The following is a 269,074-nucleotide window of genomic DNA, read 5'->3' on the forward strand; positions in this document are numbered from 1 at the left end:
GTTTTGATTAACCAGTCGTCTAAGTACGGGAACACATGTACAGGGAGTGCAGAATTATTAGGCAAATGAGTATTTTGACCACATCATCCTCTTTATGCATGTTGTCTTACTCCAAGCTGTATAGGCTCGAAAGCCTACTACCAATTAAGCATATTAGGTGATGTGCATCTCTGTAATGAGAAGGGGTGTGGTCTAATGACATCAACACCCTATATCAGGTGTGCATAATTATTAGGCAACTTCCTTTCCTTTGGCAAAATGGGTCAAAAGAAGGACTTGACAGGCTCAGAAAAGTCAAAAATAGTGAGATATCTTGCAGAGGGATGCAGCACTCTTAAAATTGCAAAGCTTCTGAAGCGTGATCATCGAACAATCAAGCGTTTCATTCAAAATAGTCAACAGGGTCGCAAGAAGCGTGTGGAAAAACCAAGGCGCAAAATAACTGCCCATGAACTGAGAAAAGTCAAGCGTGCAGCTGCCACGATGCTACTTGCCACCAGTTTGGCCATATTTCAGAGCTGCAACATCACTGGAGTGCCCAAAAGCACAAGGTGTGCAATACTCAGAGACATGGCCAAGGTAAGAAAGGCTGAAAGACGACCACCACTGAACAAGACACACAAGCTGAAACGTCAAGACTGGGCCAAGAAATATCTCAAGACTGATTTTTCTAAGGTTTTATGGACTGATGAAATGAGAGTGAGTCTTGATGGGTGTAGGAAGTTGGCTCTGTATGTGCTATTTCAAAGTAAGGAATAGCATGCACAGAGTCCAAGGGTTCCCCTTAGAGGTAAGATAGTGGCAAAAAGAGATAATACTAATGCTCTATTTTGTGGTAGTGTGGTCGAGCAGTAGGCTTATCCAAGGAGTAGTGTTAAGCATTTGTTGTACATACACAAGACAATAAATGAGGTACACACACTCAGAGACAAATCCAGCCAATAGGTTTTTATATAGAAAAATATATTTTCTTAGTTTATTTTAAGAACCACAGGTTCAAATTCTACATGTAATATCTCATTCGAAAGGTATTGCAGGTAAGTACTTTAGGAACTTCAAATCATCAAAATTGCATGTATACTTTTCAAGTTATTGACAAATAGCTGTTTTAAAAGTGGACACTTAGTGCAATTTTCACAGTTCCTGGGGGAGGTAAGTTTTTGTTAGTTTTACCAGGTAAGTAGGACACTTACAGGGTTCAGTTCTTGGTCCAAGGTAGCCCACCGTTGGGGGTTCAGAGCAACCCCAAAGTCACCACACCAGCAGCTCAGGGCCGGTCAGGTGCAGAGTTCAAAGTGGTGCCCAAAACACATAGGCTAGAATGGAGAGAAGGGGGTGCCCCGGTTCCGGTCTGCTTGCAGGTAAGTACCCGCGTCTTCGGAGGGCAGACCAGGGGGGTTTTGTAGGGCACCGGGGGGGGACACAAGCCCACACAGAAATTTCACCCTCAGCGGCGCGGGGGCGGCCGGGTGCAGTGTAGAAACAAGCGTCGGGTTCGCAATGTTAGTCTATGAGAGATCTCGGGATCTCTTCAGCGCTGCAGGCAGGCAAGGGGGGGATTCCTCGGGGAAACCTCCACTTGGACAAGGGAGAGGGACTCCTGGGGGTCACTTCTCCAGTGAAAGTCCGGTCCTTCAGGTCCTGGGGGCTGCGGGTGCAGGGTCTCTCCCAGGCGTCGGGACTTTAGGTTCAAAGAGTCGCGGTCAGGGGAAGCCTCGGGATTCCCTCTGCAGGCGGCGCTGTGGGGGCTCAGGGGGGGACAGGTTTTGGTACTCACAGTATCAGAGTAGTCCTGGGGTCCCTCCTGAGGTGTCGGATCTCCACCAGCCGAGTCGGGGTCGCCGGGTGCAGTGTTGCAAGTCTCACGCTTCTTGCGGGGAGCTTGCAGGGTTCTTTAAAGCTGCTGGAAACAAAGTTGCAGCTTTTCTTGGAGCAGGTCCGCTGTCCTCGGGAGTTTCTTGTCTTTTCGAAGCAGGGGCAGTCCTCAGAGGATGTCGAGGTCGCTGGTCCCTTCGGAAGGCGTCGCTGGAGCAGGATCTTTGGAAGGCAGGAGACAGGCCGGTGAGTTTCTGGAGCCAAGGCAGTTGTCGTCTTCTGGTCTTCCGCTGCAGGGGTTTTCAGCTGGGCAGTCCTTCTTCTTGTTGCAGGAATCTAATTTTCTAGGGTTCAGGGTAGCCTTTAAATACTAAATTTAAGGGCGTGTTTAGGTCTGGGGGGTTAGTAGCCAATGGCTACTAGCCCTGAGGGTGGGTACACCCTCTTTGTGCCTCCTCCCAAGGGGAGGGGGTCACAATCCTAACCCTATTGGGGGAATCCTCCATCTGCAAGATGGAGGATTTCTAAAAGTTAGAGTCACTTCAGCTCAGGACACCTTAGGGGCTGTCCTGACTGGCCAGTGACTCCTCCTTGTTTTTCTCATTATTTTCTCCGGCCTTGCCGCCAAAAGTGGGGCCTGGCCGGAGGGGGCGGGCAACTCCACTAGCTGGAGTGTCCTGCTGGGTTGGCACAAAGGAGGTGAGCCTTTGAGGCTCACCGCCAGGTGTGACAATTCCTGCCTGGGGGAGGTGTTAGCATCTCCACCCAGTGCAGGCTTTGTTACTGGCCTCAGAGTGACAAAGGCACTCTCCCCATGGGGCCAGCAACATGTCTCGGTTTGTGGCAGGCTGCTAAAACTAGTCAGCCTACACAGATAGTCGGTTAAGTTTCAGGGGGCACCTCTAAGGTGCCCTCTGGGGTGTATTTTACAATAAAATGTACACTGGCATCAGTGTGCATTTATTGTGCTGAGAAGTTTGATACCAAACTTCCCAGTTTTCAGTGTAGCCATTATGGTGCTGTGGAGTTCGTGTTTGACAGGCTCCCAGACCATATACTCTTATGGCTACCCTGCACTTACAATGTCTAAGGTTTTGTTTAGACACTGTAGGGGTACCATGCTCATGCACTGATACCCTCACCTATGGTATAGTGCACCCTGCCTTAGGGCTGTAAGGCCTGCTAGAGGGGTGTCTTACCTATACTGCATAGGCAGTGAGAGGCTGGCATGGCACCCTGAGGGGAGTGCCATGTCGACTTACTCATTTTGTTCTCACTAGCACCCACAGGCTTGTAAGCCGTGTGTCTGTGCTGAGTGAGGGGTCTCTAGGGTGGCATAAGACATGCTGCAGCCCTTAGAGACCTTCCGTGGCATCAGGGCCCTTGGTACTAGAAGTACCAGTTACAAGGGACTTATCTGAATGCCAGGGTGTGCCAATTGTGGATACAATGGTACATTTTAGGTGAAGGAACACTGGTGCTGGGGCCTGGTTAGCAGGGTCCCAGCACACTTCTCAGTCAAGTCAGCATCAGTATCAGGCAAAAAGTGGGGGGTAACTGCAACAGGGAGCCATTTCTTTACAATGGGCCAGATGGATGGGCCCGTGGCTGGATTGGTAAAGGGCAGAGAGCTCCAGTCCGACTCAGACGCCAGCAAGGTGGAGGTGGAGTACTGGTTTGGGCTGGTATCAAAGATGAGCTTGTGGGGCCTTTTCGGGTTGAGGATGGAGTCAAGCTCAACTCCCAGTCCTACTGCCAGTTCCTGGAAGACACCTTCTTCAAGCAGTGGAACAGGAAGAAGTCTGCATCCTTCAAGAAAAACATGATTTTCATGCAGGACAATGCTCCATCACACGCGTCCAAGTACTCCACAGCGTGGCTGGCAAGAAAGGGTATAAAAGAAGGAAATCTAATGACATGGCCTCCTTGTTCACCTGATCTGAACCCCATTGAGAACCTGTGGTCCATCATCAAATGTGAGATTTACAAGGAGGGAAAACAGTACACCTCTCTGAACAGTGTCTGGGAGGCTGTGGTTGCTGCTGCACGCAATGTTGATGGTGAACAGATCAAAACACTGACAGAATCCATGGATGGCAGGCTTTTGAGTGTCCTTGCAAAGAAAGGTGGCTATATTGGTCACTGATTTTTTTTTGTTTTGTTTTTGAATGTCAGAAATGTATATTTGTGAATGTTGAGATGTTATATTGGTTTCACTGGTAATAATAAATAATTGAAATGGGTATATATTTTTTTTTGTTGAGTTGCCTAATAATTATGCACAGTAATAGTCACCTGCACACACAGATATCCCCCTAACATAGCTAAAACTAAAAACAAACTAAAAACTACTTCCAAAAATATTCAGCTTTGATATTAATGAGTTTTTTGGGTTCATTGAGAACATGGTTGTTGTTCAATAATAAAATTAATCCTCAAAAATACAACTTGCCTAATAATTCTGCACTCCCTGTATTTGCTGCCTTCTGATATGTGCAGCTACTACCGCCAGGCATTTTGTAAAAACTCTTGGCGCAGTTGTTATTCCGAATGGCAACACTTTGAATTGGTAATGTATTCCTTGGAATACGAACCTTAGGTATTTTCTGTGTGAAGGATGTATTGGTATATGGAAATACGCATCATTTAGGTCTAGTGTTGTCATGTAGTCTTGTTGTTTGAGCAGTGGGATTACGTCTTGTAATGTAACCATGTGAAAGTGGTCTGATTTGATGTAGGTATTTAGTGTTCTGAGATCTAGTATTGGTCTCAGACTGCTGTCCTTTTTGGGTATTAGGAAGTACAGTGAGTAAACTCCTGTGTTTATTTGTAGATTTGGTACTAATTCTATTGCCTCTTTTTGTAACAATGCTTGAACTTCTAGTCCTAGAAGGTCTATATGTTGTTTTGATATACTGTGTGTTTTCGGTGGGATGTGTGGAGGGAATTTGAGAAATTCTATGCAATAACCATGCTGGATAATTGCTAAGACCCAAGTGTCTGTTGTTATTTCCTCCCAATGTTTGTAAAATTGGCTTAGTCTCTCCCCCACAGGTGTTATGTGATGGGGTTGTGTGACTTGTAAGTCACTGTTTATTTTGAGGAGTTTTGGGGCTTGGGAACTTTCCCCTATTCTTCTGGAATTGTCCCCCTCTATATTGCCCCCGAAAACCTCCCCGCTGATATTGGCTCTGGTAAGTGGGCCTTGCTTGTGATGTTGTGGTTTCTGTTGGTTGACCTCGAAACCCTCCCCTAAAAGGTGTTTTACGAAAAGTGCCTCTGCTCTGCGGGGAGTAGAGTGCGCCCATGGCTTTGGCTGTATCAGTGTCTTTCTTGAGTTTTTCAATAGCAGTGTCTACTTCCGGCCCAAACAACTGCTGTTCATTAAAGGGCATATTTAGCACGGCTTGTTGAATTTCCGGCTTGAACCCTGAAGTACGCAGCCATGCGTGCCTTCTTATTGTTATTGCAGTGTTTACTGTCCTTGCAGCTGTATCTGCTGCATCCATTGAAGACCGTATCTGATTATTTGAGATACTTTGTCCTTCTTCTACCACCTGTTGCGCCCTTTTCTGGAACTCTTTGGGTAAGTGTTCTATGAAATGCTGCATCTCATCCCAATGAGCTCTATCATATCTTGCCAAAAGTGCTTGTGAATTGGCAATGCGCCATTGGTTTGCTGCTTGTGCTGCCACCATTTTGCCCGCCGCATCAAATTTGCGACTCTCCTTGTCTGGAGGTGGTGCGTCCCCTGAGGTATGAGAGTTCACTCTCTTACGAGCTGCCCCGACAACTACTGAGTCTGGTGTCAATTGCGTTGTAATATAAACGGGATCTGTTGGCGGTGGCTTGTATTTTTTCTCCACCCTTGGAGTTATGGCTCTGCCTTTAACTGGATCTTGAAAGATCTGTTTTGAATGTTTTAGCATTCCTGGGAGCATAGGTAGGCTTTGGTACTGGCTATGGGTGGATGATAGGGTGTTAAACAAAAAATCATCCTCAATTGGTTCGGAATGCAAGTTGACGTTGTGAAAAGCAGCTGCTCTTGCGACCACCTGTGTGTAAGATGTACTGTCCTCAGGTGGCGACGGTCTTGCAGGGTACGAGTCTGGGCTGTTGTCTGATACTGGGGCGTCGTAAAGGTCCCATGCATCGGGATCATCCTGACTCATTGTAGTATGAGCTGGGGAGTGCATCAGTGGTGGAGTTGTTACTGGTGATGCGTGTATTGATGGTGGTGGAGACGGTGGTGGAGTTGTTTTCCTTGCCACTTTTGCCTGTGGCTGCTTGTCCTTTTGTTGATAGGCAAGTTTTCTTTTTATTTTAATTGGGGGAAGAGTGGTTATCTTCCCTGTGTCCTCATGAATGTGGAGCCTTCTTTGTGTATAGTCTGGTTCTACAGCTTCAAGTTCCTCTCCGAATCTATGCTTTTGCATTTGGGAGGTTAATCCTTGTTCCTCTGTGTAGGAACCTGTTTTCGGCTCAGAGGCTGGATGTTTCGGAACCGAAACTTTTTCGGATGTCTTTTTAGGCTCTGAAGAAACCTTTTTTATTTTCGGCGTGGTGTCTCGGTGCCGAACTTCTTCGGTGCCGCTGTCTAGGTGCCGAATTTTTTCAGAGCCGCTGTCTCGGGTCCGAGGTTGCTGTGTGGCGGTATCTCGACCTGAGTCGGATGACTTCGCCACAAGCGTGCCCTTTTTCGGTGCCGATGATCGGTCACCTATTTTTCGGGTTAAGCCATGGCCTGTTGGCGGTGGCGTCCCCTGGGCTTTTGTTGACTTCTCGTGAGTCTTATGTTTCGACGTCTTACTCACGTTTTTTGGCGTTTCTTCGGCCTCGATCTCTTCCGAGTCCGACTCGTGGATGGAGAAAGCTTCTTCTTCCTCCTCGAAACGCTCTTGTCCTGTCGGCGTCGACGCCATTTGCAATCTTCTGGCTCTTCGGTCTCTTAATGTCTTTCTCGACCGAAACGCTCGACAGGCTTCACAAGTATCTTCCTTGTGCTCGGGAGACAAGCACAAGTTTCAGACCAGATGCTGATCCGTATACGGATACTTGTTATGGCATTTTGGGCAGAAGCGGAATGGGGTCCGTTCCATCAGCCTTGAAGTCACGTGTGGCCGGGCCGACCAGGCCCCGACGGGGGATCGAAAAAACCCCGAAGGGCCACCGGAGCTCTTCAGAATTCAGTGTCGATTTGTTCTAACTAACCCGATACCGAACGCAAACAATACCGACGTTTTTTTCCGAGATTCTAACTAACTTTCCGATCCGAAACACGGAGCGAAAAGGAACACGTCCGAACCCGATGGCGGAAAAAAACCAATCTAAGATGGAGTCGACGCCCATGCGCAATGGAGTCGAAATGGGAGGAGTCCATCGGTCTCGTGACTCGAAAAGACTTCTTCGAAGAAAAACAACTTGTAACACTCCGAGCCCAACACCAGATGGCGGACTGTGCACACACACACAAAATGTTTATCTAGATTACTGCACCCAAGTTCAGCATTAATGAAGTGAAAACCACATAAGGATTTTAAGAGCAGCCACTACATTTATGGGTATTGACAGGCAAGTTAGCGTTTATGAAAAGCATGAATACGGATACCAATATAGAAAACAAACGTTGTTTCTCACGAGCAGCTCACTCACTACTCTTGAATTTCCAAAGGATGACATGGCTTCTTTCTTTCAAGAGAATAAAACATGACAAGGTTTCTTTCAAGAGAATAAAACACACATCCACAAAATATCAAAATGCATATCTTTTTATTTTTTGATATTGAACCTATGTGAGTTTCATTTAAGATATTTACTTTAATAAAATACAAATAATCTGAAGAAATAAGAGATCAGTACAATTATTATAATGTACAAATGCAACTGCTGTATCTTTTTCTGTAATTCAGTTGATATTTAAAAAATAAAATAAAAACAGAAAAGGTGCAGGCCATTGGACCACTTTATTTTACATCCACTTAAAACGTCCCACAAAAGGATATTTAAGCTTTACATTTTGGACATGCGCACAACGATAAATGTACAGTCCACTGTGTTCATTGAATACCTTTGCTGCTGAAATTTCTTAAAAGTACTTAAAGTGAAAAGAAAACACAAGATCAAATGTTATGAGTGGTTCAAAGGTTTTAAAGACAGTATTTAAAAGAAATGTTTTCACTCACTCCAAGACCATAAAAAGGCAATTATACTGTACCACTTCAATTTCATTTCACAGGCATTCAAATGTGCTGCAAAGGGCAGGGAGAGGGCGAAGGATAAAGGGAATCATTAAGTATTGCTATAAACACCATAATCCACAATATATTTTAGATAATTTAAAAATAAAAAAGGCAAGAGGCAGCATTTCAGCAGCAAGTGCTCAATAAAAAATAAAAAAAAGACTAGGGATAATACAAGGAACAGGAGACTAAAGGAGAAAAGGGACAAGACCTCAAAGAAAATACGGCGTGGTCGTTCTAGGTGGAATTACGCGTTCCGAATCTGGAACCGCGCGGAACAGCTTTGGCTCTCTTGTGTTTACGTCTTTGAAGACCATGATTGATGCAATGTTCCCACAACGGTAGCAATAGTTGGGCGCAGACCACACTGTCACTAGCTTCTCGTCGAACATGAACTTGTAGCCTTCGTGCACCAGTTGATGTGCTCTGCAGATGAGCTTTAAATTGTTGATGTGAACAAACTGAAACATACAAAAAATGTGTCAATGATAACCAAGCTGAATTCATGATTCAATGAACTAATCCCACAAATATTTTCCCCATCTAAAATACAATTTATATAATGAACTATTCTTTGGGAATACACTTTTCATTGGCAAGGGCAAAAGTAAACAGAAATAATGGGATTTCTACAGGGTGCAGACAGCTATTACTTTATCACCATTGGTTTGTGTATGCTAAATGTATCATTGTTCGTGGTTTGGTGGCCACGAATACAATGGACCTGGCCATCAATCAATCAAGCAGGAGCTAATGCGTGACCGCTCATAAACCTTATAGAAAACCTGTACATATCTGCAGCACTGCTCAAGTGATTCAGTGTCCTATTAAAGGAAATATGGTAGTCGAGCATCTAGAGAAACAAGGACTGTAGGGAAATCGGGCAAGAGCTATTAAAATCAGAGGGCATACATGTTAAAACTCTGGAACATGGACTCTGAAGAACATGCATCTGCGGATGCCATACATTTACAAGTACACTTCAATATTCTCAATATAGTCAATAAAAGTAAGAATTATTTTCTTGGAAAAAGCCACACTTTGAGAATGGTTATTTAGTAATCTCATGAGTGTTAAAGTGCCCATCCATTGATCTTCAGAATGCAAGGAAAGCGAACAGTGCAGGCTTAGAAAGTGTGATGCTAAAATCCAGGCAGGGATGTGGAATTCCTATCGCCCGACGCCCGGGACATCTTGTTTGGGGTCAAGGGCTACAAGTTTTTATGTTTACTTTGTCCTTGGGACAAGTAGGCCCAACCCCCTGCAGCACAAACCCTTTGGCTGCCTGATTACAGAGAGTGGAACTCTCTGCAGTTGAGTTAATGTGTTTCCAAAAGATAATGCTGTTCGAACTTGTATTTATGGTTCATTATTTGAAAGTCTTCATTATTAGGGTGAGTGCTGTAAATAAATGTTTTAAGGTCACACTTCACTACTGACGTTGGTTCCAGTACAAAAAAAAAAAAAAAAACGTGTATACACATGTTTGAAAAGTTAGGCTATGAGGCTAAGTTTGATGCTCCCAGAATGCTCTCTGATTATATGCAAATGAAGTGTCATTTAGTAAAATGTGTTGATGCATGCTAGTATTTCCCAAAAATATTTCTAATGGAAAATCAGTGTAACCATTTTCAACACGATTATGGGAAGCATGAAAATAAACAAACACTGACAAAGCCAACTGATCTGACACATTTTTATAAGTCTTTTAGTTTCATCAATGCGTGTCTTGTTTTGACATGGCTTTTGTAACACTTTATTGTTGTGGGAGCTACCAGGCCCTCAACATTGTAACAAACACTGGCAAACCCCCCCCAAAAAAGTTTTTGAACTCTCTAAAAGCACACCAGCGGCATAACAAAGGCCCCGCAGCTGCCCTCCAGGGGGCCCCTTCAGCACAGCACCTGCCCTGAGTGAGTCTGGAGAGGGGGCTCCTCCATGTTCTTTACAAAGGGGCACCCTCCAGTTTAGTTACGTCACTGATTGCCACTGTAGTTCCTGACACTGAACAAAACTACTTTGTGTGGCAATATGCTCCTTGTGGAAGAGCAGAATGCGATCACTCACAGTAAAGCCGGCCGAAAGAGAGAGAAATAGAAGTTTAATAAAAACAAAATGTCTTTGTTAACACCAGACCTAATTAGGGACCAAGACCCACATGTAGGTAGCTTTTTGCATGTCGCAAACAGCGACTTTCGCTGTTTGCGACATGCAAAAAGCACACGGTGATGCACAAACCCAGTTTTGCGATTCAGTAACCTGGTTACCGAATCGCAAAACGTGTTTGCGACTCGCAATTAGTAAGGGGTGTTCCCTTCCTAATTGCGACTCGCAGTGCAATGTAGGATTGTTTTGTGACCGCGAAAGCGGGTGCAAACCAATCGCAGTTTGCACCCATTTCAAATGGGTGCTAACACTTTCGCAAAAGGGAAGGGATCCAAATGGGACCCCTTCCCCATTGTGAATGTCACTGTAAACATTTTTTCAGAGCAGGCAGTGGTCCTGTGGACCACTGCCTGCTCTGAAAAAATGAAACGAAAACGTTTCATGTTTCATTTTTGTTATGCATCTCGTTTTCCTTTAAGGAAAACGGGCTGCATTACAAAAAAAAAAACTGCTTTATTGAAAAGCAGTCACAGACATGGTGGTCTGCTGTCTCCAGCAGGCCACCATCCCTGTGAGGGCCGCCATTCGCGAGGGGGGTCGCAAATTGCGACCCACCTCATGATTATTCATGAGGTGGGCATTTGCGAAGCCCTTGCGAATCACAGATGGTGTCAGGGACACCATCCTACATTCGGATTTGCGACTCGCAATTTGCAGGTCGCAAATCTGAACCTACCTACATGTGGCCCCAAATTCTTAAAGAAAGTCACAAAAGTGCACCCATGGTATATGTTGTACCCTATAAAATATTTGTGAACTGTATTTTAGCATGGGTAAATACGATGTGTAGATTTGCTCATGTAAAAATCTATTGAGCATTTGCAAGTTCATTTTCCCTCCAGCCACTTTCTTCCCAACCCTGGAAGAAGTTCTAATTCTGCCAATGTCAGGAGTAAATGTCCAACCTTTTTTATTATGGGAAAATATTAGAGAGAAGCTGGTAAAAATCTTTAAAACATGCAGGTTAGTAGGTTTGCAGACTCAAAGGCATTCCAGCCCTAGGACTATTGCTTACTGCTTCCTCCAGCCCCAATATGCAGATCTGCAGAAAGGTGGCAAAATAAGGAAATTGCTACAGTAGGGATTGAAACTGCAAGTATTTAATCCCTACTGTGGTAGTAGCCCTGGCATAATCAGAGAGGCTATTATCAGAGCACTTACATAATGAGATTGCTGCCATAATTTGTCGCCACACTACATGGCACCAAAGGGACAAGTAGATCTTTTTACAGGACAAGTAGATTTGAGAAGCAACCTATCCACTGGACAAGTAGATATTTTAATAAATTCCACACCCCTGCCAGGGTTGGAAAAAGACTAGACGACAATGGGCAGATGGGCACCACAGCCCCACACTAAACAACAACAATGTGCCAATCCATAAAAGGACAGAGACAAAGAATTAAAGGGAACGACTGTAGGGATGGTTATTGATTCCGAATCTATTTGCACTTGCCTGAGTAAATTCTGCAGCTCATGCTAAATAAAAGAGACTGCAGCACTGAAAGTTTTCGACTTGCATTTTATAAAACATGAACAGCAGGCTGCCAATTCTTTTTTTACTGTGTATTTGTCACTGCAGGGGTTTAAGTGAAAAGAACATTTAGATCATTCTGCAAAGGATTTCAAGTATTCAAATAAATGCTCAAACACATGCATATCCTTTACAAATTCATCCTCTATTCAAGAAGAAGCATTTAGAAGCCCTTGCACTAGTACATATACTTGAGCATCTCAGATTTGTTAGAATGGAGTAGGTAGGGACCTGTGTGCATTAGGCTATTCAGTAGCAGATCATGGTTCAAAATGATCTGTCTGCTACAGTTAGGACTATTTGAAATTTACCAAAATAACAACGCTCTAGTGGATACCAAGGCTGGTTGTCCTCAAATTGTCTCCTGCCTGTTACCGATCCAGTTATACACAGACGACGCGGTTCTGATGGCAAGAACCGCAAACAGTCTGCAGAAATTATTGAACACTTTAGATTATTTCATGGGTAAATTAGATCTTACAACCAATCTGGGCAACTCATATCATAGTGGTGGGCACTAAATCTCCCACATATAGAACATTATTTTTAAAGGGTTCCCCATTACCCAAAACGGAGTCTTTTCTTTACCTAGGGGTCCAGTTTGACTCCAAATTAAACTTAAGGTCCCTGATAGAGGATCTCAGGAAGACAATCTGGCTGTCTTTAGTTTCGTGTCCAGAAGAGGGAGTCACCTGTTGAAGGTCTTAATGAAAACATACGAAGCATAATGTACTTCCAGGACTCTGTACGGGAGCGTGCTGCGGGGGTATTGTTTAGCAAGGATGTTACAGGTCGAGGAGAAGATATTTTTAAAAAGTTCTCTCTGTATTCTATACTGTACTTCCAATTTTGCAACTCATGAGGAATTATGGGCTAACTACTTGTGTGACTCTATAGCTGTGCGACCCTTGTGGTCTTCGGTAGGGGTGTGGAGCAAGGAGTTGGGTCTAAATAAGCAGATCATGCAAGACTGTTTACAATTGTCCAATGTTTTAAAAAATCCCTGGTTTTAGTATTTAAAGGTATCTTTTGGTAAATTGGGTTGTGAAGGGATCTTTCTTAACCAAGAAGGTATTAATGATTTTAAATGGGTCAGAGATTCCTATAGGGAGAGAGCCTGATTACTCAGAGTTTAGACAGCTCAACTTCGCTGAGTTCGCCAATATGTTTTGACCATCACCACATGGAACACTGAGCCATATTTAGCAATGGTGAAAAACAATAGGGAAAGATGTCTTTTAACCCGGTTTAGACTACCTATGCTTTACCTGTCTTTAGCCTTTCCCCGTGGATGTTATTATTCCCATTGCTTAGGGCATTGTAGCTGTGAGGGGATACACTACATGTTATGTTTTTCTGTAAACATTATCATGTCCCGAGAACTTGCTATACTGCACCCTCCTTAAAGGGAGTGACCTCAGGCGAGGCCAGCCTCGTTATATTTACAAATGTTATCCGGGGCTTGGGTTGTTAATGTGAGTAAATTTATTTATTGATATTGACATGTCTTTTCTGCTGTTTAAATGGTTACAATTTTTCAACCGAAATAAATAATTATAACAGCACTTTCTATGTACAAGGAATTAGAATGGTGCCCTTCCCCCCTTTAAGGTGCTTTAAATTGTAGCTTACCAGAAGTTGCATAAATATTCTTCTGGGATTTTTTTAATTTTTTTTTAAATTTTTTTTTTTAAATCCGACTCTAGCATGCAATGGGTCTAAATGGGTCAGGTATACAGGCAGTGAAACTGAAAACGTGCTCCATGTTTTATTAATCATTCACAAACTGTTGACAACGAATAGACATTTGTTGGGGGCCATCAACCTATCCCTCTGGACCACTATCCATGTTTATATAAAAAACGTTTAGCACTTGGGCAGATTTTGAGCCCAGTAAAGATAAGCATAAATTATAAATGTTTTCCAGGCCCAGAGTCCGGACCTGCAAGCAGATCTCTTGCACACAGAACCCCCTTGATGGGATCTCGAGAGAAGGGAAGCTAGCAAGGACTGTTACCTTAAGAGGTGGACAGACATCAGGAGGGGTAGGAAAGTAGCAGGAAAAAAGCAAGCACTCCCTCCTCAAAAGGGAGTGTGATCAAAATGCATTGTGCTCTCAAGGCAATAATGGACCTCAGCATACTCTTACATGTAACCGCCAACATTTCATGGCTGGTCTATCACAGAAGTCTGAAAACCAGGTTTGATACCTACCACGGACACCTTACACCTTATCCCCCTTGCCAGGGACTGCACACTAACACTTCTCTCTTGATCAAACCTCTAAATACAACCAGTCTACCGCATACTGGAGTAGATACGCATAACTATCATTCAAAAAACCCTCCCCTAACCCACCCACACTTTCTGCCAATAGGGTAGGTCGTAGAAAGTAATGTCATCTTGGGCACCTTCCTGACCTACAACACCCGTGAATCTAAGATCACATTTAGGGAGTACTGAAATACTTAGAGTCAGGGGTGTGGAATTTATTAGAATATCTACTTGTCCAGTGGACAGGTTGCTTCTCAAATCTACTTGTCCTGTAAAAAGATCTACTTGTCCCTTTGGTGCCATGTAGTGTGGCGACAAATTATGGCAGCAATCTCATTATGTAAGTGCTCTGATTATAGCCTCTCTGATTATGCCAGGGCTACTACCATAGTAGGGCTTGAATACTTGCAGTTTCAATCCCTACTGTAGCAATTTCCTTATTTTGCCACCTTTCTGCAGATCTGCATACTGGGGCTGGAGGAAGCAGTAAGCAATAGTTCCAGTGCTGGAATGCCTTTGAGTCTGCAAACCTACTAACATGCATGTTTTAAAGATTTTTACCAGGTTCTCTCTAATATTTTCCCATAATAAGAAAGGTTGGACATTTACTCCTGACAGTGGCAGAATTAGAACTTCATCCAGGGTTGGGAAGAAAGTGGCAGGAGGGAAAATGAACTTGCAAATGCTCAATAGATTTTTACATAAGCAAATCTACACATTGTATTTACCCATGCTAAAATACAGTTCACAAATATTTTATAGGGGTACGACATATACCATGGGTGCACTTTTGTGACTTTCTTTAAGAATTTGGGGCCACATGTAGGTAGGTTCAGATTTGCGACCTGCAAATTGCGAGTCGCAAATCCGAATGTAGGATGGTGTCCCTGACACCATCTGTGATTCGCAAGGGCTTCGCAAATGCCCACCTCATGAATAATCAGGAGGTGGGTCGCAATTTGCGACCCCCCTCGCGAATGGCGGCCCTCACAGGGATGGTGGCCTGCTGGAGACAGCAGACCACCATGTCTGTGACTGCTTTTCAATAAAGCAGGTTTTTTTTTGTAATGCAGCCCCTTTTCCTTAAAGGAAAACGAGATGCATAACAAAAACGAAAAATGAAACGTTTTAGTTTCATTTTTTCAGAGCAGGCAGTGGTCCACAGGACCACTGCCTGCTCTGAATTTTTTTTTACAGTGACATTCACAATGGGGAAGGGGTCCCTGGGGATCCCTTCCCTTTTGCGAAAGTGTTAGCACCCATTTGAAATGGGTGCAAACTGCGATTGGTTTGCGCCTGCGGTCACAAAACAATCCTACATTGCACTGCAAGTCGCAATTAGGAAGGGAACACCCCTTACTAATTGCGAGTCGCAAACCCGTTTTGCGATTCGGTAACCAGGTTACCGAATCGCAAAACTGGGTTTGTGCATCACAATGTGCTTTTTGCATGTCGCGAACAGCGAAAGTCGCTGTTTGCGACATGCATAAAGCTACCTGCATGTGGGTCTTGGTCCCTAATTAGGTCTGGTGTTAACAAAGACATTTTGTTTTTATTAAACTTCTATTTCTCTCTCTTTCGGCTGGCTTTACTGTGAGTGATCGCATTCTGCTCTTCCACAAGGAGCATATTGCCACACAAAGTAGTTTTGTTCAGTGTCAGGAACTACAGTGGTAATCAGTGACGTAACTAAACTGGAGGGTGCCCCTTTGTAAAGAACATGGAGGAGCCCCCTCTCCAGACTCACTCAGGGCAGGTGCTGTGCTGAAGGGGCCCCCTGGAGGGCGGCTGCGAGGCCTTTGTTATGCCGCTGGTGGCAATGTGTGCTTTTAGAGTTCAAAAACTTTTTGGGGGGGTTTTGCCAGTGTTTGTTACAATGTTGAGGGCCTGGTAGCTCCCACAACAATAAAGTGTTACAAAAGCCATGTCAATGGCATTGATGAAACTAAAAGACTTATAAAAATATGTCAGATCAGTTGGCTTTGTCAGTGTTTGTTTTCATGCTTCCCATAATCGTGTTGAAAATGGTTACACTGATTTTCCATTAGAAATATTTTTGGGAAATACTAGCATGCATCAACACATTTTTCTAAATGACACTTCATTTGCATATAATCAGAGAGCATTCTGGGAGCATTATACTTAGCCTCATAGCCTAAACTTTTCAAACATGTGTATACACGTTTTATTTATTTGTACTGGAACCAACTTCAGTAATGAAGTGTGACCTTAAAACATTTATTTACAGCACTCACCCTAATAATGAAGGTTTTCAAATAATGAACCATAAATACAAGTTCGAACAGCATTATCTTTTGGAAACACATTACCTCAACTGCAGAGCGTTCCACTCTCTGTAAACAGGCAGCAAAAGGGTTTGTACTACTGGGGGTTGGGCCTACTTGTCCCAAGGACAAAGTAAACATAAAAACTTGTTGCCCTTGACCCCAAACAAGATGTCCCGGGCGTCGGGCTATAGGAATTCCACATCCCTGTAGAGTGGTCAATGGCGGATTATCAATCAGGTTATTGGTAGGTAATCCATGCCAGACAGAGGTTCACACACCTAGGAGCCGATAGCTCTCTTTATACTTAACATCCTGCCCATAATACTAGGGGAAAATGTGCACCTGATGACCATGTCTTATTTTAATTCCCAGATATTTAAACAAGCTTGCAGGAATCACCAGTCTCTCTACAAAAATGTAAAACACGTGTCTGATACAAAGACCCAATATTAAATCAGTCTTCAAAGTCCTATAACATAACTGAGAGAGATCATACAAAGCTGTCTGTGTAAAGATACACTACTTAACACTGGAACACCAAAGAGAAGTCACAAACCCCAAGCCTAATTCTGTTTACTAGTAGCTCCATCACCAGGGCAGATATAAGTGGGGAAGGGGAGCTAACACTGAGTAGGGTCCAGCGTGCAACTGCAAATCTGTAACATATATTTCACTAGCATGCATGACTGCCAGGGTTCCTGTATACTCATGTACACAGCAAATTAACCCCAAAGCAGCACACCATCCACACACCCCCCAACCCCCCCATTTCACACCCACCAGTCAGATTGCTTCTTAAGCATTTAGCCTTGGCAGGTGTTCCTCACTTCATTACTCCTCAACACCATACCTGCAGCTAAGCCGGCAAAGATTTATAGCTGTATCTCACTAGGACACACACTGGCTGGAAAGCATTAGCATGGCCATCATCTTCTATAATCTTCTAGTCAGTATAATCAAGCAACTGGTTAAAAGAGTGGTCAATATGTGACAGTCAACAGTATTTGTTTACTTGTAGCATTTAACTTCGGCTTTGTAAAGGCTGAGTGCCAATCTGACTTACTGTGCTACATCAGCATCATCTCCAATCCGTGAACACTTCATTATTTGGTCACTTCCACAATTTCTACTCTTCAATTCTGATTCCCTTGAATCAGTTTCAAATTAAAAGCCTCTTCAAAAACCACTAGCTTAAGCCTTTCTCTACAACTCGATGCTTTTATATGTGTTCCACAAGGCTAACATACAAGCAGCAGATTTGTTTAATATTTCTGCTTGTCCTCCGTACATATTCAACACAATTTAAGTCAATAAAACTAAAATGAAAACATAAATCCAGAAACTCTACTTCTTCTTCAGTGCCTCACTAAATACATGAAATACCCAAAAACCCTACTTGCCCTTTAGTGTCTCCCTGAAAGTTTGTCCACCTGAGCTTCACAGTGTTACTAGTTGAGAAAAACTGGATTCCTCTTAATAATTTCTGGATAGGAGCCATCTGTATTCAATTTTCTTCAACCTTGTACTAATCTGGTAACTGGAGGATTTGAGAAGCTGTTGGGCTATTCAATTAGTTTTGACAAACCTGAGGTTGGAATGTGGCCAGCACGGCGGGTCCAAATACGAAACAGATGAGACATTTGGGAATAGATATTTTCCAAAAGTTAGAGCAGATACTAGAAAAGAACCTTGAGAGGTTATCGCTCAAGATTAAAAAGTAGCTTACAAAATTGCAAAAACTTCCTTTGATAGTATTTGGTGGGGTATACCTAATTAAAAGGTTTGTTTTACCAAAGTTGACTTTTAGATTTAATACCATTCCACTGAAAGACATACTGAAGATTCAGAGAGTTATGAATTCTTTTGTATGGGCCTCCAAAGCGGTCAACATAAGCTGGGAGAAACTAGGAAATAAACAGAAGAGAGGTGGGCTTCCAGCTCCCCAAAATTCACCTATATTGTCTTGCTTCTCCAATGAAACTTTTCAGATAACTACTGGCAGTGTCAGAAGGCAATATTTGCAGGAGCGTTGCAATGATGAGGATTGAGAGGGGTTTGTGCATAAATTTGGCTCACCTTTTTATTTTAATAAGGTAAGAGTAAAGGTCTGGGTGACTGCCGCTAGGTTATGCAGTAAGTTCAAGACCAAATATAACAAGCCATAGAATGACTTTGCACCAGTTTGGGATTCTTCAAGAATTCCATATAGTGCTTAAAGGATGCCTTGAGACTCCCCGTAAAAGTAGCAATATCTATATGGGGGATGTTGTGGGGGATATGGCATGGGATCAGTTATGTCTTATTACATGAGATACCCTTTCAAGGTTCAAATTTGTGCAATTTACATCATGGTACAAGGCACAATTGTAGACAACTTGGCCTACTGAGGGGTTCTTGAGGTAGCTTTTACACTAGCAAGTATAAAGAGAGAAATAAGCCTCTGGTATAACTTTCTGTGTGAAGCGGAAAAGCTGAAGAAGCCGACTCCTTATGAAATATTGGATGGATTCTTGTCAGATAAAGAGTTTAAGAATTCAGGGCAAGTATCCTTTACTAAACGTTATTAAATTGTCAGCCCAGTCAATTTGTAAATAAATCAGCTCTTTACCCTGCTCAGGGCCTATTGAACTCCAGTGAAGATGGGCAAAATGGAGGAGACTGGATGAGGCTGACAATATTGTCAGAGGTGAAAGTTTTAGATGCAGACAATATCCATGTTCGCTTCCCTCCATACACTTTGGGGTGAAATAAGTAAGATATTGTCTGTTGTAAATCGAGTATTCAAGGTAATGCCTCATATCTTTGTATCCAGTATCTGCAACACTTTGGTAAAGAATGAAGCCACATTTTTTTTTTTATTCAATGTACCTAGCCAGATATACGATTTGTAAGAACTGGCATAAGGAAAAACCTCTAAAGGTGAATGATTGGTTTGCGGCTGTTCATAGAATTAGATGGTACGACAAGCAGTGTCACAACCCTAAAGATCCTATTTTGGGCATAAGATAACAGACAGGTTTAATCACAGGACCTTTTTTTGAGATTTCAGCCAATTTAAAATCCGTTGTCCAGATGGTCGCAGTTGAGATCAGAGTCGGGGGGTAGAGTGGCCCCACTTTTGGCCTCTAAGCCAATCAGATACCGATGCTTTGTTAGGGTTAGACGGTACAGTTGGTCAATTGAAGGGCTTCCCTGTACAGAGGTTATGAAGACCAAAAGAAAAATAAGTGTACTAAGAATTCTTGCTTCTTCAATGCAGACTAACAGCTCATGACAAAAGACACTCGACCCTTCGCTAAAAACGGTATACACAACATATTAATATAGGGCCCATTGCAAAAGACTAGATTGTTAATGGTACACATTTATAAATGTAATTGTCACAATTCTTGCAAGCAAGGCAATGAGCTAATGTGCACTACTGGACATGAAGCTCTTACTTCCTCTTGGATTATGTTTACTCTGTAGAAATACACACAAAATAAATTGCCCCTGTGATTATTTGCCATCCTATTTTTTTTTTTTTTTTTTTAAACTAGCCTTCATGATGCCTGCACACTTCCCATGGTCGAAGCACTCCCCAAAATGTCAAACTGTACGAGATAAGTGTTGCAAGCTCTTCTTACAGGGTTTCCAATTTTTATAAAGTGCTGAACAAACAGCCTGCACTAAGAATATAATGACGTTGCTTTATGTGCTTGAAACATCTTCCTTTAATTACCCAAACTATCTTCAAGACCCTCTGCCTACCACACAAGGCCAGGCATTACCTAAAAAATAAAGTCGGACACCCCATGTCCTCCTAGTGCCCATCCATTTAAAAATAATAAAGAAAACAAAAAAACTACAGACCTGAAATATGCTATGGAGTCAAATGTAATGAAGAGTTTGCAGACTAAGGCCTTAACTATGGAACACACTCTGGAAAACCATTAGCAGGCAAGCCTACCACCTAGCCTCTAAAAGAAAAACGATTCCTGATTCTTCCACACAATCAATATTTCTAATAATTCTCAAATACAGTTATGAAGTCTGCTGATTCAGGCTACATATAGGGCCAGATGTATCAAACATTTTTGCGATCTTAAACGGCTCAACGTGATAGAAAAAATGCATTTTGGTATGTAACAAGTCCAATGTGCAATTCGGTAACTTGTTACCAAATCGCAAATTGGAATTACGACTACATATCGATTCAGTATTAGGAAGAAGCAGGTCAATGGCGCACCTTCCTAATACCGAATCGCAGAGGAATGTATGATTGTTTTGCAACCGCATTCACGGTCACAAAACAATCGCAGTTACCACCAATTTCAAACTGGTGGTAACCAATTCGCAAAGAGGAAGGGGTCCCCTTTGTGAATGCATGCGAAAGCGTTTTTTACGAGCAGAAAGTGGTCCCACGGACCACTGCCTACTCTTAAAAAATTAAAAGAAATTTTTCTCATTTTTAAACGCATCCCGTTTTCCTTTAAGGAAAATGAGCTGTGTTTATAAAAAAAAAAAAAAAAAAAAAAAAAAGCTTTATTGAAAAGCAATCCCATACATGGTGGTCTGCTGAGCCCAGCAGGCCACCATCCCTGTGATTGTAGCCATTCGCAATGGGTTGCAAATTGCGGCCTACCTCATGAATATTAATGAGGCAGGTCCATGTGCGAGCCCTTGCGAATCGCAGTATGAAACTCCTGGAGTTTCATACATTCCTATTGCGATTACTTATTTGCAATTCGCTAAAGATTGCAATTAGGTAATCGCTAGTGTGAAGAATGATACATCTGGCCTATAGTCTATAACAATGGTTCCTATAATGTAGGCTGGGGACCCCGGGGTAGAGGGTGGGGTCCTTAAAGCCTCCTCAGGAGGTCCATGACTGCTTAAAAAATTAAAATTGAAATTTTAAATTGGATGCTAAAAATTAAATTAATATCCACAGACTGATGCGTGGGAGCAGTGCAGGTGCATGAAACAGACTGTGTGGCTTCAATTGAATTTAGAAAAGCTCCAACTTTCCTATTAAAATGACTTTTGTTTTATTTATATTTGTTGGCAAATTAAATAAAATGTGTTATCAATTGTGTAAGTGTTTGAGGAATGCTTGTTTATGTATTTTATTGTTTTGCGTTTCAAATCATCGACAATATTTAGGCGGGGGTCCCCAGCTTCCAGTAATGACTCCGTGAGTAAGACTCAGTGGGAGGGTCCTCGATTCCAATAATGATTTAGTGTGGGGGGGGGGGGGGGGGGGGTGGTAAGTTCCAGTAATGATAAAGTGGTGGCCCATGAAAGTCTATAAAATATTAAGTATATTCATTCAAACCCATTTCCTACCATAAATGTTAGTACAATATTTTAGAAGGATTACATCCCTCCCATTCTAGTTGCACCACTAGAATTGCTAACTAGTGCAGTTTAGTATTTTCAAGGAAGTATTCGGAGACAGAGCTCAAGTCACTGGATGAACGTCTTGTCTGAATTCCAGGAAATCCTTTAATTCTTTACACTGAAATAATGAAAACTAAGAATACTACCACGGCATACTACTTTGACAGATGTACTAGCTGAAATGATGAAGACACTTGTGTACGGCATCACACCCTAACCCATTAAAAGTATAAAATTATCACAATTTACCTCATTCGTGACCTTTGCTCCAAACAACCAGCCTGCACCTCTCGGACTTATTGCCCAGGTATCGACATCCTCAGGATCAGACCACACCAGGTCACAAAATGCTCCTTTGTGAGGAATTTCTTGATTGCGTTCAATCGTTCGGATCTGGTCGAGTGTCTTGATGTCCGGTGATAAACCTCCGTGTACACATAGTATCTGCTCATCTATTAACTAAAGAAAGTACAATGTTACACCAGATTGGTAAAACAGACCACTGAGCGATTCATTTCGGAGCCATAAACCTTTCCTTTATTTCTCTTGTAAAGGCTGGTTAGGAGCCTCTAACAGCTTTAATGAATAAGCAGTATAAAACCTGAGGCACAGAGCAATTATTGTGATCAAAAGCAAAAATACAGTCAGCCAGAGATGGGAGCTGGGTTCTCAGACTAAGAGAGGACAGTTACTTAACTGCGATGCGGTGTGCTTTAAAGAGGTGTGTTATCTGCTACTCTTTAAAGTGGAGCTGGGTTGCGTGCAGTCCTTTGGATACAAGGACACCGCTTGACATCTTGGGTGCGTACATTGAGAAAGCCTATTGCCTGGTCTTTCTTTGTTTTTATTTGTTTGCACTTCTTTGTGCTCAATCTGAAAGTGGCCTTGTTGTGGAAGTGCCTAGAGCCACCAGAGGTCGCATGCTTGTCAGGTAGACAGGTGGGGTGCCAAACATGATGGTTTTGTAGATGATGCACTTGGTTTTGATGAGGGTATGGACCAACAACTGCTAAAATGTTACTCATTATATAGTTGATACTTTGAATACTTAAACTGATGCTGCTGCAAAGTGCAGTTATAGCACATATGGTCCATGCAATTCTAATGCATAGTACATATACTGCACTCCAGTGCCGATCTTCAAGATACCTATCTAGATTACAAGGATGCTTGTGACAGGCAAGTTTCAGTGGTGGCGAGGTTGCAACAACTCATTTCTGAAATCCGCTTACTATATCCAAGATAAAACAGCTCTACATTTTATACGTTTTGCTTAGTGTGGACAGAGCAACATACGGGCCAAGCAATCTACTAGGCACAGAAAAAGCACAACCGAGTTAGTGCAATAACAAAAGAAATGATGATTGACACGATTCATTGGCCTTCTTAGATGTGTTCATGATTTAGCAGTAAATGGATAAGGAACTAATTTTCAAAATACGTGTCCTTTTTGTGATAGTCTAACACCAGCTAGTCCGCTTTACCACATTAGCTATAAAATGGTGAAGAAGTTAATTTTAAACATGCTTAGGCTTTCAGTAAAATGCTGATGTTTACTGCCAAGAAACACATTCTAGATGCACCCTTTCTTTTTTAAAGGTACGGTGGACTTCACAAGTGGTTTATGCAGACTTGTCCACTCGTCATCAGGCCATCTTCTACAGAAGGGGGACAGGAACATCAGGGGCCACGGCCAAGTCAATTTCAAATGGGAAGTACCAAAGTAAATTGAAGAAACTTTTCAGAGACCATTAGAAGGAAAACAGCTTAAACTCAAATGGATCATTAAAGATAAAATGTGTTGACTAAAACAGATTACATAAATGTACAATAAAGCGGGAATCGCAACGTGCCATAGAGAACAGAAAATACATTAAAAAAAGAAACTATACATAACAAAAAGAAAGGACTCAATAAAATCCCATTACGTTTGGGTGAGAGTATGGAATACATGAAAATTAACTTACAGCTGCTACTGTGAGCATATCGAACACTTTTGTGCAGTACCGCCATGCATTTGCATTTCCGTATTTCGTTTGGCATTCATCTATTAATGGAAAAACACGAAGTTTTAATATCAAATTTAAGTAAGGTTTGCACCACCTACGTTTGAAAGACTTTGGTCGAAGGTCTGGATAACTGCTTTGCTTTAGAAAACAAAAGCAATTCAGGATACAGATGCTAAGTGTGAAGGATTCTGGGAAAACATTCTGAGAAGAACCATCAGAAAGATCAACAACATTAATCTGCTATAGCACAACCCATTGGATGAGACAATTCATAATTTACCATATTGCAAGTTAAAGCAATAGTAAAAGTTAAAGGGCACATTTGCAGCCCATTATTAAGTCCGGATTTAAAAAGCAATCAATAAGCGGTGGGCTCAACAAACAGGCAACATTTCCAAAAAAAGTCCGTTTTTAATAATGTCTTGAAAAGGACATGTGCTCACAAAGGAGGCACTTTCACTACTAAAATAACATTTATGAGAGCGGCAGAAAAAAAAAAAAAGACTTGTTTGTGATGTACTGAGTGAAATAATCCCATTATTAAAAATAGGAAGTAGGGTTTACCCATCACGTTGTTGTCCAATTTCTCTTCTGAGCATCCAAGCAAAAAAAAAAAAAAAAAAAAAAAAAAAAAAAGGAGTAATCTGAGAGATTTATACAGTGGTCACTGGGGGAGGGAAACCTGGCAGTCTACCAGTATGGTTGCCAAGCCAAGAAAAATTCTAATCCAGGGCACAAATCTCCTATTTGCTACTATTGTCAATGTTTGGTCTTCACTCACATCACATGTTACAAGTGATGATACTTGGCCGGGAAAGGCAATCCGACAAACAATATGTCTGAGCTATGGGAAGGGTGAAAAACAGACATCCTAGAATTATGTAAAAATAAGAATTGCAGATTGGTATCCTGGCAGCATGAAAATAGAGTAATTTATCATTAACACTATCAAATAAGGCAAATCTAAAACTTGCACCAGAAACAGTTCAGACGAAGGAGCACCACAGTGTCAAAGAGTAAGTCATTAATAAGTTTCATTAAGGAGCTAAAATAAAGGGAACATAACGTATCAAATGTTGAACTAATTATGGAGAACCAGTCCCCAATTGAAATACAGCCCAACTGTTGATTGACATATATTGCACAGTGGCGGTCCCTACTTTGTAGTTATACACAACTCAGAGTTTCCATATGAAGAGTATTTTTTGTTTTGCTTATAACTTTGGCAACATATGAAGAATCTTCACAAAACTTTCCACAAAAATGTTTATGCACCTCAGCTCCTTCCTGAAAAGTTTTGGCTGATCAGTCAAGCAGGGGCTGCGAAAAAAAGGGGGAGTAATTCTGAAGTACTACCCCCATGGAATTTCCATAAAGAAAATGCAATTTCCATAAAGTAAATTAGAAAACATTTCATAACCAAATGGTCGAACTGAATTATACTAGACCTGGCAGCAAGCTACACCTTTACTCAGAAAGCGGGCTTTTGTGATTTGTTGTAAATCTGTTCAGTTGTTTTAGAAAAATTAAGGGTAAAGCATTAGCGATATCTGGTGCTGGAGTAGTGCTGTGGGACTGAAATTCAAAATAAAGCATTCTAATTGGCTGGCCCTGCGGGTCTGAGAGCATGAGGAGAAATTCTGTGGTCGCATAACAGGATTCGTGGACTCAGTCCCAGAGGTTAAAAAATATATATTTAAAGAACATGTAAAGGGGCAGGGTAGTGGCACCCTAACCCCCTAGCCATTTTAGAGTGAATCCGAGAGGGACCCCTCTTCAAGGGTCCAAAGTAAAAAATATATAGATTTATGTGGCCTGCTGTGGTCCTGTGGGACTCCCACAGGAGCCAGCGAGCCCCCATGTAGTCCCATGGAAAACAGCGCAGACCCCTGTGTTCCAGCAGGATCACAAACCGATGTTAATAGGTAGAATGCTGGGTAGTGCTCTATGAGTAGTTGACCTCTTGCATATGGGTTGGCACAGACGTATTGTAATAGGATAATACTTTACATAAAAAATAAAAAAAAACACAGAAACTCACTGGAAAAAAACAAATATTACAATAGAGCTTTAAATAGGTCTTCTAATAATAAAACCTACCATTTTGAAACCATAAAATACTGACATTTATCTTTAAATGAGCTGAGTAGAACATGCACCGCTACAATGCGCTGCTTATGACCTCAGATATTACATTTATGTTGACATATGTAATCTACAGTAGTGCAAGTTATATTTGCATCATTTACATGCAACTGGTGGTTAACTTTTTTTTTGGTTTTAAAACAACTGTAGATTTGGTTTTTTTTTTTAGAAGCCTTACGTAAACCTCCACTTGAACCGTTGTTTTTGTCAGTGACTATATATATATATATATCTATATCTATATCTATATCTGTCATCAGGAAGCTGAAACTACCTCGGTTTAGCCATGTGACGAAAAGATTACATGTGCGCAAATTAGGGAATTTGTTTATTGATCTTTTCAATATTCCTTGTGAGATAACCCAACATGAACGAAGCACAGAGCCCGTATAACTGAACAGGCATTGGCAAAGCCAATAGATCTTGCCATTGAGAAATACTCACGTTGCCAAGTTAAAAAAAAAAAATAATAGTAATAAGATATATAAAATGAAAAAAGGTACTGTGACCCAGCAGTTGAGTCACATTGCAGGCGAAGCTGAAGTAATAGAAAGCGTGTTTGGAGGGAAGCAACAAGGGGCAGGAGAAGCAACAAATGAAAGAGGCGGGAGCTGGGTGTGAAAAAGCAACATGGAGGGTGATGGTGGGAGACAGCAGGAATGGGTGAGTGAAGGGCACAGGTGGGGGGGAAGAAACGTAGCGGGTGAGGAGATGACAACTGGTGAGAGAAGGAGGGCATGTGGCAGAAGCAACATGGAGGGTGGGTAAGGAGAAGAAACAACAGGTGAGAGATCAACCTGGAGCAGATGGGGGGAGAAGCACACAAGTAGGTGCGCAGCTTGGAGATGGGTGGGGGAGAAGCATACAGGTGACAGACAACAACACGGAGTGCAGGGGGAGAGAAGTAAGTTAGAGAGAAAGCTGGATAAACATGCACTCTAATGGAATGCTTAGAAAGAAGAAAAAAAAATAGTGCTTGAAAAGCAAGCATAGAAGCCAGCGAATCAAGAGATTGAGAGAGGCTATGCTCATGAAAGGGGCATACACAAGACTGAGAAGATGGAATAGTAATAAGAAGCAGGCAAATGAGTAATAGGAAAGCAGTCCAATGGAAAGCAATGGGTTGGCTCCAGGCCAGTGTATGATCTTGGTAAGCCCACAATATTTCACAACTGACAGCGTGTTCGCTATCGAGTAGGCTCAACCTAAAAAACATCTAAGTCATATAGTACGTCAACTACACAGACATGTGCGCAGTTATCTTTAGAATGCAGAGAACCATATTAAGAAATAACTTCCAAAGCTAAATACAAGCTAGGTTTCCTAGGACTACATCAGTCGCCACTATTGCTCAAGGTATCAGTAATTTGACCTTTTGGTTTGGAAAGAACTAAAGAGATTGTGAACATCCTGCTGTTTTACAATGAACCCAGGAGGTATCCTAATTGCATTAACACCAGTAGGAGAAATTACATCATGGATACAAAGTGATACATTCCGTTACCACCTCTGATGCATTCTGTAAACATGCAAACCTTTTAAGGCATGGGCCAACTCTGTGAAAGATCAGCACTGCAGTCCGTATATTGGACACTGTGTTCAATTTTATTAAACGTTTTCTGTAGCATCAATATCCTTTTAGACTTTCCTTAGGAATTGCTGGCCGCCCTTAGGAAATGGGAAACAGCTACATGGTGGTGCATTAGTGCTGAGTGGAGGTGATTAATGTTCACCCACCAACTCAGATTGTTTGCTTTGAAAAAGGGAAAAGAACCTAGCACGTTCTGTAAAAACTGAAGATAAAAAAATTACAAGAAGGATGATTTTTGGAAGAGCTATGTAATTACACTGAACATAATAATTTTTTTTTATGGAACTCATTTAATAGTTGTGCAAGTTGGAGTACCTATTGTGTGAATAGATTTTATCTGTGATGTAAATGATGGTACTCGATGTTTTTAGCACAATCAAGAGGGACGAGGAGATTTAACCAAGGTCCAGTCCCTGGGTACTGAATAATTCAAAATGAGTACACTGTTCCTATGGAAGACAATAAACAGAAAGGCACAAGTTCGCAAGGACACTTCTTAACTTAGAAGACAGAGCCCTCACACATCCAATGGATTTCAAGCTTCATCATAGGGCCAGCTCCTCGTCAGGCCGGCGCTGCAATTCCTGACGGGCCCCGCGAAGGGGCACTTTATCGGAGATCTTTAATCAGTCCTTCTTTAATCAGTCCTTCCGAATTTGCACCTTTCTGTTTATTGTCTTCTATAGGAACAGTGTACTCATTTTGAATTATTTGATGTTTTTTAACCTGCTTCTATGTTTTTACTGAAACAAAACAGACGATGACATAGCACTTGTCACCAAAAACTTCCACAGGGACAGCAGACATTCTAGTTAACTGTTTCTACCCTTTGGGTAAACATTGTCTGGACGGCCCAAAACACTCCAAATTAACAAATCTCACCTGGCATGAAAGGAGCTCCAAAACTTTGATTGAGTACCTACACGAGGGCACATAAGCTAAAACAAATGCATCTTTTTCAAACCAGAATAATATGTTTTAAAGCTGATAAATTACATGGCTCAATATGACTGCAGAAATAAATGCAAATCAAGTGTAAGAACCCTCCTTCATGTTAGGAACTATCCATGTGTGGGATCGGATAGTCCCCAGCGATTTCCTTTTTTCATACCATACATCAAGACACCCAGCACTGTGTGTATGCCGAGAACATGTGTTGTATCTTCTGTAGGGGGCATATGTGATGTTTGGTGATCCTACTGTGCAGTTGATTAAACTAAATAAAGAAATACTGGAAAGCAATATGGCACCCGAGCAAGAACAGACGTGTGGTGACTGGGCATAATCAGAAACCATTTCTCACAATTTAACTAAACAGTGACAAAGTGTAAATGAAATAATAAAAATCTGAATATAACTGTGTAAGGAAATGCCTCCTTGGCATGGTTACCCTCTGACTTTTTGCCTTTGCCGATGCTATGTTTTGAATTGAAAGTGTGCTGAGGCCTGCTAACCAGGCCCCAGCACCAGTGTTCTTTCCCTAACCTGTACTTTTGTTTTCACAATTGGCACACCCTGGCATCCAGGTAAGTCCCTTGTAACTGGTACCCCTGGTACCAAGGGCGCGGGTGCCAGGGAAGGTCTCTAAGGGCTGCAGCATATCTTATGCCACCCTGGGGACCCCTCACTCAGCACAGACACACTGCTTGCCAGCTTGTGTGTGCTGGTGAGGACAAAAGGAGTAAGTCGACATGGCACTCCCCTCAGGGTGCCATGCCAACCTCACACTGCCTATGCAGTATGGATAAGTCACCCCTCTAGCAGGCCTTACAGCCCTAAGGCAGGGTGCACTATACCATAGGTGAGGGCACCAGTGCATGAGCACTGTGCCCCTACAGTGTCTAAGCAAAACCATAGACATTGTAAGTGCAGGGTAGCCATAAGAGTATATGGTCTGGGAGTCTGTCAAACACGAACTCCACAGCACCATAATGGCTACACTGAAAACTGGGAAGTTTGGTATCAAACTTCTCAGCACAATAAATGCACACTGATGCCAGTGTACATTTTATTGTAAAATACACCCCAGAGGGCACCTTAGAGGTGCCCCCTGAAACCTTAACCAACTACCCGTGTAGGCTGACTGGTTTTAGCAGCCTGCCACACTCGAGACATGTTGCTGGCCACATGGGGAGAGTGCCTTTGTCACTCCGTGGCTAGTAACAAAGCCTGCACTGGGTGGAGATGCTATCACCTCCCCCAGGCAGGAGCTGTAACACCTGGCGGTGAAAGGCTCACCCCCTTTGTTCCAGCACCACAGGGCACTCCAGCTAGTGGAGTTGCCCGCCCCCTCCGGCCACGGCCCCACTTTTGGCGGCAAGGCCGGAGGAAATAATGAGAATAACAAGGAGGAGTCACTGGCCAGTCAGGACAGCCCCTAAGGTGTCCTGAGCTGAAGTAACTCTAACTTTTAGAAATCCTCCATCTTGCAGATGGAGGATTCCCTCAATAGGGATAGGAATGTGACCCCCTCCCCTTGGGAGGAGGCACAAAGAGGGTGTACCCACCCTCAGGGCTAGTAGCCATTGGCTACTAACCCCCCAGACCTAAACACGCCCTTAAATTTAGTATTTAAGGGCTCCCCTGAACCTAGGAACTCAGATTCCTGCAACCTAAGAAGAAGAGGACTGCTGAGCTGAAAAACCCTGCAGAGAAGACGGAGACACCAACTGCCCTGGCCCCAGCTCTACCGGCCTGTCTCCCCCCTTCGGAAGAAAACTGGTCCAGCGACGCTTTCCCCAGGACCAGCGACCTCTGAATCCTCAGAGGACTGCCCTGCTCTAAAAGGACCAAGAAACTCCCGAGAACAGCGGCCCTGTTCAACAAAGACTGCAACTTTGTTTCCAGAGGAGCAACTTTAAAGACCCCTGCAATTCCCACCAGAAGCGTGAGACTTGCAACACTGCACCCGGCGACCCCGACTCGACTGGTGAAGAAACAACGCTACAGGGAGGACCCCCAGGCGACTCCAAGACTGTGAGTAACCAAAGTTGTCCCCCCTGAGCCCCCACAGCGACACCTGCAGAGGGAATCCCGAGGCTCCCCCTGACCGCGACTGCCTGACTCTAAGATCCAGACGCCTGGAAAAGACCCTGCACCCGCAACCCCCAGGACCTGAAGGATCGGAACTCCAGTGCAGGAGTGACCCCCAGGAGGCCCTCTCCCTTGCCCAGGTGGTGGCTACCCCGAGGAGCCCCCCCCCTTGCCTGCCTGCACCGCTGAAGAGACCCCTTGGTCTCCCATTGATTCCTATTACAAACCAGACACTTGTTTGCACACTGCACTCGGCCGCCCCCACGCTGCTGAGGGTGTACTTTCTGTGTGGACTTGTGTCCCCCCCGGTGCCCTACAAAACCCCCCTGGTCTGCCCTCCGAAGACGCGGGTACTTACCTGCTGGCAGACTGGAACCGGGGCACCCCCTTCTCCATTGAAGCCTATGTGTTTTGGGCACCACTTTGAACTCTGCACCTGACCGGCCCTGAGCTGCTGGTGTGGTAACTTTGGGGTTGCTCTGAACCCCCAACGGTGGGCTACCTTGGACCCAAACTTGAACCCCGTAGGTGGTTTACTTACCTACAAAAACTAACAAATACTTACCTCCCCCAGGAACTGTTGAAAATTGCACTGTGTCCAATTTTGAAATAGCTATATGTGTTTTATGTAAAAAGTATATATGCTATTGTGATTATTCAAAGTTCCTAAAGTACTTACCTGCAATACCTTTCAAATGAGATATTACATGTAGAATTTGAACCTGTGGTTCTTAAAATAAACTAAGAAAATATATTTTTCTATACAAAAACCTATTGGCCTGGAATTGTCTCTGAGTGTGTGTTCCTCATTTATTGCCTGTGTGTATGTACAACAAATGCTTAACACTACTCCTTTGATAAGCCTATTGCTCGACCACACTACCACAAAATAGAGCATTAGTATTATCTCTTTTTGCCACTATCTTACCTCTAAGGTGAACCCTTGGACTCTGTGCATACTATTCCTTACTTTGAAATAGTGCATACAGAGCCAACTTCCTACAAACTGGATTAGTAAGGAACAGTAAATGTCGGCACGAAGGAAAAGCAAACTCTTACCATAGAACCCATACACTTGGGTTATCTGTCTGCTCTCGTGATTCCCTCTTAAGAGTGTTATACGATCAGGCCATTTAGCCTTCAGCGCAAGAAGATATGTAAAGGTTTCAAGGCTATAATAACCTCGGTCTACGAAATCCCCCTGCAAAAATAAGAAACACAGCTCAAAATAGGAATTCAAGCATATAGCACAATTCAGATTTCATACTTAAAAGGTTAGATACAATTATTGGTACAGCAGTACCACCGACACTAAGTGCCACCATAAATGACAGTTTTTTTTTTCCTCTTTTCATAGTGAGAGTTTGGCCAACAGGGATGGAGTCTAGCATGCCCATCAGAATACTATGGGTCTGGTGAAAGCTAACCCAATATTTTGGATATCCTATATTAAACATACCATGGAAGTTTCAGTCTACCTTTAACTTAATTTGGATTGTTCGAGAGATGGGCACAGTGGCAGAAAAAAATAATAATAAACCATGTATTTTGCTCCAAGATTAATAAATGGATGTTTCTAAAACACCATTGCAGGTCTTACAATGCACTAAATATCGGGTAGGTCAACTTCCACTTGCTACTGTGATGCGGATATATTTGTACCTCAGCAGATGGGACTACTGACGTTTTTGTCCCTTGACTACGACTTTTGCAAAGGGCATGGTGTCCAACACATCCTTATAGTACAGGCAAAGTTGATATAGATGAGTAAATTATCAAAGAGGTTTTACCTACTTATTTTGTTTAAACAACTGAATTGTTAACATGATAGATGTCACAAGCAGCTTCAGAGTACAGAAACAAATAAGAATCTGTGCCGATTTGATGTCATGAGTAATCACTACATATCGCAGCCTCTGCCTAGGATCCCAGGTCACGTATAAGAGAAATAACGGTCTTAAAAACACATTTTCAATGTATAATTTAATCATGACTCTCTTCCCGATAACAATTTTGTTTTATTTTTGTGATAGTATTTCAGTTATCAAAAAAACTTTAATAAACGATTAAATATATTCTAAATGGATTTTAGAAAAAAAATATTTTAAAAAATTGTTCCTATTTAAAATATTAAAAATGAAAGACAATTGAGTAGACTTGTGGACGAATTCAACAAAGATTTCGATGATGGAGAACCAACAGTTTTACAACTAACTTTCTCTCACTTTAGTGGTACTTGGGCAACAACAGGCTGCATGATCATAATTACCCAAACAGAATTAACCAAATAGTTTGTGCAAAGACAGAACCTTCCTGGGGGTCTATCCTGGGAAGAAAATCAGACAGTAGAGTCGTGTAAATGTGTACAAAACTGCAGGTAAGAGGCTTATACCTTTCAGCTAGGTATATGTTGCTATGAAGGTTACAGACAGGTTTTTCCTTGGTTGAATGAACCTGGCGCTGCTAAGAAGAAAGCAGCTTCCTTTCAGATTCTTTACTCTTGCTCATCTTACAAGCAAATGTAATCACCAACAGAAAGGTCACCTTCCATGATGGACATTGCAAGGGTGAAATGCGCACAGATTCGATGGGAGCTAGAACTACATTTGTAGCTAGCACTGCATTTAAATTCCATGGACGGGAACACTCTTTAAAACCTTCTGGAATATATTTGCTTACTGGCATTTTAAAAAACATCCGAGAAGAGATTTTGATGGCCATCAGATGTAGGAAAATAGTTTTAAACTACCACACCATATGTGCATATTAGCTGTGCTGTTAAGTTTAGTAATGTCAAGCTGTGGTGTATATAATATCTAGGTTGCACAGCAGGATTTTGTTTAGTTCTTCTGACACATAAATGAAGTTTGTGTACCAACTTTGTTGTGGACTCCCTTGAGTTATCAGTATATTGTTTTGGCTTATTTCAGCTGATGTTCACTTCTTGGATGAACTAGATGGGAGGAAATTGTACAGAAATGCCTTCACTAACTTATAAAATCTACAATTCCCAGAAATCTTTCTTGATAGCGAATGCCTGATGAATGGCCAGAATTTCAAGTAAACCTGCACCTGAGAACAGATGCACTTGCAAATAGCCCTATCTGTTGATGTTTGTGGCCTTGTGACATGTATCTGCTTAACCGGTTTGCTCGATACTCCTGGCTAGCAGACATGCCATATGCTTTCCTAAACAGCATCCTAGATCGCGTCCCTCTCTTGCTGAGATAATACATAATTGTTGCACTGTCTGTCTGAACCAACATGTTCGATGGCCAACAAAGGCAGAAACTACTGTAGGAAAAACAATACTGTAGAGAGCTCTAACATGCCAGTATGGCAGTTGGCTCCTTGACCGACAAGGTCCCTGGTCTAGGCATTTCAAAGAGGTGTGCTCCTGAGCCGAGCAAGAAAGTATCAGTGACTTATTGTCTGTGCAGGTAACTTCTGTACAAAAATCCTCTCAGACTGCTGCATTTTGTCAACTTTTTAAAGGATGGCAAAGTTGCCAATGACAAGGTCAACTTGTCCGTTCCAGTTTCCAGAACACTGACCACATTGGTTAGCCAAACGATCCTAAAGTGGGCTTGAACAGCATGCCAATGACGTTTTCTATGGGTGGAGATGATGTGGTCAATATTTTGTCAGGCCACTGTGGCATGCTGCTGTGTGTGGGATGTCCAGAAAGAAGGAGGGGGTGGGGGGGTGGAATGCAGTCTGTGAGGTCATGAAGCAAGGGGTCATCACCATACAAGAGTACCAGGGCTTGAACAATATTTCTGAAGTCCCTTTCTCGGTTCATATTCTTTTGAAGAAAGAACTACTACAAATCTGCCTTAGCTTTCTGCGCAATGTGTTCCTTTAGGGTGAGATAGATGTCCAGGGTGACTTTAAGAGACATGGCAGACAATGGAAATTGGGGTTTGAATCCTTCTAGGTTCATGGCATTGAGCAAAGCTTGGTCTAGTCGTTGTTTATTGTTCTTAGTGAACAGCAGGAACTCTATTCTGTTTTGGTTAGGTTAAGTTTCAGGTCGGTTCTGGACATCCAGATCTGGATCAGATGCACACAGCATTTGAAGCGTTTGATGTCTCGCACACAGAAGATCTTCAAATACAGGTGTGTGTAACTGGCAAATTTGTAAATTGTATGTTGGCATCTACAAGAACTCTCCCAAGAAGTTCATGGAGAGCCCCAAGAAGTCCAGTAATATCATTAGGTAGGAGTCCTCTTTTTCTGTGGTGAGGTGGGCCATTTATAATTTGTATGGTAGCAGTTTCCCTGCAGCATGATCTGAAGCTGGGCTGATATTTGTGCTGGAGATGGGTAGCACTTACATGACATTGAAGTTGTGAATAGACTGCTTATTAAATGAGTTTAGCGATGTAAGGTACCCAAGTAAGGGGCTGGTAGTTGGCAAATCACTGAATTAAATAAAAATAAATAAAAAAAAAAAAAAAAAAAAAAAAACACATCGGCTGTGCACAGGTTCCAAACCTGTGAAACACAATAATGGTGAGCGGATCTTGCAAGGCCATGGTGACACCCTTACACGGAAAGCTCTACTACAGCCACTGATCCACTCATTATTAGTTTAAAAACTAGTTTTCCTTTGCTTATTGCTTCCAGAAAACCATGTCTGTCCTCAATGAGAGGACCAATATTTAGCCTTCTCTATTGCCAGGATTTGGTCCCAGACCAATAACCACATGTACCTAGGGCCAGCCCACTCATCCACTATCATCAACAGTATCAGCTCAGAGTCCATGTCAACTGACAGTCCCCACACTGTCCCATAAGTATGCAATATTTGCAACCAATACTTCATTCACTGGGCAATCACAGACACTGTAGATTACATTTCTACTGTGCTAAAGCATATAATGCACATCGAGCAACAGTCCCTACTTATGTTCTACAACTCTTCACGGTACAGCACACCCTGTTGAAACATTTAAATTGTGTCTACAATAAATGGTTGAAATTGACAACAACCTCCTCCCCACAAGGGACCAACATCCAGTTCCCAATGGTCCTTGGAGTATTGTACTGGGTGAGTGATATTTATCACTGGTGATCTGTATGTTAGGAGACTCTCTCTAGTCAAGTAAAGTAGGGGGTTAAGTCTCTGCTGCTGTGCCTCGGCTGCATGCTGCAGCTGCACATAAAGACACAAAAAAGAGTTGGAAAGTGTGAATTGATCCTTAGCTCATCAAATAAAGATTTCATATGGCTCCCAGTCAATACAACTCCAAGATTGAAGATCCTGTCTAGGTTTCACTGCTGGAAACCTCAACTCTCGCCTGGTGGATCAGTCATGCTCCTTGCCATAATGAGGTCTCCCCTTTGATATTACTGTACTGTGTAATCCTTTTCAATGTTTTTTACCAGTATTGTAAGGTGATGCTTATGAGTCGGGAGTGAGAGAAGAGCAACAACACCATATAGCAGAACTCTTCCCCAGGTCAATAAATCGACCTGAAGCCAGTAAGCCGGCTCATCTGTCCCCCAAAAAGGGAGTCACTGATGGGTAGCATATGTGCAGCCCAGTAATGAAGCTGGACATCTGCCACTCCCAGTCCCAGTCCTCCACCGTACACTGAAAGGACTACACACATTTATTAAAGGATATTCTGGGCTGTCCTCCCCACCGAAACAGGAGGGCTGAGCACATAATCCCTGAAAAAAAAAAAAATGTATGGTGCAATTTTATAAGGGTAGTCTTGTAGCATATAAAATAACCTAGTCATGCTATAATTTGGAACAATGTCACTCTACTAATTATGAAGAGTGGCAAAGCATTTCGTCCCCTTATTTCTCACTGGATCGATGCCACTAGAACAGCCATACTGAGGTCTAAACACTTCAAGAGTCTCTTGAGATGTACATGCTTAGGTATTCAAATATTCTGAGTGTGCATCATTTTGTCAGCTAGCTGCTATGCCTCCTCCATGTAGCAGCACCAGTGTAAATGTTCATTAATTGACCAGAGTCTTGAGGCCTCCACACATGCATTTAGAATGTGCATTAATCCAGATCGAGTTAAGTGGTGTTCGCTAATTAAATGGAGCGCACTGTACACATATAGCAAGGTGTGATTCCTCAGTACTCTTCTCCCATCAAAAGCTCCACACCAGGGCATCCCTCATAATCACTGCACCACTGCCTTGATCAACAAACAAACAGCAAGAAAGGGAACAGAAGACACTACTGTTGAGTACCACGCTCAGTGGGTAATGGCTAGAAGAATGCACCATTAACAGAGACCTGCGCCTAGAAAGAGGGATAAAGAACCTGAATAAATTGAAGAAAGCTAGGGTTGAAAATCAGACTGCCCAAAACCAGATTTATGAAGGCTCAGCTCACTGAATCAAGTGCTTTTTCAAAATCTACTAAGGTGCATCATGTCCCTTACTTTCATGGGCCTGCGACAGGACCAACTGTAGGCTTCAGAAACCGTGATTGTGCTACATCCTGGAATTATTTTAATTTGGTCCAAATTCACTAGAATGGCCACTACTCTGACAACAGCTTATGTAATATGTTGGCTTCTGTGTTAATAAGCAAATTTGGGTGATAAGAGGAGCATTACTAAGGCGTTTCTTGGTTTTCAGTAACACTGAAATAGATGCACCACAGAGTTCCTACAGGTGGAACCTAAGGATTTTTTTTTCCTTCAAAAACACAAGCAAATGAGATGCCAGCCTAGAACCAATTTTTTTAAGAATTTCGGTGGGGAGGGCACTAGGGCATTTATCCCCAACTGTCCCCCTCTATGGACAGGGAGAGGTCATGGTCCTCCCCATCGGAAGGTTTAAGGGCACAGTTTATCACATTTCATGTTAAGGGGTTTGCTATTTTGGCAACCGGTGGGGTCAGCGCTGCATACAACTGGATATAATAATCAGCGGTTTGTGGAGGAGTCTACAGGAGTTGTTTGACACTTACCTGGAGTTTGAGAGAGTGGCCTGCTGCCCCGATTCCTCATTAGCCAAAATCTTATCAGCTGGCGCTATGTATAGTTGTCTTTTCGGTACAGACATGAAAGTCCAGACACTTAAACCACGGATAAAGTAGAGTGTTTGCAGATGCAGCTTTTGTTCTGGACACAGATCCAAGTATTGAAGTGAATCCTCTAGTCTCCATACACAAACAACATACATGTTGATAGCAAACATAATCAGAGTTTCAGAGTCTACAGCCAACATGTTGAGAAAGTCAAGGAGTAAGACTGTGACCTCCTTGACACTAAACACAGAAGTCAAGTTCCTCCATGTCCGAACTCGATTGTGAACCTGCTGCTATCTCCCATGACCTCTATCCTCTCAATAGGCTATGCAATGACTATCGTGGCAGTACCTGCAATATTTTTTAAATATCTTTAAACAGATTAATAAGTTCAGCAACAGAGCTGAGGTGAAGACGGAAGCTCCCCTTGCCTTCTCCTTCTGCCCTGGTGTTCCAGCAGTAGCCTAAGAATTTTGAAATGTTCTCCTCCTCATAGTTTAATTCTCTTATGACATTTCAGTGATTTTTGGTATCTTAACAAATTAGTGACGCTGCAGATGGTGGCTGTTCGACAGGCACAGGAAGCAGAGTTCATGTTTCCCCCCCCCAATTTGTTTTTTTCCAACAACTTTAGTCAATCTCACAAAATGTGAAAGTACTTCTTAACAAGATATAACTCTCCCCAGCATTAAGAAAATGCTAAATAGTAGAAAGAAATAGCATAAATTTAGCACCTAGAAAATACAACTTATTCTGGCTTATGTGGGGTTGGGCATCCTTTCCCTTGTGAGGGGATAATAATGCAGAGAATTTCTCCCCAAGGCAGGGTTTACTAGAACACGTGTACTTTATATTTTAATGCTCAGAGGTGTTTTGTTAAACTCCTTGCCTGAGGGACTACCACTATCTTCAGCAAGCAGGGCAGTGATATCCACACAGAAACTTCCTCCAGGACATCTTAAAGGAAAAAGAGTTGTTTGGTAGGACACAATTTAAATCTTTAACTAAATCCAGTACCTCAATTCTTCAGAAATTACCCCTCATTGTGTAAAAAAAAAAAAAGAAAAAAAAAAAGCTAAATAATAATAAGTTTGAAGACATTCAGTCTTTACTTACTTCAGAAATTTGACCTCCTCTCTAAATTATCTTGCAGCATTTAGGATTATTTAACTTTTTAGGTATTGTAATAGATGCTTTCATACTGCCTTTTTGATGTAGCACATAAATCTTTAATTTTGTCATAAGACCAGGAAATGATTCCCTTGCTTATTTCTTGGTTACGCAATCTGTCCGCAATGTTTTCCAGAGGGTATACCTTTATTTTGCTCTCAATCAAACGAAAAGTAAGGGTCATTTTTGAATTTAGCACATTTCCTCTTAGTGCATTTTTTCCAGACAAATCTCACGGGAGTCTTGACTTAGTGCTAGTCCTGGCTGAGCCCAGTTGATAAAGTGTTTTTTGTAGAAATTCTGGTTCTACTGCCAGAAACAAATGAAATACATGGGAGCATTTTAACCATTTCATCTACCGTTTTCCACATCTAAACACTACATGTATGTTTGGTCTAAGAACTCAGAGTAGCTTAATCGTGTCATGTTCCTTAGATAAATAATCCACCCAAACTGAGGTGTGTTCATGTGCCATATCAATTCCTATGCACCATGTTTCTTTAAGAAATGTGTTATGTGCCTCCACAAATAAACAGGCACTGTCTAACCACCCAGTTATTTCCCCAAGCCGCCCACTTAGTTAACTTACCAGTTATCCTCTCTTTTTCGGATCTATCCTTTTTACATTATCCATGCCCCTGTTGGAAAGTGGGCACAAGACTGACTCCAGTAAGGCGTTAGTCACAAGCGGACTGAATTTTGAGTATGATTTACTACCAAACTTACAGTTCCTTTTTTGACTGCTCGCAAAGGTCAAATTTCATATTGTTGTACTATCATGGAGGTATGCAACATATTAAGTAAAGATATAATTATGAACAGAATGCATAGCTTATTTAGTGGTAGAAATAAACATGAGGAATTGCATCCCCTCAGCAAAAAAGGGGGAAGCATGCAGTGCCCATTTTCAAAGACATGGGGAGCACAGGAAAACTGATTTCCAAGCATAGCAAATCTTATAAAAAAAGAAAAAGAATTTCATTAAAACTTCCAAACTATTTGCCAAATTGACATACAGGCGCATACAGGCATCAGACTAAAAGTATGGATAAGAACGAGACAAAGGTACCTATGTAAGCATGCCATTATCAGTGCCACACATTGAGGTTAACAGGCCATCAAAATATGCAACTGGGAAAGCAAAAATGGATTTCAGCACACTGCAGTAGCCAAGAATACATAATTAGGGTGACAATCTGTTACTCCTCAAAACCATTCAACTAGCTTCATCTGAGTTAGGTTTTTAGTAATTAAATAACATAACAACGTACCATAAATATGTAGTTTGTGTCGGGGACTGGGCCTCCAGTTCGGAATAATTCACACAAGTCGTAAAACTGGAAATGAAAAGAATAATGCAAAATGGCTTAATTCAGTGTCTAACTTCAAATTCTAGAAAGTGTTCCCCCATATGATCTGCATTTAAGAGTACTTCATAGAGCAATGTTACAGCAGAAAAATAAATTTGACTTTTTGGTCTTCATCTACCTATCCTATGTAACTCTACCTTTTTTTTGAATGGGTAGCGGTCTGAGACACACCCTCTCTCTCACACTTGTTTGCAGCATTGCAGAAATGAATTTCTTTTATATTAAGGAATGTTAGTGAATGGATACTGGAAGGGCAAACTACTTGCTCCAGCAAAGAATAGGAAGTTACCTCCAATCCTGGATTTCCTTCAGGGGACTCCTCGTTGTGGTCATAAATACTGAACTGTCCCCACTATATTTGTACAAAAACTTACCATACACTTTTTTAATATTAGAAAAAATGTCTTAAAAAAAGAATAGTCAATGGCCAATATTCCACTACTTTAAAAAATAAACCAATTTTCAATGTAGAATAATAGTCACTAGAAATAACAGTGAATGGAAAACTATTTTACTATTATTTTTAATAAAGGAAGGGTGTGCAAAAAAAACAGGCACAATGTAATAAAATAGGCTGATGCATGAAAGTCTGGATAAGCCGCTGCTACTCTTTAAACAGCTTCAGTAAGGTGGATGATTTGTTGAAGAGAACGCCTCATCCAAGGCGCAGATGGGGGAAATGCTTCTGGTGCAAACAACAAGTAACATCTTCTTTAAAAAGTCGGGATGTAAGGTAACAGTTTCTCATGTCCAGAGTTTCTTTTTTTTGTTACTTTAATGTCTGCATCTGCGCGTCACAGTAAACAATAAGAAAGCAGATGGCACGATTAGGCGCGACCTGCTTTGATTCCGATCAGTGTTCGACATAACTGTGACCAGCGAGCACTGATCAGTGCAGGAAAAATCCTGCTAGAAAAGGGACAAGTGGTACCTCTTCCAAGGTCATACCTGCTTGGGATTGGACCTGGGACTCAGTAGAAACCAGGGGCAGCGTGGTGGGGGGGGGTTGAAGAGGACACCCCCAAAGAGAAGGAAGGAAGAGGAAGGAAAGAAGGAACGGAGAGAAAGAGAAAGAGAGAGAAAGCGAAAGAGAAAAAAAAAGAGAGAAAAAGATCGATCACACACACTCACACACACACACACACACACACACACACACACACACAAGGCATCAAGTTGTGCCCCCAACCTAAAACGACCCTTAGTTTTTTGAAGCCCCTCTGCAAGCCAGATAGGTGGTGTTTATCTCCAGAAAGCCCACTAGACACCAGGGAAAACAGCTCCAAGAAAATTGAAAAATTCTAAAAAATGGTTGGGCAGCACATGTCCCTATCACAGAACTGGCGTGGCAGTCTTTTGGGAGGTTGACCCCTAACAAGCAGAAAATACTGGAGTGGTGCAACATACACCTGGCTTACACCACTTCCCTCTAACAGTGTTTTTGCCGCCCCATGGGGACAGATTGTGTTTTCCTCCAATGTTCCCCTCCAGGAGATGGGGTGGCAGGAAGCCTACTGGACACCGGGGATATGTACTGCCATTTCCTCTCACCTGCCATGGTGAATGGCTCCATGGTTTGTGCTGTAGGTCAACTGACAACCAGGGAACGCTACAAACCCTAGGTATTTCTGAAACCTAAGAGACCCAGACAAATCTAGGGTGGTGTGGCGTGCATGGTTACTGCTACATTTTCTTACCCAGATGCCTGGCAAACATAAGACTTGCTAAAATCATGCATTTTCCTCACATTTCTGAGAGAGGGAAGTTCTGAAACATTGTGGGAACTTCAGCCAATAAAAATGGTACTTCACCTGCGTGGCAGGGCCTATAGCGTGCAACAGGAAGAGACCAAATCAGGGACCATGTAAAGACCACATTGATTTAATATGGTCTCCGTTTTCATCCATTCCAGTCGCTAGCGACAGTTAGAACCACACGTGTGGGGTGCCATTTTTATCAAGGCAACTGTGCAAATTGCTGGGTGGTAGGGATTTTGTGGATATCAATAGATTCTGGAACTTTCCCTAATCGAAATACAATCAAAATGAGTGATTTTAGCCAATGTTTGCAGAACATTCTGGGTAACAAAATATAGTGGGATCTACACAGGTCTTACCACCATGGACTCGCCTGGGTCCCTAGCTTTCAGAAATATCTTGGTTTGGGTAAGTTTCCAGGATGGTGGCCAAGCTTCAGGTGAACCTGACAGCTGCCACACTGCCAAAATGGGTAATTTTTCAAGGCAAATATTTGACGTCTTAAGGCAGCAGTATGCACTCCAGATAATCGATTTATACAAAGAAAGAGTATTAGTGTGGTTGCATTCACTGCGCTCAAATGTAAACTTATACAGAAAGCCGCTTGACATGTGATCAAGGGGACTTAAGTGATGCGCATCTATAACGCAGCATAAAGACCTGCCATTCATCCATGTAATCCAAAGGCTACGCTTCATTAAGTCATATTTATTGTTTTGATGTTTGAAGTTCAACTCAATAGTTGCGAATACAATACATAAGACTTCAAATCCTTTGATTCGAACATAATGTAGATTTCTAAATTAAAACTTTGTAACATTAATTTTTAAAATGCCCAATCCATTTCGGATAGGACTATCCACCAGGGAATGAGTTATCTGCTTAACGCTTCATTATGTTTCTACAAACAAAACAGAGAAATAGCCAAATGGAAACTCTGAAATCTGAGAAACCATACAAAAAATAAATAAATAAATCACATTATTGTAGGTGAATAATTCAACACATCCTGAGCGACTGGTTACATACTGTCCCCACTGTGAAATGGGAAGTGAAATCAATTGCAATCAGCTTGTGCGTGTTGAGTTGCAGTAACTATATTTCTGTGCTGGGTAACCATTATGAAACTAATATGCATCAACTAAGATGTCATTTTATATATGTTGCTGCATATTCTCAATTCAAAGAAGCTTTATTGCGGCTACAAGAGCCAAAAAAGCGCGTTGCTGCATATATAAACAGTTAATGAACACAGAAGATTCTGAGTGAAATAACTTGTGTACAACCAATTATAGTTGCATAATAAAAAGTCTAAATGAAGCACCCACAGAGATTCAACACATCAGCAGATGATTTCACAAGGTATTTTCAACTGTTTTTCTATTCTAACATTTCATTTCATAACATACATTTAGAGCGCTTTATGTGATGTGTCCATGTTGCGTTTGATCCTTTTTTGATGTGGATGAATGGCCCATCCACACTTTGAGAGAAGCGCGAGGAATAGACTAATCAAAAATTAGTTATTATCATTTGAATCGCCCTCCATTTTGGGCTTCCAAATGTAAGCCAGTGTGCTTGAGAAACCACTTTTTGCAAAATGCTCTCAGAATCACACAATAGTATGTGTAATCCCAAATTCAGAGTTGTACAAATGACCATTATCCCTAAACTTTATGTCTTGGGCGCATTTAAAAAAAAAAAAATGCATGTTTCATTCATACCCATTTTTCATTCTTTAGATTCGACCATATGAATTGCTACATGGTGGGTACACAATGGAAAATCACTGTATGGTACATTGCATGCTTTGGGACAACAATAAACATTGCATATCCTTGCAACCCTAAGGCTCTGACGGACAAAACAGTATACTTTTGGAAACTGGCCACCAGGCAAAAAAAAAATACAGATGAGAACAGTCAGCTAATTTTATTTTTTCCTAATTGTTTTAGATTTTTGATTTAACTATTACTTTCTTGGGGAAAAACCACAAACAACCTAAACAAATGACCCTTTGCTGAATTCAGACTTCTGTCTACGTTTCCGAAATGTACAGCTTTCTGGACTCGCTCAAGAGTTTCACACCATTTTTGTTTTTTTTCTACATCATTATTGGCATTTCAGAATCTGTACAATCACCATATACAACAATTTAGCTTAATTATGAGCTTACTAAATAGGGCATTGCTGAGGGAATTGCATGGATCTTTATATCAGGGAGGGTCCATCCAGAAGGTGGGCTCCAATTGCTATACAAGCTGCCCTACAAAATATTTATAAAATTGGATAGAATTGCAAGATATCATTTGTGCTTGATTAGCAACAGGGTAAAGTGAAAAAGGGAACAACCAGAACATGGTAAACCAAGGGTCACTGAACTGCTGTGAGGGAAAGGAGAGGTTTGGTCATGGAGATGTAAGCCCAATGCAACGTATCAGGTTGAGTTAGGGAAATAAAGGGTAGGTTATGATGTACTATGCAGTATTTATGCAAAAATTTAGCCTCAGTAAGTTAGTTGATTCTGGTGTTTCATGGTGGCAGGGTATCATCTTTGGGGACATCTTAGAGAGTCAGTAGCAGGCTATAAGGAAATGCCTCCTTGGCATGGTTACACCCTGACTTTTTGCCTTTTGCTCATGCCAAATTATGATTGAAAGTGTGCTGGGACCCTGCTAACCAGGCCCCATCACCAGTGTTCTTTCCCTAAACTGTACCTTTGCTTCCACAATTGGCACAGACATGGCACTCAGATAAGTCCCTTGTAACTGGTACCCCTGGTACCAAAGGCCCTGATGTCAGGGAAGGACTCTAAGGGCTGCAGCATGTTTTATGCCACCCTGGGGACCCCTCACTCAGCACATGCACACTGCCTCACAGCTTGTGTGTGCTGGTAGAGAGAAAATGACTAAGTCCACATGGCACTCCCCTCAGAGTGCCATGCCAAACTCACACTGCCTGTGGCAGGGCTAAGTCACCCCTCTGGCAGGCCTCACAGCCCTAAGGCAGGGTACACTATACCACAGGTGAGGGCATATGTGCATGAGCACTATGCCCCTACAGTGTCTAAGCAAAACCTTAGACATTGTAAGTGCAGGGTAGCCATAAAGAGTATATAGTCTGGGAGTTTGTCAAACACAAACTCCACAGTTCCATAATGGCTACACTGAAATCTCGGAAGTTTGGTATCAAACTTCTCAGCACGATAAATGCACACTGATGCCAGTGTGGAATTTACTGTAAAATGCACCCAGAGGGCATTTTAGAGATGCCCCCTGAATACCAATCTGACTTGTAGTGTGGTGATGACCAGTTTCTGCCAGCCTGCCACAACCAGACGAGTTGCTGGCCACATGGGGAGAGTGCCTTTGTCACTCTGTGGCCAGGAACAAAGCCTGTACTGGGTGGAGGTGCTTCTCGCCTCTCCCAGCAGGAACCGTAACACCTGGCAGTGAGCCTCAAAGGCTCACCCCCTTTGTTACAGCGCCACAGGTCATCCCAGCTAGTGGAGATGCCTGCCCCTCCGGCCACTGCCCCAACTTTTGGCAGCAAGACTGGAGGAAATAATGAGGAAAACAAGGAGGAGTCACCCACCAGTCAGGACAGCCCGTAAGGTGCCCTAAGCTGAGGTGACCCCTGCCTTTAGAAATCCTCCATTTAAGATTCCCCCAATAGGATTAGGAATGTGCCCCCCTCCCCACAGGGAGGAGGCACAAAGAGGGTGTAGCCACCCTCCAGGACAGTAGCCATTGGCTACTGCCCTCCTGACCTAAACATGCCCCTAAATGTAGTATTTAGGGGCATCCCAGAAACCAGGAAATCAGATTCCTGCAACCTGAACTAAGAAGGAGGACTGCTGACCTGAAAGCCCTGCAGAGACAACGGAGACGACAACTGCTTTGGCCCCAAGCCCCACCAGCCTCTGTCTCCGGACTCGAAAACCTGCAACAGCGACACATCCAACAGGGACCAGGGACCTCTGGAACCTCAGAGGACTGCCCTGCATCTAAGGACCAAGAAACTCCTGTGAGCAGCGGCTCTGATTAACAACCAGCAATACCACCAAACAATATTGCAACTTTTCTGCAATTTTCAAAGACCTCACTCTTCCCGCCGGAAGCGTGAGATTTCACCCTCTGCACCAGACACCCCCGGCTCGAGATCCAGAGAACCAACACCACAGGGAGGACTCTCAAGCGACTTCAACCCCGTGAGTAGCCCCGAGACGACCCCCTTGGACCCCCACAGCGACACCTGCAGAGAGAATCCGGAAGCTCCCCCTGTCACATCTCCCCCCACCTGAAGGACCTCCACTGGCTCCCTGTGGATAAAAGGATCACCTTCAAACTCCTCACCCACGCACACAAGGCTCTACACAACACCGGACCCACCTACCTGAACACCAGACTCAACTTCTACGTCCCCACACGTCAACTCCGCTCTGCCAACCTCGCCCTCGCCATCCTCCCCCGAATCCAGCGCAAGACCTCTGGCGGCAGATCCTTCTCCTTCCTCGCCGCCAAGACCTGGAACTCTCTCCCCACCTCACTACGCCAGACCCAGGACCTCCTCACCTTCAGGAGACTCCTCAAGACATGGCTCGTCGAACACTAGCAGCACCCCCCCCACCCCCCCAGCGCCTCGAAACCCTGTCGGGTACATAGCGCGCTTTATAAATTCACTGATTGATTGATTGACCGCAACTGCCTGTAACAAGGGACCCGATGCCTGGACCAAGCACTGCACCCGCAGCCCCCAGGACCAGAAGGAACCAAACTCCAGTGCAGGAGTGACCCTCAGGCAACCCTCTGCCTAGCCCCTGGGTCCCTCCACTGAAACCAATACAAAACACGACTCCTGTTTTGCACACTGCACTCGGTCGCCCCTGTGCTGCTGAGGGTGTGTTTTGTGCGCCTACTTGTGTCCCCCTCCAGTGCTCTACAAACCCCCCCTGGTCTGCCCTCCTAGGACGCAGGTACTTACCTGCTGGTAGACTGGAACCGGAGCACCCCTGTTCTCCAAGGCGCCTATGCGTTTTGGGCACCTCTTTGACCTTTGCGCCTGGCCGGCCCTGAGCTGCTGGTGTGGTAACTTTGGGGTTGCCTTGAACCCCCAACGGTGGGCTGCCTATGCCCAGGAACTGAGACTTGTAAGTGCCTTACCTACCTGACAAACTAACCATTACTTACCTCCCCCGGGAACTGTTGATTTTTCCACAGTGTCCACTTTTAAAATAGCTTATTGCCATTTTTACTAAAACTGTGTACGTTATTGCTCTAATTCAAAGTTCCTACCTTACCTGAGTGGAGTACCTTGCATTTTATATATTTACTTCAAATCTTGAACTTGTGGTTCTAAAAATAAATTAAGAAAATATATTTTTCTATATAAAACCTATTGGCGTGGAGTTAACTCTGAGTATGTGTTCCTCATTTATTGCCTGTGTGTGTACAACAAATGCTTAACACTACCCTCTGATAAGCCTACTGCTTGACCACACTACCACACAATAGAGCATTCGAATTATCTAATTTTGCCACTATCTTACCTCTAGGGGGAACCCTTGAACTGTGTGCACACTATCTCTTACTTGGAGATAGTATATACAGAGCCAACTTCCTACGCAGGCCATCCTACTCGCTCTGAATTGGGGGCGTATGTAAGTCTTTGGCCTCTTCTCTATGTAAATCCCTTCTTTCGGCCAAACTCAGTTTCACAGCTGTTACCACCAAAATCTGCAAGTACGCTAAAACCAAACAGAAATAGGAAAAATGTACACCCACTTAGAAAGATGCTGTAACTTCTTTCTTTTAAGAGCTCTGTCTTTTGCTAGAACCTATGGAGGATACTTATCTTCAGAGAGCAAACCTTTTTATGGATGCCATTTTCAGTAAAATAACAACAAACAAAAACAAAAAAAAGTTTCTCAGTTTCCTTAAGGGGAATCCACAAACTCTTGGTACCTTTTGAATCCCCCAACATGTGCATCAAATGGATGCACATCTTCACCTGAAACAGTTTGTGTGGGGAAAAAAAAAAAGTTCCGAAGGATTAAGCACCTAGTCCCCTAAAAATGAAGAAAGGGCTCAGCACTGCGGTTAAGTAATACTATACCACCAGCAGCTATCTTGTGCTGTAGGAGGCAGGTAAGCCAATATATATTTTGTTATATATATATATATATATATTTTTTTTACAGAGATGAAAGATTATGACATAACAAAGAATAATTCCACTTGATCCTTCCCTTCTATAGGAAGGGAGGATTGTGTGTGTCTACGATGAACATTTTCTTAGAGGAAAAATAAGGTTGGAAGTAACTATTCCTTCACCTTCATTGGATTTTCATTATTAGTCAGAAGAACTGGACAGAATACCAAGTCTATCCCACACAAAATTGGGGGAAATGTCAAAAGGTAAGAAACAATAGAATACTAATAAAAAAAGATTCAAGGCAATTATACACAACAGAGGTGCCACCTCTGAGTAAATAGGCCTGGACCTACCAGACAAAGATTTGCTGGTATTAGGACAGTATAGTAAAAAACAGGACACAATCAATTTTGAAATGGACTGTTTACAAGTGGCTTGCATTGTCCATACTGTACAACAGTTAATAAAGATGGTCAGTCTATCTAGTGTCTTCAATTTAATGGAGGTAGATTTTCAAAACTCTCAACACCAAGTGAACGTAAAGCGGTTCATACTTTAGAAAAGGTATTTGGGAAGAAAGTTGGAAGTGAAACGGTCTGGTTGAAATGAAAATCATACAGTACTTTAAGAAGGAAGCTAGAATGGGTTCATATCACAACTTTGTTCTTCTTGAAAACCATATACAGTTCTTCACTACATAGGGCTTGATTTAACCGATCATACCAGCGGATGTTATGGCTACTAGAAAGGCCTTCTTCCATTGAATATGTTGCATCCTTAGGTTATAAATTGGCTCAAATAGAGTAAATATAAAATTAGAAAGTACTAGATTTAGCTCCCAAGAAAGTGATCTTTAGAGAAGGTAAACCTTTTGATTCCTTCTAGAGGTATGTAATATATGGGTGTTGAATTATTCACCGTACACAATGGAGCTAGTATACGGGGTTTATTTAGAAGAATGCGCCATAAGCGGTGCCAACCACTCCCGGACGCCTCGCCTCCTCTCTCAACGGTCGTCCTTTCCACATTCCATCCACGCGACATCTGCATTCCACATTCTAGGCTTGACGCCACCCATCTTCCATTCAACAAATCTTAATACAGTGTTTCTTAACATGTTGATAAAATTACAAAACCTCCTGGTATTGCTGCCTATTGGCACATGCAGTGTTAACGGAGGTGTCTAGGGTTTTGCAAGCAGAGATTGAGCCGGCTCCCCTGCCAGTTCTGCTGGGGGTCCTCGAGGGAGTGGGCTCCAGCAGGGCGGAGCGAACCTTTGTAGGAATGGTTTGTTTGGTGGCCAAAAGGAGTATTGCCTCAGGCTGGAGAGCTGTGCGCCTCCCAAGATAAACTGGTCTATGAAGCACAGGGCTGTCCCGCTAAATATGAATGGGTGTGGGGGAAATGGATGGGACCCTAGGAGGAGGGCACTGGGCGTGATCCCTCGGTGTGAGCTGGGGGAAGTGCAACTAAGACTTGATGGAGACTTTAGAGGGATTATTAGTCCTGTGATTATGATCTGTGTAGTGTCCAATCAGAGAAGGCAAAATGTGACCAGTGGTGTTATGCTGTGTTGTTTCTTTGTTCTGCAATAAAATCAATAAAGCTGTTTTTATTTATAAAAAAAAAAAAAAAATTACAAAACCTCACAATGTCAATGATAAAACATCCAATAAATGTAACTATAAACATGAACGTTAAACCAAGAAGTACCTGAAATAATATAATTAGTTTGTCACATAGTCATTCAAATAGGCAGAGTTTTCCTTTCCCTTCCACTTGGTCGTAACACTCCACCCTCCCCTTTGTAACCAATATGGAATGTGAGATCGCTGTAGATGCAAGCAGTTATGGTATAGGAGCTGCCCTTTCCCAAAAGAAAGGCCATGAGAAATGGATTGTAGCTTATGCTTCACGGACACTGTCGCAAACCGAAATGAACTATTCTGTGATTGAGAAGGAAATGTTGGCAGCATTGTGGGCAGTGCAAAGATTCCGGTTGTATATATGGGGAAAGAAATTCAAATTGTGTATGGACCATAATCCATTGTGCTTTGCACACGTGGGTTTGGATCCCATCCTCGTCGCCAATGCTGAATTATGCACCGTACACAATGGAGCTAGTATACGGGGTTTATTCAGAAGAATATGCCATAAGCTGTGCCAACCACTCCCGGACGCCTCGCCTCCTCTCTCAACAGTTGTCCTTTCCACATTCCATCCACGCGACGACCTCCGCGTTCCACATTCCAGGCTTGACGCCACAATGGGATTTTGAAAGAAGAGGTTGGTGAAGGACGTTTTCTAGCAGTAATGGCTGATAAATGTACTCCAGTTGCAGAACCGTTTCAATTTGACAGAACAAGATGTTTTAGTGGATGGATGCCTGGCTTCTCTCAAATGCACATGCAGTCTTGTGGAAGATTTTAATGTCTTTATTGCAAGAGTTCAGCAGTCAAGTTGCCAAGTCCAGCAATAGAAGGTTGGGATATAGGATCTGGCATCCGAACTTGAACAGGAGATTCAGTTTGCACATCTGTATCTTGTGTGCTCATTCATATAAGTGTAGCAGGTCAGTGTACTACAACTCTTGTGGCACCTATGGAGTAATGGGGATCATCTTTGTGTCGAATATCACTAGCTTGATAAGTACAGATGGAATCAGTGAGATTGGAGGAAATGCATTAGTAATCCCTGGAAAAACATCTTGTTTTATGCATTAGCAAATAAGTCGTACTCTGAGAACCCACATTTGCAAACGTGGTTGTGAAAAACATCACTATTTAGCACTTATTCATAAGTCCCCTGAATTACATTGCTGAGAACACTCTTCAGTATTTTGGTCACCACGTAGATGAACTTCTATAATGCACAGATTCCTTGCAATCAGCTATATCCAAATCAGCTGGGCCCTTTACAGATTATGTTCTTCACCTACTGCCTTCCTTGCTTGTTGATGTAAGGCAAAGTTGCTTAACTGTCTGTTTGAACAAGTGGGGATGTAGTTTTGAAGCTCTGAAGACTTTATGGATAACCCTCAACTCCAGCAGGTTGATATGGTATGTCTTTTTTCCTCTGGTCTCTTTACCCGTGTCTGAAGACAACCCATGTGGGCTCCCCAACTTCATAGGGAAGAATCTGTCAATGGCAGGATGAAATGGGACACCGTTCAAGATATTGGCCGATTACCACTACCAAGGGCTAGAGTGGGCTGCAGCCCGAGAGAGAACTAATATCCCTGGTCTTCCAGGCACAGTTATAATGGTCTCATATACAAGCAGTTGTTTAAATCAAGGAAGCTGCAGAACGCCATTGAGATGAGAAGTGAAAGTTTAAACTGACATCTGGTGTTTGCCCTTTATACGTTTATGACAATTTAGATGGATAGAATATAGGGCCTGATTTAGATCTTGGCAGTCGAACTGCCAAGCCGCTTCGGCGGCAGACCCAAGAAGACCATCATGTTGATGGTGTTCTGCCATCCGTAATTAGATGTTACAGCTCTGCAAGTGGTGGACTGGCACTGGTTCGCTGGCGGAGAGGGCATTGTGGGACCCAATGGACAGCAGAAAACAGAAGTGGATATGGAATAGAGGAAAGTTTTATGTACACACACACACAGTGTACCTTTGCCATACGTGTCCCCCTGCACTACACAACACACCACATACATACCCGTATTCTTTGCCATTCCACCATAACATATACATGCAGAAAACACACTGAGATACATGCAAAATACATTCACCATTGACATTGCACCCACACACGACACAACCACAACAACCAACACAACTATGCACTCAGCTACACAAACACACAAAAGCAATACTACACCCATCATAAAACAACTACACAACACCCCTCACCTGAACGTTGCACTCACCACAACATAAAAAAAATACACATCACAGCCATATGCAGGTGGCACACATACTGACAACCACAGTACCCACTCCAGCTCCCTCCCTCCTCACCCAGCCACCTGCGTCAACCTATTGTGCTTAGCCCACCCAACGTACCCTGCCAATTCGGCATCCCTACCTTCGAGTTCGGCGATGGGGGTGGGGAGGGGTTGGGTTTTCTCTGTGGGTGGGTGATTGCAGGGAAGGCTCGTATCCAGTCCAAGACCGGGGTGGAATGGGGAGGAAAAAAAACAAGCATTTACAATGCAATGGGTCTCACGTTTGATCATGTTAGAGCTGATCGCGTTGTAAACTCTTAACCCAACTTTTCACCTATCGGGCAAAAGTGCATTTATGTACATAACCCGAAAAAGTGAAATCAAGTATGTAAAGCGCTCTACTTCTGCCAAGCGAGATCGTGCTCGTAAATTAGAGGAAAAAAAAAGTCCACGAGCCCGATGGAAAACAGCGAGCCTCGCATGTTTTCTGTACTTGGTCGCTGCGCTCGAGGAGGGCTACCCACCGGAAAAGGCATACCATATGCGTGCCTTCGACTAATGAAAGCAAGCAGATTTTATTAGGGAAGCCCACGAACCAATAAAAAACACTGACGTGAAGTTGACAGGGCTCCGAGCCCTTTTCTAAATACAAAAGAGTCTTGCTGCGATACGCATGCGCGAGCGCATGCAACGCAGGCTCGACCCTAAAGGGGGGGGGGTGAGTTTTCACCACTTTTCCCACCAAATTCGCCAACTCAGACATGGAGGGCCAACTGCCACTTTTTTCTTTGCAGTAAGGCAAATCCAAATCTGCAAGGCAGGAAGGGCTTAGATCCCACTGCCACCCTCTTTTCCCTCTTCTGCCATCGGCGTAGGCGGTAATTGTTGCCGGAGACGCAGTTCGAATGGAGGCTTTTGTCTATGGGACGGCCAACATCTAAATACGGTGGGCAGACAGTCACATCTGCGGACAGATTTCTAGTCGAAAAGTTGTCAGCAGGACCGTTACCGCCAAGATCTAACTTAGGCCCGCATTCTCTCCACCGAGGGATAGGCAGCTGCCGATTGTTTGTCTATGACTGCTCTCCGGTAATGGTTGGATTGGACAGGAATTGATGTAGACTGATCCACTCTAAGTCCTAGTTATTGAAGCAAGATATGTGATAGGTTGTAGCAACGCTGGTCATCCTGAGGTCCTGGACTCTTTATAAGCCAGTTATTCAAGTAGGGATGAAAATTCTCATCTTTCTGATATGTACTGCCATACACTTTAAAAAGGTTTATGGTACTGGGTTGAGACTGGAAAGAACAACTTTGTACTGGTAGTTGACATTAACTATCAGATATCTTAGGAACCTGCAATGCTTCCAAAGGATGGGGATGTGACAATAGCATCCTTAGGATCCATGGAAAATCCAGTGCCCTTAATGGAGCAGGGGTATATCGGATATACAGTATCCAAAACTCCTCTCACTTTTTTTTGCTCATTTGTTGTCCTGAGGTCACGAAAAGAACAATATTCCTGCATTGGTCCCTTCTTCCGAATTAGAAAGCACCAGGAATAAACGTCCTTTCCATCTTAGGTTAGAGGATTCAGTGTATTTTGATTGGAATGGCACAGATCTCTAAATGAGGAAACTATCCATGCTATTAAAATGTCTTCTTTGAAGAGGTAGATAGAGGAGATGATCGAAACTTCACTAAATAGCCATTTTGTACAATGTTCAGCGCCGATCTGTCTGTTTTATAATTCCAGATGATTGCTGATGCTCCCCCCCTACCAAAAAGGTGAACTAAAGATGGGGGAAGTGGAGAGCCACTGCTTGGCTGGCTTTCCTGTGGTGGCTGGCTAATGCTAGTTACCCACCTTTTCTATTTGTGGCCTTACAAGGATAAAACTACCTCTAATGTTTTAGCTGATGGTAGTATAATTGCGGGTACGGAGAGGTTAACCCTCCGTTGATGATTACACCAGTCATAAGGTTTCTAATGATGTTTTCAGTATGATGTATGCTTTTACAAGGCCCACAGCTGCAGGGATGTGGAATTCCTATGCCCGACGCCCGGGACATCTTGTTTGGGGTCAAGGGCTACAAGTTTTTATGTTTACTTTGTCCTTGGGACAAGTAGGCCCAACCCCGTGCAGCACAAACCCTTTGGCTGCCTGATTACAGAGAGTGGAACTCTCTGCAGTTGAGTTAATGTGTTTCCAAAAGAAAATGCTGTTCGAACTTGTAGTTATGGTTCATTATTTGAAAGTCTTCATTATTAGGGTGAGTGCTGTAAATAAATGTTTTAAGGTCACACTTCACTACTGACGTTGGTTCCAGTACAAAAAAAAAAAAGAAAAAACGTGTATACACATGTTTGAAAAGTTTAGGCTATGAGGCTAAGTTTGATGCTCCCAGAATGCTCTCTGATTATATGCAAATGAAGTGTCATTTAGTAAAATGTGTTGATGCATGCTAGTATTTCCCAAAAATATTTCTAATGGAAAATCAGTGTAACCATTTTCAACATGATTATGGGAAGCATGAAAATAAACAAACACTGACAAAGCCAACTGATCTGACATATTTTTATAAGTCTTTTACTTTCATCAATGCGTGTCTTGTTTTGACATGGCTTTTGTAACACTTTATTGTTGTGGGAGCTACCAGGCCCTCAACATTGTAACAAACACTGGCAAACCCCCCCAAAAAAGTTTTGGAACTCTCTAAAAGCACACCAGCAGCATAACAAAGGCCCCGCAGCTGCCCTCCAGGGGGCCCCTTCAGCACAGCACCTGCCCTGAGTGAGTCTGGAGAGGGGGCTCCTCCATGTTCTTTACAAAGGGGCACCCTCCAGTTTAGTTACGTCACTGATTGCCACTGTAGTTCCTGACACTGAACAAAACTACTTTGTGTGGCAATATGCTCCTTGTGGAAGAGCAGAATGCGATCACTCACAGTAAAGCCGGCCGAAAGAGAGAGAAATAGAAGTTTAATAAAAACAAAATGTCTTTGTTAACACCAGACCTAATTAGGGACCAAGACCCACATGTAGGTAGCTTTTTGCATGTCGCAAACAGCGACTTTCGCTGTTTGCGACATGCAAAAAGCACACTGTGATGCACAAACCCAGTTTTGCGATTCAGTAACCTGGTTACCGAATCGCAAAACGGGTTTGCGACTCGCAATTAGTAAGGGGTGTTCCCTTCCTAATTGCGACTCGCAGTGCAATGTAGGATTGTTTTGTGACCGCGAACGCGGGTGCAAACCAATCGCAGTTTGCACCCATTTCAAATGGGTGCTAACACTTTCGCAAAAGGGAAGGGATCCACATGGGACCCCTTCCCCATTGTGAATGTCACTGTAAACATTTTTTCAGAGCAGGCAGTGGTCCTGTGGACCACTCCCTGCTCTGAAAAAATGAAACGAAAACGTTTCATGTTTGTTATGCATCTCGTTTTCCTTTAAGGAAAACGGGCTGCATTACAAAAAAAAAAAAACTGCTTTATTGAAAAGCAGTCACAGACATGGTGGTCTGCTGTCTCCAGCAGGCCACCATCCCTGTGAGGGCCGCCATTCGCGAGGGGGTCGCAAATTGCGACCCACCTCATGATTATTCATGAGGTGGGCATTTGCGAAGCCCTTGCGAATCACAGATGGTGTCAGGGACACCATCCTACATTCGGATTTGCGACTCGCAATTTGCAGGTCGCAAATCTGAACCTACCTACATGTGGCCCCAAATTCTTAAAGAAAGTCACAAAAGTGCACCCATGGTATATGTTGTACCCTATAAAATATTTGTGAACTGTATTTTAGCATGGGTAAATACGATGTGTAGATTTGCTCATGTAAAAATCTATTGAGCATTTGCAAGTTAATTTTCCCTCCAGCCACTTTCTTCCCAACCCTGGAAGAAGTTCTAATTCTGCCATTGTCAGGAGTAAATGTCCAACCTTTCTTATTATGGGAAAATATTAGAGAGAAGCTGGTAAAAATCTTTAAAACATGCAGGTTAGTAGGTTTGCAGACTCAAAGGCATTCCAGCCCTAGAACTATTGCTTACTGCTTCCTCCAGCCCCAGTATGCAGATCTGCAGAAAGGTGGCAAAATAAGGAAATTGTTACAGTAGGGATTGAAACTGCAAGTATTTAAGCCCTACTGTGGTAGTAGCCCTGGCATAATCAGAGAGGCTATTATCAGAGCACTTACATAATGAGATTGCTGCCATAATTTGTCGCCACACTACATGGCACCAAAGGGACAAGTAGATCTTTTTACAGGACAAGTAGATTTGAGAAGCAACCTGTCCACTCGACAAGTAGATATTTTAATAAATTCAGTGTCTCCACCTCTGCTTTTACTCACAGCATTTTGTTGTCGTCTGTATGGTGCCCGCATAGAATAGGCAAACAATACAAGCTGCATGAGGACCTGTTTGGGGCTTCTTTCTCCCACAACTGGGACAGTTAACAAAAAGTGTTGCCATTTTGTTAAGGAAAAATATTGTTTTTGATAGAAAGAATATACTCTATCTAAAGACCTCAAGCAAAGCTGTTTTTAGAAGCTTGGGAAAGGTTTCCAAAAGGGGAAAAAAAACATAACCTTAACAAGGACAAGTTCAGAGTTCTGAGATTTTGTCAACAAGACCTGGGAAAAAGAAATGGCTCAACTGCCACCAACGGGGCATGATGGTATACTGGTGGTAAGCTACTCCTTAAAAAACAGAGATGTGGCCAAGCTTGCATTGAGTGAAGATTCACTAATCCGTGCTCTAACCTGGTTGGCAGGTAAATCCACCTAATTTGGCTACCTACGGAGCTGGAGATAACTGGTCCCCTCGCTGATGGTCTTAGTCATGCCCTGGAGCTGACAGAGACTCTGGGACCACTGGAGGCCCTCTGCGGAGGCACCACCCGGCTGCACACCAAAAGCGAGCTATGGGCCCAAAATGGCGGCCACTGGACTTTGGTGCAGCAGTGAGACCGGCAGAGGTGATCTCGGTCCAGGAGAGAGAAAGTACATGGGCCGCTGACTGGCCACCACAGTGGAGGAACTTGGTCCCTCTCCAAAGATGAGGAGTGAATTTGAGCCACGGAGCCAAGCAATGCGGGTGCACTGGGGGAAGACTGACATGGCAGTGGCCCTGGGGGAAGTTAAACGTGGGCAGACCCACACCTCATTAGGGTGATTGCTGTGCCTCACGACCTTTCTTGGGAAGGCTTATCACATTGGTGCCGGTGGTCTTGGGGAGGACAGGAACCTAGGGGATAGGTGGGTACCTATCTCATCCCCTGATGGCAGCACCACCTGGAACTGTCAGGGAGGCGGAGAACCTACCCCTCCTTTGCCCTCCCCCAATTTCCAAGAAGGCAAGCCAGACAAAATACTTGAGGCCATCGACCGCAACATACGAGCCACTAGAAGCAAAAATTGACACCATGGCAGTTGAGCTGGGTCTATTGTGAGATGATGAAAGAAAGCAAGCTGACAAAATGTGCACAACTGAAATAACACTGGATGAATTAACTTCTAGAGTAGATAGCTTGGATAAGACCAACAGCCCTTGAAGACACCATACACATTTTGGAAAACAGACTGGATGATGCAGAAGATCTCCACAAGTGGAACAATATCAGAGTTGCAGGGCTGTCTTAAGGAGAGGAAGGCACGGACATAGTACAATAACTAGAAACTTGCCCAAGAGAAATAATTCCACCTCAGGAATTGTTGAAGTTCTTTGCGCTACATAAAGCGCACTGCGTACCTGCTAGACAACCCTTTGCCCATGGGGCATAGCCAAGGCCCATAGTTGCTCACCTTCTGCGCTTCAGGGTTAGACTTAATTCTCTAGAAAGCCAGACAAGCTGGCTCCTTTGTGGCTGCTAACCACAAGTCAATTTTCTTCCCAGGCTACGGACTGGGGAAAGGAGGATGAGACAGATGTTTGTTGAAGTTTAAAGTACACCCAGTGATGAAAGACTGAAGTACATGCTGCTATATCCAGCCAGGATGAAAGCACTCTTGGGCGGCAAATCATATGTATTCACTATTGCCGCATCAAGCGAGACACTAGAAGCAAAAATTGACATTATTGCGGTTGATCTGGCCTTTTCACTGGGCCACCCTCTAAGACAAAATATCTTAGAGTTAGAATGTGATAACACACTACTTTCAGGAAAACACCAACAGGCAACAACACTAGTGGACTGGGAGGTGTTTAAGACTTTAGTGAGAGGCCATTCCATAAGTGCGAAGGGATGGAGCTCAAAACCCTTGTAAAGCAAGGCCATGACCGCCTTGCCCCAACTTGACACAAATATTAATGTGTGCATTGAAGTAAAGAAAATAAAAATAAAAAAAACATATAAACTCACCGAAAAAAAACAAAGGTTACAGGGACGTGATAATTAGGTTGACATTTTACCCATAAAAAAAAAAAAAAGAAGACATAGAAATTCACCAGTTATAGTAACTCAAGGCAGAAAGTATCCTTAGGCCATGAGTTATAGTTTCTTACCATACGTATATCTATGAGTAAACCTAAAACAGCTGAATTTCTATGGTTTTGGATGGGTAAGACCGCAGCCTAACTGTAACATCCCTGTAACCTTTGTTTTTTTTTTCCTCAGTGAAATATATATGGAAAATGTCACTTACCCAGTGTACATCTGTTCGTGGCATTAGTCGCTGCAGATTCACATGCTGTGCACATCCCGCCATCTGGTGTTGGGCTCGGAGTGTTACAAGTTTTTCTTCAAAGAATTCTTTCCGAGTCACGAGACCGAGGGACTCCTCCCATTTCGACTCCATTGCGCATGGGCGTCGACTCCATCTTAGATTGTTTTGCCCGCAGAGGGTGAGGTAGGAGTTGTGTATGCTAGTAATAGTGCCCATGCAATGGAGTGAATGCGTATGTACATAATAAAGTTTTAAGTAATATATTTACAAATGTACAAATGTTTAAGATCTACTTCTAAACGGCTACAGGCTCACGGGGAGGCGGGTGGGCGCATGTGAATCTGCAGCGACTAATGCCACGAACAGATGTACACTGGGTAAGTGACATTTTCCGTTCGATGGCATGTGTAGCTGCAGATACACATGCTGTGCATAGACTAGTAAGCAGTTATCTCCCCAAAAGCGGTGGTTCAGCCTGTAGGAGTTGAAGTAGTTTGAAATAATGTTCTTAATATAGCTTGACCTACTGTTGCTTGTTGTGCAGTTAGCACATCTATACAGTAGTGCTTGGTAAATGTATGAGGCGTAGACCATGTTGCTGCCTTACATATTTCGTTCATTGGAATATTTCCTAGAAAGGCCATGGTAGCACCTTTCTTTCTGGTTGAGTGTGCCTTTGGTGTAATAGGCAGTTCTCTTTTAGCTTTAAGATAGCAGGTTTGAATGCACTTAACTATCCATCTAGCAATGCCTTGTTTTGAAATTGGATTTCCTGTATGAGGTTTTTGAAAGGCGATAAATAGTTGTTTTGTCTTTCGAATTAGTTTTGTTCTGTCAATGTAGTACATTAGTGCTCTTTTGATGTCTAATGTATGTAGTGCTCTTTCGGCTACAGAATCTGGCTGTGGGAAGAACACTGGTAATTCTACCGTTTGATTTAAGTGGAACGGTGAGATTACTTTTGGTAAAATTTAGGATTGGTCCGTAGAACAACTTTATTTTTGTGTATTTGAATAAATGGTTCTTTAATGGTAAATGCTTGAATTTCACTCACTCTTCTTAGAGATGTGATGGCAATTACAAATGCAACTTTCCACGTTAAGTATTGCATTTCACAAGAGTGCATGGGCTCAAAAGGTGGACCCATGAGTCGTGTTAGGACAATGTTGAGGTTCCATGAAGGAACTGGTGGTGTTCTTGGTGGTATAATTCTCTTTAGGCCTTCCATAAACGCCTTTATGACTGGTATCCTAAACAATGAAATTGAGTGCGTAATTTGTAGGTAAGCAGAAATTGCCGTAAGATGTATTTTAATGGAAGAGAAAGCTAGGTTAGATTTTTGCAAATGTAGTAAGTATCCTACTATTTCTTTTGCAGATGCGTGTAAAGGTTGAATTTGATTATTATGGCAGTAATAAACAAATCTTTTCCACTTATTTGCATAGCAGTGTCTAGTGGTAGGTTTTCTAGCTTGTTTTATGACCTCCATACATTCCTGTGTGAGGTCTAAGTGCCCGAATTCTAGGATTTCAGGAGCCAAATTGCTAGATTCAACGATGCTGGATTTGGATGTCTGATCTGTTGTTTGTGTTGTGTTAACAGATCTGGTCTGTTTGGCAGTTTGACATGAGGTACTACTGAAAGGTCTAGTAGTGTTGTGTACCAAGGTTGCCTTGCCCATGTTGGTGCTATTAGTATGAGTTTGAGTTTGTTTTGACTCGACTGGTTTACTAGATATGGAAGAAGTGGGAGAGGGGGAAAAGCGTACGCAAATATCCCTGACCAGTTCATCCATAGTGCATTGCCCTGAGACTGATGTTGTGGGTACCTGGATGCGAAGTTTTGGCATTTTGAGTTTTCTTTTGTTGCAAATAGATCTATTTGTGGTATTCCCCACATTTGGAAGTAAGTGTTTAGTATTTGGGGGTGAATCTCCCATTCGTGGATCTGTTGGTGATCCCGAGAGAGATTGTCTGCTAACTGGTTCTGAATTCCTGGAATAAATTGTGCTATTAGGCGAATGTGGTTGTGAATCGCCCAATGCCATATTTTCTGTGTTAGGAGACACAACTGTGTCGAGTGTGTGCCTCCCTGTTTGTTTAGGTAATACATTGTTGTCATGTTGTCTGTTTTGACAAGAATGTGTTTGTGTCTTATTATGGGTTGAAATGCTTTGAGCGCTAGAAATACCGCTAACAGTTCTAAGTGATTTATGTGAAACTGTTTTTGCTGTATGTCCCATTGTCCTTGGATGCTGTGTTGATTGAGGTGTGCTCCCCACCCTATCATGGAAGCATCTGTTGTTATTACGTATTCTGGCACTGGGTCTTGGAAAGGCCGCCCTTGGTTTAAATTTATACTGTTCCACCATTGAAGCGAGATGTATGTTTGGCGGTCTATCAACACCAGATCTAGAAGCTGACCCTGTGCTTGTGACTATTGTGATGCTAGGCACTGTTGTAAGGGCCGCATGTGCAACCTTGCGTTTGGGACAATGGCTATGCATGAAGACATCATGCCTAGTAGTTTCATCACCAGTTTGACTTGTATCTTTTGATTTGGATACATGGTCTGTATCACATTGTGAAATGTGTGAACTCTTTGTGGACTTGGAGTGGCAATCCCTTTTGCTGTGTTGATTGTTGCTCCTAAGTATTGCTGTGTTTGACACGGCAGAAGGTGTGACTTTGTGTAATTGATTGAGAAACCTAGTTTGTGGAGGATTTCTATGACATATTTTGTATGTTGTGAACACCGTCTTAGCGTGTTGGTTTTGATTAACCAATCGTCTAGGTACGGGAACACATGTATTTGCTGACTTCTGATATGTGCAGCCACTACTTCTAGGCATTTTGTAAAAACTCTTGGTGCAGTTGTTATTCCGAATGGCAACACTTTGAATTGGTAATGTATCCCTTGGAATACAAACCTTAGGTACTTTCTGTGTGAAGGATGTATTGGTATATGGAAATATGCATCCTTTAGGTCTAGTGTTGTCATGTAGTCTTGTTGTTTGAGCAGTGGGATTACGTCTTGTAATGTAACCATGTGAAAGTGATCTGATTTGATGTAGGTGTAGGTGTAAGGAAATGCCTCCTTGGCATGGTTACCCCCTGACTTTTTGCCTTTGCTGATGCTATGTTTTGAATTGAAAGTGTGCTGAGGCCTGCTAACCAGGCCCCAGCACCAGTGTTCTTTCCCTAACCTGTACTTTTGATTCCACAATTGGCACACCCTGGCACCCAGATAAGCCCCTTGTAACTGGTACCTCTGGTACCAAGGGCCCTAATGCCAGGGAAGGTCTCTAAGGGCTGCAGCATGTATTATGCCACCCTAGAGACCCCTCACCCAGCACAGACACACTGCTTACCAGCTTGTGTGTGCTAGTGAGAACAAAATGAGTAAGTCGACATGGCACTCCCCTCAGGGTGCCATGCCAGCCTCTCACTGCCTATGCAGTATAGGTAAGACACCCCTCTAGCAGGCCTTACAGCCCTAAGGCAGGGTGCACTATACCATGGGTGAGGGTACCAGTGCATGAGCACTGTGCCCCTACAGTGTCTAAGCAAAACCTTAGACATTGTAAGTGCAGGGTAGCCATAAGAGTATATGGTCTGGGAGTCTGTTTTACACGGACTCCACAGCACCATAATGGCTACACTGAAAACTGGGAAGTTTGGTATCAAACTTCTCAGCACAATAAATGCACACTGATGCCAGGGTACATTTTATTGTAAAATACACCACCGAGGGCACCTTAGAGGTGCCCCCTGAAACTTAACCGACTATCTGTGTAGGCTGACTGGTTCCAGCAGCCTGCCACACTAGAGACATGTTGCTGGCCCCATGGGGAGAGTGCCTTTGTCACTCTGAGGCCAGTAACAAAGCCTGCACTGGGTGGAGATGCTAACACCTCCCCCAGGCAGGAGCTGTAACACCTGGCGGTGAGCCTCAAAGGCTCACCCCTTTGTCACAGCACCGCAGGGCACTCCAGCTAGTGGAGTTGCCCGCCCCCTCCGGCCCCGGCCCCCACTTTTGGCGGCAAGGCCGGAGAAAATAATGAGAATAACAAGGAGGAGTCACTGACCAGTCAGGACAGCCCCTAAGGTGTCCTGAGCTGTGGTGACTCTAACTTTTAGAAATCCTCCATCTTGCAGATGGAGGATTCCCCCAATAGGATTAGGGATGTGACCCCCTCCCCTTGGGAGGAGGCACAAAGAGGGTGTACCCACCCTCAGGGCTAGTAGCCATTGGCTACTAACCCCCCAGACCTAAACACGCCCTTAAATTTAGTATTTAAGGGCTTCCCTGAACCTAAAGATTTAGATTCCTGCAACAACAAGAAGAAGGACTGCCTAGCTGAAAACCCCTGCAGAGGAAGACCAGAAGACAACAACTGCCTTGGCTCCAGAAACTCACCGGCCTGTCTCCTGCCTTCCAAAGAACTCTGCTCCAGCGACGCCTTCCAAAGGGACCAGCGACCTCTGAATCCTCTGAGGACTGCCCTGCTTCGACGACGACAAGAAACTCCCGAGGACAGCGGACCTGCTCCAAAAAGACTGCAACTTTATCCAAAGGAGCAGCTTTAAAGAACCCTGCAATCTCCCCACAAGAAGCGTGAGACTTGCAACACTGCACCCGGCGACCCCGACTCGGCTGGTGGAGAACCAACACCTCAGGGAGGACCCCCGGACTACTCTACGACTGTGAGTACCAAAACCTGTCCTCCCTGAGCCCCCACAGCGCCGCCTGCAGAGGGAATCCCGAGGCTTCCCCTGACCGCGACTCTCTGAAACCTAAGTCCCGACGCCTGGAAAAGACCCTGCACCCGCAGCCCCCAGGACCTGAAGGACCGGACTTTCACTGCAGAAGTGACCCCCAGGAGTCCCTCTCCCTTGCCCAAGTGGAGGTTTCCCCGAGGAAGCCCCCCCTTGCCTGCCTGCAGCGCTGAAGAGATCCCTTGATCTCTCATTGACTTCCATTGCGAACCCGACGCTTGTTCTAACACTGCACCCGGCCGCCCCCGCACCGCTGAGGGTGAAATTTCTGTGTGGGCTTGTGTCCCCCCCGGTGCCCTACAAAACCCCCCTGGTCTGCCCTCCGAAGACGCGGGTACTTACCTGCTGGCAGACTGGAACCGGGGCACCCCCTTCTCTCCATTGAAGCCTATGCGTTTTGGGCACCACTTTGAACTCTGCACCTGACCGGCCCTGAGCTGCTGGTGTGGTAACTTTGGGGTTGCTCTGAACCCCCAACGGTGGGCTACCTTGGACCAAGAACTGAACCCTGTAAGTGTCTTACTTACCTGGTAAAACTAACAAAAACTTACCTCCCCCAGGAACTGTGAAAATTGCACTAAGTGTCCACTTTTAAAATAGCTATTTGTGAATAACTTGAAAAGTATACATGCAATTGAAATGATTCAAAGTTCCTAGAGTACTTACCTGCAATACCTTTCAAACAAGATATTACATGTGAAATTTGGACCTATGGTTCTTAAAATAAACTAAGAAAATATATTTTTCTATAACAAAACCTATTGGCTGGATTTGTCTCTGAGTGTGTGTTCCTCATTTATTGTCTGTGTGTATGTACAACAAATGCTTAACACTACTCCTTGGATAAGCCTACTGCTCGACCACACTACCATAAAATAGAGCATTAGTATTATCTCTTTTTACCACTATTTTACCTCTAAGGGGAACCCTTGGACTCTGTGCATGCTATTCCTTACTTTGAAATAGCACATACAGAGCCAACTTCCTACAGTAGGTATTTAATGTTCTGAGATCTAGTATAGGTCTCAGACTCTTGTCTTTTTTGGGTATTAGAAAGTACAGGGAGTAAACTCCTGTGTTTATTTGTTGTTTTGGTACTAACTCTATTGCTTCTTTTTGTAGCAATGCCTGAACTTCTAGTCCTAGAAGATCTATATGTTGTTTTGACATATTGTGTGTTTTCGGTGGAATGTTTGGAGGGAATTTGATAAATTCTATGCAATAACCATGCTGGATAATTGCTAAGACCCAAGTGTCTGTTGTTATTTCCTCCCAATGTTTGTAAAACTTGGTTAGTCTCCCCCCCACAGGTGTTATGTGTTGGGGATTTGTGACCTTGAAGTCACTGCTTGTTTGGAGGAGTTTTGGGACTTTGGGACTTTCCTCTGTTCCTTTGAAATTCTCCCCCTCTATATTGTCCCCGAAAACATCCCCGCTGATACTGGCTCTGGTAAGTGGGCTTTGTTTGTGAGGTTGTGGCTTCTGTGGTTTGCCCTCGAAACCCCCCTCGAAATTGTGTCTTTCGAAATGTGCCTCTGCTCTGTGGGGAGTAGAGTGCGCCCATGGCTTTGGCCGTGTCAGTGTCTTTTTTAAGTTTTTCAATCGCAGTGTCCACCTCCGGCCCAAACAACTGCTGTCCGTTGAATGGCATATTCAGCAGAGCTTGCTGTATCTCTGGTTTAAATCCTGATGTACGCAGCCATGCATGTCTCCTTATTGTTACAGCTGTGTTGACAGTTCTAGCAGCTGTGTCTGCAGCATCCATTGCTGACCGTATCTGATTATTTGAGATACCCTGTCCTTCTTCTACTACTTGCTGCGCTCTTTTTTGGAACTCCTTGGGTAAATGTTCAATAAGGTGTTGCATCTCATCCCAATGGGCCCTATCATATCTGGCTAGCAAAGCTTGAGAATTTGCAATACGCCACTGGTTTGCTGCCTGTGCCGCCACCCTTTTGCCTGCAGCATCGAATTTTCGACTTTCTTTATCTGGAGGTGGTGCATCTCCTGAAGTATGAGAGTTGGCTCTTTTGCGCGCTGCTCCCACTACAACAGAGTCTGGTGTTAGCTGTTGTGTAATGTACACTGGGTCTGTTGGTGGCGGTTTATATTTTTTATCTACTCTTGGAGTAATGGCTCTCCCTTTAACAGGCTCCTCAAACACTTGTTTGGAGTGTTTTAGCATTCCGGGTAACATAGGAAGTCTCTGATATTGGCTGTGTGTGGACGACAGTGTATTAAAAAGAAAGTCGTCTTCAATGGGCTCTGAATGAAGGCTGACATTATGAAATGCAGCTGCTCTTGACACCACCTGTGCGTAGCCTGTACTATCCTCTGGTGGCGATGGTTTAGCTGGATAGCATTCTGGACTATTGTCTGACACTGGTGCGTCATAAAGGTCCCATGCATCAGGGTCATCTTGACTCATTCCTGTATGAGTTGGGGATTGCATCATTGGTGGATTGGCTACCGGTGATGGTTGCGGAGAGTGATGTGGGGATGGTGGTGGTGTTACTTGTTTAGCCACCTTTGCGTGTGGCTGTTTGTCTTTGTCTTGGAAGGCAAGCTTGCGTTTCATTTTGACTGGAGGAAGAGTGCTGATCTTCCCTGTATCTTTTTGAATCGTCTTTGTGTGTGATCTGGCTCTATTGCCTGTAATTCCTGTCCAAATCTATGTGTCTTCATTTGTGTGGACAGTCCTTGTTCCTCAGTGTAGGAACTTGTTTTCGGTTCCGAGGCCGGATATTTCGGTACAGAAACCTTTTCGCCTGCTTTTTTTTTTTTTCCGGCTCCGACGAAACCTTTTTTACTTTCGGCGTCGTGCTCTCTCGGTGCCGACCCGTTTCGGTGCCGCTGTCTCGGTGCCGAATCTTCTCTGAGCCACTATCTCGGGCCCGAGATTGCTGTGTGCCGGTATCTCGCCCAGAGTTGGATGACTTCGACACCAGCTCGCCCTTTTTCGGTGCCGATAAACGGTCACCTACTTTTCGGGTTAAGCCATGGCCTGTTGGCGGTGGCGTCCCCTGGGCTTTAGCACTTTTCTCGCGAGTTTTTGTTTGACGTCTTACTCACGGTTTTCGGCGTTTCCTCGGGATCGATCTCCTCAGAGTCCGACTCCTGGTTGGAGAATGTTTCTTCCTCCTCCTCGAAACGCTCTTGTCCTGTCGGCGCCGATGCCATTTGCAGTCTTCTTGCTCTTCGGTCCCTGAGTGTCTTCCTGGACCGAAACGCACGACAGGCCTCACAAGTATCCTCCTTGTGTTCTGGTGACAAACACAAGTTACAGACCAGATGTTGATCTGTATATGGATACTTGTTATGGCATTCTGGACAGAAGCGGAATGGGGTCCGTTCCATCAGCCTTGAAGAGACACGTGGCCGGGCCGACCAGGCCCCGACGGGGATGGAAGAAAACCCCGAAGGGCCACCGGAGCTCTTCTTAATTTGGTGTCGATCTGTTGTAACTAACCCGATACCGAACGCAAACAATATCGACGATTTTTCCGAGATTCTAACTAACTTTCCGACCCGAAACACGGAGCGAAAAGGAACACGTCCGAACCCGATGGCGGAAAAAAAACAATCTAAGATGGAGTCGACGCCCATGCGCAATGGAGTCGAAATGGGAGGAGTCCCTCGGTCTCGTGACTCGAAAAGACTTCTTCGAAGAAAAACAACTTGTAACACTCCGAGCCCAACACCAGATGGCGGGATGTGCACAGCATGTGTATCTGCAGCTACACATGCCATCTAACATATATATACACACACATATATATACACACACACACACACATACACCTTTTTCGAAGACCATTCTGTGCTTCTGACTAAAAATGAAATTATGGTGGAGTTGCTTTTTTCAGAAGCATTTGCAAACTCCTCTAGACGGGCTGAAGAACTGACTTTGCCAACAAGTGGCAAAACTAGGCACCATGGCCTATCTGACTAATACAAGAAGCGTTGGCATTCAGCCTACAAGGGATGTTTATTCGGCTCTGCCACCAATTACCTATATCTATCTATCTATCTATCTATCTATATATATTTATATTTTTTCTTTTAAAACACAAAAAGTAAATATTCATGTTAGGCTAACAAACCAGTCCCAATAATGCTGCCTTTTATTTTTGTTGTTGTAAAGGTGTTTTTGTTGCAAGCATACTTGTGCAAGTCCTGCAACTGTTCAATCTTTCTTTAAAATTATTATATAATTGCGTATCACCAGCAGGTACATTATAATGGTAGCTAAATCATATCACTAGGAGATTCATTATAATGGTAGCTCTCTACTAAGGCACACTTAAAATGAGCCATAAGAAAAGTAAAAATTGTGCCTTTCCTGAAATGATTTGCACACTTCTAGGTCACGTTAGTTCTGTAAAACTCAAGTGCCTGTGTCCTACCCTAAAGAAGGCCCTTTATTGTCCCTTTACTGTCTTTCAGGACTCCAGGGGCTACTCTAGTTAGATGAATGGCATTTTAAATGTTGATAATGTAGGAAACCATCATTCTTGAAGCTGACGATTCCCAACCTTCTTCTCAGAGATTAGTTTCTTCCACTCCAGGCAGCCACAACTCCTTACAGGAGTCCATGAGTCCTGTGTACTCATAGCGGTCTAGAATTGACCACCGCTCTGCTGAGGTTCGAATATTTGCAGGATTATAAAACCGTACAGCCTGGTGGCTAGTAACTCTCCTCTGCCAAGAAAGAGAACAAATTACATTTTATTTCTATAGTACAAACTGTGTTCTCAATGAGATATTCCACTCCGTTAGAACTTGGTGCACCAGCTACTGCCAAGAAGAGTATTAAGATCAGATGTGAAAAGAGAACATTGAGGTTTTCAGAGCCTCACAACAAGTGACTGGAAAGACCACATAGATGGGAGGGCACAATGGTGCACTTTTTACTCTAGCAAGTAGAAGGGTTTACTAAATGAACAGAACAGTTTGACAGGGTGGAGGCTAGGTAGTCCTAAGGTTGCAATAGCACTTGAAGCAGGTAAAGAAAACAAGAGGGGTCATCATGAATCGGTCTTTGTGGCATAAGCACAGACTTTCAAAGAGGATCCTTTTGTGAAAAGGTAACCAGTAGGCGGAGGTATATCTCATTGCCATGGTCTGGGAAATAAGAAGTCAGAACCTAGGTGATGGTCTCCTTGTATGTCAAAAGGGAACAGAGAAAGAATTGTGTTAAATCCTCAGAAACAAATGAGCAAGCCCTAAAAAAAAGTTTGCCCGCTGATCAAAAATGATGTCAATATCATGGGCTTGTTGCACAGGAGCGCAGATGATATCAGACTAGAAAGAAAATCTGCCCATAAAAACAACAACCTCTAATGTGTTGAGCTTTAAATGGATGTGATGCATCCAAGTCACAATGTCCACCAGACTATTTTTAAATTGTAAAAAAAGAGACTACAAGGACTGACTGTTTAGATGCAGACTGAGCAATGTATTACCTGACAGGTAGAATTTGAACCCGTGGGTTCTAATGAGGGCCCAGTTTAGAGCCAGCAAGATCACCTACAGGCCATGAAGGAGGCTCAAGGAGAGAAAGCAAATAGGATAGTCAGTGAGCACAACCAGGAGTAATGGAATACGGACTACATTTAGTTTAGGAATAGAAAAAAACTGAAAGATGTTTTGACAAAGATATTCACTTGCTGGAGTTTGGAAGTTGACAATCTTATTACTCTCAAGAATTGGATGTTTTATTGATTTCCTTCTTGAAGACAGTATTAGTGGGCCTTAAAAATGCTTGTCTGTAAGTATTGCAAGTCCAGATATAACTCCAGGTTTGTTACAGAAGCTGTAGGAAGTTGGCTCTGTATGTGCTATTTCAAAGTAAGGAATAGCATGCACAGAGTCCAAGGGTTCCCCTTAGAGGTAAAATAGTGGTAAAAATAGATAATACTAATGCTCTATTTTGTGGTAGTGTGGTCGAGCAGTAGGCTTATCCAAGGAGTAGTGTTAAGCATTTGTTGTACGTACACATAGACAATAAATGAGGTACACACACTCAGAGACAAATCCAGCCAATAGGTTTTTGTATAGAAAAATATCTTTTCTTAGTTTATTTTAAGAACCACAGGTTCAAATTCTACATGTAATATCTCATTCGAAAGGTATTGCAGGTAAGTACTTTAGGAACTTCAAATCATCAAAATTGCATGTATACTTTTCAAGTTGTTGACAAATAGCTGTTTTAAAAGTGGACACTTAGTGCAATTTTCACAGTTCCTAGGGGAGGTAAGTTTTGGTTAGTTTTACCAGGTAAGTAAGACACTTACAGGGTTCAGTTCTTGGTCCAAGGTAGCCCACCGTTGGGGGTTCAGAGCAACCCCAAAGTCACCACACCAGCAGCTCAGGGCCGGTCAGGTGCAGAGTTCAAAGTGGTGCCCAAAACACATAGGCTAGAATGGAGAGAAGGGGGTGCCCCGGTTCCGGTCTGCTTGCAGGTAAGTACCCGCGTCTTCGGAGGGCAGACCAGGGGGGTTTTGTAGGGCACCGGGGGGGGGACACAAGTCCACACAGAAATTTCACCCTCAGCGGCGCGGGGGCGGCCGGGTGCAGTGTAGAAACAAGCGTCGGGTTCGCAATGTTAGTCTATGAGAGATCTCGGGATCTCTTCAGCGCTGCAGGCAGGCAAGGGGGGGATTCCTCGGGGAAACCTCCACTTGGGCAAGGGAGAGGGACTCCTGGGGGTCACTTCTCCAGTGAAAGTCCGGTCCTTCAGGTCCTGGGGGCTGCGGGTGCAGGGTCTCTCCCAGGCGTCGGGACTTTAGGTTCAAAGAGTCGCGGTCAGGGGAAGCCTTGGGATTCCCTCTGCAGGCGGCGCTGTGGGGACTCAGGGGGGACAGGTTTTGGTACTCACAGTATCAGAGTAGTCCTGGGGTCCCTCCTGAGGTGTCGGATCTCCACCAGCCGAGTCGGGGTCGCCGGGTGCAGTGTTGCAAGTCTCACGCTTCTTGCGGGGAGCTTGCAGGGTTCTTTAAAGCTGCTGGAAACAAAGTTGCAGCTTTTCTTGGAGCAGGTCCGCTGTCCTCGGGAGTTTCTTGTCTTTTCGAAGCAGGGGCAGTCCTCAGAGGATGTCGAGGTCGCTGGTCCCTTTGGAAGGCGTCGCTGGAGCAGGATCTTTGGAAGGCAGGAGACAGGCCGGTGAGTTTCTGGAGCCAAGGCAGTTGTCGTCTTCTGGTCTTCCGCTGCAGGGGTTTTCAGCTAGGCAGTCCTTCTTCTTGTAGTTGCAGGAATCTAATTTTCTAGGGTTCAGGGTAGCCCTTAAATACTAAATTTAAGGGCGTGTTTAGGTCTGGGGGGTTAGTAGCCAATGGCTACTAGCCCTGAGGGTGGGTACACCCTCGTTGTGCCTCCTCCCAAGGGGAGGGGGTCACAATCCTAACCCTATTGGGGGAATCCTCCATCTGCAAGATGGAGGATTTCTAAAAGTTAGAGTCACCTCAGCTCAGGACACCTTAGGGGCTGTCCTGACTGGCCAGTGACTCCTCCTTGTTATTCTCATTATTTTCTCCGGCCTTGCCGCCAAAAGTGGGGCCTGGCCGGAGGGGGCGGGCAACTCCACTAGCTGGAGTGTCCTGCTGGGTTGGCACAAAGGAGGTGAGCCTTTGAGGCTCACCGCCAGGTGTGACAATTCCTGCCTGGGGGAGGTGTTAGCATCCCCACCCAGTGCAGGCTTTGTTACTGGCCTCAGAGTGACAAAGGCACTCTCCCCATGGGGCCAGCAACATGTCTCGGTTTGTGGCAGGCTGCTAAAACTAGTCAGCCTACACAGATAGTCGGTTAAGTTTCAGGGGGCACCTCTAAGGTGCCCTCTGGGGTGTACTTTACAATAAAATGTACACTGGCATCAGTGTGCATTTATTGTGCTGAGAAGTTTGATACCAAACTTCCCAGTTTTCAGTGTAGCCATTATGGTGCTGTGGAGTTCGTGTTTGACAAACTCCCAGACCATATACTCTTATGGCTACCCTGCACTTACAATGTCTAAGGTTTTGTTTAGACACTGTAGGGGTACCAGGCTCATGCACTGGTACCCTCACCTATGGTATAGTGCACCCTGCCTTAGGGCTGTAAGGCCTGCTAGAGGGGTGTCTTACCTATACTGCATAGGCAGTGAGAGGCTGGCATGGCACCCTGAGGGGAGTGCCATGTCGACTTACTCGTTTTGTCCTCACTAGCACACACAAGCTGGCAAGCAGGGTGTCTGTGCTGAGTGAGAGGTCTCCAGGGTGGCATAAGACATGCTGCAGCCCTTAGAGACCTTCCTTGGCATCAGGGCCCTTGGTACTAGAAGTACCAGTTACAAGGGACTTATCTGGATGCCAGGGTCTGCCAATTGTGGATACAAAAGTACAGGTTAGGGAAAGAACACTGGTGCTGGGGCCTGGTTAGCAGGCCTCAGCACACTTTCAATTGTAAACATAGCATCAGCAAAGGCAAAAAGTCAGGGGGCAACCATGCCAAGGAGGCATTTCCTTACACAACCCCCCCCCAAACGAAAGAGGATGAGACTAACCTTTCCCAAGAGAGTCTTCATTTTCTAAGTGGAAGAACCTGGAAAGGCCATCTGCATTGGCATGGGCAGTCCCAGGTCTGTGTTCCACTATAAAGTCCATTCCCTGTAGGGAGATGGACCACCTCAACAGTTTAGGATTTTCACCTTTCATTTGCATCAGCCATTTGAGAGGTCTGTGGTCAGTTTGAACTAGGAAGTGAGTCCCAAAGAGGTATGGTCTCAGCTTCTTCAGGGACCAAACCACAGCAAAGGCCTCCCTCTCAATGGCACTCCAACGCTGCTCCCTGGGGAGTAACCTCCTGCTAATGAAAGCAACAGGCTGGTCAAGGCCATCATCATTTGTTTGGGACAAAACTGCCCCTATCCCATGTTCAGAGGCATCAGTCTGCACAATGAACTGCTTAGAATAATCTGGAGCTTTGAGAACTGGTGCTGAGCACATTGCTTGTTTCAGGGTGTCAAAAGCCTGTTGGCATTCCACAGTCCAGTTCACTTTCTTGGGCATTTTCTTGGAGGTGAGTTCAGTGAGGGCTGTCACAATGGATCCATATCCCTTCACAAACCTCCTGTAATACCCAGTCAAGCCAAGGAATGCCCTGACTTGAGTCTGGGTTTTTGGAGCTACCCAGTCCAGAATAGTCTGGATCTTGGGTTGGAGTGGCTGAACTTGGCCTCCACCTACAAGGTGTCCCAAGTAAACCACAGTTCCCTGCCCTATCTGGCATTTGGATGCCTTGATAGAGAGGCCTGCAGATTGCAGAGCCTTCAAAACCTTCCTCAGGTGGACCAGGTGATCCTGCCAGGTGGAGCTAAAGACAGCAATATCATCAAGATAAGCTGTGCTAAAGGACTCCAAGCCAGCAAGGACTTGATTCACCAACCTTTGGAAGGTGGCAGGGGCATTCTTTAAACCAAAGGGCATAACAGTAAACTGATAATGCCCATCAGGTGTGGAGAATGCTGTCTTTTCTTTTGCTCCAGGTGCCATTTTTATTTGCCAGTACCCTGCTGTCAAGTCAAAGGTACTTAGAAATTTGGCAGCACCTAATTTATCAATGAGCTCATCAGCTCTTGGAATTGGATGGGCATCTGTCTTGGTGACAGAATTGAGCCCTCTGTAGTCCACACAAAACCTCATCTCTTTCTTTCCATCTTTGGTGTGAGGTTTGGGGACTAAGACCACTGGGCTAGCCCAGGGGCTGTCAGAGCGCTCAATTACTCCCAATTCCAGCATCTTGTGGACTTCCACCTTGATGCTTTCCTTAACATGGTCAGATTGTCTAAAGATTTTGTTCTTGACAGGCATGCTGTCTCCTGTGTCCACATCATGGGCACACAGGTGTGTCTGACCAGGGGTTAAGGAGAAGAGTTCAGGAAACTGTTGTAGGACTCTCCTACAATCAGCTTGCTGTTGGCCAGAGAGGGTGTCTGAGTAGATCACTCCATCTACTGTGCCATCTTTTGGGTCTGATGACAGAAGATCAGGGAGAGGTTCACTCTCTGCCTCCTGATCCTCATCTGTTACCATCAACAGATTGACATCAGCCCTGTCGTGGAAGAGCTTAAGGCGGTTTACATGGATCACCCTCTTGGGGCTCCTGCTTGTGCCCAGGTCCACCAGGTAGGTGACCTGACTCTTCCTTTCTAGTACTGGGTAAGGGCCACTCCATTTGTCCTGGAGTGCCCTGGGAGCCACAGGCTCCAGAACCCAGACTTTCTGCCCTGGTTGGAACTCAACCAGTGCAGCCTTTTGGTCATACCAAAACTTCTGGAGCTGTTGGCTGGCCTCAAGGTTTTTGGTTGCCTTTTCCATGTACTCTGCCATTCTAGAGCGAAGGCCAAGTACATAGTCCACTATGTCTTGTTTTGGCTCATGGAGAGGTCTCTCCCAGCCTTCTTTAACAAGAGCAAGTGGTCCCCTTACAGGATGACCAAACAGAAGTTCAAAGGGTGAGAATCCTACTCCCTTCTGTGGCACCTCTCTGTAAGCGAAAAGCAGACATGGCAAGAGGACATCCCATCTCCTTTTGAGCTTTTCTGGGAGCCCCATGATCATGCCCTTTAATGTCTTGTTGAATCTCTCAACTAAGCCATTAGTTTGTGGATGGTATGGTGTAGTGAATTTATAAGTCACCCCACACTCATTCCACATGTGCTTTAGGTATGCTGACATGAAGTTGGTACCTCTGTCAGACACCACCTCCTTAGGGAAACCCACTCTGGTAAAGATACCAATGAGGGCCTTGGCTACTGCAGGGGCAGTAGTCGACCTAAGGGGAATAGCTTCAGGATACCTGGTAGCATGATCCACTACTACCAGGATATACATATTTCCTGAGGCTGTGGGAGGTTCTAGTGGACCAACTATGTCCACACCCACTCTTTCAAAGGGAACCCCCACCACTGGAAGTGGAATGAGGGGGGCCTTTGGATGCCCACCTGTCTTACCACTGGCTTGACAGGTGGGGCAGGAGAGGCAAAACTCCTTAACCATGTTGGACATATTGGGCCAGTAGAAGTGGTTGACTAACTTCTCCCACGTCTTGGTTTGTCCCAAATGTCCAGCAAGGGGAATGTCATGGGCCAATGTTAGGATGAACTTCCTGAACAGCTGAGGCACTACCACTCTCCTAGTGGCACCAGGTTTGGGGTCTCTGGCCTCAGTGTACAGGAGTCCATCTTCCCAATAGACCCTATGTGTTCCATTTTTCTTGCCTTTGGACTCTTCAGCAGCTTGCTGCCTAAGGCCTTCAAGAGAGGGACAGGTTTCTTGTCCCTTACACAGCTCCTCCCTTGAGGGTCCCCCTGGGCCTAAGAGCTCAACCTGATAAGGTTCAAGCTCCAAAGGCTCAGTTCCTTCAGAGGGCAGAACTTCTTCCTGAGAAGAGAGGTTCCCTTTCTTTTGCTGTGTTGCAGTTGGTTTCCCAACTGACTTTCCTGTTCTCTTGGTAGGCTGGGCCATTCTTCCAGACTCCAGCTCTACTTGTTCACCCTGTGCCTTGCATTGTGCTCTTGTTTTCACACACACCAGTTCAGGGATACCCAGCATTGCTGCATGGGTTTTTAGCTCTACCTCAGCCCATGCTGAGGACTCCAGGTCATTTCCAAGCAGACAGTCCACTGGGATATTTGAGGAGACCACCACCTGTTTCAGGCCATTGACCCCTCCCCATTCTAAAGTAACCATTGCCATGGGATGTACTTTTCTCTGATTGTCAGCGTTGGTGACTGTGTAAGTTTTTCCAGTCAGGTATTGGCCAGGGGAAACCAGTTTCTCTGTCACCATGGTGACACTGGCACCTGTATCCCTCAGGCCCTCTATTCTAGTCCCATTAATTAAGAGTTGCTGTCTGTATTTTTGCATGTTAGGCGGCCAGACAGCTAGTGTGGCTAAATCCACCCCACCCTCAGAAACTAGAGTAGCTTCAGTGTGGACCCTGATTTGCTCTGGGCACACTGTTGATCCCACTTGGAGACTAGCCATACCAGTGTTACCTGGATGGGAGTTTGGAGTGGAACCTTTCTTGGGACAGGCCTTGTCTCCAGTTTGGTGTCCATGCTGTTTACAGCTATGACACCAGGCCTTTTTGGGATCAAAGTTTTTACCCTTGTACCCATTGTTTTGTGAAGAGGCTCTGGGCCCACCCTCCTGTGCAGGTTTTTGGGGGCCTGTAGAAGACTCTTTACTATTTTTAGTTTTGGTTGTCTCATCACCCTTCCCCTGGGGAGTCTTTGTGACCCCTTTCTTTTGGTCACCCCCTGTTGAAGTCTTGGACACCCTTGTCTTGACCCAATGGTCCGCCTTCTTTCCCAATTCTTGGGGAGAAATTGGTCCTAGGTCTACCAGATGCTGATGCAGTTTATCATTGAAACAATTACTTAACAGGTGTTCTTTCACAAATAAATTGTACAGCCCATCATAATTACTTACACCACTGCCTTGAATCCAACCATCTAGTGTTTTCACTGAGTAGTCAACAAAGTCAACCCAGGTCTGGCTCGAGGATTTTTGAGCCCCCCTGAACCTAATCCTGTACTCCTCAGTGGAGAATCCAAAGCCCTCAATCAGGGTACCCTTCATGAGGTCATAAGATTCTGCATCTTGTCCAGAGAGTGTGAGGAGTCTATCCCTACACTTTCCTGTGAACATTTCCCAAAGGAGAGCACCCCAGTGAGATCTGTTCACTTTTCTGGTTACACAAGCCCTCTCAAAAGCTGTGAACCATTTGGTGATGTCATCTCCATCTTCATATTTAGTTACAATCCCTTTAGGGATTTTCAACATGTCAGGAGAATCTCTGACCCTATTTATGTTGCTGCCACCATTGATGGGTCCTAGGCCCATCTCTTGTCTTTCCCTCTCTATGGCTAGGATCTGTCTTTCCAAAGCCAATCTTTTGGCCATCCTGGCTAACTGGATGTCCTCTTCACTGGGGCTATCCTCAGTGATTTCAGAGGTGTTGGTCTCTCCTGTGAGGGAACCAGCATCTCTGACTATTATTTTTGGAGTCAGGGTTTGAGGGACCCTGTTCTCCCTAGATAGGACTGGTAGGGGGGAATTGTCCTCCAAGTCACTATCCTCTTCCTCTGAGTTGCCACCCTCAGAGGGGTTGGCCTTTTCAAACTCTGCCAAAAGCTCCTGGAGCTGTATTTTGGTAGGTTTGGGGCCCATTGTTATTTTCTTTATTTTACAGAGTGACCTTAGCTCCCTCATCTTAAGATGGAGGTAAGGTGTGGTGTCGAGTTCCACCACAGTCACATCTGTGCTAGACATTTTGCTTCTAAAAGTTGGAATACTTTTTAAGAATCTACAACTGGTTCTAGAATCTAATTCAAACTTTTACAAACTTTTAAACTCTAAAAGAAATGCTAAACAGGATCTAACACAAGGCCCTAGCAGGTCTTTTAAGAATTTAGAAAACTTTTCAAATTGCAAAAACCAATTTCTAATGACAATTTTGGAATTTGTCGTGTGATCAGGTATTGGCTGAGTAGTCCAGCAAATGCAAAGTCTTGTACCCCACCGCTGATCCACCAATGTAGGAAGTTGGCTCTGTATGTGCTATTTCAAAGTAAGGAATAGCATGCACAGAGTCCAAGGGTTCCCCTTAGAGGTAAAATAGTGGTAAAAATAGATAATACTAATGCTCTATTTTGTGGTAGTGTGGTCGAGCAGTAGGCTTATCCAAGGAGTAGTGTTAAGCATTTGTTGTACGTACACATAGACAATAAATGAGGTACACACACTCAGAGACAAATCCAGCCAATAGGTTTTTGTATAGAAAAATATCTTTTCTTAGTTTATTTTAAGAACCACAGGTTCAAATTCTACATGTAATATCTCATTCGAAAGGTATTGCAGGTAAGTACTTTAGGAACTTCAAATCATCAAAATTGCATGTATACTTTTCAAGTTGTTGACAAATAGCTGTTTTAAAAGTGGACACTTAGTGCAATTTTCACAGTTCCTAGGGGAGGTAAGTTTTGGTTAGTTTTACCAGGTAAGTAAGACACTTACAGGGTTCAGTTCTTGGTCCAAGGTAGCCCACCGTTGGGGGTTCAGAGCAACCCCAAAGTCACCACACCAGCAGCTCAGGGCCGGTCAGGTGCAGAGTTCAAAGTGGTGCCCAAAACACATAGGCTAGAATGGAGAGAAGGGGGTGCCCCGGTTCCGGTCTGCTTGCAGGTAAGTACCCGCGTCTTCGGAGGGCAGACCAGGGGGGTTTTGTAGGGCACCGGGGGGGGGACACAAGTCCACACAGAAATTTCACCCTCAGCGGCGCGGGGGCGGCCGGGTGCAGTGTAGAAACAAGCGTCGGGTTCGCAATGTTAGTCTATGAGAGATCTCGGGATCTCTTCAGCGCTGCAGGCAGGCAAGGGGGGGATTCCTCGGGGAAACCTCCACTTGGGCAAGGGAGAGGGACTCCTGGGGGTCACTTCTCCAGTGAAAGTCCGGTCCTTCAGGTCCTGGGGGCTGCGGGTGCAGGGTCTCTCCCAGGCGTCGGGACTTTAGGTTCAAAGAGTCGCGGTCAGGGGAAGCCTTGGGATTCCCTCTGCAGGCGGCGCTGTGGGGACTCAGGGGGGACAGGTTTTGGTACTCACAGTATCAGAGTAGTCCTGGGGTCCCTCCTGAGGTGTCGGATCTCCACCAGCCGAGTCGGGGTCGCCGGGTGCAGTGTTGCAAGTCTCACGCTTCTTGCGGGGAGCTTGCAGGGTTCTTTAAAGCTGCTGGAAACAAAGTTGCAGCTTTTCTTGGAGCAGGTCCGCTGTCCTCGGGAGTTTCTTGTCTTTTCGAAGCAGGGGCAGTCCTCAGAGGATGTCGAGGTCGCTGGTCCCTTTGGAAGGCGTCGCTGGAGCAGGATCTTTGGAAGGCAGGAGACAGGCCGGTGAGTTTCTGGAGCCAAGGCAGTTGTCGTCTTCTGGTCTTCCGCTGCAGGGGTTTTCAGCTAGGCAGTCCTTCTTCTTGTAGTTGCAGGAATCTAATTTTCTAGGGTTCAGGGTAGCCCTTAAATACTAAATTTAAGGGCGTGTTTAGGTCTGGGGGGTTAGTAGCCAATGGCTACTAGCCCTGAGGGTGGGTACACCCTCGTTGTGCCTCCTCCCAAGGGGAGGGGGTCACAATCCTAACCCTATTGGGGGAATCCTCCATCTGCAAGATGGAGGATTTCTAAAAGTTAGAGTCACCTCAGCTCAGGACACCTTAGGGGCTGTCCTGACTGGCCAGTGACTCCTCCTTGTTATTCTCATTATTTTCTCCGGCCTTGCCGCCAAAAGTGGGGCCTGGCCGGAGGGGGCGGGCAACTCCACTAGCTGGAGTGTCCTGCTGGGTTGGCACAAAGGAGGTGAGCCTTTGAGGCTCACCGCCAGGTGTGACAATTCCTGCCTGGGGGAGGTGTTAGCATCCCCACCCAGTGCAGGCTTTGTTACTGGCCTCAGAGTGACAAAGGCACTCTCCCCATGGGGCCAGCAACATGTCTCGGTTTGTGGCAGGCTGCTAAAACTAGTCAGCCTACACAGATAGTCGGTTAAGTTTCAGGGGGCACCTCTAAGGTGCCCTCTGGGGTGTACTTTACAATAAAATGTACACTGGCATCAGTGTGCATTTATTGTGCTGAGAAGTTTGATACCAAACTTCCCAGTTTTCAGTGTAGCCATTATGGTGCTGTGGAGTTCGTGTTTGACAAACTCCCAGACCATATACTCTTATGGCTACCCTGCACTTACAATGTCTAAGGTTTTGTTTAGACACTGTAGGGGTACCAGGCTCATGCACTGGTACCCTCACCTATGGTATAGTGCACCCTGCCTTAGGGCTGTAAGGCCTGCTAGAGGGGTGTCTTACCTATACTGCATAGGCAGTGAGAGGCTGGCATGGCACCCTGAGGGGAGTGCCATGTCGACTTACTCGTTTTGTCCTCACTAGCACACACAAGCTGGCAAGCAGGGTGTCTGTGCTGAGTGAGAGGTCTCCAGGGTGGCATAAGACATGCTGCAGCCCTTAGAGACCTTCCTTGGCATCAGGGCCCTTGGTACTAGAAGTACCAGTTACAAGGGACTTATCTGGATGCCAGGGTCTGCCAATTGTGGATACAAAAGTACAGGTTAGGGAAAGAACACTGGTGCTGGGGCCTGGTTAGCAGGCCTCAGCACACTTTCAATTGTAAACATAGCATCAGCAAAGGCAAAAAGTCAGGGGGCAACCATGCCAAGGAGGCATTTCCTTACAGAAGCTTTTCTGCCAGTTGAGTTTGGTTTTCTTGGTGAAAGGTTTAAGACCTTTGAGGTGTACCCTGAGGCAGAGTGCTCGGAGATCAAAAGGGTCTGGAACTTTGAAAGAGGGTACTATCCAAAATGGTGATAAGGCGGCCCATGAAAAGACCGGTGGCAACATCAGTACCAGCAGGAGGTCTAGGCGCCTAGCCCAATGCAGTCAAGAGATTGGCAGTGGAAACGTTAGGCCAGCATCTTAATGGAGTTAGAAAAGAATAAGTACCTTACTTTTGGTAATACATTTTCTGGCAAATACTCTAACTGCAGATTCCTCACCCATTGCTCTTTGGTTTTTCAGACCTTAGAGATGGTATTCTTCATTGTGATCACTTCAGCTTGTGTGAGAGAACTCCAGGCTCTAGTGGTAAAGCCTCTCTACACCATCCTTTTCCCAAAAATACTGGTGCTGATGACTCTGGTGGCCTTGCTGAAAATCATGACCTTTTTGTACGTTGGACATTCCATCACTTTCCAGAGTTATTTACCAGCATCATTTGAGGTTCCATTGGTGGGAAAAGTAAGATTTTTATGGCACTATTCGGTGTGAAGGAAATGTTGTGCAGAAAGATTTTTCAAGTGGACAGTACATTGCATGAAGATCTGTTATGCTGTGGTGAAAAAAAACGTATTAAAAAAAAAAAAAAATCTGCCTCTGTAATGTTTGAGAGACTTTTTCAATAGGGCTAAGGATGCCACCACTGTGTTGAGAAGCAGAGTGCCCGACCTTGACATGTGGGCATCAGTGGATACATTCACAAAGCACTACTGCCTCAACAACTAGATCAGATGAGAGGCATTTCACCCATTCGGTTCAGCAAGGTTTCTGGTCTGAACCCACTCCACAGACCCTCCCCCTTCGGAGGTACTACTGTGGTATTTATTCTCAAGTTGAAAAATTTGCAGTTAGAAGAATTCATCAAAGGAACAAGTTACTTGCCTCCAGTAACGCTGTTTCTGGTGGATTCCTCACTGCCCTCCCACCTGCTGTTCTGTGGAGTGGTCTCTTTTTACCCACCTAAAAAAGTCCTAAATTAAAAATCTGAACACTGGTTCAGACAACTGTTTTGTGCTCTGCATTTGAGGGCAAACTGACTTTGGCGTGTACGGGTTCTGTTTATATGCAGCTCTGCTCCCTCACTTCAGAGGTGGGAAGAAGCCTAAGTGGAGTTGCAGAGTGGCACCTAGCAGCAGGTGGGAGTACAGTTATGAAAAGTTTCCAAATCCACTCTGGTGCTTGGGAAATATTCTAAAGGTGAAGAATCTGCTGTTAAAGTAGATATCTGAATGAATGGATTGTAAAATGTTGAGCAAGAAGTTGCATATCCAAATTAACAAATCCTTGCTGAGGTAACACAACTGGATTTTGGTAAAGACTGTAAGGGTGTTAAGAAATGCGGATGAGGTTGATAATGTCCCGGGCCTGAACACTCTTGAATTATATAAATGCCAGCAGAGGCATAATGAAGACTGTTACCTTTGGAAAGTCCTGGCCATATACACAAAAATAAAGGATCCCGAACCAAGATAAAATTGGAGGCTTTAAGGGCATAGAATGTGTCAAAATGTGGCAATGCAGTATCGTAGTAAGTTGGAGTTGGGGCTTGGGAGGCAGCAGACCAAAGAGAAAGTAGCAGTACAAGAGGCAGAAAAGCGGAGGTACACCATCAGAACCTCAGTCCTACCAAATGTAGTCTACTTCTACAGTAGCGTAGTTATCTTTCGAGATGCAATTTCCTTAGAGCTAGGCCTTCGACATGGGAGGTCAAGTCTAGATGAGTGAATTTAAATGAGCCAGAAAAATGCAACAACTATGTTTAAATCATTAGATCCAAAGGTAATGGAGCTATTAACTCATAATACATTTAGCAGCTTGTAGCATACCACTTCTCAGTGTGGATTACCACGCCAACACTACAGGGTGGCGGCCATACAATTAGTCTACACACAGAAGTTAGAAACTTGTGGCCCCTACTGAGATCACTGGTCTTCCTTGAGAGTCACTCACAAAGTGGCTGTAAGCTGGACCTTCTAACTGAGAACACTTCCACGACTACAGAGTGCCTACATAGACCTCACAGCATCACCACATTTGGGAGCTAGAAAGACTTATTCCAGTGTGCTGCTCCTCCATTACTCCTGGTTGAGCCACACAGAATATTTCTTTACTTGGGGGTTGGAAAGATACGTCTTACAAGGAGCTTCTACCCTCAATGATTCTAGGTGGTCCACTTAGCCTCATTCTAAAGTCATTACTTATTATGGTGGGAAGTTACATCAGCAGATTGCTTCTCCACCACTCTTGGATGGTCGTATTAAACACTGGACAAGCCATGTTCCATTGGTCTAATACCCACCAACTAGACCAGACCCTTTTAACCAAATCGGTGTTATGCATACTCTCCTGTCCATTAATCGGAGGATGGTAGTAATGGTAAAGTAAATGTATATTGCAACCAGATAGTTCTGCTCCATGCCATACGCAAGTAAAACATGCCTGTCACGACTCCTGTGGAGTACCACACCAAACCGCAATATAAGCCTCCATTCTTCCAAACCATGCCCAACAAAGTTAGTAGCCACTTACCCGATCACTCTGAAGTACTACAGGGTGTGGTAAGAGGTATGAGGAGCTATGCAAATATTGGAAAAGCAATGCAGGGCAGTACAGTGCAATAGCCCTGAATATCATTTTTAGAATGTGGATTTGTTCTTTTATTGCAGTGTCGGTTTTCGCACTACTCAGAAATAAATCAAAGCATAGTGCAGCTCACAAACCCAAAAGAGGAGAATAATGACTTGTGTTAAAGGGTTGCGTAGTAAACCAATATTACCTGTCCATGTATGTCACCACAAACTGTAACTGGCGTAGAAACAGGCTGTACATTAGATTCTTCCAGCAGGAGGTCACAAACGTAGTCACACAATCGCTAAAAGAAAAACAAATTAAAGAGGTTATTGGGAGTCGAGGTTTAATGAAACTCTAATTTTTAAAGCTCAATTAAAAAACATGAAATGGACAGGTAATGGTATCCTTAACGGGCAGGAGAACTCACCAAACTAAATGGATTATTTCTTGGCTGCGTCTTTACTCCTGAAAAGTTCTAGTCGGACAACCTCTTGCTCTACTTAAAGCATTTCTTTATCATAAAGCTCTGCCAATTTTATTTAGTGGAACAATTTGTAGATGAATGTTTTCTAAGGTCACAGAAGCTTTTTAAAAAAAAAAAAAAAAATCGGATTCAAAATGCTAAAGAAAATACTGAAATCGCCAAGACTTCCATGATAAGGAGTTTCAAATTCAGTTTTACACTTAAACTATTTAGCACCCCCCTTCCTCCACAATACCACCGTTACAAGAAGGATCTCCGTTTTGGGCACGAAATTCTGGTTATTGTGCACAGTAACTGTTGCCAAATTATGGATAACAGCCACCAGCCTACATAACACGCTGTGCACGTCTTCCCATCAATATTTAAACAAACATTTCTAATAGAAAAACATGGAATAATAGCTATACAACATGTTAAGAAAGAAAAAAAAAAGAGAAAAAGAAAGAACAAAAATAAAAGGGGGGGGGTTTGACTTAACTCCACCATGAGGTTACCTCGAATATTCATAAATGGCAGAATAACTACATATATATGTGCAAGATTCATTTTTAAATATACAGTTTTTAAATTGAAATTTTAACAAGAAAAATTGCCTATTGTGGGCTCATTTTTTTTTAGTTAAAGGACAATAAGCCAAATCAATCATAATAAATTATATCTGACTGGAAAAACCACCCTGGGAGTATACTTTATAGCCTTACAGCCTGCCGTAGTAGCCTTTATCAGCCATTAAAGGCCCACTTCAGCATTAACGTCCCTCGCCTTAGGCCTTTAACAAGGGAGCTGGACTTTAATGGCCGGTAGAGCCCGCTACAGCGGGTTCTAAAGCTATTAGAACATTCTGCCACTCGAGGGCAGAATATTCTATCAAATAAAACAAATTCCTCACGACGCTCGAGGGGATTAAAATCCCCTCAGGCTCCATGAAGCTTTTGCTGTTGCTGTGAACAAAGAGAACATTGGAATGTTGACACTCCGGGCTTTTACCAGCCAGTAAAAGCATGGAGCACTCCATTGTCTCCAATGGGGCTTCCAACATTCCAGTGTTCTAATATAGCCTTAGAACCCACCGTAGCGGGCTCTACTGGCTATTAGAGGCCCTCTCCCTTGTTAAAGGCCTTCACCTTCGACTCAGGCCTTTGACGCAGGAGCCGGCCTTTAATAGCCTGTAGAGCCCGCTACGGCGGGTTCTAAGGCTACTAGAACATTCTGCCATTAGAGGGCAGAATGTTCTCCTAAATAAAACAAAGGCTTCACGGAACCGGAGGGGATTACAATCCCTTCAGGCTCCATGAGGCTTTGTTCACAGCTGCTGCCGTGAACAAAGAAGATTGGAATGTTGGCGGCTGCGGGCTTTTGCCGGCCAGTAAAAGCCCGGAGCACTCCATTGTTTTCAATGGAGCTGCCAACATTCCAATCTTCTTTGTTCACGGCAGCAGCTGTGAACAAAGCCTCATGGAGCCTGAAGGGATTGTAATCCCCTCCGGTTCCGTGAAGCCTTTGTTTTATTTAGGAGAACATTCTGCCCTCTAATGGCAGAATGTTCTAGTAGCCTTAGAACCCGCCGTAGCGGGCTCTACAGGCTATTAAAGGCCGGCTCCTGCGTCAAAGGCCTGAGTCGAAGGTGAAGGCCTTTAACAAGGGAGAGGGCCTCTAATAGCCAGTAGAGCCCGCTACGGTGGGTTCTAAGGCTATATTAAAATTGAGCAGGGAATGGTTTTCTTCTACCATGACTGAAAAGTTAAACCCTGCCACTTTATCAACTCAGAATGGTGTATTAATGCACAGCAGGCACATCATGGACTCGTTCAAGCAGTTTGTTTTTATTCAGATCACTGGTCAACTATTGTTGATAAGACTTTTCAGAATGAAATTTCAGGTCTAAGATCAGTAAATTAAAAAAATAACTGAACATCTTTGGAGGCTGGATTGTTTTTAAATAATTTTTCTCACAGCTAGAAGGATTTGTTTCTTTGATTCAAATAAGCCGTTTGTTTGCTCATATTCCTTTCAAGACATTATGTGTAGGAAATTTGCCCTTTTGGCAGGGTCACCGTTCGCTTTTTTCTGGACCCTATATTTTTGGTAGATAATGTCTGCACACCTGCAAACCAGTGATAAAATGACTGTGCTCTCCCTTTCAACATGCTGAAGTTGGCATACTACGTGTCATTGTTCCCTAGTATGTGGTACAAAGGGTACCCATAGTCTGCAAGTTACATGCCACTAGAGGGCTGCAGCACCCACTGTGCCATCCACTACTGTAACAGTGCAAACATGTTTGCAGACCTGCCATGTGTAGCCTGGCTGCTGCAGTTGGCAAAATAACTCATTTTGACAGGCCAAAACCTTCTTTTTAAATATTTGTAAATCACCCCTAAGTAGGCTTGATTGCCCATAACGCAGGGTGATTGGTATTTAAAATGATTTTAAGGAATGTAATGTTAATCATGCCCTTACACTGAAAAAGTCCCAAAAGCTATTGTAACTAGTTGTTCCATAGGAAATCACTGTTACATTGAATAATGCTAGAAAAATAATAAAACCACTATTTTTAATAGTTATTAAAAAACTAGTTAAATAGTGAAGTCAGATTTTGATGAATGTTTAGGGAAAGGTACTTTTATAATGTTACCATTTCCCTGCCTAACACCTTGAGAGGCCAAATGCATTTGTTCTCAACCACATCATCCAACCAGTAATTAGGATTTGAAGAGGTAATAAAACTGCTACAATAGCAGAAAACAAGAGCCTGATGATGGGAGGTGGTGTTGCTCTCGACAGGTTGGACAGTGTGGTTGGGCCCAAGAACTGGATTAAATTCATAGAGGACTCCCGTCACATGCAAATGTAAGCCAGCACCTGGGAAGGTCCTTCCGTTAGCCACCCCCAATATCTCAAAAAGGACTGGACCTGCACTTACTTTTATACAGGACAAAGAAGTAAACTCCAAGAGTCATAAGGCTGACCTCCTGTGAAAGCTACAGGAATACAAGAAGCTATAAGAGGCCTTTATCTGCAACCACTCAGCTGACCCAATGCAACTGGGCATGGACTAGACCCTGCAGTATTGCCTCTGCCTGACACCCTGTCAGTCTCTTAGTGCTACCCGTGCGGTCCACGGGAAGTCTTTAGAAGTGTTCTCTTGTGATGGATTTTGGACTTAAAAACTAAGGGCTAAATTAAGAGTCTGGTGGTCCCTAGACCGCCAGACCGCCACTGCTTAGACAGTCCGACTGTCAAATTAAGAGTTTGGCAGTCGGACCGTCAAAAGACCATCGTCTCCGCCAGGATCAGTGATCCCGACGGGATGATGGCAGTCATGGATGTAATCAGCCACGGCTTAGCTGAAGTCAGTACCTCTGTGCTGATTAAAACCTTGTTCTCTGCCAGAATTTTCATGGCAGTCTGACTGCCATAAAAAAAAAAAAAAAAAAGGTTGTCAGAGAACAAGTGCAGGGGGCCACAGAGGGACCTCTGCACGGCCCATGCCAATGGCGTGGGCAGTGCAGAAGTCCCCCTACTCAGAACCCTCAAAATGCACACTGTCTGCACACAGTGTGCATTTAATGGGTGCTAGTGCACCCCCCATGCAGCAGCATTGCCGCCAGCTCAATTATGAGCTGGGAACAATGCTGCAGCAAGTTTCCCACTGGGCTGAATGGCATAAACCGTGGTTTTAGCCCAGTGGGAAAGTTTCAGCTCTGCCGGTCAGCCCAGTGGTAAAGTTGTAATGGGGCCGGTATGAAGACCACCAGCACCGTGGCGGTCTCATCAGGAGTTTGGCAGACGGATGTTTCTGTCCGCCAAACTCCTAATGGTCAGAAGGTAAGTGTTTCGGCCAGGTATAACCTGGCTGGTGGATCTAACATGCACTCCATTGCGGTCAGCGCCAAATTGCACTTATGTTCCAGTCCACCATGACCTTGAACCGTCATTCTTATAAACTGATAAAAATAAATTAAAAAAATCATATCTCTGGTTCCACTTATTGGATTTTTGTCATTTTGTTTATTACATTTTACTCTATTTTTCAAAATCAGTTTAGGATTTTTATTGTGTTGCTTTTCAACTTCATTATAAATGTACTTATTGTTTTAAGTTAAGCTGCTCTGCTCTGTGCCTCAGCTACTGGTGGGTTGAGTTAGGGTTTATTTAGTAACTGAGTGTTCACCCTGGAAAGAGTTGAGACTGTCCCTTGAGGAGGGTAGTCACCCGCCCAAATAGTACTCCTATTTCTTACACTACACCTCTGATAAGTGTCCATCCAGTGGTTGGATTTGTAGAATGTCCAAAAAGGATGATCATCAGATCTGTGAGGTCTGTCTTCTGGATTGTCAGACCACTGTAGTAGGCAACATCTTTCTGGAGATCTGATACAAAAGAGTAAGAACCAGAGAAGTTTAGCTTAGAAACAAACTGGAAAATCTAGAAAAACAGTGACCCTGTTATTAGAGGGATGGAGCCCTTTTCTTCCTCCTGTCCTGAAAGCACCATGTCGGCCCCTAGTCCTCATCCCAATGGTCGACCCACGAACACCAATATCATTCCTCTGACACACCAGGGATTTCTACGTAGAAAGACAATACTACACCCTTCTATCAGGCATTATGCTAGGTTCTGCAGAAGCAATGCAATCATCATCCCACAAACATACCTCTACAGCACTGCACCAATCCATCTGACTACTTCCCAATAGGAGAAGAAAAGCACAAAAGCAATTCTACCAAAAAGGCAAGTGCTCCTATAGTCAAAACATGAGACAGAGAGGATCAATCTGAGGATCATCCTAGAATTATACTGTTTTCTTAAATGTTCTTCTATAGCCCTTGCCATGCTGAAAGAAATTAGCTTATTAGCTCATGTTACGTGTAACAGTGGGGTTCTGTATGGTTACAGAGACATATGGAAAACAAAGCATTACAGTGGAATCACAAACTGTAAGGCTTAAAAACTTGGAAACTAAAAAGTTCAGAGAATTACAGCTGGGCAATTGAGAAAATTGTGAAATATAAAACAGCTAACAGTAAACATGTAATGGGACTGTGCTTCACTTAAGTTAGTTCAGGAGGGAGTCTGGGGTGATGCGTTTTCAGCAATTTGATTAAGCACAGCAGATTACGGTCAAACTGTTCTAGTATTGGAACATCAGCAATGGACTGATTCACTTCACCTGGCACCTGAAAACTCATTGTTCATCAGAGATTGTGAGAACATGTCTTTGATAAGACAAACTACAGGAAGTGCTTGATCTTCTTAAGAGAATGAAGACCAGTGAAGGAAGACATTGTTTACATGAGATGATAAAAATAACATGGTGGTAGGATCAACAGTGATCATGGGATTTTCCTGTGGGGCAGAGGGAGGGACAACGGTGATCAAGAGGAAAGAAGAACTTTGGCATGATAAAAATAAAGGTAATTTAGAATGGGAAAATTATTAAAGTCACTGTTTCGAGTTTCAAAAGATGAGATCCTGGGATGGGAACATCTCTGATGACAGAGGTATTTGAGAAAATGTGTGAACTGCTTGCAGAAATTATGTTTGGGGAAACTGGAGTATATCAGTAAAGGTGTTAAAGACTCAGGATAAGGTTATATACTGTGCCCAAGACAATATTAGACATTGAGAGACACCACACATTATTGGTGAGATGTATGTAATATTGTTTCTAATCTTGACCAAATACATTTAGTGCAAGGGGAGACAAGAGATAAACCTTTTAGAACTTGACTGCAGGTACTCAATCTTTTGTTATGCATGGTACACTGCCAGAGAGTCAACCTTGCTTAACACCCTATAGAAGAAAAATTGTACTAATACAATTGGCTCACCCCATCTAGAATGAAGTGCGCCTTCAGAGTTGCCATCTCCATGAGAGAACACAGATCATAAACCAAATTGTTTGGTTAATTGCGACACTATGTTCAATTACTTTTCCTAAACATGGCAAGTTACACATAGGCCTGACATTAGCTACATTTTTTGAGGTACACCTTTGTGTTTTCAAGAAGGGAGCGAACTAAACTGTTTTGAAGCGAACTGAGAAAGCTCTCCCGGGAAAATGATGCATTGACCAGACATCAACTATTTATCAAACAAAGAAAGTTTAACTTAATGTTAGCTTGTATCATGTCTCATTAGACGTTTGTTGGAGTGGATTTATTAGTTCGGCAAGGGCTTCCTTCCTTCTGATGGCGTTTATTTTTGTTTAGAGATCCTCATTACGTTTAGTGTTTGAAGAAGCTGGCGCAAACTCACTGGAAAATATGGCTCTGCATTGAGGAATGTGAAAAGGGTGTGAACAAGACTGAAAAAGTAGAAATTTGCTACCGAATAGCTTTTGTTCTCAGAAGAGAATGCATCAGAGAGGCAAATCCAATATTGATGCCTTTGATTGACAGACCCCATAGAATAAAGTATTCTGAAGGTAGTCCTAGAGAGAAGCAAACAACAAGTGTAAAGGAAGCCACTCTAGATACATCACTTAAAACACGTTCTAACACCCCTGCCAAAAAACAGATTCCCAGCGGGGTAATATTTTGTTTAAGTCTCTATACTCCATCCCAATAAGAATTGTCAGTAGATGAAGACGTAGAGATTTCACAAGGTTAGTAACTTGACATACATGGGACTTTGTTTAAAATACTCCAAATTGCCAATAAGTGAGACTCTTCAGACCTTATCTTCTCAAATCAATACCTTACTCCCTTCTCTGTGCATCACGTTAAGAAGAGATGAGAGGCGAAATACAAAGCAGCTCAATCAGATCAAAACCCCCTGAAAGACAATCCTACACTAGACTCTATAGTCATCTCCACCACAAAGACGTACAATGTCTAGACTGGCAACATCAGACACATACCTTCCCTGTGCAAGAAAACCTGTCAGACACCTTCTACTATATTAAATGTGGCTAGCTCTTCAGCTTTAGTGGGATGCTATGACCATGTACTTGGGACCCTCTCTCGAAGAAGTACAACCTCTAACAAAATAAGAGGGGTTTCCAACAGATTACTTAGGGAGACATGATCACTTCAGATGTTTCAAGTGGTCAGTAAATTATGCCTCAGTTGATTACTGCAATCCATGTGTGCTATGCCTGCAATGACTTGTGAACTAAGACAGTAAGGTTGGATTACTGCTTAATTAGAAGTCTGCAGACAGCTGCAAGCATGAAGATAGAACAATGATAGTTGTGATGAGTAACTCTGTTAAAGTAAGCTGTGCATGGTGGCCGTAACTGTGTAGTTATAGTTGAGTCAGAATTTTCGTAAGAGTATTTTTTGTCTTTCTAATACCTTTGAAGATGTCTGATGAGCCTTGTCAAAGCTTTCTCAAGAAAGTGTTCATTCAATTCAGATCCTTCCTGGAAAGCTGTGCTGATTACTGAAGCAGGGACGAAGAAAAAAACCAAAGTGGCCCCAGAACATTGATTTCCCATGTTAATTTCAGTAGGAAACTTTGTTCTCCTGGACAGAAAGATGCCTGAACTGAACCAAATTTGACAAAAAGATAGTGCCCTCCATTTGGCGAAGGGAGCTTTTTATCCAGTAGGCCATGTCGGTAACCTGGAACCAATCCTGCGATACAGAGTAGTCCGACAGGCTTGATGCAACCAATGTTGTGGCTGCCATTACAGAACTTGGGAGCTCAGTCCTCATGCCCTGAAAATGTTTAAATAAAAATAGTAGGGCAGGGCTTGAAAAATCATTAAAAAAATGTAACTAGATCTGCACGTTGAGTAACTTAAATAATCTACTCGACCTAACTGTAATGTACTTGACTCTTAAACCTTTTTCTTAATTCTCACATATGATTGTACCTTCAAATATGTGAGCTCAGCATTTCTGCAGTACAAAAACACTCTTTTGTTTAAGTAGACTAAAGTTCGCTGCATGCATTGCAAGAATCTAGCCGACATACCTAGGAGGTCTAGCTCACATAACCTAGGATTTCTTTTGGTTTACTAACAACATTGCCATCAGGGCAGGAGTGTTTCTCAGTTTGTTTAAACACTCAATTTTAATAAATATATTACTAAACCATGGTGTAGTAAAATATTGTCATCTACATGCAGTAACTTTCCAAGAAATGTCCAAAACACTCTCCACTAACTTGCAGCTGTACTGATGAAACTATAGAGTGTATTAACAATCTGTGGAAATTGGGTTTCAGAAAACATATCCTTTGCACATCAACATGTAGAGCATTCTGATTGCTTTGATCTTGTTAAAATATTGTTTCATAACAAAGAAATATTAAAAGGGCTTTCACAACTACTGAAATATATTTCAAAAGGTTTGCACAGTTGATTTAGTCATTTAAAATGTTGTGTGTTGGAAAATCCTGACACCCTATATCCTTTTATTTTACATTCTAAGCAGCAGGTCATACAGTTCACCTTACAAAGTTCTGCAACTTTGCAGTCAGAAGGAAAATTAATAGTAAGAAAAACTGACTTTTTACCTCCATCTGTGAACACAGAGCAAAAGTGGCATAAGAACAAGATTTTAATGCCCCTCCACTTTTCAACTGAACAGAACACCTGTTCAGTGTCCGCTTGCCAGAAGGGACGAGTAAGTATTAAAAATAGTGCGACCTGATCAAATAAGACTCGCCAATGTGAGAGGTCAAGTGGATTTTTCTAGCCCTGTCGGGTCTTCGTGGTGGGGCGTGGAGGGGCCCAGAGGGGCCATCAGTGGCCAAAAGTTGACAACTTTTTTCCTGCCAAAATGTTCTGCAATACAGGGAACCGGGACCCAGCACAGCACTCCCATGAGGTCCCACAGTACTCCTGCAAGTTTCATCAGGGAAGTGTGGATAGTACCAACAAGGTGAAGCTTGTGCCCTTGAATAAATAGTGACATTATAGTTAGATGTTAAAGTATGATAAAAAACGAATGTTTTAAAAAAGATAAAATAAACACAAAAATTCACCAGTTATAAATCTACTGAGCGAACTATAAATTTTGCCCCATCCATGTACTGCTTATGACCTCATATTACATCCCAGTATCATATTAAATGACACGAAAAATGATTCACTGATAACACCATAGTCAAATACAGCATATGATTGCTGAGAGTACACATAAGGGTTCATTAAATAGAAAATATTGTAAGCCTTGCAGTCATGTGTAGTAGTGCATTCCATTTAAAAATAACTAAAAGGTAAAGTTTGGGGTATATGTATCACTCCATATGAAGTGAGGTGAAGGCTGCGCGCAGCTGATGTAGATTGCAGAAGTATGTCTGAAAAGCGGTTGAGGCTTAAAGTCAAAGTCATTTCAAAACAAATCTGAGACAGACCAAAGATTCTATTGACCATAAATTATCAACCAGTCTGTATCTGGGCATGTGCCCATTCTAAACATTTGTATTACATTGTTAGATAAACTATGTAGCAAGAACATGGTTGATGTTTATTTCCAAAACAACTCTGTAGATTCTCAGACACTGCAGAAAGGTAAAAGTAGAGTACAGGGGTGTCCCACTTTGAGGAGGCTTAAATCTTACAGTGGTGTAGTAAGCATGGCTCGAAGGTGTAGGTCATTGTGCCCACCTAAGAAATGTGTATACAGGGCGAGGAAAATCTACTCTACCACTAGCTATAGCAAGTTTTATTTTATGAGGTTGAGCTATTTTTAGATTCTACTCAACCTTCTGGCAGTGGACAAGGAATAGGTGTTTTGTCCAGTCACAAACAGAATTAGAAATTAAGATGCCTTTAAATCTTATTTTTGTCACATTTGCTCTGTGTTCAGAGACAGAGGTCAAAAGCCAGTTTGTCTTCTTGCAATGCAAATACTTTTCCTTATAACTGCAGTTCCAGGATTTAGTAAGGTGAACTGTCTGACCTATGTGAAATGAAAGGCTTTTGGTATCAGGTTTTCCCTAGCACACAGCATTTATATAACTAAGGCAACTTTACAAACATTTCAAAATATATTTCAATAGCTGTGAAAGACCATTTTCAGTACTTCTGTGTGATGAAAAAAATATTTTAATAGGATGAAAAAAAAAAGTTAAAACACTTTACTTGGGGCTGTGCAAAGAAATGTTTTCTGAAACCCAATTTTCACAGATTATTGTTAATACACTGTACAGTTTTATCAGTAAAGCTGTGAGTTAGTGTGAAGATTTTTGGACATTTCTTGGAAATTTACTGTCCGTGAATGACAATGCACTACCACATCATGGTTTAGTAATATATTTATAAAAAGCGTGTGTTTAAACATAAACTAAGAAACACTCTTGCTCTGATGTCAAAGCTATTATTAAACGAAGAGGCAAATCATGCATGGATCATGTGTACCTTACATGTGGGCTAGATTTATTATACATGGAGCAAACGTTTAGTGTATTTAATCAAACAAAAGAGGATTTAAAAATAAAATTATATATATATATATATATATATATATATATATATATATATATATATATATTACAGCAAAAATGCTGAACTCATATATTTGAAGGTGCACTTATATGTGAGAATGAAGAAAAAGGCAACTGTAAAATACAATATTTACCTAGGATCACAAAATTTGAGACCCGTTTCCGGGTCAAGTACCATACAGTTAGGTCAAGTAGATTATTCAAGCTACTCGACCTGCAGGTCTAGTAACATTTTAGGATTTTTTCGAGGCCTGCTATAGTGTATTTTACTAAACTAAGGAGGATTTTCCACAGGACCGGAGAAAAGCGGTCTTTTCATTGACAAATTTATATCTGTCAACCTTTTAACTTAAAACTGCAGGTCATGTGACACTTTTAAGAGTGTTAATCCCATTAAGGAAAACAGAATATTGTCTTCAAGGGCACAAACCCTGTAGCATGGTGTCACTGTGACAGTAGGACGTCATCAATTATGTCATTTAAAATGTCTTCAGTTATGCAATGCTTGAGGTTAAATCAGTGCATGCAAATTATTGTTCGCCAAGTAAAGTTTAACTGGTGAATGAGTATTTATTTTGCTCTTAAACATTAGTTATCATCATATTTCAATACCTAATCAAACTGTCACCTTCATCTATGTTTGTCAGTGAATTAAAGTTTTCTTTTTTTTATTGTATACTTACAAGGGAAAAGACCTTATTCACTTTACTTCCTCCCTCCACCCCCTGATGCATTTATGGATTTTTTTTTTAAAGACAACTCTCCTTGCTTATGGCCAGGAATTGCACCCTACCCCACAGCCACCCCCACCCCCACAAGCAGCCACCCCCCTGTGGACACCCAAATCTCATTTTGCTTTTATTTTATTTTAATTTTTTTTTCTCCCTTTTTGAGTAATGCAGTACTTGATGCTCAAGCTTCACTCCCTTGGTACTGCACAAGAATCTCGAGGCAGTTAGTATGGTATTACCGTACTATGCTGGTAATACCAGGGATGTGGAATTCCTATCGCCCCACGCCCGGGACATCTTGTTTGGGGTCAAGGGCTACAAGTTTTTATGTTTACTTTGTCCTTGGGACAAGTAGGCCCAACCCCCTGCAGCACAAACCCTTTGGCTGCCTGATTACAGAGAGTGGAACTCTCTGCAGTTGAGTTAATGTGTTTCCAAAAGATAATGCTGTTCGAACTTGTATTTATGGTTCATTATTTGAAAGTCTTCATTATTAGGGTGAGTGCTGTAAATAAATGTTTTAAGGTCACACTTCACTACTGACGTTGGTTCCAGTACAAAAAAAAAAAAAAAAAACGTGTATACACATGTTTGAAAAGTTTAGGCTATGAGGCTAAGTTTGATGCTCCCAGAATGCTCTCTGATTATATGCAAATGAAATGTCATTTAGTAAAATGTGTTGATGCATGCTAGTATTTCCCAAAAATATTTCTAATGGAAAATCAGTGTAACCATTTTCAACACGATTATGGGAAGCATGAAAATAAACAAACACTGACAAAGCCAACTGATCTGACATATTTTTATAAGTCTTTTAGTTTCATCAATGCGTGTCTTGTTTTGACATGGCTTTTGTAACACTTTATTATTGTGGGAGCTACCAGGCCCTCAACATTGTAACAAACACTGGCAAACCCCCCCAAAAAAGTTTTTGAACTCTCTAAAAGCACACCAGCGGCATAACAAAGGCCCCGCAGCTGCCCTCCAGGGGGCCCCTTCAGCACAGCACCTGCCCTGAGTGAGTCTGGAGAGGGGGCTCCTCCATGTTCTTTACAAAGGGGCACCCTCCAGTTTAGTTACGTCATTGATTGCCACTGTAGTTCCTGACACTGAACAAAACTACTTTGTGTGGCAATATGCTCCTTGTGGAAGAGCAGAATGCGATCACTCACAGTAAAGCCGGCCGAAAGAGAGAGAAATAGAAGTTTAATAAAAACAAAATGTCTTTGTTAACACCAGACCTAATTAGGGACCAAGACCCACATGTAGGTAGCTTTTTGCATGTCGCAAACAGCGACTTTCGCTGTTTGCGACATGCAAAAAGCACACTGTGATGCACAAACCCAGTTTTGCGATTCAGTAACCTGGTTACTGAATCGCAAAACGGGTTTGCGACTCGCAATTAGTAAGGGGTGTTCCCTTCCTAATTGCGACTCGCAGTGCAATGTAGGATTGTTTTGTGACCGCGAACGCGGGTGCAAACCAATCGCAGTTTGCACCCATTTCAAATGGGTGCTAACACTTTCGCAAAAGGGAAGGGATCCACATGGGACCCCTTCCCCATTGTGAATGTCACTGTAAACATTTTTTCAGAGCAGGCAGTGGTCCTGTGGACCACTCCCTGCTCTGAAAAAATGAAACGAAAACGTTTCATGTTTCATTTTTGTTATGCATCTCGTTTTCCTTTAAGGAAAACGGGCTGCATTACAAAAAAAAAAAACTGCTTTATTGAAAAGCAGTCACAGACATGGTGGTCTGCTGTCTCCAGCAGGCCACCATCCCTGTGTGGGCCGCCATTCGCGAGGGGGTCGCAAATTGCGACCCACCTCATGATTATTCATGAGGTGGGCATTTGCGAAGCCCTTGCGAATCACAGATGGTGTCAGGGACACCATCCTACATTCGGATTTGCGACTCGCAATTTGCAGGTCGCAAATCTGAACCTACCTACATGTGGCCCCAAATTCTTAAAGAAAGTCACAAAAGTGCACCCATGGTATATGTTGTACCCTATAAAATATTTGTTAACTGTATTTTAGCATGGGTAAATACGATGTGTAGATTTGCTCATGTAAAAATCTATTGAGCATTTGCAAGTTAATTTTCCCTCCAGCCACTTTCTTCCCAACCCTGGAAGAAGTTCTAATTCTGCCATTGTCAGGAGTAAATGTCCAACCTTTCTTATTATGGGAAAATATTAGAGAGAAGCTGGTAAAAATCTTTAAAACATGCAGGTTAGTAGGTTTGCAGACTCAAAGGCATTCCAGCCCTAGAACTATTGCTTACTGCTTCCTCCAGCCCCAGTATGCAGATCTGCAGAAAGGTGGCAAAATAAGGAAATTGTTACAGTAGGGATTGAAACTGCAAGTATTTAAGCCCTACTGTGGTAGTAGCCCTGGCATAATCAGAGAGGCTATTATCAGAGCACTTACATAATGAGATTGCTGCCATAATTTGTCGCCACACTACATGGCACCAAAGGGACAAGTAGATCTTTTTACAGGACAAGTAGATTTGAGAAGCAACCTGTCCACTGGACAAGTAGATATTTTAATAAATTCCACACCCCTGAATACTGAACACCAGTTCCAAAGGGACTATTGCGGTATTACATGGGAGGGCCACGGTAGGTCCCCGCCCACAAGTGACTCAGTGTAAGTGTGTCCTTTCCCTGCCTCCTTATTTGCTGGAATATACAACCACTATTCATAAACCATTAAAAAAATAAAAAAATAAATATTTAATTTGTTTTTGCTCCCAAATTGGCCACTGATCTCAATGTTCTTCTGAATCATCTTCTTCCTTCTACCCCACTCATTACTTAGGCTGCTCTTTCTAATTCACAATAATACCAGAGCTAACCCCACCACTTATTGATGTTCAGTAGAAATGTGTTGATCCCGGTCCTGGGCAATACATAACACAGCGATAGAGAATGCATTATGCCCCTTGACACCTGTGCCAGGTAGAATATTCTGAACGAGAATACCAAAATGTCCTCCTGCACTAGAAGGGAAACTGTTTTGGTTACCTCCATCCAGAAATAAATTCGTTTATTACAGTTCACAAACATAAGAATGTCACTTTCTCCGTTTGGCATAAAGTGAAATACCACACTTTGGTAATCTCATTGGTGTATAACACGTCTTATTTACTTTAAGCTGTTTAATCAGATTGGCTGTTTGTGAACAGTGTTACCAGCATTGCTAAGGTTCTGAATATTTTGTCTAACAATTTCCATAACCAATTCCTTAGACCATAACTTAAGTCATATGTGCCAAATTACCATTTGTGCTAATTGCCCCGATTTTAAACACCTCTCAACCTTTTCTGCCAATTCGATTTTAAACACCTCTCTACCTTTTCTGCCAATTCGATTAAACCAATCGTTTCAAATTTCCAATTGGCTTTCATCCAATTCAATGAAACAAAATCTGATTTGTAAGTATTTGAAAAAATAAAAATCTCTCCTTTGCCTAATAAACTCCTATTGTAGCTAATAAGAAATATTGAACGTCCCATTTGAAAACAATTCCTCCCCTCTCGAAGGTCCCATAGTTGCCTATCTGTTGGACATACTCTTTGAATATTTCTGAAAAAGAGGATTTACCCTAGAGTGGATTGTGCTTATTAATAGGCTTAATTCTGTACATTCAGCATCATATAAACCTAGATTGATAAACAAGCTTTAATCACTTTAAATCAGACCCCCTTGAAATAGTTTGGTCAAAATGCTTTGCCAAGTACACACTAGCCTCAGACTCAATCCTCATTTGTAACATGGGAATAAAACGGTGTGCTGGTATTTCCTTCATCTAACAGAACATTCGGCCCAGTACCAGAACTTAAAGTCCAGCAGGCCCGAAGCAACTTTTGTACACACAATTTTAAAAATTGGATTGCTTTTCTATGTTTTTTATAACTGCATATAAAACTATTTATTGATAAATCAAGTTTACAAAAGGAGTTCAGAATCATAAAGGGCGCAGATTTGAATAAATACAGAAATGTATGCATCTTAACTACATTACACTGTGCTGCCAATGCAATAGGTAGCGGATGGTAATTACGAAAGACATAAGCATTTCTTCCAGAGTGCAGTATAATTTAATGCAAAAATACTTTATAAATTAATGCAGATTTTAACTCCAAGATATCTGGCAGAAGAAACTACTTAGCTTGCCTTTGTAATTTTCATAACTAACTGTGTCTTGTTCCTGTCTAGCTTATATCCAGTAGCCTGCCCACAAATTTCAGCCTCTTTTACCAATGCAATTGCCATATACAGATCAGTTGAGTATACTGCAAAGTTGTCAGCACAAGCAGGTATTTTAAATTTCCCATTGTTGAAAACCAGCAATATAATATCACGATGTGATAGTAAAGTGCCTACATATGGTTCTATAAAAAGTGTGGCAACATACAGCATCTCTGTCTATTCCATTGTGTAATCAGAATATCCAGACATACATATCCTATCACTACACAGACATACGGGTTAGAGTATAAAACGTAGACCCCGTGAACAGATGTATCCCCAAAGCCCTACTGTGCAATACCACTCCACAAGAAGTGCCACAAAACTCTGTTGAACGCTTTTTCAGCCTGCAACAATATCAAACCAACCTTTGTTTTTGTGAATTTGCATACATCAAACATGTTAACCTCATAATTGATATGCATCGTTGTATCATAGGCTGGGACAAAGCCATGCTGGAGGACAATTGTTCAATAATTTTAGTCCACTATTTACCACAAGACAGCCTGTTTCCACTGTACTGAAATAGTTGATGGGAGAACACAGTCCCTAATCTCTAGGCCAGAGGGCATTACTTATATAAAAGACATTAAATAATAAAATATTTTTAAAAAGCGCTGCAGGAAAACTGGTCCCATAAACCTAACTTTATAACCGTTTCAAGCCCAACCCAAGCACATCTTTAAAAGTGAATTTCTCAAACACAGCCACACTTCCTAAGTTCTAGTTTTTGCCAACTTTGGTGTAATCCATTGCTGATTTTGTTGCAAGTGATAATCCTACCATGCAATATTCTCAACACACAAGGCATTGCAGGCATAGAACATGTATGGATTAGCCCAACCTTTCAGACTGCCCATTTTAGTCACATCAGGGATCCCACTTTATTAATACCCACCTTGCTACCAGTGGGCATGTCTCAGGACTATGCCATGGACCGCTCTTTTTCTCACACTCATTTGCATTATCGTACCACGTGTATGCAGATACACAAAACTTTTACTCATTTCCTACTTTTTGTAGTGCCTAACTCCCTCCCTCCTAAAGTTACATAAAGGGACATACTTGCCAAATCAGCGAGTGCACATTAGTGCCTGGCTTCCATGGTTCTATGAACAACATCAATACATGTCACAAGGCTTAGCCAATTGCCCTTGAACTCTCCACACCCAGAGTACTGGCCTTACACCAACCATTCTTGCTTGCAAGAAATGTGTAAAATTCACAAGGATGAGAACATAAAAACCTCCATTTGGTTTAACAAATTAGAAGCTAATAATAGTTCATGGTAGGAAACAACAGGATGAAAAGGCACTTTTCAATGAGTGTAAACAAGGCAATTTTAAGCATTGGAGGACAGTAAATTAACAGTAAGATATCAAGAGCAAAGCAATAAATATGCATTAAGAGGGGGATATGTACATTAAAGAAACAGGATGTGAAACCGCAACTACAGATCACCAAACCTAGAATATGACAAGAATGTGCTCATCAGATTAAGGTACATATCCTATAAGTAATGAGCTGCTTAATATCACAGCAAAAATCTGCTTATTGAACTTTTGTCTGCACACAGAAACAAGCTAAATAGCTGGACTGAAATCCATATTTCAATTTATATATATAGTGACCAAAATGATTATCATGATACAGGAAAATATTCTGCCCAAAATAAACAACTGAATGCATAAATATTATAAAAACATCCACATATGCATGCACAGATTTCAGCCAAACTATACATGTGCACCCAAAACATTAATTCATGCACACACTTGTACCACAAGCTCAGGATATTTAGTATCTATATGACTAACAATGGATATAAAAAGTCAGGGACACATATAGATACTAATGCCTTGAAATCCGGAGTTATGTGGTGGTTCATAGAGTAACACAAATATGTCCGCACCTCTGCCAAACAATATAGGCATTTTAGTCCTTTCACTGCAAGGGTGTTTGTGCACGTTCTGCACTGGAACTTCTTTAAAAATAATTAGCATCAAGAGGTTCAAATACAGTATCTATTTAGCCTCTTTATGCACTCATACAAACCATGTTTATTCTGGCACATTCAGGGCTATGTACTGGGGCAAAACGTGCATCAATCTCCTTGCAGCCTCAAGACAAACTGAAAAATGTGGATTTTTTTTATAACAAAATTACTCAATATTTTGTTGCATTTCTCAAATGGACAAAACATTTCTGGGTGTCCAGCAATACCAAATATGCATGGGTTTTTCCGAGGGTATGAGCTCTGCACAATCAATTATTTAATATTAGTGCGGATCACAAAATTGTGGCACGGTCACTGTTTACGAGGCACTTTCAATTTGATGACTGATATACAGATGTGTTTCTAGAAGTCATATTTATAGTAGGGAAGGGCTCAGAATGGGCCACAGATAAAACTGAAGAGCCACATATAACGGGGCAATCAGAAACACTGTCTGCATGCTTAAAAAATATGTCTATATATGTACACACATTTAAATATATGTCAGGCCACTGCCTGGTGGTGGGGCATACGGTGAAGGGAGCCAGGACACTTACAACTGGGGCACCGGCCTCACTTCACTCCCCTTCACCAGCAACACTACTGCCGATATCAAACCAAGGACTATAAAAAGTATGAGCACAATTATTTATTTTCTTATTCTGCACAACACAAGAAATCTATTTGGGTAAGTGAGACCTCTCTTTCCTTAACCAGGCAGGAGCACGAAACACTTTGAACATGAGGTTTGTCAGATATTTAGCATTTGGTTTCTAAAATATGGTAAATTCCTACAGTTGCCAATGCGCAGTAACGTATCCCTACCAAGACTTGATGCCCATACGTGTTCCTCTGGGTTTCCTCGGTGTGGAGGCACCAGACACACACACATTTTCTATGTAGAATACAAAAGGGAGAAGGTGGAGAATGCCACAGCGCTCGCACATCAACAAAGGTTTTGTCAAATGTCCATCAACAGTAGTCTCTTCAAGCAGCAGCTAGTTGTGGGTGCCAAGCTAGCCACAAATATGAAATTGCAACATTCAAACTTCACCAAGTGGGTGATGGGTAGGATGATGCTCCTAGTCCTAAACACAGTACTGAAACGCATAAGTTAAACAATATGGTGACAAGGAGTCATTGCAAATTACACCGCCTTCACATAGAATGAGAGCAAATAATATTAGCATATCCAAGAATATAAGGAAGCAGTATATACATAACATAGTCAAGGAGTCACAACAGTAGCAAATGAAACATATTATAAAAAGGTGTGTAGATCCTTATCAATGTTGATACCCTCCTCCACTGCTCTGAGTCTGATAATCCAGCTACTTTCTACCAGTCTCAGAATAAGGGTTCTGTTACCACCTCTAGGTAGTGTATTGACCGCATCGATACCGTGTATACTGATGCCTAAAACCACAATTCACTATTTTTAAATATACTCAAGAATATTTTCTCATGTGAGATATTTAGTTACACCGGGCTAGATGGTTTGGCCTTTTTCTAAATTTATATTGTGTGTGGATATTAGAATAGTAAATGTCCCATTTCATCTATATGTACATATTGTTTATTTATTTCACAGCCTTGACAAAGTCTAGGAGACGAAACACGTGTCGGCTGTTCGGATTTGTGCTTTACGTGGTCTTTGACTGGAACACTGACCACTCCTTTTCACCTGTCAATAAATATCCAGTGTCACCTGTTCTTTGGACTTCGACTTTTCTTGAATGACTACTTGGATCCACAATACGGAGATTTACTTTGGGTGTGCCCTGGCCTTTTTGTTTACACAGATTTTCTATGTGTTCAGGGTGGCCACAGTTGATTAACAGGATGCAATGCATTTTGGAAATTTAGAAAGCAGTTGCACATGAAATGCTGGCTTAGGGCACCTGTCTTTTGGTCATAGGTTATCATCCCTGGGGTGTATGGGAAGGTACCACAAGTATATATTTTTAACATACACCTCCAAGGTTTTCTATTAGTGGGTGCCAGACCTCCTCACCCCAATTAGATGGCCATGAGATGGCATTAAACATGATATTTATCACATTTTATCATTCCCCCCTAAAACAAGGCAATTCCCTCCAGTTATTACACTTATAAATATATTCCTGCCAAGACTTGATCCCAATCATTGTTCCTCTGGGTCTCCCAAGCCTGGGAGTACCAAACATGTACAGCCTTTCTATGGGTTAAGGGTACTTAAGAGCAATCAAAAGAGAGACAAGCATTTAGGAAATTTGGATAGTGCTTAAAATCCAAATGCTGGTTTGGGTTACCTGCCTTTTGGACATAGGTATCCCCGCTGCACTGTGTGCAAACATAGCACAACCACATATTTTCACCATCTACACATCATAAGGTTTATATATCATGAGGTACCAGACTGCTCGTTCTGACTGGCTGGGACAACACACTAAACAAGACATACATTGGATTTTCAACATTCTGTGCCACAAGACACTGTACTTTCCTTCAATGTTACTCACGCAGGAACATATCCGACCCAAGGCCTTAGTCTTATCGGTATTCCCCTAGGTCTTCCGAGTTAGGCATCTTCAGATATGGATGAGCATGGATCCATAACTAAGCATCAGGGAAAGTTTAGGCTGGGGAGATTTTGTTGTAGTTGCCTGTCATAGTTGGGCCCTAGGACAAAGGAATCCACGGCAGGCCTTGAATAATCATAAAAATGTTTACTAGACCTGCAGGTCAAGTAACTTGAATAATCTACTCAACCTACCAAATGTTCTTGACCTGTAAACCGGTCTGAAATTGTGTAATCCTAGGCAATATTTTATTTTACTAAGTCGCCTTTTTTTCATTCTCACGAGTGCACCTTCAAAAATGCGTTTCAGCATTTCTGCTGTACAAAATAAAAACTTTTTGATTAGATAGACTAAACATTTGCTCCATGTATAATAAGAACCTAGCCCACATATATGGTACACATGATCCCTAGCTTGCCTTTTAGTTTAGTAATAGCATTGCCATCAGGGAAGGAGCAGAAGTGTTTCTCATTTCATTTTTTAAACACTCACTTTTAATAAATACCATTACTAAAGCATTATGTGGTAGCACACTGTCATTTACAGACTGTACATTTGCCATTGAAATGGCCAAAAACTTTCCCACAAACTTACAGCTTTACGATAAAGTTATATAGCGTATTAAAATTAATCTGTGAAAATTGGGTTTAAGAAAATGTTTATCATTTGGACATCACCAAGTGTTCTGATTTGTTTTCATCCTATTAAAATATTTTTTCATCCCACAGGAGTACACAAATGGGCTTTCACAACTACTGAAATAAACGTTGAAATTTCTGTACAATTGACTTGTTAGCTATTTAAATGTGTGTTAGGAAAAAATCAGGGACCTTGCAGCCTTTCATTTCAAACTCTTTGTACAGCAGGTCAGACAGTTCACTTTACAAATCCCTGGAACTCTGCAGTCAGAGAAGTCAACTGACCTCTTTTTATGAACACAGAGCAAATGTGACAATATAAAAAGAAGATTTAAAGGCATGTAATTGCTCCTTCACTTTGAGTGAGCAGTGCACCTGTTCTTTGTCAACTCGTCAGAATGAGCGAGTAGGTTCTAAAAGTAGCTCGACCTGATAAAATCTGACTCACCAAAGTGAGTGGGAGAGTATACATTTTGAGGCCTGCACAGAATCTACCAGCTCCAGACATTTACGAAACCTAGAGGCACCCGGTAAAACTGGGTGATGTGGCGTGCATAAAACACGTCATTATCCAGAAGCCTGTGCAAATGAAAAAAGTATCTGGAAAAAAAAAAAAACCACACACTCAAGAACAATTTAAACAAAAAAACTAAATAAATAATTCACAATTTCTTCCCTTTTGTGGAAAATAAAACACCAGACATTGGGAAAATGGCATAAGTTCTACCGTCCTATAGTCCCACACTCCTGATAAAAAACAGTACCATACGTGAGTGGGCCTCTTGCATGGTACAGAAATAGGCCAAAAATTGGTGTCATGAGGTGAACACCACATTGACTATACACTGATTTTGCAGTTCTATATTTAGACTTTTCCTGTCAGTTATGAAAGGCCCACCCACATAAGGAAGGGAGGGTGGCAACAATGGGTGGTGGGAGTATTGTTGTTCCCTGCACATTCCAGAACTTTCTGTCACAGACTGTTTGACAAGTTTAAGGAATTCTGAATAACAAAAAGTGGGGGCATTCTTGCAAGCCAATCCACACAGGACGCCTCCAAGTGTCTAGTGCTCAGAAGTGTCTTGAGGTTGGTCGGTGTGCTAGATGACCCAAACCAAGGTGTGTGTTTCTTTGCCCAGTAAATAATTAGATGCTGTCTCAATAGTTTCTGAGGATAAAAATATATATATATATATATATATATATATATATATATATATATTTTTTTTTTTTTAACGCACTCAAGTCTTTTGTGGGGCACAGAACTGTGCTTCCATGCCCCAGCAAACTGTAACTATATGGTAAGGAGTGGGGCCCATTAAGAGTGGTGAAGGAGGAAGAATACAAACAAAGCCCAATTTACACATGTGGCTTAATGTGTCCTAGCAGCGGTTGATCGCCCTTCACTGTGTCTGTGCCAAGAGTTGGGGGTGGGGGGGGGGGGGAGGGGGGGTGAGAGAGAACATGTAAATTCATTTTTGCAGCACAGTTTTGGACATTTTTGTTTTGGTGCAGGGCTCGAAAAATCATTCAAATGCTACTAGACCTGCCGGTCGAGTAACTTAAATAAACTACTCGACCTAACTAATGTACTTGACCCGTAAACGGATATCAAATTGTGTGATCGTAGGACAATAGTTTACAGAGTTGCCTTTTTCCTTAATTCTCACATATAATTGCACCTTCTAATATGTGAGCTCAGTCTTTCTGCAGTACAAAAAACCTCTTTTGTTTGATTAAGTAGACTAAAGTTTGCTGCATGCATCACAAGAATCTAGCCCACTAACCTGTGAGGTCTAGACCATATAAACTAGGACTTCTTTTAGTTTACTAACAACATTGCCATCAGGGCAGGAGTGTTTCTCAGTTTGTTTAAACACTCAATTTGAATAAATATATTACTAAACCATGATGTGGTAACATGTTGTCATCTACACACAGTAACTTTCCAAGAAATGTCCAAAAATCTCTCCACTAACTTGCAGATTTCCTGATAAAACTATATATTGTAATGACAATCTGGGAAAATTGGGTTTCAGAAAACATATTTGCACATCAACAAGTAAAATATTCTGATTTGCTTTTATCCTATTGAAATATTTTGTCATCACACAAATATTTTTAAAAAAAGGGTTTTCACAACTACTAAAATATATTTTGAAATGTTTGCACAGTTGACAGTCACGTAAAATTCTGTGTGTTAGGACAAACCTGACACCCTATAGCCTTTTATTTTACATTCTAAGCAGCAGGTCACACAGTTCACCTTACAAAGTCCTGGAACTCTGCAGTCAGAAGGAAAATTATTTGCAAGAAAAACTGGACTTTTGACCTCTGTCAACACAGAGCAAATGTGACATAAGAACAAGAATTAAAGGCATCTTTTATTGCCCCTCCACTTTTCAACTGAACAGAACACCTGTTCAGTGTCAACTCGCCAGAAGGGACGAGTAAGTATTAAAAATAGCTTGACCTGATCAAATAAGACTCACCAATGAGAGTGGTCAAGTGGATTTTGCGAGCCCCGTGGTGCAAGTATTCTTACAGGTAATATACCAATTTAGGACTCTGCCCTGGGCAAGTGCTCAGATAAAGTGCCAGTTCACTATCAACGACACACATGTCTTTTCAGCAACCTGACAAACATACAAATGCAAACTTTTCCAATACAATTGTTGCCCTAGGAACACTGGTTCATCCTACAGTTATCCTTTTATGAATGCCTACACCAATGCAAAACAAACCTACACGTCCAGAGGAAAATATGAATAATCTCCCTAAAACAGACTCACTGTAATATTTTTCCTTTCTAAGATAAAAAACACATGGGTCTATTCTCATGAAGAAGACCTTGCATCCAAAAATCATCCTACTACAATGAAACTCAGAAAGGAGACAGACATTGTTTTAGATTGATTTTTAGGCTTGAAAAAATGTAAACAGTGACTGGCTCCATGCTGGGGCAAAGACACAATGCACAGGGAGATGAAAGAGCTGTGTGAAGATGAATCAGGAAGTGGCGACTGGAAGGAGAGGAACCAGGAACAATCCCAGTGCCTCCCTTCCAAACCCATCCTCCTTGGTTGGTTCTTCTGTTGGCAAGATTGAAGGGGGTGGGAGTGAAGTGCTAGGTGCTCCTCCCACCTACTCTATTATCATAACATGGCACCTGGCTGGGAGTAAAAGGCTTCTCTGAGAAACAAGCAGAAATTGAAGAGCAGAAGAGCAGTGACAATGAAACAGATGGCAACAATGCTTGGTAAGAGGATGAGTGGAGGGTTCCCTAGCTCCCTGTACCCAAAAGGACTGACTCTTGGAAAGGCAAGGAGAATCTGTAGTGCCATATGAGAAAAAAAGAACAGTGTTGCAAGGCTTCTAGCGGCATCCTGCCTGGAGCTGCAAGAAAAACCGGGTGCAAAAATAAACAGGTGGGGTCTAGCAGCTCTGTCCAATTAAACTCAAAAAGCTTCAGAAGCCCCTGGCATTGAGCAGACCATTGCTGAAAGAAATATACAGAGTGCTCCGACGTGCTGTGCTAATTTGACACCCTACTTCTCTCTTTTTCCTAAATGTGTAGTTTATCCACATTCAAACAAAAAAATGGAATCTAAATTAGCAGCACTGTAAACAAAGGTCGCTCAATAACCACAGTCGACACAATCAACAGTTTGGCTCGACAACGGACTGATGTAGCTCTTTAATTACATTATCCGAGGGACTGCGAGTTGAGGTATGCAACCCGACTTTTGCAGCCAACAACAGTGGCAAACTTTCACATTACACGTGGCCTACTGGTTGTATGACTTTTCTTTAAAAAAATGTTTTAATATCACAGACTTAGTCAGCAGAGAGACGTTGTAGGAGCTTTTGTTCTACACTTTCTAGCTCACATATGACAAAAAACTGAAGAGCTTCTCCATGGGTGGGAGTTGAAACCCACACCCAACAACATAGGTGATTGTTGCGAGGAGGAACCATATGATGAAGCATGCCACCTTATAGTGGGTGAGGGTTCTTATCCTTAAAATATTTTTTCCCGTATTAGGAGAATTATGCTTGGGTTTAGTTAAATGACGAATGTACGGATTTGTGAACCCCTAGACTGGATGCATACTTCGTGTGGTTTCATGATTTATTGGGAGTAATGCTTCTATATCTTTAAACACTCCTGTAGTACCCTTTTTTGTGTTGGGAAACTAGTGGGACTGCCTGGAAATGCGGAGAGAATTGTATCTGCTATTTTACACAGATTGGTAGAGCGAGCAAACAGAGTTTCTACCATGTCTACAGCACCAGTGGCATTTTTCGGCTGGTACTGACTGGTGTGCTTAACTACAGAGAGCATGACCTTCTCTGACACAGAAAAAGACAGGATGGCCCTTTCGAAGCAAGGGATTTGTCCCCAACACCTACACTACAGTTGTACAGCAACATAAAAGCTCTTTCGTGAGATATGTATACTCATTCTTCAACACATGGTACTCTTTCTGGCCAAATTAAAAATCCTAGATGATAAAAAGACCCGCTTTTCATGAAATTTCAAGGAGGAATGCAACTGGGCACAACAATAGGCAGATCAATGGTTTACCCAGCCGCAGAAAAGTGAAGGAAAATATGAGTTTAGCCTCACATTTTCAGACTTGAAACATCTTCAAATCTAATTATTCAGAACAAAATCAATGTTACTCATTTATCTTCAAACTGCCAACAAGAACTGAAAAAAATAGAACTATTTGTTTTAGGTGCATGGTTGTTAACGTAGGATAGGTCGGGATGCAATAGTAGAAAGCTTACGAAGAGACACATAATACTAGTTAGGTGTCATCTATTTTTTATTTTATTTTTTTCAGCTTTATATACCGTGAACACGAACCGAAGTACACGAGCACCAGTTACATTACACAAGGAAACATTCATTTTTTTTTCTTTCTAGGCACAAGGAGATTACGTGGTTTGTCTAGAATCACAAGGTGTTGAGCAGACACCAGGACTTGAAGCTGGTTCCCCAGTTCCAAAATCGGTAGCTCTGTCCGTTACGCCACATCCTGTTTGGAAAGCAGAGGATTTTACTTCATATGTTTTAGCCACACTCCCTTTATTATAATCAATGTTAATATTTTCAAAATAAAAAGTAACAGCACAGAGGACGGTCAGGAATCTTAGTAAATGTGTACCACTTTAACAGGCCAATTTGAAAGAAGCCATTTATACATGAGCCTAGCCACACCCTTGATTGCATAAACCACACCTCAAGGAAGGGATTCCTAGTTATGTGCCTTTTAGAGATCCCTCTTTTACATCCTACTTAAAACCCTGTCCCTTTCAGTCTACAACAGGGAGATAGCACTCACAGTTAAACATTCATAGGGACGTTCCAAACTCTTGCACTACTTTGCTGACCACTGACATTACCTGTAACAGACCCACCCCACTACTCTCATACATTGATGGCCCTTACTATGCCGAGTGAAGTCAGCAGCGCCTGCAGACTACTCTGTTCTTGGAGACTGAAGCGGCAGGGCACGCCCCCTTCCTTGCTTTCCGCTCAACAAGACTGTGACCCTGTTCCTCATAGACCAGGTGACTAGTGAGCAGGGGGAACTACCTGGCCAGACACTCGAGGGGTTAAGGCAGACCTGACCCGGAAATATCCTCCTTAGCACCGTCCAGTCCACTCCCAGGGCAACCGAGAGCTCCTACTTCCATCCATTCACAGAGAGTCTCTACCAGAGGCGGCGCCGAGCCTCCCATGAATTCTCTCCCAGTCTCTTGACGGCGGGAGGGTCCCTGAAGCCCCGATCTCCAGCCCGTCGTGCAGGCAGACCCTCGTCCCTCCCCTGCCACCGAATCACCCTCTACAGCGGTGCCTCTCCTAGACCCCAGCTCCACCCGCTCCGTCACTGCCGCCACCAGCCCCTTTCTCCAGAGAGACCGCCGGGCGCCTCACCTTCAAGTCGTTCTCGGGCAGGTACTTGCACTGTCGCGCAATCTCCACATACTTATCCAGGTCTAGGGGCGCCATCTTCTGAAAACAGAACTGTTGCAGGCCAAAGCCGGAAGCGGCCTGGCGTCACTTCCTTCGACAGGCACAGAACGGGTCCCCAGCTGTCAACTGCTCTAGTACCAGATCTGTCAGGGGCATGGACATAAAGGACAGACAACGCAGTGGATAAAGAAAGAGGACTGGGAACGGCTATTGTAGACTAAAGCGCGAACATATATTTTTAATTTCATAAGTTCCGTGTAGACAATCTTATCTTTACGGCTATCCTATGTATTTGTCTTTTCATCGATAAAACCATATTTTTTAAACATGTCTCTTGCTAGTCCGTCGTCTGTCTCTGCGGTCGTGCCTGTGCTAGTCCGTTTTCTGTGTCGGGTTACCCGTGCTGTCCCTGTAGCAACGGCGTGTTGGTGCCGAGCTTTAGTGGCTGACCGCAGGAGTCAGTCAGCGACCTTTACCCTAATTGTACACTCGCTGTATTTGCTTATCCATTAATTAATCATATAATAAAGAACTGCGGAAGGGTTCTAGTCGTTGCTTGACAGAAGTGGGGGATTGTCGAGGTCCGAGCCGAAAAAGGCGGCAGAGGTTCTGCTGGAGAAGACTTCCCGGTGAGAGGGGTTTACCAGCTGCCGACCTTCCCGTTCGCTTAGAGGAGCTATTTCCATGTTTCGTGTTGGCACAGGCGTGGCATTTGCATGACTTACGTGATCCTGTGAATCGGGCTCACGCAGGTGTTAACATCTGAAATTGTTAATTTTATGAATCGCCCCTTTACTGCAAAATAAATGTCTCATGAGTTGTAATGATTCAAAGCTCCAGCAATGTCGCACGAACCACACACAATCCGAGGACCTTCGTATCCTATTCATTTTGGGTAACGGTCTGTGAAACACGCAGGCTTTGGGTGATTTAGCAGAATAAAGCCAACGTCTGGGCGAGTAGACAACAATTCCCACCCGACAAACGCATTCTGGATTGCACTATTGCACATTCCGGATCAGTCCTATCTACATACCCGAGGGCATCTCATACCCAGCATGCAGCATCTGTATTATCACTTCAATGGATTATCTACTCAGACACATCTTCCAAAACACAAGGACCCCTTGACTGCAACAGAGGCCCTTGTGGAGATTCTTCTTTGAAGGAAAGAGAGAGATGTAGCATTTGCTTATGTATGTTTCTGCAAAGGACATTATTTGCACATTTTCTTGCAGCAAAACAGGAGTCAAGCACAAGTGACTCCTTGTAAGGATTTTTTCCTTAACATGTAGCATGGTGGTAGGGCAGGGCAGCTGTGGCTTCTTCTGTCTGCGGGCCACAGTTGGATGCTGCCACTGCAGCTCCTATCTTATGCGCCCACGATCTATTATGGGTGCTACTGCTCTTCTCTTCCGCTGGCTCTGACCACTTTTCTTCTCCAATTACCTCGGAATACGACCCCATTCTCAAGCAATTTGTTTTGCGTGTCTCCTTGGTACCACGCTATGGATTCTAGCCCATTTTATTGCTACATGCTGGCTTCCAATACGCCTCATGCAGCAACGCTCTAGTCTGGTCACAGTGAAACATGACTGAGGGTGGGTTGGGGTAGGGGAATTTGAACGCGTCTAGGCTGCAATACAGCAGGTACTGATATTAATTTTACTGACAACATTTTCCGGCCGGTAAAATTGGGCCCATTGTCCTCTCGCCTGCTAAATGTGGATGTGAGAACAATGGTTCAATCATGATTGAGCAGACTGCCATTTCATACCGGAATTCAGCTCCATTCAATTCCTAATTGGTGCCTTTATAGATTTACAGAAAGGAGGCAAAATCAGATCCTTGCTGGAGTCCAAACCCTGATATAACATGAGCTTTGGCATAATAACAGAAGCAATTAGCAGAACTTTTTAATTAGTAGAATGCAGCCATAATTTGTCATTACTATTTACAATTTGTTATTTACTCTTTTGTTTCTTTGGACAACGGTCCGTATCTGCACTGAAAGTCTGTGTATTAAAAGCAGTTGTACGTGTTGGTGTCTGAATGTCTGCATTTTGTTAGCTGTCTTACACATATAACTAGATTTGTTTACTAAGCCTTAATTATGCCAAGCCAGGTATAGGTTGCCCTCATAGCTTATCCTGTCAATGGATGTTCCCTCAGAAACCAGTCCATGAGCTATCTATAACCTTGCATCCATACTTAATGTACCTTCATCCCTAATGAGGTCTTGTGGGGTGAGGAAATGGGAATCACTTGTGTTCAGCTCCCAATTGGTTACAAAAATGTTAAAACAAAGCACCTTTGAAGAACCATATGGAAGCAAATACTATTTCCCTCTTTTTTCTGTGACAGAGCTCCACAAGCTCACATTCCTTCCATCCGCGTTAAAACATGCACACCATGAAATGGACAGGTTTCCTTCACTGTCTTGTTAGTCTGTACAGTGTCAACAAACATGGAATTCTTAAGCCGAAAGTATGGTGGTTAAACGTAAACTGTTACCATTACCATTCAAACAATGAGTCCGCTTTCTTCGCCGTATGCCCTTTACATGCATTCCTTAGTATTAAATGCAGCCATGTTTATATGCAATCCAATCTGTTTCACATGTAACACTCATTATTATTATAGCAAAACTGTGCCACGCACAACAGAGGGCCACTGGAATTATGTGATTCTGCAGCTGTGGCATTTTTCACATAAGCACTTGATTCATAGGCTATCAGCTGCTATGTGGTTTCTATATTAAAAAAGTGTTTTTTAGCTCAACCAGATCTAAAGCTAATAAAAAAGTGCAACACATTTCATAGGGCATAGGTTCTTAGTTTAAAATTGAAGTGCTTTGCTCTATTTCGTGTTATAATGATCGCACATTTTCTATTTACAGAGTTTGTTTAAATAAAACGTTTTCCAATTTTTGGTTGTTTGTGAATGCATTGAAACCAAGCAAGAGAGTTCACGTAAACAAATTACCCAGCAGATACCCAAGACACGGAACAACCTCCCTCTACACACCAGGACCTCCTTCTCATTTCTTGAGTTCTGGAAGAAGCTGAAACCTTGGCTGTTTGTATAAGCACCTTGGGAACCACAAAACTAAATGCATCCCTAAGCACCTGGATACCCTCTTGTGTGATTAGTGAGCTACACAAAACATATTTAACATAACATAGCCTCTAGCAGGTTCAGAAGATGTTCCTGTTATGATTTGCAATTATGGACTAATCCCATGAAGAGAATAGTGAACCGTGTCTGTATTCCTTGCTCTGTGGATTATAGACCTCATACACAAAGCCATGGTAATTGTAACGGAAGGGTCTGTATATACCTCACCTCATTTCACTTATTAATGTCTATGTAAGTTGATCACTGCAACCTAAATGTGATCAATCTACAACAGCATCGGGGACAGCAAGATGGTACTTAGTGATCCTTCAGGAGTAAGCCTAGATTTGCGCGGGGATAGCATGCCAGAAGGAGAAGAAAATACAATAACAAAATAAAAGTAAATAAACTTTGTCAGCTTAATTCAATCACTTTAAAAAAATGATTTATTGGTTTATCCCTTTTGTCTTCTTAGATATTATGGAACGTCTGCAAGTTTTGGAGCCAGAAGATAACCCGCAAAAGTCAACATGGTCAGTGTTAAGATACATGAACCAGAAACAGGTTCATGCTTTTTTTGTCCTCTTGGTCTAAGGCCATTTCCCTGTCTCCTTTTCATTCATCTTTTTATGGTATCCTTTATCATTTGAAACCACTTTGTATTTCATATCCCAGATTGAAGGTGCTGGAATACCTCATTTACTTTTTTATTTGTAATCAGACATTAAATATTAGTTTTGTTTGTGTTTATGGCATTTAAGGTATGATTTGATTCCTCGTGGACAGTGCCCAAGTGCCCGTGTTGGACACAACTGCTTGTATTTGCCTCCAGCAGAAGACAGCAGAAAAGGCAAAGTGGTTATTGTTGGTGGAGCCAACCCCAATGGAAGCTTTTCAGATGCCTACATTATAGACCTTGGTAAGAAAAGGGAAGGATTCTCATCCTGAAGGCACTTGCATTTCACTGGGCAAGACTGGCGCAATAAAATGCATCTCAACATAGCTCAACTTGTTGTTAAACCCATTTTAACAATGGCGTGTTTGAATGACAGTCCCATACCTTTGCCTACTTAAGTGGGTGGGATGGGTCTAAAGAGAATGTAAATGCAATTCATACATCTGAGGGATTGTTATTCTTTGGTCCTTGTGAGTTTTGCACAGTGGATATCAGCAAGAAAGTCTGTTACAGCATAGAGGTTCTCAGCTAAGCAGGGTTACCTAGGGGCATTGTATGAATTCGCTTTGGTACTGCAGTAGCTTCAATCCTGTTTTTAAAATTTCCGGATTCTAATGGTTCCTTTATGCTGACATACACGTTGTGGATCTTATGCAAAAGTTTTCTCTCCTGGCACTTGTGTCCTGTGACATTTGTGGAAGGGTGTGATTGCCTAGTGCCTTGTAGGAATAATAAATAAGGCTTCCATTTGTTTTTGTTTTGACTGGTTTTTACACAAACTCGGATAGAAACCAATATGTTTCTTTTTTAATGTGTGCATTTATTTGAGAATCTTAAAGAGGTACATGCTTGTACTACAACGTTAATGTTTTCAAATGAGTGTAATGTTGTATTATATGTTTGACTGTTATTACACTAAAACCGTACAGGCATCAAGGTCTAAGTGTTATTTAAATAAATGTGCAAAGGTACTGGTTGCAACTTGATTTGTAAACCTAATGCAAAATAAATGCTGGGAAGAGTATCAAAAATAAATATTAGCAAATTCAGACATAAATAGATGCTAAATATTATGTTTCATAGTAATACAAGTGAATGCTTAAGTACCGCACAGTAGAAATGGATGTGTTACTTAGGACTTTAGTAGGTTTTTTATTCGTATCCCAATCATACTTGATTCTTTTACCTTAGAAGAGTGATAGCCTCTGTTTCCCTAATGAGAAATAATCTTGTGACAATGAGATTGCAAACAGATATCTGCATCTGATGTCTGATTTGTTTTTTAGATTTACATGAATGGGATGTACCAGACTGGGACAATCTCTTGCCACGTTATGAACATGCTAACTTTATTCCAGCTGGCAACACTGACAGCATTTGGGTGTTTGGAGGTGCTGAACAATGTGGAAACAGAAACTGTGTGCAAGTCTTACACCAAGGTAAACATCTAAGTGTGATAATGGCTTTGTTGTGCAAGAGTTCTGGGATACACATCTAGAAGCAATGTTGCCAGCATTCCAATCGAGGTTAATCCAAATGCCACTTATTTTCTATGCACTGAGAAGATTGCTAAAGGGAAATGGACCTGGCAGGTCCTGCCTGGTGTACATTTATTTTATTGCTCTTGGGTTTAAAAATATATTTGAGGTTTAATATTATTCACGAATGGAAAAAGTGATAGTGGGGAGATGGCAATATTGATAGATGCAAGAAAACGCATCAAAATAAGTAATTCACAATTTAAAACATTACACTGTGGGATTAATATTTACCCTTTGGCATATTGTAATGAATAAAGTGTACAAAAATGTAGATCATAAACACAGCATAAGTTAACTTCCAAGGAGTCAATGGGGGTCATTATGAACATGGCGGGAAACCCCGCTGTGTTCATGCTGGCGGTCTTATCACAGACCGCCAGCCCCCTTGAGACCCAGCCGGCCGAATAATATACATTTTGCTGGGCTGGGACATTGCTGACGGCTCACATGGAGCCGTTATCAATGCTGCTGTGCGGTGGGTGCAGCAGCACCCGTCGCGCAGATCACTGCCTGTAAATTGGGCAGTGACCTGCGCGACGGGGCACTGCACGGGGGCCCCTGCACTGCCCATGCCAAGTGCATGGGCAGTGCAAGGGCCCCCAGGGGGGCCCCGGAGCACCCCTTCTGCCAGCCTTTCAAAAGGCTGGAGGAACAAGGGTTCTTTATCCGGAGCCGCTGCCCTGTCGGATAAAGTAATCTGCCATCGTCAGGCTGCCTGTCAGCGGTAGCCTGGCGATGGCGGAGGGCCGCCTGTGGCAGCCCTCCCTTGTTTAGAATATGGCGGTTCAGACCGCCATCCGGTGGCGGTATTTTCCGCCGGCATGGCGGTCTGAACTGCCATGTTGTAATGAGGGCCTGTGTCTTCGGACTACTGCTGTCTGAGGTAAAGAAATGGGTCTGCACTTATTTTTAAATTGCATATGACGCACAATACATTATTATACTTTTAATATGTGTTCCTGATATAAATCTTATAAATCTCTGTCCATAATTTCATTTTATGCACTACTAACATCAGTACATTCTCAGAGGCTTCATATAACCAGGCGCATATGTCACAGTGCATGCTGCTGGGGCCTACAGAGAGAAAAGCACATCGACATGAGTAATAACGAGCGTCCGCATGGACTCTTAGTGCAATGCAGGACTTTCAATTCATTTTTTTAAAATGTTTATATATTGTCTGACATTTGTAATCACAAATTGATAAACACATTCATTGACTTTTTTGTTTTTCTAGTTCATTGCTGGAAGACAGGATAGAAGAGCATGTCTTGTACTTTTTATTGATCAAAATAGTAATGTTCAGTGTCATTTTCTACATATACACATTATAACAGTGATCTAAAATCGAAACATAATATTTAGATTTTAGTATGTAAATCATACAAAATGTGTACATTTACAAGCCACCTGCCATGTGTCTTATCCAGGTGACTGGTTGACACTTGTTCGGTATACGTCAATAAGGACGCTCAATGAAGGACCACACGCCAATTATGAATACAATTTAGCTTTACTAGAATTTCAGGTAAATGTAGGCATTTAGCACATTAACAATAGTGGAATAAGAATAGCAATGAAAAGCATCTATTTATATATAAGTACACTACAAAGAGCATCTATGTATACATATGAGCAAAGAGTTCATTGACAGATATAAGCTTGGAATAACTGTATACCAAAATGTGTTACACTACGATGTTCAGGAAGTAAAATATAAACAAGTTGAATACTTCAGATAAGCTTTGATTTACTGCACACCAAAATGCATGATTCAATTACTGCAGCAGGCTCACACTACGATGTTCAGAAAGCAAAATATAAACAAGCTGAATTCTTCAGATTAGCTTTGCTTAACTGCATACCAAAATGTATGTTTCAATTACTGTAGCAGGCTCACACTACGATGTTTAGAAAGCAAAATATAAACAAGCTGAATACTTCAGATTATAAACACAGTGCAAGCATAATAATCAATCATAATAATAGAGCAGAGAAACAAAGGCCTTTCATCCCTGTGTGGAACTTAACTTTGTCCACGAAATGCTGGGAAGCCCTCTACCGCCTGCTTGGACCTCTCTCCCCCTCAAGCATCACGGTCTCTGAACAGCAAAACAGGGAGGCAGCGCTTGGCCATGGCAGCTTTCACAACCCCTTCTGCGAGCTTCAAATTCCTCACACGCACTTCAGTGCTTAAATAACTCGAAGCTTGGATTCTATCTCTTTCTGGCATTTCCTAGCTATGTTATCAGCACTTGGCTGCTCTGCCCTTCCCCAGCCTTTGTTTTCATTCCATCTTCTCCCTGTACTCTCGTTCTCAAGGTTGAGACGGAGTCTTCTACACAAACAAGCTTGAAAATAATATGAACTTTTCCACGTTGTTCGGTGATTTCAGCAGGCATCACGCTCATCTACAATGCTTAAGCTAATTAACCCTTCGCGTCACAATGTCTTCCGTACCTTTCCCTATACTGATCACTCCACCCCTTAGATGAGCGCGATGCATGTGAAACAGACATCATTTACTCTGACATTCCGCTAGCTAGGTTGCTACTAATACTTGTCAGCGTTATTCTAAGCACCTGCATCTTAGTATAAAGCTGTTTTGTGCATACTTATAGTCTACATAGTATAGTCATTAGCGTAATACAAACAATCAATAACCAAATTAGCTGTTGTAATACTATATTTAGCGTCTTCATAGCTCCTAGTGCCCAGCCTAAGAAGATGTCATACCAATAATGCTCATTTATTTGCTGGATGCATGAAGCAGTGTGCATAAGCTGTTTAGCGTCTATGGTCATCAGTATGGCTGTATCCTTGGTGTATTTAGCTGCTATACCAAATTTAGCAAAGGTAACTTGTGCGTAGTGCCTGAGTGCATCTAATCTGGGTAGCTTAAAAACAAGCGAGATGTTCCACTCTAACTGCGCACGCATTTGCGTCTGTAATGTGGTTATGGTGAACTTAGTCGGTCGGTACAAGATGTGAGTGCTTATGTCAATAATGCTGGTAATATTGCACATACACATTACTTGCTCTCCGGTGGTTTGTATAAATCCATTAATAAGTAAGGGATGATTAATGACATACCATATGCTCTCTGTCCCTATCTGATATAAGTCTGTGCCATTTAATAGAATAAGGTAGCCATTCACATTCTCCCGGTATTGTGTGAAGACATGGATCTAGCACCCGTCCAGTGTGGGTACATACCCACCCCTTAGACCAATCTGCACATCTAGTGGGATCTACAGTGTGATTTATTTAATCAATCCACTTTTTGTCAGTGTGAGGTATCCACCATTCTTTTACTTATCACTACGGGGAGCAATATAAAGGGGCCCCATATGTCAGGAGGAAGATCACTTCTTGCTATATCAAAAAGAGCATAACACATTTCTTCCTCACAGTAAAACTGTATGGGCTTTACCCACATTTCTTCAGGCAAATGTAATTGTTGTCTCCAATTTTCACCCTGAAACTGTCCCCATTCTGCTTTAAGGTCTGCATACTGTTGATTAACAATGCTTTGCCATAGTATCTACTGGATGCCCTTAGTCACTGTTTGTGTGTTTTAAAAGCTTTTTTTTTTCCCGAATTGTTCATAAGTGAAATTATGCCATTGCCAATCATGATACAACCCACGCAGGACATTCCATACTTCTTGTGAGTGTGTGGGCCCCCAATGAGAAATTACTTTTATGGCCTCTCCTGTACTATATCCTGTAGAAGACAGCTTATTCCTTATGGCTTCAACATCAAAAGAATTCAGGGCCCCTACTCCAATTCCGGTGGCCCCAGCTATCAAGGACCCTAGATCTCTTCTAATGCGTAACTTTGGCAAGGGCCATAACTGTGGTGTCCATAGTGCACATAATGGATCATACTTTGAGTCATTCCCCTTGGCAATATTTATCTGTAACACAATACGATTAATTATGCTTGCATGCAGAGCTTGCTTACATCCTATTCTATATCGAACTATAGAAACGTTGCTTAAGTTGCTAACCATGCATCTTTCGGTTACATAAAACATAAAGGCTGGTGGTTTGGAGTATCGAACTCCTTTGGTTCCATTGTTCATTGTAACAACCACCATGTGTCCTGGTATCACAATATTTACATATCATGTTTAGCATATAACTCAAAGCCTGTACTGTTGCTGGCGTCCCCTGCAGCTCGTTCAGTCCGTTGGCATGTCGGATTTGCTGTCCAGTTACCTTCCAGGTCACAGCTTTGGCAGCCATCCACTTGCCTCCAGGTACCTCCACGTTGCAAAGTGAAACATTTCCCTGGTCATCAGTTATGTTAGCGGCTTGAGGTGCACAAGTGACATGAAGGTCCGTAACAACATTCTCTGCTATCATCAACGCAGATGTCATTGTTTATGACCTTGGGGTAAGTCTCACTGCAGGTACAAATACAGGTACATTAGAGTTCTTTAAAAGAACAATATACGTACTCCCCACCCCTTGACTCAATAGCTCTCCTGCCTCTGGCTTTTTCCCTAGATGGTTCACCCATACTTTTCTTCCTGTGCTTCCAAATCCTCCCTCACCTCTCTGGGTGTTATCGGAGGGGCAGATCTTTCTTCAATGTGGGGGGTGTACGCTTGTTCACAAATCACTTGTGCAAGTCTGACATGTGCTGATAACTTTTTTAGCTGTTCTTTCACCAATCCGTTATATCTCCGAATCATGCCTGCAGCGTGGATAATAACTAAGGTGCACAATCCACCAAATTTCCTGTTCCTGCGCCCAGCCCTGCACTGTTTTCCCTGAAAAGTGTATGCCCCTATCTGTTTGGATCTCATCAGGTGCCCCATAATGTTTTATCAGGTAGTTTAGCCCTCGCAAAGTGGACTTTTGATCTGCAGACTTACAGGGCATACCCAACATAAGGCCAGAGTAGGTGTCCACCATGGTCAATATGTAGCTTTTTCCTCCTTCTTTTGGTAGCGGCCTGATATAGTCCAATTGCCACACCGTAGCAGCTGCAGTTCCTCTTCTGATATGGCCGCTATGCTTCTTTTGCAGGGGCATTTGTCTAATCTGGTTGCATATGGGGCACTCCTTTACTGCTTGTTGCACTTGTTCTTTAGTAACTGGAATTTGTCGTAGCTGTGCCCATGCATAAGTGCTATTCTCTCCTAGATGTCCGGATGTTGCATGGGCCCTGTTTGCTAAAGCAGCTTCAGCTTCCTCCTTGATGACCACTGTTCGCGTTTTGGTCATTTGATCTGCGGTGTTGTTGAATAGAGATGCAAGTGAGGTATCTGATGGGCAATGGGCATCCACATGTCCCACATAGATTTGACATTTTTGCCCTTTCTCCCACATCTCTTACCATAGCTGCTCGCCTCCCGAAATGGGGGTGCCTTTAATTTTCCATTCATCCTTGCGCCAAGTCGGGGCCCAGCTTACTAGTCCTTGGTAAGTGGTCCGACTGTCAGTGTACACAAATTTTTTCTTTCCGATGGGGGCTTGTTCGATCACTGCTGCTACCCCCTGCAGTTCTGCAAGCTGGCTTGATTCATTACCCCCTCCTCGCAGCAACATCGTTTCTGTAGCAGGCTGGAATGCAACTGTTTGCCATTGTCTTTTTCCTTGATAGTACCGGGCGGCACCATCTGTGAACCATGCATTTTGCTGTTCTTCTTCGGTGAGTCGTTCAAAAGGTGGGGCTGTCTTAAATGGTGAGGATTCCATTTCAGAGGGCTCTGGCGCAGGGGCCATTGCTTGCAAGTCCACTGCCCCTAGCTTATCTTCTTGTAACTTTGACACTCCTGCTGGTCCCGGTTTTGCCCTCTGCTGCAGATACCATTTCCACTTCACAATGGCAAACTCCTGCGCTCTGCCTACTTTATTGCCAACCCCTCCTTCTCTTGTCCAACATAGTAAGGGGACCCATGTTTTTAAGGTGACCAGCCGGTCATCAGTTATGCATTCTGTTTCCACTAAGGCCCAATCTTGTGGCACCCTCTTTTTTCCCTGCCTCTGCCATAGGCTCCAAATCACTACATCATCCTGTACTATCATTTCCAGCTCAAACGGGTCTCCTTCTGTGATGGGACCTAACGTAAAAGGATTCTGTAATGCATCTTTTGCTCCAGTGTCTGTCACGCCGCGGCTCCTGCGGCGGCTGCGGCTTCATTTGTTTAATACCGCGGCCTGTGTGCAAGCTCCGGGAGAAGCCGCAGCTTGCAGACAGGCCGCGGGAGAAGCCGCGAGCCTGGTCAGGGGTCGCGGCACTCGCCGCGCCCCCTTCTTTCGTTCCTGCCGCATGGGCAGACGCAGCAGGACTTGAGACCCCGAGTGGGTTTCAGACCTGCCGCGCATAGCGCATTTAGTGCGCTTTACATTCAGATTATTTTATATAAACTTCTGCTTCACCACTTACCAGTATCTACAGGCAAAAGCCGAATACCTGCACATGGTGGTGTTTTTATGCCTGCCTTTTCCCTTTCCCAGCATGCTACCCACTTCCTCTCTTCCCAGCATGCATTGTTTCTCTCTGTTTGGACGCATGTGCTTTATTCACTAGTATACTCTTTTCCCCAATCCAAGATGGTGGTGTTTCTACTTCCTGTTTCCTACTTCCTGTCTAGGGGTATATAAGGGGAATTCAGCTGCTTGTTCATTGCGTTGCAACACTCCTTTGGTGGTAGTCACGCTCCGACTGGTTTCTTCTTGTGTATCCAGTTTTTCCTGACCTGTCTTCGTCTCCAGTCTTCCTGTACCCTCGGATCTTCAGCTCTAACGCCTTGGTGTCCTCCTTCTGTTTCAGGGAGTTCCTGTTGGAGGTTTTTTACCCTATTGGGGTTTTTCCTCTGGGACTCCTTCTGGAGGGCAAGGACTGTAGTGGCTTGCTATTGTCAAACAGCACCGTGGCTACCGGAAGGGGTCGCCCCTACCTCGGCCAGAGCAGAACCTGCCGGAACCGGGGTCATTCCCCCAACCCTCATCAACTTCGACGGTAAGCCCAGTGAAAACCGTGACAGATTGCAACGCCAAAAAATCCAGTTGCAGTCCAGAACCATGGATAATCCAGTGGCAAATATGGAACCCACCAGTCAGACCCTGCTCATGACAATACAACAACAGGCTCAAGAACTCCAACAGCTACGTACTGAAAATACCGTCTATCGACAAGCCTTTGCATCCAGGACCACTGATGTCCCCTCAGTATCTGCCACTACACCTCGTTTCTCCGGGGAGCCTAACATATTGAGAGAATTCCTGGATGCCTTGACGGTTTACTTTGCCTTTCGCTCCTCGCAATTTGTGCAAGACAAAACCAAGGTGGGGTATTTGATTAGCGCCTTATCGGGGCCAGCCTTGGCTTGGGCCACTCCTTTAGTGACAAGAAATGATCCCTGCCTGTCTAATTATTCCACCTTTGTCACTACCTTTAAACAGATGTTTGAGCGCCCTGGACTCGAGGCTTCAGCAGAAGAAGCTCTTTGCGATATCCAACAAGGGAATCAAGATGTATTACAATACATAACCCGCTTCAGACAATTAGCAGCAGAAACATCCTGGGTGGAACGTACCTTGGTGACACTGTTCCGCAGAGGTCTCAGAGAGGACATTAAGGACGAACTGGTGCACTCTGCTAGGATAGAGAACATTAAAGGATTGATGGATCAGACTCTGACTATAGAATATCGCTTGAATGAACGAAGAATGGAGAAAAGGAAGAGTCGTTTGCCATCACACTCAGTGACATCTCGAACCTTCTCTCATCGCACCGAGGAAGTCCGTCCTGAACCCAAGGGAGCCACTGAAGAAGAGCCAATGCAAATTGATACGGCTCGAGGACCTTTATCAGCTAGTGAAAGAGAACATAGACGAAGATAGGGACTTTGCCTATATTGTGGTGCAGCTGGTCACCTAATTCTCACCTGTCCCATTTGTCCGACCTAGCCTTTGGGAAACGCCAACTCCCGTCCTCAGTGAGAAGGGTGAGGACGGGATATCGTGAAATACCTTCCATTTGTTCCTCCAGGGAGGAAGGAACTGCTCTTTTTCTTTTACCAGTTATCCTTCACTTGACTGATGGCCGAGAAGAAAGAACCCTGGCTTTATTAGACTGCGGAGCCAGTGGCATCTATTTAGATGAAGCATGGGCCAAAGAACGCCAGATAGCACAACTACCTAAGGAAGTACCAGAACAAGTACACATAGTGGATGGGTCACTCTTGGCCTCAGGACCCGTACAATATACCACCCCTACTTTCTGTCTACAGTTTGGGAAACACCAAGAAAACCTTTCGTTTGATTTAATTTCATCACCACACCACGTCATGATCCTGGGAATTCCATGGCTCACACGACACAACCCTTACATCAACTGGGAAACAAGAACTATTTCTTTATCCTCTCACTTTTGCCAGCACCACTGCTACCTAGCAGGAGATTATTGGTCCCCAAAAGGTCTTCTAATCGCACCCCCTAAGGTGGGATGCTCTATTAACATCCTACAGGGAGTTCCCAGGCAATACCAGGAATATGCCGACGTATTCCAGAAACCAGAAAAGCCTGAACTGCAATCCCATAGAGAATACGATTGCGCCATTCCTTTAGAACCAAATACAGTGGTTCCTTTCGGGCGAATGTACTCTCTCACAGAATCTGAGAAGCAGATTCTTAAGGAATACCTTGATGAGAACCTACAGAGTGGGTTGATTGTTCCCTCCTCTTCACCTGCAGGGGCCCCTCTCTTCTTTGTTCTTAAGAAGACTAAAGATTTGCGTCCCTGTATTGATTTTAGAGGATTAAACAGAATCACTATTAAGGATCGGTACCCGTTAACCCTCATTAGGGACATCCTAGAAGCAGTCAGAGGGGCAAAAAAATTCACCTAGCTGGATCTCAGAGGAGCCTACCATCTTTTAAGAATTAAAGAAGGTGATGAGTGGAAGACCGCTTTTAGAACACCTTTTGGTCACTACGAATATCGAGTAATGCCATTCGGACTCACCAATGCTCCTTCCATTTTTCAAAGGTTCATGGATTCTATCTTTTCTGATCTTTTACAACAAACAGTAGTGGTTTATCTCGACAATATTTTAATTTTTTCTGTTCACCCAGAGGAACACTCTAAGCATGTTCGCCAAGTTCTAGAGCAACTCCGACAACACCATCTATTCTGCAAACCGGAAAAGTGCGAGTTTGATCAGACGGAAGTAAAATACTTGGGGTATTGCATTAACCAAACCGGAGTCGCCATGGATTCAGACAAGGTGCAAGCTATATTGAATTGGCCATCTCCTTCTTCCATCAAGGAGACTCAGGGGGTCATTCTGACCCCGGCCGACGGCGGAAGCCGCCGGCCTGGCTGGAACCTCCAGAATACCGCTGCGCGGTCAAAAGACCGCTGCGGGTATTCTGAGTTTCTCGCTGGGCGGGCGGGCGGGCGACCGCCAGAAGGCCGCCCGCCCACCCAGCGGGAAACACCCTTCCATGAGGATGCCGGCTCCGAATGGAGCCGGCGGAGTGGAAGGGGTGCGACGGGTGCAGTTGCACCCGTCGCCATTTTCAGTGTCTGCGTGGCAGACACTGAAAATCTTGGTGTGGCCCTGTTAGGGGGCCCCTGCAGTGCCCATGCCATTGGCATGGGCACTGCAGGGGCCCCCAGGGGCCCCACGACACCCGTTACCGCCAGCCAGGTTCTGGCGGTCAAAACCGCCAGAACCAGGCTGGCGGTAAGGGGGTCGGAATCCCCATGGCGGTGCTGCTTGCAGCGCCGCCATGGAGGATTCCCTTGGGCAGCGGGAAACCGGCGGTACACCGCCGGTTTCCCGTATCTGACCGCGGCTGTACCGCCGCGGTCAGAATTGCCCATGTAGCACCACCAGCCAGTTGGCGGTGCTACCCCCGGCCTCCACCCTGGCGGTCATAGACCGCCAGGGTCAGAATCAGGCCCTCAGTGTTTTTTGGGATTAGCCAATTTTTATCGACAATTTATAGCAGACTTTGCACAGAGAACCAGCTATATTACTCAAACCCTCAAAAAAGACCATCTAAGAAAGGGCTTTTGTTGGACACAAGATGCAGAGTTAGCCTTTCAAGACTTAAAGAAAGCCTTTATTCAAGCCCCTATTCTACGACACCCAGACACCAGCAAACAATTCATAGTGGTCGCAGACGCATCCGAAAGAGCCATTGGGGCTGCCTTACTGCAAAGACAAGACGATGATGATTTAGAGCACCCGGTATTCTACCTTTCCCATATTCTATCCGACTCAGAACGGAACTATTCCGTGCTAGAACGTGAATTACTCGCCTTAAAGACCGCATGCACAGAATGGAGACACTTTCTGATGGGCTCGAAAGAACCCTTTGAAGCCCGGACAGACCACAGAAATCTACAGTGCCTAAGAAACTTTCAGTGTCAGAATAGCCGGCAGGCTCGACGGGCTTTCTTTTTTAGCCAATATGACTTTTATATCACATACATCCCTGGTTCTCAGAACATCCTGGCGGATGCCTTGTCCCGACGTTACCCTGAGTGCAGTGATTCTCCTGTTCAGAACCTATTTGACAATAACAAAATCATTGGTTTAGTACAGACTTTTTTTAGACCAAGTCAGGTCCGAATATGCCCGTCTAGAAGACACAGAATTGAATAAGTTGCGGCCGCAACTTCATGTAGAGCAAGGGTATTACTATCATGATAAGGCCCTGTTCTTACCCACTAAACGAGTACAGACTGAAGCCTTACGTATGTGCCATGATTCCCCCATCGCAGGTCATCGAGGAATGAAAGCTACGCAAGAACTTCTGCTTCGCTCCTTCTGGTGGCCAACTCTCAAGACAGATACGGAAGAATATGTATCATCCTGTCCTATATGTGCTCAAGCCAAGACACCCCGTACTAAACCAGTAGGGTTACTTAGCCCACTACCAGTTCCCCCAGGTCCATGGCACACCATCTACACAGATTTCATGTGCTCATTACCCTCTTCAATGGGAAATCACGTAATAATGGTAACCGTGGACTCCTTCACTAAAATGGCTCACTTCACGGCCTTAAGAAAGTTGCCAACGGCAAAAGATTTAGGTCAAATCTTTACACAAGAAGTCTTTCGACTTCATGGATTACCTCAGGTCATTATATCGGATAGGGGTCCTCAATATATCTCCCGATTCTGGAATCAATTCTGTAAGACCTTGGGAATCAAAGTGGCCTTATCATCAGGGTTCCATCCTCAAACTAACGGACAGACGGAACGACTCAATCAAGGCCTCAAACAATATTTACGTAGCTTCTGCAATGCTACGCAGAGTAATTGGGCTACCTATTTACCGCTTGCAGAATTCTCCTATAACAACTCCATACACAGCGCCTCGAAGGTCTCCCCTTTCTATGGCTCCTACGGTTTCCATCCCAAGGCCTTTCCAACTCCCCTGAAAGATACTTCCAATCTTCTTGCCATATACTCCTATGTTCGACAGCTACGGTGTGTCCAACGTGTTATCCATTCCAACCTTGTGGCCACTAAGTCCCGCATGAAAAGGATAGCAGATAGGAGACGTTGTGCGGCTCCTCAATATCAGGTCCATGATAAAGTTTGGCTCTCCTCTAGATTCCTACCTCTCCGACTCACTCAGAACAAATTCAAACCCCGTTAGGGGAATTCAGCTGCTTGTTCATTGCGTTGCAACACTCCTTTGGTGGTAGTCACGCTCCGACTGGTTTCTTCTTGTGAATCCAGTTTTTCCTGATCTGTCTTCGTCTCCAGTCTTCCTGTACCCTCGGATCTTCAGCTCTAACGCCTTGGTGTCCTCCTTCTGTTTCAGGGAGTTCCTGTTGGAGGTTTTTACCCTATTGGGGTTTTTCCTCTGGGACTCCTTCTGGAGGGCAAGGACTGTAGTGGCTTGCTATTGTCAAACAGCACCGTAGCTACCGGAAGGGGTCGCCCCTACCTCGGCCAGAGCACAACCTGCCGGAACCGGGGTCGTTCCCCAACCCTCATCAACTTCGACGGTAAGCCCAGTGAAAACCATGACAGTGTCCCACAATCTCACCATCCATTTAAACAAAGGCTCTGCAGGCATCTGCCTAAACATACAGGTTATCTCCAACAACTCACTCTGCGTATAATCTCTTACCAAACGAGAATTCTGTATTTACCCACCATTCACTCCCTTTTCACCTTCAATTTCACCTACACGTCCTTCTCCACTTTCAACTCCACCTAGTTCTGTTACACGTACTTCCACCTCAACCTCCCAATTCCAGTCATCATTGTCTGAGACTGTTCCATCCCAAGTATATGGATCCCAATTTTCTTTGCGTACCAATGCCCTCACTTGCACAGTTGAGGGTATTTTAGGCTTCTGCTTACTCTTCTGTTTGCGTACCAGTGACCTCACTTGCACAGTTGAGGGCATTTTAGGCTTCTGCCTACTCTTCTGTTTGTGTACCATTGCCTTTACTTCCACAGTTGAGGGCATTTTAGGCTTCTGCCAACTCTTCTGTTTTGTTACTCGTACTGCTAATGTGGTGCACCTTGCCTCCATTTGATCACCCCTAGTCACTGCACTTTCTATGGTCTCTTTCATAAGTAACTGCCTTTCCTGCAAGGCTGCAACCTCATCCCGCAGTTTTCTTATCTCTGCATCTTGTGTTAATGTTTTCCAGTATACCGTACGGAGCGCAGACAGGAAAAGCCATCCCACTTGCTCTGCTGCTTTCAGCTCCAGCTTCGCCCCTCTTAGCTTCACACTCTCAACCGCATCTTCCACTAAGAGAGGAGTCACTTTCTCATCTAATGCCTCCCATAACACCGGCGCTGCCCACCGGTTCAGGAGTCCTGCCACACCAGAGAACGGGTCAGTTGCTAACCACCCGGGAATGGATCTGGCTTCTGCCCCATGCTGCCTTCCGCTCTCTGCCTCACTTTTCTTACGTCCCCAAAGAGGCATTATTGACTTATGCCCCACTTCTGGTACCAAAATGTATTATCCAGGTGACTGGTTGACACCTGTTCGGTATAAGTCAATAAGGACGCTCAATGAAGGACCACACGCCAATTATAAATACAATTTAGATTTACTCGAATTTCAGGTAAATGTAGGCATTTAGCACATTAACAATAGTGGAATAAGAATAGCAATGAAAAGCATCTATTTATATATAAGTTCACTACAATGAGCATCTATGTATACATATGGGGAAAGAGTTCATTGACAGATATAAGCTTGGAATAACTGTATACCAAAATGTGTTACACTACGATGTTCAGGAAGTAAAATATAAACGAGTTGAATACTTCAGATAAGCTTTAATTTACTGCACACCAAAATGCATGTTTCAATTACTGCAGCGGGCTCACACTACGATGTTCAGAAAGCAAAGTATAAACGAGCTGAATTCTTCAGATTAGCTTTGCTTAACTGCATACCAAAATGTATGTTTCAATTACTCTAGCAGGCTCACACTACGATGTTTAGAAAGAAAAATATAAACAAGCTGAATACTTCAGATTATAAACACAGTGCAAGCATAATAATCAATCGTAATAGAGCAGAGAAACAAAGGCCTTTCATCCCTGTGTGGAACTTAACTTTGTCCACGAAATGCTGGGAATCCCTCTACCGCCTGCTTGGACCTCTCTCCCCCTCAAGCATCACGGTCTCTGAACAGCAAAACAGGGAGGCAGCGCTGGGCCATGGCAGCTTTCACAACCCCTTCTGCGAGCTTAAAATCCCTCACACGCACTTCAGTGCTTAAATAACTTGGATTCTATCTCTTTCTGGCATTTCCTAGCTATGTTATCAGAACTTGGCTGCTCTGCCCGTCCCCAGCCTTTGTTTTCATTCCATCTTCTCCCTATACTCTCGTACTCAAGGTTGAGACGGAGTCTGCTACACAAACAAGCTTGAAAATAATATCATGAACTTTTCCACGTTGTTCGGTGATTTCAGCAGGCATCATGCTCATCTACACTGCTCAAGCTAATTAACCCTTCGCGTCACAATGTCTTCCGCACGTTTCCCTATACTGATCACCATGGCACAGCTAGACTTCACTGAATTACACTGGCTTCCTGTTGAGGGAAGCTAAAATTGGGATCTCTCACTTACAGTGCCCTATATCTTAACTCACTCTCAAATCTCATGGACCTACTCACAATCTCTGGCAGCAAATGAGATCTACAAGCAGGGGTACACTTTTCAAAGTCTTCATTTCCGTGTCTCCCATTCTCAACACCAATCACTTTTAAGGTCCGCTCCACCTTCTGAAGCTCTTCCAAGTGATTTACGAATGAACCTCAATCTATTGACCTTTCGTCAACTGTTAAAGATCCTGCTTTTCAGATTATGTTTCCCCAACATGCAACTTACTATTTGATGCCTTAGCTTGTCAGGTTTGTCTTTTTCACAGAAGACATATAGGGGGGTCATTCTGACCCTGGCGGTAATTACCGCCATGGCGGAGGTCGGCGGTAGCACCGCCAACAGGCTGGCGGTGCACCGCTGGGCATTCTGACCGCGGCGGTTCAGCCGCGGCCAGAAACGGAAAGTCGGCGGTGTACCGCCGACTTCCCGCTGCCCTTGAGAATCCTCCATGGCGGCGGAGCGCGCTCCGCCGCCATGGGGATTCTGACACCCCCTACCGCCATCCGGTTCCTAGCGGTTCTCCCGCCAGGAACAGGATGGCGGTAGGGGGTGCCGCAGGGCCCCTGGGGGCCCCTGCAGTGCCCATGCATGGGCACTGCAGGGGCCCCCGTAAGAGGGCCCCACGAAGAATTTCAGTGTCTGCTTTGCAGGCACTGAAATTCGCGACGGGTGCAACTGCACCCGTCGCACCTTCCCACTCCGCCGGCTCCATTCTGAGCCGGCGTCCTCGTGGGAAGGGTGTTTCCTGCTGGGCTGGCGGGCGGACTTTCGGCGGTCGCCCGCCGGCCCAGTGGGAAAGCCAGAATGACCAGACCGCGGAGCGGTCTTTCGGCGGGAACCGCTTGGCGGGCGGCGACCGCCGTCCGCCGCGGTCAGAATGACCCCCATAATTCAGATTTTTGCATGTATAGCGCTCATGTTCATTTAGGGGAATAAAATGAAAACTCACAATAAAAGAACAAAATAGATAAATGAAAACAGTAGAATAACTCAAAAAGGAAAAGGCAAATTTAATCCCTCCCCCCTCCCTCTGATGACGCCAACACCGCAGCTCGCAATCTCAACGCATGGATCACCGCATGCGCCAACACTCTAGCCCCCCCTCCATCTGACATCGGCCAAGCGCATACCAAAGAAAGTCAACTGGTTCACCACCGAAGTCCAAGAATCCAAATGCACCCACAGGCGCCTAGAGAAAAAATGGAGGAATAACCAAACCAGCGAAGACTTCACCATCCACCGCCGACACAACAAGAACACAAGAAAGAACGCACTCGGGAAACGCACCAACTCCTGCACACACAACACAAAGGAACTTTTCGCAGTCATCAACAAGTTCACAAATCCCACCTCCGAAGTCACCAGCATCCCCCGTCGCAAGACATCAGCGACAAACTCGCCACCTTCTTCCACCGCAAGATCCAAGACATCTATGACAGCTTCCTCCCGGAAAACCAACCCAGCACCAGAACCTACAACTGACCCAAGAACCCACCCAGACCATCCACAGCTGGTCCACACTCACCACAGAGGAAACGGAAAGCATTGTGAACAGCACCCACTCTGGAGCCCCCACGGACCCTTTCTCGCACCACATCTACTTCAGAGCCAGCACCTCCATCATCCCCGAGCTCCAGAACACGATAAACCGCTCTATCAACACGGGAACCTTCCCCAAGGACTGGAAACACGCCAAAGTATGCCCCCTCCTGAAGAAACCCTCAGCAGACCCATCAGAACTAAAGAGCTTCCAGCCCATCTTGCTGCTACCCTATCCGGCCAAAGTACTGGAGAAAGCCATCAACACATAACTGAAAAAATTAATCGAGGTGAACAACTCTCTGGACAACTCCCAGTCCGGGCTCCGCAGCAAAAACAGCACGGAGACAGCTCTTCTTGCAGCCACTGATGAGAGCCACATCTCTCAGCACCTCGCTCTCATCGACTGAGCAGGCCCGCAACCTAGGCATCATCCTCGACTCCTCCCTATCTATGACCTGGCAGATAAACTCAGTCACCTCCTCCTGCTGGCACACCCTCTGCAATCTCCGAAATATTTTCAAATGGATCCCAGCAGACTGCTGCAGGACAGTCACCTACTCCTTAGTCATAAGCAGGCTTGACTACGGCAAAGCTCTCTATGCTGGCACCACGACGAGAAACATCAAAAAGCTGCAACTCATCCAGAACACTGCTGCCACACTTGTCCTCGACCTCCCATGCCAAAAACATATCTCCCAGCACCTGAGGGCCCTCCACTGTTTCCCGATAGAAAAACAAATCACCTTCAAGCTACTCACCCACACATACAAAGCCATACACAACATCGGACCGGCCTACCTGAACCACTGCGTATCGTTCCACACCCCCGCCAGATCCCTCCGCTCCGCCCAGCAAGCATTGGCCACCATGCCACACATACGGAAAAGCACTGCCGGAGGAAGGTCCTTCACCTACCTCACGGCAAAGAGCTGGAATAACCTACCCCTGCACCTCAGACAAAGCCCATTGCTCACCATCTTCAGGAAGAACCTCAAGATGTGGCTCTTCGAATGAGGCTCTGTCTGTCCCCCCACCCCTTCCCCCAGCACCTTGAGACCCTCATAGGCAAGTAGTTGCGCTGAGTAAGCAACTATACAAAAAGAAGAGAATCAGAAAAAGAGGAAATGGCTGGAGTAAAAAGAACAAGGTAAATAGAAGTCAGAATGGGAAGTAAGAAAAAGACCAAAGAGAACAACCCCAACAAAAAGAAAATTATTAAGTATTAAATATGGAAAAATAAAGCAGTACTTTGTTTGAACCTCCGTTAAAAAAAAAAGTAATTTCAGAGGTCTGCAATGTGATAGATGGTTAGTACATCTGCCTGTCAGCCCCTCACCCCCCTGCCCCCCTCCCGCCAACTAGGCAGCCATGCACTCCTGCTTCAGTTGCAAAGCTTTTCATCTTTTTTTGCATTATTTATACTTAATGCATTAGGCTTGGGTTTTTTCAGATCCATCTTGTGAAATTGTGACCTGGTGGGTGTAATTAATACTAGCATAGAGATTGCTTTTCTGCTAAAGGTATTTATCAAATATGTTTAATTTTTAATAGAAACTGGAACTTGGAAAAGTCCAAAGGTGAGCGGTTCTCCTCCATCACCGAGAACATTCCACACATCTTCTTCGTCTATTGGGGATAAGCTGTATGTTTTTGGAGGTGGAGAAAAAGGAAGCGAGCCAGCTGAAGACACAGTGCTTCATGTGTTTAATTCAGGTAACTTGGAAACATCTTGTGAGCTGTTTCCTTCCATTAGGGGCACTCCTTTTCTGATTTCGTTTCTGTTTGGGATTAATTTTCTATTTTCCCAATTGTCTACTTTTGGCTCTTGTTACTAGCATGTTGTACACCTGATTATTTCTTTGATTTAGCAATGTTGCACGTACTGTAGGAAGGTAGACCCAGCAGCACAAAGTAAGTTGATTGGTCTGGATTCTTAAAATGGTGCCTTGTGTCTGTGCCATCATGTGCTGGATTAGCCATATGGGTCACAGGACCCTGTGGCCAAACCCGGCTGGAGACATGTTGGTGGGAGACAGTGTGGGAGGCTTTTGAGCAGGTGGAATGGAGTTGCTTTCAGGACTTGTTGATCCCTCCAGCTTTGAAAGCAAACCTGAAGGAGGAGCATTCAATATTCTCATAGGTGCACATATGATTTGCTGCTGCAGACAAATAATGCACCTTCACACTCTTCCAGATAGGAAGTACTTCACTGTTCCATGCGTTTCACTTCAAAACGTTTTGCTGTACCTATGACCTTTCAACCATACCCATTGAGAATTATGCTGCATAATATAAACACTGAAACTCTATTTTTTTATTTTAACAAAGGCCTCCACAGAGGCTATTAAATGATGGCCTGAAGAATCAGGGGCTGCACCTATGACCTCTTCTCTAGCAAGAAATCTGGACATAAAACTCAACACTAATTTATCTTTGACTCCTCAAATCTAAAATATCTCATCTGTTTGGTTCATGAAACTTACATCTCCAAAAAGAGACATCAACCCTTGCATCCTCCACCAAATCACTTTACACAGACCCTATCTTACAGTTTAGTTCATTTAAAATCATACATCCCTGGAAGCCATCACTGGTGAAACACCGGGTCCTACAGCCAATGTTCCCAGTTTCATATCACAAATAAAGTGCAAATAATGAAAAAATATTTACATTCATTATTCTAATAGTAGATATTTGTGGAGCATGTTTTTTGTTGAACATTACTGATTTGCTAGCAAAGACGTAATGTTTTTATAGTTGTTTCACAATGTGCTTTCTTCATTTCGGTCTAGACCAAAGCTATTTATTTACTGTCAAAATGTGTTTGTTCCATTCCTTGTCACATAAGCACTTCCTATTATTTTGCACCAGTTGAAACTTTATGTAATATTGACCTTGATGATCTGTTTAATATGAAACTTAGGAGTGAAACTCCTGCAACAATTAAGGGCCAGGTAAGGGGAAAGAAAGAACTGGAAAGGTCGGCTGCTTGCTGCCATTGCTACTGGAGGTTAGGCCGACCTATTCTGATTGAAACTGTGATATACCTAAGTGCTTATTTACTAAATTTATGGGATTCTATAGCTTGTTCTCCTTTAATTTATTATCACGGATATTATATATAGTCAGCTCAAGGAGAAGACCAGCTGAATTGAAGAGGAGGCAATTGCTCTAAAATATTAGTATGCAGTACTTCAGGTTATGCAAATTAAACGTGGGGTATTGAAACTGCTCATATGTACCTTCTATGGGTTGTGTGTTGATGGACCATTTACACTTATAACAATGGGTTTCAAAGAGCTTGAATTGCTAATTTCGGGCTAAAACAATTCTTAATTATTTCAAAATGCAAAAAGTGGAAAAAAAGGGCAATGTAATTTTCCTGTAAGAAAAAGTAAATTCATAAAAAGTCCATATTTTAAATAAAACAGGCAACAAGAAGGTATCCACTCGTTTTGCCTCAAGGTGAGTAGCTATACATTTCAAGATGTATGCTCTGATATCAGCAGAAACATTTAAATCCGGCGGTTCAGGATGTACTTGCAAATATATCTAATGAAAGAGTATTTTTATTTTTAAAAACTAAAATACAAATTTTTAGGAACGTCTCTGTGCCAAATGTGCAGACTGATTATTTTTTTAAAGATTGCTAGAACTCGTTATTGATTTGGAGGTTAACGACACCACAGTTAGCCTCTGCCACTATGCTGGATGAATGTCTCGCTTTTAGTTGGAAGTCTGATAAGCAAATTTATAATCTGTTTGCTGTAGTTGAAGTACTTGTATTAGTATATGTGTCTAGAACACCTCATTCTCAAAAAAATAATATATTCTCATTTGAGGTCTGCATGGCTTTCGATTTGCAAATAAAGAAATTGTGCAGTGATTCATATGCCGAAAAGCTGGTCCATCCAGGCAAGAGCTGTATTTTCTTTATCAATTTACTTTACAAAACTAGATTTTGCAGAAACCGAACTTGCTTAATCTCAAATTAATCAGGATGACATAAAATGTGCAATTAATTGTATGAACAGTATAGAATGCCGTTCATTGGATGGGTATCTGGCAGATTTTCACCAGACTTTTTCAATAAAAACAATCTCCATATTGTGCATGGTATATATTTACTAATTTAGTACTGGAGGAATCGTATTAGAAAAGCTAGTTGACTGCTGATGTTAAGAAAATAAAGGCCATCTGGAAGTGTAAATCTGTAATATTTGTCGAGGTTACTAAAATCAAATATAATCTGACAAAAGAAGAAAGAAAAAATTGCCAGGATCCCAGAGAGCTGCCAACATGTTTATTTCAGTAACGAATAAGAACATTTCAGAACACCCCAAAAGTGGGCTCCTCGGCTGCACATCTGTACTGCCTGATGCCATGTTCATGCACACATGAGTCAGATTGCAAATAAAAAGCAGTTTATTTATAAGTCACAGGGGTGAAAGGCAAAATAGTTTCCAACATTCTGATTGTCTTTTAGGACGTTAAAGAGATTATTGGTCTCTGGTATTGGACATAAGATTAAGGGCAGAATACCTGGGTATCTGTTGTGGATGTTCAGGTGAAATCGGGAGAAAGGCGTGTGGCGTGAACATTCTTGAGATGGACACTGCATAGTGCATCGTTAATTGCAGTCACTGACTGCGTTCCTAAGACAAGACACATTTCTAATTTCCAGTGGACATCAGTGCATCATGCAGTGTTTGCAAAATAAGTAATTTTGTAAAAATTCAAAAAATACCCAGAAAAAATACTTTGTGGACCTTTCAACAAAAATGTAAAGCACTGAAATTCTACATTGAAAGATTGTGCTGATCCTCAAACAAAATATAAATTTCAGCCTGTGTTACATCATCACAGCTCATGCCAAGAAGTTCAAGCACACACTGAATTAACAACACCCTCAAGCTTACTCTGAGCAAAGCTAAGACTTTTGTACCTTTCCTGGTGGACACCTGTGTCAGCTAGCTCCTGTGACTGCAGATTGACGGAATTATGGAAATTCTACCTTGGCTGCTGCCAGGCTATGCCTTCCTTTGGTAATATAATGTTCTACCCAGCTCTTCTTTGTGTAACTTGTTCCAAACAATTAATTATTAATTTTCTGACCAAAGGTTTTGTTTTTTCCCCCAACTGGCAGTCCTCTGGTAAGCCCTTCTCTTCCTTCACTGGAAAATGCGCTGCCCCTCATTTCGCCAGTATCCATTGCTGAGCTTCTCCTCATAGGACTTGCAAACCAGTTACCATTAAAACTCTGTAGACTGTCATTTGAAGTTAGGACAACAGACAACTCGGTGCAACTGTCAAGATCCCCTCAAACTTACTTGGTGTCGAACAGTGGTAGGCCGTCAGTGGCATAATCCAAAGGACTTTGTTGCAAAAGTAGTGCTGGGGATCGTTCACCGGCTGTTTACATAAAAGAAATGTGTCTGTTTTTGTAGCAACGTTGACATGGACCCAACCAGAAGTATCCGGGAAACCTCCAGCGCCGAGACATGGTCATGTGATGGTTGCAGTGGGGACCAAGCTTTTTGTGCACGGTGGAATGTCGGGGGATCAGTTTTATAATGATATGTGCTGCATTGACACAAGTAGGTACGAGTAGTTTATGTATTATGCACACACTCAATGTGAAAACACTTTGATATTTGCTGAGTGTAGGAGTAATATTTATCTTTATTAATTTCTAGATAGATTTAAAAAACACTGATGTTCTTAATTGTTGCAAAGTATACTATTTTTACTTTCGTTATTGTTGCATGTTTAAAGCAAGTCAAAAACAAAAACTAATTATATTTCCCAGAAACAGTGCATAAAATATTTAACAATAAAATCGCCCGGGCATCTTCCCCCATCCTGCACCTTCACTAACTCCTCCTCCCGCCTGGAACAGGAGTCTGCACAGGCATTTACCACCTGTCTAGAGCAATTTTACAAAGCAGGCTTTTTATAAGTCAAGATTGTAAATGCAAAATGCAGAACAAAAACCAAATTGAAATAATATTAGCAAATCACCTCTCCAGCAATCTAGAGGATTGAAAGGCCTCACCATAGAAACATTATTTACCTTGAAGATAATACAACAGTTGATCATGGTGATGCTCTTTACAGCAAAGAACCATGCTGACAGCTACAATGTATGTGAATATAGGATTCCTCCTCTGACCATTCACATGGAGTATTATATCCTTAGTGTATGTTAACGTCTTTCATTCTAGATTTGCATTTCTTAGTGAAATAAGGAGTGTTGGGCGTTTAAGAGGAACATCAAAGATATTGTCAACGTGCATGAACAGATGATATTAAGTACATGCTGTAGCTTAAATATGTGTACTGCATGTTGACTGTTTCTATTGCGCAGTGTTTATTTGTACACAGGGAGATTGACACATGCTAGTCTGTCATCTAACTCTATAGCAATATATTGTGTTCTAAAACCATTCCACTAATCCATATGTTTGAGCCATCAAAATAGCACCATACTTGCCTCAGAGGAAAGAAAAATAGAATTGTAAAAAGCTTGTGTTGCATGATTGGCGTTCACATTTTATAGCGAATTGTGGTGGAGCAGATGCATAAATGTCTCTCACCAACTCCTATATGTATATTTTTTTATGTGAATTCACACTAAAATCATATTCATTGAAAAGTTAAGGAATACAGAAATTGTGTCCACAAAAACCCAGCGAATCCAGTTTGTGAAGTCTGCTTGATTTATAAAAAACAATCAGGAATCTCAATCTTGGAAAAGTGAGATAGCCCAGTTGATTTGATTCTGGGATGCCTAAGTCATCAGAAATTAAAAACATGTCTTCTGGGTAAACAATCCTATTTACCACTCTGAAGCTGCTAATGCTGACTGTGGATTCACAATTTGGGACATATGAGATATCAAAGGGAGTTATGCATGCTAAAAGTTTAGCCTCACTAGCCAGTTAAAAGGTAGAAGCAGGCCTCTCAGTTCATCCAGCCGGTCAAACACACATGCACTTAGGTTTCTCCAACCCAGGTGTATATATAGCCGGGCTGCAGAAACAGCACAGACCCCAGGCCTGTGTCTGAGCGGCAGTGGCTGCCGCTCACACCAATCCTGACACTGCTATGTTATGTTTAGCATGTAACCAGCGCCAGGATTACTGGGGAGCCTGTGCTGGTGTCTCAGTGAATGCTGGGACACTACACGGAAGGAAGAGGAGCGCAAGGGGGCAGGAGACGGCGGTAAGGTACGTTAAAAAAATATATTTATATTTTCCCCTCTCCGTCTTCGGCCCTGCATTTTAAGTTCTTTTACTCTAATGTATCAGTTTGGGAACTACTGAGCTACCCCACATTTTGCAGAGAGAAAAAATGAAACGCCATCTTTGTATCCACCTGTAACCGTGCCTTTGCATGTCTCTCTTTTAGAGGTACTTCTTCTCCAAAGCATGGATGTGTCAGGAAGAAGAGGAGATAGCTTGATGATTCTGTAAAGTTTTACAGAAGAAACTTCCATCCTCAGCAAAGCAGCTCAGCTGCTGCTCAATATTTCGCAAACCCAAGGACCAATAAATATGGTGCATTGATGTTGCACCTCATCAAGGGATACAAATGTACCCATGAATATTTGCATCTCCTTTACACATTTGCCAAACAATGCTTTGTGTTGAGCCCTATTGCAGGTTACCCATTTTAGGGTTGGTATTTTTATTGAGATGTCTGCAAAAATTGGGAAAGGGATTGCTAGCATCACTTTGAAAACAAAATTCCTTTGGGCCCAGACTTGATAAAGTCCCCAAACGCCCCTCCGAAACCTGATCAACTCAAGATTTTTATCAAAGTGGGTGACTTTATGTTGCTAGGACTTCCAGGACTAATTTTGGCCCTTTTGTTGCTCCGTAGAATATTTAGCAGGATTGATTGCGCTCCGGATAAATTCCATGGGGTCAAAGTTACTTTCCTCCCACCAAAAGTCTAGAGTATTTGCCCTTTTCCCCAGAATATTTTTTATTGACAATTGTCAGGTAACAATAATTGGACACAACTCATCTTGACCATAGACATAGCCTTTGAGCAAAGACATCTTCATCTCCCACTTCTCTCCACCCTACTGCCCAAAAAGTCAGCCTCCTATCAATTTGGTTCCAAGGACAGTGTCCCTAAGGTAATCACTGTTGTCGATGAGAGGTGCATATTAATGTTTATAAGAAATATAAAAACTACAAAATAATATAAAGAACTTAAAAAATCCACCTCTGTATTAGACTACATAAGAATTTATGGTGGCTGCACACTGCAGTCTGGAAGACTGCACCAAAAGCATGAGAAACAAGTTATTTTCCAATCATATTTACAGTAGCTCACACTGCTGTCCTAAGATGCATCACCAGCGTCCTTTTCCTTGTAAGCTTTTAGATTGTTTTTATAGTTGACTGCAGCCTTAAAGTGTGAAAACATAAAACTCCTCCCTTTTTAGTCATTCTCAGGGGCGCTTTTCCAGGGACCCCAAATGAAGGTCGAAAAAAAGTGTTATCCTTTATCCCATGAAAAACACTTCTTTTTTTTATTGCTGTTTCACTCAGAATTGCCTCATGTCCTCCTCTTTCTACATGACCACAAATATGGCCTGTTCTTCTCCACTGTCTTTGACAAGGTGCCTACCATCACCTACAGACTCCCCCTTCCCAGATCTGAATGTGCCTTATGTCAAAGGAAGGTCTCTGTCAGATCTCTGAGGTCCTAAAATTCCTGGCATGCCTTGCATTCTCCACCCAGTCAGCTTTCACCTGTAAACATGCCACCACCAGTAGCACCTAGTTTTGCAACTTTGTTCCAGGCAGTAACCTCTTCCGCTGAAAAATCAAATCGGGGCTTATAGAGCGTAACTACTCACCCATAAGGGTATCAAGGCGCTAAGGGGGTTTGTTCTCTGAGTTTCAGTTGAAAAGCCAGGTTTTAAGGTCATTCCTGAATTGAGGTAGCGAGATGGTGACTGCCTGAGGTGCAGGGGCAGGGTGTTCCAGCTCTTTACCACGAGGTAGGCAAAGGATCTTCCACCAGCCGAGGCCTTCCATATGCAGGGTATCGTAACTAGTGCTTGTTTAGAGGAGCAGAGAGATCTGGTGGGGGAATAGAAGTTAATGCCATGGCTGAGGTACGTGAGTCCTAGGTCGTGGATGGCCTTTTAAGCATGGACGAGGAGCTTGACGTTAATTCTTTTCTCGATGAGAAGCCAGTAGAGGTCTCTTAGGTGATTGGAGATATGTCCACAGCAGGGAATGTCCAGGATAAGTCTGGCTGAGGCGTTTTGGATGTGCTGTAATTTCTTCAGGTTCTTGTGGGTGGTACCTGCGTAGAGGGCATCGCCATAGTCTAGGCTGCTGGTAACCAGAGCATGGGTTCCATTTTTGTGACAATCCTTTGGGATCCATTTGTAGATCTTCCGGAGAAGTTGGAGTGTGTGAAAGCAGGAGGATGCAACTGAGTTGACTTGGCGGGTATTGGTGAGCAGTGAGTCCAGGATGTAGCTGATGTGCGTGCATGCGTGGTGGTTGGGGTGGGGGTGCCGAGGGTTGATGGTCACAAGGAGTCGTCCCAGGCTGATGTGGATATTCCCAAGATGAGGATCTCGGTCTTGTCAGAGTTGAGCTTCAGGCAGCTGTCCTTCATCCAGACGGCAATGGCTTCCATCCCGTTGTGGAAATTCTTCTTGGCCGTAGTGGGGTTTCCACTCAGTGAGATGATCAGCTGAGTATTGTCGGCGTAGGAGATGATGTTCAGCCTGTGGTCCCTGTCAATGGATGCGAACGGAGCAATGTAGATGTTGAATAGTGTGGGGCTCAGGAGGAGCCCTATGTAACTCTGCAGTTGATCTCCGTAGGTTCTGACAGATAAGGTGGTAGTCTGACTCTGACAGACAGGAAGTAGCGTATCCATTGTAGGGCTTTTTCGCGATGCCGGCTGCATGAAGCCTGGAGCAGAGGATAAGGAGTAAAACTGTGTCGAAGGTAGCCGATAGGGCCAGTAGGATGAGGGCTGCTGAATGGCCGCGGTCGAGGAGCAAGAGGATGTCATCTGTGGCGGTGAGGAGGGCAGTCTCCTTAAGTCTAATTGGGTGGTGTCCAGGATAATGTTGTTCTCGATATGCTTACGGAGCTGAGCATTGATGGCCTTTTCGATGACCTTGACTGGAAACGGCAGCAGAGAGATGGGGCAGTAATTCTTTAGATTCTGGGTCTCAGCCGTGGGTTTCTTCAAGAGCGGGTGGATCTTGCCATGCTTCCAGTCCTCTGGGAAGGTGGCTGTCTCTAAGGAGCAGTTGAGGGTGTGTTGGAGCTCGGGTGCTATGGATGTGTTGGCCTTGTTCAAAATGGACAGGGGTCCGTAGGGGCTCCGGAGTGGATGCTGCTCATGATGGTGAGGGTGGTCCAGTGGTGCAGGGTCTGTGGTGGTTCAGTGAGTCGGATTTGGGTGTTTGTTGGAGGGCTCGGAGGGTCTTGGGATCCAAAGCTGTAGTATATGTCTTTGATTTTCCTGTGGAAGAAGTTGGCTAGCCTGTCGCATAGGTCTGGAGATGGAGGGATGCTTGCCGTTTCTGATTGGGGTTTGGCAAACTCTTTGACCACGGCGAAGAGGTCTTTGGTGTTGTGAGTGGTGGCGCTGATGCGGTCCTGCAGGGTGGCTTTCCTGGTCACTCTGATGAGGTGTTGGTGGGATATGGTGGCAGCTTTGAAGGCCTCGAAGTCTTCCGGGGACTTGCTGTTCCTCCATCTTTTCTCTAGCCATCTGCAGGTGCTCCTGGAGTGTGGGGGAGAACCAGCTGGCCTTCTTGAGGTAGTGTTTCGCTGAAATCTTATGGAGAGGTGCCAGGGTGTTGCTGCATTCGGAGATCCATTGGTGGAAGTTCCATGATGAGATGTTGGCATCTGCGGTGGGGGGATGAAGAGGGGTCTTGCTGAGGGTGTTGGAAAGCTGTTCCTCGGTGATCAGGTTCCATTTGCTGCTTGGGGAACGTTGCCAACGTAGGTCACTTCTTTCAACGTACAAGTCACTTTTCCCTCCAGTTGGTTTATTGTAGCTTCAAAAGGCACCATACACCTAGAAACATTGTCACATTTGTCATACATTTTTTCCATAGAGGCCAAGAGAGTCCTCTTTCCTTTTCATAACCCCTCAGCATATCCCGCTTCTTCAGCCATACCATCATAACAAAAATGTTTTTGAAGCCGTCCTCTGGGGGAAAACACTCCTCATAACTGTTTGATATAGCACAGTGGGTTCCTCAGGCCAGTTTTTCTGCATTTTCGCCATGCTTCTAGTTTTAGTGAACTACCTCCTTCACCATTTCTACAGTACAGTGGTCGTAAACGTCTTATGGCGGCATGGTCTCATGGAGCTGGACCTGAGCCATAATGTGCCTCTGATCAATCTTGACTTTCATAAACATCAGAACCCTCGCAACAAAATTCTTCCCATGCCCTCCAGGTTTAGCCCGGACGTTTGTGTGCCCCGGCCAAGGCAGCAATGTTGTGCTTCCATCATGTGCTGGGTGCACCTGAACTCCACACGAAGGGTAGTTCCTCGCTTCTGGTGTTTCCTTAGGAGGCCTTTGTTGTCTTAAACACTGACCTCCACCTCTCCAAAGTACTTGACTCGTTTTCTTTCTTTCACAGATGCCTGCAGCAGCCTCCGTTATTGATCACATATAGTGCCTGCTCTGTGTATGTCAGGACAAAGGCTTCTTACCTAGGAAACACTTTTGCTCTCCAAAAAGATCAGCTGGTTATAGATTCTGGAGCGTGGCCTTCAACTCTCAGCAACACCTCCATCAAATATGGGGCAAAGTTGTATCTCCAGGAGGGTGAGGGTAGGCCCATCTTGCAGTCTACATGGCTATGCACTGAGCACTCATCTTTTAGGGAGTTATTTACCTCTAGGCCTTTCATCCTTCTGATACATGCATTTGCATGATAGGCACTTAATGGTGGGTCTCTACCCTTCAGTTTACTAATGTGTAATTTCTTCTGGATCAAACATAGGAAGGCCTTTTTATGAGTGTCAGAAAGGTCACCCCAAGTCAGATAAGAAATAATTGGTAATAATGTTAATGGATGTTCACAAATCAGTACTGTTAGCATACCTAGGGTTCCTGCTTGTCTCTGGCTGTTTTCCGTCTTGGCAGCAAGGGTCTCTGCGCAGTCCTGAATCAGAGACTGAGCAGACATCCCCTATTGCTAAGTGGGAGGCACATTTGCTTCAGATTGCTTATTCAGTTATACAAGGAACAGAATCTAAGAGGTGGTTGCTACAAATTCCTTGGTTTGATGTCAAGATAGATCATCCTCTCCAAACAGCAGATGATGGACACCTGGGGCACTATATAAGTCTTCAATGATTCTTTCCTGTGGGTTATCTGATCCCAACAAGACTTCAACAACAGTGAACTATGTGGACTCTTATATTTTCGCTTTGGCCTTCACTATGGTTTGGTGGTGAAATTGCACTTGCTTTAAAGCTCATGTTTTGAGGGTGCTGGTAATAACTTGCCTTGAAGAAGGCACACTTCCTCTGACCTGGTTATTTCATGTGCTACCAATTTGTCTCTGACTGCCGAAGTCTTGCCTTTGTTGATCATTAGCAAGTTTTTCCATTTAGTCTAAAACTTATTGTCATGGTTGGTGGCACTGCACATGTTCACTATTTTGCTTAATTTAGCATACATAGAGGGAATGTGGATCCTGGTGGACTTGACATGGTATGGCTATCTCATATCCTTTATTCTCTTGTTCTGAGAATTAGAAGTCTTATCACCAAACGCCCTGCTTCACATTAGGTTATGCGCTTCCTCACCTGCTTTGTGTAGCAAGAGTGCTGTCATGGCTGTGTTACTTGTTTCTTTAATGACATATAAATCTCTCTCTCTTCATTTTTGTACTTTTGATGTCACCATGCCTGGAGCCATGCATGCAGGGAAGGAGAGCCTGGGATTAAGCTTTAAAACGCCTACACTGGCTAGGATTTTCCATAAAGATTGGGAAGAAAAATATTTACTTTGTGGTTAAATTGGAGGTCCTATTTTTATTAATATATTTTATGTAAAAATCAGTCCATATTTGGGAGGAATTACGAGGTAAATTTTGGATCTTTCTTTTTATTTAATCTAGTGTATTTATAGTGTATATTCTGAGTATTTCCCTTTACTTCATCCTCACCCTGAGACTTACCTTTTTCTCTTAAATCTAACCCTTACGCAAGTATATAATTCACTGTAACATTTTATGTAGTGAAATCCCTCACCCTAGTCTTTTACCCTACCAATAGAGTTCTCTCCAATTTTCACCTTTATCCTTATTTTATTCCTTTCCCTGGCCATTTCCCTATCAAACCGTAGGTTTTAGTGCTCTCTCGTTCAGAAGCATCCTTCACTGCTGCCAGGACCCCACTAACCCCCGTCGAATCCTTCAGCCTTCAGAAAGCATTGAAAAATATATCACTTCCCCTTCTTCTAGATCTAATGCCTGGTTTTCACTCAAGAACCTACAGATCTTTAGTCCAGAAGTTTGTCCTCCATTGCAACTCACCCTTCTTATCTATGTAAAGCATCCTACATCCTCTGGCTCAAGATCACCATATAAGAATATTAAATAAATAAATTAATAAATCAGTCCAGTCCAAGACTACTTGTATGTGGCCCAATTCTACATTGGTATTCTGGTGCTTGTTCAACGCCTCAAGGAGGTGGCCTTGGTGAACAACCATCTTCTCAGACTTTTGTTGAAAAGGGCATTGCCTTATTCCTTCATGTATCATCTGGGAGGTTACTCCATAATCCATAATCTAGCACTCTCCACTTGCAGAATGCTGTTACCAGTGGTGCTTCCGTTGACCTGGGTAGTAACCAATTATCCTTGGTCATAAAACTGATCCCAGATTGTACTGTTGCATTGTTTCCTTCCAATGACGTGGTCCATCTCCATCAACAGTCCTATAGATAGGTATAAAGACCATGAAATTGATCCTTCCCATTCTGTGTTGCTGATCGCAGATGTTAGCCCATCCACTACTCATTTAATTTTGAATGTGTTGCTTCCTATGTATATATATATTTTATTACGGGCTCCCAAAACTTACCACAGCAGTCTTCCAAAAATGATCAATGATGGCTATGGACGTTGTTGTTAAGTTACCTTCTATGAAGGTCAAAGTTTAGCTAGAATGCAAAAATAGAAAGCACATGATAGTTAACTGATACACATGTGTCTCTAAGGTCATTCACTCAATGAGCACAAAGCCAGTGATTGCTCTTTCAGAGATAATTTATCCACATGGTCCCTCATGCCCAGGCTCTCATAATCCACAGCAAGTTCCTCAATAAACTGCTCTGACACCATCTACCACAAATGTGGTCTAATTTAGGTTTAGTGCACGATTGCACCCACCTTTTCCACGTTATCCTTTGTGGAAAGGAGTACCAAGTTTGATGTTTGCTCTAAGGACAAGCACCAACTTTGTCATCTGCATGTATGTAGAACTCAACGCTGGACAGTATTAGTTGAACTGCACATGCGAACCTCGCTGGCAGTGTTGTAACTGGTCAGTCGAGTAAACCTGTGCTGTAAAGAAAGATGCAACTCATTTAATTGTGACATCAGTGGTACCAGCCACTGCCTGGCAGTACCACCAGTTATGCTGGCGCCTGGATCACCATCCTCAAAGTCCTTCATGTCCGGTCCATCAATGACCACTAAACCACTCTCCCAAGGTGAAACCCACCTGAAGATTCCCAGTATCCCATGAGATTCCAGATTGTGACAGCAGCAGAGTGACCACTTTCACAAAGACTTTTGTGAAGGATTGGATCCATTATTTGGTCAATAATTATTTGGACCTGTGAGGTTGGAAGTGGACTTCTTTATTAGATGCTCAAAAGCCTGTTTTGGACAGTTCTTCTGCCTGCCAGGGCGGAGGCCTTCACAGTCCCTTCACAAGTGCTTGATGATATGTGGGCACCATCCTTAAACTGGTGGGACAGGGGGTAGGATTCGCCCCCAGTGGCCTCTCTTTCCTGTGGGGAGCCACTGGGATGAGAGAAGAATCTACAGTAAATGCAGCCCTCACACTGACTCTCACCTGAACACTTTGTTGTATTTTTTGCTTCAAAATTTTGTTTTCCTGATTTGTTCACCAGAGATTTTTGTCGCACGAGGTTTATCACCTGAAAAAAACAGGCATGTCACCTGCCCTGGTAGGTACCAAACATAAACAGAATGAATACGCAGACCACTACATATCCATATGAATAATTTAGAAATGCAGCGCCTAGCGGACACATTGTGTCCCCGAGAGCGCTATGGCAGTGGTTCCCAACCTTTTGACTTCTGTGGACCCCCATTTTATCAATACTGGAGCCCGGGGACCCCCACTGAATCATTATTGGAACACGGGGACCCCCAAGGAGTCATTACTGATAGCTGGGACCTAATATTATTAAATTTTTTAAGCAGCCGCGGACCCCCAGGGTTCCCCCGGCCCACAGGTTGGGAACCACTGCGCTATGGGATAGTTCAGTATGGATCACAGCTGTATTTACCTAATGACGCGTTCACCTTTTGTTTCTCGGCAGGTGACATGAAGTGGCAAAGGTTAAAGGTGAAAGGCGACGTTCCAGTGGGCTGCGCTGCTCACGCTGCTGCCGGCTGCGGGAAGCATATTTATATATTCGGTGGAATGGGTGCCGCGGGGGCTGTGAACACCATGTACAGGTACCACACAGGTGAGAGCCGGGCAGAAGCACACGCACGGCGGGGCACGTCACTCGGGCCTAGTTTAGGAAATGTCATTGCGCCTTGATGCCTCGGTGGGATGTGCAGTGCGCTAGACTCTCGCCGGATAAAATAAACCCTACCTGGCCATTACATTCACACCATAGTCAGTGCTTTAAATGGGCAGGTGCTGTCCGGTACTGAGTACCTACGCTTGTTTAATTGGAAAGAGAGAGTACTGGCGCTTCTCAGCACTGCTGCAATTCATTTAATGGGAATAAGGACACTTCTCAGCGCTGTTGCAGTACATTTCATATGAGAGTACCTGTACTTCTGAGTACTCCTGCAGTACATTTAGTGGAAGGGTACCTGCACTTCTCAGCACTGTTGAAGTGCATTTAATGGGAGAGTACCTGCACTTCTCAGCACTGCTGCAATACATTTAATGTGAGAGTACCTGTACTTCTCAGCACTGCTGCAATACATTTAATGTGAGAGTACCTGTACCTCTCAGCACTGTTGAAATACATTTAATGGGAGAGTACCAGCACTTCTCAGCACTGCTGCAATACATTTAATGGGAGAGTACCTACACTTCTCAGGACTGCTGCAATACATTTAATGGGAGAGTACCTACACTTCTCAGCACTGCTGCTGTACATTTAATAGAAGAGTATGTGCACTTCTCAGTACTGCTGAAATACATGTAATGGGAGAGTACCGGATTTCTCAGTACTGTTGCAGTACATTTAATGGAAGAGTGCCTGCATTTCCCAGCACTGCTGCAGTACATTGAATGGGCGATTACCTGCACTTCTCAGTACTGCTGCAGTACATTTAAGGGGAGAGTACCTGCACTTCTCAGTACTACTGCAGTACATTGAATGGGCGATTACCTGCACTTCTCAGTACTGCTGCAGTACATTTAATGGGAGAGTACCTGCACTTCTCTGCACTGCATTTAATAGAAGAGTACGTGCACTGCTCAGTACTGCTGCAATACATTTAATGGGAGAGTACTGGATTTCTCAGTACTGTTGCAGTACATTTAATGGAAGAGTACCTACATTTCCCAGCACTGTTGCAGTACATTGAATGGGCAGTTACCTGCACTTCTCAGTACTGTTGCAGTACATTTAATGGGAGAGTACCTGCACTTCTCAGTACTATTGCAATACATTTAATGGGAGAGTACCTGCACTTCTCAGCACTGCTGCAATACATTTAATGGGAGAGTACCTGCACTTCTCAGTACTGCTGCAATACATTTAGTGGAAGAGTACCTGCACTTCTCAGTACTGCTGCAGTACCTTTAATGGGAGAGTGCCTGCACTTCTCAGTACTGCTGCAGTACCTTTAATGGGAGAGTGCCTGCACTTCTCAGTACTTCTGCAGTACATTTAATGGGGTAGTACCTGCACTGCTCTGTACTGCTGCAGTACATTTAATGGGAGAGTACATGCACTTCTCAGCACTGCTGTAGTACATTTAATGGGAGAGTACCTGCACTTCTCAGTACTGCTGCAGTACATTTAATGGGAGAGTACCTGCACTTCTCAGCACTGCTGCAGTATATTTAATGGGAGAGTAACTGCACTTCTCAGCACTGCTGCAATACATTTGATGGGAGAGTACCTGCACTTCTCAGTGCTGCTGCAGTACATTTAATGGGAGAGTACCTGCACTTCTCAGCACTGCTGTAGTACATTTAATGGGAGTGTACCTGCACTTCTCAGTACTGCTGCAGTACATTTAATGGGAGAGTACCTGCACTTCTCAGCACTGCTGCAGTATATTTAATGGGAGAGTAACTGCACTTCTCAGCACTGCTGCAATACATTTGATGGGAGAGTACCTGCACTTCTCAGTGCTGCTGCAATACATTTAATGGGAGAGTACCTGCACTTCTCAGTACTGCTGCAATACATTTAGTGGAAGAGTACCTGCACTTCTCAGTACTGCTGCAGTACCTTTAATGGGAGAGTGCCTGCACTTCTCAGTACTGCTGCAGTACCTTTAATGGGAGAGTGCCTGCACTTCTCAGTACTTCTGCAGTACATTTAATGGGGTAGTACCTGCACTGCTCTGTACTGCTGCAGTACATTTAATGGGAGAGTACCTGCACTTCTCAGCACTGCTGTAGTACATTTAATGGGAGAGTACCTGCACTTCTCAGTACTGCTGCAGTACATTTAATGGGAGAGTACCTGCACTTCTCAGCACTGCTGCAGTATATTTAATGGGAGAGTAACTGCACTTCTCAGCACTGCTGCAATACATTTGATGGGAGAGTACCTGCACTTCTCAGTGCTGCTGCAGTACATTTAATGGGAGAGTACCTGCACTTCTCAGCACTGCTGCAGTATATTTAATGGGAGAGTGCCTGCACTTCTCAGCACAGCTGAAATACATTTAATGGGAGAGTACCTGCACTTCTCAGTACTGCTGCAGTACATTTAATGGGAGAGTACCTGCACTTCTAAGTACTGCTGCAGTACATTTAATGGGAGAGTACCTGCACTTCTCAGCACTGCTGCAGTACATTTAATGGGGTAGTACCTGCACTTCTCAGTACTGCTGCAGTACATTTAGTGGGAGAGTACCGGTGTTTGTCAGTACTGCTGCAGTACATTTAATGGGAGAGTACTGGTGTTTGTCAGTACTGCTGCAGTACATTTAATGGAAGAGACCCTTCTCCAGTTTCAGCCTCATGTTGTAGGTTAACCTTCCTGTCTGTGTGTAAGAGCCTCTCGGTGGAACATGCCCCGGAGGGGATACATCAGCATCTGTCAGCATTCAGAAGCCCAGGACACAGTTGTACTAAGTTCTACTCAAAGTTTTCTCTCACCCACGAGACTCCTATAAGGTCCTGGAAAAAGCTTTCCAAGGTGCTAAAGGCGCATGTGTTGGCACCACCAATAGCTTTGGCTTTTGTGTACTGAAAGTGTGTTTGCAAGCTTGAGTAATACACAGAAGAGGGAGCCGCAGTGGATGTTTTTCTCACTTTTTGCTACTTGTACTTGGTCCCTCCGAGGTGGCCAGGGCATTACTAGACCAGTCTGGCTAATAATGGCCCAGCTGGCTGCATTAAAGCCACTTATGGCTGACTCCCATCTGGTTAGGACTGTTTCACTGCAGCTGTGCACGTCCCTCCTTACAGGCCTCTCTAGAAGCAGACCTGCTTCTAAAGCTGTATTGTGCAGGATACCTTTAGTGTTGCAGCTCCCCCCTCCGACCCACCATGTAAGCGGCTGATTCTCATCATGTGCAGGGCTGCATGCCGACCATCCCCCCAGCTACTCCAGACATCTGCGCCCGCCTCTTGTTAGCTGCTCTGTTTACAGATGCTGTGCGCTTGTGTGTTAGTAAGGCTTGGTGTTAACCTTTTCACTCTAGAAACCCTAAACTATTGGTGCTGTCAACCAGTGAAGAGAGCCTAGAATATATGGAGCAATGCGGACGCAGAACAGGTGCAGCACAGAGGTCAGCAGTGTAAGCTTCACACAGAACAAGTACAACACGGAGGTCAGCAGTGTAAGCTTCACACAGACACAGAACAGCTACAATACAGAGCTCAGCAGTGTAAGCTTCACACAGACACAGAACAGGTACAATACAGAGATGAGCAGTGTAAGCTTCACACAGAACAAGTACAACACGGAGGTCAGCAGTGTAAGCTTCACACAGACACAGAACAAGTACCACACGGAGGTCAGCAGTGTAAGCTTCACACAGACACAGAACAAGTACAACACGGAGCTCAGCAGTGTAAGCTTCACACAGAGACACAGAACAGGTACAACACAGAGATGAGCAGTGTAAGCTTCACACAGGGACCCAGGACAGGTACAATACAGAGGTCAGCAGTGTAAGCTTCACACAGACACAGAACAAGTACAACACGGAGGTCAGCAGTGTAAGCTTCACACAGACACAGAACAAGTACAACACAGAGCTCAGCAGTGTAAGCTTCACACAGGGACCCAGGACAGGTACAATACAGAGGTCAGCAGTGTAAGCTTCACACAGACACAGAACAGGTACAATACAGAGGTCAGCAGTGTAAGCTTCACACAGACACAGAACAGGTACAACTCGGAGGTCAGCAGTGTAAGCTTCACACAGAGACACAGAACAGGTACAACACAGAGGTCAGCAGCGTAAGCATCACACAAAGGCCCAGAACAGGTACAACACGGAGGTCAGCAGTGTAAGCTTCACACAGACACAGAACAGGTACAACACAGAGATGAGCAGTGTAAGCTTCACACAGAGACACAGAACAGGCACAACACGGAGGTCAGCAGCGTAAGCTTCACAGAGAGACACAGAACAGGTACAACAAAGAGCTCAGCAGTGTAAGCTTCACACAGACACAGAACAGCTACAATACAGAGGTCAGCAGTGTAAGCTTCACACAGACACAGAACAGGTACAACACGGAGGTCAGCAGTGTAAGCTTCACACACAGGGACAGAACAGGTACAACACGGAGCTCAGCAGTGTAAGCTTCACACAGAACAAGTACAACACGGAGGTCAGCAGTGTAAGCTTCACACAGACACAGAACAGCTACAATACAGAGGTCAGCAGTGTAAGCTTCACACAGACACAGAACAGGTACAACACGGAGCTCAGCAGTGTAAGCTTCACACAGACACAGAACAGGTACAATACAGAGATGAGCAGTGTAAGCTTCACACAGAACAAGTACAACACAGAGCTCAGCAGTGTAAGCTTCACACAGACACAGAACAGGTACAACACAGAGATGAGCAGTGTAAGCTTCACACAGACACAGAACAGGTACAACACAGAGCTCAGCAGTGTAAGCTTCACACAGACACAGAACAAGTACAACACAGAGGTCAGCAGTGTAAGCTTCACACAGACACAGAACAGGTACAACACAGAGGTCAGCAGTGTAAGCTTGACACAGAACAGGTACAACACAGAGGTCAGCAGTGTAAGCTTCACACAGACACAGAACAGGTACAACACAGAGGTCAGCAGTGTAAGCTTCACACAGACACAGAACAGCTACAATACAGAGGTCAGCAGTGTAAGCTTCACACAGACACAGAACAAGTACAACACAGAGCTCAGCAGTGTAAGCTTCACACAGACACAGAACAGGTACAACACAGAGCTCAGCAGTGTAAGCTTCACACAGGGACCCAGGACAGGTACAATACAGAGGTCAGCAGTGTAAGCTCCACACAGGCACAGAAAAGGTACAACACAGAGGTCAGCAGTGTAAGCTTCACACAGACACAGAACAGGTACAATACAGAGATGAGCAGTGTAAGCTTCACACAGACACAGAACAGGTACAACACGGAGCTCAGCAGTGTAAGCTTCACACAGACACAGAACAGGTACAACACAGAGGTCAGCAGTGTAAGCTTCACACACAGACACAGAACAGGTACAACACAGAGCTCAGCAGTGTAAGCTTCACACAGACACAGAACAGGTACAACTCGGAGGTCAGCAGTGTAAGCTTCACACAGACACAGAACAAGTACAACACGGAGGTCAGCAGTGTAAGCTTCACACAGACACAGAACAAGTACAACACGGAGCTCAGCAGTGTAAGCTTCACACAGAGACACAGAACAGGTACAACACAGAGATGAGCAGTGTAAGCTTCACACAGGGACCCAGGACAGGTACAATACAGAGGTCAGCAGTGTAAGCTTCACACAGACACAGAACAAGTACAACACGGAGGTCAGCAGTGTAAGCTTCACACAGACACAGAACAAGTACAACACAGAGCTCAGCAGTGTAAGCTTCACACAGGGACCCAGGACAGGTACAATACAGAGGTCAGCAGTGTAAGCTTCACACAGACACAGAACAGGTACAATACAGAGGTCAGCAGTGTAAGCTTCACACAGACACAGAACAGGTACAACTCGGAGGTCAGCAGTGTAAGCTTCACACAGAGACACAGAACAGGTACAACACAGAGGTCAGCAGCGTAAGCATCACACAAAGGCCCAGAACAGGTACAACACGGAGGTCAGCAGTGTAAGCTTCACACAGACACAGAACAGGTACAACACAGAGATGAGCAGTGTAAGCTTCACACAGAGACACAGAACAGGCACAACACGGAGGTCAGCAGCGTAAGCTTCACAGAGAGACACAGAACAGGTACAACAAAGAGCTCAGCAGTGTAAGCTTCACACAGACACAGAACAGGTACAACACGGAGGTCAGCAGTGTAAGCTTCACACACAGGGACAGAACAGGTACAACACGGAGCTCAGCAGTGTAAGCTTCACACAGAACAAGTACAACACGGAGGTCAGCAGTGTAAGCTTCACACAGACACAGAACAGCTACAATACAGAGGTCAGCAGTGTAAGCTTCACACAGACACAGAACAGGTACAACACGGAGCTCAGCAGTGTAAGCTTCACACAGACACAGAACAGGTACAATACAGAGATGAGCAGTGTAAGCTTCACACAGAACAAGTACAACACAGAGCTCAGCAGTGTAAGCTTCACACAGACACAGAACAGGTACAACACAGAGATGAGCAGTGTAAGCTTCACACAGACACAGAACAGGTACAACACAGAGCTCAGCAGTGTAAGCTTCACACAGACACAGAACAAGTACAACACAGAGGTCAGCAGTGTAAGCTTCACACAGACACAGAACAGGTACAACACAGAGGTCAGCAGTGTAAGCTTCACACAGACACAGAACAGGTACAACACAGAGGTCAGCAGTGTAAGCTTCACACAGACACAGAACAGGTACAACACAGAGGTCAGCATTGTAAGCTTCACACAGACACAGAACAGCTACAATACAGAGGTCAGCAGTGTAAGCTTCACACAGACACAGAACAAGTACAACACAGAGCTCAGCAGTGTAAGCTTCACACAGACACAGAACAGGTACAACACAGAGCTCAGCAGTGTAAGCTTCACACAGGGACCCAGGACAGGTACAATACAGAGGTCAGCAGTGTAAGCTCCACACAGGCACAGAAAAGGTACAACACAGAGGTCAGCAGTGTAAGCTTCACACAGACACAGAACAGGTACAATACAGAGATGAGCAGTGTAAGCTTCACACAGACACAGAACAGGTACAACACGGAGCTCAGCAGTGTAAGCTTCACACAGACACAGAACAGGTACAACACAGAGGTCAGCAGTGTAAGCTTCACACAGAACAAGTACAACACGGAGGTCAGCAGTGTAAGCTTCACACAGAACAAGTACAACACGGAGGTCAGCAGTGTAAGCTTCACACAGACACAGAACAGGTACAACACAGAGGTCAGCAGTGTAAGCTTCACACAGACACAGAACAGGTACAATACAGAGGTCAGCAGTGTAAGCTTCACACAGACACAGAACAGGTACAACACGGAGCTCAGCAGTGTAAGCTTCGCACAGACACAGAACAGGTACAACACAGAGATGAGCAGTGTAAGCTTCACACAGAGACACAGAACAGGTACAACACAGAGATGAGCAGTGTAAGCTTCACACAGAGACAGAACAGGTACAACACGGAGCTCAGCAGTGTAAGCTTCACACAGACACAGGGCGGGTACAACACAGAGCTCAGCAGTGTAAGCTTCACACACAGACACAGAACAGTTACACCACGGAGGTCAGCAGTGTAAGCTTCACACACAGACACAGAACAGTTACACCACGGAGGTCAGCAGTGTAAGCTTCACACAGAACATGTACAACACGGAGCTCAGCAGTGTAAGCTTCACACAGACACAGAACAGGTACAACACAGAGGTGAGCAGTGTAAGCTTCACACAGACACAGAGCAGGTACAACACAGAGCTCAGCAGTGTAAGCTTCACACAGACACAGAACAGGTACAACACAGAGGTCAGCAGTGTAAGCTTCACACAGAGACACAGAACAGGTACAATACAGAGGTCAGCAGTGTAAGCTTCACACAGACACAGAACAGGTACAACACGGAGCTCAGCAGTGTAAGCTTCACACAGGGACCCAGGACAGGTACAATACAGAGGTCAGCAGTGTAAGCTTCACACAGACACAGAACAGGTACAACACGGAGCTCAGCAGTGTAAGCTTCACACAGAGACACAGAACAGGTAAAACACGGAGATGAGCAGTGTAAGCTTCGCACAGAGACACAGGGCGGGTAAAACACAGAGCTTAGCAGTGTAAGCTTCACACAGACACAGGGCGGGTACAACGCAGAGGTCAGCAGTGTAAGCTTCACACAGAACAAGTACAACACGGAGGTCAGCAGTGTAAGCTTCACACAGACACAGAACAGGTACAATACAGAGGTCAGCAGTGTAAGCTTCACACAGACACAGAACAGGTACAACACGGAGCTCAGCAGTGTAAGCTTCACACAGACACAGAACAGGTACAACACGGAGCTCAGCAGTGTAAGCTTCACACAGAGACACAGAACAGGCACAACACGGAGGTCAGCAGTGTAAGCTTCACACACAGACACAGAACAGGTACAATACAGAGGTCAGCAGTGTAAGCTTCACACACAGACACAGAACAGGTACAATACAGAGGTCAGCAGTGTAAGCTTCACACAGACACAGAACAGGTACAACACGGAGCTCAGCAGTGTAAGCTTCACACAGAGACACAGAACAGGTACAATACAGAGATGAGCAGTGTAAGCTTCACACAGAGACAGAACAGGTACAACACAGAGCTCAGCAGTGTAAGCTTCACACAGACACAGAACAGGTACAATACAGAGGTCAGCAGTGTAAGCTTCACACAGACACAGAACAGGTACAACACGGAGCTCAGCAGTGTAAGCTTCACACAGAGACACAGAACAGGTACAACACAGAGATGAGCAGTGTAAGCTTCACACAGAGACAGAACAGGTACAACACAGAGCTCAGCAGTGTAAGCTTCACACAGAGACACAGAACAGGTACAACACAGAGCTCAGCAGTGTAAGCTTCACACAGACACAGGGCAGGTACAACGCAGAGGTCAGCAGCGTAAGCTTCACACACAGACACAGAACAGGTACAACACAGAGCTCAGCAGTGTAAGCTTCACACAGACACAGAACAGGTACCACACGGAGATGAGCAGTGTAAGCTTCACACAGACACAGAACAGGTACAACACAGACGTCACCAGTGTAAGCTCCACACACAGACACAGAACAGGTACAACCGAGAGGTCAGCAGTGTAAACTTCACACAGAGACACAGGGCGGGTACAACAAAGAGGTCAGCAGTGTAAGCTCAACACAGAGACACAGAACAGGTACAACACAGAGATGAGCAGTGTAAGCTTCACACAGACACAGGGCGGGTACAACACAGAGGTCAGCAGTGTAAGCTTCACACAGAGACACAGAACAGGTACAACACAGAGATGAGCAGTGTAAGCTTCACACAGAGACACAGAACAGCTACAACACGGAGCTCAGCAGTGTAAGCTTCACACAGACACAGGGCGGGTACAACACAGAGCTCAGCAGTGTAAGCTTCACACACAGACACAGAACAGTTACACCACGGAGGTCAGCAGTGTAAGCTTCACACACAGACACAGAACAGGTACAACACAGAGGTGAGCAGTGTAAGCTTCACACAGAGACACAGAACAGGTACAACACAGAGGTGAGCAGTGTAAGCTTCACACAGACAAAGAACAGGTACAACACGGAGCTCAGCAGTGTAAGCTTCACACAGAGACACAGAACAGGCACAACACAGAGGTCAGCAGTGTAAGCTTCACACAGAGACACAGAACAGGTACAACACGGAGGTCAGCAGTGTAAGCTTCACACAGACACAGGGCGGGTACAACACAGAGCTCAGCAGTGTAAGCTTCACACAGACACAGAACAGGCACAACACAGAGGTCAGCAGTGTAAGCTTCACACAGAGACACAGAAAAGGTACAACACAGAGGTCAGCAGTGTAAGCTTCACACACAGACACAGAACAGGTACAACACAGAGCTCAGCAGTGTAAGCCCCACACAGAGACACAGAACAGGTACAACACAGAGGTCAGCAGTGTAAGCTTCACACAGAGACACAGAACAGGTACAACACAGAGCTCAGCAGTGTAAGCTTCACACACAGACCCAGAACAGTTACACCACGGAGGTCAGCAGTGTAAGCTTCACACACAGACACAGGACAGGTACAACACAGAGCTCAGCAGTGTAAGCTTCACACAGAGACACAGAAAAGGTACAACACGGAGATCAGCAGTGTAAGCTTCACACAGAGACACAGAACAGGTACAACACAGAGGTCAGCAGCGTAAGCATCACACAAAGGCCCAGAACAGGTACAACAAAGAGCTCAGCAGTGTAAGCTTCACACAGACACAGAACAGGTACAACACAGAGGTCAGCAGTGTAAGCTTCACACAGAGACACAGGGCGGGTACAACACAGAGGTCAGCAGTGTAAGCTTCACACACAGACACAGAACAGTTACAACACGGAGGTCAGCTGTGTAAGCTTCACACAGACACAGAACAGGTACAACAAAGAGCTCAGCAGTGTAAGCTTCAGACACACAGACACAGAACAGTTACAACACAGAGGTCAGCAGTGTAAGCTTCACACACAGACACAGACACAGAACAGGTACAACACGGAGCTCAGCAGTGTAAGCTTCACACACAGACACAGAACAGTTACAACACAGAGGTCAGCAGTGTAAGCTTCACACAGAGACACAGAACAGGTACAACACAGAGATGAGCAGTGTAAGCTTCACACAGAACAGGTACAACACAGAGGTCAGCAGTTTAAGCTCCACACAGACACAGAACAGGTACAACACGGAGGTCAGCAGTGTAAGCTTCACACAGACACAGGGCGGGTACAACGCAGAGGTCAGCAGCGTAAGCTTCACACAGACACAGAACAGGTACAACACAGAGGTCAGCAGTGTAAGCTCCACACACAGACACAGAATAGGTAAAACACAGAGCTCAGCAGTGTAAGCTTCACACAGACACAGAACAGGTACAATACAGAGGTCAGCAGTGTAAGCTTCACACACAGACACAGAACAGGTACAACACAGAGCTCAGCAGTGTAAGCTTCACACAGACACAGAACAGTTACAACTCGGAGGTCAGCAGTGTAAGCTTCACACAGACACAGAACAGGTACAACACAGAGGTCAGCAGTGTAAGCTTCACACAGAGACACAGAACAGGTACAACACGGAGGTCAGCAGTGTAAGCTTCACACAGAGACACAGAACAGATACAACACAGAGGTCAGCAGTGTAAGCTTCACAGAGAGACACAGAACAGGTACAACACAGAGCTCAGCAGTGTAAGCTTCACCCACAGACACAGAACAGGTACAACACGGAGATGAGCAGTGTAAGCTTCACACAGACACAGAACAGGTACGACACGGAGGTCAGCAGTGTAAGCTTCACACAGAGAGATACAGAACAGGTACAACACGGAGATGAGCAGTGTAAGCTTCACACACCGACACAGAACAGGTACGACACGGAGGTCAGCAGTGTAAGCTTCACACAGAGACACAGAACAGTTACAACACGGAGGTCAGCAGTGTAAGCTTCACACAGAGACACAGAACAGTTACACCACAGAGGTCAGCAGCGTAAGCTTCACACAGACACAGAACAGGTACAACACAGAGCTCAGCAGTGTAAGCTTCACACAGAGACACAGAAAAGGTACAACACGGAGGTCAGCAGTGTAAGCTTCACATAGAGACACAGAACAGGTACAACACGGAGCTCAGCAGTGTAAGCTTCACACAGACACAGAACAGGTACAACACAGACCCCAGCAGTGTAAGCTTCACACAGAACAGGTACAACACAGAGCTCAGCAGTGTAAGCTTCACACAGAGACACAGAACAAGTACAACACAGAGGTCAGCAGTGTAAGCTTCACACACAGACACAGAACAGGTAAAACACAGAGGTCAGCAGTGTAAGCTTCACACAGACACAGAACAGGTACAACACAGAGCTCAGCAGTGTAAGCTTCACACAGGGACCCAGGACAGTTAAAACACAGAGGTCAGCAGTGTAAGCTTCACACAGACACAGAACAGGTACAATACAGAGGTCAGCAGTGTAAGCTTCACACAGACACAGAACAGGTAAAACACAGAGGTCAGCAGTGTAAGCTTCACACAGACACAGAACAGGTACAATACAGAGGTCAGCAGTGTAAGCTTCACACACAGACACAGGGCGGGTACAACACAGAGGTCAGCAGTGTAAGCTTCACACAGAGACACAGAACAGGTACAACACAGAGCTCAGCAGTGTAAGCTTCACACAGGGACCCAGGACAGGTACAATACAGAGGTCAGCAGTGTAAGCTTCACACAGACACAGAACAGGTACAACACAGAGGTCAGCAGTGTAAGCTTCACACAGAGACACAGAACAGGTACAACACAGAGGTCAGCAGTGTAAGCTTCACACAGAGACACAGAACAGGTACAACACAGAGGTCAGCAGTGTAAGCTTCACACAGAGACACAGAACAGGTACAACACAGAGGTCAGCAGTGTAAGCTTCACACACAGACACAGGGCGGGTACAGCACAGAGGTCAGCAGTGTAAGCTTCACACACAGGGACAGAACAGGTACAACACAGAGCTCAGCAGTGTAAGCTTCACACAGACACAGAACAGGTAAAACACAGAGGTCAGCAGTGTAAGCTTCACAAACAGACAGAACGCACTTAGTAGCACCTGGGGGCAGTGCAGAGCTGAGGTGGTCTCTGTAAGAGTAGGAGGGGCCATCTTGTCTGGCACTGCAGAGGGTGGCCATAGCCCAGAGCACACAGGAGGTACTGAAGCAGCACATTAAAGGGGCAGGACACAGGCATTGAGTATTGCCGCTTAGGGAGTTGAGGCTGTGGCAGGAGATATAAAGTTGGTACAGGAAGTGAGGCACTTATGAGGTAGTAAAGGGCCACGTATTTTTCTTCTGTGATTCACCACAGAAACTTCTGCACTCAGAATTTTCTGACTCCACCTTCAAAATGAAACTGTCCACTAGTACTGATCCCATTCACATGGGTCATTGGGGTCTTCTTCGGGGTCAGTGGTGGTCACTGAGCTTCAGGCAGTGGGTGTCGCCCGTTAAAGATGCAGCATATCGATTATGTCAATGGAGAGCAGGGCTGAATGGACTCAGCAGGGGAGCAGGTGGAATTCAGTGGACCGAATTTGAGAGGGAGGCAGCGAAACACTGGTAAGTGGTGCAAACCACCAAGAGGGGCAGAGATGCCAATGGAGGATACGAGAAGTGGTGCATCCTATACCAGCATTGCAATGTGCATCTGCATAAAACAAATCACTGTGCTATGATGCTGCATCGCAACGCTGCTAAGGGCAGGACCATCTTGCAGGATGAGCACTGGATTTGGAAGGGGAGATGTGCAAACGCAGAATGCCTAGGACCCTCTTTCTCGCACATAACTACATTATTTCTCCAATCTGCCATGGCGGAGCTATCCAAAGGCAAAATACAAAAATCGAGACATAAACTGAATTAATGTGTGAGCCCCAAAGGGGTTTCTGCAACATGGCAGCCTCTGGTTCAAATGCCTTGAAGAAACTGTGTGCCCGTAGCGGAGTCAACTCACCCAAAGCAAAGAGCACCAGCAGTTTAATAATCCCCTAGTGGTGTTGGTTATGCAGGTGATCGTGGACTTAGAGTAGGGAGGTGGTACTAGTCAGTTTAAGGTTCCACTTTATTTACTGCTGATCCTTCACAATCTTCACTGCCAAGCTTCCAGAACAACACCGTTTACAGGGCATCAAAGAGGTTATGTGGAACGCAAACAGTTATGAAATCTTAGATTTATGGATCCTTTTAATTGTTTCAGTTTAATCGATCACTAATAAATGCATTTTTTTAATTTTCCCCAATTGCAGAAGATCAGTCATGGACACTTTTAAAGTTTGACTCCCCATTGCCGCGAAGTAGGTTGGACCACTCAATGTGCATCGTTCCGTGGAGAGTGCGTACAGATCCCACAGTGTCGCGCACAGGATCTACGCATACAACAGGGGACCAATATGAAGATGAAGGTGAAGGTGAGGGTTGCAAAACAACATGCGTGAAAGACAGCGGTGATCACCAAAGAGAAGAAGGCTACGGCTACAAGGAAGCAAGATTTGTAAAGCTGTGCATCATATTCGGTGGCATGGACACTCATGGAGAACTTTTTAGTGATTGTTGTGTTACCATGCTGGAGCAATAAATTTCAGTAAATAAATTGAATTTTGTTTCATAAAATAATAATATATTGAAAGAATGGTTGATCTTGAAGTTTTAAAATTTAAAATGTTTTTAATATACCGAATGCCTTACTTCTGCTAGTTACATTAGGTTTTTTGTAAACTCTGGTTTTAAAATGTATTTATTGTTGGGGCTGTGGAGAGTATAAACCAGGCCCCAGATGCTTTCAGACCATTGTACAAGACTCACAGAATAAAAAATACCTATGCTCTCCTTTAGAGACAGGAGATACATCCAAAGGTGAATCTGGCATAGAAATAGTTACTGCAATTAGGAGGTGTCAGATTTCTCGTAAATGTAGAGTGCAAGAGAAACGAATGTGGTAAACCAAGAGAACAATGGCTGCAAATACCACTTTCAGTTTGTCTCCAAGTTATTGGGGTCACACTTGGTAGATTCTTTGTGTCCCAAATATACATGATGACCTTTTCAGAGAAGACGAAAACTGACATATGCCTCCTACTCCCTTCCTAGTGAGTTACGCTCTGATACCTGTCAGTGGTAGGAGTCAGACAAAACCTGTCAGAGAATCTCTTATCTGCAGGGGGTATATAGAGCCCCAGCCTGTACCCCAGAATCAGAACAAAAATTGCTGTTTGTTTATTGATTATTATTCGTCTACAAATCATGAGCATTAGAGTTGTTGAAATAGCCACCCATTGATTTTTTATATATATATATATATATATATATATGGAAAATGTCACTTACCCAGTGTACATCTGTTCATGGCATGTTGCGCTGCAGATTCACATGCTATGCATTATCCTGCCATCTAGTGTTGGGCTCGGAGTGTTACAAGTTGTTTTGCTTCGAAGAAGTCTTTTCGAGTTACGGGACCGAGTGGCTCCTCCCTTTCGGCTCCATTGCGCATGGGCGTCGACTCCATCTTAGATTGTTTTCCCTGCAAAGGGTGAGGTAGGAGTTGGTAAAGTAAGAATACTAGAGGTGCCCATGCAATGGAGTAGGAATGTATGTACATATTGTGTATCAAAGGAATGTTTATTTACATATTTACAATTTACATGCAACTAAAACGGCTACAGGCTCACGGGGAGGTGGAAGGGCGCATGTGAATCTGCAGCGCAACATGCCACGAACAGATGTACACTGGGTAAGTGACATTTTCCGTTCGATGGCATGTGTAGCTGCAGATACACATGCTGTGCATAGACTACAAAGCAGTAATCTCCCCAAAAGCGGTGGTCAGCCTGTAGGAGTTGAAGTTGTCTGAAATAATGTTCTCATTACAGCCTGTCCTACTGTGGCTTGTTGTGTTGCTAACACATCTACACAGTAATGCTTAGTGAATGTATGGGGCGTAGACTAGGTGGCTGCCTTACAAATCTCTGTCATTGGTATATTTCCAAGAAAAGCCATTGTGGCGCCTTTTTTCCTAGTGGAATGTGCCCTTGGAGTAATGGGTAATTCTCTCTTAGCTTTAAGGTAACAGGTCTGAATACATTTGACTATCCATCTGGCAATGCCTCGTTTGGATATAGGGTTACCTGCGTGAGGTTTTTGGAAAGCTACGAATAATTGTTTTGTTTTCCGAAATTGTTTTGTTCTGTCAATGTAATACATTAGCGCTCTTTTAATGTCTAATGTATGCAGTGCCCTTTCTGCTATTGATTCTGGTTGTGGAAAGAAGACTGGGAGTTCCACAGTTTGGTTTAGTTGAAACGGTGATATGACTTTTGGTAAACATTTTGGATTTGTACGGAGAACCACTTTATGTTTATGTATCTGTATAAAGGGTTCTTGGATAGTAAATGCCTGTATTTCGCTAACTCTTCGTAGAGAAGTGATGGCTATTAGAAAGGTTACTTTCCAAGTCAAGAATTGGATTTGACAAGAATGCATGGGTTCAAATGGTGGACCCATGAGTCGTGTTAGTACAATATTAAGATTCCAAGAAGGTACTGGAGGTGTTCTTGGGGGTATGATTCTTTTTAGTCCCTCCATAAAGGCTTTGATAACTGTGATTCTAAAAAGCGATTTTGTATGTGTAATCTGCAAATAAGCAGATATCGCAGTGAGATGGATTTTAATGGAAGAAAAAGCAAGATTTGCTTTTTGTAAGTGTAGTAAATAACTTACAATGTTTTGTATGGAGACGTTTAGCGGAGTAATTTGATTAGCCTGGCAGTAGAAAACAAACCTTTTCCATTTATTAGAATAAAAATGCCTTGTTGTGGGTTTTCTTGCTTGTTTAATGACCTCCATACACTCTTTTGAGAGGTTTAGATATCCGAATTCTAAGATTTCAGGAGCCAGATTGCTAGGTTGAGCGATGCTGGATTCGGGTGTCTGATCTGTTGTTTGTGTTGCGTTAACAGATCTGGTCTGTTTGGTAGTTTGATGTGTGGTACTACCAAGAAGTCCAACAGTGTGGTGTACCACGGTTGGCGAGCCCAGGTTGGTGCTATGAGTATTAGTTTGAGTTTGTTTTGACTCATTTTGTTGACCAGAAAAGGAATGAGTGGGAGAGGGGGAAAAGCGTAAGCAAATATCTCTGACCAGCTGATCCATAGAGCATTGCCCTTGGACTGAGGGTGTGGGTATCTGGACGCGAAGTTTTGGCATTTTGCATTTTCTTTTGTTACAAACAGATCTATGTTTGGTGTCCCCCAGTGGTAGAAGTGATCTTTTAGAATTTGGGGATGTATTTCTCATTCGTGAGACTGTTGGTTATCTCGACTGAGATTGTCGGCTAGCTGATTGTGAATGCCTGGTATATATTGTGCTATCAGGCGAATGTTGTTGTGAATTGCCAAGTGCCAAATTTCTTGCGCTAGGATACACAGTTGTGACAAGTGCGTCCCCCCTTGTTTCTTTAAATAATACATTGTTGTCATATTGTCTGTCTTGACAAGGATATGTTAGTGGGCTATAAGGGGCTGAAAGGCTTTTAGTGCTAGAAAGACTGCTAGCAGTTCTAAATGATTTATGTGAAGTTGTTTTTGCTGATTGTCCCATTGACCTTGTATGCTGTGATTGTTGAGGTGTGCTCCCCACCCAATCATGGAGGCATCTGTTGTGATAATGGCGTGAGGTACTGGGTCTTGAAAAGGCCGCCCTTCGTTTAAATTTACAGGGTTCCACCATTGAAGCGAAGAGTGTTTGGTGGTCTATCAACACTAGATCTTGGAGTTGACCCTGTGCCTGCGTCCATTGTTTTGCTAGGCACTGTTGTAAGGGCCGCATGTGTAGTCTTGCATTTGGGAAAATAGCTATGCATGAGGACATCATGCCTAGTAGTTTCATTACAAACCTGACCGTGTATTGTTGGTTTGATTGCATGCTTGATTTTATATTTTGAAACGACTGGACTCTTTTGTGGACTTGGAGTGGCAATTGCTCTTTGCGTGTTGAGTGTTGCTCCCAAGTATTGTTGTATTTGGGATGGTTGTAAATGTGAGTTTTGTTAATTTATAGAAAACCCTAGTTTGTGCAGAGTATCTATTACATATTGCGTGTGATTTTGACATTGTTGTTGATTGTTGACTTTTATTAGCCAATCGTCTAGATACGGGAATACGTGCATGTGATTTCTCCTTATATGAGCTGCTACTACGGCTAGGCATTTTGTTAATACTCTGGGGGCAGTTGTTATTCCGAATGGCAACACTTTGAATTGGTAATGTTTGCCTTGTATTACAAACCTGAGGTATTTCCTGTGAGATGGATGGATGGGTATGTGAAAATACGCATCCTTTAGATCCAGTGTTGTCATGTATTCCCCTTGTTTTAGTAAAGGGACTACATCATGTAGTGTTACCATGTGGAAATGATCTGATTTGATGAAGAGATTCAGTGTTCTGAGATCTAAAATAGGCCTTAACGTTTTGTCTTTCTTTGGGATGAGGAAATACAGGGAGTAAACCCCTGTTCCTTTTTGGTGATAAGGTACCAGTTCTTTGGCTTCTTTTGCTAGTAGTGCTTGGACTTCAATTTGTAATATGTCTAAGTGTTGTATTGACATTCTGTGCGTTCTTGGGGGAACATCTGGAGGGAATCTTGTGAACTCTATGCAGTAACCATGTTGGATCATTGATAGAACCCACGTGTCTGTGGTAAGGTGTGTCCAATTGTGGTGGTATTTCGTTAATCTCCCCCCCCACTGGTGATGTGTGTTGGGGAAGTGTGACATTGAAGTCACTGCTTGCTACCAGGGGTCTGCTTGGTAGGCTGGAATTTCCCTCTTCCTCTTGGGAACTGTCTTCTGTAGGAACCACGAAAAACCCCTCTCTGGTACTGAGATTGATAAGTGGGTTTTGTTTGGGAGGTAGATGGTTCTGATGGTTGCTGTCTAAACCCTCCCCTAAATTGTGGTTTCCTAAATGTTCCCCTGTATTGAGAGGAGTAGAGCGCGCCCGTGGCTTTGGCCGTATCCGTGTCCTTAATTTTTTCTATTGCCGTATCCACTTCTGGTCCGAATAGTTGCTGTTGATTAAACGGCATATTCAATACCGCTTGCTGTATCTCTGGTTTAAACCCAGAACTTCGCAGCCATGCATACCTCCTAATTGTTACTGCTGTATTTACAGTTTGTGCCGCTGTATCAGCAGAGTCTATTGCAGAGCGGATCTGGTTATTTGATATGGCCTGTCCCTCTTCAACCACTTGTTGGGCACGTTTTTGATGCTCTTTAGGGAGGTGCTGGATGATGTCTTGCATCTTGTCCCAATGTGCTCGGTCGTATCGGGCAAGGAGGGCTTGTGAGTTGGCGATTCGCCACTGATTGGCTGCCTGCGATGCCACTCTTTTCCCAGCCGCGTCGAATTTACGACTTTCCTTATCAGGGGGTAGCGCATCCCCTGATGACTGCGAGCTAGCCCGTTTTCTTGCAGCCCCCACAACCACTGAGTCAGGAGGGAGCTGTTGTGTAATAAACACAGAGTCTGATGGGGGCGGTTTGTATTTTTTCTCGACCCTTGGCGTGATTGCTCTCCCTTTCACTGGTTCTTGGAAAACCTGTTGTGCATGTTTAAGCATGCCCGGTAACATTGGCAGGCTTTGATACGATGCATGCGTGGATGCCAGAGTGTTAAACAGGAAGTTGTCTTCCACTGGTTCTGAGTGCATTGTTACATTGTGAAATGTTGCTGCCCTAGCCAGTACCTGTGTGTAGGACGTACTGTCCTCTGGTGGCGAAGGTTTTGTCGGATAACACTCTGGACTATTGTCCGAAACTGGTGGGTCGTATAGATCCCAGGGGTCCGCATCGTCTGGAGTCATCCCAGTATGTGTGGGTGACTGTGCCATTGGTGTACCCACTGGTGACAACTGTGGAGATTGAAATGGGGACGTTTGTGGTGAGAACTGTGGTGGTGGTGGTGATCTTTGTCTAACCATTTTGGCCTTTGGTTGCATGTCAGTCTCGTGAAAAGTCAGTTTTCTTTTGGACTTGAGCGGAGGAATAGTTTGTATCTTCCCTGTATGTTTCTGGATCTCTAGCCTTTGCTGAGTTTGATCATACTCTTCTAGATCCAGTTCCTGCTCAAATCTGTGCTTTTCTTTGAGCTGTAGAGAGAGCCTCTGCTCTTCTGTGTAGGACGCCTTTTTCGGCTCCGAAGCTGGTTTTTTCGGTATCAAAACCCCGATGGAGATTGTTGGTTTTGGCTCTGAGTGGCTTTTTCGAGGTTTACTCGATTCGATTATTCGATGCCGACTCTTTTCAGTGCTGGTTTCTCGACCGGAGTCAGAAGTCTTTGGCACTGATTTGGCCTTTTTCGGTGCCGATGTTACTTGGTCACCGTCTTTTCTGTGGGTTGAGCAATGGCCTTCCGACAGTGGCGTCCCCGAGGCCTTTTGTTTCTTGACCTACCTTGGGTGTGGGACAGGGCAGGTGTACTCACTTTTTGTGCCGCCGTCGGTGGTCGATCCCCGTCGGATTCATCCGAGTCCGAACCTTGGATGGATATCCGCATCTCTTCTTCCTCGGCGTCGAGATGCTGCGACTGTTTCAACGCCATCTGTAACCGTCTTGCGCGTCGATCTCTTAAGGTCTTCTTGGATCGAAACGCTCTGCAGGCCTCGCAAGTATCCTCTCTGTGTTCGGGCAATAAACACAGGTTACAGATCCGATGCTGGTCTGTGCAAGGATACTTGGCGTGGCACTTCGGACAGAAACGGAAAGGGGTCCGGTCCATCAGTTCTTTGTCGAAGGGTGTGGTCGGGCCGACCAGGCCTCGATTAAGTGCGGAAGCCCCGAAGGGCCGCCAAAGCGGTCTTGTTGTCGGTGCCGATGTGATGATACTAAACCGGTCCCGAACGCAAACAATACCGACGAATTTGGAGGATTTTCTAAGTTTCCCCGATTCGAATTACGGAGCGTAGAGGAACACGTCCGAACCCGATGGCGGAAAGAAAACAATCTAAGATGGAGTCGACACCCATGCGCAATGGAGCCGAAAGGGAGGAGCCACTCGGTCCCGTGACTCGAAAAGACTTCTTCGAAGAAAAACAACTTGTAACACTCCGAGCCCAACACTAGATGGCAGGATAATGCATAGCATGTGTATCTGCAGCTACACATGCCATCGAACACATATATATATATATATATATATATATATATATATATATATATATATATATATATATATATATATATATATATGAGATTAGATAAGTCCCAGTCATATTTCATCACATCTCCCTATCTAATAGGTCTAATGGTCTATCTGACAGCATAGTTGGATAGTTTATCATAAAATGCCAAGTCATGTAATGCCTAGCTACACAGCTTAGTGTGCTTTTAAGCCTTACACCGCAACTCTATATTTCGGCATCCCATCCATGTGTCTTACACTGCCCCTACAACAAATATCTTCTGCACATGTCCTAAGTATGGAGTGAAGAGATGTGAGCTCCTGTTTTGACCAGAGGATAGTGAAGAATGCTTCTTGTTCAGAAAGTTTGTGCTTCAAAGAATATAAATATTACTTCTGTGGCTTGTTAACAAAAGACTTGAAAATGGCAATCAAGCACACATTTTACTAGCTGTACCGTTTAAATGAGTAAGAAAATAAGTTACTTGTAACTGTATTCCTCCAGTATTGGTATCTTTCATAGATTCACATACTTGAATCATTCCTCGTTGTCAAAGTGGGAGTCCCACAGTAACCCTTTAAAGCAGTAGAATACAACCTGCATGGAAGTCAGTGTTAGAGACATTCATATTTTACAGCTTATTAGTATCAAATAAAATGACCCAAAGTCTATCCAATAAAGCGACAGGACCCTTTAGTACCCTCGCAGCAGAGGCTCCAGTCAATCAGATTTTTCCACACAGGGGTGAGGTGGAAGCAATGAGTAATAAAGGGAACCTCTATGGAGAGGAGCGTGAGTCGCATGTGAATCTATGAAAGATACCAGTAGTGGAGAACTACAGTTACAAGTTAAGTAACTGATTTGAATCGGAATAGTCAGCAGTTTCTATATGTAAATAACAGTGTTACTCAAAGGAAGAGGATGGTGGGGAAAAATAAATTCGAATTTTGCTCACCTTATTGGAATAGATGGCATAAAACAGCATGCCCCACTGCAGCATCTGACTTGTCAGCCTCGTCCCAACAGCAATGCTGGGTGAAGGGTGTCTGCTGGTCCATGTTGCTGCTCTGCAGATCTGCTGAAAGGACAACCAGCAAACAGGGTCATGAATATGGATACAGCTCTTGTTGAATTGGTCTTGACTCTGCACATCAAAGGTTTTCCTGCTTTAAAGTGGCAGAATTGGACGGCGGCTGCAATCCACTTTCCTATAGTGGAATTGGAAGCTGGAAATTAATTTTCTTAAATTGCCAAATGTTACAAACAGCTGTTCTGATGTGCAAAATTGTTGAGTTCTGGGTAAATATAACTTATTGCACCTCTTAATGTCCAAGGCGTGGATAGATAGTTCCACCATTGTTTGAGGATTTAGAAAAATTGTCTTCAAAACAATAGGCTCTTTAAGATGAAACTCCAAGGGTATTGTAGGTATGAATTTTGGTTAGTCCTCAAGACAACACTGTCTTTCTTGAACTTTATAAAAGGCTCTTTTATGATAAATGCCTGTCGTTCACCAATCCTTCTATCTGATGTGAGTGCTAGTAGTAATGCCATTTTCCAAGTCTGCTTTGTGGACTGGTTCGAACGGGTCTTTCATTATTTGGGTTAATACAATATTGAGATGCCAAGCAGGAGGCAGTTCCTTCACAGGAAGGAAAACCCTGAAGAGCCCTTTGATGAGCTGTTTGATGATCTTTGATGACCAAAGTGAGGGTGATTTGTCAGCTCTCCTTAAGTGAGATACTTCCGCTAGATGTACCCTTATGGATGAAGGTGTAAGGCCAGATTTTGCTAGATGTAAGCGATAAGGCAAAATCTGCTCCAGGGTGGATAAGAATGGGTGTAAACAGTTTTGGTGGCACCAAACACATAAATGTTTCCTCTTTGGCTTGGATGACTTGTTGGTCGAGTCTCCTCTTGCCTTCGCCTGGATTTCTCTAAAATCTGTGGGAATGTCTAGATTTTCGAACTCATGGAACTCGGGAGCCATGCCTTTTAATGTAAAGACGTCGGATTGGTGTGCAGTATCTGGCCCGTGTTCATTGTCAATAATGTTGGACTGGGCGTTATTTGGATGTGAGGTTGTTATGAAAGTAGAATTAGCTCTGTGTACCATTTTCCTTAGTATCTGTAGGATTACAGGAATCGGGGAGAAGCGTAAGCAAATATTTTCAACCATCTTATCGAATATGTATTCCCTCACAATATATTCTGGTGATGCCAGCAAGCATAATATTGGCATTTACGGTTGTTACCAGTCACAAATAGGTCTAGTTGTGGTGTGCCCCATCGACTGAAGATGTCTTGCAGGGGATGATGGTTGAGCTCCCACTCGTGGCAAGTTCATGTCGACCTGCTTAATGTGTATGCTAGTACATTTGACGTCCCTGGCACATGCTCCGCTCTCAACGATATCTTGTTCTGTATGGACCACTTCCAGATTTCCTGTGCTTGTTGCGACAGGGCTGTCGATCTTGTCCCTCCCTTTTTGTTTAAGTAGTGCATACTGGTGGTGTTCTGATGAGTATGGATGAGCCTGCAACTTGTTTAGGGCCGGGTGCGCTCCACTGTGAGGCAAGGTGGATCCTAAAAGGAGAGGGTGCCCACAGACACATCTATTCAGCTGGACATGGTGTCTGTTCTGTTCTGCTGGGGTACTTTTCAGGTTCAGGCGCCTTCCAAACCAGGCACGGAATGAGTGACAAATCTGGCACTCAATATACTAATGGCTACTGCAATGTGTCTATGTTAATTGCTTTGTTATATTTTCAAGTTGGTGGATGTTTACAAACATTTTTAATAATATATTGTTTAGGTGCATATCATTTGCATGAACTCCCAATACTTTATAGTAGTATAGTATTTAATATAGTGTGGTGGGTATATAAAAAGATGCTCTTATTTGTCACACTGTGCATCCTTTTTTTTCTACTGTGAGTAGTATCTTTAAATGAAACTGTTTCCTTCAACAGGTTTACATCCACAGATATGCATGCAAGAATTCTCACCCTGTTGTATCCCTTAAACGCCTGCTTGAAAACGGACTTTCCAATCACTTATGTTTTTTTAATTGACCTTTGCTTCTTTCTACCTACCATCTATCTCCCATCTAAAAATCTCAAGCCTATCTGCCTTAAACCTCTTTTAAAACCATGACAATATTAATTCTAGCTAGTAATTGTGCCTCATGTAGCCGCTCTAATAATCACATCAAATGAAACAAGCCCCCACACAGCATGCAAACTAACCCCAATTACCAATTTACCAACCACTAACTAGTCTCTGAATAGCGTGCTACTCACTGTAAAGCGCTCCGACGCCTTGTCAGGGGTAGTAAGTGCTAAATAAATACTATATATATATATATATATAGCTCTGGGGAGGAAGGAAACGAAAGCTAGAGCTAGAGCTATGGTCTTTAGCTCCAGACAAATTATGTACACCCTCTTTTTGGAGGTGGACCATTTTCCGCTTATCAAGAGAGCCTGGAGATGAGCGCCCCATCCCTCTAGGGACGCGTTTGTCATAATGACAAAGTCTGCCACAGGTGGTAGAAATGTAAATCCTTTTGATCTGTTCTCCTTCTGGGCCCACAATTGCATGGAAGAGACCATTACTGAGGTAATTTGATTTGTATTGTCGATAGATCCCTGTGCTTGCGTCCATTGCTTGTCTATTTCTTCCTGAAATGGATGCATGTGAAGTCTGCAAATTGAAATCAGATGAATACAGGAGAATAGAATTCACAGGAGCCACATGTATAGTCAAACTAACATGAACTCCCTTTTGGCGAGCTTTTGGGCCAATTGCTGTATCTTTCTCTGTCGTTCCAAGGAGACAGAAGCTTTGTCCGTTTTGGTGTTTATAACTGCTGTGAGAAAGGTTAGCTCTGTTTTCAGAGTGAGAGATTACTTTTGTATGTACGTTGTCAGGCCTAGTTTCTTGAACAAGAGACACAGGTTTGTATGGGCTATGGCTTTTTGAGACGTTGGAGCCTTGATTAACCAATCATCCAAGTATGGGAATACTTGCACTCTTTTCTGTCCCAGGTGGGCTGCTACAGGTGTGAGACATTTGGTGAATAAAAGCTGGGTTATTTGAATCGGAAAGGGGGGACCTTGAACTGGTAGTGGGTGCCGGCTACCTGGAATCGTAAGTACTTTTGATGTTTGAGATGGATAGTGATATGGAAATATGCGTCCTGGAGGTCTAAAGCCATCATATGGTCTCCATGATTGAGAAGGTGTAAGATGTCTTGTAGGGTGACCATTCGAAATGGCTGCTTTTTTAAATACTTGTTTGACTTCTGAAGATCTAAGATCAAGCGCCAGTCTCCTGACTTTTTCCTGATAGGAAAGAAGCAGGAGTAGAAACCGATTCCCTCTGGGACTTCGGAACCCTTTTATTGCCCCCTTTTTTTTATCATAAGAGAAACTTCCATCAGTAGCTGTTTTAGATGTTGAGGAGATGATCCTTTGGGCGGGACATTTGGTGGTTTGTTGACAAATTTGAGGGTATGTTTCCAGGCTTTGACGTCCAGAACCTATTTTTCCATTGTTATACCCAACCCTACATTGATGTAGGAAGTGGGAAATAAGACTCCCAAGAGGATCTGAGTGAATGAGGAGGCTAGCCAGCACCTGCATAAGGTCACTGTTTCTTTGTAGTGTCTCATTCTCTGGTGGGCTGTTTCCCTCTTGTTGGCTGTTTGTAAGCTAACGAAGGTGGCTGCCTGCACTGCTGTGCATATTGTGAACGATATTGCCCTTGATAAGGCTGATATTGCTGCCTATAAGGTTGAAATCCTCCTTGATAGGAAAAAGTACTCTTGCCCCTGACTCCTCAAAAGGGCTGCTTATTAATTTGCAATGTTCCCAAGGATCTGGCGGTATCCTTATCGGCCTTGATGGCTTGTAGAGCATCATCGATGTGCTTGCCGAACAATGATTCGCAATTGTAAGGCATGACTAAAACTTTGCTGTGCACTTCTGGTCTAAAGGATGTTGCTTTCAACCAGGCTTGCCTTTGAAGGACAGCTGCTCCAGCCAACTGCTGAAATACTGGTGAGGAGGTATCGATGGCACAGTCTACTGTCTCCACAGAGGATCGTCCTCCCTCCTGGAGAATCTTTCTGGCTTCTTCCTTAGATTCTTCTGTCAGAAGATCTATAACTTGGGACATATCCAACCACATTTACCTGTTGAATCTTCCTGATATTGCTAGCGAATTAGCTGCCCACACTGTGAGTGCTGCCATATTTGAAAATCACTTCCCAATGGAGTCAAGGTGGTGCCCGTCTCTATCCTGTGGTGTACTGATAGGTGTGGGAGGGTTCTTCGAGCACCTTTGAGCTGCTTGACTGATAATGGAGTCTGGCTTGGGATGACCCACCAGGCATGCTGGCGCATCATCTGGTGCTTTATATTTTTTGGCCACTCTGGGCATGATTGCTGATGCAGTGGCTGGATTTTTCAGTGTGAATACCCTCCTGCCAGATCAAATCTATTATGAGTATTGCCTTTACCGACTTTTTCATGGGCTTCTTGAAATTGTATAGAAAGCAGTCTGCCTTCTTGGTGGTTAAGGGCAATCTGAAGTGCTTCGTTGCTCGTTCCATGATATTATGAAAGTCACCTATAGTGTCTAGTGGCGAGTCCACTGGAGGTGGCAGAGGTGGAGATAGTGGGTGTTTTATGTAATCATCCCACTTAGTAGCTGTTGAAGCCTGATCCCTTATTTCTCCTTCTCCCTCTTGACCCCCTTCTGAGGTGTCAGAGTCATCTCCTGGTGGATCTGCTAATGGTAGTGTTGACAGGGGAGGCACTGATAGAGGCAGTGTGGTAGGAGGGGTCAGTGGTGTTTGATGTGGAGACCTTATGGGTGTTTGATGGTGCCACGGAGGCATGGATGGAGCAGGTTCAGGGAAACATTTATAACCTCAGAGCATATCCTGAAGATTGGATATCAACTCTTGTGGCATCTGAACTGTTTTCTCCTGATGATCTTGTGGAGAATAGACATGATATTGTTCTTGTGTCTGTTCACCCATATATGAGTCGTTCGGATAGTAATGGTTGTGATCTTCCTCCTCATCTTGATATTTAACATGTAGTTCTGAAGGGCTGTGAGCCATTCCAAAAAGGCTTTCCTCATTTGAGTCTTCATCTAGGATATGAGTTGGGGGGAATGGAGTAATTTTGCTGTGTGACGTATGTTCTGGAAGTATGATTTACATTGGAGATGTTCCAGAGAGTGGCATAATTTAAGTAGGCATTAAAGGCACCTTAGGTGTCTCCATCAATGATGACTTAGTTGTTTTTGTCGCCAACAATGCTTTCTTTATTTTATCAGCAGCAACAGTTATTTTAATTGAAGAAATCGATGGTGTGGTCATCGACGGTACTCTTGTCGACAGTGGTGCAGTCAATGGTGCCTTCGTGGAAGGGTCTGTCATCGACGATCTCAACGAGGCGGTCGGCGGTGCCTTCGTCGACGAGGCAGTCGTGGATGGTGTTGGAGTTGCTGTTGAAAGTTTGCCTGACGATGAGTGAGCAGGCGGCAGTGATTTTGTCTTTGTTGATTTCGTAGATGGCTGTTTTGACGTCAGCAAGAAAGAGGCCAACAACTCCCTGGACAGCTCCCAGTCCGGCTTCCGCAGCAATCACAGCACAGAGACAGCACTCCTGGCAGCAACCAACGACATCCGATTACTCCTAGACTGCAACCACACTGCAACCTTGACCTTTCAGCAGCTTTCAACACGGTCTCCCGCAGCACTCTGCGCACCAGACTCCACGACATAGGAATCCGCGGAAGAGCCCTGGAATAGATCAAACAACTTCCTCTCTGGGAGGACACAGAGGGTCAGACTCCCGCCCTACACCTCCGGACCCACAGGAGTCAACTGCAGAGTCCCGCAAGGATCCTCACTGAGTCCCACACTGTTCAACATATACATGGCCCCTCTAGCTGCCATCGTCAGAAGCCTCGGCATGAACATCGTGTCATATGCCAATGACACACAACTCATCATTTCCCTTAGCGAAGACCCGGACACGGCCAAAAGCAACTTTCGCACAGGAATGGAAGCAGTCTCCACCTGGATGAGAGAGGGCTGCCTCAAGCTCAACTCCGACAAGACAGTGCTCATCATCTTCGGAAATGCCACCTCAGCTTGGTACGACTCCTGGTAGCCCACATCCCTCAGCACCCCCCCGCACCGACCGAGCATGCCCGCAACTTAGGAATTATCCTTGACTCCTCCCTATCCATGACCTGCCAGGTAAACTCTGTCACCTCCTCCTGCTGGCACACACTCGGCAAACTCTGGAAGATCTTCAGATGGATCCCAGCAGACTGTCGCAGAACAGTCACCCACGCCTTAGTCACGAGCAAGCTTGACTACGGCAACGCCCTGTACAATGGCATCTCAACTAGGAACATCAAAAAACTTCAGCTCATCCGTAACGCTGCAGCCAGACTTATTCTGGACCTCCCTCACCGAGAACACATCTCCCAAAACCCGAGGACCCTTCACTGGCTAACGGTCGAGAAGCAAATCACCTTCGAGCTTCTCACCCACATGTATACAACGCAGGACCAGCCTACCTGAACCATCGCGTCTCCTTCCACACCCCCGCCAGATCCCTCCTCTCCACCCAGATGGCCCTGACCACCGTCCCTCGTATCCGCAAAACCACCGCCGGAGGTCGATCTTTCACCTACACTGCAGCAAAGAGCTGGAACAACCTCCCCCTGCACCTCAGACAAAACCCGTCGCTCGCCATCTTTAGGAAAAACCTAAAGACGTGGCTCTTTGGATGAGACCTCTCCCCTCTTTCGCACCCCCACCCACCCCTGTGCCTTGAGACCCTCACAGGTGAGTAGCTGCGCTTTACAAATACTGATTGATTGAGGTTTTCTTCGTTGATGGTGCCGTTGATGTTAATTTGCATGAGATTATCGTCGTCGACGCTAGCGGAGACAAGGAAATTATCGTCTGCGATGCCACAGAGGTAAATGTCGATGTCATGGGGGTGTAAGTCGTCATTGATGCTGCCAATGAAAATATTTTCATTTTTTGACAGAAATAGCCTCTTTTGGTGAAGGAAGTGATTTTGAAGTTTTTCTAAGAGAAACTTCCTTCACTTCTGGTGTTGTAGGCTCTGAAAAGACCTTAGAGGAATCTTTTTTTGTGTTTGGCAAAATCTCCTCAGATTTTTTACTTTGTAAATGGTGAGACTTTTTAAGGGCCTTTCTGGGTTGTTCTGAAAGCTCATCTTCTTGTGATCTGTCTCTCTTGTGGGATTTTTCAGTCTTTGATGAGTCATCACTCTCTTCTTCAGAAACAGGGTGTTCCCTTGATTTAAGTCTCTGTAGCCACAAGAGTAGTCTTCCTTCCCTGTCCTTCAGGGTTTTCTGGGAGAATGTGTGGCAGATCTTACAGTCTTTGACTTTGTGCTCTAGATAGAGACAGTAAATACACTCTTTATGAGGGTCCCCTGAGTGTAATCTCTTTTTTGCTGCAGATCTTACATGGCTTGAATAAACCCTTTTGTAGGATATTCTGAGATGGATTCTAGGTTGATATAAGATGAAAATTATATCTGGCCTAAGAAGAATCTTCCCGAAAGTAGCTGTTCTGAAGTATAGGCTGAGCAGAGCTCAGGGAAACTCCCATCACACGACATGCGGTAGACAATCTGAGGGACTGGAGCCTTTGTGGTGAGGGGTCTAAAGGGTGCTGTCAGCTGATTGGATGGACTTTGGGTCATCTTTAATGATACTAATAAGCTGTAAAAGTGAATGTCTGTAACACTGACTTCTATGCAGGTTGTAGTCTACTGCTGTCTATGCTACCATGGGACTCCCACTTCGAAGGGGAATGATTCAAGCATGTGAATCTATGAAAGATCCAATACTGGAGAAGTTTGCTTTCTTGAACCTGTACTTGCTTCAGATTTTGTAATGCAGTTAACTCACAAAAAATAACCATGCTAGCATACAACCAGACCTGTATTGTATGTAACATTAAAAAAATACACATAGAAGACTTGCCCACGCTTGACCTTACCTACTGTTTTCCCCATTATTTAGCATTTTGCCACAGTCATTTGCTCTCCATTGCCACTAGCTTTTTGCTGGTCGTACCTTGGTAAAGTAACGCAGGATTGTTTACGCACTGTTAGTGGAAATGTCGGGTTGTAAGATTATATCACATATTTCTTCTGCACCCACTGAACAGTAAATGAAACTGATAGGAGGGACATTTTAGGATGCAGTAACACAAAAGTAGCGTTAACATTATCCCTAAAAAAATAAAAGCTTCTCAGGCCAGAATTTAATACGACGTTTGCTGAAAATGTATTATAATCTATTTTTGATAAACTAAAGAAGATTTGTTATTTTTTTTTTTTTTAACAGTCTTCTTTTGAACAATTGATGATATTGGCAAGGTTGTTCAGCGGCCAGTATAATATCATGAGCCCTGGAGACAAAACTAGGCTTGAAGAATGAATCACATAACAAGGATCTTCTGACGTGACCTTAATGCTAAAAGCTTTGATAGAGATACGGGTTGTGTAAGAAAAACTGCACAGATTTAAGCAGCGTGAGATCAATGTCACTGATAGGTTATGTTGTGCAGTGTTTGCTCAGCGCTGGTCATTCCCTTCATGGCACAGGCACTTCCTTTTAAGCAGTCTAGTCCTTAAAATAATTAAGATTTCTTTACAAAGTTCTTCTTACGCAGGGTTCTCACAATAGCGTAGGTTTGGCAATCCCTTTGGTTTCATTTACAACATGTGCAGCTTAAATACAGTTATTAATGCAGTTTGTTACCCATCTCTTGGTTCTGTGGTGGGGGGCTCGCAGAACCACGCACCCCAATGTGCCCCATCACATAGTATTGTACAAGTCCAACATCAGTCTAATTTTCAGTGACGTCTGTTTGCGCTTGATTGTGTCTGAGACCAGGAGCATGGACCATGTCCTCGGAGGCTGAGAGCAGACTGAAGTGGTTTTTGTTGTTGCTGTTGTCAGGATTGTGGGTCTGGCATTGTTGGTGTGATGTAGGTGTGTACTATAAAAAGCATGGTCAGCCTTGTGTTGATTTACATCTTCTCTCTTTCTCGCAGGGGCCAATAGTTGTTGGCTGTGCAGGTACGGAGGGGTGCAAGGGGCTCAAATCACTAAAACATTCAATATAAGTAAAAGCCCTTTTTAGGTGAATTAATGACTCTGTGACCCAAAGCACATTAATCTACAGCGGCGCGAGGTGCTATTTTGCAAAAAATGAATACCGCATGCAAGTGAGTGAAGAACACATCCTGAGTGCCAAAGTTGTACAGTTTGTGCGTACTTGTAATGTTACTACCTAATGTTCCACTCCATCAGGTATACCATGCACCCTTATCTTTGTATTCAAAGTCTAATCGCAGCTTGGTCATAAACAATTAAACAATATATTAACCTACCTTATTGCAGTTCTGGGAGCACCCAGGACAGGCTCGCGCCCGCCTTCTCTCTGGGACCCTGAACAGGGATTCCGCAGGGTGGGCATCCGCATAGGGCTTCCCCTGCACCTCTGCGCATGGAGTGCACCTACTCAGAACCCCGGACAGTCGACTTTTACCTGAGAATGGTGGACCGAACTGTAAGGTTGATCTGACATGGAGCCTAGAAGGGCGCCTTCAGTGAGCACAGAGTTTGTTGCGTTGACAGTGAGTGTTCACTTATGTGGCAGCACTGTGTTCACAAATGTTTTAGACATTTGAGAAGGCTCAATCAGGTTGAGTGTGGCGTGCACTAATGGCCAGAGGGAGGATCACTCAAATCTGGGGTTTTCAGGTTGGATCACATGTTGCAGACACAGGTAACCTCAGGCATCTGCTCTCACCCAGGTGTAGATAAGTACAGCATCCCTAAATTTCAGTTCACTGTACACACATTTACACACAGGCAACAGCTGATGAAGGTGATATAGGTATCTGTAAAAGAAAAACGTGAGTGCTGGATACATTTTGCGGACCTCTGTAGGTTTTTTTGGCATAAAACACGTTGACCACTTCACACAAAAAAGGGCTGTTATTCGATCTGGTGTTTTTTGATATTATCATTAGAGTGACAAAATTAAATGGGTTGAGTCAACCCTTCGCAGTTTAATCTATATGGGGCATTTACAATATCATTGATGTAAATTATGCTTTTCTTCAACTATTCGGGTAAGTAATAGGGTTGGAAACGTAGGGCCTCTTTAGGACCCTGGAGGTCTTAAGACCGCCAGGGCCGCAGTGGCAGTCGGACTGCCGCCAATGTGGCGGTTCGGAAGCCACATTACGACAGTGGCAGTTGCGCCACAGTTGGACCACCAGCACCGCCAGATTATGACTCCACATCGGTCTGGTGGTGCTGACGGACCTAAGCCGCCAGGGCAGCGCTGCCCTGCGGATTACAAGTCCCTTCTCCGCTGGCAATTACATGGCGGTAGCACTGCCATGTAAAAGCTGGCGGAGATGAGGTGCAGGGGCCTCTGCACTGTCCATCCACTTGGCATGGCCAGTGCAGGGGCCCCCCATGGCCAGCCCCATCACACTTTTCACTGTCTGCTTTGCAGACAGTGAAAAGCGCAAAGGGTGCTGGTGCACCCTATGCACCGCAACATTGCCGCCAGCTCAGTTATAAGCCGGCGTCAATGTTGTGGGCTGTTTCCGCTGGACCAGCGGGAAACTCGTAATAGGGAACGCGGGAAGGGGACCGCACAGCGGGACTTCGGCAGAGGGACTTTTTCGTCCACCAAAGTCATAATTAGGGGCTTAGGAAAGGTACTGTGTCCTCATTGAAGACCCCCCACAGGATGTGTGAGCCCACCCCTGAAACTGCAGATTTTCAGTGGGGTTAAGAGCTGGCCTGATGATGAAGCAGGACACCTAGTGTGTGTGACGTTCTGGCATCCTGATGGGTCATACTTCAGCCTTAACTAGCGACATTATCTGATTGTTGCAGTCAGATTCACCGTCAGTCTGGCTGCTCTTTTCTGTTTCTTCTTATACATAGAAAAACGTCAGCAATGAGCAGGCAACTCACATTACCTACTTTTGAAATAAAGAGCCTTTCTGAGACCCTCGCAGCGGGGAAATTTGAGGAGGAATTTCACATTCTAAAGCAGGAGGACTGATCAACACTTGAAGATGATCAGTAAACAAAGGCACCTCGTTCAAAAGCATCTCATTCTGAAACAGCAGCAAGTTCAGACCAAGTTGGTGCAAAGAACTGAAGGATGCTAACATGTATCGAAGGCGCTGTCACCTGTGTTCATGAGACCTCAATGAATCCATCACTGACTTTAGTACTGGAGATGGCTACTCAAACGAGTTTCCCCTCTTCCAGTTATCCCTCTTGCAGGGCTTCTGCTGGTGCTGGGGGGAGGAGAAAGGAGCAGGTTCTGGTACCAAGTATCAATAACAAGTGACTACACTATGCCACAGCACACATTAAGCTCATCGTTTAAACAATGATCAGTCTGTGTCTTTAAGCATGCCCAACCCCTAAAGCAGACATATGTAGCAATGAGGGCGCTGGTGATGTGCCGTAAACCGTAAACAGTCATGGTAAATATTCTAAAGTTAGCCATATACAACACGGTGCCCATACATTAATATATTTGGCTGGACAAAAGAACATGTCAAGACAAGCTATGTACTATCAGTTTCTTGCCAATAATCTTTGACGAAAGGTTGGATTGCTTTAATTTAAATAGAGTACTCTCACATTGGGTAATATTGATATCTCTTATCTAAAGCCCCGGTAGGCAGAAAGCATGTCTAACAAATACATTATTAGATCTATAATTCAAGGCTTTGAGTACAGTGGTTAGCATTGTATACAGCCCCTGGTCAATAGAACGGACAGTGACAGACCGGGTACTATGGTATCATGTGTCTTCCATTTGTCCTAGTTTCTCCGAAGACCTGTTCTCGAGCGAGGGGATAAGAGGGGAGACATTTAAGCGGGTTTGAACCCACCGTCTAAATGTTAACTGAGATTCTTACACACAGCAAAGGCAATGCTCCAGTGTCCAGTTTTTAGAGTCACTGAGACTCTGGTGTTCTGTGGCAGGGAGGGTTGGCATACCAGGGTTGGAGAGCAGTTACTGCTCCAAATAGACTAAAAAATAAATTCACAACAGGGCATCTACTTTTCCTTAGAATGGAATCATGCCAAAATTAGGAATCCTTCAGGGTACCAAACATTAGAGTCTGTGTGTCCTGACCAACTGGTCACAAGCAGTGATTTAGATGAAGGGAGCAGAGAGGGGATCTGTGGCGCCCACATAATTTACTGGTTGTGTATTGCAAATAGAAATCTAGCATTAGGACATACGGTCAAGTCATACCTTTAACTTGTGGCATCTCTGCAACTGTAATAGACAATTGGTTTGATTGGTTCCGGAATCAGACATAGACAGGCTAAGCCAATGGAAGACAAAGGCTGAAAGGGAATGACTTTTGTGTCCCTGTCGGGCTTCCACAAAGCCCGGGATTACACAGAGATGGTCAGGCAACTGAGATTTGTCTTAAATCCTGGAATGTGTTCTGCAGGTCCTCATTCCCTTCAAAGGAGGTGTCTTCAGTTCGGTTCTAGACAGTTGTACTTCAAGTTCCTGGCTTCTGAGTGTATCCTTTCCTCGAGATGTTCAGTCAAAGTCTTCTGGGCTGTTATAAATTGGTTTATTAATCTGAGAGGGGTCTACCGACTTTGAATTTAATGAACACAATCTAGTTAGGCCAAAACACAATTCTTTGAGAATTTCTGCCCAGTGTTGCTGGGGTACCTATGGTACAAGCAGCAGGTGATCCCCCGAGAAGTATGGGGTAACTTCAAACAGCATCAACAACATTGGAGTAAAGAGCACAACACAATAAAATTCATAGACCATTAAGGAAAATATAGAAAAATTCACGAGCAAACATATGCCAATGTCATTAAAATTGGATGAGGGGAACTGGAGATAAAGATGTTTTTATGTTTTAAGAAAAAAGTGTTGCAAAAATGTGAAGTCCATAGAAAAGCAACAGTTTGCAGTTGACAGAGACCAAGGTGCGATTTCAGGTCAATCACAATGAAGCAAAAGTTAGACACAGAAAGCAGGTTGTCCCAGTCCTAGTTTTCAACCTCCTTGATATTCACCTGGAATAAATCTGCTATCAACCCAGTGAGGGCGTGCGAGCCTGCTGGGGTGTGGGCGGTGCTGCTGGGAACAGAGGGTTGTACATATCCACTGACCCTGCTGGGGTGTGGGCGGTGCTGCAGGGAACAGAGGGTTGTACATATCCACTGACCCTGCTGGGGTGTGGGCGGTGCTGACCTGCTGGGGTGTGGGCGGTGCTGCTGGGAACAGAGGGTTGTACATATCCCCCGACCCTGCTGGGGTGGAGGCAGCGCTGCTGGGAACAGAGGGTTGTACATATCCGCCGACCCTGCTGGGGTGTGGGCGGTGCTGCTGGGAACAGAGGGTTGTACATATCCCCCGACCCTGCTGGGGTGTGGGCGGTGCTGCTGGGAACAGAGGGTTGTACATATCCACCGACCCTGCTGGGGTGTGGGCGGTGCTGCTGGGAACAGAGGGTTGTACATATCCACTGACCCTGCTGGGATGGAGGCAGTGCTGCTGGGAACAGAGGGTTGTACATATCCACTGACCCTGCTGGGGTGTGGGCGGTGCTGGGAACAGAGGGTTGTACATATCCACTGACCCTGCTGGGGTGTGGGCGGTGCTGGGAACAGAGGGTTGTACATATCCCCCGACCCTGCTGGGGTGTGGGCGCTGCTGCTGGGAACAGAGGGTTGTACATATCCACTGACCCTGCTGGGGTGTGGGCGCTGCTGCTGGGAACAGAGGGTTGTACATATCCACCGACCCTGCTGGGGTGTGGGCAGCGCTGCTGGGAACAGAGGGTTGTACATATCCACTGACCCTGCTGGGGTGTGGGCAGCGCTGCTGGGAACAGAGGGTTGTACATATCCACTGACCCTGCTGGGGTGTGGGCGGTGCTGGGAACAGAGGGTTGTACATATCCACTGACCCTGCTGGGGTGTGGGCGCTGCTGCTAGGAACAGAGGGTTGTACATATCCACTGACCCTGCTGGGGTGTGGGCGGTGCTGCTGGGAACAGAGGGTTGTACATATCCCCCGACCCTGCTGGGGTGTGGGCGGTGCTGCTGGGAACAGAGGGTTGTACATATCCACTGACCCTGCTGGGGTGGAGGCAGTGCTGCTGGGAACAGAGGGTTGTACATATCCACTGACCCTGCTGGGGTGTGGGCGGTGCTGGGAACAGAGGGTTGTACATATCCACCGACCCTGCTGGGGTGGAGGCAGCGCTGCTGGGAACAGAGGGTTGTACATATCCACCGACCCTGCTGGGGTGTGGGCGGTGCTGCTGGGAACAGAGGGTTGTACATATCCACTGACCCTGCTGGGGTGGAGGCAGTGCTGCTGGGAACAGAGGGTTGTACATATCCACTGACCCTGCTGGGGTGTAGGCGGTGCTGGGAACAGAGGGTTGTACATATCCACTGACCCTGCTGGGGTGTGGGCGGTGCTGGGAACAGAGGGTTGTACATATCCCCCGACCCTGCTGGGGTGTGAGCGCTGCTGCTGGGAACAGAGGGTTGTACATATCCACTGACCCTGCTGGGGTGTGGGCGCTGCTGCTGGGAACAGAGGGTTGTACATATCCACCGACCCTGCTGGGGTGTGGGCAGCGCTGCTGGGAACAGAGGGTTGTACATATCCACTGACCCTGCTGGGGTGGAGGCAGTGCTGCTGGGAACAGAGGGTTGTACATATCCACTGACCCTGCTGGGGTGTGGGCGGTGCTGGGAACAGAGGGTTGTACATATCCACTGACCCTGCTGGGGTGTGGGCGGTGCTGGGAACAGAGGGTTGTACATATCCCCCGACCCTGCTGGGGTGTGGGCGCTGCTGCTGGGAACAGAGGGTTGTACATATCCACTGACCCTGCTGGGGTGTGGGCGCTGCTGCTGGGAACAGAGGGTTGTACATATCCACCGACCCTGCTGGGGTGTGGGCAGCGCTGCTGGGAACAGAGGGTTGTACATATCCACTGACCCTGCTGGGGTGTGGGCGCTGCTGCTGGGAACAGAGGGTTGTACATATCCACCGACCCTGCTGGGGTGTGGGCAGTGCTGCTGGGAACAGAGGGTTGTACATATCCTCTGACCCTGCTAGGGTGTGGGCGCTGCTGCTGGGAACAGAGGGTTGTACATATCCCCCGACCCTGCTGGGGTGTGGGCGCTGCTGCTGGGAACAGAGGGTTGTACATATCCACTGACCCTGCTGGGGTGTGGGCGGTGCTGCTGGGAACAGAGGGTTGTACATATCCCCCGACCCTGCTGGGGTGTGGGCGCTGCTGCTGGGAACAGAGGGTTGTACATATCCACTGACCCTGCTGGAGTGTGGGCGCTGCTGCTGGGAACAGAGGGTTGTACATATCCACTGACCCTGCTGGGGTGTGGGCGCTGCTGCTGGGAACAGAGGGTTGTACATATCCACTGACCCTGCTGGGGTGTGGGCGGTGCTGGGAACAGAGGGTTGTACATATCCACCGACCCTGCTGGGGTGTGGGCGCTGCTGCTGGGAACAGAGGGTTGTACATATCCCCCGACCCTGCTGGGGTGTGGGCGCTGCTGCTGGGAACAGAGGGTTGTACATATCCACTGACCCTGCTGGGGTGTGGGCGCTGCTGCTGGGAACAGAGGGTTGTACATATCCACTGACCCTGCTGGGGTGTGGGCGGTGCTGCTGGGAACAGAGGGTTGTACATATCCCCCGACCCTGCTGGGGTGTGGGCAGCGCTGCTGGGAACAGAGGGTTGTACATATCCCCCGACCCTGCTGGGGTGTGGGCGCTGCTGCTGGGAACAGAGGGTTGTACATATAGACTGACCCTGCTGGGGTGTGGGCGCTGCTGCTGGGAACAGAGGGTTGTACATATCCACTGACCCTGCTGGGGTGTGGGCGGTGCTGACCTGCTGGGGTGTGGGCGGTACTGCTGGGAACAGAGGGTTGTACATATCCACTGACCCTGCTGGGGTGTGGGCGGTGCTGGGAACAGAGGGTTGTACATATCCACTGACCCTGCTGGGGTGTGGGCGGTGCTGGGAACAGAGGGTTGTACATATCCCCCGACCCTGCTGGGGTGTGGGCGCTGCTGCTGGGAACAGAGGGTTGTACATATCCACTGACCCTGCTGGGGTGTGGGCGCTGCTGCTGGGAACAGAGGGTTGTACATATCCACCGACCCTGCTGGGGTGTGGGCAGCGCTGCTGGGAACAGAGGGTTGTACATATCCACTGACCCTGCTGGGGTGTGGGCAGCGCTGCTGGGAACAGAGGGTTGTACATATCCACTGACCCTGCTGGGGTGTGGGCGGTGCTGGGAACAGAGGGTTGTACATATCCACTGACCCTGCTGGGGTGTGGGCGCTGCTGCTAGGAACAGAGGGTTGTACATATCCACTGACCCTGCTGGGGTGTGGGCGGTGCTGCTGGGAACAGAGGGTTGTACATATCCCCCGACCCTGCTGGGGTGTGGGCGGTGCTGCTGGGAACAGAGGGTTGTACATATCCACTGACCCTGCTGGGGTGGAGGCAGTGCTGCTGGGAACAGAGGGTTGTACATATCCACTGACCCTGCTGGGGTGTGGGCGGTGCTGGGAACAGAGGGTTGTACATATCCACCGACCCTGCTGGGGTGGAGGCAGCGCTGCTGGGAACAGAGGGTTGTACATATCCACCGACCCTGCTGGGGTGTGGGCGGTGCTGCTGGGAACAGAGGGTTGTACATATCCACTGACCCTGCTGGGGTGGAGGCAGTGCTGCTGGGAACAGAGGGTTGTACATATCCACTGACCCTGCTGGGGTGTAGGCGGTGCTGGGAACAGAGGGTTGTACATATCCACTGACCCTGCTGGGGTGTGGGCGGTGCTGGGAACAGAGGGTTGTACATATCCCCCGACCCTGCTGGGGTGTGAGCGCTGCTGCTGGGAACAGAGGGTTGTACATATCCACTGACCCTGCTGGGGTGTGGGCGCTGCTGCTGGGAACAGAGGGTTGTACATATCCACCGACCCTGCTGGGGTGTGGGCAGCGCTGCTGGGAACAGAGGGTTGTACATATCCACTGACCCTGCTGGGGTGGAGGCAGTGCTGCTGGGAACAGAGGGTTGTACATATCCACTGACCCTGCTGGGGTGTGGGCGGTGCTGGGAACAGAGGGTTGTACATATCCACTGACCCTGCTGGGGTGTGGGCGGTGCTGGGAACAGAGGGTTGTACATATCCCCCGACCCTGCTGGGGTGTGGGCGCTGCTGCTGGGAACAGAGGGTTGTACATATCCACTGACCCTGCTGGGGTGTGGGCGCTGCTGCTGGGAACAGAGGGTTGTACATATGCACCGACCCTGCTGGGGTGTGGGCAGCGCTGCTGGGAACAGAGGGTTGTACATATCCACTGACCCTGCTGGGGTGTGGGCGCTGCTGCTGGGAACAGAGGGTTGTACATATCCACCGACCCTGCTGGGGTGTGGGCAGTGCTGCTGGGAACAGAGGGTTGTACATATCCTCTGACCCTGCTAGGGTGTGGGCGCTGCTGCTGGGAACAGAGGGTTGTACATATCCCCCGACCCTGCTGGGGTGTGGGCGCTGCTGCTGGGAACAGAGGGTTGTACATATCCACTGACCCTGCTGGGGTGTGGGCGGTGCTGCTGGGAACAGAGGGTTGTACATATCCCCCGACCCTGCTGGGGTGTGGGCGCTGCTGCTGGGAACAGAGGGTTGTACATATCCACTGACCCTGCTGGAGTGTGGGCGCTGCTGCTGGGAACAGAGGGTTGTACATATCCACTGACCCTGCTGGGGTGTGGGCGCTGCTGCTGGGAACAGAGGGTTGTACATATCCACTGACCCTGCTGGGGTGTGGGCGGTGCTGGGAACAGAGGGTTGTACATATCCACCGACCCTGCTGGGGTGTGGGCGCTGCTGCTGGGAACAGAGGGTTGTACATATCCCCCGACCCTGCTGGGGTGTGGGCGCTGCTGCTGGGAACAGAGGGTTGTACATATCCACTGACCCTGCTGGGGTGTGGGCGCTGCTGCTGGGAACAGAGGGTTGTACATATCCACTGACCCTGCTGGGGTGTGGGCGGTGCTGCTGGGAACAGAGGGTTGTACATATCCCCCGACCCTGCTGGGGTGTGGGCAGCGCTGCTGGGAACAGAGGGTTGTACATATCCCCCGACCCTGCTGGGGTGTGGGCGCTGCTGCTGGGAACAGAGGGTTGTACATATAGACTGACCCTGCTGGGGTGTGGGCGCTGCTGCTGGGAACAGAGGGTTGTACATATCCACTGACCCTGCTGGGGTGTGGGCGGTGCTGACCTGCTGGGGTGTGGGCGGTACTGCTGGGAACAGAGGGTTGTACATATCCACTGACCCTGCTGGGGTGTGGGCAGCGCTGCTGGGAACAGAGGGTTGTACATATCCACTGACCCTGCTGGGGTGTGGGCAGCGCTGCTGGGAACAGAGGGTTGTACATATCCACTGACCCTGCTGGGGTGTGGGCGGTGCTGGGAACAGAGGGTTGTACATATCCACTGACCCTGCTGGGGTGTGGGCGCTGCTGCTGGGAACAGAGGGTTGTACATATCCACTGACCCTGCTGGGGTGTGGGCGGTGCTGACCTGCTGGGGTGTGGGCGGTGCTGCTGGGAACAGAGGGTTGTACATATCCACTGACCCTGCTGGGGTGTGGGCGCTGCTGCTGGGAACAGAGGGTTGTACATATCCACTGACCCTGCTGGGGTGTGGGCGGTGCTGACCTGCTGGGGTGTGGGCGCTGCTGCTGGGAACAGAGGGTTGTACATATCCACTGACCCTGCTGGGGTGTGGGCGGTGCTGACCTGCTGGGGTGTGGGCGGTGCTGCTGGGAACAGAGGGTTGTACATATCCACTGACCCTGCTGGGGTGTGGGCAGCGCTGCTGGGAACAGAGGGTTGTACATATCCACTGACCCTGCTGGGGTGTGGGCAGCGCTGCTGGGAACAGAGGGTTGTACATATCCACTGACCCTGCTGGAGTGTGGGCGGTGCTGGGAACAGAGGGTTGTACATATCCACCGACCCTGCTGGGGTGTGGGCAGTGCTGCTGGGAACAGAGGGTTGTACATATCCTCTGACCCTGCTAGGGTGTGGGCGCTGCTGCTGGGAACAGAGGGTTGTACATATCCCCCGACCCTGCTGGGGTGTGGGCGCTGCTGCTGGGAACAGAGGGTTGTACATATCCACTGACCCTGCTGGGGTGTGGGCGGTGCTGCTGGGAACAGAGGGTTGTACATATCCCCCGACCCTGCTGGGGTGTGGGCGCTGCTGCTGGGAACAGAGGGTTGTACATATCCACTGACCCTGCTGGAGTGTGGGCGCTGCTGCTGGGAACAGAGGGTTGTACATATCCACTGACCCTGCTGGGGTGTGGGCGGTGCTGGGAACAGAGGGTTGTACATATCCACCGACCCTGCTGGGGTGTGGGCGCTGCTGCTGGGAACAGAGGGTTGTACATATCCCCCGACCCTGCTGGGGTGTGGGCGCTGCTGCTGGGAACAGAGGGTTGTACATATCCACTGACCCTGCTGGGGTGTGGGCGCTGCTGCTGGGAACAGAGGGTTGTACATATCCACTGACCCTGCTGGGGTGTGGGCGGTGCTGCTGGGAACAGAGGGTTGTACATATCCCCCGACCCTGCTGGGGTGTGGGCAGCGCTGCTGGGAACAGAGGGTTGTACATATCCCCCGACCCTGCTGGGGTGTGGGCGCTGCTGCTGGGAACAGAGGGTTGTACATATCGACTGACCCTGCTGGGGTGTGGGCGCTGCTGCTGGGAACAGAGGGTTGTACATATCCACTGACCCTGCTGGGGTGTGGGGGGTGCTGACCTGCTGGGGTGTGGGCGGTGCTGCTGGGAACAGAGGGTTGTACATATCCACTGACCCTGCTGGGGTGTGGGCAGCGCTGCTGGGAACAGAGGGTTGTACATATCCACTGACCCTGCTGGGGTGTGGGCAGCGCTGCTGGGAACAGAGGGTTGTACATATCCACTGACCCTGCTGGGGTGTGGGCGGTGCTGGGAACAGAGGGTTGTACATATCCACTGACCCTGCTGGGGTGTGGGCGCTGCTGCTGGGAACAGAGGGTTGTACATATCCACTGACCCTGCTGGGGTGTGGGCGGTGCTGACCTGCTGGGGTGTGGGCGGTGCTGCTGGGAACAGAGGGTTGTACATATCCACTGACCCTGCTGGGGTGGAGGCAGCGCTGCTGGGAACAGAGGGTTGTACATATCCCCCGACCCTGCTGGGGTGTGGGCGCTGCTGCTGGGAACAGAGGGTTGTACATATCCACTGACCCTGCTGGGGTGTGGGCGCTGCTGCTGGGAACAGAGGGTTGTACATATCCACTGACCCTGCTAGGGTTGGGGCAGTGATGCTGGGAACAGAGGGTTGTACATATCCCCCGACCCTGCTGGGGTGTGGGCGCTGCTGCTGGGAACAGAGGGTTGTACATATCCCCCGACCCTGCTGGGGTGTGGGCAGCGCTGCTGGGAACAGAGGGTTGTACATATCCACTGACCCTGCTAGGGTTGGGGCAGTGCTGCTGGGAACAGAGGGTTGTACATATCCGCCGACCCTGCTGGGGTGTGGGCAGTGCTGCTGGGAACAGAAGGTTGTACATATCCACTGACCCTGCTGGGGTGGAGGCAGCGCTGCTGGGAACAGAGGGTTGTACATATCCACTGACCCTGCTGGGGTGGAGGCAGCGCTGCTGGGAACAGAGGGTTGTACATATCCACTGACCCTGCTGGGGTGGAGGCAGCGCTGCTAGGAACAGAGGGTTGTACATATCCTCTGACCCTGCTGGGGTGTGGGCGCTGCTGCTGGGAACAGAGGGTTGTACATATCCCCCGACCCTGCTGGGGTGTGGGCGCTGCTGCTGGGAACAGCGGGTTGTACATATCCACTGACCCTGCTAGGGTTGGGGCAGTGCTGCTGGGAACAGAGGGTTGTACATATCCGCCGACCCTGCTGGGGTGTGGGCAGTGCTGCTGGGAACAGAAGGTTGTACATATCCACTGACCCTGCTGGGGTGGAGGCAGCGCTGCTGGGAACAGAGGGTTGTACATATCCACTGACCCTGCTGGGGTGGAGGCAGCGCTGCTGGGAACAGAGGGTTGTACATATCCACTGACCCTGCTGGGGTGGAGGCAGCGCTGCTGGGAACAGAGGGTTGTACATATCCTCTGACCCTGCTAGGGTTGGGGCAGTGCTGCTGGGAACAGAAGGTTGTACATATCCACCGACCCTGCTGGGGTGTGGGCGGCGCTGCTGGGAACAGAGGGTTGTACATATCCACCGACCCTGCTGGGGTGTGGGCGCTGCTGCTGGGAACAGAGGGTTGTACATATCCACTGACCCTGCTGGGGTGTGGGCGCTGCTGCTGGGAACAGAGGGTTGTACATATCCACTGACCCTGCTGGGGTGTGGGCGGTGCTGGGAACAGAGGGTTGTACATATCCACCGACCCTGCTGGGGTGTGGGCGCTGCTGCTGGGAACAGAGGGTTGTACATATCCCCCGACCCTGCTGGGGTGTGGGCGCTGCTGCTGGGAACAGAGGGTTGTACATATCCACTGACCCTGCTGGGGTGTGGGCGGTGCTGCTGGGAACAGAGGGTTGTACATATCCCCCGACCCTGCTGGGGTGTGGGCGGTGCTGCTGGGAACAGAGGGTTGTACATATCCACTGACCCTGCTGGGGTGTGGGCGCTGCTGCTGGGAACAGAGGGTTGTAGATATCCACTGACCCTGCTGGGGTGTGGGCGCTGCTGCTGGGAACAGAGGGTTGTACATATCCACTGACCCTGCTGGGGTGTGGGCGGTGCTGCTGGGAACAGAGGGTTGTACATATCCCCCGACCCTGCTGGGGTGTGGGCAGCGCTGCTGGGAACAGAGGGTTGTACATATCCCCCGACCCTGCTGGGGTGTGGGCGCTGCTGCTGGGAACAGAGGGTTGTACATATCCACTGACCCTGCTGGGGTGTGGGCGCTGCTGCTGGGAACAGAGGGTTGTACATATCCACTGACCCTGCTGGGGTGTGGGCGGTGCTGACCTGCTGGGGTGTGGGCGGTGCTGCTGGGAACAGAGGGTTGTACATATCCACTGACCCTGCTGGGGTGTGGGCAGCGCTGCTGGGAACAGAGGGTTGTACATATCCACTGACCCTGCTGGGGTGTGGGCAGCGCTGCTGGGAACAGAGGGTTGTACATATCCACTGACCCTGCTGGGGTGTGGGCGGTGCTGGGAACAGAGGGTTGTACATATCCACTGACCCTGCTGGGGTGTGGGCGCTGCTGCTGGGAACAGAGGGTTGTACATATCCACTGACCCTGCTGGGGTGTGGGTGGTGCTGACCTGCTGGGGTGTGGGCGGTGCTGCTGGGAACAGAGGGTTGTACATATCCACTGACCCTGCTGGGGTGGAGGCAGCGCTGCTGGGAACAGAGGGTTGTACATATCCCCCGACCCTGCTGGGGTGTGGGCGCTGCTGCTGGGAACAGAGGGTTGTACATATCCACTGACCCTGCTGGGGTGTGGGCGCTGCTGCTGGGAACAGAGGGTTGTACATATCCACTGACCCTGCTAGGGTTGGGGCAGTGCTGCTGGGAACAGAGGGTTGTACATATCCCCCGACCCTGCTGGGGTGTGGGCGCTGCTGCTGGGAACAGAGGGTTGTACATATCCCCCGACCCTGCTGGGGTGTGGGCAGCGCTGCTGGGAACAGAGGGTTGTACATATCCACTGACCATGCTAGGGTTGGGGCAGTGCTGCTGGGAACAGAGGGTTGTACATATCCGCCGACCCTGCTGGGGTGTGGGCAGTGCTGCTGGGAACAGAAGGTTGTACATATCCACTGACCCTGCTGGGGTGGAGGCAGCGCTGCTGGGAACAGAGGGTTGTACATATCCACTGACCCTGCTGGGGTGGAGGCAGCGCTGCTGGGAACAGAGGGTTGTACATATCCACTGACCCTGCTGGGGTGGAGGCAGCGCTGCTGGGAACAGAGGGTTGTACATATCCTCTGACCCTGCTGGGGTGTGGGCGCTGCTGCTGGGAACAGAGGGTTGTACATATCCCCCGACCCTGCTGGGGTGTGGGCGCTGCTGCTGGGAACAGCGGGTTGTACATATCCACTGACCCTGCTAGGGTTGGGGCAGTGCTGCTGGGAACAGAGGGTTGTACATATCCGCCGACCCTGCTGGGGTGTGGGCAGTGCTGCTGGGAACAGAAGGTTGTACATATCCACTGACCCTGCTGGGGTGGAGGCAGCGCTGCTGGGAACAGAGGGTTGTACATATCCACTGACCCTGCTGGGGTGGAGGCAGCGCTGCTGGGAACAGAGGGTTGTACATATCCTCTGACCCTGCTAGGGTTGGGGCAGTGCTGCTGGGAACAGAAGGTTGTACATATCCACCGACCCTGCTGGGGTGTGGGCGGCGCTGCTGGGAACAGAGGGTTGTACATATCCACCGACCCTGCTGGGGTGGAGGCAGCGCTGCTGGGAACAGAGGGTTGTACATATCCACTGACCCTGCTGGGGTGGAGGCAGTGCTGCTGGGAACAGAGGGTTGTACATATCCACTGACCCTGCTGGGGTGTGGGCGGTGCTGGGAACAGAGGGTTGTACATATCCCCCGACCCTGCTGGGGTGTGGGCAGCGCTGCTGGGAACAGAGGGTTGTACATATCCCCCGACCCTGCTGGGGTGTGGGCGCTGCTGCTGGGAACAGAGGGTTGTACATATCCACTGACCCTGCTGGGGTGTGGGCGCTGCTGCTGGGAACAGAGGGTTGTACATATCCACTGACCCTGCTGGGGTGTGGGCGGTGCTGACCTGCTGGGGTGTGGGCGGTGCTGCTGGGAACAGAGGGTTGTACATATCCACTGACCCTGCTGGGGTGTGGGCAGCGCTGCTGGGAACAGAGGGTTGTACATATCCACTGACCCTGCTGGGGTGTGGGCAGCGCTGCTGGGAACAGAGGGTTGTACATATCCACTGACCCTGCTGGGGTGTGGGCGGTGCTGGGAACAGAGGGTTGTACATATCCACTGACCCTGCTGGGGTGTGGGCGCTGCTGCTGGGAACAGAGGGTTGTACATATCCACTGACCCTGCTGGGGTGTGGGTGGTGCTGACCTGCTGGGGTGTGGGCGGTGCTGCTGGGAACAGAGGGTTGTACATATCCACTGACCCTGCTGGGGTGGAGGCAGCGCTGCTGGGAACAGAGGGTTGTACATATCCCCCGACCCTGCTGGGGTGTGGGCGCTGCTGCTGGGAACAGAGGGTTGTACATATCCACTGACCCTGCTGGGGTGTGGGCGCTGCTGCTGGGAACAGAGGGTTGTACATATCCACTGACCCTGCTAGGGTTGGGGCAGTGCTGCTGGGAACAGAGGGTTGTACATATCCCCCGACCCTGCTGGGGTGTGGGCGCTGCTGCTGGGAACAGAGGGTTGTACATATCCCCCGACCCTGCTGGGGTGTGGGCAGCGCTGCTGGGAACAGAGGGTTGTACATATCCACTGACCCTGCTAGGGTTGGGGCAGTGCTGCTGGGAACAGAGGGTTGTACATATCCGCCGACCCTGCTGGGGTGTGGGCAGTGCTGCTGGGAACAGAAGGTTGTACATATCCACTGACCCTGCTGGGGTGGAGGCAGCGCTGCTGGGAACAGAGGGTTGTACATATCCACTGACCCTGCTGGGGTGGAGGCAGCGCTGCTGGGAACAGAGGGTTGTACATATCCACTGACCCTGCTGGGGTGGAGGCAGCGCTGCTGGGAACAGAGGGTTGTACATATCCTCTGACCCTGCTGGGGTGTGGGCGCTGCTGCTGGGAACAGAGGGTTGTACATATCCCCCGACCCTGCTGGGGTGTGGGCGCTGCTGCTGGGAACAGCGGGTTGTACATATCCACTGACCCTGCTAGGGTTGGGGCAGTGCTGCTGGGAACAGAGGGTTGTACATATCCGCCGACCCTGCTGGGGTGTGGGCAGTGCTGCTGGGAACAGAAGGTTGTACATATCCACTGACCCTGCTGGGGTGGAGGCAGCGCTGCTGGGAACAGAGGGTTGTACATATCCACTGACCCTGCTGGGGTGGAGGCAGCGCTGCTGGGAACAGAGGGTTGTACATATCCTCTGACCCTGCTAGGGTTGGGGCAGTGCTGCTGGGAACAGAAGGTTGTACATATCCACCGACCCTGCTGGGGTGTGGGCGGCGCTGCTGGGAACAGAGGGTTGTACATATCCACCGACCCTGCTGGGGTGGAGGCAGCGCTGCTGGGAACAGAGGGTTGTACATATCCACTGACCCTGCTGGGGTGGAGGCAGTGCTGCTGGGAACAGAGGGTTGTACATATCCACTGACCCTGCTGGGGTGTGGGCGGTGCTGGGAACAGAGGGTTGTACATATCCACTGACCCTGCTGGGGTGTGGGCGGTGCTGCTGGGAACAGAGGGATGTACATATCCACTGACCCTGCTGGGGTGTGGGCGGTGCTGGGAACAGAGGGTTGTACATATCCCCCGACCCTGCTGGGGTGGGGGCAGCGCTGCTGGGAACAGAGGGTTATACATATCCACCGACCCTGCTGGGGTGTGGGCAGTGCTGCTGGGAACAGAGGGTTGTACATATCCACTGACCCTGCTGGGGTGGAGGCAGCGCTGCTGGGAACAGAGGGTTGTACATATCCACCGACCCTGCTGGGGTGGAGGCAGCGCTGCTGGGAACAGAGGGTTGTACATATCCACTGACCCTGCTGGGGTGGGGGCGGTGCTGCTGGGAACAGAGGGTTGTACATATCCACTGACCCTGCTGGGGTGTGGGCGGTGCTGACCTGCTGGGGTGTGGGCGGTGCTGCTGGGAACAGAGGGTTGTACATATCCACTGACCCTGCTGGGGTGTGGGCAGCGCTGCTGGGAACAGAGGGTTGTACATATCCACTGACCCTGCTGGGGTGTGGGCAGCGCTGCTGGGAACAGAGGGTTGTACATATCCACTGACCCTGCTGGGGTGTGGGCGGTGCTGGGAACAGAGGGTTGTACATATCCACTTACCCTGCTGGGGTGTGGGCGGTGCTGCTGGGAACAGAGGGTTGTACATATCCACTGACCCTGCTGGGGTGTGGGCGATGCTGGGAACAGAGGGTTGTACATATCCCCCGACCCTGCTGGGGTGGGGGCAGCGCTGCTGGGAACAGAGGGTTGTACATATCCACCGACCCTGCTGGGGTGTGGGCAGTGCTGCTGGGAACAGAGGGTTGTACATATCCACTGACCCTGCTGGGGTGGAGGCAGCGCTGCTGGGAACAGAGGGTTGTACATATCCACTGACCCTGCTGGGGTGGGGGCGGTGCTGCTGGGAACAGAGGGTTGTACATATCCACTGACCCTGCTGGGGTGTGGGCGGTGCTGACCTGCTGGGGTGTGGGCGGTGCTGCTGGGAACAGAGGGTTGTACATATCCACTGACCCTGCTGGGGTGTGGGCAGCGCTGCTGGGAACAGAGGGTTGTACATATCCACTGACCCTGCTGGGGTGTGGGCAGCGCTGCTGGGAACAGAGGGTTGTACATATCCACTGACCCTGCTGGGGTGTGGGCGGTGCTGGGAACAGAGGGTTGTACATATCCACTGACCCTGCTGGGGTGTGGGCGGTGCTGCTGGGAACAGAGGGTTGTACATATCCACTGACCCTGCTGGGGTGTGGGCGGTGCTGGGAACAGAGGGTTGTACATATCCCCCGACCCTGCTGGGGTGGGGGCAGCGCTGCTGGGAACAGAGGGTTGTACATATCCACTGACCCTGCAGGGGTGTGGGCAGTGCTGCTGGGAACAGAGGGTTGTACATATCTGTGAGAAGGTAGCCTCTTTCTAGCCTTGTTACCCCCACTTTTGGCCTGTTTGTGAGTGTATGTCAGGGTGTTTGTCACTGTTTTCACTGTCTCACTGGGATCCTGATAGCCAGGCCTCAGTGCTCATAGTGAAAACACCATGTTTTCAGTATGGTTGTTATGTGTCACTGGGATCCTGCTGGTCAGGACCCCAGTGCTCATAGGTTTGTGGCCTATATGTATGTGTCACTGGGACCCTGTCACACAGGGCCCCAGTGCTCATAGGTGTGCATGTGTATGTTCCCTGTGTGGTGCCTAACTGTCTCACTGAGGCTCTGCTAACCAGAACCTCAGTGGTTATGCTCTCTCATTACTTTTAAATTGTCACTAACAGGCTAGTGACCAATTTTACCAATTCACATTGGCTTACTGGAACACCCTTATAATTCCCTAGTATATGGTACTGAGGTACCCAGGGTATTGGGGTTCCAGGAGATCCCTATGGGCTGCAGCATTTCTTTTGCCACCCATAGGGAGCTCTGACAATTCTTACACAGGCCTGCCACTGCAGCCTGAGTGAAATAACGTCCACGTTATTTCACAGCCATTTTACACTGCACTTAAGTAACTTATAAGTCACCTATATGTCTAACCTTTACCTGGTAAAGGTTAGGTGCAAAGTTACTTAGTGTGAGGGCACCCTGGCACTAGCCAAGGTGCCCCCACATTGTTCAGAGCCAATTCCCTGAACTTTGTGAGTGCGGGGACACCATTACACGCGTGCACTACATATAGGTCACTACCTATATGTAGCTTCACCATGGTAACTCCGAATATGGCCATGTAACATGTCTATGATCATGGAATTGCCCCCTCTATACCATCCTGGCATAGTTGGCACAATCCCATGATCCCAGTGGTCTGTAGCACAGACCCTGGTACTGCCAAACTGCCCTTCCTGGGGTTTCACTGCAGCTGCTGCTGCTGCCAACCCCTCAGACAGGCAGCTGCCCTCCTGGGGTCCAGCCAGGCCTGGCCCAGGATGGCAGAACAAAGAACTTCCTCTGAGAGAGGGTGTGACACCCTCTCCCTTTGGAAAATGGTGTGAAGGCAGGGGAGGAGTAGCCTCCCCCAGCCTCTGGAAATGCTTTGTTGGGCACAGATGTGCCCAATTCTGCATAAGCCAGTCTACACCGGTTCAGGGACCCCTTAGCCCCTGCTCTGGCGCGAAACTGGACAAAGGAAAGGGGAGTGACCACTCCCCTGACCTGCACCTCCCCTGGGAGGTGTCCAGAGCTCCTCCAGTGTGCTCCAGACCTCTGCCATCTTGGAAACAGAGGTGCTGCTGGCACACTGGACTGCTCTGAGTGGCCAGTGCCACCAGGTGACGTCAGAGACTCCTGCTGATAGGCTCCTTCTGGTGTTAGTAGCCTTTCCTCTCTCCTAGGTAGCCAAACCCTCTTTTCTGGCTATTTAGGGTCTCTGTCTCTGGGGAAACTTTAGATAACGAATGCATGAGCTCAGCCGAGTTCCTCTGCATCTCCCTCTTCACCTTCTGATAAGGAATCGACCGCTGACCGCGCTGGAAGCCTGCAAACCTGCAACATAGTAGCAAAGACGACTACTGCAACTCTGTAACGCTGATCCTGCCGCCTTCTCGACTGTTTTCCTGCTTGTGCATGCTGTGGGGGTAGTCTGCCTCCTCTCTGCACCAGAAGCTCCGAAGAAATCTCCCGTGGGTCGACGGAATCTTCCCCCTGCAACCGCAGGCACCAAAAAGCTGCATCTCCGGTCCCTTGGGTCTCCTCTCAGCACGACGAGCGAGGTCCCTCGAATCCAGCGACACCGTCCAAGTGACCCCCACAGTCCAGTGACTCTTCAGCCCAAGTTTGGTGGAGGTAAGTCCTTGCCTCACCTCGCTGGGCTGCATTGCTGGGAACCGCGACTTTGCAAGCTTCTCCGGCCCCTGTGCACTTCCGGCGGAAATCCTGTGTGCACAGCCAAGCCTGGGTCCACGGCACTCTAACCTGCATTGCACGACTTTCTAAGTTGGTCTCCGGCGACGTGGGACTCCTTTGTGCAACTTCGGCGAGCACCGTTTCACGCATCCTCGTAGTGCCTGTTTCTGGCACTTCTCCGGGTGCTACCTGCTTCAGTGAGGGCTCTTTGTCTTGCTCGACGTCCCCTCTCTCTGCAGGTCCAATTTGCGACCTCCTGGTCCCTCCTGGGCCCCAGCAGCGTCCAAAAACGCCAAACGCACGATTTGCGTGTAGCAAGGCTTGTTGGCGTCCATCCGGCGGGAAAACACTTCTGCACGACTCTCCAAGGCGTGGGGGATCCATCCTCCAAAGGGGAAGTCTCTAGCCCTTGTCGTTCCTGCAGTATTCACAGTTCTTCAGCCTAGTAAGAGCTTCTTTGCACCAACCGCTGGCATTTCTTGGGCATCTGCCCATCTCCGAGCTGCTTGTGACTTTTGGACTTGGTCCCCTTGTTCCACAGGTACCTTCAGACAGGAATCCATCGTTGTTGCATTGCTGATTTGTGTTTTCCTTGCATTCTCCCTCTAACACGACTATTTTGTCCTTAGGGGAACTTTAGTGCACTTTGCACTCACTTTTCAGGGTCTTGGGGAGGGTTATTTTTCTAACTCTCACTATTTTCTAATAGTCCCAGCGACCCTCTACAAGGTCACATAGGTTTGGGGTCCATTCGTGGTTCGCATTCCACTTCTGGAGTATATGGTTTGTGTTGCCCCTATCCCTATGTTTCCCCATTGCATCCTATTGTAACTATACATTGTTTGCACTGTTTTCTAAGACTATACTGCATATTTTTGCTATTGTGTATATATATCTTGTGTATATTTCCTATCCTCTCACTGAGGGTACACTCTAAGATACTTTGGCATATTGTCATAAAAATAAAGTACCTTTATTTTTAGTATAACTGTGTATTGTGTTTTCTTATGATATTGTGCATATGACACTAAGTGGTACTGTAGTAGCTTCACACGTCTCCTAGTTCAGCCTAAGCTGCTCTGCTAAGCTACCATTATCTATCAGCCTAAGCTGCTAGACACCCTATACACTAATAAGGGATAACTGGGCCTGGTGCAAGGTGCAAGTACCCCTTGGTACTCACTACAAGCCAGTCCAGCCTCCTACATTGGTTGTGCAGTGGTGGGATAAGTGCTTTGAGACTACTTACCACTCTTGTCATTGTACTTTTCATAAGAGAAAAATATACAAAACAAGGTCAGTGTATATACACATAGCCAAAAAGTTTTGCATTTCCTCTTTTCACTCTTTTCTAAGTGCTGAAAAGTACTTCTAAACTTTCAAAAAGTTCTTAAAAGTTTAAAAAGTTTTTTCTGTCTTTCCAAAAAGTTCTGAAAACTTTTTTTCTCTTTGTCTATCACTTTAACTCTCTCTAAAAATGTCTGGCACAGGCCAAAAAGTTGAACTGTCCAAACTTGCATATGATCACCTTAGCTGGAAAGGAGCAAGGAGTCTCTGCATAGAGAGAGGTTTGAGTGTAGGGAAGAATCCTTCTTTAGAACTGTTAATTAATATGCTTAGAGTACAGGATAAGGCCATAAGTGCCCAATCTGTAGAAAAAGTAGCTAATGGTTCTCAATCTGATCCAGGGACTCCCCCAGGAAAAGGTTCAGGAAAGAAAATTCTCAGCCTGCCCATTACTAGACAGTCTAGCATAGTTGGTACAGAGGTTGAATCACATCATACTGATGATGTGCTCTCACATTATACTGGTAGCCAAGCTGTTAGGGTGCCCTCTGTAAGGGACAGGTCTCCTTCTGTTCATTCCCATCATACCTCTGTATCTAGAAATGTCCCTCCCACCCACCCTGATGACAGATTGTTAGAAAGGGAGCTCAATAGATTGAGAGTGGAACAAACCAGACTGAAGCTCAAGAAGCAACAGCTGGATTTGGATAGACAGTCTTTAGAAATAGAGAGGGAAAGACAGAAGTTGGGTTTAGATACCCATGGTGGCAGCAGCAGTATTCCCCATAGTCATCCTGCAAAAGAGTATGATTCCAGGAATCTGCACAAGATAGTTCCCCCTTATAAGGAGGGGGATGACATTAACAAGTGGTTTGCTGCACTTGAGAGGGCCTGTGCTGTACAGGATGTCCCTCAAAAGCAGTGGGCTGCTATCCTATGGCTATCATTTACTGGAAAAGGTAGGGATAGGCTCCTTACTGTAAAAGAAAATGATGCTAACAATTTCCAAGTTCTTAAGAATGCACTCCTGGATGGTTATGGCTTAACCACTGAACAGTACAGGATAAAGTTCAGAGATACCAAAAAGGAGTCTTCACAAGACTGGGTTGATTTCATTGACCAGGCAGTGAAGGCCTTGGAGGGGTGGTTACATGGCAGTAAAGTTACTGATTATGAAAGCCTGTATAACACAATCCTGAGAGAGCATATACTTAATAATTGTGTGTCTGATTTGTTGCACCAGTACCTGGTAGACTCTGATCTGACCTCTCCCCAAGAATTGGGAAAGAAGGCAGACAAATGGGTCAGAACAAGGGTGAACAGAAAAGTTCATACAGGGGGTGACAAAGATGGCAATAAGAAGAAAGATGGTGAAAAATCTCAAGATAAGCATGGGGATAAGGGTAAAACCAAAGATCCCACTTCAAATCTTAAACACTCTTCAGAGGGTGGGGATAAAACAAATTCTTCCTCTTCTTCCCAACCTGCACACATTAAAAAGCCTTGGTGCTTTGTGTGTAAAAACAGAGGCCATAGGCCAGGGGATAAGTCCTGTCCAGGTAAACCCCCTGAGCCTACCACCACTAATACATCAAGCTCTAGTGCCCCTAGCAGTAGTGGTACTAGTGGTGGGACTGCTGGCAACAGTCAAGCAAAGGGTGTAGTTGGGTTCACTTATGGGTCCATAGTGGAAACTGATGTAATCAGTCCCAAGACAGTTTCTGTCACACCTAGTGGCATTGGCCTTGCCACACTGGCTGCTTGCCCCCTTACAATGGATAAGTACAGGCAGACAGTTTCAATAAATGGTGTTGAGGCCTTGGCCTACAGGGACACAGGTGCCAGTTTCACTTTGGTGACTGAAAACCTAGTGCCTCCTGAACAACACATCATTGGACAACAGTATAAGATTATTGATGTCCATAACTCCACTAAGTTTCTTCCCTTAGCTATAATTCAGTTTAGTTGGGGTGGAGTTACTGGCCCTAAGCAGGTGGTGGTATCACCTAGCTTACCTGTAGACTGTCTCTTAGGTAATGACCTAGAGGCCTCAGGTTGGGCTGATGTAGAGTTTTATGCCCATGCAGCCATGCTGGGCATCCCTGAGGAATTGTTCCCTCTCATTTCAAGTGAAATGAAAAAGCAAAGGAGAGAAGGCCTGAAAACTCAGGATCCCTCTCCATCAACAGGTAAAAAGGGTATCACAGTATCCCCTAACCACCCTACCATTCAGGATACTATTCCTGTGGTGGGAGAAACCTCTCCTAGGGTGGCACCTGTTCCAAGGGAATCATCAGCTGGCAAAGCTGGACTCCCTGAGGTGGAAGTACCTCTCTGTGGGATAACTAACATTGGTGAGAAAAACAGCACCATTTTAGTTAACATGGAGCATCCCTCCAACCCTCCCAGAGAAACTTTAGTGCAGAAACCCTGCACTACCTCACAACACTTAGGACAGCATCCCTGCCCTAGTGTGGAGCTCATAGGACAGCATCCCTGCCCTGCTCCAACTCAAGAGAAACAGCATCCCTGTTCTCTCTTCCAGCCAGATGGACAAAGTTTTTGCCCAGCTATGGCTTTTCTGAGACAGCATCCCTGTCTGGCATTTCCATCACTACAAATAGGTTCAGTGGACAATTCCCACTGCTCTAAACTAAAACTTACTGATAGAAACTCTGAAAATACATCTTCACATTGTTGCTTAGAAAAAAAACTTCAAACAGGGTGGTTTACATCCCCACAGGGAAGTAACCATATAGTGGATGATAAAGGGAGTAACCAGTCTATTGCAGAGCTACTCTCTACTTATCACCACTTAGACAATAAAGTCTCAACTGGCCAAGGTTAGCCTTATTGTCCTTCGTTTGGGGGGGGGTTGTGTGAGAAGGTAGCCTCTTTCTAGCCTTGTTACCCCCACTTTTGGCCTGTTTGTGAGTGTATGTCAGGGTGTTTGTCACTGTTTTCACTGTCTCACTGGGATCCTGATAGCCAGGCCTCAGTGCTCATAGTGAAAACACCATGTTTTCAGTATGGTTGTTATGTGTCACTGGGATCCTGCTGGTCAGGACCCCAGTGCTCATAGGTTTGTGGCCTATATGTATGTGTCACTGGGACCCTGTCACACAGGGCCCCAGTGCTCATAGGTGTGCATGTGTATGTTCCCTGTGTGGTGCCTAACTGTCTCACTGAGGCTCTGCTAACCAGAACCTCAGTGGTTATGCTCTCTCATTACTTTTAAATTGTCACTAACAGGCTAGTGACCAATTTTACCAATTCACATTGGCTTACTGGAACACCCTTATAATTCCCTAGTATATGGTACTGAGGTACCCAGGGTATTGGGGTTCCAGGAGATCCCTATGGGCTGCAGCATTTCTTTTGCCACCCATAGGGAGCTCTGACAATTCTTACACAGGCCTGCCACTGCAGCCTGAGTGAAATAACGTCCACGTTATTTCACAGCCATTTTACACTGCACTTAAGTAACTTATAAGTCACCTATATGTCTAACCTTTACCTGGTAAAGGTTAGGTGCAAAGTTACTTAGTGTGAGGGCACCCTGGCACTAGCCAAGGTGCCCCCACATTGTTCAGAGCCAATTCCCTGAACTTTGTGAGTGCGGGGACACCATTACACGCGTGCACTACATATAGGTCACTACCTATATGTAGCTTCACCATGGTAACTCCGAATATGGCCATGTAACATGTCTATGATCATGGAATTGCCCCCTCTATACCATCCTGGCATAGTTGGCACAATCCCATGATCCCAGTGGTCTGTAGCACAGACCCTGGTACTGCCAAACTGCCCTTCCTGGGGTTTCACTGCAGCTGCTGCTGCTGCCAACCCCTCAGACAGGCAGCTGCCCTCCTGGGGTCCAGCCAGGCCTGGCCCAGGATGGCAGAACAAAGAACTTCCTCTGAGAGAGGGTGTGACACCCTCTCCCTTTGGAAAATGGTGTGAAGGCAGGGGAGGAGTAGCCTCCCCCAGCCTCTGGAAATGCTTTGTTGGGCACAGATGTGCCCAATTCTGCATAAGCCAGTCTACACCGGTTCAGGGACCCCTTAGCCCCTGCTCTGGCGCGAAACTGGACAAAGGAAAGGGGAGTGACCACTCCCCTGACCTGCACCTCCCCTGGGAGGTGTCCAGAGCTCCTCCAGTGTGCTCCAGACCTCTGCCATCTTGGAAACAGAGGTGCTGCTGGCACACTGGACTGCTCTGAGTGGCCAGTGCCACCAGGTGACGTCAGAGACTCCTGCTGATAGGCTCCTTCAGGTGTTAGTAGCCTTTCCTCTCTCCTAGGTAGCCAAACCCTCTTTTCTGGCTATTTAGGGTCTCTGTCTCTGGGGAAACTTTAGATAACGAATGCATGAGCTCAGCCGAGTTCCTCTGCATCTCCCTCTTCACCTTCTGATAAGGAATCGACCGCTGACCGCGCTGGAAGCCTGCAAACCTGCAACATAGTAGCAAAGACGACTACTGCAACTCTGTAACGCTGATCCTGCCGCCTTCTCGACTGTTTTCCTGCTTGTGCATGCTGTGGGGGTAGTCTGCCTCCTCTCTGCACCAGAAGCTCCGAAGAAATCTCCCGTGGGTCGACGGAATCTTCCCCCTGCAACCGCAGGCACCAAAAAGCTGCATCTCCGGTCCCTTGGGTCTCCTCTCAGCACGACGAGCGAGGTCCCTCGAATCCAGCGACACCGTCCAAGTGACCCCCACAGTCCAGTGACTCTTCAGCCCAAGTTTGGTGGAGGTAAGTCCTTGCCTCACCTCGCTGGGCTGCATTGCTGGGAACCGCGACTTTGCAAGCTTCTCCGGCCCCTGTGCACTTCCGGCGGAAATCCTGTGTGCACAGCCAAGCCTGGGTCCACGGCACTCTAACCTGCATTGCACGACTTTCTAAGTTGGTCTCCGGCGACGTGGGACTCCTTTGTGCAACTTCGGCGAGCACCGTTTCACGCATCCTCGTAGTGCCTGTTTCTGGCACTTCTCCGGGTGCTACCTGCTTCAGTGAGGGCTCTTTGTCTTGCTCGACGTCCCCTCTCTCTGCAGGTCCAATTTGCGACCTCCTGGTCCCTCCTGGGCCCCAGCAGCGTCCAAAAACGCCAAACGCACAATTTGCGTGTAGCAAGGCTTGTTGGCGTCCATCCGGCGGGAAAACACTTCTGCACGACTCTCCAAGGCGTGGGGGATCCATCCTCCAAAGGGGAAGTCTCTAGCCCTTGTCGTTCCTGCAGTATTCACAGTTCTTCAGCCTAGTAAGAGCTTCTTTGCACCAACCGCTGGCATTTCTTGGGCATCTGCCCATCTCCGAGCTGCTTGTGACTTTTGGACTTGGTCCCCTTGTTCCACAGGTACCTTCAGACAGGAATCCATCGTTGTTGCATTGCTGATTTGTGTTTTCCTTGCATTCTCCCTCTAACACGACTATTTTGTCCTTAGGGGAACTTTAGTGCACTTTGCACTCACTTTTCAGGGTCTTGGGGAGGGTTATTTTTCTAACTCTCACTATTTTCTAATAGTCCCAGCGACCCTCTACAAGGTCACATAGGTTTGGGGTCCATTCGTGGTTCGCATTCCACTTCTGGAGTATATGGTTTGTGTTGCCCCTATCCCTATGTTTCCCCATTGCATCCTATTGTAACTATACATTGTTTGCACTGTTTTCTAAGACTATACTGCATATTTTTGCTATTGTGTATATATATCTTGTGTATATTTCCTATCCTCTCACTGAGGGTACACTCTAAGATACTTTGGCATATTGTCATAAAAATAAAGTACCTTTATTTTTAGTATAACTGTGTATTGTGTTTTCTTATGATATTGTGCATATGACACTAAGTGGTACTGTAGTAGCTTCACACGTCTCCTAGTTCAGCCTGAGCTGCTCTGCTAAGCTACCATTATCTATCAGCCTAAGCTGCTAGACACCCTATACACTAATAAGGGATAACTGGGCCTGGTGCAAGGTGCAAGTACCCCTTGGTACTCACTACAAGCCAGTCCAGCCTCCTACATTGGAGGAACAGAGGGTTGTACATATCCCCCGACCCTGCTGGGGTGGGGGCAGCGCTGCTGGGAACAGAGGGTTGTACATATCCACTGACCCTGCAGGGGTGTGGGCAGTGCTGCTGGGAACAGAGGGTTGTACATATCCACTGACCCTGCTGGGGTGGAGGCAGCGCTGCTGGGAACAGAGGGTTGTACATATCCACCGACCCTGCTGGGGTGGAGGCAGCGCTGCTGGGAACAGAGGGTTGTACATATCCACTGACCCTGCTGGGGTGGGGGCGGTGCTGCTGGGAACAGAGGGTTGTACATATCCACTGACCCTGCTGGGGTGTGGGCGGTGCTGACCTGCTGGGGTGTGGGCGGTGCTGCTGGGAACAGAGGGTTGTACATATCCACCGACCCTGCTGGGGTGTGGGCAGTGCTGCTGGGAACAGACGGTTGTACATATCCACTGACCCTGCTGGGGTGGAGGCAGCGCTGCTGGGAACAGAGGGTTGTACATATCCACCGACCCTGCTGGGGTGTGGGCAGCGCTGCTGGGAACAGAGGGTTGTACATATCCACCGACCCTGCTGGGGTGCAGGCAGTGCTGCTGGGAGTACTAATCCTCAGCTTTAAATACCGAGGGTTGTACATATCCTCTGACCCTGCTAAGGGTGCAGGCAGTGCTGCTGGGAGTACTAATCCTTACCTTTAAGTACCTAGTGCTGTACATTTCCACTGACCCCGCGTTGAGCTGGTAACTATTGGCCAATCTGTCGCGGAAGCTCTGTCCTTGGCGTGTTGCATTAATACCCTCTCCTTAGAGGCGCTCTTCAAGGTGGAGGATTACTCGAGGCTCTTGTATGTGCTCCGTAACTACTCTCACCAGATCCCGGGCCGATCCTTTGACTCTTAGAGCCACGTCCAGCGGTTTCCTATGGATTGGGAAATCGCCATGAATCTCATGGAATACTTGTTTTCAGTCCATTCATGAGGGTGATCCCGTAATGGCTGATATTCTGTTTTTCAGTGCTTTAAATGGGCCGGTACTCTCCGGTACTGAGTACCGGCACTTTTTTATTTTGAGAGGGAGAGTACCGGCACATCTCAAGAAAAACGTACTACTTTTAATTGGAGAATACCGGCACTTCTCAGAAACAAGCAGGTACTCTCACAGAGTACCGGCACTTCTATTTTTGCATTTAAAGCACTGATGGAGATGACACACCATCTGTATAAGTGATTGACACTTTGGAACCAGAGGCGTCCCAATGATTCGTGGGGAACTAAATGTATTTCAGGCGTCCTCCTCATTAAGGTACCTACATGGTTTCCCACTGCCTGAGTCGCCGCTGACACTCCTTGAGTTCCTGGCACAAGAATATGACTGGCTTTGCTGATGTGCTCAGGAAGGTGTAGCATCCTATTGTGTCAGGGCGCGGTATCCAGGTGGGGACGAAGTGAGAACAGTTCCACCAATGGGACCTCGTTAATATGTCCATATTGGGATACATGCAGGTCGGGACACCTACAATTCTTCAATATGCTCCGTGGTGGGAACGAGCTCCACCGTTCAGAGTTCCTCGGATACGCCCCACATCAATGCCGGACTGAGTTACTGTTGGCCAGAATAACTAAAGAGCCAAGAGCCTGTATCTCTTGCAGTGTTTGCCATACCGCATGAGTTACTGCAGCTTTGTAGGTTGGTGGCTGTGGTGTGAGGGAGGCAGGGCAGCTCCAGGTTGCATCGGGTGGTGTGATCTGGAGGATGGCATAGATGGGAGGTTGTTGGAGAGGGCCCCGGTGGCAGACACCCTCACAAGTAACTGTACCCTGGGGGATAGACCACGGTGGCAGAACCACTTATAGTAAAGATCACCTTGTGAGCATGGCCTGATGGCAGATGTCATTACCCGGATGGGGCAGGGATCTTCCACGCGCTGCCGCTGTGGGGTATTCAGCATTTCACCGCAGGGACGGACTTGACTTGTAGGAGATGGCTTCTTGGAGGTCGGGAGGCTGTGGGACCAGAGGAGACCCCTGTGTGGGTGACTCTCCCCCCCCCCCCCCCCCCCAGGCTATGGACCAGTTTAAGCTGGGGCGCGACCAGTATCTACATTACTACGCCACGCGGCCCTGACAGTGTGGGGCACAGTGACGCCCCCTCCCGGTCCCCACCCCCCCAAGTGTCTCATACTCTGGAGCTCCTCCTCCACACAGATAGTGGGAGATAGAGTATAACACGGGGGTACACTGCCCTCAGGGCAGATATCCCGAACTACCCCCTCAAGTCCCGAGTAAAATGGGAAATGGACTGTGCCAGGGAAGGCTGATGCCCAATGCAGTGGTGCCCTGGCTGTACCATCACGAGTAATGCTAGGTTCTGAGTGATACAACTCCACGTTATACATAGAACATATGTCGTCCCAGCTACGTTACACAAAATTGACCCCCCACTAGCGCACGAGAGTGCCCTAAAAAGGCAGAGGCCACGTATTTCCATCTGATGTGGGAGTGCCCCCGAGTACACGCATCTGCGGTGCTTGACGCTGACTCCTAGAGGCCGGAATTCCAGTTAGATGTACATAATAATCCGCAGGCCTGTCTGCTGTGTACGGGGGCCAGTTACACGCTGCCCCGCGGGCGGCTGGCAGCACACGGGCTGGGTACGCAGGGCCCGAGGGTCGCTAGCTGGAGGGAAGATACTGGGGAGTGGTGTGGAGCGGGGGAAATCAGGATGGAACTAGTGAGGCACTGCGGTTAATCTGTAACTGAAAAACGTGCCGGTGCCCAAAGCTCTCCTTTGAAACACGCGGCTGCTGCATTTAAATGTGCGATCACGGAATTCTGAGGCAGCATAATCCTGAAGCCGTCTCGGGCCTCTTTAATCCATTTACAGCCACTCCCTGCCCCTTCAGCTCACTCTTGCAGCTTTCGTCCTTTGTGACGCTTTTCTGTCTTTCGCTTCCTCCATCTTTCCCAATATTTATTTTGCTCGCACTAATTGCCTGATGCAGAAAATTAAGTGCCGTCCCTCCCAAAAAAAAAAGTGTCCCCCACCGGGAACCACTGGCTCAAATTAAGCAGTAGTGAGGCAAGATGAAAAACTATAGGGAGACTGTAAGGTCTGGCAGCTATTGACCAAGGAACTACAATTCCTTCCAGATGAGCGTCCTCCGTGAATGAGACTCGACCGACATTAACTCATGGGGTAAAAGGGTCTGGTAGTACACATGTGGGGCAGACCGTGGGCACCCTTGGGCCCCAGACAGCACGCAGCAAACCACAGTGGGTAGAGTGCATTAGAATAGTAGATTATGGCACTGTTGGGCGTCAGCAGCCTGTGGTCCAGATGATGCCCCCCACCATACATCACCAGAGGGCTTTGAAGATGTAACTGTTTCACTCCCACCCCTCCAACCCCCTCCACTCCACATCAATAACAGAACGAGGGGTCAATATGCAAGGGATGGAGATCTGAAAGGTCTGGCCCTGAGAGCCCTGAGCAGGCGGGGTGACCCCGCTATGAATTTTGTGAACTTGTGGTGACCCAGTGAGTAGATCCCCGGATGGAGGCCCCTTTTGGACTGCACCCCTCTCTGCTGGGCAGTTCACTGATGATTTACACACTCTTTGGACATGTTACGGACCGTCCCCCCACTAACTTGAATGTACATGTGAAAGTTTTCCTAGTCCTTGAAATATGTGGCATGTGTTACGTTTTATGTATAAAATAATAAAAAAACTTAAATAAAAATTAGGAAACCGCGGGGTCTACTGTTCTCTAATAATCAATGCTCCTGGCGAGATCCTCAGCACTGCGGATACTGACTCGATAGAAGATGATGACTGGATTGAGGCCGAAATGGAAAGCTACAAACATGTCATCCCAGCATGTCATTCAGTTCCAATACCTCCCCCTGGAGCTTGTGGGAGCTGGGCACTACCTGCTGACGTTGTGTGGAAGAGTGGCTCACTCCATGTGAGGTGCATGCCGTCACTTCCGGCAGGGGACAGGCTCAACAGTGGCTGGGATGCTGGGATATGTTTTGGACTACTCACCGAACCTGTGTCGCTTGGGCATCATAGGTGAGTGGGATGGGTCACAACACATTGGTGTCTCTCTGGGATTCGGTAGCCTTTGGCTGTAAGAGATATTGCGCAATACTGGAGAGGATGCGAGAATTGGCTGATGTGGGATCACACAGAACAGGATATATCAGGCAAGGTTTCCCTGACACAACACATCAATATATGGGCCCCCTATTGGGATCACTTTGACCTACATATTTCCTAAACAAAATCCTAGATATTTCCTAAACAATAATTGAGTTCATGATGCTTTAGCTTTAAGTCATATTGCACCATTTTCCCATAGAGGTGATATAACTATATGACACCAAATATTTATCCTATGTACTGCCTTATTTTGTTGCACATTTAATAAAAAGTATTGATACAAAAAGTCTTTATTTTCTTACTTCAGTGGGGCAAGATCGAAGGATAAGGCCAGCGAGGGTCTCGCAAAGTCCTGGGCGCCGTCGGCGCGCTCCTTTTGAAGCCAGTGATCCTGACCAAAAAGCTCAGAGTGGGATAAAGCTGGACTGGGTGACCACCAATGTCACTTTAAGGATCAAATAGATTTAACCTCCTTGCCGTTTTACCTTCAGATTGGCTCACTTTTTTTGGTTTTCAGAATCCTGGAGCAGGGGAGCTGTAGCCAGACATAGATCCATGAGGCTGGATACCTACACCCTGAGGGCCCAGGGCCTCCTTTTTAATGACCTCCCTGGGCAAACTGGTTCACCTTGTCCAAGTTCTCCAGATCAAAATACATGTTGTGTCACTATCATCTAACTGCTGGGAAAGTTACTTCTGACTAGCCTGATCCTCTGGGCAGGCTTCCAGGCACTAGCCCTCTATAGCAAGGCTTCCTGCAGGATCCGGTCCTCTGGGATAGCTGAGCCTTTTTGTGTCCGTGCAGCACGCAAACAGGAAGCCAATCACTTGGCCCGTAGAGAGCAAGTCCAGTATCTGGGTGCCAAGAGGAATCCTTGAGTCCTCTTCTGTCAGGAGTTTTGTTTCTTCAAGTAAGAGATATCCTTTCTTCATGTGTTGTCTTTCCAGGTCAGTCATTCATTCATTCATTCATTCATTCTCTCATTCTCTCATTCTCTCTCTCTCTCTCTTTCTCTCTCTCTCTCTCTCTCTCTCTCTCTCTCTCTCTCTCTCTCTCTCTCTCTCTCTCTCTCTCTCTCTCTCTCTCTCTCTCTCTCTCTCCCTCCCTCCCTCCCTCCCTCCCTCCCTCTCCCTCTCCGTCTCCGTCTCCGTCTCCGTCTCCCTCCCCGTCTCCCTCCCCCAACCCCCATCACTTCCTCACCCCTGTATTCTCTCTGTTCCTCACTAGTACGCCCAAATATACAGGGTGCAAATGTTTGGTAAATTTAGATTCATGCAGAAATCAATGCTTTAAACACAGACATCTGCGTATTATGCCACATTTTCAGAGGTGAAACGTTGACTAGGAGGTATCTCCCTCACCCGGTAAATACCTTATGCAATAGTGTCGGTATTTACCCTACATGGTAAATACCTTCCCCACCCTGGCCCATTGGTAATCAAAGCCATAGCGTACAGAATTATCCTGGGGTTATCATTCGAAAATATTACCTACAACACTACGCCTGCTATTTTTTTGACACAGCATTTGTCTGTTTCATTTCATCTTACACACTTCATGATACCCTCTTACATATAAAAACAATTTTCTAGATACATCTATTGCGGAAACAACTGCAACTATTCCTAAAATCTCAGTGACAATAAATCTTCTTCATGTTACCCACTTCGTCCCACTTCTGTCACCAGGCTCACCTCCAATCTGGCATGCCACACATCTTTTTATGCACACTAGAACTGGTGTACACACATACATATTCAATTACAGAGATTGAGTGTCTTCAGCAATGCAGAACTGAAGACAAGGGCGACCCCTATTGGGGTCTTGTTTGCAAACTTCTGCTCCACAGCAACATCATGCATCTGCAGGATAACACTTCTCCATGAGACCTACCCAGCACCCTACACTATCCATACCTATGATCACATCAGAACACACAAACACTGATACCACATCCATACACCTCTCAGGTCCAACCTCATACACAGTCCACTAACTACATCACACCCGCAGACTACCAAAAACTCCAACTCGTGCTCATCAACACATGCCCAACTCTCCCAACCTAGACATCGTAGATTGCATCACCTGTCTTGATGCAGTCTTCGTCACAGAAACATGGCAGCCCCCACATTCCAGACTTCCTTGTTTCAACATGCAGACTGCACTCTCAGGAATGGGAGAGGCTGTACCATAATCCTCCTGGCCCTGCACCCCAGGCAGTCATGCAGCACACAACTACATGGACCTCTTCATAAGCCACTTTCTACTGCCCAGCCTCCCACCATCACTTCATCTGTAGGCCTCCCGGAAAGAACAAAGGATTCATAGACACCTTCTCCTCACCACCTTGTTATCCCTTTTGTTTATCCACCTTTGTTTTGTCTAAATTGATGTTCTAGGTGACCCAAACTTAAGCACAAAAAAACAAGAGACCCTCATCGACATACTGAATGTGGTACAGGACACCACCTGGTCTACCACTTGGAAAGTTGCACTCTTGACTTTGCCAAACATCCACTGCCAACAACCCATGTCTGTCAGGAATAAGGGGGCTACACAGACTTGAGAATTCACTTCCTGGACTGGTTACCACAGAAAGCCAGGAAAGTTGTGGAGGACCACCTGTGACAGCAGTTTATTATAATACAACACTATGTAAACTCAATACAACAGTATAAATAACATGATTAGGAGTTCATCCTTATTGTTACTTTGTCAAATATTCATCAAATTATGGTTCAGAAGTTCCTTGAACATTTACATGTATCGGTCATCATCCTGCATGACTATTAATCTGACCTTAGATGATGCTGATGCACAAAACCACCCACCGGTACATCACAGATGATGCTCTTCTGAACACAGATATAGCTGACCTCTGCATCCTGATAGCTTGAACCTACTGGCTGCCTTAGGCATCAAAAACAATCCTGCCTTCATCCACATCCTCAAGTCTTGTTAGTGGTAACATCCTGCACTGTTTCTCCTAAATATCCAGCGTACACCAATTCCTCCACAGGGGTACAGAAACCTTTTGTCACAACCAGGAACTACCCCCACTGGGATCAATGGTGTCTCTCACCATCTTCAACCTCTGTATGGAGGCAGGTGGAACCCTCCTCACTGACAAACATAGACAAATTTACCAATATGCCTGCAATATATAACTGTACTTTAAAGGTCTCCCCCCCCCCCCCCCCCCCCCCCCCACCACAGCATCCCATGCCTCAAACACTGTATGCATCTCTTCCAGGCCAGGTGCCCAGCACCTTCTTGAAACTCAGCTCACCAAACCTGAGTTCCTCCTATTTGAACAAACTATTCTAAACCTGGCTTACCGATATGAACCACAAGTGGTCCAACTTCCGGCTATCGATTAATACCAAGTCATCCAGATTCACTCTCAACACCAACTTGACCTTCAAGGAATACATTGCCAAGAAAAACAAGAAATAAATAGTATCCTCTCTGTCTACTAAATAAGGTAAAATCCTTCCTTGCGGAAAATGACTTCAGAGCAGCTCTCACACTTGTTTCAGAATAGTGGCAGCTTCCAGGTCCACGCCCTCCTCGATACCACACTGGTTTCCCTGAAACATATCCTACTAGGCACAGAAATTAAAGGCCTGAAATTATTCATTGTCACCATCATGTAGGAAACAGCATCCATGTCTATATGACTGACAAACTCACCATCTTCTGTGGCTCTCGACTAGGGGTGGGAGATAAATTCCACTCCACAAGCGAAGGTGGTAGAATTTTGGCCACTCCGCGTTACACATGTACCACAGAGTTCTGGCTAAATTCCACCGACTACTGCGTGGCAGAGTTTTTTCTCACATGTGCCTTGCCAACTATAAGGTGTCGAGCACGAGCGAGAATTGGTATCCCCTAGGCTGATGTTCAAGCACTAGGAGAGCACCAGGCAAGATTTTACCAATGCTGGCGGTAGCAACTGTTCACATTGAGAAAGCTGCCACTCTAATAGAAAATGTACTTGAGAGGCAGCAAAACCAACTCGAGTAGCTACACCCTCTGGAGCTCAGCATGGCACAGTTCGTGCTCATTTTTCAGCACGGAACAAACTCCAGGCACTAAAGAATCAGCAAGGGCAGCGTGACGTGCTGATTTCCACCCGCTCATGGAACTCTGTGGAATTTTGCGGAGTTTTGATGTAACTGTGGAATTCCCAGTCGTGAAACTCTGCACGTTCCACCACCCCCTACTCTTAACACAACCGCTATAAGGACACCACCAGATTGGATAATAAATAAAAAAGAAAAAAGAGAGGCAACAGGCATGCTGCACCTGGATTTGGAACTTAGGGCCAGATGTATCAAAGGTTTTTACCCATTTTATGTCTGTGGGAAAATGTGTTCATACATATGGCCCAAAATGCCTGCCCTTACAGGACTGCCCCAAACATCTATTCAGGGAAGAGCTGACCACAGCTCTTCAAAGAATAGTACAGCTCAATGCTGTTGGAAGTGTCCTTCCCCTCAATGATCCCAGCAGCCTCTTCCCTCGTCTCTGGAAATACTCAGTTTGTACCTTTACCACATACCTATGGCATACATACATTTTGTCGGCGCTTCAAGGAAACCTCTGTGATAGAATGGCAAATTACTTTGTTACCTAAGCAAAAACTGTAGAACACCAGTTAGTAAGAAAAACAACCATCTCTTGCTCTGAACAGCAAGCTAAAGGGACATTCCAAAAAGAGAGGGCCCTACTCCCTTTTAGCAACTGAACCTCCCAGAACCAGAATTCTAAGTACTTGTAAGGCCTGGTAAAATACAGTGGGCCGACCAGTTCGCCAATAGATCCTTGCCACACACAAGTTTTCAATAACATAATGCTATCAAGTTGGGCTGCAACTCAAACAATGAAAATAAAGAACAGTTTTTCATGTACAGGGACGTTTCCAGCATAACTCAAGACATCCTAAATACGACCACTCATTACGGAAAATATCCAGGATCAAGTGTCTCAACAGCTGCAGGCTACCCTCGAATGGTCCATGCTATGGGAAAATAATCTCTCCCAGATCTTAACTTTCCTGTGAGAGACCTTTCTACTATCCAGCTAACAAGCGAGCTTCTGTCCCGGGAATGGTACTGGATCTGCATTGATTTCTATCCAGGATGACCTAAAAACAAGAGAGGCGAAGAAGCAAGGAGTGGGGCGCCAGCCACAGAATAGATGGGCGCACCAGCTGAGCGACACAGCTGCATGTGATGTACATAGCACCTGGAGCATAAAAGGTCGTTAACAATGTGCTTCGAGATCTAGATCCATTTATTGAAGAATGTGAAGGATTCCGAGGTCCAATATGAAATCAGAGCAGCCGAAGTGCGTTTCGTCTAAGACAACTTTTTCAAGGCTGTATGGTCAAGTATAGAAGTGTCCACAAGGTAATCAAAAATATGTTCCCGGGAAGTCAGCGCACGCGAGGATCCATTAGTGTGGAAAAGGTCCCTTGCTGCATGATCCTCCCACCAACTCTGCCCAGTCTGCCCCATTACTGCCTAGTTTCTTCCCATTTCGCATCACTTTCCCCTCCAGCCAATCTGATCTCCGCTGCAATCTGCCCACTCTCCCCACAAATTATCCACACTCCCCTCTGCTTGCCTGCACTGCCCCCCCCCCCCCTCAATGTCTGTTATCGGCGCCTGCCTTCCTGCTCTTCCTTCAGCCTTCCTCTTCTCTCCCAGGAATTCCACTGTCCCCTTCAGTCTAGCCGATGCCCTTCCACTCACCACCAGTCTGTATGCTCCCCTTAGCTTGCCAACTAATCCACGACGTCTGTCCACCCCACCCCACCTGCTTCCTCCCGGCCTCTCCACTCTCCCCCATCCTGTCCGCTCTTACCCCAGCACGTCTGCTCTACCCACAGCCTATCTGCTTTTCAGTCCATCCTCCTCTGTCCCCCACTGTTTCCACTGCCCCAGGGACCTTTCAAGGCGGCAATAGCCCAGGGCCGCCACCTTCGAAGGGCTCCTTGGGATTGTGAAATTTCTCTCTGACATCTATTCTTTTTCTGTCGCTAACCCTCTCGCCTACTTCCAACTGGTGTCATTTTGAGCGCAGGTTGAGTAGTGTGTATTGTGGGTGTAGTGCTGGGGTGTACCTTTGTGACTATACAATGAGTGGGTTGCCTGAATGAGTGCAGTGTGAGTAATGTGAGTGCAGGGTGAGTGTGGTGCATAGAGTTCAGGGTGTAGGATGAGCGGTGTGCCTGTGTGAGTGTATAAAGATGTGTGTGTGTGTGTGTGTGTGTGTGTGTAAAGGTGTGTGTATGTGTAAAGGTGTGTGTATGTGTAAAGGTGTGTGTATGTGTGTGTGTGTAAAGGTGTGTGTGTAAGTGTAAAGGTGTGTGTGTATAAAGGTGTGTGTATGTGTATATGTATATATGTATATATATATGTATATGTATACATATATATATATATATATATATATATAATAAAATAAAGAGAATGTATGTGTGAGCGCGTCTGAATGCCCGGTAAGCAAAGTGCCTGAATGTAGGGGGAGATGTGTGTGTGTGTGAGTGTGGGGTAATGGTGCGTTTTTGTAAGTCTAGGGCAGCGGTTTTCAAGCTGTTTTACACCCCGCACATTGGAAAGAAAGAAAAAAAAAAATCGGGCCCCTCTCAGAATTTGACAATTATTCTATTAAGATGGTAGTGTTTAAATATGTCTAGACTTATTCAAACATTGCAGTTAAATTATGTAAACTGTTTAAAAATGCAATTGTTTTCTGCTTAAAACAAAGCACTGTTATCTGCATGATGGTTCTTTTGGCCAGAGCCTGGCACCCTCCCACCCCCCAGGATCACTTGAGGTCCCCATAGGGGAGGCTGCTCCCCCCCCACCCCCCCACCCCAGTTTTGAAGACCCATGATCTAGATTGAGGGGTTTTGTGAGCGAGTGCAGGGTATGTGCCCCAGTGCAATTGCTCAGCGTGTATTATTAGTGCAGGATGAGGGGTATGCCTGTGTAGGTACAAGGTGCAGCACATTAAAGCCAGACCTATTACCAATGCTTGTTAGACAATTTAGGAGGGAAATGTGCTTTCCAGTAACCTTTTAACTTTTAAATATCTAGGGGAGGTGTCATTTCTAATCTCACTAGAAGGTAGTATAATTTTTGCTAGTATCACCCAATTGCACACAAACAGGTCACTTCTGCAGAGACAAAAAATAGAGGGAACACTGGTTACTTCTCTAAAATGATAAATCCTTCAACCAAACGAGCACCCGCACAGGTAAGAGTTTAGGGGGGGCTTTGGCAGATGGACACGATCCAAGATAGTGAATTAAGATCTTTTTTTTCACCTTATGGGGTTTTTTAACCCTAAAAAAGAATCAACTTGTCAAGATGACAGGAAATGAAGATATGTGTGTGTGTGTGTGTGTGTGTGTGTGTGTATATATATATATATATATATATACACACATATATATATATATGGAAAATGTCACTTACCCAGTGTACATCTGTTCGTGGCATTACTCGCTGCAGATTCACATGCTGTGCTGTGCACATCCCGCAATCTGGTGTTGGGCTCGGAGTGTTACAAGTTGTTTTTCTTCGAAGAAGTCTTTTCGAGTCACGAGACCGAGGGACTCCTCCCATTTCGACTCCATTGCGCATGGGCATCGACTCCATCTTAGATTGTTTTGCCCGCAGAGGGTGAGGTAGTAGTTGTGTATGCTAGTAATAGTGCCCATGCAATGGAGTGAATGCGTATGTACATAATAAAGTTTTAAGTAATATATTTACAAATGTACAAATGTTTAAGATCTACTTCTAAACGGCTACAGGCTCCCGGGGAGGCGGGTGGGCGCATGTGAATCTGCAGCGACTAATGCCACGAACAGATGTACACTGGGTAAGTGATATTTTCCGTTCGATGGCATGTGTAGCTGCAGATACACATGCTGTGCATAGACTAGTAAGCAGTTATCTCCCCAAAAGCGGTGGCTCAGCCTGTAGGAGTTGAAGTAGTTTGAAATAATGTTCTTAATACAGCTTGACCTACTGTTGTTTGTTGTGCAGTTAGCACATCTACACAGTAGTGTTTGGTAAATGTATGAGGCGTAGACCATGTTGCTGCCTTACATATTTCGTTCATTGGAATATTTCCTAGAAAGGCCATGGTAGCACCTTTTTTTCTGGTTGAGTGTGCCTTTGGTGTAATAGGCAGTTCTCTTTTAGCTTTAAGATAGCAGGTTTGAATGCACTTAACTATCCATCTAGCAATGCCTTGTTTTGAAATTGGATTTCCTGTATGAGGTTTTTGAAAGGCAATAAATAGTTGTTTTGTCTTTCGAATTAGTTTTGTTCTGTCGATGTAGTACATTAGTGCTCTTTTGATGTCTAATGTATGTAGTGCTCTTTCGGCTACAGAATCTGGCTGTGGGAAGAACACTGGTAATTCTACCGTTTGATTTAAGTGGAACGGTGAGATTACTTTTGGTAAAAATTTAGGATTGGTCCGTAGAACAACTTTATTTTTGTGTATTTGAATAAATGGTTCTTGAATGGTAAATGCTTGAATTTCACTCACTCTTCTTAGAGATGTGATGGCAATTAAAAATGCAACTTTCCACGTTAAGTATTGCATTTCACAAGAGTGCATGGGCTCAAAAGGTGGGCCCATGAGTCGTGTTAGGACAATGTTGAGGTTCCATGAAGAAACTGGTGGTGTTCTTGGTGGTATAATTCTCTTTAGGCCTTCCATAAACGCCTTTATGACTGGTATCCTAAATAATGAAATTGAGTGAGTAATTTGTAGGTAATCAGAAATTGCCGTAAGATGTATTTTAATGGAAGAGAAAGCTAGGTTAGATTTTTGCAAATGTAGTAAGTATCCTACTATTTCTTGGGCAGATGCGTGTAAAGGTTGAATTTGATTATTATGGCAGTAATAAACAAATCTTTTCCACTTATTTGCATAACAGTGTCTAGTGGTAGGTTTTCTAGCCTGTTTTATGACCTCCATACAGTCCTGTGTGAGGTCTAAGTGCCCGAATTCTAGGATTTCAGGAGCCAAATTGCTAGATTCAGCGATGCTGGATTTGGATGTCTGATCTGTTGTTTGTGTTGTGTTAACAGATCTGGTCTGTTTGGCAGTTTGATATGAGGTACTACTGAAAGGTCTAGTAGTGTTGTGTACCAAGGTTGCCTTGCCCATGTTGGTGCTATTAGTATGAGTTTGAGTTTGTTTTGACTCAACTTGTTTACTAGATATGGAAGAAGTGGGAGAGGGGGAAAAGCGTACGCAAATATCCCTGACCAGTTCAACCATAGTGCATTGCCCTGAGACTGATGTTGTGGGTACCTGGATGCGAAGTTTTGGCATTTTGAGTTTTCTTTTGTTGCAAATAGATCTATTTGTGGCGTTCCCCACATTCTGAAGTAAGTGTTCAGTATTTGGGGGTGAATTTCCCATTCGTGGATCTGTTGGTGATCCCGAGAGAGATTGTCTGCTAACTGATTCTGAATCCCTGGAATAAATTGTGCTATTAGGCGAATGTGGTTGTGAATCGCCCAATGCCATATTTTTTGTGTTAGGAGACACAACTGTGTCGAGTGTGTTCCTCCCTGTTTGTTTAGGTAATACATTGTTGTCATGTTGTCTGTTTTGACAAGAGTGTATTTGTGGGTTATTATGGGTTGAAATGCTTTCAGAGCTAGAAATACCGCTAACAGTTCTAAGTGGTTTATATGAAACTGTTTTTGGTGAATGTCCCATTGTCCTTGGATGCTGTGCTGATTGAGGTGTGCTCCCCACCCTGTCATGGATGCATCTGTTGTTATTACGCATTGTGGCACTGGGTCTTGAAAAGGCCACCCTTGGTTTAAATTTATACTGTTCCACCATTGAAGCGAGATGTATGTTTGGCGGTCTATCAACACCAGATCTAGAAGTTGACCCTGTGCCTGTGACCACTGTAATGCTAGGCACTGTTGTAAGGGCCGCATGTGCAACCTTGCGTTTGGGACAATGGCTATGCATGAGGACATCATGCCTAGGAGTCTCATTACTAATTTGACCTGTATCTTTTGTTTTGGATACATGGCTTGTATGACATTTTGGAATGTTTGGACTCTTTGTGGACTTGGAGTGGCAATTCCTTTTACTGTGTTGATTGTTGCTCCTAGGTATTGCTGTGTTTGACACGGCAGAAGGTGTGACTTTGAGTAATTGATTGAGAAACCTAGTTTGTTTTGGGTTTGTATGATGTAATTTGTGTATTGTGAACAGTTTTTGCGTGTTGGTTTTGATTAACCAATCGTCTAGGTACGGGAACACATGTATTTGCTGCCTTCTGATATGTGCAGCTACTACTGCTAGACATTTTGTAAAAACTCTTGGCGCAGTTGTTATTCCGAATGGCAACACTTTGAATTGGTAATGTATCCCTTGGAATACAAACCTTAGGTACTTCTTGTGTGATGGATGTATTGGTATATGGAAATATGCATCCTTTAGATCCAGTGTTGTCATGTAGTCTTGTTGTTTGAGCAGTGGGATTACTTCTTGTAATGTAACCATGTGAAAATGGTCTGATTTGATGTATGTATTTACTATTCTGAGATCTAGTATGGGTCTTAGAGTTTTGTCTTTTTTGGGTATCAGAAAGTACAGTGAGTAAACTCCTGTGTTTAGTTCTTGTTTTGGTACTAACTCTATTGCTTCTTTTTGGAGCAATGATTGAACTTCTAGTCCTAGAAGATTTATATGTTGTTTTGACATATTGTGTGTTTTCGGTGGAATGTTTGGAGGGAATTTGATAAATTCTATGCAATAACCATGCTGGATAAATGCTAAGACCCAAGTGTCTGTTGTTATTTCCTCCCAATGTTTGTAAAACTTGGTTAGTCTCCCCCCACGGGTGTTATGTGTTGGGGATTTGTGACCTTGAAGTCACTGTTTGTTTGGAGGAGTTTTGGGACTTTGGAACTTTCCTCTATTCCTTTGAAATTGTCCCCCTCTATATTGTCCCCGAAAACCTCCCCGCTGATACTGGCTCTGGTAAGTGGGCTTTGTTTGTGAGGCTGTGGCTTCTGTGGTTTGCCCTCGAAACCCCCCTCGAAATTGCATCTTTCGAAATGTGCCTCTGCTCTGTGGGGAGTAGAGCGCGCCCATGGCTTTGGCCGTGTCAGTGTATTTTTTAAGTTTTTCGATCGCAGTGTCCACCTCCGGCCCAATCAACTGCTGTCCGTTGAATGGCATATTCAGCACAGCTTGCTGTATCTCTGGTTTAAATCCTGATGTACGCAGCCATGCATGTCTCCTTATTGTTACAGCTGTGTTGACAGTTCTAGCAGCTGTGTCTGCAGCATCCATTGCTGACCGTATCTGATTATTTGATATACCCTGTCCTTCTTCTACTACTTGCTGCGCTCTCTTTTGGAACTCCTTGGGTAAATGTTCAATAAGGTGTTGCATCTCATCCCAATGGGCCCTATCATATCTGGCTAGCAAAGCTTGCAAATTTGCAATACGCCACTGGTTTGCTGCCTGTGCCGCCACCCTTTTGCCTGCAGCATCGAATTTTCGACTTTCTTTATCTGGAGGTGGTGCATCTCCTGAAGTATGAGAGTTGGCTCTTTTGCGCGCTGCTCCCACTACAACAGAGTCTGGTGTTAGCTGTTGTGTAATGTACACTGGGTCTGTTGGTGGCGGTTTATATTTTTTATCTACTCTTGGAGTAATGGCTCTCCCTTTAACAGGCTCCTCAAACACTTGTTTGGAGTGTTTTAGCATTCCGGGTACCATAGGAAGACTGATATTGGCTGTGTGTGGACGACAGTGTATTAAAAAGAAAGTCGTCTTCAATGGGCTCTGAATGAAGGCTGACATTATGAAATGCAGCTGCTCTTGACACCACTTGTGCGTAGCCTGTACTATCCTCTGGTGGCGAAGGTTTAGCTGGATAGCATTCTGGACTATTGTCTGACACTGGTACGTCATAAAGGTCCCATGCGTCAGGGCCATCTTGACTCATTCCTATATGAGTTGGGGATTGCATCATTGGTGGAGTGGCTACCGGTGATGGTTGCGGAGAGTGATGTGGGGATGGTGGTGGTGTTACTTGTTTAGCCACCTTTGCGTGTGGCTGTTTGTCTTGGAAGGCAAGCTTGCGTTTCATTTTGACTGGAGGAAGAGTGCTGATCTTCCCTGTATCTTTTTGAATAAAGAGCCGTCTTTGTGTGTGATCTGCCTCTATTGCCTGTAATTCCTGTCCAAATCTATGTGTCTTCCTTTGTGTGGACAGTCCTTGTTCCTCAGTGTAGGAACTTGTTTTCGGTTCCGAGGCCGGATATTTCGGTACCGAAACCTTTTCGGCTGCTTTTTTCAGCTCCGACGAAACCTTTTTCACTTTCGGCGTCGTGCTCTCTCGGTGCCGACCCGTTTCGGTGCTGGTGTCTCGGTGCCGAATCTTCTCTGAGCCAGTATCTCGGGCCCGAGATTGCTGTGTGCCGGTATCTCGACCGGAGTCGGATGACTTCGACACCAGCTCGCCCTTTTTCGGTGCCGATGAACGGTCACCTATTTTTCGGGTTAAGCCATGGCCTGTTGGCGGTGGCGTCCCCTGGGCTTTAGCGCTTTTCTCGTGAGTTTTTGTTTTCGACGTCTTACTCACGGTTTTCGGTGTTTCTTCGGGATCGATCTCCTCAGAGTCTGACTCCTGGGTGGAGAATGTTTCTTCCTCCTCCTCGAAACGCTCTTGTCCTGTCGGCGCCGACGCCATTTGCAGTCTTCTTGCTCTTCGGTCCCTGAGTGTCTTCCTGGACCGAAACGCTCGACAGGCCTCACAAGTATCCTCCTTGTGTTCTGGTGACAAACACAAGTTACAGACCAGATGTTGATCTGTATATGGATACTTGTTATGGCATTTTGGACAGAAGCGGAATGGGGTCCGTTCCATCAGCCTTGAAGAGACACGTGGCCGGCCGACCAGGCCCCGACGGGGATGGAAGAAAAACCCCGAAGGGCCACCGGAGCTCTTCTTAATTCGGTGTCGATCTGTTGTAACTAACCCGATACCGAACGCAAACAATACTGACGATTTTTCCGAGATTCTAACTAACTTTCCGACCCGAAACACGGAGCGAAAAGGAACACGTCCGAACCCGATGGCGGAAAAAAAACAATCTAAGATGGAGTCGACGCCCATGCGCAATGGAGTCGAAATGGGAGGAGTCCCTCGGTCTCGTGACTCGAAAAGAGTTCTTCGAAGAAAAACAACTTGTAACACTCCGAGCCCAACACCAGATGGCGGGATGTGCACAGCATGTGTATCTGCAGCTACACATGCCATCGAACATATATATATATATTTTTTTAAACTCATCGCACTCCTGCGGACACACGCAGGCACGTGAGAAACGCAAGGGTTTTTAAAAGAAATATTCATACAGTGCCAACAGGCACAGTCACAATCTTTGTCTAGCCTTGTTGAAAACTGAAGGAATTTCAGCTGGTTCTTTGGAACGGACTGTTTTTGTTTGCAGTTTTATATAGCGCGAACTCCACCCGAAGGCGCTTTACATTACACAAGAAGCATTCTTTCATTTTTTGTAGGCACAGGGAGGATTGAGTGATTTGCCTAGAATCACAGGCTGTTCAGGAGACGCCAAGACTCGAACCTAGGGCCATATGTACGAACGCTTTTCCCCATAGACACAGAATGGGTAAAAACCTTTGCTACATCTGGCCCCTGGTTACTCAGCTTGGCCCTAATGCCACACCCTCTCCCATATGAAGGGGCAAACTGAAGCAGGAGCGGATAGCCTGGGGACGGAAAGGAACTCAGGAGAGCGGACAAGGTACTAGTGGACAGGGGGGAGCAGGCAAAACTGGAGGGCGCGGACAGACCGGGATGATGGGAAACAATGGAGGAGGGGCAGGCACATTGGGTGATGAAGTTAGGAGGGAGCCGAGAGACTGGAGGGGAGCAAGCTAAATGAGGGGAGAGAGGGCAGGGTGGTGCGGAGGGGGTACTGGAGGGAGTGAACGGAGAACAGACTGGGGGAGAATATGGAGATGGGAGTAGCGGCCGAGACAGCGTAAGAGGGGCGGGGGGCAGGCTGGAGACCGAACAGTGCCATCCTAAGGGGCTCCGGACAAGACCTGTTTTGGGGCCCAGTGTGAGGGACACATTTTGAACAGCGTTACCCATTTCCTGCTAACTCGAGCCCGCGTGATGCCAAACAATACTAAATTGTATTTTAAAGTTTAACTGGTACACAATAATCATTTAATGACACGAGGTGGAAGTAAGCGAGCGGCTTAGATGCAGAAAAAGAATAGATGTCAGAGACATTTCACTTTCCCAAGGAGCCCCTAGGAAGGTGAGTGGACATGCTGGGGGGAGAGCGGACAGGTTAGGGGAGAGTGGACAGGCCAGGAGGGTGCAGACAGGGCTGGGTGGGGGAGAGTGGACATGCCGGGAGGTAGCAGGAAGGGCTGGAGCGGACAGAAGTCGTGGATTAGGGGACAAGTTAGGGAGAGCAGGCAGGCCGGGGGAGAGTGGACATGCTGGAGGGAGAGTGGACAGACCTGGGGGGGGAATGGACAGGCCTGGAGGGAGCAGGCAGGACTGGAGTGGACAGAAGTCGTGGATTAGGGGACAAGTTAGGGAGAGCAGGCAGGCTGGTGGTGAGTGGAGGGAGAGTGGCTAGACTGGATGGCAGACTGGAATGGCTGGGAGAGAACAGGAACGCTACAGGCAGGGCAGGATTGCAGGCACCCAGAGCAGACATGGGGGGCGGGGTGCAGACAAGCTGAAGGGAGTGTGGCCATGTTGTATCAGAGATCAGATCGGATGGATGGGAAAGCAATCAGAAATGGGAAGAAACTAGGAACTATGGGGGCAGAGTGGACAGAGTTGCGGTGGCATGCAAACTAGCGGAGAGGGGTCAGATCGGGGTGATGGGGAACAGACGGTGGAGGAAGTATAGCAGGCAGAATAGGGGGAGTGAGTGGTGGGGGAGGCTAGGAGCAAGAGCCTGGGCCGCAAGCTAGCTCGGGCAGTGTAGATAAGCCGAAGGTCAGTGGGCAGACAGGGGGTTGGGTAAAGAGATGACGTAAGAGATCAATAGGGGGCGCTGGTTACGATTCCTTTGCACAGGATGCTGCTGGTTGGCGATGGTGTGGCCAGCGAGGAGGGTCAATGGAGTTCTATTAGGGTGGGGGTGCTGTGATCATGCTTTAGGTCCTGCGCAGGATTGCATTAAGGGGTGTCAGTGTGGCGTCTGGGAGGCCTATGGGTGCTACCACCATTCAGAAGAGTGAATACAAGGCCTTGAAGAGCAGTTTCAAATTTGTTTCCTGGAAGAAATTGTTCCCAAGAGCTCCTACCTGGCCATATTTGCTTTTTGGCAATGCTCTTAGTAAAGCTGGTGTCCACAGTGAATTCAAGTGACCAGGTTCAGTTCACTCAGCCAGGTTAGTACTGCTACTTACAATAGAAGAGGAATTCTTTATTAGCTGGGTTGAACTTCAGGTAGGCTCTGAACATTTAGGTCTGGGTGAGGTGGAGTCAGTGTTTGCTTCAGCCATCCATTGCATCAAAGGAGACGGAGGTTGAGTTGTACATTAGAATGAAAATGTCACTTACCCAGTGTACATCTGTTCATGGCATCAGTCGCAGTAGATTCGCATGTTTTGCAATAGCTCGCCATCTGGTGTTGGGCCGGAGTGTTACAAGTTGTTTTTCTTCGAAGAAGTCTTTCGAGTCACGGGACCGAGTGACTCCTCCTTTTGTCTCCATTGCGCATGGGCGTCGACTCCATCTTCGATTGTTTTTCCCCGCAGAGGGTGAGGTAGGAGTTGAATTGTAGTAATAGTGCCCATGCAATGGAGTGACTAAGTATGCACCTATTTAAGGTTGAGATGATACGTATACAAATAGTTGAAGGTAACTTCCAAACTGCTACAGGCTCCCGGGGAGGCGGGTGGGCACATGCGAATCTACTGCGACTGATGCCACGAACAGATGTACACTGGGTAAGTGACATTTTCAGTTCGATGGCATCTGTCGCTGTAGATACGCATGTTTTGCATAGACTAGTAAGCAGTTATCTCCCCAAAAGCGGTGGATCAGCCTGTAGGAGTGGAAGTAGTCTGAAATAATGTTCTTAATACGGCTTGACCTACTGTGGCTTGTTGTGCGGATAACACGTCTACACAGTAGTGCTTGGTGAATGTGTGAGGCGTAGACCATGTGGCTGCCTTACATATTTCTTGCATTGGGATGTTTCCTAGAAAGGCCATGGTAGCACCTTTCTTTCTGGTTGAGTGTGCCCTTGGTGTAATGGGCAGCTGTCGTTTAGCTTTAAGGTAGCAGATTTGGATGCATTTAACTATCCATCTGGCTATACCTTGTTTTGATATTGGGTTTCCTGCATGAGGTTTTTGAAATGCAATAAATAGTTGTTTAGTCTTTCTGATGGTCTTTGTTCTGTCAATGTAATACATTAATGCTCTTTTAACATCTAATGTATGTAGTGCCCTTTCAGCTACGGTATCTGGCTGTGGAAAGAATACTGGAAGTTCCACTGATTGATTTAGATGGAACGGTGAAATAACCTTTGGCAAAAATTTAGGATTGGTCCTTAGGACGACCTTATTCTTGTGTAGTTGTATAAAAGGTTCCTGTATTGTAAACGCCTGAATCTCGCTTACTCTTCTTAGGGAAGTAATGGCGATGAGAAATGCCACCTTCCAAGTTAGGAACTGTAGTTCGCAGGAGTGCATGGGTTCAAAAGGTGGACCCATAAGTCTAGTTAGGACAACATTTAGGTTCCATGAAGGAACAGGTGGTGTTCTTGGTGGTATAATTCTCCTAAGGCCCTCCATGAATGCTTTAATGACTGGTATCTTATATAGGGAAGTTGAATAGGTAGTCTGCAGGTATGCAGATATTGCTGCAAGGTGTATTTTAATGGAAGAGAAAGCCAGGTTAGATTTTTGTAAGTGAAGCAAGTAACCCACTACATGTTCTGGAGTTGTGTGTAATGGTTGTATTTGATTAATATGGCAGTAGCAAACAAACCTCTTCCATTTACTTGCATAGCAGTGCCTGGTGGATGGCCTTCTGGCTTGTTTTATGACTTCCATACATTCTTGGGTAAGTTGTAAGTGCCCGAATTCTAGGATTTCAGGAGCCAGATTGCTAGATTCAGCGATGCTGGATCTGGGTGTCTGATCTTTTGGTTGTGTTGTGTCAACAGATCTGGCCTGTTGGGCAATTTGATGCAGGGTACTACTGATAGGTCTAGCAGCGTTGTGTACCAAGGTTGTCTTGCCCAAGTTGGTGCTATTAATATGAGTTTGAGTTTGTTTTGACTGAGTTTGTTTACCAGGTAAGGAAGGAGAGGGAGAGGAGGAAAAGCGTAAGCAAATATCCCTGACCAGTTCATCCATAGGGCATTGCCTTGGGACTGTTTGTGTGGGTATCTGGATGCGAAGTTTTGGCATTTTGCGTTCTCCTTTGTCGCAAACAAGTCTATCTGAGGTGTTCCCCAGAGTTTGAAATAAGTGTTCAGAATTTGGGGGTGAATTTCCCATTCGTGGACCTGTTGGTGATCTCGAGAGAGATTGTCTGCGAGTTGATTTTGGATCCCTGGTATAAATTGTGCTATTAGGCGAATTTGGTTGTGAATTGCCCAACGCCAAATCTTTTGTGCTAGCAGGCTTAACTGCGTGGAGTGCGTCCCCCCTTGCTTGTTTAGATAATACATTGTTGTCATGTTGTCTGTTTTGACGAGAATGTATTTGTGAACTATTATTGGTTGGAAAGCTTTTAGTGCTTGAAAAACTGCTAGGAGTTCTAGGTGATTTATATGCAGTTTTGTTTGATGTAAGTTCCATTGTCCTTGTATGCTGTGTTGATCGAGGTGTGCTCCCCACCCTGTCATGGAAGCATCTGTTGTAATTACGTATTGTGGCACTGGGTCTTGGAAAGGCCGCCCTTTGTTTAAATTTATGTTGTTCCACCACAGAAGCGAGAGGTAAGTTTGGCGGTCTATTAACACCAGATCTAGAAGATGACCCTGTGCTTGAGACCACTGTGATGCTAGGCACTGTTGTAAGGGCCTCATGTGCAGTCTTGCGTTTGGGACAATGGCTATGCATGAAGACATCATGCCTAGGAGTTGTAGTACCATCTTTGCTTGTATCCTTTGTGTTGGATACATGCGTTGTATGATGGTGTTGAAATTTTTAATTCTTTGTGGACTTGGAGTGGCTACTCCTTTTGATGTGTCTATTATGGCTCCTAGGTATTGTTGTACCTTGCGCGGCAGAATTTGGGATTTTGTGAAGTTGACGGTGAACCCTAGTTTGAAGAGGGTTTGTATGATATGATTTGTGTGATTTGAGCACTCTATTAACGAATGGGCCTTGATTAGCCAGTCGTCTAGATATGGGAACACATGTATTTGCTGCCTTCTTATGTGTGCAGCGACTACCGCTAGACATTTGGTAAAGACTCTTGGTGTGGTTGTTAATCCGAAAGGCAGTACCTTGAATTGGTAATGTATTCCCTTGAATACAAACCTTAGGTATTTCCTGTGCGATGGGTGTATTGGTATATGGAAATAAGCATCCTTGAGGTCTAAAGTTGCCATGTAATCGTGTAGTTTTAGCAATGGCAATACTTCTTGTGGTGTGACCATGTGAAAGTGGTCTGATTTGATGAAAGTGTTCACTACTCTGAGGTCTAGGATTGGTCTCAGCGTTTTGTCCTTCTTTGGTATCAGAAAGTACAGTGAGTAAACTCCTGTGTTTATTTGTGTGTTTGGCACTAATTCGATTGCATTCTTTTGCAATAGTGCCTGTACTTCTATCTCCAGGAGATTGGAATGATGTTTTGTCAAATTTTGTGCTTTTGGTGGTATGTTTGGAGGGAATTGTAGAAATTCTATGCAATAACCATGTTGGATAATTGCTAGAACCCAAGTGTCTGTAGTGATTTCCTCCCATGCTTTGTAATAATGACTTATTCTTCCCCCCACTGGTGTTGTGTGGAGGGGGTGAGTGACATGTGAGTCACTGTTTAGTAGTAGGGGTTTTGGGGCTCTGAAATCTTCCTCTATTCCTAGGGAATTGCCCTCCTCTATATTGTCCCCGAAAACCTCCTCTATACTGTCCCTGGTAACTGGACGGTGTTGCTTGTGAGGTGCTGGCTTGTGTGCTCTGACCCCGAAACCCCCCTCTAAAGGGTGTTTTACGGAATGTGCTGTAATTCCCTCTGCTCTGCAGGGAGTAGAGTGCGCCCATGGCTTTGGCAGTGTCCGTGTCTTTTTTGAGTTTCTCAATCGCTGTGTCCACTTCTGAACCGAACAGTTCTTTTTCGTTAAAAGGCATATTGAGAACTGCTTGCTGAATCTCTGGTTTAAATCCAGACGTTCGGAGCCATGCATGTCTTCTGATAGTTACAGATGTATTAATTGTCCGTGCAGCTGTATCTGCAGCGTCCATGGAGGAGCGGATCTGGTTGTTGGAAATGGTCTGTCCCTCCTCAACCACTTGTTTTGCCCTATTTTGTAGGTCTTTGGGCAGATGTTCAATGAGATGTTGCATCTCGTCCCAATGGGCCCTGTCATAGCGCGCAAGTAGTGCCTGGGAGTTCGCGATGCGCCACTGGTTTGCAGCTTGTGCTGCGACTCTTGCCAGCTGCATCGAACTTGCGGCTTTCTTTATCTGGGGGTGGTGCATCTCCAGATGTGTGGGAGTTGGCCCTTTTCCTAGCTGCTCCTACAACGACAGAGTCTGGTGGCAGCTGTGTAGTGATGAAAACCGGGTCTGTAGGAGGCGCCTTATACTTTTTTTCCACCCTTGGTGTGATTGCCCTACTTTTGACCGGCTCCTTAAAGATTTCTTTTGCGTGCCGGAGCATACCAGGGAGCATAGGCAGGCTTTGGTATGAGCTGTGGGTGGAGGAGTGTGTGTTGAATAAAAAATCATCCTCGACCTGTTCTGAGTGGAGGCTTACATTGTGAAATTGTGCTGCTCTAGCCACCACTTGAGAATACGCGGTGCTGTCCTCTGGTGGAGATGGCTTCGTAGGGTATGCCTCCGGACTGTTATCTGACACTGGGGCATCGTATAGGTCCCATGCGTCTTGATCTTGGTCACCCTGGCTCATGGTGGTGTGAGCTGGGGAGTGTGATGGAGTTTGTGCTGGTGAGACGTTAATCACGGGCGGAGGAGAGGGTGGTGGGGTAACTGTTTTCACCACTTTCGGTTGTGGTGTCTGTTCAGTTTGGAACTCCAACCTTCTCTTTCTTCTAATAGGGGGAAGGGTGCTTATTTTTCCTGTCCCCTGCTGTATGAAAATACGCTTTTGCGTATGGTCCACATCAGTTGATTGTAGCTCTTCCTCAAACCTATGCTTTTGCATTTGGGAGGTTAGCGAGTGCTCTTCTGTATAAGAGCCTGAAGCTGGGTCGGTTGCAGTTTGTTTCGGGCCCGAAACTTTGTCTGCGTCCTTTTTCGGCTCCGAGGTGACTTTTTTCTTTTTCGGGGCCGAAACCTGTCGGCGCCGATCTTCTTCGGGGCCGCTGTCTCGGCGTCGAGCCGTGTCTACACCAGCATCTCGGTGTCGATGCTGGTCTCCAGCACTTTCTCGGTCCCGAGAAGGCTGCGTGCCTGTGTCTCGACCGGAGTCGGACGATCTCGGCACTGTTTGGGCCTTTTTCGGTGCCGACGGTCGGTCACCGAATTTATGGGTGGAGCCATGGCCTGGTGGCAGTGGCGTCCCCTGGGCCTTGTAAATTTTCCTCTGAGTGGTTTTCGACGTCTTACTCACGGTTTGTGTATCGTCGAATCCTTCGGAGTCTGAGTCTTGGATCGAGAAGGTACCTTCCTCTTCTTGTTCCTCGAACTCTCGGTGGGCTGTCGGCGCGGACGCCATCGGGAGTCTTCTGGCTCGACGGTCTCGGAGTGTTTTTCGGGACCGGAACGCACGACAGGCCTTGCAGGTGTCTTCACTGTGCTCAGGTGACAGGCACAGGTTGCAGACCAAGTGTTGGTCTGTATAGGGGTATTTATTGTGGCATTTGGGGCAGAAACGGAACGGGGTCCGTTCCATCGGCGTTCTTCAGCACGCGGTCGGGCCGACCAGGCCCCGACGGGGGATCGAAAAACTACCCCGAAGGGCACAGGAGCTCTTCGATCCTTCGAAGCGGTGTTGAATCTAACTACGCCGATCCCGAACGCAACAATACCGACGAAAATCTTCCGAAATTAGCTATCTTTCCGTTCCGAAACTCGGAGCGACAGGAACACGTCCGAACCCGATGGCGGAAAAAAAACAATCGAAGATGGAGTCGACGCCCATGCGCAATGGAGACAAAAGGAGGAGTCACTCGGTCCCGTGACTCGAAAGACTTCTTCGAAGAAAAACAACTTGTAACACTCTGGCCCAACACCAGATGGCGAGCTATTGCAAAACATGCGTATCTACAGCGACAGATGCCATCGAACTTAGTGAATCTTTACGCTGTTGCCTGTGAGAAGCTCAACAAGTCCCTCTGTGTAGAGGCTGGAGATTAGTGGATAGAATGGAACCATAGGGGACTCTATAAGTGACCTTGAGATGCCTGTGTGAACGAACTGTTGGATGAAAAGGTAGGAGAACCAATGACACATTGGTGATGAATCCCATTTAAGACTCCAGTCTTAAATAGATTGCCGAGAGCAGCTGAAAGGTCTAGCTGTATCTGGAGACAGGTGTAATCGCCATCCGCAGTCGGAAGAAATTGGTCTACGATCATGCTGCAGTTTGATCAGAAGCCAGACTGGCAGTCACCCAGCAGAGGGGTAACAATGTGATCTTTGAGTATAAGCAAATGCGTTTTAAGAGTGTTTTGAGCCAGTAATTGACAAGATCAAGGTATAAAGTAGGTTTCTTTAGGAGTGGGAGGATATGGTCTGTCTTGATAGCATCTGAGAAGGGGGCACTGACAATCATGAGTAAAGAGGGTTGAGATCGCATCCCCAAAGAGTTTTGATGAAGGACGAGGTAAGACATTTTCATAAGTGGCTTTAAGAGAGAAGTACGTCAGATCTGTGAGAAAAGGGGCTTTGAAGGACAACCATTGCAGGATTCTTCAGAAAGGGCTGGGCATAAGAGATGAAGCCGGCTTGATATGCAGCTTCTGTTTTTTCAATGAAGTTGGTTAACCATATTGCACTTTTGAGTACTGAGGAATAGGTAGGGCAGATTACATTATCGTGACAATCATCGCTGTATAATAAATTTGCAATTCCCCCTGGTCACAGTTACAGTCGTGTTAGTTGACTGCAGAGCCTCTTTCGACAAAGACTGCACCACTGCTGGAGAAATCTTGGAATGAGCGACTAGGATGAGGAACAGACATTTCTATTTAAGGAATATTCATTTGGGGAATATTCAGATTAGGGTGTCTCAGTATCGACTGTTCCAACTTCATAGCAAACAAAAGTATTTTTAGGTGTCTCATGTTGAATGGCATGAGTGTAAAGCACTATTAACTTAGAGCTGAATATTAATCTCCTGTACTAGCCTCCCCCTAGTCTGGGGGAAACCATGATGCCCCTCTAGATTCTGAGCTTGGTAAACAAATATTAGACTCATGCCAATTATTAACTAGCTTGAAGATTAGCTGCCCTTGCTACTTCCAAACCCCACAATACAATTCTAGGCAGTAACCTTGCTATACTAAAGTTCTTTGGACAGCGGTGTAAATCTTCATATGCGACTTGGCACTTTTGGAAAGTAGCTTCTAGGATTTGCTAATGTGCATTATGTGCGGACCATTTTAAGATTTACCATTTACCATTTGATGTTTTCCTTCCCGAAGACATCCCTCCCTCTCCGTGGATGCAAGTGGGTCCGTTTATTCAGTTTGGTCTAGAACCTCTCCGGATCATTGTAGGTAAGTACCTTCTATTTGGCATGGCTACCTCCACTTTGACTGTTTTAAGTATGTTTTGACTGTTCATTGGGATCCTGCTAACCAGGACCCAAGTGACGGTGCTCTCTCCCTTTAAGTTTGGTTGCTTGGGGACTTCAAACATCCCACATTTGGCATACTGGGGTCCCCAAGTCCCCACTATATGGTACCCAGGGCATTGGGGCACCAGGGCTTCCTTATGGGGCTGTGTTTGGTATCGAACATGTTGGAATCACACCTCAATACTGTTGCCAGTATTGGTATGATTCCACGCACTCTGGGGGGCCCCTTAGAGGACCTCGAGCTTTGCTCCTACCAGTTTGCAGGGTTTTATCTGGCTGCCTGAGCTGCTGCCATCCTACAGACCGGTTTCTGCCCTCCTGCTGTTCAACCAGCTCAAGCCCAGGAAGGCAGAACAAAGGATTTCCTTTGTGAGAGGGAGGTAACACCCACTTTCTTTGAAAATAGGTGTTACATGGCTTGGGAGGGGTAGCCTCCGGTATGCTTTTGAAGGGCACATTTGGTGCCCTCCTTGCATAAACCGGTTTGCACCAGTCCCTGCTGTAGCGTGAAACTGGACAAACACCTCCCCAGAGGTGGCGCCCCAAAGCTCCTCCAGGTGGTCACTTGATTCTGCCATCTTGAATCCAAGGTGGGCAGAGGAATTTTGAGCATCCGAGTGGCCAGGACAGGCAGGTGACATCACAGTCCCCTCCTGAAAGGTGGTCACCCTGCTGGGTGACGAATCTCTCTTCCTGGGCTATTTAGGGTCTCCCTCTTGGGTGGATCGTCAGATTCAACATACAAGATTCCAGCAGGATTCCTCTGCAAAGTTTACTCCACCTTCTCGCTACTGGAACTGCAACTGGACCCTCCAGGGACCAACAATCTGAAACTACAGCAACAACTCTGCTCTGCAACATTGTTTCTCCAGCTCCTTCCAGCAACTGCATCATTTCCCTAGCTGTGCATCCTTTCAGGGCAACAAGTCTTCAGTCTATACAAGAAGCAAGAGAAATCTCCCTTGGAGTGAAGAAGTCAACCCCCTTGCATCCGCAGGCACCAACTGCAACGACGACCAGCTGCGCGGATCTCCTCTCCTCCAGGACTGCGTGGATCCTGCATCATGGGTGGTGATCTAGAGTGGACCCCTTAGTCCTCTCTAGAAGCTGTCCAACTTGGGAGAAGGTAAGCCCTTGCTTGTTCACACAGGTCAGTACCCCTGTGCACCAAGTCTTTTGCAGCTACCAAGGCTTGTTGGCATCTCCAAGGGATCTTCAAGCTCTGTGTAGCCCCAGCACTCTTCCCTGCAACGCACAGCCCTCTGTGTGCTTCTCCAGCGACGTGGTACCCCTTTCTAGGAGCAGTGCTGGGTCACTGCAACTTCTGTGCTTGCTGCCTGTGGGGGCTGCCTCCTCTTCCTGCGACTCTCCTCCGTGGGTTGAGTTCCCCTGGAACCTTGCTGTCCCCCACAACCCCACATTTCTTCTTCCACATCATTTGCCTTTGAAAAGGCTGGTTGGTGGTTTTTCCACACCACTGATTGACTGCAATCCTTCTGTCTTGGGAAATCAGCAGAATCACTTCAGGAACTCTTCTGCTGCTCCACTGCTGACTGTCTTTGTCCACCATCGACCTGGTCCTGCATCCAGACAGGTGGGTAGTGGCGTCTGCCCCAACCGGACACTCCAAGGGGAACTGGACTTTGTCCCCTTCCTTTAAAGGTCTTCCTCTACCAGGATACATCTTTGGTTTCTTGCAGTCTTGTATAATCCTTTTCTGAAGTCCTTTTGGTGGGATTGGGGAAAACCAGATCATTATTTTTTTTCTCCTGATGGCACTCTGGTACTTACCTTGTGGGTTTTAGTTCCCCCAGCTCCCCTCTAACGATTCCACTTCCTTGGCTACACATCCCGAATGAGTCCTCTGACAGCATCCCCCACCCCGCCCCACCTTTAGATCACAACCCTATCACTCCATCCATAGTGCTTGGAGTGCAATAAACAAAGAGTGATCCATTTGAATACACTCTCCTTTCCTCCCATTCAAGACAGACTACCCCTCCTCAGTTTTCCCATAGCCACCTCAACTTCGTTCCCTAGCGCTCTGAAGCTGGCAAATCTAGCCCAGTGCTATGTTGGCAACCAAACCTACCACAGGCTCACCACATGGTTTGTAAAGTCAAATACTCTAAACCTTGTTGCAGTGTAACAACCCAAGCTCAATTAAGTGCCCCATCCCTTCTTTATCCCAACCAAGCTCCTTCTGCCCCACCAACCAGAGACACCGGACTCCTTAACATTGTACGCTGCTCTAAAGTCTTGAAGATTGGCCCGAGTTTAGTCCATATCATTATGTTCCCTACTGTTACCGAAATCTTTTTTGTAGGGACTCCCCCCCCCCCCCCCCTTCAGAATCCGTTAAAATACAAGACCTGATTGTTCAGCGCTTACATGATGCGCAACTCAACCAAGATAGCATTCATGTTATTCGCCAACAGGAACCACTACCAGCCTGGCTCATGAACATACATTTTGACTGCTTTAAACCTTAAATGTCTATCAAAACACTTTGGTTCACCCGTGACAACCTTCGAAACAGTCAAACAACTATATCCTGGTGCCACCGCTCTCCTGAAGTGAAAGTTTCTCTCAGAAAGTTAAGTTATACCTGCTGTTAAAGCCTTTTACTCTTCCTAATCTGGATGGTGGCAGTGACATACCCCATATGCCTCCTTAGGAGTAACCTACACATCACCTCGATTGACGACTGACATCGGTTTGCCTACCCACACCATCTTTAAAACCAGCAGCATCATTTATAAAGCAATCATGATTAGCACACTCTTAAAAGATAAACTCGGCATCTCCAGTGGTTCTGTGCACCTGTATTCATCAACTCCGCTCCGATTAAGGAAAGAGCTGAAAACCTCTCTAGAGAGCACCACATCACAGCAAATTAACACTCAAAACAGTTTCCTCTCCCATCATTCATTTCCTTTATGCTGGTTTTGGACCCTGTGCTAGCTGGTTGTCTTATTGCTAGCTTTAGACTACAGAAACAGTACATACAAACAACGTTTCTGGAAATCATGACAGGAGTTCAAACAAACCCTTCTAACCAGCATCCATCCACCCCACCACTTAGGACATGCTTTGGAAAAACATTTTACCAGAAACAGTTTAAATATCAAACATTTATTGTGGTCAAATATGGTAGAAAAAAAAACAAATTCTACACCGAATGAACATGACCAATTCTCAAATAAATAGAAATGTTTTTGATGTGAACACAATGTTTCCAAAAATGGTCAGACACCTTTAACAATACCGCCCGCCACCCACCACCCCCTTAGGCACCCCTTCCGCCCCCCCAAAAAAATAAACCCAAGACTTTAGTGACAACTGCTAATGAAAAGCAGTAAACAGCCATGCCAGGCTAGCATTTTAACTCCACTCTCAAAGAGTGAAGATTCCACACATTCGAGAAGTTTCTCCATTCAATATTCAACTGAAGTTCTTTAGTCCATATGTACAATGTTACAGCTTTCAACATAATCCAGAAGACCTACAACTCATCCTTCTCGGCTTCCTCCTCGCCACCAGGGGGAGGCGGTCCTGCACTGCCATAGAGCTTGCTGACTATTGGTTGTACAATTTCTTCCAATTCCTTCTTTTTTGCTTTGAAATCTTCTATGTCAGCATCCTGGTGGCTTTCTAGCCATTCAATCTTCTCTTCAACTGCTTTTTCTACCGTTTCCTTATCTTCAGATGATAATTTACCACCCAATTTCTCTTTGTCGCCAATCTGATTTTTTAAAGAATATGCATAACTTTCCAGCTCATTTCTTGTATCGATTCTCTCCTTTAATTTTTTATCTTCCTCTGCAAACTTCTCTGCATCAGTTACCATCCTTTCGATTTCATCAGGAGTGAGTCGGTTCTGATCATTGGTGATGGTTATTCTGTTTTTGTTTCCAGTACCTTTGTCCTCAGCAGATACACGAAGGATTCCATTTACATCTATTTCAAAGGTAACTTCAATTTGTGGAACACCACGAGGCGCTGGAGGAATTCCAGTCAGATCAAAAGTACCCAACAAGTGGTTGTCCTTGGTCAGTGGACGTTCACCTAAAAGCAAAAAACGAGATTAAAAAGTCGCCCAAGAAAGACTAACACTGTATACCACAATTTAGCCAAAAAGTATAATCCCCAGAGACCAGCTCTCAACACGTTAAAAGTTTGCGTCCCACTTCTCCACACACTAATTACCTGTATCACAGATGCCCTACATTACTTCCCTCATAAGAAAGCTACCAATAATGAAGAAGCAATTGCTCGATTGCAGCGTCACTTTGTTGGATGATCGAGTTCTATTCCATTTAACAGTTGTGTTAAACAGACATTTGAAAGGCAATCAGCAGTCAAGTTAAAAAAAAAAAAAAAAAAAAAAGTTTACTCTCCACAGATCAATGCATGTTTATTTATACCAAATTACATCCAGATGGCTTGTTCCCATTTAAGTCTCAGAATTCTCAGTCTCCGAGACTAAAAGTAAGTTTTACACCTACCAACTGACCCCCTCCCACCACCAGTAATGACAATTTACACACAAACCATTCCAAGTACCAATACTGAAGCAAAAGGTGAAATACAGTATGACTACTTATCCATGTTTTTACATGGATGTAAAACCCTTTCGTGGCGCATGATGCAGTCCTCATGAAGCCATAAAAATTGTAAGAGGCCGATACGCATGCCATTAGATCACAGAAGCATGTTTAACGCAACAACATAAATTCCATTTACCAATTCTTAGGAATTAGAATACTTTTAACACCATATTATTTAAACACACTTGTACCTTTTCGCGGCTAACGTGCATTAATTTTGCTACTCAAAGGATTGGAAACAGAAATTAAATGGGAGGTAAACCAGAGTATCTCAAGAAAGGATCACAATAGCTGTCAAGAGTTGAGAACGTTAACGTAATTGCAACAAGGCTGCTCAAACTAGCTTAGTAGTAGAAGCCAAGCCTATTCATGCTGGACTGATGGAACAACCCGTCCACTATATGGTTTAGTGCAAGTAACAAATCTTACCTTCATAAACTTTGATGGTGACAGTAGGTTGGTTATCAGATGCAGTAGAGAAGATCTGAGACTTCTTTGTGGGTACAACAGTATTTCTTGGGATCAATTTAGTCATGACACCTCCAACAGTCTCAATACCAAGTGTAAGTGGACAAACATCGAGGAGAACCAGGTCACCTACAGAAGGCAAGAGGCAACGTAATTAGATAAATGAGATTAATACACTTCTAAAGAGCTGTTATCTGCAAGTAGTGTCTACACAGTTTCACAATAAGGTAAGACAAGCTACTAGACAGAAAACTGAATGAAGAGTCTAAGAGGTGCGACCTCTCACTTACGTCAACTGAGGAATAACAGTTCAAGCTAAAGGTGGACCAAATATTACGACAGGGATCAAGAGAGTAGACAGAAAATTAGAACACTTCCTATGAACTAAAGCTCTTATGGCATCAAGCATGCCAATGAAGTCATTGCGACCCTTACTCAGAAGAGCTTGCTCGTCTCTTCCATCCAAGCATGTATCCATTTATATTTTCATCTTTCCATGCACCATTTCACTTACGTTCTGTCATATATTCAGTCTTTCACCCAACATGGTCTGTCACCATTCTGTCCATCCAGATCCAAACCCACCTAGATACCCAAAATCATCCATCCACACACCATCAATAATTAGTCCACCCATTCAGCCTTTCATCCATCCCTTTCACTCATCCAATCAATCAACCATCCACTCATTTACCCATTCACTCTTATCCATCTGCCCACCATTTCATCCAGCCATTTACCCTCCTTTTCGCCGATTCCATCCTTTAACTTATCTGGCCTTACACCTTCCCAGCCACCTTTCATTCCATCTATCATTTCCCTTTTCACTCATCCATCCTCCTTTCACTTGCATATTCATCTACCCTTTCACTCATACATCCACCGTTTCATGCAACCATCCTCCTTTTCACTCATCCATCCTTTTACTCCATCCATTTACACTTTCAGTCACTATCCATCCTTTCACTTGTTCATCCATGCATTTATCAATCCACCCCTTCACTTATACACCCACCCACCACTTCATAATTTAAGTTATGACCAGTCGGTAATTTGAGCAGAAGACAGGACATCAGGACAAATTATAGGTTCATGGAGGCAAAATCTGAAGGAACCATGGGAATTTATATTTGGATTTGTTCAAAGAACTACTAAATTGCCTGTGAGGGGCAACAAGGCTTGTGAGTTGAGAAAGCCTGTATTCTCTTCTACCCTACTTGTCGGAGTGAGTGCTAGTAACAAAACTACCTTCCATATGAGAAATGAGGTGTGCTCTGTAAACAAGTTTAAAATGACCACTTCAGGAGGTGAAATAGAACTATGTTCAGGTGCCAGTCCGAGGAAGGAGCCCTTACTGGAGAAAAAATAAAAAAATAAAACTGATTTTTATTTTTTTATGAACCATTCAACAGGAGTAGAAAGAAAATGTGATGAACATCTATAACTTGATATTGCTGTAAGTGTGCCTTAACGGACGCAAGTACCAACTGTGACTGGGCTAGTGAGAGGAGATAGGATAGTTATCTGCCAGATTATGCTAGTATAGGATGTAGGTTTGATTTTCTGGCGTCATAGGCAAAAAAAAAAAAAAAAAAATTCTATTAATGTTTACATGTCTTTTTCGTGGCTTCTGCATAGACTTGAGAATACACCTGCAGTCCTGATGAATACTGAGATCTTTGAATTGACGGAATTTAAGAGCCATGCGCATATGAGACCAGTCGGGTCAGGATGAAGGGCTTGGCATTAGTTTATCATCAAAAGTTTACAGGATGTTGGCAGGTGAATGTGGTTGTATTCGGATAGCAGGAGATGCTTTGTGAATCACTGCTGCACTAGCCACCTGAGGGCTAACAGGATGAGACAACACTGCTTTGCTTTCCTCTTGGTGAGAAGCATTCCTCCAAGATCCTGTATGTGGATGCCAACTTGGAGCAGTGGCATTTGCAGGTTTCATTTGTTGCAAAGGGATGCAGAGCCAGTTTGCCACAGAACGAGACCACTGGATCAAACTCCCTTCGTAGAGGCTGTTTCCAGTATTGTTTTGTAAGCCATCTTCAGGTTTCCTGATCTTCCTTGGACAGCTTTAAAAAATCCCTTGCCATATCAGCCTGCTGCTGCTGGATTAAGACTCTGCCCACACCAGGTGCAGGCAGTGTCCCAGTTACTGCCTATGGACCGGTCAGTCACTGCTAAGGTAGACTCCCTTAAGCCCAGGATATATGTGCATCAGGGAAATGAGCCTCTAAGCCTTCCTCTGCCTTTGATGTTTAAGTAGCTGGACTCCAGCACGAGGTCAAGACTCTGTTCCCAGCAAGCGGGAACCCAGTGGACACCGAGAATCCTAGGAAGACTCACGACTGGTGGTAGCAGTTCCCTGTTAACTGCAGGAGTAAAGGTGGGCTGAGATCAAAGAACTGAGACTACGGGCTCTGCCGGTCCGAGCCTAATGAAACGAGTCAAGCCTCTACTCCCCGCTAAAAGGACCTCCAGCTGCCAGAAAGCCTGTGGCCCACCCTTGAAGCTACCAAGGCTGGAAACCAGGAACACACCACATTCAGACTCCAGGGCAAAAAAGCTACAAAGTTCATTTTGGTGCCTAAATTAAGATTAGACTGTATTCTAATGTTCTAAACTGGTGTCAGATTTTCTGCCAAGTCATGTAATTTACTTATCCATGTTGGTAACGCGAAATGCTTCACACATGTTCCTCTAAGTAGCCTGACTGCTCTGCCACACTACCAGGACTGCGTGAGGTTGTGTAGAGTGAATCCGATGTCCACTACTGGGTATTGGTATTCTATGTTCAGACTACCTTGTCATACCATATAATACCTTCACCTTGCTACAAACAATTTAGGTAGTGTGTACGCAAAATCCCTCAACAAATGTGACAAGAGGATTTGCCCAGCTAAAAGACTCCACGTTCCCCAAATTAAACCACACAAATCTGTATATGAGGACGTGTTTGTATGAAGTGAATGCCCCCTTTTATTTAGCGCATGACTAAATTTATCCTTCAATAAGAGGGGAGTAATGTTGCATATACAAACCTTTCCATGCGTATCAGGGTTTATCTGTCCTGCTGAAAGGCATTTGACCCTATTAGGGCACGTGAATATCTGAATAGTTTAATTGTTTGCCACACGAGTTTTACCAATTGTTCCACAGATATCATATGCTCAGTGTAAATCTTGCCACAAGATTTAAGAAAGATTTTGTTGGTGTATTCTTTTAGGCAATTTATCTTTTTAATTTATCTCATCTAGCCACCACTAAAGAGCTCCTTCATGGTCCAAGTTTGAACTCACCCAGATACAGTTAGTGTCCAGGTAAGGACTCTGATGTAGAGTGCCAGTGGAATTTCCAGTGGACAAGCCCCCCCCCCCCCTCCCCAACCCACTTTTTTTTTTTTAGTAAGAAACTTCCCCCTAAGGCTATGGTGCAAGTCCTTGGTACCCTATTGAGTTATTTTGATGGTTGGAAATGAATAGGAAACCCACTCTCTAGACTGAACTGGATTATTTTGTAATCAAGGAGTGCAGAAGCAAAAACCACACACACTCGCGCATACCTGTATCCTGATCTCCTGAAAGTACACCAGCCTGGACAGCAGCACCATAAGCTACGGCCTCATCTGGGTTGATACCACGTGAAGGCTCCTTTCCATTGAAAAACTCCTTTACCAACTGCTGAATTTTGGGGATACGAGTGGAACCGCCTACAAGGACTATTTCATCAATGTCCGTTTTCTTTAAGTCAGAGTCTTCCAAAACCTTCTGTACAGGCTTCATAGTTGAACGGAAGAGATCCTGAAATTAAATAATTACATTTTAGAATAGGCAAAGCAGTTTACGGACAATAGCAAATCGCTTTCAAGGACAGCACTTTGACACCAAATAACAGAGTTGGAGACACGCCTTCAGAGTTGACCAACGGCTCTATGGCCCCTTATTCCATTGTTGCCTAGCCTTACTTCAACTAGCCCCCCGCCCCCGTACCCCCCCCCCCAAAAAAAAACCTCAAACATACCATATTTAGTTCCTCAAATTTGGCGCGAGTCAGTGTTTCAGAGAAATCCTCTCCTTCGAAGAAGGACTCAATTTCAATTCTGGCCTGGTGCTGTGCTGACAGGGCCCTCTTGGCTTTCTCAACCTCACGACGCAGCTTCTGTACTGCTCTGTTGTCTTTACGAACATCTTTACCGGTCTTTTTCTTGTATAGTTTGATAAAGTGCTCCATAACACGTTGGTCAAAGTCTTCGCCACCTAAGTGAGTATCTCCGTTTGTAGCTACAACCTCGAAGACGCCATTGTCAATAGTAAGTAGCGATACATCAAAGGTTCCACCACCCAAATCAAACACAAGGATATTCTTTTCGCCGTCTTTCTTATCCAAACCATATGCAATAGCGGCAGCGGTTCTGTAAGAGGAAAGTTATTACAGGAATTAGCTTACCGACACACGCACACCTAACCGCCTACAAATAAATGCAAGGAAAACAAGTCTTAAAACTTACGGTTCATTGATTATTCTCATCACATTCAGTCCAGCAATGGTACCAGCATCTTTGGTAGCCTGACGCTGGGCATCATTAAAATAGGCAGGCACAGTGACAACAGCATGAGTAACCTAAATTAAGTATGAAAATACAACATAATTAAAATGACACCAAGTTGAGTTATCACATTATCAGCTAACAACACTTCCTTTTTTTTTTTTTTAGTTAAGAAATAATAGCTAGTGAAATGACATGTACTCCACCTTTAATACTTAGAGTAATACCGAATGTTTTGATATTTTTATTTAGTAGCCTTAGTTTTCAGGAAACGGAAAAGGTTAGGGAACAGAAAGAACTAAAAGCCAAGCCACAGAACTTGTGCATCTGAAAAGAGTCCATACCATCTGCAGAAGGGACGCAGAGTATGAAGATTATAGCTGACAGGAACTCGTTTCAGTGAGGGGCATCAGCAAATCACAGTACAATTATTGTAGGGAGATTAAAGTAACATTGGCACTAAATGGACTATGTCAGGCGCATCTAATTAAAACGTTTCACCTAAAAGTACCCTACTAAAAATGTGAAAATGACATAATGCCTGGTTTATATGTTACACCACACAAGGGCATTTCAATCATACCTTCTTTCCGAGATAGGCTTCGGCGGTTTCCTTCATTTTTGTCAGGACCATTGCAGAAATCTCTTCAGGGGCAAATGACTTGCTCTGATCAGCAATATCCACTTGAATATATGGCTTTGTTTTCTTTTCAATAACCTAAGCAATAGAAGTGCAGAGTGAACCTCAGCTCATCCATCACTGCGCCTAGCAGAACTAACACTGATGACGTTTTATCAAGATCTGTCTACTTAGGCTGTTTTTCGGACTAATTATTAAATTTACTCTGCAACTGTAGAGCATTAAAGCTACTGATTTTTTTTTAAAAACCGAAAATACTCATCTTTAAACTCAAACAGAAAAGGCGTTTGCAATTTTCGATTTCTAAACTCTGTCATCCTTCTGCGATAATGTACCACCTACCTTAAATGGCAGATATTTGATGTCCTGCTGAACAGAGGGATCATTCCATGTGCGGCCTATCAGGCGTTTAGCATCAAACACCGTATTCTCCGGATTTGATGTCAACTGGTTCTTTGCTGCATCACCTATAAGTCGTTCACCTTCTGGAGTGAAAGCCACATAGGATGGAGTAATGCGATTACCCTGGTCATTGGCAATGATTTCCACGCGTCCATTTTTGAAAACGCCAACACTGGGGGAAAATAAATACAAGTTAATGTGAAACCAAATAAACCATGTTAATTCCCATCAAAGGCAAATTAGTCTCACGGCCAATATGCAAGTCATATAGAGTGGAGGGTGGAGTTTAAGTACATAAAGACAGTATTATTCACTCAAAGGCACAACAACAAAAAAGACACTTCCAATAGCCTTTAAACATTGCCTTAAAAAAAAAGGGGGGGGGGGGGGGGGGGGGAACTGAAGATGCTATAAACCATTCAAGATCCCTTTCATTATATTTGCCAGCATTTAAAGGAATAACTGTTTCTTAGCAGAAATAAACGGGAACATACCATGAATATGTGGTACCAAGGTCTATTCCAACCACTGTGCCAACTTCTTCCTTCTTGTCATCTTCATCCGCAAGGGCGCTGGTGACAACCAGCAGTGCAATTAAAAACTGCCTCATCCTGGTCATGTGACCTTAACTCTGTGGGCTTCAACTAAGAGGAAAAAAATTAAATTAAGTCAACCATGTTTAGTAATTATGTAACACAAAGGTTATACGAGTCATTTTACAAAGTTTACTTTTGAAAAACCTCGGGGCAGTACACAAGATCAAGCAAACAATTTACGTTATGCAAGTACTATGTTAATTTACAAGAAACTCGATACGAGATTAAAAGATTCGTAACTGCACAACTGGGAGCTGCAATGTCGAGTTACACCCGACATTAGAAAGATCATTCCCAACACGCAAATCCGTATCACCGGAAAGTCACGGTGGTGCAAAGTCTTTCAATATCAGCCAGTAGAAGGGGGCAACAGGCACGCGATAAGGCTGTGAGCATGTTGTTTGTTAACAAAAACCTTAAAGAATCCTTGTCCACTCAATGAAACATGAATCGCACAAGGCCTCACGATCTATTTCGCGATTCCTTATTAAGAAATGCATGCATATGTAAAGTAGTTAATGCATGGCGTAGCTTGAGGACTGGGGAAGTATGAACATTGTAACATCACCTTATACCCAGAACAAACTACAGTTACAACCGGATTTTTCAAAACGTGCTCATGAAGGTAGTTCTTGCATAACGTAAGCCAGAGCAGTGTAAACCAAATCCATACGCCAAACCCTGGCAGACCCACACCCAGACAACATCAGCACAACTAAGACATAGTCGAGAACATGGAGTAAAGCTCATGCCAGTTCTGTCAGTTTTCCGCCCCATCCACGAGCCTCACCGTCAGTACTCTATGAATGATCCCCGCGTCCGAGCGGACCCACCTAGTGTCATGGCCTCGGAGGCCTGTCACATGGCTCTGGCAGAGGCCCGGCCGGAGTGGCATCATCGGGGCAACGAGACACGACGCAACCATCGCTTCACCCATCCCCACTCGAGCTGCAACCCTCTCCCACCGGAAGAGAAGCCCCTGGACAACATGACGCATAAAGGACACCACGCAGCCCCTGTAGAAGGACCCTCCATCCCTGACAAGGCTCATACTGCAAGAGCCCATCACCCCCCCACCCCTCATACTGCAAGAACCACATCACCCCCCGCCCCTCCAAGGCTCATACTGCAAGAACCCATCACCCCTCCAAGCCTCATACTGCAAGGGCCCATCACCCCCCCACCCCTCCAAGCCTCATACTGCAAGGGCCCATCACCCCTCCAAGCCTCATACTGTAAGAGCCCATCACCCCCCCACCCCTCCAAGCCTCATACTGCAAGAGCCCATCACCCCCCGCCCCTCCAAGGCTCATACTGCAAGAACCCATCACCCCTCCAAGCCTCATACTGCAAGGGCCCATCACCCCCCCACCCCTCCAAGCCTCATACTGCAAGGGCCCATCACCCCTCCAAGCCTCATACTGTAAGAGCCCATCACCTCCCCACCCCTCCAAGCCTCATACTGCAAGAGCCCATCACCTCCCCACCCCTCCAAGCCTCATACTGCAAGAGCCCATCACCCCCCCACCCCTCATACTGCAAGAGCCCATCACCCCCCCACCCCTCATACTGCAAGAACCACATCACCCCTCCAAGCCTCATACTGCAAGGGCCCATCACCCCTCCAAGCCTCATACTGCAAGGGCCCATCACCCCCCCACCCCTCATACTGCAAGACCACATCACCCCCCGCCCCTCCAAGGCTCATACTGCAAGAGCCCATCACCCCTCCAAGCCTCATACTGCAAGAGCCCATCACCCCTCCAAGCCTCATACTGCAAGAGCCCATCACCCCTCCAAGCCTCATACTGCAAGAGCCCATCACCCCCCCACCCCTCATACTGCAAGGGCCCATCACCCCTCCAAGCCTCATACTGTAAGAGCCCATCACCCCTCATACTGCAAGACCACATCACCCCCCGCCCCTCCAAGGCTCATACTGCAAGAGCCCATCACCCCTCCAAGCCTCATACTGCAAGAGCCCATCACCCCTCCAAGCCTCATACTGCAAGGGCCCATCACCCCCCCACCCCTCCAAGCCTCATACTGCAAGGGCCCATCACCCCTCCAAGCCTCATACTGCAAGAGCCCATCACCCCTCCAAGCCTCATACTGCAAGAGCCCATCACCCCTCCAAGCCTCATACTGCAAGAGCCCATCACCCCCCCACCCCTCCAAGCCTCATACTGCAAGGGCCCATCACCCCCCCCACCCCTCCAAGCCTCATACTGCAAGGGCCCATCACCCCTCCAAGCCTCATACTGTAAGAGCCCATCACCCCCCCACCCCTCATACTGCAAGACCACATCACCCCCCGCCCCTCCAAGGCTCATACTGCAAGAGCCCATCACCCCTCCAAGCCTCATACTGCAAGAGCCCATCACCCCTCCAAGCCTCATACTGCAAGGGCCCATCACCCCCCACCCCTCCAAGCCTCATACTGCAAGGGCCCATCACCCCCCCACCCCTCATACTGCAAGGGCCCATCACCCCCCCACCCCTCCAAGCCTCATACTGCAAGGGCCCATCACCCCCCCACCCCTCCAAGCCTCATACTGCAAGGGCCCATCACCCCCCCACCCCTCCAAGCCTCATACTGCAAGGGCCCATCACCCCCCCACCCCTCCAAGCCTCATACTGCAAGGGCCCATCACCCCCCCACCCCTCCAAGCCTCATACTGCAAGGGCCCATCACCCCCCCACCCCTCATACTGCAAGGGCCCATCACCCCCCCCACCCCTCCAAGCCTCATACTGCAAGGGCCCATCACCCCCCCACCCCTCCAAGCCTCATACTGCAAGGGCCCATCACCCCCCCACCCCTCCAAGCCTCATACTGCAAGGGCCCATCACCCCCCCACCCCTCCAAGCCTCATACTGCAAGGGCCCATCACCCCCCCCACCCCTCCAAGCCTCATACTGCAAGGGCCCATCACCCCCCCACCACTCCAAGCCTCATACTGCAAGGGCCCATCACCCCCCCCCCCCCCCGAGTGCTGAACGTAAGGCCTAGGCCCATACCCGACCCCCGGCAAGAGAACACCCAGGCACCGGGACACTGACAGGAAGGCCTCATCCTCCACCTCCCTTCCTCCGAGGACCTACACAGGAAGGCCCCATCCACCGCCTTCCTGCAAGGGGCTTTAAAGAAGGCCTCACCCACCTCTCTCCTCCGAGGAGCTTGACAGTTAGCACACCACCACTCCACTCCGCGTGGGAGCGCACGACAGATACCGCACTTCACCGTTCAAGAAGCCGGCTGACACTAGGCCTCCCGGGACCCACTGGGGCACCTCGGATCGGGCTGTCAGACATTGGACAGCGACCTCCTCCCTCCCCCTGCAGGTAGAGGCCCAGCTTACCTAGGGCGCTCAGTCGTCGGATGCACCACACAATCCTGTGAGGCAGAGGGAGCTCGGACTGCGGCTCTGTCCGGGTGAGGGCGATCCACAACCACGCTGGCTGGCAGAGAACGTTCCGTGCGGCGGCTGGCTCTCGGTCACGTTTCCTGTCAGGGCGGCGGCGACAGCTTCCAGACACTTCTATCGCGCACTTTCTATCTCTGTCAGCCTGTGAGAGGAGTGATACCGGTCTCCGCGCGCCGCTCGCATATATATTCTAGCGCGACCGTCCAGTCGTGGAGCACGCTCATTGGCTGGGCTGACTCGCGTTGGAAGCCGGCAATTGGCCAACTCCGACATGCTGGCCGCACCGGATTCGCACACGTAACTGATTTCGGTGACGTAGGGGACCCTCCTCCACCCAGTGTGCATGTCAGTCATTGTCTTGATGTCGCGGTCCAATTAGAGCGGCGGTTTGCGTCAGCCGGAAGCACCTTATTGGTTAGTGCCCTTGCCCGTTCCATTCATAGTTTGTGACGTGGAAAACTGGGGTGGCTTGTCGCCTCAGGCACCCAGATCGTCTTTATTTCATGAGATTACGCCGCATACCGCAAAACGATGTGGAGGAAAACACCTAACGGTCTAATCGACTGTCACAAGAACACTACGGCCATCTTGGTACACATACAGATTTGAAATACACAAACGACAGTTAATTAAGATACTTGAATGTTTTTGATATATCAATTACGAGATTTATCGCAAAACGATTGGCATTAATAGCAGGTTTTATCTTTACATAAGTTTCAACTATGCTACACTTTACAATTTACAAAATAATATATTGGATATAAACATTTAAATTGAAAACAAGCCACCAAACATGTCCCTTAGGCGTTTTCCTTATAATTCCCGGTTTATTAGCTATTACGCTAGTATCCAGTTTTAAATGTGTCCTCTGTGACTCAACAATGACGGGGCCATCTTTGACTAGTGCTACTCAACAGGGAATTAGGGGCGAGTCTCGCCACTTTTTTTTTTAGCAAACCGTTATTTTGAGCAATGCATCAAACAATGAGTAGTTGCATACAACGATATTTAACATTTTCTATTTTATGTCCAGTAAAGAATGCTGAGTACGACGAATTACTTACTTTGCAGTTCATACTTACATTATATTTTTTAAATATCTAAACTCAATTGACTACCTACTACTCGAGTATTTTTACTTTACTTTTACAGTTTATCAATTTCAACACTTATTTTCCATTCTGAGCGGGGTTGGATGTCTTTCTAAGATGGGTGCAACGTCAGGCTAAATATTTGCCGTTGTCCGTCTCCTATTTCCAGCCTTCGATAGTTTCTCTGCAGGGTCTTGGCACGCGGGGCTGTCCCCTCCCGCTCTCCTTCCGGTAGTCCTTCTTCCGTGTCCACTAGCTCTAGAACTCTCCCGGCATTGCTCGTGCTGCTGCCCCGGTGTCATCATTCTCGCCCACTGTTGCATCCTCCTGGGTGGCCCGCAGGCCCGTGGCTCAGCGCCTGTCTCATTGGCCCACGTATCCTCTCTCCCTGCTGCCTTACACCTGACGGGGATGGTCTTGCAGTGCGTTGCAGGGGACGCACCTCCTGGCCTGCGACCTTCCACAGGGTGGGGTTTCCCTTCTGCACTGAATGTTTTATCTCTTCTCGAGCCTCGGCAGATTGTGCAATTTATTTGTGTGGTTTTGGGCGCATATAAGAGTGACCCGTTAGTCCCCAGGGTTTATTTACCAGTAATTCTACGTTTTTCACATTTTGCACCTTACTCGTGCCGGGTGCCAGTCTATCGGGGGCATGAGGTATGACCTATTGCTGGCAGGCTGGGTCTAATTATGCGTTTTTCACATTTTGGACCTCACTCGTGCAGGGTGCCAGTCTAGCCAGGCAGGAGGTACAACCTAGTGCTTGCAGGCTGGGTCTAATTATGCGTTTTTCACATTTTGGACCTCACTCGTGCAGGGTGCCAGTCTAGCCAGGCAGGAGGTACAACCTAGTGCTTGCAGGCTGGGTCTAATTATGCGTTTTTCACATTTTGGACCTCACTCGTGCAGGGTGCCAGTCTAGCCAGGCAGGAGGTACAACCTAGTGCTTGCAGGCTGGGTCTAATTCTGCATTTTTCACATTTTGGACCTCACTCGTGCAGGGTGCCAGTCTAGCCAGGCAGGAGGTATGACCTAGTGCTGGCAGACTGGATCTAATTATATATTTTTCACATTTTGGACCTCACTCGTGCAGGGTGCCAGTCTAGCTGGGGCAGGAGGTATGACCCAGTGCTTGCAGGCTGGAGCACCATTGCCTTTGGGTACTTTCAACAGACCCACGACCTTGTGGCGCAAAACGTTGCTGAGTATTGACCTGTTTGGCAAGGGACATAATGCATCATCGGTATCTTGAAAGGGTTGGGTATATTCTGTTATAGTCACCAACCCGGTTACTGTACCTGGTACTTTCCGTGAGGTGTAGGCTTGGCTTTTCTGGCACAGAATAGGGTGCTGGTTATGGGGGTCGCCCGCCGGACGTTATTGAAATGGGGGCAGTTGGAAACTAAATAGAAAGAACCTCACAAATCACAGTGACCACACCAGGATTAGACCTTTGATCTGATTGAATAATTGGTGATCCATAACCCTGAAGAAGTTTGCCAAAGTAAACGAAACGCGTTGGCTGGCTATGCTTTTATGCAGAAATCACGTGAAAAGAAAATTAATTTCTTTTATGATTCGACGATTGGAAATCAATAAAAGAAGAGGTAGCGCACTGGACATTTTTAACTGATTAACACTTGGTGAAGTTTCGTTATTTTTGTTTTTCGACGTTTAGTACAACACCTTAGGCAGCAGGTGTATGTAATGTATGTACATCACATTTTGGAGTAACAATTGGGGGGTTAGGGTGGTAGTGCTGGACATGGCCCGCTGCTTATTCTTTTTTTTGTTTTTGTCGGTTGTTGTACCAGTTGTTATTCTCATTTAAAGCAGCAGGCATGCATGTACAACATAAGAACGCATCGTTGCTTTTAACAGCTTGCAATGGTTCTCGTGCACGTCATCGTTCCATGGGGGGTCTTGGAGTACAGAACCCTGATTTCTAAACAAAAGGAGCTATAGTTGGGCAAGTTAAGGACAGGGCTCCAGACGCAGAACTTGAACTGTGTAAGCCCGACAGTTCACGGTATTGCCCATGAAGGGAAAGTACTAAAGGGGCGCTCTCAGAATGTTATTTGGAGAAAGAAATACTTCGCTCGTACATAAGTGGGAAGCGACTTTACAAGGTCGGAACTTATGCCAGAAAAGTACTATTCTGGAGCACAAGTCGTGCTAGTGCTGAACTCTGATTTCCTCTGTTAGATCTGCTCTCCGGTCAACTGCTGTGTGATCCTCTTATTATAAGTCGATTTCTCAGGCTTGTTACGAGGCTTACAAGCAGATATGCAGCCACAGGACACTTTGAGTCCTGGTTTTCTGGAAGAATTGAACGTATTCCGCCTTTCTCAAGAGGATGCACTTCACCGTCTCCATTTACTGATGACGAATCGAGAGGGCTTATCGGAGCTGATCCGAAGGAAATTATAGTTATCTGGCGAATTGTATAATTGTTCTTTTTATGTACTAAAGGTCCCAATAGTTATACTTTTTAATTATTTGCTTTAAGGCAGCAAGACCGCAGGGGTTTGACTTAGTCTTTTTAAGCAAGGAAACTACCTAGCAAACTGCACTTCAATAGGCCGATTCTTGTTCGACCTCGCACATGGGATTGCAAATGGCCTGCAGCTAGCATAGGCAGGTCTAAATTGATTTATTCCTGTTCAACAACTGTCCCCAAGCACACATTATGCGTCAGAGTAAATAGACCTATTTCCTTTTAGGGAGGCTACAGAAGCAATAATATTCTTAGGCACCAAGAAGGCGTTTGACCTCATGAAATGGGCATTTCTGGTTCCTGTTTTGGAAAGGACGATTTTTCCTGGCTCCCTCCCAAAGTGCCTGATCTCTTTGTAAGTGTGCCCAACATACCATCTTGTTCCATTCTCATAAGATAGGGACTTCATTCGGAGGATTCCTCTGGGTGGCTTGTGACTTTGACTCTGATTGTGTTTTCGCTTGTTAAAGAGCCACTCACCGTTGCAGTACAATTTGCACCCCTTATTTCATTCTCAGTGTTAGAATGCTTTTAATTTAAGCCGCTTGCAGAAGACATGGCATTATTTCTAGCTGCCACATGGACGAATCTAGAGCGGGATTTACATCTCACCTTAACATATTAGCAGCTGGGGACAAGAAGTTAAACACACCAAAAATGGAGGTTTTGTTATTGAAGTTACTCTACAAGTTTTTCACCCTTAATATATACAGGCAATAAGCACAGTTCAAACCGTTACTTAGGGATCCGGGTGACAGAGAACTTTGCATAGTTTTAGAAGCTCAGTTTTGTACCCCTAATTTCTAAGGTGAAAGTTTCTCCCAGTAGCTATCATAGGTAAGATGTGTTTGATAAAAATAACCATTTGCTCACTTTTTATTTTCCTTTTCTCTTCTCTTCCGTGTACATTTCAGACACATTTTGGGCAAATGTAAAATCTCTTATCAAATTTCATATGGGGTGCTGGCAGTGTTAGGGTCTCAGTCAAGATGTTTATGTGTGTACTTGATGTGGGATTGGTCACCCCATTGTGACGTTATCTGGTAGTTTGTCTCCTAGGGCTTCTGGGAATTGTAGTTCTTGGCTGCTGTTTATTAAAGTAAGAAAAGAAATGCATAATACCACCCTCTGTATCTTTAATACAATCTAGCCTTTCAGACACCCAGGCTAGGAATATCTCAATTAATCATAACCTTTGTTCTTGGGGCCAATTCTCTGGCATAATTTAGATGTAGGTCTCATGTATTACACATCAGTAATGCTTCACTGAATCATTAGTGTATGCAAGTCAGAGGTATACTGTAGGTGTTAAATGACGGTCCCCTAGTTTGGGTCCATGTGAAAGAGTCCTCCACATGACTAAAAGACTTCTGGCACAGTATTGTTTTGCCATCCAAGAAATTTAGCTTAATCCCATAGTATCCTTAATTGGCAGCACCATTCATGAAAATAAACATTCATCAAATGTTTATAAATTGATATTTATTTCAGTTTAGGTGACTTGCTCCCTTATTGTTAGGTTTTGGAAACCAGATCAGCTGCTAGCATTTTCAGTGTGGTTTAACAAAATGAAGAGGGGCAGTCGCTCTTAAAACCTGTATGCGTTAAGAAATGTGAAAATAGTTTATGACAATGCTTTATACAGTACAATATTTACTGAGGCATTTGATCCAAGGTCAGGAGCATGAATGAGGATCTGCAGTGCTAGTACTTTTTGTAAAGGCATGTGGAGTCATTGGTGATGCTGTACAGTGAAAGAATGTAGAAATATAAAATGAGGGGTGGGAACGTGTTTTTTCTATAGTGAGGGTACCTTATGCATTCAATATTACATTATTTTTAGTATAGCATTTTTCTTTCTGTGCACAAAAGTTTCAAGTTTGTCATTTTGTAATGTTTGTACTCTATCCTATTAAAAAAATCATCAGCATTGCATTGCATGTTGTCTTTATTTCCTTTTTGGTGTAAATATCCTGGAGTCTACTGACAAACTATACTTTGTAGAATGTAAAGTAGTACTACAGTAGTACTTGTCATACCAAAAAATGCTGTTTGCAAGCCCATGGGTGAAGTTCTCCGCCTTCTCCTCTGCTATGTTTCCCGCAGAGATTAGCAGCCCTGCGAAAGAGCTCTGCACACGTAAGTGTATGCTTTAGACTTTTTCATAGTAAATGTGGAAGAGGCAGGTAGGCTGGAAAATGGGGAATATTTACACCTAAATGCAAGGTGTTTAAGGAGGAGGAAGGACGGGTTTTAGGGGACAAACACCCACCCACAAAAAAAGAAAGCCCATTGCTATTTGCAAACTATACCTATAAAGTTACTACAACCAAAAAGGTTCTACAACAATAGTAAATGTACTACAATGCAGCCTCAGATAAAGTCCAGCACCACACATGGCACTCACAAGTACTGCAACACACTTCCATAGTAAACAGCAGACATTTAAACTCAAGCCCCATAGGAAATAAAGTTAATTTATATTGATATAAAAATAAACCTTGAATTTGAACTTTAAAATAATTTTTACTACATTTTAATAAATGTCAAATACAAATTTCATCCTGTGTGATGTTTTAAAATTATGTTTAAAACAAAATATAAATAAATTATATATATTTTAATACATTAATGATATCTGTTCAAAGTTAAAACATTTGAAATGTTTTACATGAATATATTAAATATTTTAATACTTTTTTTTAGGTTTAATAATCATTATTTTTGCATGTACTTTACCATAGGGAGATTTGTGCCTTGGTAGTTGTGTGTAGTTACTACAAAGTGTAGTATTAAATGTCCTCATGAGTAAATATGCATGTGTGAATTTAACTTTGAATGGGGCCCACAGTGTTCAGTGATCTGCTATTTAAATGCCTGTAGTCGAGTGAGCAATCGAAACATTTGCCATTTAACAGCAGTGAACATTATGCCAAAGATTGTAGTAAATTGCTCTACAAGACACCCTCTTCATTGGCATATCTTAGATGCATGTATACCATACTTTATCACAGCTGCCACACTGCTAAAAGACAAACAGGTGAACATTTGGATCACTCTCCAATATGCTGACTGAGCTTTGCTTAACATAAGACCAGGTGGCACAAAGAAACTAGACAGTGCCCTTGAATGCCAACCATAATGCCACGCAAGCACTAATTGGACATGGGCCTTTTGAAAGCACAGCCCAATGCACTGAAGAACTACCACAAAGCGCTACTTGTCTATAGTAACAGTAGCACACACTACATAAATAACAGTTAAAATAAAACACAGTGCTGTGTTGAAAACCTTCACAGCTGGAGCTGTTTCTTTCCTAATTGTCTTGACTGAACCACATCACACACATTTGGTACCAATCAGCTATTGTCAATAGAGTACCACTTAGAACCTGGCTCCCATGTCATGGATGTAAGCACATACAACAACACTATCAAAAATGGGAAAACTTAAATGCAAATCTAGAGCACTCTCTTGTATAAAAAGCAAAAGTCAGAATGGACGACCAGAGAACTTGAATTGAAAATACAAAGGTACTGAAAGGCAAATTAAAACTGGGAAGTCACAGGTCCACCATGAAATGAAAAAACAAACTATGATGAGGTGATGAAATGAAGTTTGATGTGTCCAGGGGGGGTGCTACATTAGCAGTTATAAAACAATTTTTAATGATGTTTTTTTTTTTGCACCAAAAAGGGATGCATGGTAGAATCTGCCATTGGAAAGTCAGATTCAAAACATAAGGCATTATTAATTCATTTGCCATAGTGCAGCATTACCTCAACATACCTGTTCCAGTTTAACCAGTATCTAAATTGAGTGACTGGTAATTGTTGTATTGGGACATTCATGTCTGCTCCCATAAGATGGTTACTGCTCAACCCGTTTTTAGTAAAGTGCTGTTGCAATACTTGTTGCTATAACAGTGTTTAAATTACACTTTTTTTTGCTGCTCATTCAGTCAAAGTCAACATTTGTTTACAGGACTTTGTCAGTTTCTTGTAGTGTGGCACGCACCATAATGCCACCAGAAGCACTTCAGCTGGCAAAAGTATAACAGCAGTCATAATAGCGCACTTCTCCTCAATAGCACATTTCAGAAGAGGCACTTAGATACATCTTTCTGAGGACACAAAAGTACCCTTTCAGACCTCAACTATCATGGCTAGTGGGCATTGCTGGTAATATGGACCGTTTGATAATCCCTGGAACAAACAAGGCAGCAGCATCAGGGGTCATGTCATTTAAAAAAAAAAAGGTTGTTGAAAGGCGGTCACAATCACTGAATTTTTACAAGCGTATCTGGGATCTTCACCGTTGTTTTCTCCATGGTGAAAATACTCCATAGTTTGATCCACCCTAAACTTAGTGGCGAAGTGGAAGGATACTTCTGTAACTGAGAGAGATAAAGTCTTGGTGTCAGATGCATATGTGTAATCAATGTATGCATTGGAGATGTTAAAGGGACCCATCCCTCCTCCTCTGTGTGGCCAAGTATTGTAGTTAAGGTGTCTAAGGCCTGTGGGTATACCTGTTATTTATTTTAATAACAGAATCATTTCCCTGTTGGTTTGGATATGACAAATCTACCACCACATGTGGATCATGATGCCCAAATCTTGATAGCCCGTCCAACAATGTGTTAAAGTACACAATATTGCTCCCAATCTAGCTGGTGTAAAGTATAAGTGCATATTCTTTAAGCTGGGAGCATATAGAGGTCTTTACAGCTCTCCTCCGTATGATCAACCGTGCCACATCTAATTCTTCCCTACCCAATTTAGTCTCCCATTTGATCATGTGCTTAGTGTCTGATCGTGAATCATGTAAACCGGTATATAGTCCAGATATGCCTTTCCTTACACTTGCATGTAAAGTGATTCCATGAGAATGTTAACTATGGGAATCCCACCATCTTGCATTTCCCTGTCTCAGCCTAGTGAAGGAGCGGTGTCCGGAGCAAAGTATCTCCTAAGTGGTCAAAATCCTGTTCTCTAGTCTCCTCTGATTTTAGTTTTCTAGCACTATATAGGTCACACAGTCTTGGTGGATAGCTCCCCCTCCAAGTCTGAAAGACAGGGCCTGCCAACCCGGGGGATAGCAAGGTTGAAGGCTATAGGTGGTTGAAGGGATGGGTATGGAGTTCCTTCCATACTACCTTACCCCAGTATTTAAGCAATGTCAATAATTCAATCTGGATTTGACATTGGAACGTAGGTATTAGCAATTGGAGGTACAGCACCGGAAGGTGTGTGCTAACTTGCGTTGCCTTCTCCCAGGGCTTTAAATGTGGTAGGTGTGACGAGTCCACGGCTGGTCATTGGTGAGTCGCTCTAATGTATTCGCCAATGTTTGACATTTCAGAGCTGAAATTGGTTGAAGCCTTGTAGAATGCACTCCTAGCAATTCTCGGTTTCATGTACTCTACCTAAAGTTCAAGTGTTTCTGTTTTATTGAATGGATAGTACTTGGTAGGATAAAGAGTGGAATCATCTAGTGAATATATACCAGGTGAGCTTAACGCTAATTTTAATTCTAGTCAGTCTCCCAGCCACGAAATCTCCATTTGACTCCATCCATATAAATCTTTGTCCAGTGCATCTAGTAGATGGGGATCATGCTGTGAACTAGGACTCCCAGATATTTAATGCACCCTCACCAAGTGACTGAATCTATTCTAAACCAGAATGGGCACACTTTTCCTATAAAAATGGAAAATTCCCAAGCCACTGGATTTGGAAAAATTGACCTTGAACCCAGAAGTCTCTGAGAAGGATTGAGCCTCGTAATGTGCGATTGAAATCTCTGGGTCAGTTAAGAAGCAGACAATATTGTCTGCAAACAGAACCAGTTTATAATGCCCGCTTTTTGTCTTAATGCCCTTAAGATGCGGATTGCACATGATTTCAAGGGTCAAATGCTCTAACATTAAAGCAAAAAATGAAAGAGAGAGTGGACAGCCCTGCCGCACACCTCTGGTCAGCGATATGTTAGTAGTATTTTATCCTTCATTTTTATTTTAGTTGTGCAGTAAACATAATTTGACATGGTATATGTTTTCATGTTCCAACCCAGCTCTGTCTTTTTGAGAAGGTTTTCATTAAATGACCATCAACGCTTTGAAAGCATACTTGGCATTGGATAACAGGAGTATCCTATATTGCTTATCCCATTCTGCTATGTTGATCATATCACCAGCTAATTGAATATTATCCGAAGTTCATCTCCCATTGGTGAAATCAGTCTATAAATGGAAACAATGGAGGGCCAAACAGAGTTGAGTCAGGCAACCAATATTATAGTGTATATTTTAACATCATTATTAAGCAATGCTAAGGGTGTAAATGAACCTGAGTCGTAAGGACCTTTATGTGGCTTTAATAACATGGTCAGTGAAAATTCTGTCTGTTATCCCTTGGGTGAGATTGAAAGAGTTAAACACCTTGGTCAAATGATCCACAAGAGATTTAAGGAGGACTTGTAAAAAAATGTCAGTAAAACCACCAGGACCAGACACCTTATTATGTGGTAGGCTCCTGATAGCTGATCAAACGTCTGATTTATCATTGGGGTTTCTCAATTGACTTATTGTTTCCCCATCAACGGATGGGAATGTAAAAGCATTCAAATATATGTTAACTTGTGTTGACATATTTTCCCGTCTGAGGAAGGATGTTGCCTCCTCTAAAGCTCTTCTCTTTGCAGCATAGCTGACTGGAACAGTATTATTCGATCCCCTTTATATTAGATTTTCTGCATCTTTCTAGCGGCCACATTATATTCTCTTTTGATTTGTAAGAAATGGTTTCTGGTCAGTACATCTGGAGTTAGAACCTTCTTAATTTGATAGGCAGAGAACATCCTATGTGTTGTGACAGGAATCATGTCACATTTGCTAGTTGCCTGAAGGATGTACCTGAAAAGGCTCTCCAGGTGGGATTCGAGGTCTGTAGTTGGTATGTCCTTGTTGATTCCTACACACGTTATTATGCCAATTTTGGACAGCTTCAGCATCCTTTTATGTAGTTTTTCCAGAGTTGTTTCCACTCATTAAGTCTGTCGTTCCTCTGGAGTTGGTCCGACAAGCCGATCTCCACATGATCACATTGTGTCTCTGCTTTTTGAACCAAGTGGTTCAGGTCCTTGGGAGATTTGGGGAAATCTTGTCTGTGAGGGCTTTCTTAAATTCCACGAGGAGCTGATGGTTGTTACCCCTTGTGGAGGGTGTCTGTCAGTTCACATCAGACATTTGTGTTGCAGACGAAAATTAAGTAGAACACGGGGTATCCCTTTTTTACAAGCTTTTTTTTGCACTTTTAGCCTTGCCAGCTCTGTGTTGGTGTGAGTGTCCCCTAATAAGAAGAGAAGTTACAAGCTCCAGCAATGAGGCGTATACCAGAGCTCAAATTCATTTTAAAAAAAATTAATTTATTTTTTGTAACTCCGAAGAGGTCGGCTTTAAAAACAAAACCATACAATATACAAAAGCATGAAAATCAGGAGATGTTACAAGAATAATACATTATTGAAAAAACTACAATTAATCATTTAATCAAATCAATATAAGTTTAAAAATGCTTTAAAAAAATTAAAAACTTTAAAAAAGTTAAAAACTTGAAAGCAGAACAGTTCACTGGGGGGGTTAAACATAAACAGAAAGCCTCCCCTGATGTTTTTGCATTAAATTGAAAAAAGAGAGGTTTTAACCTCTTTCTAGGTAGTAACAGCAGAGCTGAACAAACACTATACAGTGTGCCAGGGGATAAAAGAGTATATAGTGGTAATACTATAGTCGGTACATTTAATGAGATTGCATGTCTCCAGTTAAGTTACAACAGAAGAGTAGATCAGGAAGGCTGCCTTACATATGATGTCTTTCAAGACCAGCCACCAGTGCTGTAGCCGGCCTCCTCTGCTAGTAGAACAGCCGATGAGTGGTGAGCCAGTGTCCATCTCCCTGGCCAGCCCGGAGTCCCAGCCACCCTACGCCACCTTTCTCCATGATCAAGCTGCCAAACAGCCAGGAAGGGCTTCCGCAGGGATTCACTCCCTTCCCACCCACACCAGACGGCAAGGTGCATCATACCCAGGGGCACCCCTGAGGCACCTCTAACACCAGTGAAAGGGCTCCCACTCACTCCCCTGCTGTGAGAGGAGCGATGCCACCACAGCCGCCGCCACCTTGGGGTACAATCACGCCGGAGATGGAGGAAGAGGACCACCGACAACTCTGGACAAGCGGCTTCACATTCTTTTTGGTTCACCTTTGTTGCAATTCTGTAGGTTCCTTTTCACTTCCACTTCCTGTGCAGGTTCACTTTATCACTTTTTGATGAGGGTATGCATCAAGCTGGGCATTTTTCACAAGGCGGGATCCTAAATTCCAGAGCTCAACAGTGACACGTGTTGATTGGTCCCTGCTTTAGCCACACCCCTCCCGTTCAGTCAGATTTACAAAATTAAATGCAATTTAAGATGCAGTCAAAGTTTCTTCTCATAGGGCCTGATTCTAACTTTGGAGGACGGTGTTAAACCATCCCAAAAGTGGCGGATATACCACCTACCGTATTACGAGTCCATTATATCCTATGGAACTCGTAATACGGTAGGTGGTATATCCGCCACTTTTGGGACGGTTTAACACCGTCCTCCAAAGTTAGAATCAGGCCCATAGTGTCTTAATGCTCTCCATGTTTTACTAAAGTTCAGCGCAGCATCAGCAACTGCTCCTAGTGTCATTGAGTTTTTTAAAATCTTTTATGCACGGGGACATTCATGGGAGCTAATCATGTTGAAATCATTGCCTACGGTCAGTCCTCGCAGCACCTCAATCTGCATGAAAAAAAACAGTATTGAGAACACCAAGGTGAATCAGAGACGTGGGGATGTTGATGATAATGATGAATTAAAAGCTTTCTTAACATGGGAACATTATTATCGATGTCGCTCAGTCAGGATTCGAGCTGCGTAGGAGAGAGTAGGACTGCCTCTATCTTCTACGCTTGAGTACTGGAGAGAAAGAGCAGGGCCCACAAAGGCTCTGGAGATGTGGCAGCCAAGCAGCTTCTCTAAGCAAAATTTCCACATTCTACTTTGACTTATTCTGGAGTAACCATGGTTTTCTTTTAATCTGCTGGGGAGAGCTGTGGAAGTGAACTAATAATCCTTGAGGCCCTTCTTCAACGTTGAGCTGTGGAGAGGCTCCGCGGGGAGGCCAGCAGCTCTCCAGGCCCAGGCAAAATGGCACCCATGACTGTGCCAGCAACCAAGGGGAAGAAGTGTTCGCATTAAAGGGGGACGGACAGCAGATTCAACATCCACAACTTCACCTCTGCTCAGTTTCAAAATATGAAGAGACAGCCCACTAAGGAGGAAGCATGGAGGGTTTGCACCCCACCCATCAGCTCTGCCTAGCTGTTAAGCAGGGTTCAAGGCACACTGTAGAAGGTGAATGCCCAGCCTCTGGATGGGAGTTGCAGCAGGAGATCTCTGCCCGAGTGTGTGTGGGGGGATAGGGGGTGTTGGTCGTCTCTGTGAATGCCAGAGCAGAGAACAACACCTTTATGATGGCAGGGTAGTAAGAAAAGGCATGCTTCTCAAACTGCTAAACAACAACCGAAGACCCCCACAACGCCAAAGCCCACTTCCGCAACCCAATAACCAACATAGCAACATGGATGAAAAAACAGCTGTCTCAAATTAAACACTGACAAAATGGAAGCCCTGATTTTCGGGAAGAACACCTCTGAATGGGACCACAGCTGAACTCGGACCAATGCCCTCTCCATCTGACCACGCACAAAACCTCAACATCATCCCCGACTGCCAACTATCCATGAATCGACGAGTAAACCCAGTCACCTCCTCCTGCTTCTACATCCTCTGTATGTTCAGCCAAATCTTCAAATGGATCCCTACCGACACCAGAAAGACAGTCATTCACACCCTGGTCACCACCCACCTCAACTATGGCAACACTCTCTACGCTGGAGTGTCCTCCCAGCTACTTGAAAGACTCCAGACTCCACAAAACACTGCAGCCAGACTCATCCTTAACCTTCTCAAGTGCTCAAGTATCACCCCACACCTCAGGAACCTCCACTGGCTCCCCACCCAGAAGAGATGCCAATCCAAAATCCTCACACTCGCATACAAGGCTCTCCACAACCCAAGACCTACATCAACCATCAACTGAGCTTCTATGTCCCAGCAAGACAACAACGCTTCACCTCGCTAAACCTCACACACACCCCGTATCCATTGCAGCCGCAGTGGAGGCCAATTCTTCTCCTACACAGCAGCCAAGTCCTGGAAAAGCTTGCCCATCCATCTCCAAACAGCTCCCTCCCTGGCAGAAGTCAGAAGGAGATTCAAGACATGGCTTTTCGACAGAGACACAGCACCCTCAGTGCCCAGATACCCTTAGAGGTGATAGTGCTGCACTTTACAAATGCTATGATTGAGTGATTGAACAATGAGGACAAGTTGAAGAAGTGTGAATGGGCACTACATGGTTGCTGCTGAGACCTGGTAGAATGGGAGTTGTGCAGTGGATCCAAGGAGGCTGGGTAGAGCGCTCTTATGTGTTATACAATACCTGTGAAGGTAGACATCTACAGTGCAATGCAGTGTGCCACATGGCGAAATAGGTGCTAGCCCTTTTGGAACCATCCTGGACTGATATTTCAAAACCACCCTACTCACCGTGGGCACTGAAACTAACAACACTAAATATGAGGGCAATACAAATCGAGCCACAAATAACAAGGCTGCGGAACTGGAACAGAAACACCTGTGATTCATTTTTCCTTGAGCAGGAAGCACTGAGCTCGGAGAGACTGCTTGTGTTTGGGGACCGCTTTGGGGTGGCATTAGCCTCAGGTGGTGTGTGGAAACGCTGTGAGCAGCCCTAAAACAACTGGCAGGGGGTAACACAGAAGATACCCTTATTTGAGCCAACACATCAAGAAAGCCCAGAATATCTACAGGGGATCATTCACCAGGTCCCTGTTAGGAGTCCAACGTGTATTATTGCTGCTAAGGTGAGGTGGGCCCCTACGACCTCCATCACAATGCACAGCAGAGAAGAACCCAGACAAGAAAAGCCACAATAGTGGGGATAGATATGATACCCACAATGCAAGTTCTGCCTTTCATACCTATTGTCCGCCCTGCTAAAAATGGAAATGATAACCCTGTACATTGACTCTGAGGAAAGTGGTGTATTACATGGTGCGGTTGTGAGACCTCACTATGTAATACACTCACAATACCATCTTGGGGCCAGTCAGACTTGCTTGTAAAAACTGAGTCAGTACTGCTGCAGGTGGAGTGCCACAGTCATCAATCACCTGCAACTTCGGCAGTGGCCTCAGAGGGAGTCAGGAATGGCTTGCGTCTTCGCGGGACACAGCTGCCCTTGATGGCCCAGCATCTCTTTGTGTGCCCTGGCATTCACAATGATATTATGGCCCCCTAACCTGGGTGAATACTCAAACGCAGTTGCAGCCCACCATGGACCGGTACATGTAGGAGGCTGGCTCTCTATGTAGTGTACAAAGGTAGGCACACTGTGCAGGGGATCCAGGCAACCACACAGTGGTTTACAGGGCTAAAAACTAGATCACCTAGTGCTCTAATTTTTAAGGTAGTTTGGTCGAGCAGTTAGGCCAATCTTGGAGAAGTGCAAAGCATTTATTGTACTCACAGTATCAATCATGCAACTCACATTCAAAGGAATAACTTGAGATCAATTTATAAAAATACTTCAGATTTTTACATAATTTTTAAGACCACCATTATCAAAATTGATTAAGTACTTTTTGAGATATTGATTTTTTAAGTTTAATAAAAAATAGTATTTTTGTGCGTAAATTACGCACCATAGCAATCAGTGGAAAATCACCTTTAAAAATACATGTCAAAGCACACAGTTGCTTTGCCAAGTTCATCTTTTGCAGGTTGGTCGAAGGGGACCACTTTGAAAAGGTCTGTGCAGGTGAGTTTAGAGGTGATTCCTTGGGGTCCCCTTGGAGTGTCACGGTCACAAGGGGTGAGGGACCCTTAGGGCACAGAAGGTTCTTCGTTGAAGGTCACAAGGCAGCCGGGTGCAGAGCGCATAGGTGAGCCAGGAGCCGTGCGCAAGGTTGCCCTGAGGATCTGGAGGTAAGTCGCTTCAAGGGTTGGTTGCAGGACAACAGGGGCACTCTGGTGGAAGGTCTAGGGTGTTCCCGAAGACCCTCGACTGGGGCTACCTCCTGGTCCTTTTTCAGCCGCGGGCGGGGTGTTTTTCCTGGTGTCTGACGTCAGCTGACCAATACCCAGGGTATTGGCACAATTTGACCACTGGAGGACACAATGCTACCAAACTTGACACACTTACAGGGTTTGTCCTTGCGGTCGTTGGTGTGTCGTCAGGTCTAGCTGCAACTTCCGGTTTGGGAGTTAGCGGCTGGTCAGTGAATTGACACTCACTGGCTTGTTGGTTTCTTCTTTGTTGTAGAGCGGTACCTCCACTCTGGAGGGAGTTCTTAGGCGATTGGCAAAGCCTGGAGGTCCCCTGGGGTTCTTGAGGTCAGTCCAGTTGTCCAGCAGTTCTGCAGCAGCGATTGTTGGGTCCTGGGTGCAGCAGGCAGGGTTTAGCGCCTTTTCTTGGTGCAGCAGGTCCACAGTTATCGTGCCTTGGATCTTCTTTGTGTTGGTCTTCTTTGTGTCCTTCGAATCTCATTACCTGGTCTAGGGCTGCCCACTAAATACTGAATTTAGTGGGCGTTTTAGGGGGAACCTGGTAGTGTCCAAAGGGACACCTACCTTTGGGAGGCTACACCCACTACAGTGACCGCTTCCTGTGGGAAGGGTCACTTCCCTATCCCTGATTGGCTATTTTCCTTCCATCTAAGATGGAGGAAAATGAAATGGAGTGTCCACCTCGCAGGCAAAACCTTAAAGGGGGGGGGGGGGGTGCATGCCAGGTGGGGCCACTCCTCCTACCCTTTGTGTAGTTCCCCGCCTTTGCTCTCGCCAAAAGTGGGGGTTTGCAAGGGGGTTGAACATCTGCTGCTAGCAGCAGGCCTGGTTGTCAAGTTTCGAAGGTGGTAAGCCCTTTGAAGCTCGCCGCCAGGGCAGTGCACATTCCTGAGGGAGGAGGTGTTAGCATCTCCACCCAGGAAGGGCATTGTTCTACAAACCAGAGAGACAGACCTCTCCCCCAAGGTTTGGAGATTGGGTGTCATGAGGTGGCAGGCTGGATAGAACCAGTAAGCAACCATGCCAGGGTAGTTGGCTTTTGCAGGGGGCACCTCTAAGGTGACCCCTGCATTAATTTAGGGATACATCCAATACTGGTACTAGTTTGAATTTATCATTCTGAGTTGTTTGATACCAAACAACCCAGGGCTCAGAGTGGCCATCATGTAACTGGGAAACTCATGTAGACTAGTGTTCAGCACATGTATTAAAATGGCTGCTCTGCTCGCTCACTATGTCCCAGGTTTGGCAAGGACACAGAGGGGACATAATGCTCACACAGCTATGCCCTCACATACAGTGTGGTGCACCCTGCCTTAGGGCTGGAAGGCCTGCCAGAGGGGTGTCTTATCCATAGAGTATGCAATGTATGGTGGACAGGGCACACAGGCAGTGTTCCATGTCGAGTTTGTGTTTTAGGTTTTCACCATGACACTCAGCCTGCAATGGCAGTACTGGGTGCATCTGGATGCATGGCCCTAGAAGGTGGCACAATCAGTGCTGCTGCCCTCAGAGGCCTACCCTTAGTACCCCATCCCCTGGCTACCTAAGTACCTATTACTAGGGACTTGTAGTGGTAGCTAAAGGTGTATCCAATTGTGCCAATGCATCACAACAGTTTTAGGGAAAGAGCTCTGGCCCAGGAAACCTGGTTAGCAGGGGTCATGGGCACTACAATTTTTAGACTACATCATACATCATGCAAAAAATGGGGGCTAACCATGTCAAAAAGAGACCTTTTCTCACAGCACCCAACCAGACATTTGCAGTCTTGAAGGACCGACACACTCAGCAAGGTAGATGCAGCTCGACCTGGGCCAATACACATGCAAGATAGAAGCAGTCCACCCTTGATGTATGTAGACTTTCAAAGTTCTGTATGGAAACTGCAAAGAGACTGGGAGACTCTCTTCAGCATGGGTCACCCCTGGCTTCACTTTCTCAGGCAGTCTGCTTTCTCTGGGTGCTTCTCCAGACAGGAAGACGTTGGGCTTCTCCTGGGCAGTTTCTCCTCCTGCAGGGACAAGCAGGCTCTGTCTCCAGGCAGGCATCTAGGCACTAAGCAGGCCATCAGCCTCTCCAGCAGAAAGCAGACCTCAGGTGATGTTCCCTCACCTCTGGGAGACTGGCTATCAGACAGACAGAGCCCTAGTCACACACCCGTCCATGGACTACTGTGCTGAGCACTCCCTTCCTTGGTCATGAAGAGCTTGGAACTGGAGCAAAGTATTGTGGTTTGATTCCCACCTTTATACACATTTTCTAGACAGAGAAAGTGAAACCACTGTATCAAACCACAGAACTGGATGGGGTGGTTCTCTTTCAAGTGCTCTTCATGCTCAACATCCGTTTAAAGTGAGGATTCTCAAAGAAGGGAAACCCTGGGGTTGTTTCCAAACTGGAGCAACCACAACATGGGCAAAATGAAGTGAGGTTTGGCAGCAGCCCCTCCAAGGTAGTAATCGGGATAGACAAAAGGGCAGCTCTAACCTAGAAACTTCCTCACCTTGCACAACAGAAACTGCAGTTCCAACCAGCACCCCCTGCAATGAACCAAATAGCAGTGCTCAAGAGGAACTAACCAGCAGCTCCTTTCTAACAAAGTATTTCTGGAATTTCCAAGGGCATCCCAATCTCCTTGTTCTTCACATCAGTGTCTGTATTTCCACCTTCCAGCGACAAGAATGGATGCAATATACTTCTACTGTCTGGGGGAAGCTGTCCTGATCCTCCACTTTGTGCCACGATAAATCAAAGGCATCCAAAATGATTTCACTGTTTCACTTCTCATACTCATACACACTGAGATTCCAACTACTACAACAGAAGCACTGCTCGCAAGCCACACACGCATACTCACTCAATATGAGCACAGTGCAAAGATCTGGGTTTTCACATAACAACATAACTCTACACAAGAGGGGCCAGTAGGTCACTTTCTCACTGACCCAGAAAAAAAGTTCTAGTCACATGCATGCTGCCAACACTGCCTTATGTGCTAAACCCAAGGCAGGGACAGTATTCCACTGTCCACTCTGAGGGTACCTTGGTGCGCCCCTCTAGGTCACAGGAGAGATCCTGTACTTGACATTGTCAAGGACAGGCCGAAGCCTATGCATACATGCTAGATTAGGGTGATGTCAGCACCAAAAGACAGGATATCACATACATTCTCAGTTGGGCACTTAAGGCAAGGCACAAGCCAATGTAAACCTTGCAGGGAACATTCTCGTCCTAACACTCACTCGACAAAAGAACTAAAATCTTGCACCTTCTTTTGGAAGAAAGATTGGAACCTTCTACACACAGAAGTAGGATGAGCTCTATATTAAACGCAAGCTACACCCATTTGTATATTGTTCCTCAGCCAAGAAGAAATGCAATGGGTCAGCCATCTGATAATGCCCTGGGTTTTACTCCCATAGCTAGCAAACAAGATATAGAGGAGACATATGTCACACATTTGGCACTCATTAGGGGCAGAAGAACTGAAATAGTCACAGTTGGGCTCCTAAATAGGCCAGGGTAGGTTTAAAGATAGATTTTGAGTATTATTTCTCAACACATTAGGTGGATTCACAACTGGTGACATCATTTTAACTGCAGATTTTATTGTACTCTGGGAGGTGATAAGGGAGGCATTTGTAGGCCTCACTCTGGAGCATTCCACAAAACCCTTAAAATACAATACCGATTTTAGGGCACAGAGTGTGTAGAACTTGATGATACTTCATAAGAAAAACACACTCTTCTGAAGGGAAGGCTCCTCCTTTCTTTGTGTTTAAAATTGCCACTAGATAGTGGAGAATCTGAACTGGTGTTGGATTCAACATTTCATTTCATTGTCTGAAGCGGTGAAGTAAATGAATGGTGAAGTAATAACCTTAACGAACTGTCTTTGATGAACTTGCTTTTATGAGCCAATCATTGAGGCAAATGTGTAAATGTGGATCTTCGTTTGTTCTTCCAGAGTTGAAAAGCTGCCACTGTCGACATGCATTTGGAAAAAGTTCCCGGTGCAGATTTTAGGCCAAAAGGAAGAACTCTGTACTGTTAGTATGCTTTCCTACAGTGAAGCTCAAGAATATTCTACGTTTTTCAGTTATTGAAATATGAAATAAACATGTTGCAAATCCACTGAACATATCACTCTCCTCCATCAATTGTACATAAATCCGGAGCAGACCTACCATTCAGAATTTTTGATTCTTTATAAATTTGCTGTCCTGTTAAGGTCTAAAACTGGAAAATATTATTTTTTTGCCTTGTATAGGGTACCAAAAAAAATTCTTGAATAGATACTGTAGGAGGAACTGGTTTTGTTGCTTGTTTTTGTGGGATAGATGAAACCACTTTTCATAATATGTGACGCTGACGTTTCGATGCACTTCTTGATGGAATTGTGGGAGGGGGAGATTTGAATTGGATGGCATATTCTTGTTTGATGATCTGCAATACCCATCTGTCTGATGTTATTTGGATCTACTCAATTAAATATTTTAATACATTAATTCCCATCAGAGTGACAAACAGAGCAGGGGACCTAAGGTTCTCATTGTTTTGACCCGGTTGTTGCTGGATGATGAGGAATTTTGTTGTTGTTGCATGCCTACTCTTCTACAGTGACATCTTTGATAGGGTGTTTTAAGTTGTTGCTGTTGTCCATGGATGTTTTGCCTATAGGCCCACAGAGGGAGTTGAACCCTCGGTCATTCCTGGTATCTATAGTGATGACATTGGTATTGGGATTGTTAAAATCTCTTTTGGTCCTCCAGACCCACTGCCTCTATGTTTTCTGCTCCTTGCATCATTCATTCCATTTCCTCATCCGTAAGAGGGACAAAAGGAACAAATCTAGAAAAGGATAGCTTTTGAGTCCTCAATTGTGCATCTTACTTGAGGGATGTGAGTCTTATCCACAAAGCATGTCTCAAGAGATACCTTGGCAATATTTAGTGGCTGCTCAGTTCACTGAGTCAATAGCTGCACTGATCACTTGATTCAACATTATTTGGCTCTCTTGAATGCCTTCTGAAAAAAAGTCTTGCCACTGTTCTCTTGTTAAGATAATGTCTTACAAAATTACCTATTTTACCTTCTGGTCAAAGTAGGCTGTTTTAAGGGAAACCACAGCAAAAATACATAACTTTGCATTCAGCTGCATCAATTCTTTTACTTTCTAGGTCAAGAGAGAGACAGAGGTTTTCGATGCAGATGCTTGTCTCTTTCCCATCTGATCCATCTGATCCTGATCTTATGTTTTGTACTTCTTAAGAATTTTAGGAGCCGCCATTTTGGTGGCTGCTTGTGAGAGGAATTTTTCTTCAGACAGTTATTTGAAACCTGAAACCGGAGCTAGTGATTTTCTTGAGCTGTAGAATTTCCATGATGAAACAGTACTATGAGTAAATTTCAATTGGATGTTGAGCTTATTAGCACCTCTAATACAGCCTTATAGCCCTCCAGCTACGAAGGGCTATAAGGCTATTAGAAAATTCTGACACTAGAGGGCGGAATGTTCTAATGAATAAAGCAAAGACTTCAGGGAGCCCAAGTGGTTTAACCCTTTCGCTGCGAGGCCTTTTCCCCTCTTGTGCTGAGCCTCTTTTTGGCTATTTGGGGTAGTTTGTGCTTAGGCCCTCATAACTTTTTGTCCACATAAGCTATTCATGCCAAATTTGTGTCTTTTTTCCCAACATCCTAGGGATTCTAAAGGTACTCAGAGAGCTGCAGAAGAAAGCGTGTGTTTTTTTTCCCCAGTAAATGGCACCATCTTCCCATCTTTTAGGAACAGGCAGACTTGAATCAAAAAAACTAATTTTTCAACATAATTGTGGCATTTTCCTGCGACATCCCCCATTTTTACTATTTTTTATGCTTTAAGCTTCCTTCCAGTTATTGACAGAAATGGGTGTGGATCCCAGACAGCTAAACATTTCTGAAAAGTAGACACAATTCTGAATTGAGCAAGGGGTAATTTAGGTAGATCCTGCAAGGTCTTCCAACAGAAAATAACAGCTAAAAAAAATATTGAAATTGATCTGAAAAGAAACAGCCATTTCTGTCCACATTTTCTTCTGTAACTTTTTAGTACTATGGCAGATTATTTAAAGCAATATACCTTTAAGTCTGTTGGACTCTTCTGGTTACGGCGATATATAGGCTTGAAGGGTCATCAAGAACCCTAGGTACCCAGAGCCAATAAATGAGCTGCACCTTGCAATGGGTTTTCATTGTATACCAGGTATACAGTAATTCATTTAGTAAAATATAAAGAGTAAAAAATAGGTATCAAGGAAACCTTTGTATTTCCGAAATGGGCACAAGATAAGGTGTTGAGAAGCAGTGGTTCTTTGCACATCTCTGAATTCAGGGATCCCCATACTAACATGTGAATTACAGGGCATTTCTCAAATACACTTCTTTCTTACACACTGCCTTACTTTTGGAAGGTAAAAATGTAGAGAAAGACAAGGGGCAATAACACTTGTTCTTCTATTCTGTGTACCCCAAGTCTTCCAATAAAAATGGTACCTCACTTGTGTGGGCTGGTCTAGTGCCCGCAACAGGAAACGCCCCCCAAAAAACATGGACACACCACATATTTACATTGAAAACTGACCTGATTTTTGCAAAGTGCCTAGCTGTGGATTTTGGCCTCTAGCTCAGCCGGCACCAAAGGAAACCTAGCAAACCTCTGCATTTCTGAAACTAGACACCTAGGGAAACCCAGGATGGGGTAACTTGTGGCACTCTCCCCAGGTTCTCATACCCAGAATCCTTTGCAAACCTCAAAATTTGGCAAAAAAACACTTTTTCCTCACGTTTCGGTGCTGCAAAGTTCTGGAATCCGAGGGGAGCCATAAACTTCCTTCTACCCAGCATTCCTCCAAGTATCCAAGGGGGGCAGAAATGGCTAACAGTAATGTGCCCCCATGGGGAGCAATCCTTGCCCAAGGGGCTGCCTCCCCAAACAAATACACTCACACACCAATCTGTGGTGCCTAAGTGGTTTCTGCCCCCCTTGGGGCAGGTTGGCCTAATAGAAATAGGCCGATCTGCCCCCAAGGGGGGCAGAAATGGCCTAAAATAATTTGCCCCCATGGGGAATGGACCTTGCCCAAGGGGCCGCTCCCCTAATGTAAAATAGTAAAGAAACAAATATCTGGTGTCTAGTGGTTT

The 269,074-nt window shown here is 45.4% G+C and overlaps 3 protein-coding genes across 5 annotated transcripts; 1 reads left to right on the forward strand and 2 right to left on the reverse strand.

Annotated features, from left to right (window-relative positions):
• Nucleotides 1-7,567: 7,567 nt before the first annotated feature.
• PPP6C (protein phosphatase 6 catalytic subunit) lies at nt 7,568-109,398 on the reverse strand. Its single transcript, XM_069241747.1, has 7 exons — nt 109,242-109,398; nt 82,428-82,523; nt 39,926-39,991; nt 31,536-31,677; nt 23,666-23,745; nt 21,948-22,157; nt 7,568-8,515 (listed from the first exon to the last, which is right to left on the reverse strand). The coding sequence occupies exons 1-7, from the start codon at nt 109,314-109,316 to the stop codon at nt 8,267-8,269; spliced, it is 918 nt and encodes a 305-aa protein (XP_069097848.1). The 5' UTR covers nt 109,317-109,398; the 3' UTR covers nt 7,568-8,266.
• Nucleotides 109,399-109,664: 266 nt separating this feature from the next.
• RABEPK (Rab9 effector protein with kelch motifs) lies at nt 109,665-160,317 on the forward strand. 3 transcript variants are annotated; one of them, XM_069241743.1, is made up of 8 exons: nt 109,665-109,909; nt 112,873-112,930; nt 113,159-113,316; nt 114,360-114,512; nt 131,843-132,004; nt 135,739-135,888; nt 145,896-146,045; nt 159,970-160,317. In XM_069241743.1, exons 2-8 carry the CDS (start codon nt 112,878-112,880, stop codon nt 160,296-160,298), a joined length of 1,155 nt encoding a protein of 384 aa, XP_069097844.1. In that variant the 5' UTR covers nt 109,665-109,909; nt 112,873-112,877; the 3' UTR covers nt 160,299-160,317. The 3 variants fall into 3 exon arrangements, with proteins under 3 accessions (XP_069097844.1, XP_069097846.1, XP_069097847.1); XM_069241745.1 differs by lacking the exon at nt 113,159-113,316 and adding an exon at nt 126,425-126,611; XM_069241746.1 differs by lacking the exons at nt 109,665-109,909; nt 112,873-112,930 and adding an exon at nt 126,425-126,611 and having other exon boundaries at nt 113,180-113,316.
• A 74,156-nt stretch (nt 160,318-234,473) lies between these two features.
• On the reverse strand, nt 234,474-246,273 carry HSPA5 (heat shock protein family A (Hsp70) member 5). Its single transcript, XM_069241748.1, has 9 exons — nt 245,990-246,273; nt 242,527-242,676; nt 241,973-242,204; nt 241,574-241,708; nt 240,952-241,064; nt 240,465-240,855; nt 240,007-240,244; nt 236,394-236,561; nt 234,474-235,422 (listed from the first exon to the last, which is right to left on the reverse strand). The coding sequence occupies exons 2-9, from the start codon at nt 242,649-242,651 to the stop codon at nt 234,860-234,862; spliced, it is 1,965 nt and encodes a 654-aa protein (XP_069097849.1). The 5' UTR covers nt 242,652-242,676; nt 245,990-246,273; the 3' UTR covers nt 234,474-234,859.
• Nucleotides 246,274-269,074: the final 22,801 nt, after the last annotated feature.

Source organism: Pleurodeles waltl, chromosome 6, assembly GCF_031143425.1.
Source record: "Pleurodeles waltl isolate 20211129_DDA chromosome 6, aPleWal1.hap1.20221129, whole genome shotgun sequence".
NCBI lineage: Eukaryota > Metazoa > Chordata > Amphibia > Caudata > Salamandridae > Pleurodeles > Pleurodeles waltl.

Coding starts and splice junctions, on each gene's coding strand:
- RABEPK (XM_069241743.1), top strand. CDS start 112,878: ATGGAACGTCTGCAAGTTTTGGAGCCAGAAGATAACCCGCAAAAGTCA. Junction 112,931..113,158: donor AACCCGCAAAAGTCAACATG/GTCAGTGTTAAG, acceptor ATGGCATTTAAG/GTATGATTTGATTCCTCGTG. Junction 146,046..159,969: donor CATGTACAGGTACCACACAG/GTGAGAGCCGGG, acceptor CCCCAATTGCAG/AAGATCAGTCATGGACACTT.
- HSPA5 (XM_069241748.1), bottom strand. CDS start 242,651: ATGACCAGGATGAGGCAGTTTTTAATTGCACTGCTGGTTGTCACCAGC. Junction 240,245..240,464: donor AATTTGAGGAACTAAATATG/GTATGTTTGAGG, acceptor ATTTAATTTCAG/GATCTCTTCCGTTCAACTAT. Junction 235,423..236,393: donor CACCATCAAAGTTTATGAAG/GTAAGATTTGTT, acceptor TTTTGCTTTTAG/GTGAACGTCCACTGACCAAG.
- PPP6C (XM_069241747.1), bottom strand. CDS start 109,316: ATGGCGCCCCTAGACCTGGATAAGTATGTGGAGATTGCGCGACAGTGC. Junction 39,992..82,427: donor GTGGTGACATACATGGACAG/GTAATATTGGTT, acceptor TTTCATTTCCAG/TTTTACGACTTGTGTGAATT. Junction 23,746..31,535: donor CCAAGTGTATGGGTTCTATG/GTAAGAGTTTGC, acceptor TTCCATTAATAG/ATGAATGCCAAACGAAATAC.